Source organism: Balaenoptera acutorostrata, chromosome 13, assembly GCF_949987535.1.
Source record: "Balaenoptera acutorostrata chromosome 13, mBalAcu1.1, whole genome shotgun sequence".
NCBI classification, from domain to species: domain Eukaryota; kingdom Metazoa; phylum Chordata; class Mammalia; order Artiodactyla; family Balaenopteridae; genus Balaenoptera; species Balaenoptera acutorostrata.
The window spans coordinates 68,748,520-68,977,440 of record NC_080076.1 but is presented as its reverse complement, the minus strand read 5'-3'; the positions used below and the strand labels follow the sequence as shown (position 1 = coordinate 68,977,440).

General features: G+C 46.4%; 1 protein-coding gene across 3 annotated transcripts; it reads right to left on the bottom strand.

The window, feature by feature from the left end:
• Positions 1-20,530: 20,530 nt before the first annotated feature.
• Positions 20,531-222,811, bottom strand: SEZ6L (seizure related 6 homolog like). Of its 3 annotated transcripts, none has more exons than XM_057527399.1 (17): positions 222,520-222,811; positions 98,664-99,434; positions 97,708-97,841; positions 95,430-95,622; positions 93,286-93,471; positions 89,575-89,740; positions 85,174-85,340; positions 84,580-84,774; positions 82,662-82,800; positions 59,171-59,367; positions 52,838-53,032; positions 49,928-50,119; positions 32,878-33,072; positions 29,737-29,769; positions 27,826-27,940; positions 26,373-26,475; positions 20,531-23,873 (listed from the first exon to the last, which is right to left on the bottom strand). In XM_057527399.1, exons 1-17 carry the CDS (start codon positions 222,611-222,613, stop codon positions 23,844-23,846), a joined length of 3,105 nt encoding a protein of 1,034 aa, XP_057383382.1. In that variant the 5' UTR covers positions 222,614-222,811; the 3' UTR covers positions 20,531-23,843. The 3 variants fall into 3 exon arrangements, with proteins under 3 accessions (XP_057383382.1, XP_057383383.1, XP_057383384.1); XM_057527400.1 differs by having other exon boundaries at positions 27,826-27,937; XM_057527401.1 differs by having other exon boundaries at positions 27,826-27,934.
• Between the last annotated feature and the right edge of the window lie 6,110 nt (positions 222,812-228,921).

Here is a 228,921-nt window from a genome sequence, read left to right as displayed (position 1 = left end):
ACAAAGAGAGATGAACAATAACTGAAATGAAAAATACACTAGAAGGAATCAATAGCAGAATAAATGAGGCAGAAGAACAAATAAGTGAGCTGGAAGACAGAGTGGTGGATATCACTGTCGTGGAACAGAATAAAGAGGTGGGTTTGATAAAGGGAGAGGGCAGAGTTTAAGGAAACCTCAAGGATGGTGCAGTACCCAGAGCTAGTAACAAGGGGAGCTGTTACCCCCTTAGGCTGGAAAGGTCAGGGAGAGTGGTTACCAGAATCTAGAGATATTGTTTAGAGAGGGCTGTAGTCTTCCCATAAGGGACCCTGTCAGCCTGTGGGACCCCACATAGAGGAAGCTGGGAAGAATGACCTCACTCTCTGCCTGCCTTCTCATCTCCTGCTGGGGCTCTACCAACTGGACACCACAAGAGAGGGAGCCCATTGATGGAGACCACACCTCCCCAGGGGTAAGAACAGGGAGAAGGCCAGGGAGTGGATCTGGAGGGGCAAAAGAAAAATACCCAGTTCACCCTCCAGGACACAGGAAATGGAAATCACATCCCTATGTGGATGAGGGGCCAGACTCAGGTACAGTGTTTGCTGACAATGGCTATCACCCAACATCTCCAACTTCAGGGCAGAAAAACCTCCTGGTTTCAGGAAGCCCAGGGACCCATGCAAGGAAAAACTTCAGGATCTGCTTTTGAAGATAAGCTATTTGGATGCGGACTCAGAACTGCCAAGATGGAGCAAGAGGCACTTTCAATTGGTTGGAAGTCCCTCGAGAGATGTCCCTGATCTGCTGTTACAGGAATTTGCAACTCCTGTAAAAAGCTGCCCCGGGCATGACTCACCGAGTCGATGTCCAAACCACTGCCTCCACGGCTCTCCAACCCGTCCCCCTAGTCCCCTCCCTCTTTCTGCAGCTGCAACCTGAGAGGCAGACTTTGCTCCCTCCAGGGAGGGGCCCCCAGGACCTGGCGCCAGCTTCCTTGCCTGGCCAGCTGCCTTTGCACACTGCAGGTAGCCAGGATTTCCTGGAGTCCAGGGGAAAAGAAGCATGTTGGAAGAGTCCAGACAGCAGAAGTCTCCTTGCCGCAGGTCACATTCCCAGAGGGAGGAGGTGAGTGCCGTGGAGCCACGACTGGAAATCACCTGGTCACTGTTACGAGCTCCAGCTCAGTAAACGAACTTAGGACAGCTCCATGGAGCTAAGTCTTTTCCACATTTTTTTTTTTTTTTTGGCTGCGCGCCATGTGGCTCGTGGGATTTTAGTTCCCTGACCAGGGATTGAACCCAGGCCCTCAGCATTGGGAGTGTAGAGTCCTAACCACTGGACTGCCAGGGAATTCCCCTTTTTTGTATTTCTTCTTAACGAATTTGGTTTTCATGCATCTGGGAATTTGCAACAGCTTGAACCAGATGCTTTAGGGTTTAGTTTAGGTTTGTTTTGTTTTGTTGCAAGCTTCTTTCTTGCTGCCTTTCGGTCTGCATTTTTCCCTTGCTTCTACCTGGCTAAGGCAGAAATTTATCAGCCCTGCCAGATTCTATCTAGCTGGTCTGGCAGTGGCATGGGAGCGTGGTCAGGTCACGACGTGATTGTTATCAACTCAACCTGCTGGTTGACACATATGACCTACCTAGAATTGAAGGGCTGTATTCCAAGTTCCTCTGAGTCTTCAGCTGGCAAAGTTGTCATGATTTCCCTTAACCTAAGATGCACTGTTGAGAATTTTTTCCTTTACAAACTCACACTTCACTTGATGGAAGAAAGCAAGGAGCTTTAGACTCAGATCCAGGTTTGAATCCCACCTCCATCCATCACTGGCTGTGTGGCCTTAGACACAGGTTACCTAAGCTCACTGAGCCTCAGTTGTCCACCTGTCAAAATGGGCTTAATACCAACCTCATAGTATTGCTATAAGGATTCAATGGGATGACATGAATCCTTTATACAGTCTCGTTTAGCGGGTATCCGGTGTCCTCCTGTTCCCAGCCTCCTTATTCACACATTTTAACCCTTTTCATCCAGGCTGCTGCCCTCAGGATCTTGCTTAACCACAAGAGGAGCTGACGTGATTACACAGTTTACTGCTGTTCACAGACTTCCCTACTCCTTGGAGCTCCAGCCATCATCTAGCCCCTGCCAAGCCTTCTGCAGGTTGTGTCCTACAGAGTGTGATGTTTGGAGCACCATGTTGATTTGGGAAGATGGAAATTCAGAGCAATGGATTGGAAGTACAGTGGGTGGGGAGGGTGTGGGAGAGACTTGGGGGATCAGGAGGGGCTGTGAAGAACCACGGAACTGCTGAGAATGGCAGGAACAAAAACAAAGCAACCCTGATGAGGCTGGGCAGCAGGTGCTGCAGAGATCTTACTGGCACACAAGACGCCCTCAATATTGGTGAAGGACTGAATTTGGAGGATGAGGAAGAACTCAGGGAACGGGCAAATCAGCCAGCAGTCTCAGGGCACTTAGAAGGACTGGGTTTCTGCTCAAATGCCACTGATCAGAGAGGACCTCCTTGTCCTCTGATATACAACAGCACTTGATCCGTCGTCCACTTGAGCCACTGTCCTGCCTGCAGTGCTTATCACCATATTGCATATTTATTGTGTATTTACTGGTTTGTTGTTTGGCTACCTCACTAGGATATGAACTCCAGGAGGGCAGGGACTTGGTCTCTTTTGTTTTCTCCTGCATCTCCGGCCCCTACAGCAGAGCATGGCACACAGCAGAGACTCGGTACATATATTTGAATACGTACATGATTGAATACATGAGCGCCATTACAGGGATGGGTGGGGATGGGAGGACCGGGGAGAAAGACTTGCCATGGTTCTCAAACTTAGGATGCCTCAGGATCACCTGGGGCTGGGTTAAAACGGGGATTGTCTGGCCCCGTTCCGGACCAGCTGAATCAGACTGTTGTGGTGCAGATATTTTGAGGGCTCCACTGAGAAGCACTGGACTTGCCTTAGAGACTGCTGGATTTCCCCCAATCACTCTCCCTCCTAGAATGATCCTCCCTTCACTTATCTCAGAATCACTTTGTGATATCCAAGCACTCGACTTAATAGCTCTTCTATATATGTATGTCTTGATACATCACCTTGGTGAAGCCCACCCAGAATAACTTGATGAAAAAGAAGAGAGAACTTTCTCCAAACTGCTCCATCCCAAGATGATGCCCTTGGGCTCCCCAAACACTCCTTCCTAAGAGTTCTACTTGCTGGCACGCTATGAAAATACTCAATTTTAACCTTTAGCCGTTTACTCTTCAGTACTTCATAGCCTCTAGTCTCTTATTTCTAAATGATCTTCTGTGTTTGAATTACTCACGTTAGAGAGTACTCTCGGGGGACGGGGACTGCAGCTTTTATTTTCCATCTTTCCCTTAGTGCCGGCTGTCCGAGAGTCTGCTCTATGAATGCTCTTAACTCACTGGCCAATTAGCAGCCACAGCTGGGCACTGCATAAGCGCCTGAAACATGAAAATGATGACGAGAGCGATAACGATAACAGCTTCTTGGATATGCAGCCTCCAAGTGCCTTCCTTTCTAGAAGACCAATGACTTGGTAGAAGAGGAATTTTCCTATTGTTATGTAACTTTCACTGTTTCTTCACTACTCTTTGGCTTTCTTTCCTGCCCCAATAACATGATCTGTCCCTAAAGGAATTTATTCAGTTAGCCCCAAGAAGTATATGCCCACAGGATGAATGTTTAGGTCGACGCGGAAAGATGGGAATTTGCAGGGAGATCAAAGGGGGAGCTAATACTTTCACCTCTGCTGACTCACCTTACATTGAAGCAGAAATCGCAGGACAGATGGCTCTTGCCCTCTGAATTTGCAGAAACGTTATTTTAGTCCTGTGCCCATTGCTCATGATAAAAGCAGTGGCAAAAAAAAATGAAAGAACCACATGGCTTGCTGTCCACTGTTGCTGGTGGTGGTGGTGGGGTGTGTGTGTGTGTTGCAGCAGTTTCATCTTTTATGAAAATGCTTCTGACACTCCTTCAGCTCTGTCTCCCAACCCCAAACCAAAGACGACTCTTGTCTTTACAATTTCCATTGCTGGCCCCACTGTTCTCCCAGAGACCTTGTTTTGAATGTTAGAAGCCAACTCTGATTTCTTCCACTCCCAAGTGCTTGCTGCACCCAGTGGACTCTACCTCCACTGTCTCACCCACAAGCATCCCTCTTTCCCATTCTCTTGGCTACCACAGCAATTCCGATCCGCACCATTCCCCAGTCAGTATCCCCTCCCGCCACTCACCCCATATATCATGGACAATTGCAGCTTTCTAAAGCAACTCCCTGGTTTCAAAGGCTCCCAATTTATCTACCGAAAAGATATGCAGACTCACTGGCTTGGTTGTCAAGCCCTTGCAAGAGAGCCCCGACCTACGTGGCCAGGCTTATCCCCTCTACTCTGGCATCTAGGTATTTTCTCAGGTTGTCTCTATGTCCAGGGACGCTCTCCTTTAGTGTCATGTCTGTAGAAATCTTGTGCACTATTTTAGGCCCACCAAGTGAGCATCAATGGGCTCTTCAGTTTAGCCAATCTTCACTGAATCTCCAGACACAGTGCTAGGTGTTGCGGATTACAGAAATGAATAAAGCATGGCCCCTGCTCTCAGCGGAGTTCACAGTCTAGTAGGGGAGAGTGATGGGGGAGCATTCAATAAAGCTAATGGTTTCAATAATTCAGATTTTTGTGGAAGTAGAGAGAAGGGGTACCTGACTTTGAACTTGTTTGTGGGGCAGGGATAGTGGGAAGACAGGGAAGCAGATATGGAGGGAGTGACACGTGGGCAGTTAGGTGATGAGAGGGCAGCGCATAAGCCACCGAACGAGATGAAACAAGTGCAAGGAGGCTGTGGAGAAGCACAGCCAGATGCTCTATCACACGGGACATTTGTGAACAGGCTGTACAGAAACCCTGTGCCTCAGACCAGTTCACTAAGAGATGAAGAGAGAGGAGTTTTCTCCTGGCTCTCAATGCTCATTGGTCAAAGTTTATCCCACGGGGCACTGAGTCCCCACGTAGGCTTTTGGGAAGCTGCTGGGGATGTCAGATCCCAGGTCCTGCTACATGGAGCTTCATCCAAGTCTAGACGTGATGGGAGGATCAGAGTCTTCACGAGTTGTGTGCTCGTGGACCTGGGTACCAGAGCTGCCAGGGCTCCTACCATGGCAGGTACAACAGACGCTGTGTCTGATCCCAGCCTCACTCCAGGGGAGGCGAAGAAGCCAGCACTGGGGGGCAGTGGAGACTTCAGCTGTGGTGATGGTGGCTAGGCTTTCCACGAAGCAGAGCATCAACTGTGAGTGGTCCAATCTACCTCTTGAACTTCTCATTTATACATAGGCCTTCCCATGATATCTGGCTTCCAGACCATAATATCTGGTCTCAACTTTTTTGGAAGACAAGGTTACTATATGGAGGGTAGATTTAAAGAGGGTAGATTTAAAGAGATTTAAAGTCTGGGAGCAGAGAGATTAGCTAGGAGGCTCTTCAATTGTCTTAGTAAGAGATGATAAACATCTCAACTAGGATAGTGGTAGTGGTGATGGAGAGGAGAAAAAGAACCTGATAGATATTTGCCACTGCATTGTGGCCCCCCAATTCATATGTTAACCCCAACACGATGGTATTTGGAGATGGGGGTCTTTGGCAGGCAATTAGATTTAGATGAGGTCATGAGGGTAGGACCCGCATGATGGGATTAATGCCCTTATAAGAAGAGACAACAGAGCTGTCTCTCTTCCTCTCTCCCCCTCTCCCCCCACCCCGCCCCCCTCCTCTCTGCCATGTGAGACCAGAGCAAGAGGGTGGCTATCTGTAGGTCAGGAAGAAAACTCACACCAGAACCCGACCATGCTGGTACTCTGACCTGCGACTTCCGGGCTCCAGAACCGATAGAAAATGAATTTCTGTTGTTTAAGCCACCCCGTCTATGGTATTGGTATTCCGTAACATCTTATGGGAAATCCTAATGAACTTTCTGGCCAACCCAATACTTTGTTATGGCAGCCTGAGCTGACTAATACATGGGGGTTGAGGGAGAAGAAGGAATCAAGGTTGATTCCAAAGTTTCTACCTTGGGTAACTGGGAGGAAAGATGGCGATTCCAACATGTGAAATGGAGAAAGCAGAAGTTTCCCACTATTTGAACCATGGGAAAAACCAAGAGAACAAGGCCACCATTTTTGAATGGCCCAAACAAAATCCAAAGGCCAGAATAGGAAGATGTAGTTGACACTTTTTATATCATAAGAGAAATTTCCAAAATTCCAGTTTGTCTAATTATTTTCTGAATCTATTTTTTAAAAATTAATTGAATATCTTCTTTAGTTTAAAAGAAAATCTCATCTTCTGGTATGCCAATCTGACAAAGGTTAAAGAAAGGCATTATCTTTCGTTTCACATTACCGCCTTACAGACTGGATTTAAAAAATAGATATATAATCATCTGAGTTGCAAGGCTCGTTTTTAGCTCAGAGAGTAGGCGGTAGATTGGCATGCAAGAGGTTCATTTAGCAAGTATATTCCGAGTTATGTTGCCACACTGTCCTGTCAAGATTTAAATGCTGAGAACAGCAAACAGGCTTGCCGTCCATAACAAAGTCATGTCTCAAGTCAGGAGCCCGTGGGCCACTGAATCTGCTTCACCCAATATCTCCCTGGGACCGGTCTTTAAACGGATAAAATCGAGATAGGATGTCGGGATCCAGAAATTATGTCAAGCCATTCTTATTATCATTCATCTTCCGTTGTCTTCTTTGCCAAGTTGTGCCATTGTTTCTCTTTCAAATCAGGTCTTCGAAAAATATATTGCAGGGACAGTTTTGGACATCTTGACTTGAAATTTCCAGCAGCTCTTTCAGTAAGTGCTTTTCTGTTTCCATGGCAACCAGCAACGTTTTGAAGAGGCGGTGACAGGTTCAGCACAAACCAGCTACCATGGGGAGTGCGTGTCAGTCTGTCAGCTAAAGTCAGTGGCAAAATTACCACCTTCTGGGGCTTTCTCTGACATGGCCAACTTGACCTTCTAAAGAAAGAGAAACAGAATGATGATGACAAAGTCATTTCCGCCCCCCAGCATTCCGGGTCTGTATTCTGTTCCTCTCTCCATCACCAAGTCGTTCAGTACTCCCACTTTGAAGCCACCAGCAGAGCAGATGTGGTGACTGCTGTCTGCGAAACATGCATGATCACAGGGCTAGAGAGAGGAGACAGCTCTGGTAAGGTAGGTGACTTGCCTATTGGCTGACATTTCCTGCCTTGTGGAATTCATTCCCAAGAACCCTAATGTGTCTTGCTAGGAAATTTCAGATTGGGTTCATTGCTTTAAGAATTCACGGGTTTTATCACATCAAAAAAATAAAATACTTAGGGATAAACCTTACCAAGGAGGTGAAAGACTTATTGCTAAGAGCTATAAAACATGAATAAAGGAAACCAAAGATGATTCAAAGAAATGGAAAGATATCCCATGCTCTTGGATTGGAAGAATTAATATTGTTTAAATGGCCATACTACCCAAAGCAATCTACAGCTTTAATGCAGTACCTATCAAAATACCCATGACATTTTTCACAGAACTAGAACAAATAATCCTAAAATTTATATGGAACCATAAAAGACCCAGAATTGCCACAGCAATCCTGAGGAAAAAGAACAAAGCAGGAGGCATAACCCTCCCAGACTTCAGACAATACTACAAAGCTACAGTCATCGAAACGTGTGGTACTGGCACAAAAACAGACATATGGATCAATGGAACAGAATAGAAAGCCCAAAAATAAACTCACACACCTATGGACAATTAATCTTCGACAAGGGAGGCAAGAATATACAATGGGGAAAAGACAGTCTCTTCAGCAAATGGTGTTGAGAAAGTTGGACAGCCAATGTAAATCAATGAAATTAGAACACACCCTCTCACCATACACAAAAATAAACTCAAAATGGCTTAAAGACTTAAATATAAGACAAGACACCATAAAACTCTTAGAAGAGGACATAAGCAAAACATTCTCTGACATAAATCATACCAATGTTTTCTTAGGTCAGTCTCCTAAGGCAATAGAAATAAAAGTAAAAATAAACAAATGGGACCTAATCAAACTTATAAGCTTTTGCACAGCAAAGGAAACCATAAACAAAATGAAAAGACAACCTATGAACTGGGAGAAAATATTTGCAAATGATGTGACCAACAAGGGCTTAATTCTCAAAATATACAAACAGCTCCTACAATTCAATAACAAAAACAAACAATCCGATAGAAAAATGGGTGGAAGACGTAAATAGACGTTCCTCCAAAGAAGACCTACAGATGGCCAAAAGGCACATGAAAAGATGCTCATCACTGCTAATTATTAGAGAAATGCACATCAAAACTACAATGAGGTACCACCTCACACCAGTTAGAATGACCATCATTAAAACATCTACAAATAATAAATGCTGGAGGCGGTGTGGAGCAAAGGGAATCCTCTTACACTGTTGGTGGGAATGTAAATTGGTGCAGCCATTATAGAAAACAGTATGGAGGTTCCTCAAAAAAACTAAAAATAGAGTTGCCATATGATCCAGCAATCATATGATCCAGAAATCATATAACTCCTGGGCATATACCCAGACAAAACTATAATTCAAAAAGATACATGCACCCCAGTGTTCATAGCAGCACTATTCACAATAGCCAAGACATAGAAGCAACCTAACTGTCCATCGACAGATGAATGGATAAAGAAGATGTGGTGTATACATAGACAATGGAATACTACTCAGCCATAAGAAACAATGAAATAATACCATTTGCAGCAACATGGATGGACCTAGAGATTATCATATGAAGTGAAGTCAGAAAGAGAAAAACAAATACTATATGATATCACTTATACGTGGAATCTAAAATACGACACAAATGAACATCTACAACACAAAAACAGACTCACAGACTTGTGAGTTGCCAAAGGGGAGGGGGTTGAGGAGGGAAGGTTTGGAAATTTGGGGTTAGCAGATGCAAACTATTATATATAGGATGGATAAACAACAAGGTCCTACTGTATAGCACAGGAAACTATATTCAATACCCTGTGATAAACCATAATGGAAAATAATATATATATATATATATGTATAACTGAGTCACTTTGCTGTACAGCAGAAATTAAACACAACATTGTAAATTTTAAAAAATTCATGGTGTTTACATAGTTGCATGTAGGGGAGAAACAGGGGCATACATTTCTCACAGACCCTGAGATTCTGCTGGATTTGGGGAGACATTCCTGGTAGGTGTGTGCCCCACCTGTAAAAGTCTAATTACAGGTGGGCTAGGTATGGGGCACCGTCAGCAGGAGAGCTGGTGACCTCCCTCTCCAGCTTCCTAAGGAGCTGGGTGTGGCGCATGTTTTAAAAAAAAAAAGAAATCCTCAATGAGATTCAACAAACACCTTGCCACTCTCACAAATGCAAAAGGAGAAACTGTTATATTTATTTTGCTCTAGATTTTATCAGCCATTTGGCCACAGAAGAAAGACCTCTGTTTGCCTTGTCAGATATGCTCAACTTAGAATCTGCAGGAGATGCCACGTATCCTCAAGGCTCTTACCATTTCTCTGCACTTGTGTTCCTTGTCCTGCAGGCTTTCTCTGGAGCGCCCCAGCTATTGACACAGGTGACAGGCCAGTGTGTCAGGGAATTAACAAACTCTGAGAGCAGCCGTCATCCAACTGACGGGAGATGAGGGACAATTATCTCTGCTCTCTCGCCGCTTGGAATGGGGAGGTTAGGGTGTGTGTCTACACTGGCTCCAAGGGTTCCCAGGTGGAAGAGAATTTCTTTTTTTATAAATTTATTTATTTATTTATTTTTGGCTGTGTTGGGTCTTTGTTGCTGCGTGGCCTTCTCTAGCTGTGGCGAGGGGGGGCTACTCTTCGTTGTGGTGAGTGAGCTTCTCATTGCGGTGGCTTCTCTTGTTGCGGAGCACAGGCTCTAGGCGCGCAGGCTTCAGTAGTTGTGGCACACAGGCTCAGTAGTTGTGGCTCGTGGGCTCTAGAGCGCAGGCTCAGTAGTTGTGGCGCACGGGCTTAGTTGCTCCGTGGCATGTGGGATCTTCCTAGACCAGGGCTCGAACCGTGTCCCCTGCACTGGCAGGCGGATTCTTAACCACTGCGCCAGCAGGGAAGTCCCAAGAATTTCATTAAGCAAGTTATGCAGTTATTTACTGCACCTTTTACTGACTGCCTCTCTTCTCCTGACTCATTTCCCTACTGACCTGTGGATAGTTCCTGGGAGGACTTTTTATATATTTAATTTTATTTTCCCACCAATTTTTAAAAATGAGGTGAAATTCACATCCTAACATAAAATTAACCATTTTACAGCGAGCAATTCACTGCCATTTAGTACGTTCACAATGTTGTGCAATGCCATCTCTATCTGATTCCAAATCATTTTCAGCAGCGCAAAAGAAAACCTCACACCTATTAAGCTGTTACTCCCCCACCCCACCCCCTCCTCAGCCCCTGGCAACTACCAATCTGCATTCTGTTTCTATGTATTTACCTATTCTGGATATTTCACATAAATGAAATCGTATAATATGTGACTTTTTGAGTCTGGCTTCTTTCACTTAGCATAATACTTTCAAGGTTGATTCACGTTGTAGGATGTGTCGGTACTTCATTCCTTTTTAAGGTGAATAATATTGCATTGTATAGATGCACCAATTTTGTTTATTCATTTGTCTTTTAATAGGTATTTGGGTTGTTTCCACCTTTTAAGCTGTTGTAAATAGTGCTGCTATGAACATCCACGTACAAGAACTGGTTTGAGTCCCTGGTTTCAATTCATTTGGGCCTATATTACCTAGAAGTGCAATTGCTGCATCTTATAATTCAATGTTTAACTTTTTGAAGAACTGCCCAACTATCTCCACGGTGGTTATACTGGGGTTCAATTTCCCCACATCCTCGCCACCACTTACTATTTTCTGTTTAAAATTATGCCTATCCTAGAGGGTGTGAAATACCTCATTAAATACCTTTTCCATATGCTCGTTCTCAAACACATGGAAAAGTTTAAGAAAAGAACACAAAGCACAGAACACCTGTGTACCGTCCGCTTAGCTTCAACAATTTGGATTTGCCGGAGTAGTTCCTGGTGGTGTCATTTAACCCGTTCGTCCATCTTGTGTATTTTCTGTAAACTGGGAGTTTTGTCTAAAAGCCTGAATAGGTTCAGGTGAAACATCTCAACTTAACATTTTAAATAATAATAGCAGACAAGAGTACTAGGCGCGTAGTAGGGGCCCACTGTTCCACGCACATATTCTTACCGAATCTCAAGATGACTCTGGGTAGAGGAGCAGCAGTTGTTTCTACCTGCCCCGAATCCACAGCTGTCTCTTCTGGCCGCAACACTGATTTTCTTCTCAGAAACCACCGTTCCTCCTTTGGTCCTCCGGCTAGGAGACGCTGACCGCAATCCCTAACACCAGAGGTGCACCTCACTAAGGCGTAACAACCAGAGTTGCAGTGATTGGCCAACGAGAGGCACGTGATCCACTTGGGCCAATGAGAGCCAGCCTTTGCGCTCCCGCAGTTCATGGAATAGAAGGCTACCTCTTTTGACTGTAGGACTCACTGTAAAGAGAGTACTGCCAAGTAGTTATGAAAGGGCATCATTTGTCAGATACACCCTGATTTCAGAAATGTTCAAACGTGAAAAGGAAAAATGTCTTACATTGCTGGCCATCTTGCCCTCCCTGGAGGAGAGCCTGTCTGAAGAGTGAAGAGGTGTTTCCTGGGGAGAGTTGCTTAACTCTGCACGCATTCTTTCCTCTTTTCTAGTGGCCTAGGGACAAGCATTGGGAGGCTGCTGGCTGAAGCTCTAGATGCTCAGGAAACCGACCCGTTCTCCCCCAACACCTGCAGGAAATGCCCTCTACTCACTCATCTTTCCTGACAACCAGGTTCCTTTGGGTCCCCACATTTGCAGAGACTTCATGGATTCCATTGAGTGGGGGAGTGGGGGCTGATCAGGGGGAAGCAGCTACACAGTCCCCAGAGACGGGTCTGTGATGGACAAGACAGTCCCATGGGGACTACAGTGGTGGCCAGGGCACTGGGAGGGAGCTCCCAGAAACCACCCTCCCCCAAAGATCTCCAGGCACTGGGCTCAGAAATCGGACTGTTTGAAGGGTGACCACTTAGCTGTGTGACACTGGGCAAGTTACCCAGCCTCTCTGAGCCTCAGCTTCCTTATCTATACTGGCTTGTCATTTACAAGGTTGCTGGGAGGCTTAAATGAGAACATCTCTACAGAGCTTATCACAACGCCAGGCACATTGTGAGTGCTTACCACTTGTTAGCTGTTGCTCTGCCCAAGGTTACCCAGACCTTATGTGTCTGGCCAGCCTTGAACCCAGGGATGTCTGGCTCTCCCGGTGTGCTCTTAACACCTCCCCAGGATCCTTTCACAGCCTAGATCTCCTCCCCCTTTCCCCACTCTTGTCACTCTCTTAAACTCACAGCTAAATTGTGACAAAAGAGGGATTTGTGGCAAATGGCTCAGCAGGATTTAGAAGCAACTGCTGGGCACATCTGCTGCACACGTTGACAGACTCCAGAGAACAAAACTGTGACCACCTCAGCTCACCTCCGGAGTCTACAGTGGGGGTGGGAAGGGATGAGCCGGAGGACTGGGTGTGGGGCAACACCCATCGGGACCTCCAGGGGCCTCCCAGACCCTCCAGTTGTGTGTCTTTCAAAATCACAAAGCTTAGGAATGAGGTTTGTGTATGTGCTCTTTTTGTTGGAATCTCAAAAGTCAAAAGATATTTTTAACAGAGGTGGACACCGGAGAAATTCAGCGATGGCTGTGTAAGGCAGGTTTCCGGGCAGCCCAAGATGTGCGCAGCCTGACAATCTGGTCCCTGGGAGACGGAGCTGGTGCCGGGATGATGTGGGGACGGGGGTGGGATACAGACAGAGACCAAGAGAGAAACAGAGGGAGGAACAGAGAGATAGATACAGAGGGAAACAGAGACACACAGAAGCAGAGAGGGAGAGAGACAGAAGCAGAAACACAGAGAAAGGCAGAGAGAGAAAAAGAGACAGAAACAATCAGAAGGACAGAGAGAGGACAGAAAGAGGAAGAGAAGAGGACATTTGTTAATTTAAAGAGAAAGAGAAGAGAGAGGCAAGAAAACGGAGAGAAAGAGCGGGGGCAGGGAGAACTTGAGACGAGAAGGAGACAAAGATTAGAGGGAAAAAGGAAACAGAGGAGAGAAAGGCTGAGGGGAGCAGAGAAAGGAGGTGGGAGGGGGCGGGAGGGATCTGATTAGCCAGTGAGGACCTTTCCCCATTTCTGTCTCCTGTATTTTTCCTCCAGCAGGTGGAGTGCCAAATTAGCAATAATCTCGTGCCTGTGGAAGCCCTGAATCCCAGCCCAGTATCCAGGCTATGTTAGAGGTTTATGGATCTGGTTCTGTACTAGCTTTTTCCCCCACCAGTTTCCGCTCCAAAGTAGACCCTTCTCCTAGGCACTCAATGCTTGTTCATAGGACACAACTTTGGGAAGACCCTGGGAGATACCGACAGCCTGGAACCGGGCACATAATTTTCAAAATGCAAACATGGGGCGCCTTGTTCAAAAATTATCAAGACCTTGACAGCTGATCATTAAACCAAGCATGGGGCTCTTCCAAGGGCAGGGCACCTACTCCCCTCACTTAGATGAGAGTGAGTGGGAGAGCGAGGACCCCAGGGCCTCTGGGAATGGCAAGAGGCAATGACTCTACCTCGGGGTTCTCTGTTAACTTCATTCATTCATTCATTCAACAAATATTTAAGACTGCTAGCCTGTAGCTACAGTCTTAAATATGGCAACAAAACCCTCCATTTCTCAAGTACTTTTCTGTGCTCAGCATTTTATGTGCATTATCTCATTTCATTCTCATTAATAACTAGACAGCGTGGCTGTTATTATCACCAGTCCCATTTTACAGATGAGGAAACTGAGGCCACTGGCTTAAGTCCCAGGGCTATTAAGTGGTAGAGCCAGGGCTGTCTGCCTAGAGCCCTATTCTTTACTGTCAGGCCTGTCTGTCTGTATTCCTCTTCTGAAAGGAACAGGAGACAGAAAGTGAGGCTCAGTAGAAAGGAGCATCTGCTTCACGATTTCTGGTGAGCAGGGAAATTAGAGGGACGAAAAGGGGAGTAGACTTTAAACAGGAGGAAGTCCCTTCCACATAAATGTAGGAGTTTTCACATACTGGGGTATGGGCAGAATTGGCAGGAAGCAACAAATCATGGCCCCAAAAGCACAGCCTGCCTGTGCCCTAGGGACACGGGAATGAGCAGAGTTCAGAAATTCAGCATCTGATGTGTAGTGAAAACATCCGGTGCAAGGAATTACGGTTTTGTAAGTTTGGTTTGTTTTTCTGAAGTCGCTAACACACCGTGTCAGTTTGCCTTGCAGTGGGCACCACTTGATGGATGTGTCACGTCCTCTGGAACGGGGGTTCTTAACCTGGGGGTGGGAGTGAGCTCTGGTTCTCCTGCATCTGGATGTAGCTTTCCTGGTGGGCGCTCTCCAGAAGCAGACCCTGAGTTAAGATGCCACTAAAAGTGGTTGTTTGGGAGGTGATACCAGGAAGCACCGAAGGACAGTGGGTAAGTAACCCTCAGAAGGGAAGGAAGACCATAAAAAGTCTTATTATTGTTATTAAGTACTGGGAACTCTGGGGACAGCATAGAACATACCTCACAGTTGTTCCTCCCAAGGGAAGTAAGAGCTGGGATAGTAATCCCTCAACTCCATCCCTCATTGGCTGAGAACTGCTCCCAGGTATATCCCTCTAGCGCGTCCAGATGCCCTGTAAGCCACGTAGAGTATTTGATTCTTACCTGTGGGTCTTGACATTCGGTATATGAGTTATTCCTAAATATAGAATTGTTGGTACGCTACACAAATATTACAAATTTTCAGATGTATATAGATGCTTTGTGAATGACTGCAGGTGTGTGTTTGGGGGGAGAGGCACCTACACAAGACATATTTTCTCAATTACCCGACATACAAATAATAGTCCATTAGTAACGTACCTCTTAGTTTCAAGGAACAGAAACCCAACTCAAATTGGCTTTATCCCAAAGAGAAGTTTTGGTTCATATGATTGCAAAGGCAAGAGGAAGTGGGTCTGACTTTCAGTCCGGTTGGATCCAAGAGCCTCAGCAACGTCACCAGGAATCTCTTTTTTTCCATTTCTGGGATTTGTTTTTCTTGGTCTTTTTTTCATTTATAGCCAGGCTTGTCCCACGTGACAGCAAGATGGCTGCTGGTAGGTCCTGGCATCCCTCCAGCAGCCTGGCAACTCCCACACAAAGAGTGAGCCTGTTTCCCATTGGCCCAGATTGGGTCATGTGACCATCTCTGAGCTAATTCTGGAATCGGATTGGCCAGACTGTGGTCACGTGCTCAGAGTCAGGTGGTAGGGTGGCTCCACCCAAGCACGTGGACTGAGATCCCCTCTCTCTCGTGGTTCCTCAAAGTAAAATGGAGGAGCTGTTACTAAAAGAAGGGAGCCTAGATTTCCATTACAACCAGCGTGTGGAGTGCCCGCCATGAAAAAGGGACCTTCCTTTTGGAAAATGTTGGGATGTAGACCAAAATATACCAGCGTCTTCCTAAAGAGACATATGGTTGGTTGCCATCATTTGGGGATAAAAGTATGGTTCTTGCAACATAATTTGATGAAATCATTTTGATTATATAAACAGCTGAGAGAGTCCTCCAGTAGAAAATAGTTGAAATTCAGGAAGGAGGGACCCTGGGGGGCGGAGAACTGAGGCAGAGTGGATAAATATCCACTGTAGAGAAGAGGTCCAGGTAGAAGAGCCTCCCTGCAGGTGGGATCCCGCAGTACCGTGGGTTAGAGCCCGACTGATAAGAAAAGAGGGATTCTGGAACTGCTGGCAAAGCCTTTCAGATAAATAAGCACAATGGTTCCCTACTGATTGTCCTTGGCATTCTTTTTAGCTTTTGACACAACACATTCTGCTGCAATAAACAACCTTGTATAAAAATCCTCTCCCCGGTGCCTTGTATTTCTGTGGGATAAGTGGAATAAAGTATGATGTCGCACACCATGGGCTATAACTCAGCTTTAAAATAATAAGCTGGAGCTTTGTGCAATGACCTGGTGAGATGTCCGGGATAGATATGTCCCCTCTCTCTCTCTCTCGATAAAAAAAAGCAAGGTGCAGAATTTTTTCTTTTTTTGAGGAAAACTAAAACCTTTGTGGTTTTATGAGCAAGGGGAAAGGTGTGGAAGGACACCCATCAAACAGTGAATATTAATATTTTAAGGACGTGGGACTAGAGGGCTTGAAAAGGTGATTAGCTTGCTTACTAGTCCAGTGGGCTATTTTTATACACGTATATGTTTCACACGCAATCAAACAAAAATGTAAAGAGGAAGCCTGCCTTCTAAGAAGGTTGAAGATTGGCCTGCAGGTTGGGGGTTAGGGAAAATTGAAAAGGCATATATTGCTTTTATAGAAGAGGGAGGTAGGGTTGGTAGATAAAACGCCCAGTTAAATTTGGATTTCACATAAAGGACATATAAATTTTAGCGTAAGTGTACCCCAAACATTGCACTCTCCCACTGGCCCAGCTTGGGTCATGTGACCATCTCTGAACTAATCACGGAACCTCTGATTGGCCAGAGGGTAGTCAGGTGCCCATGGGGTCAGAACTTATACTACAGATTTACACATATTTTTCAAAATCTGGTTTTCAAATTTAACTGGATGTCCTATAGTTTTATTTTTTAAATTTGGCAACCCTGTGTGGAAAGAAGTAAACTGTCTGGGTAGGGGGTGGGGGTAGTGAGCAGGGGGCCCCAGCTCTGTAAGTGGGAGAGCACTGAAGTTTGGAGAGGGAGAGAGATTAGAACAGGAGCCCAGGAATGTGAGACTCTTGAGGACAGAATTGGGGACAGAGAATTTTAAGGAAGTTTCCTTGGGTGATGTGCCTCTTCCTCAGTTCCCTTGAGAGACCATCATCAGTAAAAATTCGATTCTTTAAGTCTTCTGTGGACTTAGAGTGGTTGAGGCCTACACTATGTGAGCCCCTGGTCCAAAGTGAGCCCGTTTTTTAACCATAACACCTTCTGCCTGGATCTATTTCATGGGCACGGAGGAAGTACCAATGATGTTCGTTTCTCTTTCTCTGTCAAGAGTCAAGGGCAGTCCACTCATCCTCCAAATTGAAAACTGTTGTATCAGAAACAATCCATTTCATCAGATGACTTTGTCCAAAGGGAATAACCCTTGTGAGGCAGTGAAGTGTGGCTGAGGCTGCCATCTGGTGGTTGAAAGGGACTCAGACGCTGGCAACCTTGGCCATACCTCGGGCTTCCCTGTTTGGTTGATATTAATTTCTCCACAAATATTTAAGAATGCCTATCTGTGCCAGGCAACCATGTTGCAAACAGTAGTATTAACAGCATTGTTTTAAAATGGGAATCTTTTAGTTGAGTGCAAATAAAAACTTATACTGGAAATGTAAGGAAATGAAAAGTAGGTCTTTAAAACTTGTAAGCCATGGAATTCATGTCGAAACTACTTTTTCTATCCTACGCCATCTTTTAGGGTAGAGGGTTAGTAAATCTTGGACAGAGTTATAACATGGAGAGAGAAAGAGTGGGGAGCAGAGGGAGGAGAAAGGAGGGAGGGAGAGAAACTTGGAATGGGAGGTTCGTGGGGGCACAAGAGCTGAAAAGTTGATAGAACTTTCCAGAAAGTGTCATTCATACCTTATCTTTGCTTTTAGATTCCACTTTGGTGAAATATTTCCTCTGTTTATACTGTTGCAGAATATACAGAACCATCACCTGTATTTATGGAGCTGGTTTCATGCATTATTATGCTTTACACTTGGGACAGGTAGGTTGATGCTGGTGCCATCAGCGGGCCGGGGTTTTCTATCCACTTAGTGTCCATTCTTAGTGGCTTGCTTTTGTCCTCACGCTGGACTCTTCCATTGCAAGATGAACACTCAAGTCCTGAAGTATCATGACTGGGTTCAGAAAGGAGAAAAGGGGGCTGGTGCTGTAGCAGCTGTGTCTGTCCCCTTTTATCAGGAAAGCAAACACTTTTTTAGGGCAACCCTCCCTTTCCACCAACACACACACACACACACACACACACGAGCCAACTTCAGCTAATGCTTGTTGACCAGAATGGGTCAGAGGATCAACCCTAACAGCAAGGGAGGCTGGGGAACTGGGTAACAGGATTGTCATAATTGAAACCAGCCATGACCCGTTGTTGGAAGACGGGTTCATGGCTGCTCTGAACAAAATTAGGGTTCCATTAGCAGAGAGAAGAGAAACAGATATTGGATATTGTCTGCCCCAACATTCCATCACTTTTAGGACAGTTAGTAACTTTTCCTTCCTCTTTTATGCAGGGATTTAGAAGCCCCATAGCGAGGAGCTTCACAGTGACATAGAAAGGCGACTCCTCCCTCTTGGGGTCCCTCACTCCAATACACTGCTAATCGTTGACAGAGTCAAGATTCAGACCCAGAGTTCCAGCTCCTCATTACTGCTGAACGCAGCCAAACACCTCCCAGGACAAAGCCAAGTGAGGCAGAGTCCCTGAGCTCAGGGCGTCCACAGGATCAGAGCCTGCTTGGGTTCTGGGCGCCCCGGGAGGGAGAAGCACTGCTCAGGCTGGCTCAGGCACTCCTACCCGGGACATCGACCAGGAGCCAGGCCTCCCGGGTCCCCTTCCCTCATGGATGAGCTATGTGGACTTGGGCAGGTGACTTAGCCTCTCTGAGCCTCATACGTCACATCTGTAAGAGGAGAATGATAATAATTTTACTCACAGGAGTAAATGAGATATTAAAGGGCATCAAATAACTAGGAAATCTAAAACTATTCTACAAGAGAAAGTGTGTTTAAAATGTAGAAAACAAAACAAAAAGAACTAGCAAGCAGTCAACGAACGCCAGCTACTATTACCATGATTATGATTATCACTAAGTTATCCTGGCAGGGATCGCTTTGGTCACTGCTTTACTGTTCTCCCTGGCCCAGGGCTGCCCATTCTGCTCCGTTTGTCTGAAGCACATTCACTAGTGCGGGTGGGTTCATGGTCTCAGGGGAAGCTCTGTCTCTCCACTCTTGTTCTAAACTTGTAGGCAGCCAGGCCTGGGAAACAGAATCTTGGTTTCCGAAAGCATCCCGGGCACCCTCTGCCTTTCCGTCTTCTTTCTTCGCCTTGTCTGTCCTTCCTCGGAATCTCCTCCGTTCCAGAGCTGATTTTGAGTGACAGGCCCATGGATGATTCAGCCCCACCCTGGTCCTGCCAGTGGCCCCGCCCCACTGGTGAAACTTCTCCCCAGGAAACCTATCAGAAGCCCCACCCCTTCATTTTATAACGGAAGATGATTGGATAGCTGCAGGGAAGGAGCACGCCCGACGTCCACCCAGGATGCTGCCCTACGTGCCTCCCACACCCCGTTCTCCATTTACTGTGAGTTGTCCCTGAGATGATAAGGCGAACTTGGAGCCCCCTTCCCCCTAATCCTTGAAAATTACCTAAATTTTGGATTGGATTCCCCACGTGGCCACCAGAGGGAGCATTAAACACAAAGTCCAGTCCTATCCCTCCCCTCCCTACATACGTGCGGCCTGCCCCCTTCGGCCTTACTGCCCCCCTCCCACCACGCAACCCCCTCTCCACCCTCCAGCCACACGGGCTGTCCCTCAAAGGGGACAAGCTCCCACTGACCTCCCTCTGCCCCGAAGCTTCCCCAAACATCCCCGTATGGCTTTACTCTCCTTTCCGTCCCAGCTTAAAATCACCTCCTTGACCGCCCACCCCTAACCACAGCCGCACCTGGCTTATCCCTGCACTTGTCATTCCTGGCTCGTATCCTTGCTTGTGGTCATCGCTCAGGATTTTTCTACTTTCTTCTGGGGACCACCTGGAGGATTGCTTTCTTTGTCAAATGGAGACAGGCCAGTGATGGTTAATTGTATGTGTCAATTTAACCGGGCTAAGGGATGACCGGATAGCTGGCCGGACATTATTTTCAGGTGTGTCTGTGAGGGTGTTTCCAAAGGGATTAGCATTTGAATTGGGAAACTGAGTAAAGATCATCACCCTCACCAAGGCAGATGGGCATCTTTCCAACCCACGGAGGGCCTGAAGAGAACAAAAGGACGGAGAATTTGCTGTCTGCTTGAACTGGATCATCTCTGCTCTCCTGTCCTCGGACACTGACGCTCCTGCTATGTCCTGCATGGTGGTATGTGATGATGGCAGTGGACGTGTCTTGTTCCAAACATTCCCCAAATGTTCCTGGAACCATTCCCGAGTTGGCAGTCCTGTCTTGGCATTCAAAGTCTCAGTAGGTGTCATCCTAGCCGAATCCCCAGAAACTGGAAACATTCCACTCAGAGCCAGCCTGGAGCGTTTGTAACAAAAACCCCATAGCTTTGACTCTTTTTCATTTCTTTTATTAGCATCAATATATACAAAGTGGAAAATGACTTCATTTCATTATTCTAGCTTAGAAAGTTTGTTTTGCATTTAATTCTATTTGGGCATAAAATGGAAATGAAAACTTCCCAGGAGAAGCCTACCTTTGGGGGTTCCGAACAACTCAATAAAACGTGACCTCAAATGACCCAGCGACCTCAAAAACATAGGAAAGTCATACCCTTTGGATTGACCAAAAGAAAGGTCATTTTTGCCCAAGGCTCACGCTCAGCCTACATCTACCTACGTATTTGCCCAGTCCCGTCCGTCTGCTTATACAACCATTTGGATCATGTAGCCACTTTGTTTCCTGCTGGGCTGTTTGGCAGTTTCCAAAGCTATCAGCCTGAGGTACTGCAGGCTCTCCAAGGAGCTGGCTTCAAAAGATCATTTTTAAAGCATGTCCGTGGAACTAAATAAGGATGGCCATCAAGTAGCAACCAGAATACTTATGTTGGCTAAATAATTCTACCCTCTACCACCAAAAAAAAGCAGAAAGATGAGTCCCAAGCTGAAGAGGGTTGAGTGTGTGCATTTTTAAAGCACAGGGTGGTAGCTGGCAGATACAGCTTATACGAATTAGCATGTAATACGCACCATCACATGCATTCTTTGAAGCTCGAAATCTCTGTAAACGTATTTCCCCGATGTTTTACAAAGAGAAGCTTGTAGGAAGGTTCAGTCTGTTCTCAAGTTTCTCAAGATTGTATCCTGTTCAAAAATATTTAATCCCAGCGGGTTTTAACATTGAGCTTATTAAAAACAGACATGACATGAGCTGAAATGAGATGCCTGGTAAATTTTTGGCACGATTATGATGATTTGTTTTACCTTTACATATTACAAAGACACATTCAGGTATTTTAAAAAGAAAAATAGACACCAACCTGTCTTTTCAATCACACTGTACATTGTCAAGCTTGCATGATCCATCTTTTGACTAAAACAAACTTTTAAAACATGGTCACAGGTGCTGTATGACTAGGACAGAACTAAGACATTGGAATCCTGGAAAAAAAAAGAAAAATCAACACCTCTCTACCCCATCCAACAGCCAATAAGAACTCCTGGGCCATGGCCTGGCCAGTTTTAGGGAACAGGGTTAGAATAGAGATTTTATATTTTGTCAGTCTTTATGAAAGGCAAATATTTAGTGTTCACGTAACCACAGTATGTTCTAAAATTAAATATCATTAATAGAGTTCTTCATTCTGGATGACCCAGGGTTAGGGTTAGAATCAGCATCAAATAGATATAAAAGCAAAGATTTGATTCTGCCTTCAAAAAAAAAGTTTGCATTATTTGCATTGCTGGTCTTTCTCCAGACATGACATTGCTCACTAATGGTCTGGAACATTTCTCCTCTGGTTCTTTCATAAAATGGGGTGGGCTTTGGGCAGCTGGAAAGCAGCCTTTTATGATCTCTTGCTGTGCCGCATGAATGCATGCTTGAAGGAACAGATGTGCAGGATTCTTTTCTGGAAGAAGGAAAATATTTGGGCCTCAGACCCCCCCAAGACTGAGCTCCACGGTCCCAGCTGGGAGGAGGGGATGTGTGTGTGTGTGTGTGTGTGTGTGTGTGCGTGTGTGCACGCACAAAGCCAACTGCTGTATTCTGTTTCAGATGCTTCCTAAGAAAGCTACCAAAACATGGACTCCCAGCCATTCTCCCAAAGGCATGGCAACCAGAAAGTTCTTGTTTGAAAACCAGCTGATTTAAAACAATTCTAGAGAGCACGGGAAGGCTCCAAAGAGGACCGCAAAAGCCACTGGGCCGGTGCGCCTCTCCGAGCCACTGGCTGACACTAGGGACATGAATTAGTCTCACATGCACTTTTCCTTCCAAGCATCCTCACCCCTTGCCTTCTCTTTGCACCTATATTTAGAAAAGAATCTTCCAGATAATCACACACTCATCAGTCCTACTGGGTTGAGGTGAAAGGACTCTGATAAAATACCAGGATGTAGGATTAATGAGATGCTAAGAGTTCCTTTCTGGCCTAAAATTCCTCCTTCTCTCCTCACTGGAGTTCAAATCGTGTGATGTGGATGCTGTCGTGGTTTTAAGCCCCCCGTGCCTGTTCCTCGGCACCTCTACGGTCAAGCATTCACGCCACCATCCAACATCCGGGCAGAGCTTCAGAGAACAGAAAAGTAGTTTCTGCTCATAGGACCCTCCCTCCCTCCAAAATACTTGATTGCAAGTGTATTCTGAAGGTGCCACCTTTTATAGTGACAGTGCACTTGAGTCTCCCCTAGTTTGAGGGCTCTGGCAGTGCAGCACCCCGGGAGGGAAACAGAGCTCACCCCTGGATTTCTCCCCTGCAACCCAAAACCTCTTAACACTATGGGCGGTGCCGCTCACGCCTGCAAAGACTACAGATCTATCATCACAGCTTGAGGGTGGCCTTGCTGAACAAGGTGATCAATTCTGGCCCTTGGAGCATAAATTACCTGCTCTTTCACCGTTGAAAGAGTGTCACGGAAAAGAACATTTTATTCTCTCGATTCCCTTAGCCAGCTTTCCCCCTCATCCACTTCTTCATTGGAACTCTCAGATCTCCCATCTTCTCTGAAAACTTTCCTTTGTCATCTGTCACCTTTATAGAAAGAAAATATTTTCTTAGTTTGCCAGCATCCAGCGAGGCCAGGGTGGTGAAAGAGAATATTTATGTAACACCTTTGCTGCCTTCCGAGGGGCCATGGGAGGGAGGGGACGGGGCAGGTTCTTTTAGAGGCTGGGGCAAATGGAAGGGAGAACACAGACTGGTTTTGGAGTAGAGCTGTTTAAGTCTCCGTGCTAAATTTCAACCCAAGTTAATCCAACAAGAAATACCCTTTCCAACCTAATCTTGGGACTTAGATTTGTACGAAAAACACCATGGGCGTGGATCCTGAAGATGCATGCAATCTGATGCAGCCGTAGCATGGCATTGCTGATAGGAGAAACAGCCTGTTGCCGTTTTTTTTTTTTTTCCCTCTTCCCTCTACTGCTGTGTTTGCTATTTTACAGGTCCTCCACCTGCCTTCAGGATTGAGGCTGTACCACTAATTTGGCTGCAGCTGCAATACATCCAACCACACCTATTTCGATTTTAAATATAATAAATACAGTGAAGAAAACAGTAAGTCTTCAGTAAAGAGTCTAAAGAAAAGACAGCCGACACTCTGGGCTTTCCATCAAATGCCACACAGTCTCTGGATGAATTTCTCGAGGAGGTTGTAGTTGAGTTTGTATCTGTAAGTTCCCTTCTCACGTGAAGCTCTCTCTAGATGGAAACTTCATACTCTCTGGTTTCCTGCGAGAGAGAGAAGCACAGATCTGTTGACCCCTTGTGTGGCAGAGTGACTCATGCATCGTTCTGGATCTTCACCCTTCCCTGTAGCCAAGATCCTGGGCATAGGACTTTGCAGTGCTCTTTACTCTGACTTTGACTTGCTTTTACCAATGGGTTATGGGAAAGTGGGCCATAAGAGGGGCTTGAAAAGTGCCTGTGTGTTTCTGCTGCTGGTGTCCTGCCCTTCTGCCTTCACCATGAGTAGAGCATGCCTTTAGCACCAGCAAGAAGATGAGAGTCATGGATAGCAGAGCTGAGTCATCAGCCAACCACAGATGTGTGAGTGAGCACTGCCAAACCAGGACTACCACCCGGCTGAAACTAGCTGAAAACACTGCCCCGTGGACTGATGAGCAAATTAACGCTTGTTACTTTGAGTGACTGAGTTTTGGGATTGTTACTCAGCATTATCACAGTGCTCGGTGACTGATACATATACGAATAAGTCTTAATAAGGTCTAGTTTCTAAAGTGCTATTTTTCATCAGCTTGACCTTCTCTGAGGATTCAGAAACAAGCTATACACAATGTAAAGTAACATATGACCTTGTCTTACCAGTGCCATATCTAAAATGACCACAACATGTAGGCAGCAACCAGTTCAATTTCTCCAATACTCATGGAGTGTGTGTAATATACTCCAGACCCCCTGGGCAGAGGAGTAGGGAGATAGAAGAAGTCATAGGCTCGGCCCCATGTCACTGTCACATGCTTTAATGGAGGTCTACAGTTCCCACTGGGTCAACACAGATAAGCAGTTCTGTCTGTGCTTCATGGTAGATGGAAGTGTGGGGAGCAGGCTCCAAGGTGGTCCTCAGGATCCCCAGCCTCCTGGTATTCACATTCCTCGTATGATCCCTTCCCCTTAACTGTATGCAGAACCTATGATTTGCTTCTAAGCAACAGAATACAGCAAAGGTGCTAGGATGTCACATCCATGTTTATATTTTGTAGGATTGTGACCTCTCTCTCTCTCTCTCTCTCTCTCTCTCGTGCTGACTCTGAAAAAGCAAGCTGCCATGTTGTGAGTTGTTCTATGGAGAGGGACACATAGAAAGGAACTGAGGTTGACAGCATGCAAGAAACTGAGCCCCTCAGTCCAACGACCTGCAAGAAACTGGATGCTATCAACAATCATGTGAGCTTGGAAGTGGATCCTTCCCCAGTCAAGCCACAGATGAGACTGCAGCCTTGACTGACACCATGATTGTAGCCTGTGAGCAGAGGACCTACATAAGCTGTGCCTGGACTCCTGACCTACGGAATCTATGGGGGTAATAAATGTGTGTCCTTTAGGCTCCTAAATTTGCAATAATATTGTTACATATCAATTGATAACCAACAGGAGGTCAGAGTAAGCAGGAGTGACGGAAGGTTAGCACGGACAAGGAACAAGTCAAGTTTATGCCCCCAATGTTGGGAGATGATTGTACATCATCACACAGTGAATTTGAAGGGTTGTGGTTTTGCAAACTCATGACCAGCCGTCTTGTTCTTCACACATGCCTCTGGGCCTTTGCATGTGCTCTCCTGTCTTCCTGGCATCTTCTTCAGCCACCTTATATGACTCAGCTTTCTCAAAGATGAGATGAGATGGCCTTCTCCCATCCCATCAAACACTCATAGCACCCTGTCCAGTTTCTTTCATGGCCCTTAAAAATTATGGTTTGTTGCAATCAAGATATTCACTGGCATATTTGATTGTTTGAGGTTCAAGGAGAGGCAAGAAAGTCTAACAGAGTTTGCATCCTGGCTGCAGGCTGTGTGTTCTGGCTGTGTGCAATCTTGACCAAATCGTCTGTCCTCTCCCTGAACCTCAATGTCCTCATCAGTCAATCAGAAATAACTAGAGAATCCATCACAAAGAGTTACAAGGATTCAAGGGGATTATGCATTTAAGGTGCCTGGCCCATAATATTACTATTACCATTACTACTACTACCACTACTACTACTACTACTACTACTATTATTATTGATATCTGTCTCCTTTGTGAGATTATAAGCTCATTAACGGAAGGACTGTGTCTATTTGGTTCAGCTGTGTCCCTAGTACCAACACAAGGCTGCTGCTCAAATGTGTGGGGATGGTGCACACTGCCATTCAATAAGGAATGTAGTTTAATAAGATGTTGGGAATGCTGCCCACTGCCACCAGGCCACCGCTGGGCTCTGACCCATCTCAGCTGTCTCTCCATGGGTCTCTGGTGCAGCCCCTCCTTTCTGTGACCATTCTGCTAAGAACAAACAGAGTTACAGGCTTGTCATCAGTTCCTAGAACGAGCTGAGTTCTCCAGCAGTTACCTCAATAGGGGTCTTGGCGGGGATGAGACAGGAGGACCACTGGCCATGCCTTTCTGCCAGCAGCATCGTGAGCAAAAGGAAATTAAACCTCCCATTTCGATGTCGATGGATTCAGAGCAAAGAGGGAGGCACCAGGGAGAGAAGAGAGACCCACTCACCCCTGTCTCATAAATGGGGTTGTCGAACTCGGTTTCCACGGTGATCTGGCTGTAGGGGTGGGAGTACATCAGGGGCAGGCGGAGGTTGGAGTAATAGCGGCATCTGGAGAAGAGACGGTGAAGGGAAGAGAAGTTACTTTTCCTGGACGAGGAGACACCTTACAGTCCCACAGGGGAACGGTGGGTGCCACTTCCTGAGCATGGGCACCTCCATGGATAACAAGGAGGATGTGTGGAGACAGCCTCCTGTAGGTGAGAATCCGAGTGGGGTGAAAGCTGAAATCATAATCGCTCTCGATTTCTAACCCAGTCAGTGATCCTTAAAGCCCCGGACCTCCCGTTACTGCAGCTTAATGTGTTTTCTCCTGTAAGATGATACAAGTCCCTCTTTAATGCAAAGAGCAAGCGCAATAATAATGAGCATTAAGCATATACTGTGTTGCCTCAGAGCAGCCTTCCCTAACCACCTATTTAGATCTGGTCTCTGTTCCCACACCCTGTCTCTTTCCTTTATTGTGTTTATTATAGTGTGTGATAATGTGTGTATTTCTCCTCTCCCCCTTCCAGACTGTGAGCTCCACAGGGACCATTTAGAGTAGGCAAATGCCTGCCTCAGGGCCTTTGCACATGCTGCTTCTCTGCCTGGAATCCTCCTCTCCCAGATATTTGCATAGTTTATTCATTGTTGCTTTCAAGCTCTTACTCAAATGTGATTTCTCACTGGGGCCTCCTCTAACCCTCCCCCACTTAAAATGCAACCCCTGCCTCACCCCAGCTCCCTTTTTCTCTCTTCTAAGTTTTCTTTTTCTCCCTGCATTTTTCACCTTCTAATGTACTACTTACTTTTATATTATACTTTACTTATTGTCTCTCTTCCCCCATCAGAACCTGTGCCCCACATGTCAACGATTTCTTTTTGTTTTGTTCACGACGATGGTCTTAGAGCCCAGAAAATGGCCTGGTACAGAGTCGGTGCTCAATGATTGTGAAATTGAACAAATTAGTGAATATGCTAGCCATAGATGAATATCTTCCTTCCTTATTAAAGGCACGTTCTATGATCCCCGACACCTGGGACAATGACATTAGACTGTCAATACATACATGTTGAATAAATGAGGGAATGAATGAGTGAATGAAGGAAAGAATGAGTCAGTGTGCCTGGCAATAGAAAATGTCTCTCTCTCCCATTAAACATTAGCTCTGTGAGGTCAGGAGAGTGTCTGTCTGATTTGTTGCTGCATGCTCAGCCCTCCTACCATGAAGGGTTGGCAGGCGCACGATCTAAATATTTCTCAGAGTTGAATTGAATCACACCATCCCTTCAATCACACAAATGCCACTGTCCCCAAGAGTGGAGACCCTGAGGCTCAGGGTCCAGTGACGAGCCCAGGCCCCCAGCACGCTGGTCGCTGAGTGGGTGAGAGCCCCACTCCCACCCGAAGCCCCATACCTGGTGATGTAAATGTAGGCTCCTCCCAGCAGTAAGGAGATGATGAGGACTGGGATGAAGATAGCCAGTGCCATGTTTCCCCCTTCCAGAGACGTCTCGGCTGCCGCTTCTGCTACTAAACGCACAAGCCAGTGAGGGCACCTGGCTCCCAGGGGAGTACCCGCCCTCCCAGCCCTGCACCCACTCCAAGGCCTAATGTCACAGAGCCAGCCACTGGAGAACCATCTCCAGAAGGGAGAAGAGGCAGAGAGTAAAGGAAATGGTGCTGGTTCTTGGCAACAGAGCCCCAGACCCATTCTTGGATGGGGTGGTCATCAGTTGAAATCTGGTTAAAATCCAATTCCAGGGAAGACTTGGAGAAAATCCCCAACGTGCTAACTGGAAAGGCAGATTTGCCTGACAGTCCATGGAGAAGACAGAGTTGTGTCTAGACTGGCAGGTCCCTCCCAGACCTGCTCAATCAGACCCTCCAGCAGAGGGCGCTGGGCAGCTGGGTCAGTGCTTGGTACCTGCACACCTCATGACACCCCAACTGCACACCCCGTGACACCCTAACAGTGAAGACACAGTTTTCACCCTCAGAGGCCACGGCTGCACACTCTCAGGCAACCCTCTCGGCCTCACCTGGGGCCTCCCGCTACCTCCCAGTGGTTAGCAGAAATCACAAGAACTATGACGATTATTGTGGAGGTGGAGGGGGGGAAGGGGGCGTCTTCCGAGCAAGGCTTGAAGGCAGACTCCACATCCCTTCTGGACACATTTTCCTCTGCCGTTCCCCACAGCCACGTCTAACAGAGCTCGGCGTTACGCAAATCTGCAATCTGTTAACCACCACTCCTTGGGTCTGAAAAATCAATCTTAATACCCATGATAAACGTGTGAGCCCAGAACATTATGATGGCATCACACCCTCTGAGCAACCCAGGCCTTTGAGATGTTCTCATGGTTCATTGGCTGGTGCAAGACAGCAAAGGAAGGACCTGAATAGAGCCTAACACCATAAATGCCCTTTTTCTTCTAGCGGAGTGACTAATACATGCTCCCCACAACCTACACATATATTTGAGCTCCGGCTCTGTCTGCTTGGATTAAAATGTCATCTGTTGCAGGAAAGAGCAACTAATGACATGTAATTTCCACTGCCCCAGATTCTGAGTGAACAATTTATTGTCAGAAAGATAAGTGGCTCCAAAAATAATTTTTAAAACTGTCCAATTGGTTACATATATATTTTTTAACAAAACAAAATATGTTATTTTTTTCCTGACACGACAGCCCAGGGAGTGGTTTTGTACCAAACTGAACGAAGGTTATACAGAATGCAGAACATTTTACGTGTGGAATGCATTGAAAAGGGAAGATAAAACAAAATCCTGGATCACTTTTAGCATCTGTTCCACACTAATAAATCTCACTTGGTAATTTCTAACAAGAACAGAAAACAAGAGGGATCCAGGGACAGCTATTTTGGGGAAGAAAAAGATGGAGGGGAAAACAGAACACAGAGCATCCCCTGGGGAAGACCTTTCCCTCCCGAAACCAGGAGCTTGCTCAGCATGAAAGGTGAGGCATCTCTGGATTTAGCTCCCCCAGATAGCATCACATGGCTGAAAAGTTTTACAAGAGGGTATGTGTTTCTCAGGCACGTGAACTCCCAGATGTTTTTACCTCGTCATCATGAACGGAATGGGCGTCAAATCTCTTTCAGGTCATAGTTAGGACTATAAGTTGCAAATTCAATGATTTTTTTTTCTTTACAATGTCATTTGTTTTGAAATTATCTTCAGCAGTGTGAAGGCAGAATTTTTTGCTTAATTTTCTGTTAAGCGCCTGGATAAGGATCTCCAAGGACCTTCCCTTGCTTTCTGCTATTAGCTTGGTTTATGGGATTTTTTTCTTCATGGGACTCACCTTCTAAAGCATGTTCAAAGCTGTCTTGATTAACTGAAAGAGAAATTGGAGCATTGGTCAATGTCAAGTGAATTCACTCTGTTTGCATGAAGCCCCCCCCCCCCAAATTAGGTGCAAAAGTCCATTCCATGCTTTGCTGTAGTGCTGTGGTTTTGTTTGTTTATTTTTTTAAATCTTAGGCTACTGGAATTAGTGGAAATGCCTGGACTCATTCCCTTCCTAAGTTCCTGAGAGAAGATGAGACAGATATGAAAGGAAAAGGACAATAATTACTGAATACTCACCATATGTCAGATACTGGGCATCAAGAGCTTTATATATATTTGCTCACTTAACACTCACAACAATCTCATTAGGTAGATACTATTCTCATCCCCATTTAACAGATGAGCAAACAGAGGTTCAGAGAAGTGAAGCGATTTCTCTGACACCACACAGCTCCTAAGTGATGGAGGCAGGATTTAAACTTGCTTGGCTTTCTTGGGCCTTTGCTCTTAACTACATAGTCCTGGTCTCTTCAGTGCTTTTGTGTCGGACCAAGGCTGATGAATGGTGAGGGGCAAGACAAAATTCCAAATCCGAAATCCTGAGCCCAGCCAGAGGTGAAACTGTTTTCCTGCTTTGAAGTATACATTTATATGAACCTTTCTAATTTCACTTTTATTCCATATTGATTTGGAATATAGGATTTTTATTCCATATTTTCATTCCTTCATTGCCATAGACTGGAACTCTCTGGAGTGGTTTATTCCCTGGATTCCCGGTACAACTTCTCTGGAAGTTCAGGATGATGGGGGCTGGTGTCTTCACGCTTTGGCATCCAAGTCATCATGATAGCTGAGCACAAAAATATACCCACAGGGACGGGGTTCAGGGATGCAAAACCCCCAGAGTGAAGGGCTTCGATGGAAAGATTGCATGATAAGGTCGTGGGAGGAGCTGGCCCCCAAAGGCCCAGCAATAGCCGTGTCCTACATAATATGGAGATTTCCTAGTTAGAGCTTTGGTCAAAGTGACTCTCTGACTTTCATCGTTATCATGTGATGATAACAAAACCAGCCGACAAAAAAGCTAACTAACTGACTGCAGACATCTCTGGAGCCAGGACATTAGGAAAATGGAAAGATTAAGGCAGATGCTTCCTACCCAAGACATGAATGGGACCTTGATTGCGTGTCTGGGAGGGCACGAGCTTCCATGAAATCTTAGAAATGGAAGGAAATGTTGAACCTCTGAGTGTGATCAGTGGGCCCCGGGGGCACGTGCCAAGAGGCAGCTTCCTGGGCCCTTTCCTGGACCTGCCAGGGCGGCGTCCTTGGGAACCCAGGGCCCCTGAGTCCCAGGGGGTGGCCTCACACTGGTGCTCTGTCATTTCTCCAACTCTAGACCACAAACGATGGACTCCACTTTTTTGGGGAAGAGGAAGTGATTTATTATTTCATTACAGGGTTGGCAGGGTAGGTCACAGGAGTGGAAATGGAGAGGAGAGAAAAGGGCAATGGTCTCCCAAGACAATGTCTTTCCTGCTAGACGGTCTGTCGTACCTGAGGGGCCAGGACTGCCTCACCTGGTGGGGTTTCAAAGGCAGGGAATTTATAATTAGCAGAAGTGGGTTCAAATCCTAGATTTGTCTTGTACCAGTTGTGTGGTTTGGGGTAAGTCATTTAACCTCTGTGAGTCTCTCTGTCCACATCTGTGAAATGGGTATGACGGCTCACCTATCTCAGAGTATGGTCATGAGGCAATTCAGGGAAAATCTTTTTTTATAGGTACAATTCACATAACATAAAATTAACCGTTTTAATTCAGTGTCCAATTCAGGGGCATTTAGTACTTTCACAATAGTGCAAGCATCACCTCTATCTAGCTCTAAAACATTTTCATCATCTCAAAAGGAGATTCAGTATCAATTAAGCAGTTACTCTTCCCTCCCCACCAGCCCCTGGGGAGCTCTAATCTGAGTTCCATCTCTATGGATTTACCTATTCTGGATATTTCATTCGAACTGAATCATACAATGTGTGACCTTTTGTGTCTGGCTTCTTTCACTGAGCATAACCTTTTCAAGGTTCATCCATGTTACAGCATTCCTGTTTACGGCTGAACAATATTCCCTTGTATGAACATGCCACATTCTGCTTATCCATTCACCAGCTGATGGACATTTGGGTTGTTTCCATCTTTTGTGAATAATGCTGCTACGATCATTTGTACAAGTGTTGGTTTGAATACCTGTTTTCAATTACTTTGTGCCTATACCCAGGAGTAGAAATTCTGGCCGGGAAAGTATTTTTAAGCCTTAATGCTGAACTTCATGAACGAGCATTTGGGGATCCGCTGAAGTTACGGGTTCCCAAGTAGAAATGTAAAACTGCATGTTTCGGTTCCCCCGGGGGAGAGAATTCAGAGTTTTCTGCCTGATTCTCAAAAGGGTATTAACACCATAAAAGGTTAAATCCACTTGCCTAAAGCGTTGAACATATTTAGGATACGATTATGAATTTCACACCTCAAAGACGCGGATAAATGGATCCAAATCTCACTAGGTATGCCCTAACTTAATTTCAACGATGAGTGGTTCACTGATTCTAAAATACACTTCCCCCGCTTTTCACCATCTCTGAGATGGGGGCTGTCTTACAATCACTGGGGTATTACAATCGCTGCCACCAGGTGGCGCTCAAGATGCCTGTGCTTGTGCAATCATCAGCCCAGGACCATCAGTACCTGGAGGATAGGTGTGAGCATCTTGGGAGAACGCCCAGAGGCGACAGGGGAACACCCATCACCCTTGGGAACCACGTGGTTGTGAGAAGGGGGTGCAGGAGGCGGGAAACGTTTCAGCCACACTGTCCAAGCAGGAGTCAAAAGCAGGCTGCCTCTCCTTTATGATAAAAACCTAAGCTCTTTTAGTAAGTAAAAACAAAAATGTTAAGCAAGGAGGAGGCACCGTGTCATAGTTTAATTGGCAGCCATGTCCTTTCTCAGCAGTGCAGAAAATAACGGTGGTGTCTTAGATTTAGTGAAACACAGTAGCCTGGCTTTTTAGAGCAAGTTTAGAATCGCTGCAAGTCAGTCTTTACATCTCTGGGTCCCTCATTCCCCGGGACTTCGGGGGTGGGGAGGTGGTGGTTTCTTTACCTTTACAGACGGGCAGGGGCCCATTCCAGTGGGATGGCTGTCCCAGGATGCATCGAATGGTCACTTCGCCCATGAGCTCGAAGCCCTCATAGCACATGAAGGTGAGGGACTCTCCTGGCAGGTAGAGTCGTTTGTACAGGATTTGGTACCCATTTTCAGGTAACCCTGGGTTGTCACATGCCAGGGACTCCTCCGCTGAAATGCAAGCCAAAAGGAGCTCTGATGAGACGATGTAAATCTTTGGGGACTCCTACTCAGAGCCTGTGTGATCTGAGGCCAGTCTCTCCAGCATCACTTCGCTGCATCCCCACCTTGCACTGAACTGTTGCCCACTCCTCAAACTCACCTTTCCCTCTCCCACCTCTGGGCATGGGTTACACATGGGCACAGTAGGATATACTAAGCTGTGGAATCTGGGTTAAAAATCTGGGTTCTGCTACTTACTAGCTGTGTGACCTCCAGCAAGGGCGACAACCTCTCTGAGCCTCAGTTTCCTCATCAGTAAAATGGCAATAATAGCAGTACTTATCTCACAGGGACTTGGAAGATTAAACAAGATAATGTGTGCAAATGCTTAGCATGACCTTGAAATGTAAGTACTCAGTAAATAATGGATGGTGGTGTCGCTAAATTATGAAATATTCCTCCTGCTTCTCACCTTATACCTCACCTGCCCACACAGCCTGGATAAGTCTTGTTTTTCAATACTCAGTCCTCATATCTCCTCCTTCAGGAAGCCTTCCCTGATGCCCCCTACCCCTAATTGAGTCACTAATCTCACTGGAGATGAGCCTGTTAAGGCATGCTGGAAGCTCAGGGCCTGGTATACAGCAGGAACACAAATGACCCTAACATATACAGCAGGAGCATCATAAATGACGCCTGCTAGCTTAAGACTTATTGGAGAGTTGAACCTGCCAGTTTGACCCATTCCAGGGCCAGTGTGTGATCAGTTCCTTTTCAGCACCTGGATGGACTGGAAAGCCAGCAAAAACTGCTGTGCACACAAGACTACACATCCTGAAACATTAAAAATTCTTACTATTAAAAAATTTAAACTGGGTAAAATCTATAGAATATAAAATTTACCATCTTAACCATTTTAAATATACAGTCCAGTAGTGTCAAATACATTCCCATTGTTGTACAATCAATCTCCAGAACTCTTCACCTTCCCAAATGGAAACTCTGTCCCCATTAAACACTAACTCCCCATCTCCCCTCCCAACCAGCCCCTGGCAGCCACCATTCTACTTTCCGTCTCTATGACTTTGACTACTCCAGGGACCACATATAAGTGGAATCATACAGTATTTGTCTTTTTGTGACTGGCTTATTACACTGAGCATAATATCCTCAAGGGTCATTCATGTTGTAGCTTGTGTCAGAATTTCCTTCCTTTTTAAGGCTGAACCATATTCCATTGTATGGCTGGACAACATTTTGTTTATTCATCCATCCATCAATGGACACTTGAATGGTTTCCCCTTTCGGCTATTGTGAATAATGCTGCTATGAACATGGGTGTGCAAATACCTCTTTGAGACCCTGCCTTCAATTCTGTGGGTAGATACCCAGAAGTAGGACTTCTGGACCGTACAGTAATCCTACATGTAACTTTCTGAGGAACCACCATCCCGTTTTCTACTGTGGCAGCACCATTTTACATTCCCACAAACAGAGAACAAGGGGTTTTCTACGCCAAATCCTAAAACATTTTGTTCCTTCTGGATCTTGCTTTGCTGTACAAAGACCCAAGTCTTTACATATCACAGCTGCACCTGCCATTCATGTTTCAGAGAAACAAGCTTCTGTCCACAGCTTCCAATACTCACTTGATTAGTGAAACTCGGAAGAGATGACATGCTGTCTCTTTTTACCTGAAGGATTCCTGTAATATCTGAGTTATTTTTACAACTTACTAGTGTAATCTTCCAGCTTGCCATCATCCTGACTCTGCAGGCCCTCGGTTTAGAACGTGGAGCAGGTGGGTCTTTTATTATTTCATACCTGGTGATTCCACTGCGCTTGGAGAAGAGGCAGGGTCTCCAGATTGGGCTATTAGGGCTTTGTCCATCTGCTTCCTGTCTCCCTCTCAAATGGTTCCTCACTTTACATTGAACTAGTCACATTTTGCTAGATGGGTTCATCTGTTTCACCCCTTTGTGCTTTGCCTATGCTGTTCCCTCTGTCTGAGATGCCCTTCCCCTTCCTATCTAAAGGAGAGTGACATAAATACACTACCATGTGTAAAATAGATAGCTAGTGGGAACCTGCTGTATAGCACAGGGAGCTCAGCTTGGTGCTCTGTGATGACTTAGAGGGGTGGGATGGGGAGGGGGGTGGGAGGGAGGTCCAAATGGGAGGGGATATGCGTATACATGTAGCTGATTCGCTTCATTGTACAGCAGAAACTGGCACAACATTGTAAAGCAATTATACTCCAATAAAAAAAAATAAAGGAGAGTGCAGTGGAAGGGCTAAGACAGCCCTTAATAATCTTCATCTGCTGGTATTAACGCTCTTTGCGGCTCTTTGTAGCAGGACCTGTGACTCACTTCCAAACAATAAAGTATCAATACAGCAAAGATGAAGGGCTGTCACTTCCGTGAGGATGTTATATAAGACTGTAGTTCTGTCTTGCTAGCAGACTCTCCACTGTCTTTGGAGTAGGAGCTCCAAAGCTTGGAAGTGGATCCTTCCCCCGATTAAGCCTTCAGATGAGACTCCAGCCCCAGGTCTCTCTTATGAGAGATCCTGAACCAAAGGACCCAGTTAAGCTGTTCCCAGACTCCAGACCCATAGAAACTGTAAGATAATAAATATGGGTTGTTTCAAGCATCTTATTTTATAAGGCAGATCTCAAGAATTCCCCCAAGGAGCCAGATCTGTCCCCAGCAGCATGAATTCCCCTGTCCTTGGAACGCTGTTCTATAACCTTCACAGACTTCCATCACAGCTTCAGAATCCTTTATGGCACTGTTTGATTCTCACCTTGCCCACTCACTCCCAGGCTGGAAACTCATCTTATGTTCATGCCAGGAATTCCAGTGCCTAGCACCTTGCCTGGATCACAGGAAGCATTCATTCATTCATTGGGTCAATGAATGTTTATTGAACACCTATTATGTGCCAACACATAAGTAGCACTGAGGACACAGAAGTGAATAAAACAGATATAACCCCTTGCCCCATGGAAATTGTGGATGGCACATAGTATAACAGAAGTCCCAACTAGACCCTATTTCTCTGTGAATTTGACCTACACATGGGCTCTACTTAGCTTGTACAAGTCAGGGTATTTCATGTAATAATCTAAATTTCTGGCTTCTTCTGAAACATTGGAAGATAAGACAATACTGGGTTCACATAACTACATGGCAATGATTGTGACCTGGAGCCCAAGCACTCAACTCACATGGCGTTGAGTAGAAGCTTTCCCCCTTAGATAAGAAATATGTTCCCCAGTTAGCCACAATCCTTACCACTCTCTATTGTTCTACACATGGTACCTGCCTGACATTTAGGAAGGCATTTTAATGTATCACCTTTCCAAGGAACAAATGAATGAATGACTATGTTTCAGTGACAGTAATCACCACTAATGAGGAATTGGGGCTTTGATCTCTTTGAATGGGTGGGTCGATAGGGACCTGGCTTAGAAGGTTCCTAAGGTTCCTAGGGTTCCAACCTCTTGAGGTTGAAAGATTTTTTTCTTTGTAATTCAATAGCAGCCTTCATCAGGGGTGAAGAACTGTTCTCTTCCCATACCTGCAATCCAGGAAGCCAGCCTGTAGAAAGGGACTTGCTGGGTCACTGGGTGGCTAGGGGTGCATCTTGCACGACAATGCAGATGCACCTTGGCAGACGCTCGTGCTTTTATTCAGAAAACATTTAGCAAGTGTTTACTGCACGCCAGACAACGCACCCAGCAGTGGGGCCAGAAGGCGAATCAGACCCCATTCCTGCCCTCCATAGACTGTGGTCTCAATGCTTTAAGGGGGCAAACAAATGTAAATGGACAATTAAACAAAAAGAGATGGCAGCTGCTGTCAGAGAGAGAAGCTCAAAAGAGTAAGGGGCACCTGGAGGAGACCCCCTAAGTCAGCGGGGGCGGGGCTGTTAGAGCAGCTGAGAGAGAGAGGCAGAGATATTGACTAGCATTCCCTTCAGTTCAGACTCCCAGACATGAGGCACCAGGTGGTTCTGCCGATGCCTGACCAAAGCTAATCCCTCCACTAAACCAACGTCATCTCTATGGTTGAAGTTCGCCCACGGGCACTTGAGAACAGCCAATGTTACTATGTCTGGGCCCCAGGTCAAACCACAATGCCTTCCTTCAATCAATCACGGGAACCCTTAAAGACAGCATTGTGTTATGCGTCCATGGAAGACACCTAGAAGGACTGGTAAGGTATCATTAACCTTGCAGAGTGTGCCTGGGGTATGAGCTGTAGGAAGAGAAAATTTTCCTTTTACATTTTATAGTCCTATATAGCATATTGATGTATCGTTTTAAAAACAGGTTGGGCACGCCTTACTTTTATAGTATACACAGGTAATAACATCATGACCCAAACCCTGCACCCATGTCCTAATGATTCCTCTGAAAGTTTGCTCTTCAACCTGGCTGGGCTCTGCAGAGCTGGGGTTGGCTTTTACTCACTGCTGTATCTTCAGCAGTCTGGCACACAGTAGGTGCCCAATAAATGTTTCTTGATAGACCTTACATCAATTCAACTGAAAGAAGATTACAGAATAGAAGTTCTTGGGCTCAAGTGCCTAATGGCCCGGGATTCAGATCCTAGTTATGCACCTGTGGGTAAGATATTTGACCTCTGTGAGCCTCAACTTCCTCATCTGTGAAATGGGATAGCTCATAGGGTTGCTATGATGATGAAATGTGCTCATGCAAGTGAGGGTGAGCAACATATAGTAGCACCCAGTAAACGCTGGTCATTTTTCTGGGTTTTACAATTTTGGTCATATTTTCATCCCAACTTTACTATTGTTTACTTAATCTTTTAAAAAATTTCTATTATTTTTCCATTTAAACAGTGCTACATAATTTAGCCTCACCCCAAATAATAACATTCTTATAATCACAGGTTTCAAATGTCAGTTTTATTTTCAAAGATTTTCTTAACATTGAAAAGTTAATCTGGGCACTGTCTAAAGCCACACGGGTATCGCCAATGGAGTATATAATACTCCTTGGGAAATGCAGACCAATGCACCACACTTTACAGTTTATGAACTTCCAGAGTCTAGAATTCACTCTTTGGGTTTAAAAAAAAAAAATTTTCAGTCCAGCAGACATTTGCTCTGTCCCTATGTTCCAGGCTTGTGCTAGGAGCTGGTAGAGAGTAGGGAACTAAAGAAGCATGGTTCCTATTTCCCCAGGACTCAGTCTAGTGGGGGAGAGGAACAGTTATCAAGTAATTGCAACCCAGTGCTTGGTAGCAGCTGTGATGGGAGAAACAGAGCAGAAACCTCACTGAGTCAGTCAGAGGTGGGAAGGTCAGGGAAGGTTTTCAGAGGAAACCTGGAAATCCAGTGCTCTACTGGGAGAGAGTGAAGACTCAGACCCCAGGTAAGTGCTGATCTGATTCCTAGGCTTCTCATCCTCCTGGGAATCCAGCTTCCCAGTAAGTGATCCTTAAGAGAAGATAAATCCTTAAGACAAAAAAAAAAAAAAAAGTGTATTACCTGCAGTGTAGCAGAGTGGCCAGCAGGTGGCAGTGGCCATGCAGAAGGATTTCCTACAAACTTTCCCTGGAATTTTCTTTCATAAATGAACAGATTAATGAGTATAATAAATATTTCTTGAGCACCTTCTATGTGCCAGGCCTTGGACATACAACAGTGAGCAAGACAGACATGGCCCCTGCCTTCATGTAACTTAATGTTCATGTATTCCACAATATTTCCTGTACCAGGCACTGTCCTGGCCCTGCAGAGATAGAAAGTGACAAAGGACAAATTCTTAGCCCTGGAGGTAAAGGAAGAGACTGACAGCAGGTCCAGGAAGATGAGGGGGAGGCGTCCTCAGCTGTTCTCACCTGGCTTCATAGTAGAATCACCCTAGGTTATTCAGTGAGTTGGCTCTGCCCCCTAAGGAATTTTAATCCGTCCCCCCAAATATTCTTACTAAAGCTCCCCAGGTGATTCTAAAGTTCAGCCAGCAAAGAAGACATACTGATGGCCAAGAGGCACATGAAAAGATGCTCCACGTCGCTAATCATTAGAGAAACGCAAATCAAAACTATAATGGGGTACCACCTGACACCGGTCAGAATGGCCATCATCAAAAAGTCTACGAATAACAAATGCTGGAGAGTGTGGAGAAAAGGGAACCCTCCTACACTGTTGGTGGGAATGTAAATTGGTGCAACCACTATGGAAAACAGTACAGAGGTTCCTTAAAAAACTAAAAATAGAGTTACCATATGATCCAGCAATCCCACTCCCTGAGCATATACCCGGAGAAAATTCTAATTCAAAAAGATACATGCAGAACCATTTACAATAGCCAAGACATGGAAGCAACCTAAATGTCCATCAACAGATGAATGGATAAACATGTGGAATACACACAGACACACACACACACACACAATGGAATATTACTCAGCCATAAAAAAGAATGAAATAATGCTATTTGCAGCAACATGGATGGACCTAGAGATGACCATACAAAGTGAAGTCAGTCAGACAGAGAAAAATACCATATGATATCACTTATATGTGGAATCTAAAAAAATGATACAAATGCACTGATTTACAAAACAGAAATAGACTCTTAAAGTCCAGCCAGAACTTTAGGGCTGAAGGGTTTAGGGCTCAGAACTGCAGCTCTGGTGTCTTGACATGGTTAAGAAATTAACAATTTAATCCATTGATTTCCAAAGTACTCAAATACCCATTCTGTACCAGATGATTTGCAAATATTATTTCTAATCCTCCCCTAAATCTTTAAAGATGGTAACAGTACTGACCAGAATAGCCAAAATTTACTGAGCGCATCCTATGAGCCAGGCACTATTTGGAGTTCTTTTATCTATAAACTCAGTTATTTATTACAACAACCCCAAGGCACAGACATTGTTATGACTCTCCCCATTTTATATCGGTGCAAATGAAGCACAGAACTGTTGGGTATCTCGCTGGGTAACCTGTCAAGCTAGTTAGTGGGAGAGATGATAAGATTCAAATCCAAGTGGTCCAAGTCCACTGTTAATCACCGCACCATACGGACATTTTACAGATGAGGAAACTGAGGCTCAGGGGAAGGTCTCTTGTGAAAGGTCCCAAAAGAAGGAAGTGGCTGAGTTATGATTTGAGTCTCTGCCTCCAAAGTCAATCCAGTTCAATTTTGACCCAACCATCAGTAAGAGTCTGAGAAGAATTCCACATGGAATTCCACCTCTGGCAGAAACCAGCTGTCTTTGAAGGCATCTGTATTTATCTTTAGCTCCCAGAAGATGGCAGGAAAGTGATGAGGGAAGTGACTTGAATTTGAAACTGGAGGCCGGGATCCGCAGTGTTACCTCGGGTGAATCAATTCATGTCTCTGAACTTCACTTTTTCCTGCCTGCTACGTATACAGACTGGACCAAGACCCCATCCTTAAGCTGAGATGTGGCTGGGCAATGACATTCCTACACTGAGGAGGTACCCGCACTTTGAGATAAGATTGTTTAAGGCAGGTTTTCTCAACTTAGATGCTGTGGACATTTTGGGCTGGGTAATTCTTTGCGGGGGGGCTGTCCTGTGCCCTGTAGGATGTTCGGCAGCATCCCTGGCCTCTGCCCACTAGATGCCAGTAGCACTCCTCTTCCCCTGTTGTGACAACCAAAGATGTCTCTAGAAATTGCCTTTGACAATTGTCCCCTGGGGAGCAGATTCACCCCTGGTGGAGAATCACTTGTCTAAGGTTTAAACAATTCTGATGGCAATCCGTGTGATTTCAACCTGTTCTCTCCCAGGAATTCAAGTGACTTGGACTGATGGTCTTATAGACGTAATCACAAACCTACCCTCATTTTTATCTTCCTCCCATTTCCCCCCTCTCTTTAAGTATAGGAAAAAATGTACATTTTTAGAGCGTATTTGTGCGAAATGCTCAAAATCAGGTTTCTTGGTTATTGCTATGAATGATTTGTAATATACTCTACAGTAGTGAAGCACTGAAACTGAGTGGTAATTAGCAACCAATGTTAACTGAGCACTTATTATATACCAGACACACTGTTATGAGCGTCTGTATTGATGGTTGGCATGATCATTCTTTCTGATGAGGACATCGACTTCAGCTGTTCAAAGTCACGCAGCTGGCAAGTGGCAGGGCTGAGATGCAAACCTGACCTGCTGGATTTGAAGTCCTGTGCACTTAACGGTTCTGCCATAATGAAGGGCCCTTCTCCTGCCCAAATTCCCTGGGCTATCGTGAATTGCTCTGAGCTATTGCTTCCTCAGAGACAGGAATTTTTAAATGAAGAAAGGCACCCAGCTAGAGCCTGGCATGAAGGCCAAGGTGAGGCCGCTGGGGATGATTCATCAATGGAAACTTTTACTATGGCCACCGTCTGGCCATGTGGGTTCTATCCAGGTCAGGAAATCTCCACATCTCGTATTTGTGGTGTTCTGGGGGCAGGGCTGTGAAGGGCCAGGGCCTCCTGGGGAATCCCTACATGCCTCTCTGGAGAGCCACCCATAAAACCCTCGCTATCTTTGTCAGAGCCTCATTACTTTTCATGCTGTGGTTTATATCTTCTGGATGGGACCCCCAGCAGCCATCTACCATGCCACCACCAAAGAAGGGAAGCTGCAACAAAGCCACGAAACTCAATAAAGACTGCATTAGTATTGCTAACAAGGACGATGACAGTAATAGTAACAAATACTGTTATTTTTTGAGCCTGCTGGGCCCAAGGGATACAACAACCAATTGGATACATTCCTAGCAAGCAAGGTATGTGTTTGAGTCTCTGAACATATAAACAGATCATTTCGATAAGCTGCAGCAAGTGCTGTGTAGCTACAGGAGCCATGGGAGTGCAGATGAGAGAAACATGACCTAGCCTAGGCAGTCAGGGAGGTCTTTCTGGAGGAGGTGATACTGCGGATCCATTGTTATTTCTTTCATAGACTTGTTTCTCCTCCCCCATCTTCAATAGACCCCAGGCTCCCTGACAGTGCAGATTGTGTCTGTTTACATATTGCTGCATTTTTGCCATATTTTCAGGACCTAACACCATTGTTCCCAAACTATACACCACGATGCCCCCCGGGTGCCACCGTGAACTCATAGGGGTGCTGTGAGATTTTTAAAAAATGTTGAGGAGACACAGTGACATCTTCCAGCCTCATGTGAACTCCTAGCTTGAGAAAGTTCATCAGATTGAGTTTTAACATCAGATTGAGTTACATTCTTTTTTTTTTTTTTGGGGGGGGGGTGCATACAGATTGCAGTTTATTTACTTTTTTAAGCATCTTTATTGGAGTATAACTGCTTCACAATGGAGCGACATTCTTTTTGATGATGCCCCATCTTTGCAAAGCTAGGTTTTCTGTGGTTGTTGTGCTAAAAAGCAAGAACTGTGACAAAATCAGTGTGGAACAGGAGATGCAGGTGGCAGAGTCCAGTCTGATGCTAAGAGTCTGAGAAGTTTGGCAGAGCCCAGCAGGCACACACACTCCCGCAGCAGTAGTTGGATTATTACTGTAATTGTAAATAAGTGTTACTTAAGAACGAAATAAAAATTTTACAATCTTTTCTCTCAATTTATGTGCATTACTTTCTCAAGCAGCTCCTAAGTTGTCAGGATATAGCTGCTTATTAAGTGGTTTGGACCTAACTGCTTAATAAATAGAATTGTTAGATATTCTGGCCTAGGAAATCTACGAAACAATCCTGACACTCCAAAGATACTGTGAGTTGAGAAAGTTTGGGAACCTCTGTCCTAGCATGCACCTGCAGATAAGAGGACTTGTTAAATGACCGAATTACATCCAACAAACCTGCATGGTAGGAAGTAGTAATCCATTTTCACAGATGGGGGCCCTAGGTCCAGAGAGGGCAAGCTACTGGTCCAAGGTCACCCAGCAGAGCTGGAGGTGGGTCTGACAGCAAATTTCAGACTCTTCCCTCTACCTACGCCTGACCTGTCTATTCTTTAAATTTTTTTTTTTTTAGGAATTCACGTTCTTTTTATTTATTTATTTATTTTTATTTATGACTGTGTTGAGTCTTCGTTTCTGTGCGAGGGCTTTCTCCAGTTGCGGCAAGTGGGGACCACTCTTCATCGCGGTGCGCAGGCCTCTCACATCGCGGCCTCTCTTGTTGCGGAGCACAGGCTCCAAACGCGCAGGCTCAGTAATTGTGGCTCACGGGCCCAGTTGCTCCGTGGCATGTGGGATCTTCCCAGACCAGGGCTCGAACCCGTGTCCCCTGCATTGGCAGGCAGATTCTCAACCACTGCGCCACCAGGGAAGCCCTGACCTGTCTATTCTTGAAGTGGCCTGGTGTAAATGGACCAGGAGTGAAAAGACATGGCTTTGAGCCCCAGCTGGACCAAACGAGGTGTTGGCAAGTGACTGTGAACAGAGGCTGCAGATGTCCAGAGCTTATAGGATTTGCTTGTTGGTGGAAAGTCTTGGTCAACAGTAGAGCCCCAGAGCTCCACCCGGCAACCAGGGCTGCAGAGTACGAGGTAGAAAGAAGACACTTTGGGGGTTAGGCAGGCTTTAGCTAGAATCCTGGGTTTTCCCCTTCCTTGCTGTGTGACCTCAGGAAAGCTGCTCACCCTCTCTGGGCCTTCTCTGCCTGCTTTTAAGTGGACACGCAAACCATTCATGCAGTTTTGTGAGGGTTAAATGTGTGAATGTTCGGGAAGGGCTGGGCACAGCCAAGGTGCTCATCAAATCAGGGCTGTTTCCTTGGTTCAGCAGAAGAAACATTTTAAAGCTGTTTTATTGGACTTCCGTGGTGGCACAGTGCTTAAGAATCCGCCTGCCAATGCAGGGGACACAGGTTCGAGCCCTGGTCCAGGAAGATCCCACATGCCGCGGAGCAACTAAGCCCGTGTGCCACAACTACTGAGCCTGCGCTCTAGAGCCCACTAGCCACAACTACTGAGACCGTGTGTCACATTTACTGAAGCCCACTTGGCTAGAGCCCATGCTCCACAAGAAGAGAAGCCACCGCAATGAGAAGCCCACGCACCGCAACGAAGAGTAGTCCCTGCTCCCCGCAACTAGAGAAAGCCCGTGTGCAGCAACGAAGACCGAACGCAGCCAAAGATAAATACATAAATAAATTTAAAAAAAATAAAGCTGTTTTATGTCCAATAACCTTGTTAAAAATACTCTCAGAACCCAGATACAACCGCCCCCTCAGTCTGGGCACCTTGTTGCTAGAATCTGACTATCCTCCTGCCTCGTGTGTCATCTCCCGTCGGCCTCACCTGCCTGGAACAATGCTGGAACCCCATGCTGGGTTCTCCTGGCATCTGGGAGGAGGATGGCGTGTCTCCTGACACCCAGCTTGACTCGTGAACTCATTAGCATGGGTGTCAGGGACACCTTCTCACCAGAGCTCTGCAGATCTTAGGGAAAGGCGGCGGCCCCAGAGGGAGCGGGGCTGCTTCTCGGAAACCCAGCAGCTGCTGCAGCCCAGAGGGTCTCTGGAGGCTGTGCCTCATTAGTGAGGTGCCTCTTCTTTCTTTTAAAAAAATATTTCCACCTTTCAGTATTTTAAAGGGGAAATGGGAGCTGTATTTGCTTCCTGGGCTGCTGTAACAAACTGCCACAAACAGGGGTCGTAGGACAACAGTCATTCCTTGTCTCATAGCTCTGGAGTCTAGAAGCCTGAAATCAAGGAGGCAGCAGGGCCCTGCTCCCTCTCAAACCTCCGGAAGAAAGATGCTTCCCTGCCTCTCCCTGGCTTCTGGTGGTCTCTGGCAATTCTTGGCATCCTTGACTTGCAGGTACAACGCTCCCATCACTGCCTCTGTCATCACGCGACGCTCTCCCTGTGTCTGTGTCTCCACGTGAGTCCAAATTTCCCTCTTCTTGTAAGGACACCAGTCACTGGATTAACGCCCACCGTAATCTGGTATGACCTCATCCTAACTTGATTATATCTGCAAAGACCCTATTTCCCCAAACCTCATCGTTACAGGTACTGGGGGTTAGGACTTCGACATTGTTTTTGGGGGGGACACAATTAAACCCCAAACAGGAACCAACCAGTCAGTGTCAGAACTTGGCCCAAAGGTGTGGGGACTGGGAAGGGATGTGGTGGTGGCTAAGGGGTGAGGACCATAGACTACAATTCCACGGGGACAGCCCTGTGTGAGTTTGCGCCCTGCCACCCATGGTGAAATGATGGCGGCGCCAGGCTGGTGGAAGGGATGCTGGCCTTGGCGATCAGAGCCCTAAACCTGAATCCTAGCTCTGCCCACAAAGAAGTTTTGTGACCTTAGTCATACCTCCTTTTGAGAATCAATTTCCTTTACATACCCACCTCCACACACGCATTTATATATGTGTGTGCACATATATACATTCACAAAAATACATATATATATAATCTAGTTAGCAATGTATTTTACACATAACTACTGTTATCTGTATTTTCCTCTGAGCTTTAGTTTCCTTAATGTATATGTGCATGTATATACACACATACTGTACACATATATACATATATGTTCACAAATACATATAACATGCTTAAGCAAAATGTCTTACACATTCGATAGATAACTATTTTTATTATCTGTAAAATGAGGGCAGCTGTATTTTATCTCAAGGTTATCCTCAATTGCATTTTATCTCCCAGATTCCCTTCAGCTCTGAAATTCTAGGACTCAGACTAAATTCTAGGACTCAGACTAAATTCTAGGACTAAGGCAGATGGGAACACAGGGTTGTGTGGTCCAAGATTCCCTGTTACTTGCGCAAACAGAATAATAAAGTCTCTCCTTTTCTGTGCAGAGCTTTTTATTGCGATGAATTCCCACTTGTCTGTATTTGCTTTTGTTGCCTGTGCCTTTGGTGTCATATCCGTGAAATCATTGCCAAGACCAATGTCAGGGAGCTTTTCCCCTATGTTTTCTTCTAGAATTTTTACAGTTTCAGGTCTTAAATTTAAGTCTTTAACCATTTTGAGTTGATTTTTGTGTATGGTGTCAGATAAGGGTCCAATTTCAAAGAAAACAATAAGTGAGAGAAATCTTCAATGTACTGAATGAGAGAACATATTTGCAAACCATGTATCTGATAAGGGGTTAATTTCCAAAATACGTAAGGAACTCCTACAACTCAATAGCCGACAAACAAATAACCCAATTAAAAAATGGGCAAAGGACTTGAATAGACATTTCTCCAAAGAAGATATACAAATGGCCAACATGTACACGAAAGATGCTCAACGTCATGGTCATCAGGGAAATGCTAATCAAAACTACAATAAGATATCACCTCACACATGGTAGGATGGCTATTATCAAAGAAACAAAAGACAGCAAGAGTTGGTGAGGGCACGAAGAAGAGGGAACCCTTGGTGGGAATGCAAAATGGTGCAGCCGCTATGGAAAACAGTGTGAAGGTTCCTCAAACAATTAAAGATAGAACAAGCATTATGATCCAGCAATCCCTCTTCTGGGTATTTACCCAAAATAACTGAAATCAGGATCTTGAAGAGATTTTAGCACTGCTGTGTTCATTGCAGCACTATTTCCACTAGCCAAGATGTGGAAACAAACATCACTGATGGATGAATGGATACAGTAAACGTGGTATATACATACAATGGAATATCATTCAGCTTTGAAAAAGAAGGAAATTCTGCCATATGTGACAACATGGATGGACCTTGAGGACATTATGCTGAGTGAAATAAGCCAGTCACAAAAGGACAAATACTGTCTGGTTCTACTTATAGGATGCATCTAAAATAGTCAAATTCAGGGACTTCCCTGGTGGTCCAGTGGGTAAGACTCCACACTCCCAATGCAGGGGCCTGGGTTCGATCCCTGGTCGGGGAACTAGATCCCACATGCATGCCGCAACTAAGAGTCTGCATGCCGCAACTAAGAGTTCGCGTGCCACAACTAAGAAGTCTGTATGCCGCAACTAAGAGCCCACATGAAACAACTAAGAGCCTGCATGCTGCAACAAAGATCCTGTGTGCCACAACTAAGATCCAGCGCAGCCTAAATAAATAAATTTTTTTTTAATGGAAATTTATTTTAAAAAATAGTCAAATTCTTACCATATGATCCAGCAATGCCACTCCTGGGCATATATCTGGGCAAAACTATAATCCAAAAAGATACATGCGCCCTTATGTTCATAGCAGCACTATTCACAACAACCAACACACGGAAACAACCTAAATGTCCATCAACAGATAAATGGATAAAGCAGATGTGGTACATATATACAATGGAATACTACTCAGCCATAAAACAGAATGAAATAATGCCATTTGGGGCATCATAGATGCAACTAGAGATTATCGTGCAAAGTGAAGTAAGTCAGAAAGAGAAAGACAAATACCATATGATATCATGTATACGTGGAATCTAAAATATGACACAAATGAACCTATCTGTGAAACAGAAACAGACTCATGGACATAGAGAACAGACTGGTGGTTGCCAAGGGGGTTGGGGAGGGATGGGGTGGGAGGCTGGGGTCAGCAGATGTAGGCTTTTATATATGGAGTGGATAAGCAGCAAGGTCCTACTGGATGGCACAGAGAACCATATTTAATAGCCTATGATAAACAGTAATGGAAAAGAGTATAAAAAAAAGACTGTATATATATGTATAACTGAATCACTTTGCTGTATAGCAGTAATTAACTCAACATTGGAAATCAACTATGCTTCAATAAAAAAATCTTTTAAAAAAAGGTCAAATTCATAGAACCAGAGAGCGAAATGGTGGCTGCCTGGGGCTGGAGGAAGGGGAAACGGGGAAATTGCTTATCAACAGGCATAAAGTTCCCATTATGCAAGGTAAGTAAGTTCTAAAGATCTGCTGTACAACACCATGCCTTTGAGTTAATGATACTCTATTATACACTTAAGGATTTGCTAAAAGGGTCCATTTCATGTTGTGTTCTTACCACACCTTCCCCCTTTTTGAGAAGAGAAAATGGGAACCCAGAAACATAATTCTTCCTCTAATAAAGGAATCAGATGTCAATTAAGGAAAATTTATGAAGTAGATGATGCGCACTTAAATTTTTCATTTATTTGGGTCTGTGCGATAAATGCTTTCGTGGGCTGAGAAAGCTGAATTTATGGACTAGCACAGGGGACCCTGGCCTTGGCTGCCTCATGGATAGAAAGAGAGGAAGGTCTCCCCAGAGTTTGAATTTGACCATGCTCTGTTCTTTATCAGAAGCAACGAACATCTCTGTTATTAATTAATTATGTGAATGTGAATTAATGCATGTGACTGCTCAGAATGGTGCCTGGCATACAATAAGTGCTCAATAAGTACAGGCATACCTTGCTTTATTGCGTGTTGCTTTACTGCGCTTCACAGATACTGTGTTTTTTTTTTTTTTTTTTACGAATTGAAGGTTTGTGGCAACCGTGCGTGGTCAGATGAGGGTTACCATTTTTTTTAAGCAATAAAGTCTTTTAAAATTAAGGTACATACATTTTTTTTTTTTTAAGACGTAATGCTATAGCACACTCAATAGATTACAGTATAGGCTAAACATAACTTTTATATGCACTGGGAAACCCAAAATTTTGCTTTATTGCAATATTTTCTTTTATTGTGGTGGTCTGGAACTGAACCCACAGTATCTCTGAGGTCTGCCTGTATCTGTTTATCCAATGGAAAAGGACAAGGATTTTCTTGCTTTCCAATTGTCTTCCAAACAGTGAATGCTTTTGTCCATCTAAATGGCAGGGCTGCTTGTTTGTGGCCAAGAAAAAACTCCACAAAGCCTGTTTTGATACTTGTGAGAAGTGACAAAACACAGCTACTTCAGGAGAGAGCCACGTCCTTAAGTTACACTCTGTTCATCACATAAGATGTAGTTTACAATTAACATAAACATACAATAAACATCTATTTTTTTGTTGTTGTTTAAAGTCTGATTCCCCAGCACTATCGAGACCTCAGTGCAGCTCTGGGAGCTTGGGCTGGCTGTGCCCTTAATGGATCTCTTCAAAACACACTCATAAAATAGCAGTGCAGCTGACATCTCTAAACCCCAGGAATTGCGTGAGGCTTTGTTCCTTCTGCAGAGCCTCACGCTTTTCTTAAGCAATGGGTCCGGTCCCTGTCAGCACATCAGAAACCTTGGGGAGCTTTTGAAACTCACGCTACACCTCAGACCAATTGCATCCGAATCTCCAGGGTGTTTTAAAACATCCTAGATGATTCCCATGCGCCATCAAGGCTGAGGCCCGCCCCCCCCCAGACCCCTGCTCTCCACCTCCTCTGCCTGGTGAGAATGTGCAGTTACTCTTCCATTCTCAGAGTGACCTTGGAAGCCTTTTTCTGAGTTTTTATGGTAGAGAAACCCCCAAAGTGTTTTTTTAACCAAACGTTTGCTTTGACGGCTCCATAGAGGAGGTCAAAGAGAGTCTAAACCACTCTATTTACTGCCCTGCGGACTGCTCAATTTTAATCGCTTAGAGTCAGGCAGGCCTGGGTTTGCCTCTGGCCTCCTTCTTAACTAACTAGCTGTGTGACCTGGGGCAATGATTTCACCTCTTTGAACCTTAGTATCCTCTTCGGAAGATGGAGACAGTACTGCCATGCTCACGAAGCTACCCAAGGAAGAAGAGAGGGAAATCTGGTAAAGGACTCAGCACAGTGCCTGATGAACTTACCGTAAGTGTTAGAGTAGCCATGCCCTCAATCCCTGTTAGCTGCTGTTGGGGGACAGTGATAACAAACGCTCCCAAGAGTGGGGACCGCCTCCTAGCAGCCCAGCCCTCCACCGGGAATAGGAAGAAGCCAACCCCCAGATGCACCCCGGAGGCTCAAGCCAATAAGGAGGACTCACACACACAGTGGGGCAGGCGAGAGGTCCAGATGGGCGTGCCAGTTTCACGGCTGTAGCAGGTCAGGAGGGAGCTCCCTTCCAGCACGAAGCCCGTGTTGCAGGTGTACTGGATGGTGGTGCCCACCAGCAGCACGGGGTCCGAAATCAAGCGGGTCGAGTGGTCTACTTCCCCGGGATCGGTGCAGTACATAACTACACGAGATGAAATCAAACCAGGCGGGTGTTAGGGCCTGATGACCACTGGTTTGCTGAGAACTACAGAATGATCTAGAACGTTTCCTCACTTAGTTCTTTCCCTGTTTGAAAGACACTGCATGCGGCTGGAGAACAGGCCAGGACAACAGAGACTTGGATTTAATTTCACTTTTAGGAATTTGCCCAAAGAAATGTTTGCATCAGGGCCCAAAGACCCATATACAAGGCTGCACGTTGCACATAATAATATTATATTTGTAATGGTTAAAAAGCAATCCTTTAACAGAAGAGGAGTTAAATATCATGCAACAACCATTCCATGAAATCCTGACCGGCCACTAATGAGAACAAAGTGCTCTTTCTCACTGCTTTCTTAACTACAGGAAAATAAGCATCCATTCCATTCATTCATTCATTCACTCATTCATTTATTTGGCCTCACCGTGTCGCTTGTGGGATCTTAGTTCCCTGACCAGGGATTGAATCCCCGGCCCAGGGCAGTGAAAGTGTGGAGTCCTAACCACCGGACTGCCAGGGAAGTCCTAAGTGTCCATTACTTTTAAGTTAAAAAGTCAATATAGATAAAAGGAAAAGAATAAACCAATTAAAAAGGAATGAAGTATGGAAAAGAGAGAAACTGAGTTTTAAATTGACAACTGTAATGTAAATTTTGCACTGTGACTCATGATACACTATTGTTAATATTTATGCAGAAAGGAAACATCTTAAGACTAAATAAAACCTATTTCTCATTGTGCTGCAAAAATAAAAATAAAAAGGAATGAAGTAGATCACGTGTGTGATATGAAAAGATATGAAAAGATGTCTATTTCTGAGTTGAAGAAAAAAGCTGTTGCAAGGCAGTTTCTAGAAATTGATGCCTATTATGGTAAAATATAGCTGCAGCTATTTCTATATGTGTATCCATATATATCTCAACATACACAATACACACACACATACATATTTACGTATGTGTGTAACAGACACATACATACATATGCAATTGGAATAAAACAGAATAAACTTTTGAGAGTGGCCTCATTGCTAGAGAGCAGATCATAAGGGATTTTTCACTTTCTACCTCATTATTTTACTACCACTTGATTACCATATTTGTTACTGGCACAATTTTAAGATATAGTTATATATTTGCATCTTTTAATGTCAAGAGTGGAGCTTAACCAATGAAAGGTGATTATAACATTCAGGGACTTCTAGGTGGGACCCCATTGTTCTAGGAGGTTCTTCTGCTCTCATTTCACTAGAAGAGAAGCACTTTGGTGGGTCTGTGTCTTGAACGCAGAGTGAGCGTGGCACCCAGCCTGGGAACATAAACATGCAGGCACACAACAAGCCCAATACACATTTATTTGCTCTACTTTGGGCCCTTTCTTGGCAAAAATTGAGGCATGGGAGGGGACCCCCCCCCCATAGAGAGCTAGTTATGTCCCCTCCAAGCCCTTAAAAATGTTTAAAAAATAATAATGATGATGTAGATTGCATTGGTGGGTTCGTGATGGATCTCTCTTAATTGCACATCTCACTGTCCATTTTTATTTTCTATCACAATCCACACACATACACACACCCCACATTCTGTTGCAGAACAAATCGATGTGTTTGTGTAGCTGGTTTTATGAATCTTTAGGAGTTCTTTCATGTTTCCCACCATTATAATTTTCCTTGATGTTGGAATGTTTATGACAGGAATTGTATGTAGTCCCCCCCATGCTTTCCTTCCCTGACAGCCTCTTTCTCTGCTGCACTTAATATTTCTTCCTGGGCAATTGGTGATTTAAGTCATGCTGAACAGATCTACCAAAGTATCACCAAGGATCCAAGGATTCCCAGGAAGAAGGTTGCAGACTAGAGCTTTATGTAGGAGGTGGGAAGCAAATGGATGAGGGGAGAGGCCAAATTTAGCTCCCCCCGCCCCCACCCCCGATACTAAGACATCAGGGTAGAAACCATTAGAGGCACTTCCTGTCACTACCCCTCTTCAAGACGCTAAACTCAGCTATCACTAGACACACTTGGCCTGCACTCAGGCGAGCAGGCAGAAGGAACCAGGAGACTGGGCTGGATGCTGTCTGGATAAAGTCAGCTACCTACCAGTGTCTACTTCAATGTAAATGCAAGAGAAAGACCACTGAAGGTTTAGAAACAAGGAGAAGTTTTCTTGTTTCTCTAGATACCTTCACTAAGGCATTGTCAGAAAATTCAAGCTACTTCTTTTAAAAAATTATCATCGATCAAACTATTTCCATTTTGGAAATGTTGAGAAAATAAAACGTGCCTTAAAAAAAAAAAAGTTGGCTACCTACCATAGGGGTTTTGAACTGGGGCTCCAAGGGTCAACTTAGATTTGTTTTGCTTGGCTGCTGCAGGTATTTTAACGACTTGAATTTGAATGATGTTTTTACACAGGCTATATATATTCCTGTTGACCGCAGTCCACACCATTCCCTAATGTCTCATACCCAGCCTGCTTTACTTATTTCCATTATCTGCCAGGCTTTTGAAACCACTTGAGTCTGAGATCCCTGCCCTTGGGCTACAAAATGACATTGGTGAACAGCACCGCTGTGCTGGTGGAGTAGAAGAGAGGTCAGATTCTACCCTGAATAGCTCCTCTGCATCCATGCAAGAAATACTCCATGGGAGGGATTGTCCATCCAATGACCTAGAGGAAAACAACAAGACTACTCTTACTTTTCTCACAAAATGGGGGATCGCTGCTCCAGCTGAGGTCCCACTGGCAGGTGAGGGTGTCGCTCCCCACGATGTCATAGCCGGGGTCACACTGGTAGGTGATTCTGGCTCCCCTCACGAGCTCCGTATGAGAAGTGGTTTTCCAACCATTCTGGATCTCGGGCAAATCTGAGCAGGAGTCGTTCCTTGACACCTCTTTAAAATAAAAACATCATCCTTAGATGGGGAGGTGGCCTTGTTGTTGGGGGTTCCTTTTATGAATGTCAGAGGGAAGAGCAAATAGAAGAAAAAGCCCCCAGAAGTAAGCAACACAACTTCTGAAATCCCTTAACCTGCAAGGACTCTTCTCTAGGGGGATTTTACAATGATTTCTTCCTATTTTGGATGTGGAACCTCCAGCCAAGCCATCAGAGGACTGCAGCCCCAGCTGATATCTTCACTATAACCTCATGACAGGCCCCAAATCAGGACCACCCAGTATTAACTCCTGAATTCCTGACTCACAGAAACTGTGAGATAGTAAACGTTTACTGCTAATTTTGGGGGGTCATCTGTTACATAGCAATAGGTTGCTACTATACTCAGCCTTGTCCTAGGAATGTCCATAAATCTATGGGTTTGATGGATTAGTCCTATACATTTTTGTAATGCAGACTAAGATAAACACATAACTATTAAGATAGAAATAATTATTGGTTGCATTCTTCAAATCCCGTTGCCTACCATCACTGAACATTAACCACACTCCAGAAGATGCTACACACAGCTTATCGTCACAGAATCTTCCTCTGGAATAATTGTTTTCCTCCTGCAAACCTTTGTTACTAAGGTAGCAATCCAAAGCTCACTATTATCACTCTCGCTTCCAAGTGCCCACTGCACAGATTTTGAGAAGAGAGCTAATTATGCCATGTAATTAATTTGCAGCTCTTATGTGCTTCTGGGGAAAGCAAAGCACCTCTACTGTCTGCAGGAAAGTCATTCTGAGAAACAAGCAATGGCTTTTCCTGGGATTTCATCATGATTTTATTTGGGGGAAGGAGATCTCCTGGGTGTCTGCAAGAGGAAGGGGAGCGGGAAATGGCTTCTAGAACTGCTTGGTGGGGAACAGGAGCCTCTATTTTTAGGCCTTTGAAAAATCAGCCAAGCCCTGGATTTGGGACACAGCTGCAAATGTTCAAACTCTGGATGAAAGAGGAGAAATGGGGGCAAATACTGGATATGTGGTCTGCCTTGTGCCAAATGCTTTGGGACTGAGAAAGGTTTGCTTGTCTGACTTTTCAAGATGAGCCGGCATGGCTACACATTTCCATGGGCCCTCCCATCTCCTCCGTAGCATTCATCACATTTGTCATTCTCAGCGGCTGCCACGATGCAGCAGAGCCTTGATTCAAACCTTGGCCCCACCGTCTACTAACTGGGTGGTTTCGGCTAAGTCACTTAACCTTCTGTTCTTCAGTTCCCAGACTCTACCCCCAGAGATTCAGGAATCTGCATGTTCACCAAACACCCTAGGCAGAGCTTCTGGAATTATCTGTTCCTCTGAACCTTTGTTAACTTTGCTTAGAATGAGAAAACTGGCCCAGGAGTCAGAGAACTTCCCTTCTAATCCTCTTTATTTTAGAAGCTGTGTGACTCCAGTCACGTCAATAAATGTCTCTGGGCCTCACTGTCCTCAATCAGAGAATGGAGACAAGAATCATGACCCTGTCTATCCCTAGAGGCAAGATGAAAACTAATTAATGTGCAGGACACGAGAATAACACTAAGACAAGTTATATGGATTCATTGATTTGTTTGACTAAGATGTTGTGAGTGCCTACTATGTGCCAGGCACCAGGAATATAGAGATCTGAAGTCATGGTTACACACTCACAGTCAAGATCAGCACCATGGTCCAACTTTTGGGCAAAAGAAATACCTAAATGTACTGAATACATACCACCACTTTCCAGTCTTATGCTCATGGCAGACATCACTAATCAACCATAGCAATCTCTTTCTTTGAATCAAGCTGAAACCTCCCAATCCTCCTCAACACAACATTCCAGGGAGCCACTGTCATTTGACTGGGTTGACCTACAATATGGAACTTATTTATTATCCTGGGATTAGAGGAATAAACATACAAGTGACCAATATCTCTTTGAAAAACACTGCTTACTTATCTCTGCTTTTTAATTCCTTTCCCTCCCATGTACTTGACCACAGACAACAGCAAAACATAAGAAGCAGTGAGAAGAATGGGTCTTTGCTTCTGTCTGTGCAAAGGAGAATTATGGGAAGTCAGAACCATGTAGGCCCAGTGTTCCTATGGAAGGTTCTGACAGCAGCCAGAGCAGAAAAGCCTCGGCCACTTTCCAGAGCTGGGGTCAGGCCTTGAGATCAGTGTAGGAGCTTCAGGATTCTCTAGATGAGGGGCTTCCCTGGTGGCGCAGTGGTTAAGAATCCACCTGCCAATGCAGGGGACACGGGTCCAGGAAGATCCCACGTGCCGCGGAGCAATTAAGCCCGTGCGCCACAGCTACTGAGCCTGTGCTCTAGAGCCCACAAGCCACAACTACTGAAGCCCGTGTGCCTAGAGCCCATGCTCCGGCACAGGAGAAGCCACCACAATAAGAAGCCCACGCACCGCAACAAAGAGTAGCCCCCACTTGCCGCAACTAGAGAAAGTCCGTACGCAGCAACGAAGACCCAACGCAGCCAAAAAAGAAAAAACGAATTCTCTAGATGACAACAGAAACCCCCAGCCCTTCCATCTGATCCCTCTACTGGATGGGAGTTGCATCTGTGTCTGGTTAAATCTAGACCCAGGGTAGCAAATACCTCTCCCATGCCCATGACAGACATCACTAATCAATCACGGCATTCTTTTCCACCGACTTCAGGCATGGCCTCCTCTGAAAACAACATGGTCTTCAACCCAGGTAGTCACGGGCAATTGACTGACATCAAAATTAAATACAGAGGCCCACTTTCCTTCTCTGTGAAATTAACCTGTGTTTCTTTAAGAGAAATAAGCAAAAAGTTGAGCTGTTCTCTCTTTTTGTGTCACCCATATTAGCCAGGCTGTGTACCCCTGGGAAGCACTCTCTGGAATTCTGTGTTCATCAGCATATGATCCTGATATTGTCCGTTAATGGGACTCTTCCATTTTCACTAACTGGCTCAAGGGCAGGGAGAGAATTCTATTCATTCCTGTATCCTGATGCCTAGGACAGGGCCTAGCATGAAAGTTTGTGAACCAAACTCTCTGGAAAATGGAGATAATGCGTTTGAAGATGAAATAAAATAATGTATGTAAGAGTGCTTGCCAACCGCAAATTGTCACACGAATCTAAGTTTCAGCTTCAATCAACAAGAGCACCTCCTCTTCAAAATATTGCCAAACTGAACAATGGCCAGGCTTTCTGGTCAACCTTGGGCAGCCTTGGATAGAGTCATATTTCTGCCATCAAGCTGAATGCAGTTTTGCAAGACTGACTCGGGCACCAGAGAAGACAAATGAGCAAAACTATGACCTCATCTTCCAGTAGGGAGGGAGGCGGGGAAGAAAGGTCTAAGGAGACAGACTGAAGCCAAGTCACCAGAAACTTTCCCTCCAAAGGCAGCTGACTCTGGAGGGCACGTTGCCTGGACAGCCTCTGCCCAGGGCATCACCCAGTAAAGAATGCATGGAAAATGGCAGCAGTAACACTCTGAAAATACCTAGCGTCGTAATCAAGGGTAAAAAGGCCCCCGAGAAACATTAAAAAAAAGATCAATACTTGTGATTGCTTCTCTGAGAGGCACCTGCAGAGCAGAGTGGGGATGGGAAGTGTCTACCAGCTGGAAATAAAAAAAAGCAAGGGACTTATTTTCATATGCATGAGGCTCCTTGAGACAGCCAATGGTCAGGGAACTAGCTTGTATTCTGGAGGCAGGAGGAGATACAAAGAGAACACTTTGTATTAGCTAGAGATGGGCAAATCTTCAAGCCAAGGGGAAGAACCAAAGACACGGAATCGTGCTCAAGCCAGGGTCTTTGGTGGTGGCAGAGAGACTTGGCAGGATCAGTTCTCCTTTTCCCTGTTCCATCTTGGAAATCAAGATGTCAACCTCTTCCCTGGGGGGTGCAAGCAAGTCCCCTAACTGCTGGCTGAATCCTGCCCATTGAAATCCTCAGGAAGCAAGCACCCACCATCTTGGATGCCAAAAGAAGTTAGGTGTTCTCTACCTCTTTGTGTCTCCCAGGTTCTCTGCTGTTGCCAAAAATACTGGGGGTAGAGAAACCCTAAGAGCTGGGAGCCAGGAAGCCTGGGTGTGAGCCCCAGGTCCGCCCCTGATGATCAAGTCCCTCATCCCTGGTGGTCCAGGGCTTCTTGTGCTGTGACGAGACAGGGCTGGACCAGACACTGTCAGTTCAAGTCCCTTCCAGGGCTGGGATCAGTGGGACTTCACAGTGTTCTGGTCCCCTGACTGCTGGCGAGGATAGCAGCTTGGACTAGGGTGGGGGACGTGGATAGATGGAGAAGAGTACTTGGATCTGAGATATACTGTGGCAGGAGAGTTGGGAGGATGGACTGGATACAGGGGAAGCAGCCTGAGAAACCAGGAGAGCTGTGGTCCTGCCTCCTGGGATGGGCAGACAGCAGGAGGCGCAGTGAGTGGTGGTGAGGGCGGGGAGGCAAAGAGATCGTTCTGTTCTGTCCATGCTAAACCTGAGCTGCCAATGAGACATGCAAGAGTGCGGTGAGCAGGGAGCTGGAGAGATCTGGAGTTCACGGGAGGGGTCAAGGCTGTAGGTACAAACTAGGGGTCAATGGAATATAGATAAGCATTGTTTAAAACCATGGGCCTGGATGACAGCACTCAGATAGAAGGCAGGACAGGGTCCAGGATGGGACCCTCCAAGGTTTAGAGCTTGAGCAGAGGAGGGGGATGGAGCCAGGAATGGATAAGGGGGAGTTTCAGGGTGGGGAGTGAGGAGGGAAGGGTGTGGGTGGATGAAATAATTAAGAAGGGGGTACTGGATGGTCACGTGTGAACTTAGTTTGAACTTTATAGCAGGATTTTTTTTAAAGATGATGGGCAGAGAAAAGGTTTGGAAGACACATTGAGCAGCAAGAAAGAATCTAAAGTACGGGAGAATAGTATGGAGGTTCCTTAAAAAACTAAAAACAGAGCTACCATATGATCCAGTAATACCACTCTTGGGCATATATCTGGAGAAAATCATAATTCAAAAAGATACGTGCACCCCAACGCCAATAGTAGCACTATTTACAATAGCCAAGATGTGGAAGCAACCTAACTGTCCATCAAGAGAGGAATGGATAAAGAAGATGTGGTACCTATATACAATGGAATATTACTCAGCCATAAAAAAGAATGAAATAATGCCATTTGCAGCAACATGGATGGACCTAGAGACTGTCATATGGAATGAAGTAAGTCAGACACAGAAAGACAAATATCACATGATGTTGCTTATATGTGGAATCTAAAAAAAGGGTACAAATGAACTTATCTACAAAACAGAAATAGAGTTACAGATGTAGAAAACAAACTTATGGTTACCGGGGGGAAGGGGGGAAGGGATAAATTGGAGATTGGTATTGACATATACACACTACTATATATAAAATTGATAACTAATAAGGACCTACTATATAGCACAGGGAATTCTACTCAGTACTCTGTAATGGCCTATATGGGAAAGGAATCTAAAAAAGAGTGGATATATGTATATGTGTAACTAATTCACTTTGCTGTACACCTGAAACTAATATAACATTGTAAATCAACTATACTCCACTAAAAATTAAAAAAAATAAAGTATGGGAGGTAGGAGAGAAAGGGCTGTCTTGGTTGGATGGGGCTGCAGGAGAAGAAGAGTCCTTAGGGGAGAGCCAAGTTTCAGTTCAGGCAAGATGGCATAGGTAATGCTTTGAGGAGTTGCAAATATGAAGAGTGTGTTGACGATATAAAGTCACAGCTGACTGCAAATGAAAAATGATGAATCTTAAAGTTATGAGACATTATCTACTAAGTCCTGATATCAACCCTGTGGAGGAGGTATCACTATTTCCATTTTACAGATGACAAAAAAGAGGCTCAGAGAGGTTAAGTGACTTGCCCAAGGTCACACAGTCATCAATGATAATACTAAGATTTGAACCCTGGTCCTTCCGACTAGAGAGACCAACCTCTTAAAAAAACGATGTATATTTACCGTGTCAATATATTAAAAAACCCATGTAGCATAACCCTCCCCAAAAGACATACCTAGAAGAAATTGTCTTAACTTGCACCTAAACCCAAGGAGAAAAAGTGACTGGCTAGGATACTTACCTATGTAGTTCATGATGAATCCCTGGCCCTTCCCAAAGATGAGCCCGGCAGGGTCCGAGTGGAACTGGATGGTTAGGTCCGGCGTGGACGAGTACAGCTTCTGGGGTCCGCTGTTTCCAAGGTACTGCCCCAAGATGTGGGGCATGACCTCATCACCGTCGTAGATGGTCAGGATGTCGCTGTTGCTTAGGTTCAGGCTTGGGGGGCAGAGAGAAGAGGAGGGGTGTTGTGAAGCCAAGTTACAGGCATTCAACAAGCCTTTGATTTCTTTTTTCAAGCAGCACTCATTTTCTTGAGATATACTATGTGTCAGATCCCAAGCTAGGAACTGGGGGTGAGGAAGGCATAGACCGAACCTGTGAACAGGATGTGCTGATCCTTCCTAAAAGCATCGCACACAGATCTGTGGATGGATTGGGCTTTTGAAGACTCATTCATGAAATGACCTTCCTGGCGTGGAGCTCACTGCAGAGTCAAGTGCTGCATTGTCTGTAGAATTGCCTTCAATATCCCCGTCATTAACAACATTTTTTCCTGGGTGAAACTAAGTGCTGGGCATTGAGCCACCTGCTGGGGGTGTGACATGGGTCTTCCATTTTTCTGTGATGCAGAGCAAGCTGACTGCTTGCTAATGATAACTTGCATTCTTATATAAGGTGAAATGATCCTTCCACTTATCGTTGGCAAATTCCTCAAAATCAACCAGCTAATCTATTACGTTTAGGGGACGGAACAGAGAACGGGATGGAGGCACCTTATTCATGAAATATGCTCCAACCTGCCATCACTATTCATAGCATCACAGGATGACACATTTTTAAAGACCCAAACACAATTGAGTACCTTGACACTAAATATTTGGACAGCGATGGACAGTTAATAATCCAGAAAGCACTTCAGTACGGCAAAGAAACCTGTGCTATGTTAGATGTGCTGGATAAAATTGATCTGTGATTGTAGGAACGCCAGACAATTCAACTTCGGCTGCATCAATCACGGACAGATATTAACTCATGCCTCTTTCCTTCCTTTCTTCTTCTCCACTTCTCTCTTTCTTCCCTTGTTCTCTTATGTCATTCTCCTTTACTTGTATCCCCTCCCTAATATTTCCAAGCACCTACTATGTGCCAGGCACCGTGCTGTGCTCAGAGGACACGAGGAGTCACAGAGCAGTGCTCTGTTTAGACGAGAAAGCCAGGGATTGTGGTAGGAGTTACAGTCAAGGTAGGTGCAGAGAAGTGTATCTAACTCAGATGGGGGGCATCAGAAAGGCCTCCCTGGAGGAGGTGATCCTCAAGAAAGAGAAGGTGACCACTAGGCAGATAAACAGGAGGTGGGGGGAGAGGGCAGTGCCTGAGGCAGAGGGAAGAAGGGAGAGGGGTCACAACTCCTGAAGGAACTTCCCTGGTGGTCAGTGTGCCCGGCTTTGGGTATAGACATGGAAGCAGGAGTCAGACCATGAAGGGTTTAGAGAGACAAGTGTAGGTCACCTGGATGTCATCTTGCTGGGGATGGGAGACAGTAAAGGATTTTAAACAGGAGCATCCTGACTGAGCAATTCACTGCCAGAGGAGAGGCGTTCCAGGAACTGATGCAGAACCACAACCCCCTCCCACACCCCCCACGCCCCCCGCTTCATCCACTGCCCAAGGGCGGTGTTTGCTGCCACTCCAGGAGCAGGGAGGAGATGTGGAAACCACCCATGTTGTTGGTGCTTCAAGTAGTAAGCACAAAGCAACAGAAACACAAGGCACACTGCTGAAGGTCTGTTTCCAGAGGGCAGGGGACATATTTTATCCACCATAATTCCTCATGTCAAGTTGTCCCAACAGGTGGCTTGGGGAGATTCTAATTGCCCCCGTAACCTCCATCAGCTTCCCCAGCACCACCCCCAAACATCCTCTCCTAACAAAAGCTGTGCGCTTGCTTTGCACACAGGGCTTCCAGACTAAGCTCCGAGACTCCGCCTACTCCCTGCCAGTTTACAACCAGGCGACAGCCTCTAAACCCCTATTACATTGACATTCTGGAGTCGCCACCCTCTCTTGCACACAGTAGGTGCTCAATAAATGCTATGCTATGAAAGAGTCTGCTGGAGACCCTATATGACAACAGAAACAGTAGGGTTGATGTCAGTTTTTGAACTACGGAAGAGCCTCTTAACTCTAAGTACCATGAAAACATCAATAGCTCATGAAGTGCTGGATTAGGCTAGTGTGAATGTGGTAGACGGCAGATATTTATTCCATAAGCCAACTTCACAGCCGATCTGCTGGTAACAGTGGGTTGCAGACAGAGCACAACTTGGCTTTATTCTATCATTCATTTCAATGATCTCAATGCAGTAGAAGCATCTTCAAGGGCACAAACAGCTTTCATCTGAAAACCCTAGCACAACTCTCTGTTCTTTCTAAAACAGGAAGGAGCAGTGCTCTGGAAAGAGCACACAGCCTTGGAAATCAGAAAGCTCTGGTTTCATTCTTGGTTTGACACTTTCATGGAGGGCATGTGTTTTCTCTGAAGTTCCTTGTCTGTGAATAGGGCTTAATATTTCCAGTCTATGTCATGGGCTTTCAGAGTGAGGTAAGGCAGGCAGAAGGTCTGGGATCAGACTCTAGGTTCACTGATAGCACCTGAGCAAGTCTGGTCAAGTCATTCGAATGTTATGTCATGTTGTAATGTTACTACGTGCATCACCACCATCATCACCACCACCACAATCATCATCACTATCACTGTCACCATCACCACCACCATCACCATCACCATCATTCTCTTTTTGGATTGCAATTTACACCAAATGACATCAGATGGCTTATGTCTGTGATTCTCAGCTAGAGGTGGTTTTGCCCCTTGGAGACAGTTGGCCATGTCTAGAGACATGGTTGTCCCAGTGGGGGCGGGGGAGGTATGCCACTGGTGAGTCCATGTCAGGGAGACTGTTAAACATCCTACAATGCACAAGATAGCCTTCCCCCACAATAAAGAATTTGGACCACAATTATCTGGTCCAAAATGTCAACAGTGCTAAGGTGGAGAAACCCTTATTTATGTGAATGCATTTTGTAAACTGTGTGCAACAAACTATTAAATGCAACTTCTCCTGTCATCCTGGAATTTCAAAGTCCCCTAAGCTAAGAATAAGCCAACAGGGACTAAGCATTCCTACCTTCTAAAGGGATAGACATGGTCGTTGTTTAAGACTGGGTTCTCGGGACTTCCCTGGTGGCTCAGTGGTTAAGAATCTGCTTGCCAATGCAGGGGACACGGGTTCGAGCCCTGGTCTGGGAAGATCCTACATGCCGCAGAGCAACTAAGCCCGTGCACCACAACTACTGAGCCTGCGCTCTAGAGCACACGTGCCACAACTACTGAAGCCCGTGCGCCTAAAGCCTGTGCTCCACAACAAGAGAAGCCACTGTAATGAGAAGTCCGTGCACCGCAAGAAGAGTAGCCCCCGCTTGCCTCAACTAGAGAAAGCCCGTGCACAGGAACGAAGATCCAATGTAGCCAAAAATAAATAAATAAATTTATAAAAAAAAAAAAAAAAGACTGGGTTCTCCAGAAGCTGAGCCTGAGCAAAGATGTGAGTGTCTCTTGGAGTCTGGCTTATCTGGGAGGCCACCCCAGGCAGCAGCGGTGGGGAAGTGACACAGAAGGAAGGGAATGAGCCAAAACATGGTGCATAGATGGGCAAGTTCCACTGTAGGCAGTGGGCTCAATCCTGCAGGAGCTGTGAGAGATGGTGCAGAACATACCTTGGGGGAGAGGGAGCTGGGGTATTTATCTTCCAGCTCCCATCCCTCATTGGCTGAAGGCTGCTACTAGGGGTACTAAATCTCCAGCACTTCTGACTTGCCCACGTGGTACCAGAGAAAGTCTTCAGGTGAAGAGGGTTGCAGTAGGAAGCCATCATGAGTACACAGTGGCAAGGGCTACAGGGCTTGGATAAGACACCAATGGCATCTGCTACCACTGTCTATGCAGCTCTTTCAATCTGAGACCTTCACCCACTTCTAGCTTAATGAAGGCAAGGAATTCATTGGGCCATCAAAGAGGCTTGCAGGAAAGGCTGCCTTAAGGGGCAGGTCACTGTGGGAGGGGAACCATAGGGAGGGGAGAAGGTGTATCACCCTCATCTGGTGAAGAGGGCTTCAAAGAAACTCTTGGTGGCTTGACAGTGACTGCATTTGATGTTCACCAAGAAAAAAGTAATGAGAAAAATCAGCCTGGAGCTGCCTGCCTACCTGGGGGCAGAGCAAAGGGAGAAAGGGGGGTGTTGGGAGTGAGCTACCTATCACTGATAAGAATGGGGATGTTTCCTAGGTCTAGATGTGAACCCTGATGAAGGCAGCCACTGTGCATCTCCTTAAAAATGGTCCCACTCTGAAAGGGCAATGGAATCCAGCAGAGGGGAAGGTCAAGTGCATCCAGGCTCTGCCCATATCAAGTATGCCCCGTAAGAGAGAGGAAAAAAAAAAAAAAATCAGCATTCTACATCTTCTATAATATAACAGCGCAGTGACATTAGACTGTCCTGTGAGAAAGCAGCAGCGCACAAGGCCCTTTCTCATTGCAGAATTCCCAGCCCGAGAAGCCCTGCTGAGGGAAGGGCGAGCTTTTGAAAATGAATAACGTTTAGAGCTGTATGATTATCAGACTGAACTACACTTCTTAGGACCAGAAGACCCATGAAAACAAAGCTTTCAGCCTGAGAAGCAAAAAAAATGGAGAAGGTATGGGAAGGGCAGTGGGAGAAAGAATAAAGTTACTCTCTCCTGTATCCTTCTGGATCCATCTTTTTGAGAGGCTGGTTCCCATGATATATACAAGTGCTGATAATTCATTTTCCCTCCTGATCCAAAGACGAGCCTGCGTTTTTGCTGGCCCATCCAGCTGTGTTTGATATACTGAGTACATCCAGGGTCCCTGCCGCTGGGCCATCCTCAGCAGCTGAGAGGAAAATGCAGAGACTTCACGGCAGAGAGACCAGCGAAAGGGCAGAGCAGGGTTTTCTGCCGAGGACGGAAGAGAGACGTCAGCCAGATACAATCTGAGGAGGCGCCAAGAAATCAGGGTGTCAGTTTTACTCCAGAACTAAGGGGAGATGGAGGGGCTCCAGCAGGCAGGTGGGTTTGATCTGACTGGAACTGGGTGTGGCAGGTCCCCCACAGGGAGACTTCCACGGGAAGACAGAGCTCCCCAAGGCCAGCCCCTGCATGTGCCAGCCCCTCTTAACTGCCAGAGGGAAAGGCTTTCCTTGGGCACAGGGTCTTGAGCTCCTGCCAGAAGACCTCAGACTCTGTGTCTCCTCCTACACCACAAGCCACCCCTTTTCCCTTGGTCTCTGCCATAGGCTTTTCTCCATCCTTCAGCTGGACTGTGGGGCAGGACCTCACGGCTTACTACCTCCATCCTTCCCTGGTCCCAATCCCTCTCCCATCAGCACTCAGGGAAATCCTTCCGAAACACAAACCTGGACCCTTCACTTGACAGTTCAATAGATGAGCAAACATGGTCTATTCATACCATGGAGTCTTACTCAGCCATGAAAAGGAATGAAGTACTGACACACGCTACGGCATGGATGAGACTTACAAAAGAGACAGTTTAAAAAAGGCTACATGTTGTGTGATTCCATTTATAAGAAATATGCAGAAGAGGTAAATCCATAGAAACACAAAGCAACTTGGTGATTGCCAAGGGCTAGGGAGACAGGTGAGGAGGATGAAGTGTGATTGCTTAACTATCTATGGGTTCGTTTTGGGGATAATGAAAATGTGGTAGTTACACAGCATTGTGAACGCACTAAATACCGCTGAATTGTATATGATAAAACAGTTCACATCATGTTATGTGAATTTCATCTCAATTAAAAAAAAAGTCACCTTACCTTAGGTAAAGTACAAGTTTTTGATCCCAGTGTCAAAGCTGTATCTATGTTTTCACCCCCTCCCCTCCTCACAGCCTCATCTCTCCAACCCAATATTCCAACCCAAAGATTTTACCCTCCAGCCAGACTGAATTACTTGTCAATCTCGCCAAAGAAGGTGGCCCTTGCCCACCTCTGGGGCTTTCGACATGCTGTTCCCTGGACCCTGTATCCTTCCTTAGCCTTCCCTCTCTAAACCTGGGTAACCCCTCCCATCTTTTACTCTCAGTCTTTCAAGATTCGCTGACGCATAGAGCTCCCCCCTCCCCACCTTGAGTCCGGACTGGAAACCCCTCTGCGCTCACCCCTCATACGGAGCTCAGCACTAGTGCCCCAATGGCCTGGCATGTCTGCAGGAGACCAGAGGCTCCCTGGGGCTGGGGAGCACGTGTGCCTGCTTACAGCTGTGTCCCCAGCTCTTGGCACAGTACTGAGTGTGTGCTGGGTGAATCAGCAGCAGCCCAGAGCGGTTGTCCGGGTCTCAGCCTCAGCTCCCACCCAAGGCGGACTGTGGCTGACCCCATCTCTGCCTGGGACCCTGACCCCAAATGGATTCTTACCTGTACCAGCCTTGGGAGCGGGACTTCTCTGGCCCTGGCTGCTTTGAGGACTTGCTCCCAGAGGTTAATTTGAAAGGCCTAAGTGATGGGAGCTGCCCCCAATGATTTCTGCCCCACCTGCCTCCTGGACCCCTGTTGCCCACAGCCTTCATTCTTCTTAGATATGCAGGTCACCAGAATCAAGCCTGATGACACGACGCCCCTACATGCCTGATAAGCCACTTCAATGTCAACCCATGACCTTGACCAGCTGGGTTCTAGTTTCCTCCCCTCCCCCACCCTGATCCTGCTCCAGGCACATCCCGAGCCCCGTCCAGTGCCTGAGCAAGCATTTGTGGGCACGCCATCCTCTGCTTCCACTTCTGAACTCCTCTTTCAACTCTTCCCCGTATCAGAGCTGTAAAAACACCGGTCCCATGGGTGTTTTGGGACAAAAGGTCTACCATAGACCTCATTTAGCTTTTGAACAACAACATTGCCTACTGAGTATTAAGCACTCAAACAACAATAACCCCGCAAGCTAAGACTTACAACCATCCCCATGTTACAGATAAGGAAACTGAGGCTCAGCCGGGAGAAGCCACCTGTCCAAGGTCACGTAGGAATCAGATTCGGGACTCAAACCAAAGTCTGCCAAGCCAAAGCCTGAGATAGGAACCACTATTTCATATGATGTCCCATGAAAGCCACATATACATGTGTCCAACAAGTGTACCCAGACAAGGACCTACTGTATAGCACAGGGAACTATACTCAATATTTTGTAATAACCTAAAAGGGAAAGGAATCTGAAAAAAAAAAATACAACTGAATCAACCTGCCGTACACCTGAAACTAATAACAACATTGTAAATCAACTATACTTCACTAAAAAAAAAAAAAGTGTGCCCAGGTTCAGTCTTATCTCAGAAAATGCAAATTTAAAATTACAAATAAAGCCTGCAGGATGAGGAAGCCCTGTTTCACTGCCACCCTGTATCCTGACATGCCTTTTGTTCTCATGACGTCATAGCTAAAGTTCATTTGAATAACGAAAATAAAAACAAAAATAAACAAATGGAACCTAATTAAACTTAAAAGCTTTTGCACAGCAAAGGAAACCAGAAACAAGACGAAAAGACAACCCTCAGAATGGGAGAAAATATTTGCAAATGAAGCAACGGAAAAAGGATTACTCTCCAAAATATACAAACAGCTCATGGAGCTCAATATCAAAAAAACAAACAACCCAATTAAAAAATGGGTGGAAGATCTAAGTAGGCATTTCACCAAAGAAGACATACAGATGGCCAAGAGGCACATGAAAAGATGCTCAACATCACTAATTATTAGAGAAATGCAAATCAAAACTACAATGAGGTATCACCTCACACCGGTCAGAATGGCCATCATCAAAAAATTCTACAAACAATAAATGCTGGAGAGGGTGTGCAGAAAAGGGAACCCTCTTGCACTGTTGGTGGGAATGTAAATTGATACAGCCACTATGGAGAACAGTATGGAGTTCCCTTAAAAAACTAAAAATGGAACTACCATATCACCCAGTAATCCCACTTCTGGGCATATACCCTGAGAAAACCATAATTCAAAAGGACACATGTACCCCACTGTTCACTGCAGCACTATTTACAATAGCCAGGACATGGAAACAACCTAAATGTCCAATGATAGATGAATGAATAAAGAAGATGTGGTACATATATACAGTGGAATATTACTCAGCCATAAAAAGGAATGAAACTGGGTCATCTGCAGAGATGTAGACGGACCTAGAGTCTGTCATACAGAGTGAAGTAAGCCAGAAAGAGAAAAACAAATACTGTATATTAACACATGTATGTGGAATCTAGAAAAATGGTACAGATGAACCTATTTGTAGGTCAGGAATAGAGACGCAGACACAGAGAACGGACATGTGGATACGGGGGGGAAGGGGAGGGTGGGACGAATTGGGAGATTAGGTTTGACATAAATACACTACCATGTGTAAAATAGATAGCTAGTGGGAACCTGCTATAGCACAGGGAGCTCAGCTCAGTGCTCCGTGATGACCTAGATGGGGGGGGGGGACATGGGGGGGGGTGGGAGGGAGGTCCAAGAGGGAGGGGATATGGGTATATATATATATAGCTGATTCGCTTCACTGTACAGCAGAAAATAACACAATATTGTAAAGCAATTTTACTCCAATAAAAATTTTTTTTTTGGTCTCCTGAACATTTTACATTTCTTGGTAACAATTTGTTTCATTTTATTGCCAATCACATAGGACAGAGAATGTGATAAAATCAGCATTAAACTGGTTGCTTAGTCTGGGTGGCTTTATTTTAGTGGAATGAGATTTCTGTTATGGTTTTGGAAATATTTTAAAAGAGTCTGGGAAGGATGCTTAAGAAACTGGTATAGCGTTTGCCTTGAGGGAGGGGGCTGGTTGCTGGGGAAGGGTGGGAAACGACTTTCATAGTAGACCCTTTTGTACCTTTGGGTTTTGAATCATGTGAATGTTTTACCTTTTCAAAAGGGATAAAAAAAGCCCGAGGGACCCTCATTATGGCTTTCACTAGGGTCTAGAGAGCCAAAGAGGTGAGGATGGAAGGCAAATTTGAATCTGACACACATTAGCAAGCATATCTTCTCTTGGCCAGCAGAAGGCAGTGTGCGCCTAAGCAAGGTATATGCTGCTATTCCTCTGCAGGGCGCCCCTGCCTTCCCATCCTTACCCCAGCCAACCAGGACCCTGGAAGCGGGGAGAAGGTGGTAGGTGAGCTGCAGTTAATATTCCACAGAAGGTGTAGAAAGAAATGATGAGCACCTTGCTTTGCTTCATTCCCCTCCCAACAAACATCTGACCCTTGCTTAGAAATCTTGCCTTTAAAAGTCTTTCCCGAGTAGTATTCATAAGACGATTGTAGGTAGACAAACAAATTTGGAAATGTCTAATGGTTATGCATTTATTTAAATGTGAATTAGAAAAATATATAAATATATGGTTTGCACATCCAACTTCTAATTTCATGGACATTATTTTGTTTACAGGAAGCCAAGAGAAGAAGGCAAGCCAATTTAAAGGGGAAAATAAAAAGCAGCTGGTAGTAGAATTGGACTGTGGAAATAGCAAAAATTAGCCCACAGAATACAGCTCAGTTTCTCAGCCTTCCAAGACTTCCATGAGCTCCACAGATGGGCCCCAGCCCACCTCTGCTGTCTCAAACATCTTTGGATACCAGATCCTTTGTAGCCCCTAGACCTGCCTTAGCCAGGCTGGTCCCCTGTATCTGGAATGCCTCTCCTCTCCTCTCCTCTCTGCTTGACATCATTTTATAGGTCCTTCTGTGCTCCTTACACCCTCCTTCATTTATGGTCATATAATAACTAGCCAAGGCTTTCATAAGGCTTCCTCAGTGCCAGGAGCTGTTCCCAGCACTTCAGATGACCATTTCACTTTATCCTTAGACGGACACTCTTAAGGACTCCTATTCTCACCTGTTTCACAGATAAGCAAACTGAGCTACCCAGAGGTAAAGAAACACACTGAAGCTCAAACAGCTGGTCATACAGGAGAGCCAGAGTCTAAACCCATGTAGTTGGAAGGCAAGACCCCAGCGGAACCACAGGACTCTACCTGCCCATGTCAGCTCCCACGTCAGGCTGCAAGCTCTCCGAAGGCACATGCCCTGTATCCCTGGAGCCCAGCAGAGCTTGGCACAGGTGAAATAAATGTCATTTACACGGATGAATTATGGTGAATTTATCTGTTTTTTCCAGGTGAGCAAACGGAGGGATTCAATGACTTTCCCAAGAAAACACCATCTTGCAATCAAGGCAGGACCTCCACGGGACAGCAGGAATTGGTGATTAAATACACCGGATTTAAATAAGGGAAAGAAGAGAAGCAGAAGCCATAAATGCAGTTGTAAGTGCAACAAAACTTTTATAAAACTTATATTTTTTCTGAAGGCCTTAAAGAAAGACCTGTTTAGAATTCCTTTGTATTCATTTTCTCATCACGTCCCCTCAGCCACATGGTGAGGTGGTCCAAGAAAATGTACTAATCCCATTTCACAGACGAGTAAACTGATGCCAGAAAGGCCCAGGTCCCAAGGCCTCTGTGCCTTCACGAAGCCACACAGCCAGCACCAGGTGCTCCTCCACACCGTGGAATTGCTGAGGGGCCCTTTGGCCCAGTGCTAATTTGGTTTCAATTTAATTTGATAAAATGGCAGGCGGGACAAGAAACCATGTCACCTCCAAGGAGCATAGAGAAAACCAATCTCTTTGGCTCCCCAAAAGGACCCATTAAAGCGTAAAAAATGAACAGTGTTCTCATTTCCTCTCTGTCCTTCCCTATGTCTTTTCCTTCCTTCCTCTCTTTCTTCTTTCCCCTCCAGATACTCCCCAAGCGCTTGTCTGTGTCGGGCTCAGACCCAGCCCTCGCCCAGTCCTGGCTGCACATAAGAATCTCTAGGGAGATTTAAAAACTCCCAGTGATGTCCAGGCTGGACCCCAGGCCAACTGGACCCTCAGCATCTCTGGGGGTGGGTCCTGTGCATCAGTGTTGCTGAAATTCCCGAGGAGGTTGTGCCCGCTGCCAGGACTGAAAGCCACTGCCCTGGAAGCTTCAATGTGGATGAGACCCCACCTCTGTTCTGACTTTCTTTCCTCCTTTTCCTCCACCTTTTCCCCCCTCCTTGACCAATTCCCCCAAAGAGAAAGAGAAGAGAGAGACCCCCTCACCAGATGTGCCTTTCCTACGGGAACACCTCACGGGCTGAGCTGCCACATCCCTGGGCTGAGCCATCTCAGAATGCGGTGGGCAAAGCTTCAGCAAGGTCAACAAGGCATTTCACACCCAGCACTGCAGACCAGGGGCAAACCCAACAACACTTTTCAGCTGCTTTGCTGCGAAAGCAGAAAGAAATCAGTCCTCAACCACCCTGGTGTTTTTGCTCCATCTTGAGAGGCAGTGCTAAGAGAATGGACTCTGGGTTCAAATTCTAAGTGTACTGGTTTCTGGCTGGGCGACCTTGAGAAAGTGACTTAACCTCTCTGATCCTCAATGTCCTCACCTGTAAAATGGGGACAATATTTTTGAAAGCTGCAAATAACATAATTAGTGCCAGGAATTCAATTAACATAGCATTGTTTGTCTTTGAAAAAACATATTTACAATGAACTATACAGCCTGCTCAGGGGAGAGAAGGTGTGGTATCAGGAGATCTCATTGAGGGCTCCTCCCCCACCCCCCCACCGCTTCTCTGCTCTGTGACTATGGACAAGTCACTTGCCCACCCCACCCCCCCACCGCTTCTCTGCTCTGTGACTATGGACAAGTCACTTGCCCAGCCTGGGCCTCAGTTTCCCCAGATGAAAATCTCAGAATCCATGAATTGTAAAAAAAAAAAAAAAAAAAAAAAATATATATATATATATATATATATATATATATATATATTAACAATGACTACAGTTCCCTTCTGCTCAGAAGGTTGGACTCCCCATGCTCCCTACCCCCTCCTTCGACAGTAGGTAAGGGATGGATTTGGGAATTCAAGGATTCAGACACAGGCTGGTGAAGCTTGGGTTTCTCAGACCCAAGGGTGGCCCTTCCCTGACTTTCCTCTGTGGCGATGCCCACATCGCTCCCTCTTTTTGGATATGAGTTTCCCCAAATTTATAAAATTAGTGGGTGGGACCAGAGGCCTTCTTCATTTTAGGACCTCTAAGTCAGGGTGAAAGAGTTGAACTTGAGAGAGTATAATTAAAGCATAATTAAATTAGAGCTTAATTAAGGGTGGACTGGAATTTATGTTTGTGTGTGTGTGTTGTGTGTGTGTGTGGTTTGTATGTGCTATGTGTGGTGTGCATGTGCACGGTGTGTGTGTGGTCTGTTCGTGGTGTGTGATATCTGTGTTGTGTGTGTTTGTGTGTGGTGTGTATGATGTAAGTGATGTGTGTGTGGTATGTGATGTGTGTGGCGTGTGTGATGTGTATGGTGTGTGTGTGTGATATGTGAGTGCACGCACACACACACACACACGTGTGCAGAGGGAGGTGGGCCCAGGACTCTGCATCACTGCAGGAAGATGTTCCAAGCTGTCACCAAGCAGGAGCTGACAGCTGCTGGATATGTGTTTCCTGTCACTCCGAATCCCCATCATGACACGTATTCTTGAAGGCATCACCTTGTACAGCCTGGTGTGGCTCGTCTGAGCTGCCAAAACACTGTTTGACAGAGCGCAGTCTCAGGGAGTGGTAGGAACTGTCCTCCAGGAAAAAAACGAACCGTGTGGAACCTCGAGGACTCACCTGAGCTCTCCCCGGAGGCAAAAGATGGGCGTGCAGGGGTTCCCCAGGCGGGGCCACACATCACAGGACCACGCTCAGGGCCTCTGCCGCCACCTGGCTGCCTGACCCCTCCCTCCACCCTCCGCCTATCGCCAGGGTGTGCTGTCTAAACCATGGGTCCGACCGTGTCACTGGCCTGCTCAGAATCTCCAGGGAGGCTGGCTGCCGTCAGGATGTGGTCCCACTACATGAGGCGGGGCTGGGAGGTGATGCAGGACGTGGGCTCAGTGTCAGACAGCCAGGTCCAAACCTGGCAGCCACTGAACCCTCCGAGCATCTGTGTCCTCAGCTATGACATGGGGAACATCATCGTGTGAACGCATCTGTTGTTTACAGAATTAAGTAAGTTGATGGAGGTGATGCACTCAGAAGAGTTTGGCACGCAGTGAGTTATTGTTATCTCCAGGCCTTGGATAACCTAACGTAACACCAGGCGCACGGTGGTGGATCCTCACTAAGCACTTGCTGGAGAGTAAGTGCTGGGGCCACTGTACGTCAGGTAGTTACCAGACAAGCAGCCGCAGCTCCCAGGATGTCGGATCTAATTGCATCCGAATGCCGTGGGCTCCTAGGGGTGCACCAGCAAAGCAGGGGCCTGGCTCGAGACAGGGGGTGGTCCCCTCCCAGAGCTGCAAACACCAAGGCTGGGAAGAGCGTGGCATGGCTGAGGAGCAGAGAATGGGCACGTGCTGGGGGAGGACCTGTCCTGGAGCTTGTGTTTCCAAGTTACCACTGACCACAACAATCCCTTGCAAATTGGGAAAGGGGAGTAATCAATCAGGTAGGGTGCCTGGAGAGTGCCTTAGGATGAAGCCTCTTCATCCCTCAGTGTCAAACCAAAACCCCATGGTCAGGGGCAACGTGTGTGTGTGTGTGTGTGTGTGTGTGTGTGTGTGTGTGTGTGTGTGTGTGTGTGTGTGTGTGTGTGTGTGTGTGTGTGTGTAGTTGTATAATGGAGTTCAGTTTGTTCACACGTCATGGAAGGAATTAATCACCCTCATCATCAGAGCTGCCAATTAAAGTATTGAGTGTGTGCACGGTATCAGGCCCTTGCCAAGAGTTCTACCTTCTCAGGAACTCTAAGAGGTGGGTACCACAGTATTATCCTCCTTTTAAAGATAGGAAACTGAAGCTCAGAGAAGTAAAGTGACTTATCCAAGGTCATACAGCCAATAAGTAGAAGAGTTAGGACCTGAACTCCAGACTTCCTACCACTGGCAAAAAAAGCCTTTTCCTCTTCCTGAAAAAAACTCAGGATTTTTCCAGAGTCCCTCCCACAAGTAGGAAGCATCAGGTAGAGAAAGAAACATTTTCTGAGCTTTCTTTATGCCAGGCACCAAGCCTTGGGTAGAAATCTTGTCTCCTTCACTTCCTAGCTGTGGGATTGTAGGTAAGTTACTTCACTTCTCTGAGCCTTGGTTTCCTCATCAGTAAAATGGGGATAATGATGGCTACCTCCTAGGGTCAGTTGTGCACAGGGATGTCATTTGGAGCTTTGGACTAGGACCAGGAGACCCGAGTTCTAACCCTTATTCCTCTTTGGCTGAGGTAGCTTGAGTGTGAAAATGATTTCAAAGCTCTGCCCCTCTGTGTCCATACCCTTTGCAGGGAGGCTTCCAAGCATGTGCCACCAAGAGGTGGAGTCTTTCTCCTCCCCTTGAATCTGGTCTGGCCCTTGCTTTGTGACTCTCCATAGGATATGGCAGATGATGCTGAGAAAATTCCTAGCCTAGGCTCACTCAAGAGGCCTTGAATGCTTCTGCTCATGGTTGTGGAATCCTGGCCAGTCGCCACAGGAAGGAGCCCGAGCTAACTGTTGGAGAATGAGAGACACGTGGAGCAGAGGTGAGCCATCCCAGGCTAGGGCTGCTTAGACTGTCTGACAGCCAGCCCACCCCAAACATGCAAGAAAGGCCAGCCACGATTCACGGAGCCACCTGCCTAACCCGCAGCTGCCCACAGACACAGGAGTGAGCCACCTCAGACCAGAATAACCACCTTGCTGGTCTGTAGACTCATGAGAAATAATACAACTGAGTTTGGGGTAGTTTGTTACACGGCCATAGCTGACTGATAGAATGGTCTTGGGACAGTCTTTTCCCATCTCTGGGTCACAGTTTCCTCATCTGCAACAGGATGGAATTTGGGCTCTATGAACTGTGCTGTTCCTTCTCAGATTCCCTAGAATGGCTCTCAGATTCCCTAGAATATTTGGCTCTTGGGAAGTCCCTTCTCCCTCCACTAATGGATTGGAAAGCTTTCATTTCTATTGTGGCCATTTCTCCCATGATTTCTGTTGGTGTCTGGATATCTGTGCTCCTGTGGGGCTGCCCTCAAGTCTTGACTCTCCCTTCTTGTCTGGCTCTTGAGCTGAGTTCTTTCCACCCAAAGCAGCTATATCCCTGTTTGATGGACGGAAGTGCCTCCGGACAGGCACTTAATTTTTAGGGCTTGGAGTTAACTTAGCACAGAACAGGCTGGCAGCAGCTGAAGAGAAATACTCCACAGCTATCAATCATATGGTTACTGGGGTTTGTTATTAGGTTCTTTTATTTCCTGGTTGGAGGACTGTGCTGGGGCCCATAAACAGGAAGATATCTGGGGCTGTGCCCCACAGTGGAGCTAAGAAAGGCAAGCTGGAGCTTGGCTGAAATTTTGTTCTTCCAGAAACATATGTAGGTGTCCAGGAAATGGGAGGAGGGCACCTCTCTGAGCCTCAATTTCTTCTGTAAGATGGGGTAAAGGATTTCTCCCTTGTGGAGCACCTCATTACCATTTATTGGGTGGTTATAACACTGGCTTTGGCCTCAGAGATCTGTGTTCAAATCCTGACTTGGCCTCTTTCTAGCTGTGTGACCTTGAGCAAGTGACTTCACCTCTCGGAGCCTGTTTTCCCATCTGTGAAATGGGGGTAATCATAATGTTATCACATAGGTTTCTTGGTGAGAGTTAAATGACTTTACACGGGGAAAGCACTTAGTGACTGGCAAACAGTAAGCGCTCAATGAATTTAGACAATGATTTTGATGCTGATGATAACTGTCATTATCATTCATGTAATAATTCCTGCCAAATGTTTAGCCGAAAATCTGGCATATAGTAGGGATGATTATTTGCCTATTTTATGCCAGAAACCTTCCTAAGAACTTTACGTGTTGTTTAATTAACATACACACTCACCATCTCTCTCTCTCTTTCATTCAACAAATATTTATTGAGCACTTACTGTATGCCAGGTCCTGGGGATAAAGTAAACAAAACATCCCATTGTGAGGCAGGGATCACCACCTTCAGTCATCTGCCTGAGGCCGCAGAGCCAGTAAGAAGTACAGTCAGGCTTTAAAGGCAACACTTTTTTGACTCTAGAACCTTCGTGTCTCTTCTGGCATGTGGCATCTTCAAGGTTGGCCCCTGGGCTTGGTTCTTGTGGCCACACTCAAGCTGTGTTTCAGGTCCTAACTCTGACTTGCTGTGTGATGCTGGGCAAGTTACCTCCCCTCTCTGGGCCTCTCCCAGCTCTTCCATTCTAGAATGTCTTCTCCAACCATTCCTTAGTTCTTTTACTCTCCTTTCTATGTTTTACACTTTGAGAGAGCAAGAATAAGAGAGAAGAGAGATTTAAGAAATCCTTAAGGATGTAAAAGATTCAGGCTCGGTTGCATTTTAGGGTAAGCAGCAGATTCCTGATGGAGCTGGGAGGTACATGGTGGATTAGGGACTAGGCATTTGGGGTGTGAAGGAGGTTTAGCCTGGGGGCTCCTGACTCACCTTATGCACCCACCCCTTCTTATCTGTAATACTGACAACACAAGGCAGAGGGTTCTAATTAATGCTGCAATTCAGGGCATCCACTGGGTGCTTATTGGTCACTATAACACTGCTTGAGTCCTTTGCTCACAAGGGCCCCTCGGGGAATGCCATTCCCCCATTACAGTTTGACCAGTGGACACTCTTCAGAATCCTGCTTGGATGTCACCCTCTGTGTGACATTTCCACAATGCGCAGAGATAAATCCAGTGCCCCATACTGCCCCCGCCCCCCACTCCTTCAGCCACAGCACTTTGCCTGCATCTCGCCAGGTTGTTTATGGCCCTACTTCCCTTCCTGACCTTTGAGTTGCTGGAGGCCTGGGAGCCTTCCTGCTTCATCACTGAGACATATAGCTGGTGCCCCCAAAGGCTGTTCAAGTCAATGAAGGTAGACGTTGCAGTGTGTGCACAAACCCTGGCTCTGTCCTTCATTAGCTGTGTGACCTGAGGAAGCCGATTCACTTTTCTGTGCTGTCATTTCCAAATCCATAAAGCGGTGATGATAACAGCTGCCTCACGAGGATTCCTGGCAATTGTAGTCTTCATTTACGAAGCGCCAACTAGGTGCCAGACCCCACGTGATGTGCTTTGCATACATTATCTCTAAATTTGGGTAATTACCCCTCTGTAATTATCTCTACTCACATTAGCGCTAATTTAGGTAATTATTATCTCTACGTAATAATGTTCATGTTCATTATTGCTCATGGGTATAAACGATGCAGCTCAGGGCCTAGAACACAGTAGGTCTTTCATAAATGATGGCTAATTAGAACTGTTATCCTAACACCCACAACACCACAGACCTGCCCAGTGGATGAGGGGGAGAAAAGTCCCCTCTCGCCTGGCACACTCTGGCTGATATCCTCATGACTCAGCAAACATTCCAGCACCTACTATGGGCCACCTATCCAGCTCGGTCAGCAGTGCAAACTCCTTCCCCTTCGCCGATGTGATGATAAATAACAACTGCAAACACTTAGGCCACGTGAGGGGCCCCGAGGACGGAATTATTTTTACTATCAAACCCAAATTGGTTTACTAAAACTGTCAGCGGAAACCGAGCAAGATAAATTAAACCCAGCAGCTCCTGGGCCTCATGCATTCTTCGCTGGTGAGACGCTGTTTTCACTCCCTCAGTGGGAGGAAGGGGGTGCCGGGTCCAGATGCCGCTCTGCCAAGCGTGAGCCAGGGTTTGCCGGGGAGCCTCGGGCTGGGACTGAAGCGTTCAGCTCCCTTCTGCAAAGGCTTAACCCTGCGAGCTCCTAAACCCCTTTCCCTGCTGCCGAGTTTGGGCAAGTCCAGACTCTCTGATGTGGCCTTCAAGGCCCTGCCTGATCCCACTGCTTCCTTGTTGATGCCACGCCTCCTGTATCTCTGAGCTCCAGACACACAGGGCTTCCTCTAGCTCCTCTCATGAGCTGGTGAAGAACAGAGACCTTGGAGGCAAGCAGAGCTGGAATCCCAGCCATGTGATCACAGTCACTGTTCTACTCTGTAAGCGTCAGTTTACTCCTCTGTAAAATGGAGATAATAGGAGGACCCACTGCATGTGCTTGTTGCGAAGGTGCCTGGGATGTGAACGCCTGGGATGCGTTAAATGCTCAGCATATATTCCATATTACAGACAAATAACAAGAGAGTCACGCTTTCCTGCTTCTGGACCTTAGCACGTGCTGTTCCTTTTGGCTGGAACACTGTTCCCTCCATCTTGGCTCATCTTCTCTCTGTCCTTTGGTCTCAGCTCAGCATAGATCAGGGTTTTTTTGCTGTAGCACTGTTGGCATTTGGGGGCCGCTAATTCTTCGGTGGGGGCAGCCCTGTGCACTGCAGGATGTTCAGCAGCATCCCTGGCCTCTCCCCACTAGAGGCCAGTAGCATCTGCCCCCTCCCAACACACACCAATTATGACAACCAGAAATGCCTCCAGACATTGCTAAGTGTCCCGGGGGTGGGGGTGGGGCAAAATCATCCCTGGTTGAGAACCACCCACTTAGAAAAGTTGCTTTCTCAGGAAAGCTTTTTCTCCACATAAAATCATCCCTGGTTGAGAACCGCCCACTTAGAAAAGCTGCTTTCTCAGGAAAGCTTTTTCTCCACGTCCTGCTACTTTATTTATTTATTTATTTGGCTGCGTTGGGTCTTCGTTGCTGCTTGCCGGCTTGTGGGGGCTACTCTTTGTTGCGGTGCACGGGCTTCTCATTGCGGTGGCTTCTCTTGTTGCAGAGCATGGGCTCTAGGCGCACGGGTTTCAGTAGTGGTGGCACGCGGGATTCAGTAGTTGTGGCGCTCTAGAGCGCAGGCTCAGTAGTTGTTGCACACAGGCTTAGTTGCTCCGTGGCATGTGGGATCTTCCCGGCCCAGGGCTCGAACCTGTGTCCCCTGCATTGGCAGGCAGATTCTTAACCACTGCACCACCAGGGAAGCCCCCTGCTAATTTAGATAAGGGTGTTGAGGGACATCTCAGAGGAGGCAATATGGGAGCAGAGACCTGCAGGAAGCTAGGGAGTGAGCTATATGGATATTCAGGGCAGAGCATTCCAGGGCGGGGTCGGGGGGTTGTGGTAGGAGACAGCCAGTGCAAAGGCCCTGAGGTATGTTTACAGAACAGCAAGGAGGCCGGTGTGGCCAAAAGGAGAGACCAAGGAGGAGAGTGGAAAAAAGTGAAGCAGGAGCCGTAACCAGGGTCAGATCACATAGGGCTTTTGTAAGAACTTCAGGTTTTACTCTGAATAGAATGAGGAGTTATTGCAGGGTTTAAGGCAGAGCATGATGTGATCACTCAGGGTGCTGGGTTAAAAACAGCCCCCAATGGGACAAAAGCAGGAGCAGGGAGACAAGTGAGGACGAGACAGCGGCAGCTTAGACCACGGTGGTGATGGCAGTGGGGGTGTCAGAGATGTTTCAACGCCAGGCAGATTTAAGTCTTGAGTAGAATCAACGGGATGTACTGAGGCCCTGGGTACAGGTGTAGGAGAAACAGAAGAATCCTGTTCACTGGGAGTGTGCTGGAGCCGGTGGCTCCCACTGGGCCATATGGGCTGACTGTTAAATGTCCAGGCATTTGGTGACCCTGTTGGCTTTGTGTTGGTTGCTTGCTATTGGTCACAGTGGGAGTATTTACACCATGGAAATTGGCAAATGTTGCAAATCAGGAAGTTGCTCCCCACCTGACTTGTCAAGAAAAGCCGTTGTGGAACCCTGACCAGTGTTCTCCTGCTCTAGAATAACTCCACATCTTTTGGGTCTGAGCAGCAGGCAGGATGGGTGACTCCTTTCTGAGATGGGAAGATGAGGCGAAATAGGTTTGGAGAAAGAGAATCAAGGGTTTAAGTTTGGGGACACGTTGTTGGAGATGCCTCTTGGACATCCAAGTAAGAGGTAAGAAGGCAGGTGGAAATAAGTTGAATATGATAGCTGCATCTTCCTTCTAGGGTAATTCTGAGGAGCAAATTAATTAATGCTTGGAAAGAACCTTGCAAACAGTGAGTACTCAATGATGAAAATGGCTTGCTTTATCACCTCCATGAGAAAGGATATAGACTTGTGGTCCCTCAAGTCTGAATCTGACCAGCAGATACTTTTTGGAGGGGAGGGGGCATTATTTTAACAAATTGAATTTATGTTAGAGAAACACAAATCAAAACTACAATGAGGGACTTCCCTGGTGGCATAGTGGTTAAGAATCCGCCTGCCAATGCAGGGGACATGGGTTCAAGCCCTGGTCGGGGAAGATCCCACATGCCGCGGAGCAACTAAGCTCGTGTGCCACAACTAGTGAGCCTGCGCTCTAGAGCCCATGAGCCACAGCTACGGAGCCCACGTGCCACAACTACTGAAGCCCGCGTGCCTAGAGCCCGTGCTCCACAGCAAGGGAAGCCACCACAACGAGAAGCCCGTGCGCGGCAACAAAGGGTAGCCCCCGCTCACCGCAACTAGAGAAAGCCCTCGCGTGGCAACAAAGACCCAATGCAGCCAAAAAAAAAAAAAAAAAAAAGAAAGAAACTAAAAAAAAAAACTACAATGAGTTACCACCTCACACCGGTCAGAATGGCCATCATTAAAAAATCTACAAATAACAAACGCTGGAGAGGGTGTGGAGAAAAGGGAACTCTCCTACACTATTGGTGGAAATGTAAATTGGTGCAGCCACTATGGAGAACAGTATGGAGGTTCCTCAAAAAAACTAAAAATAGAGTTGCCATATGATCCAGCAATCCTACTCCTGGATATCCAGGATATCCTACTCCATATACCCAGACAAAACTATAATTCGAAAAGATACATGCACCCCTATGTGCATGTATACATATGTATATATATATGTATACATACATATACATGTATATGTGTATATATATATATGTATATATAACAGAATCACTTTGCTGTATGCCAGAAACTAACATTGTAAATCAACTATACTTTAATAAAATAAATTTTTTAAAAATTTGAATTTAAATGATGTTAGGTGGGGATGTAGTTCCCACTTCACCACAGTTCCCCCAGCTCTACATTATCTCACACAGCCCCAATTCCCATTTTATGATACTTGCCTGACCCTGCAGGAGTCAGCGTTTGCATCCTCTCTGTTCAAGGCAACCCTTCCCTTTGCAGAGAAGGAGTGTGAAGCCCAGAGAGGCTGGGTGACAGGTCCAGGGTTGCTCAGGGATCACTGTCAGGGTACAGAGGAGGGAACCCAGGGGTCCTCCCTCCTAGCCAACACTCACATCTAGAGTCGCCAAGAGGATCAGAAGAAAGTGCCCCCTGCAAGGGTTCCTTTTCTGATGCTAATGCTGGTGGTGGCCTGGCTTTGGGGAAGTATTTCTGCTTAAATGCTCCAGTTTCCTGGATGGGCTGCTGCATCGTGTGCTTTGTAGTGGAAATAAAACCCCATCCCATGTTGAGATGAAGGTTAATTGAATATTTGATGCCTGGAGGGGATGAAAGCAGGGTTCCCATTTTCCTGTTTCCTCTTCCAGGCCTCTGACACCAAGGGGAGACATGGGTCAGTCTTGGTGAAGCAAAACCACCCGTAAGGGATGCATGCTGTGAGGAGAGGATGCTGAGCTGGGCAGAAGGGAGGGGACCACAGACCATGTCTTGGGGCATGGAGCTGGAGGACCTTCAGCAGAAGCCAGGATATCAGGAGTTGATTTCCTCTTCTCCTGGCTCAAGACTGAGGTGGTTTGCCCAGCAATTTCTGGTGGTGGGGTGCTCATCAACTGGGACCATAAATTTATATTTGTCATGAGGGCAGTGGGGAGCCATGGAAGGCTTCCTGGAGGAAGGAGCTTTAGAATGGGGTTTCCTAACACCAGAAAACTACTAGAGCTCATCAATGAATTCAGTAAAGTTGCAGGATATGAAATTAGTATGCAGAAATCTGTTGCATTTCTATACACTAACAACAGAATATCAGGCAGAGAAATTAAAGAAACAATCCCGTTTACCGCTGCATCAAAAAGAATAAGATACCTAGAAATCAACCTACCTAAGGAGGCAAAATATCTGTAGTCGGAAAACTATAAGCCATTGATGAAAGAAACTGAAGATGACACAAACAGATGGAAAGATATACTTGTGTTCTTGGATTGGAAGAATCAATATTGTTAAAATGACTATACTACCCAAGGCAATTACATATTCAATGCAATCCCTATCAAATTACCAATGGCATTTTTCACAGAACTGGAACAAAAAATTTTTAAATTTGTGTGGAAACACAAAAGGCCCCGAATAGCCAAAACAATCTTAAGAAAGAAGAATGGAGCTAGAGGGATCACAATTCCTGACTTCAGACTATACTGCAAAGCTATAGTAATCAAAACAGTATGGTACTGGCACAAAATCTTGCAAATAATTTCCCTCTCACCAGGCTCCTCTGCAAAGCCAAGGAGCACCCAAGTCATGCTTCTCAGACAAGTGGGTTTCTACTTCAGGCTTGAGGGGAGAGCTGACCCCCAGGCTGCATCCAGAGAGGCTCTTCCAAACTTGGCATCCCCCCCACTGTCCCAGCCACATGTCTGGGTCTGCTGGACAGCCCTTTCTTCTGCTTTTCTAGCCACCACTGTGTGTCTCTGTCCCCTTCTCCTGACTCCTGGGGAGTTAGGGAAAGTTCTGGATGGAGCATCTAATAGGTACCCCCACTGAATATTGGAAACAGCCACACAGCCAGGTAAGTCCATTCATGACAGCATTTCTTCATTCAGCAATCATTTTCTGAGCATCTACTGTGTGTCAGGCTCTGTGTTAGACCCTGAAACAGAGATAAATCAGACCAGGTCCTGACTGCAAGGACCTTCTGGTCTAGCTAAGAGAGACAGATAGGAAAATAAACTACTGTGGTACAAAGTGTACATGTTATATTTCCCTCCTCCTCCTGACCATACTAGCCATTCGGTCCTCTGAAAATGCTGTGCCTGCTCTTGCCACAGTGCCTCTGCATACTCTGTTCCTTCTTGGATGAATTCACTCCAATTCATCCTTTAGTTCTGAGCTTTGTCAGATCCTCAGGGAAGGCTTTTCTGACCTTCCTCTTTGTATCAAATCCCCGTTATAGAATCTCATGGCATCAGGCACCTTTCCTTACAGCGCTTAACAAAGCTACATCGATGCAATTCCTCACTTAGTGCCTGTTTCCTTAGGCAACTGACTTTCCTGAGGATAGGAACTCCTTCTGGGTGTGTATGATGTTGTCATTTCCTCACCAGAGGGACCCCAGTTCTTTGCACAGTCCCTGACACGCAGTAGATGCTTAATTAATATTGGTTGAAACAATAAAGCAGGAGCAATTTCTTCCCGAACTGGCTGGCCTGGGGGGTCCACCCATCATAAACACTCACAACTGGATATCTAAGAAGATCCGTTTCTCCTCCCCTACGTGGATCTTCCAGACACAATCTTCACCTTCCACGTAGGGCTCTGGCCAGTTTGGGGACAGCACCACCCCGGCCACGGCAGAGAGCTCCCCACCACACATGGCTGTAAAGACACAGACACACACACACATTATTCATAAGGAAGCAGATATGGTGTAACAGTTAAGAGTGTGGTCTATGAAGTCAGACAGTCCATACATGTGTGCGGAATGATTAAATTACGACTGGCCGCCTGCCTCCTTTAGCTGAAATTTGGCAAAGGTGGGGCAAGGACATTGTACTGTGGGTTCTGCATCCATGGATTCAACCGACAGGGGATCAGAAATATTTGAAAAAAAATTCCAGAAAGTTTCAAAAAGCAAAACTTGAATTTGCCACTCACCGGCAACTATTCACATAGCGTTAACATGGCATCTAGGACACTCCCATAGCATTTACATTGTATTTACAACTATTTACATAGTATTTACACTGTATTAGGAATTATAAGTAATCTAGAGATGATTTAAAGTATATGAGAGGGTGTGCCCTTTTATATAAGGGGCTTGAACATCCACGGATTTTGGTATTGGGGGCGCGGGGGGGGTGCCCTGGAACCTGTCCCCTGTGGATACTGAAGGATGACTGTAGTTCTTTCAGGACGAAGGACAGAGTTCAAAGTTTCAAGTGCATCCTTAATAGCCCTCCCCTTGAGCAGGGTGAATAGTGACTAGAGATGGTACATTCTAGTCAGATGGACCTGGTTCGAGCCTTGCCTCTGCCACCAAAGGCTCTGTGACAAGGCATGTAATAAGTTCCTGGAGCCTCAGATGCCTCCCTCTGTAGAGCAGGAGAAAGACCAGTGCTGACTTCACTGGGTTATTCTGAGGCTTAAGTGAGCTCATGGATGTCAAACACAGCACAGCGCCTGGCACAAGGTGAGCGTTCAGTAATTCTTAACGTTACTGTGGTGAAACGCCCTGGCTCTGAACTGGAAGCGGAGATGTGGCTGCACCTGGCGCCTGGCCCTTTAAATTTCACTCTGTGTTTACCGCTTTGGAAAATTCTCAGTGTGGCAGAGGCCAAAGCACCAATAAATTCCGCTCTGTTAAACCAGCACATTTAATACAGGGGTCAATCCCTCACCACGGCAAGGCTGTGATTTCACGCCAACCACCATCCAGGTGGCGGCTGCCAGGAGCCAGGGCTCTGTTCACTACTCCACATGCCCCACATGGGTCCAGGCTCGGGGTGGCTCAGTGGCCTTGAACATGGAGAAATAGGGGAGGGCAGGGCACTGGGAGTCCCTGTAGATGAGGATTCCACACAGCTGACATCGTCTAAAGGGGCTCAGGGCACAGGTCTCTGAGAACAGAGAGACCTGAGTTCCATTCCCACCTCTGCCAATTACCCTCAGTGTGTTCTGAAGCATGTCACGTCACAGCTTGTTTCCTCATCTGTACACGGGATCAATAATAATATGCACCTCACAGGGTTGTAGTGAGGATTAAGTCAGATAAGGCACAGAGTGCCTGCAACATAGTTTTTTGCACTCCTATTAACAACTGTTATTAACATTATCATTAATTAGACTCAGGGCTGCCATGTGCTATTGGGCGGGTTGTGCACTGCATATGTCTGCATAGCACAGGTAGGAGCTGAAATCCATGCAGCAATCTTCTCACCAAGCTGTGCATGATGGGGCCTTGTGCCTGGAGGAAGAGGCAACTTTCCAATTTTATCCATTTTGTGATTTTCTCAAGGACCAGCAGCAAACCTGACCCAAAGGAGGGTGAGCTCCAGAAAGGATTCTAATCCTAAAATCGGTATATAAGCTGGGCCTTTCATCTGAAGGGGTGGAGGGCTCTGGGGTGCCCTGGGAGGAGGGCTGTGACCCACTCACCTCTGCACAGGGGCTCCGTGTCGTTCCAGTATGGGTCCCGCACGTTGATGCACTCAATGATGGCCGGGCCCTGCTCCAGGGAGTGGCCGGGGTCGCAGGTAAACTCCACTATGGTCCCGATGTTATAGGTTGGGTCGGACGTGGTGAAGTTCCCGTTCTGAATGTAGGGCTCATAGCAGTGGCCTTTCTCAAAGGCTGGGGCCAGGACACAAAAGAGGGCAGCCACTCAAATGAGTCAGGGGTGGCTCACAGGGCTGTGTCTCAGAAGCAGGGGCCCCTCTTGCTGTTCAGGGAAGCCCCAAGGGAAACAGGTACCAGACCCCACATTCCAGTTCCCACTGACCTGCTGAGGGCCCTTAGGCCATTCACTTGGCTTCTCGGGCCTCATTATTTTCACATCTAAAATGGGAACAAGAACCTCTTCTCTCCCAACCCCGCAGAGGCGGCCTTTGGAAGTCCAAGAGTCACTCTAGCTATGGCTTCTCCCCAGTCCTTTGCAGGTCAGATTTCTACCTCCCATGACCCGGCCCCGCCATGCTTCCCCCGCTCCCGTGCTGCCACCCCAGGAGACGGGGCAGCCTCTGAGACCCTCACCCTCGAACCGGATGTTGAAGGCTGAGGCCACCCGCCCCTGGTCAGACGTGAATTCGATGCAGATGGTGTGGCCGTCACTCAGCAGGCCCTCAAAGGGGACATTCTCGGTTTGGAGGGAGTCGTAGAGAAGAGCGGACTTGTTGGTCAGCCCACTGTAGACCATCATCCTGGCAGTGGGGAAGGAGACAAGAGCCAATATGAGGTCTTCTGAGGCCGCTGATGCACAGCAGTGGGAGGTGTGTGCTGTGACCACCCACTCCGGGGCCTTAATCCCAGACTCACATCCCGATTTCACCCCATACTCGTCCAGACACTCTGCTTCATCTATTCAAATTTGTCTCCCTTTCTGTACAATGCTTGTCCCAGACTCATGGATAGATTCTGAGCTCTTAAGGAAAGTGCTGGGTATGACATAATGACCAGACGAATTAATAGATACTGATTATTATTACTAGTTGAGAAGTTGGGATGACTGGGCTAGTATCATTCCTGAAACACTGATATATATATAATCAGACAGAGTTCCAACTTTAACCTCTGAGCTGAGTGACTTTGGACAAAAACACTGCACCCCACTGAGCCTCTGTTTCATCTGTAAAATGGGTACAAGCACACCTACACCACAGTGTGGGGATTAGAGACCATGGATATAAAGTGCACAGGACAGAGCAGGTATGCAAGTCAAATGACCAAGCACTGGACCCCTACTAGACTCTGTCACTGATTTTTATCTCCTAAGACCACCGTGCCTGGAGTCAGGAGTCCCAATTTCTAGTCCCCAGTTCCCTACCCACTGAGCTTACAGAAGTCTCAACATATCTTGTGCCTCAGTATCCACAACCATGAAAAGAGGGATCACAACGTCTGTCCTACCTATCTTACAGGGGGACTGTGAGAATACAAGACAAAGTGTCCTGAAAAATGAAAGGCATCAGACAAAACGTTGGTATTCATTTTTACTGTTATTAAAACCCTTTGGGGACTTCCCTGGTGGCACAGTGGTTAAGAATCCGCCTGCCAATGCAAAGGACACAAGTTCGAGCCCTGGTCCGGGAAGATCCCACATGCCGCAAAGCAACTAAGCCCATGTGCCCCAACTATGAGCCTGCGCTCTAGAGCCCGTGAGCCACAACTACTGAGCCCGCGTGCCACACTACTGAAGCCCGTGCACCGAGGGCCCGTGCTCTGCAACAAGAGAAGCCACCACAATGAGAAGTCTGTGCACTGCAAGGAAGAGCAGAGAAAGCCCGTGCTCACCGCAACTAGAGAAAGCCTGCACGCAGCAACGAAGACCCAACACAGCCAAAAATAAATAAATAAATAAATAAATAAATTTATTAAAAAAGAAAAATACAACCTTTGGCACTTGGCTCTTTGCTAGCCTTGGTATTTTTTAAAAAGTTATGCAAAAATGGGGAAGAAACCAGTAAACAAATTGGATCACTTATTTTTCTGGAATCATAAACAGGCATTTTTAATCCTTTGAGATTTTTTTGGTTTTTTTTTTACTGTGACCCATAAAAAGGGGTGATCATATGAATTTCTAATGTCACCAAAATGCATAAATGTTAGGGTCACAGTCTGTTCATTTTGCCATGTGTCCACTGTGGCTGGGATGAGGAGGGGGCTGAGGTAGAGGCCAAGGGCCATTCCGAGAGTGGCGAGGGGCCTCTTCACAATCTTCTGATTCCTGCTGATTTTGCTGTATCTTGGGGGCCATGCCCCAGGACTCCTGTTTCAGAGAACCAATGTCTTCTGCTCTACAGCAAACTCTCAGGATCTCAAAATCTCTAGTCAATTAATCTTCCAAAAATAGCAATTTTCTACTTATGTTCTCTAGAATGTCTAAAATAGTGATAAAAATCTATACATAGTCTATGGTCAAATGGGTTTGGGAAATGCCAGGTTAAATAAAAATTAAACATTTTTTCCCTTGCAGGACTTGTCAGTGCCTTTGCCAGCTAATGTGCATTAGCACCTTCCAAGACAGAGACTGTGTACATATTGTCTCCCAAACATGTTTGACCAGAGAACCCACCTTCTGCGCTGCATACTATGGGACTGGAGTTTAGAAAGACTTCATTCTGGGGGGAAACAATCTTTAAAATCTTTCTTCATTTCTCTCCTCTACTCAAAATCCTTCCATGGCTATCTATAGCTTATAGAAGCAGCCCGGTACCCAAAGCCCTTCAGAAGATGATCCCCATTTACCTCTACATCTTTGCCCACCCCACACTCCTATTCTCCCTGCTTGGGCTACTCTACCCACTCACTGTATTTTGGGTTCCCTGATCAAATCTCTTTCCAAGGTTTAGATCAGGTCTCATTTCTTCTTTTTAAAAATTAATTAATTAATTAATTAATTAATTAATTGTCTTCATTGCTGCGTGCAGGCTTTCTCTAGTTGTGGTGAGCAGGGGCTACTCTTCGTTGTGGTGTGCGGGCTTCTCATTGTGGTGGCTTCTCTTGTTGTGGAGCACAGGCTCTAGGCATGCGGGCTTCAGTAGTTGTGGCATTCAGGCTCAGTAGCTGTGGCTCGTGGGCTCTAGAGCGCAGGCTCAGTAGTTGTGGCACACGGGCTTACTTGCTCAAGGCTCTTACCATTTCTCTGCACTTGTGTTCCTTGTCCTGCAGGCTTTCTCTGGAGCACCCCAGCTACTGGAACAGGTGACAGGCCAGTGTGTCAGGGAGTTAACAAACTCTGAGAGCAGCCATCATCCAACTGACGGGAGATGAGGGACAATTATCTCTGCTCTCTTGCCGCTAGGAATGGGGAGGTTAGGGTGTGTGTCTACACTGGCTCCCAGAGTTCCCAGGTGGAAGAGAATTTCTTTTTTTTATAAATTTATTTATTTATTTTTGGCTGCGTTGGGTCTTCGTTGCTGCGCGGGCTTTCTCTAGTTGTGACGAGCGGGGGCTACTCTTTGTTGTGGTGAGTGGGCTTCTCATTGCGGTGGCTTCTCTTGTTGCGGAGCACAGTCTCTAGGTGCGCGGCCTTCAGTAGTTGCAGCGCATGGGCTCAGCAGTTGTGGTGCACATGCTTAGTTGCTCCATGGCATGTGGGATCTTCCCAGACCAGGGCTCGAACCCGTGTCCCCTGCACTGGCAGGCGGATTCTTAGCCACCGTGCCACCAGAGAAGCCCCACACCTTGTACTTTAAAGCAGTGATTTATTGATATGGAGTTGTTCAGGATAAAGCTGGACGACTTGGAAGGAAGTAGACTCCAGAGTTGGGTAACTTATTCAGTTTTCTGGTATTTTCTCTCAGAATCCTTTCCTAGAGGTTAATGGTCTAGGTTTGAAGCTTCAAAGAAGCCAGGACACTATATAATTCTAAGATCAACATCAGACAGATTCCAGAATTCTAAGGTGCTGACATTCTGTCGGTGCCCTACCCACATCCCCTCAGCACTCATTACTCACCCATTTTCGGCTGGTTTCCAGAGTCTCTGAGAATCAGCCAGCTCAGCCAGCTCCAAGGGTGGCAGGCAGTGTTGGGGAGTCAGTGTGTCCAGGAGCACACCTCCTCCAACAGTGGATGGTGGGGGTGGATAAATACCCAGCTCCCTCACCCTCCGATAAGAATGCTCTGAGCCCTGCTCAACACGGCTTCCTGGAGGCCCCCAGTAGATACAGACCCAGTTGTCTCTGCAGTCGCCTGCTTACTAATACATACTGTATCTACTCCCTTTCCTTCTCTGCTCATTTTCCTGGTGCTTTCTAAGATCAGCTCCCAAACAAACCACTTTCTCTCACATCTTTGTCACTCTGTTTCCAAGGGAACTCAACCTAAGACAGCAAGTCTAAGCAGCTAAGACCCTAATTTTCTAGAACATTCCAGAATATTCTAGAATAAGTTCTCAGAGTTTTCAGATTCTGGATTCTGTGCATATAACTTAGCATCTACGGACATACTCTTGGTTAGATGTTGTCTTGTATCTTCTCTAGTTCCTTCTTGTACATAAGTCTGGTTTTTCCATCTCAACTGCCAGGAACCCATGTTTCCTACTTCTCTCCTGTTCTCCATGGAGCCTAATACATGATTGGGCACAGAGCAGATGCTCAGTAAACACTCCCTCCTTGTTCAATTTCAAAAAGGGATGTGCAGGAGAAGGGATGAGGCAGTTCGTGGTGGGGGAACTGGATTCCCTTCTTGCCTCTCCCCCTACCCTGCTGTGTGACTAGGGTAAGTCCCTTCCCCTCTGTATGTCCTAGTTTCCTTATGTGTAAAAGGAAGGGATCGAAGATGATGGTCTCTAATATCCTTGCCACCCTCCCCAGCTCTTCCTTTCTTGGCGTCCATGAGGCAGCGTTTTAGTCCTTTCAAGACTCCAAATCCCAAGCCACGTTCTAACACTCTGGGAAGGAATGAGGCTGGCTGGGGACCCTCAGAGTTTTACCTGTCCTTCTCGTGCAGTGACAGTCTCTCAAAGTGCAGATGCAGCTTCTGGCCCTCTGGAGCTTCAATTGTCCACATACAGACCTGGCTCCCATTGGTATTTCCAGAGTGACTTGGGGACAGGACGCGGCCGATGGTGGCGTTGTGCACAGCCCCTCCACAAGGGGCTGGGGTCAGAGAGTAGGGGTGGGTGGGCAGTGAGAGGATTGCAGAGAGAGACAGAGAGAGAGAGGAAGTGAGGGTTTCATCCTTTCCCAGTCCCCACCCCTTCATGGGAGGAAATAGGCTGGGGAAGAGAGAAACTGTGGGAAAAGTCCCATCCTCCTGAGACAGGTTCATCCTGTGTGACAGGAGGTCTAATTCCATGATTAGAACCATTGCCATGTGCGTTCCATGGTGGGGAATGAATGGCTATGGTTTAAGGATTCTTCCATGCGCTGGCTGTGCCCTGATTCCTAATTACAAAATGGCAATTAAGAAGGACATAAATAGGCAGTTCTCAAAAGAAGAAATATACTTTTATTACTTAGTAAGCACTAAAATAATACAGCCTCACTAGTAATAAAAGAAATGCAAATCTAAACTATATTCTATCTTTATCCACCTAATTGGTCAAGATAAAAAGCAGCAATAAACTGGAAAGCTATCTCCAGTGATGGGAAATGGTCACTCTCATTCAGGAGTGGTTAGAATGCAAGTTGCTATGGGCTTTCAGGAGGGCAATTTGATGAAAAATCCGGAAAATATGTTCAAACACTTTGACCTAGTAATTAAGGTTCTGGGAATTTACCTTAAGAAAAGATTTAGAGAATTTCACAAAAATGTATGAATGAGGATGTTCACTGCCAGATTGCCTCTAAGAGCAAAAAACAAGAAAGAACATGAATGTCCACTTACAGATGCTTGGTGAAATAAATGCATGCCATTCACATAGTTTTTAAGAACCATGTTCTCAAAGAACTTGAGAAAATAGGAAAATATTCACTATATTTTAAGTGGGAAAAAAGAAGCTAGAAAATGGTCGGCTATATCTATTCCAATGAGCTATATGCAAGGATCAATTGAGACCAGGAATATAAAAGTGATTTGCTACAATCTTCAACACTTTCTTGGAATTTTTTTTTTTTACCAGAGTCATATATTACTTTTATCATAAAAATTTAATAAATATTAAAAAGTGATTTGTGAACTAGGAAGAGTTACACAAATGTGGGGAGGTAGTCTTATTTTTAGGAGATATTTGGTTCTCATTAAATGTTTGCTGAATGACTGCATGACTAATAAGGACTTGCACTGATGAGAAAGGCAGATAGCTCCCTTCTCTGCTCTGGACTCTGCTGTGACCTACAGCAAAGACACTACCAAGAAGTCTTGTACAGTAGTTCTTTCAGGACCACGGACAGAGCACTGGGACACAGTCTCTCCAGCTACCTCTCCTGAATCCCCATCCTAAAGTGAAGGTTCAAATCTGGCCAGCGCCACTCATCTGCTGTGGATCTAGGACAAGCCACTGAAGCTCTCTGAACCTCTAGGTCGCTGTAAAATGTTAATAATAATTCCACCCTCTTTATGGGACTGTGGTGGTAAGTCAATGAAACACTGCATGTAGAGGGCTTGGTGCTGTCCCTGGCACAGAGTAGGTGCTCAAAATGTAGCCAGCATTACTGCCCCATAGCTCAGGAGCTGAGGAGATGGAGGACACTGTCCCTGGTGGGGGGCGCCGGCAACCTGTCCTCCCCGAGCTGCCGCTCATTTGCGGCCTCTCTGCTCCCATTCCTTGCCTTATTAAGCCGACTGATGACTGGTTTCAATTTGCCAGCGGCGGCTCCCCATCCGTCTTCCTTAGCACAAATTGAGGCTTAATTCCTCTCTGATTTCATACATAGATAAAAATTAACATCAGGGAGGCATGGAGACCAACTGCCCTATGGTTTGAATTTTTTTTCTTTGTTTAAAAAAAAAAATTCTGAGGGGCCTTGGGGGAACGATACTGCAACAATTAAATCTGAGAATTTATCATCAGCTCTCATTTGCATTTTGAATTCTACTGACTATGAATGCCTGGAGGGCAGGAGTGATGTTTTCTTATTCCCAGTATTCTCCTTGTACATGACTCATGGGCTGGCACAGACTAGGTGCTCAGTTAATGTGGGCAGCCTACACTCTCCTGGCCATGGTCAGGACTTCTGAGAATCTAATAGAGATTAGCTCTCTTGATAACTGAGGATGGTCAAGGTTATGGCCACTGGGGCAGACAGAGTGTGGTACAGAGTGCTTCTCAACCTATAATGTGCACATGAACCACAAAAGGAGCATTTTAAATGTAGATTTTGATTCGCTTGGTTTTGTATGGGGCTTGGGATTGTGTATTTCTAATAATCTCACTGGTCTGCAGATTGCACTTTGAACAGTGAAGGTGTAAGGAAAAGAGCTCAGGAGAGAAGGGCTCTGGACTCAGTTCAATTTCTATCTGGTGACTTTGAGGAAGAAACTTCACCTCCATGAGCCTCAGTTTCCTCATCTGTAAAATGGGGATAATTGTTCCCACCATGTAGGATTGCTGTGAGGATTTATCAGAGCCCTGGCATATGGACTGGGCTCAAAATACGGCAGCTGTCATATCCAAAGCACAAGTAACAAACAAAAATTACACAAATTAGACTTTGTCAAAATTAAGGACACTATCAAGAAGTGAAAAGACAACCCACAGAGTGGGAGAAAATATTTGCAAATCATATATCTGGTAAGGGTCTAGTATCCAGAATATATAAAGAACTCTTACAACTCAAGAAAAAGACAAACAACCAAATTTTTAAAATGGGCAAAGGACTTGAATAGACATTTCTCCTAGAAGATATACAAATGGCCAACAAGCATATGAAAAGATACTCAATGTCATTAGCCATTAGGAAAATGCAAATCAAAATCACAGTAAGATACCTTCACACCCACATTATTACATGGCTATAATAATAAAAAGAAGACATCGAAAATAAGTGCTGGTGAGGATGTGGAGAAATTGGTACTTTCATACATGGCTGGTGGGAAAGTAAAATGGTGCAGCCGTTGTGGAAAACAGTTTGACGGTTCCTTCAAAAGTTAAACATGATATTACCATATAACCCAGAAATTCCACTTTGGGGTATATACCCCAGAGAAATGAAAACATAAAAACTTGCATACAAACATTTATAGCAGCATTATTCCTAATACCCCCAAAGTGGAAACAATTCAAATGTCCACCAACAAATGAACAGATGAAATGTGGCCTATCCATATCATGGAATATTATTCAGTCATAAAAAGGAATGAAGTTCTGACAGACGTTACAACGTGGATGAACCTTGAAAACACTATGCTAAGTGAAAGAAGCCAGATACAAAAGATTACATATTGTACAATCCCATGTATATGAAATGTCCAGAATAGGCAACTCTATAGAGACAGAAAGCATATTGGTGGTTGCCAGGGGCTACTGGGTCCAGGGTGTCCTTTTGGGGGTGATAAAGATAGTGGTGATGGTTGCACAATATTGTGAATGTACTAAATGTCACTAATGGTCAATTTTATCATATAACAAAACTTTAAATGGCAGCAGCCATCTGTATTTGGAGGAATCTCTTCCCTAAGGTCAATCTTCATACCCTGGGGGCTGGTCTCTCCCCTCTTAAGTGGACCATCCGTGTTTGGTCTGGCTGAGGCTGGCATGTACCTGAGCAGATGGGTTCCTGGCTGCTCCAGTGGGGCTTGGAGGCATTGATGCACGTCAGCGTCTTGGCACCCTGGAGCTCGTAACCCAGGTGGCAGTGGAAGTGGGCCACCCCACCTGAGTGCAGGTCCATCACCATGACATCCCCGTAGTCGGGCCGGCGGGGAAAATTGCAGCTCAGCATGAAGGCTGGGAAGAAATGCAGGGGCAGACAGTCATCTCTCAGAGGGGGAGACAAAGAATGTGACCCACATCCCGGGAGTCAATTTTTGCTGAGGAGAAAAGATGACGTCCCTAAGGACCCTGGAGTGCTGGAGGAGGGTATTTTTGTGACTCGAGTTGATCACGTGGTGCTGAGACTGCCAGATGAGCACTTTTTTCTAGGCTCAAAGCTCCCCACCCTGCCTAATCAGAGACAGCAGGTTTGGGGTGACAAATGTGTTCCCATCTCTCCCTGGAGACAGATTGGCCTTCTCCTTGATCACAGGAGGGACAGGATCACCCAGGTAGGTTAGTCTCACCTGCACAAACAGCTTAGGTGTCTGATAAAAATGCAGGCTCTTGGACCAGAGTTAGAATAACCAGTTATTCAGGAAATGCCCAAGATATGAAAGCTTGGAAACAACTGTCCTGGGAGGTAAGGGCTTGGGCTCTGAGGGAGATGGATGTGAGTTTACATTCTCTTGCTTCATCACTCAGAAACTGTGTGACCTTGAGAAAGTGACACAGTGTCCTGAACTTCACTCTCCTCTCTGTGATAGTCCCTGTTTCACAGGTGGCGGTAAGGATTACATGTGAAATGCCAAAGAAGAGCCTCCTTAGCCCAATATGTGGTGCACAGAGCTCACTGGACGGGGTGGTAGAAGGGTGTACGTGACCACGTTGAGCTCCTTGAGTTTCATTTTCATAAAAGGGTGCTGAATCCATCCTAGCTCCACCACTAGACTATGGTCTGACCTCTGCTGTAGCCTAGGATATCTGCATTCCCAGTTCCCATGAGAAGGACTAAATTCAAGCTCATGGCTCAATGAGCTATTTTTTGCATTTTTTAATTAACAAAGACAACAGACGGTAGTCTGCATTATTGAGAAGGTGTGAGGAAACGGACACTCCTGTATACAGTCACCCATCTGTTTCAGAAACATCCAAGGGGAAATTTTTAAATGAATTGTTTTTCCAGACACTTAGTCAATGTGACGTAAATGTGGATGGCTTTCAATCTCCCAAGGTACGGCTAAGGGCTCCCCTTCCCCGTCATATACTTGGCAAGTATCCAGGGGGAGCTCCTGGTAAGGGAAGTAATCGGAGGTCTTGGGAACCGCCCAGGAGGTGGGGAAAATGGGATGACATTGAAATGAGAGAGAGAGAGACAGACACAGAGACAGAGACAGAGAGAGAGAGAAGGAAGAGAGAATGGGGGTGGGAATGAAGAGAGGGAGGGGAGGAAAGAAAGATATGAAGGAAGCAAGAAAAGAAGGAGGAGAAGAGAGGAGAAAGGTGAACAGAAAACAAAAGAGAGGAGACTGGAAACAGACAAAAAGGAAAGAAAGAAACAGTGGAGAAGAAGAAAAAAGAGAGAAGGACTCCAGTAGCAGAGGCTCTTTCCCAGAAACCCATGGACTCTCATGGGATTTGTGTGTCAGATTCAGGAGACATGAACTTGAATGGGAAAAAGCGGCTTGCTTATTCTTCATTAACCTTTTACTTAACAATGATATTTCCTTCAATCACAAATGTAGGCAACAATCTTAACATAGTCACAGAAACTGTGACTCTGTCACCAAGAGAAATCAGATATTTTCATATCAAAATGAATATCTTGACATATTTCTTATGCTCCTTTGAAATTACAGTAATTATCAGAGCCATTGGGAAATATTATTTAATGTGTTAATAAAGAAGCACATAGATTATGATATCATAGATGAAAACAATATTTTGACAACTGCTATTAAATATGAATGGCTTCCTTTTGAATTGTATATATTTTATGCTCTTAAAAACACAAATCTAAGAAGGGGTTCACAGTGTTACAGTGTTACCAAACTGCCAGAGGGGGGTCCCTGGCACAAAAAGGGTGAGAATCCTTGGCTCCAGAGGGAAAGGAAGAAAAAAGCTACATCTCAACAGCCTCAGCCTGATCTTACCCTGGTAGTGCAGCTGGAAGGTCCCAAGGCCATCGTCCTGGAAGGTCCGGAAGTAGACAGAGATGGTGTTGGTGGGGCTTCGGATCACCTGCCCCTCTACCAGGAGGGTGTGGTTGGCTAGAATGGTCAGGGAGGGGCCGTCCACCCCGCGGATGGAAAGCAGCTCCCCCTCGGACAGGTTCACACTCTTCACCTGGAGACAGGTAGGGGCAGACAGAATCTGAGTCATGTTTGAGACAGGGCATCTGTTAGCCCCCTTATCTGAGTCCCATGAAAGAGGCTTCTGGATGCTGGCAGCCGAGACAGAGTCTTCTGGAGCTGGCAGGTGGGGGCAGGGGTTTGATCAGCCTGTGCCTGAGGTCCCATCTCCAGGGAGACAGAAGTCATTTCACCAGAAGGTAAGCTCCAGGGAGGCAGGAAACTTTCCGTGCTGCTCAGGGTCCCCAGGGCCTAAAATAGTGCCTGGCCCATAGTACGTGCTCAATAGATCTTTATAGACTGACTGAATACATTCTTGCCCTTCTGCATAAACTGGTGAGGGCGTGGGGGGCCTCATCTCTAGGGCTTTCTCAGGCCCACTTTCTTATCCTCCTCAATAGTGGCTTCAATGGCAGAGCCTCCTCAAAGCTCCATGTACTTGGTTTGCCAAGTCCACTTTCCAGGCTTGGGAGAGAAAGAAGGGAGATACTTTACTCGCAGACAAGGATGCTGAACAAATGGAGCGGGGGTGGGGTGGGGACCTTAGTCAGTCCCCAGTTCCCAATATGAATATTTCTCCTTCTCTTAGTGGGGCCTGGGACCCCAGACCCTTGCCTCTTGTGTAAGCAAGGCAGGCATTACTGACAAGCCCTTCCACTTTCAGGCCATACACCTTACTCTCTTTTCTCTTTGATGAACGCCTACTCATTCGTCAAAGCCCCACTAAAATTGCCCTTCTCCGTGAAACCTTCCCTAACTGCCAAGGAGCTTGCCTGTCTCTCCACTGTGATTCTACAACATCCACTGTGAACATCTACTACAGACCACTGGGAGAAGCATCCCAATGTCTTCCATGTGTGTCTATCTCAATCACAAAATGGCAGGCTCCTTTAGGGCAGGCTCTGCATCAGCTTTACACACCACCCTGTCTCCCACTGCTGTGACTGGTCCAGAGTAGGTGCTAATGAAGGAATTCTACTGTGCCTGATAAAAAGCTCCGTACAGTATTAGACAGAGCGGGCCTATTCAAGTGGAGGAAAGTGTTCATCAAGTGCCAGAATCAGCTGGACTGCAACTTTTCTCCAGGTTAATTCCATGAACGTTTACGAAGTACCTACCATGTGCCACATGGTGTGCTAAGCTCTGGACACAAGTTCTGCCGAGAGGCTTACCTTTCATCCTCCCTGTACAATCAGAAAACCTTCCTAAAGTAAAGTCCTGCTTATGTCATACAACTGACTCTGCTTAAAATCTTCTGGTGGCTCCTTACTGCCCATGAGAAAAAAGCACACGTCCAGCCTCTAACCTCGGCCTGGAAGGGTCTGCCACCACGTGGTACTGGCCTCCATTTCTGGCTTCACTTCCACCCTTTCTTCTGTGGGACAGTGAACTGCACAGTTCACCACTTCCTGGCATGTCATCTTACTTCATATCAAAAAGTGCTTCTAAAGATGGGGAGGTCGGTTGGGGATGGCCTGGAACTAGGGTGGGGATAATTGGTAACATGCACTGAGTGCCCGCTCTCTCTCCCTTAGGCTCTGGATGAATGCTCTCTGTGCACTGTCATATTTATTCCTCCCTGAAACTCTGTAAAGTAGCAACATTTTCATCTGTTTTACTGATGGGGAAACTGAGGCTCAGAGAGCTGGAGTCCCTTACCCAAAGTCATACGGCATTAACTGGTAGAGCTGCGACTTAAAACCCAGATGTTTGAGCACTACTGTACCCTGCTTTTCCATTCTTAGTTTGCAGCCAAAAGTTTATGAATCAAATGAGCCACATGGGGCTTCCATGACTATGTGTGTGTTTGATAAGCAGGATATCAGAGGACTTTCCTTCTGGGTGTAATGATTCACAATTTATCAACACATCCCCTTCCCTCCATGTGTGCCAAGCTATTTCAGCTGTGCCCTGAGTTGGGAACTCCTATTCATCCACCAAAGCCCAGCTTAAATTGCCCCATTAGGGCAAAGCCAGAAACACACTGGTTAGGATGATAAAAACAAGCCTGACTCAGACAATCCTTCAGGGACTTCCTGCTGGAAGAGGCAGCCACTGCAGGGCGCCTTTCTGGGGTTACCTGGAGCTCCACCCCATAGCCAGTGTAGACTGTCACGTTGTACGTGCACTCCAGGAAGTTGTTGAGGGGCAGCGGTGGGTAATCACTGGAGTCGATGTACCCTTCAGGATCGGAGAAACTCACACTGCAGAGAGCTGGAGGAAAGCACTGTCATTAGGACACGGAGAACAGCTCAGATGTCATCTCTCAGATGGGCTGCGGGCTGGAACAGGGCCTCTGGGGACACCTGTGTTCTCCTGTCCCCACTCCTCCCACTGCTGTTCATTCTCCTTCAGCTCCAGAATCAACATGATAATCAAACAGCAGCATCTGACATAGAATGATAACTTACTACATGCTGCTAGGCACCTCATCGGTCTACAGGGGTGACCCCACTCATCCTCGAAGGGACTGATATTTCATTCTCATCTCAGAGATAAGTAAAGCAAAGCTCAGAGAGGGTGCGCATCTGGGCCAAGCTCACACAGCGAGCAGGAGTCAAACCTAGAGCTCATACTCTTTCCTGAGCGGCCACATTGCATTTGTCCAAAATCAGTGTATGATTGACAGCTGATGTCTCTCTTCTGTGTTTGAAGATGGAAAAAAAGACAGAAGAAAGACTGGAACACAGACGTGCATTTTATCAAGTTCATGTAACGCTAAAAGCAAAAGCACCTTGAAAGGCTAGGGCCTTCTAGGCAGACAAAAGGATTCTGTTCCAAGATGAAAGGTTTTGAATCCCGCTGTTTAGCTGTGTGGCATTGGGCAGCGTGCTCGATGTCTTACGGTCTCAGGGGTCTCATCTCTAAAACAGGGATATTAATTCTGGGCCACAGGGTCAAGCTCATAGCCAGGGCTCCATAGACGGTAACCAATGGTGGGGCGTGGACCTCCCCGGCCCCCCTCTGCCATGCCCTGCACACAGCAGGTGCCTCATCGCAGTTCTGGGAGGGCTGCAGGGGCTGGGGGCTGCACACCTGGGGCCTGCTCGGTGGTGATGACCGTGGTGGTAACGATGGTGGACGTCGTGGTCTCCTGGCTTTCCTCCGAGGCCGACCCGGTTAGCTCGTTCTCACATTTGTCCATCAGGGTCATGGGGCTGGCATCCCCTGGGGGAGCCTCGTGGGCCTCCTCAGGCACGGCGGGAGCCCCGGAGTCAGGGCTCTGGGGGAGCGTGTGGGCCACCAGCGGCTGCGAGGTGAAGGGGGCGATCTGTAGGGGCGCGGGCGTCGTGGGGACTGCACCTTCCTTCCGCTCCAGCCAGAGGGGCTCCTCCGATGACAGCGACAGTGGGTGGGTCTCCTCCCCTGCGGAGGCCACAGGGTCGTGGTCCCCAAGTGGGCGGGGCTTCTCCGTGGCAGAGGAGAGGAGACCCAGGCCCGAGGATGCTGGCTGGGACGCCGCCCTCTGCACAGCTGCTGCGGTGGTGGCCTTCGGCCTCAGCTGCTTCCTGGTCAAGTTCACCTGCTTGAGCGAAGGCGGCTTCTTCGTGGGGGGGAAGGCATGCCTGGTGCCGGGTTCCTCCGGAAGCGGAAGCAGCATGGATGCGGCCGCGGGGTCTTGAGGTGCGGAGGGGACCATCCCTTCCATCTCTGGCTTGCGAAGCTCGTCCCCTGACTGCGCTGGATTCAGAGGGGCCGTGGTCACTCTCTCTTTGGGGGTCTCTTGGCTCAGACTGCTGCTCCCCAGGGCTTCCGAGGGCAGAAAGTAAGTACCGGAAGGGCCAGCATCTCCCTCCAGTGGCGCATCTTGGAAAGAGAACGGACACCAGTTAGCTTGGGGCCGGGGGCTTTAGGTCCTCACCCGGCAGACTCTGAGGGTGGTCCTCCTAAGGTGGTACCCAAGGCTTGCGAGGATGCTGGTACAGCCCAATCAACCAATGTGGGGCTGCCTCCTTTCCTTCCTTCCTTCTTCCCTTCCTTTCTTACTTCCTTTTCCCAACCAGGGAGACTGGGGTTGACCATGGCCAGCCTGAGCTAAGCATTAGAGCTACAGAAACCAAGGGCACAAGAATTTCACAGTCCAGTTACATATGCCCTGGGAGGGGGAATAAGAAAGTAGAAATAATCATATTTGATGTGATAAACGCTTAGAAAGAGAAAAGCTTTGTGTGCTAAGAGGACAGGCCCCTAACCCAGTCTGTGGGGCAGGACCACCATGTACAGCTGGGCAGTTTGCTCACTGCACAAGGCTACCCCACTAAGAGGATGAGTGGGGCTGTAACCAACCCACAGTCTCTTCTCTAAGCTGTGTGCCCTGACTCAGGGCTATATTATCCTGGGATTGGGGGAGTTTGATTTTTTTTTTTGTTTTAACTAAATAATGTACAAGTGACCTTGTGGGAAACACACGAAGATTTGAGGATCCAGAATCACGAGGCAGGTTTAGAACAGCGGGATGTGGGAAGACCCGAGGCCTGGCTGAGGTGAGTGCAAAAGAGGAATGAAAGAGAACAGGGGACGGAGGTGGAGGGTGATTAGAGAGAGAGCTGGTGAGGCAGGGAGGTCGGGGCCAGGCTCTGGTGGGCCTTGTATGTCCTGCTGACTCCTTGTGATTTATTTTTGTCTTGAAAGGAAAACCACCTAATAATTTTAAATAAGGGCTGGCCCAGGCTACTGTTTAGCAGAATTATGCCTGAAAGCAGCTGCACCTACTTATTTGAGACCCAGTTCTGCCAACTGCAAGCTGGCAAATGGCTTCACCTCTCTGAGCCTCAGTTTCCTCAGCTGTAAAATGGGGCTATTGCCCCCTATTTCATAGGGTTTTCATCGTTCAAGAGGTTGATTATGGAAAGCATACGTACATGTACGTACATGTGGGTCCCTCACCCACAGAGTGCCCCGTATGTATCCACTGCTATATCCGTCATCGTTTTTTATACTCTTGTCATTGTAATCGTGCCCTCAGCAGGGGGCTGGAGCAGTCAGAACGTTCCCGATGATGATCTTGAGATAGAGAGGAATTACGTCCTGGGGACAAAGGACTGATAGCTGTCCTTGTCAATTTTCCGCAGAAAGACACTCACTCAGCCACAGTCTCAGGTCCCTTCAGCACTGTCATTTAAATTTATTTCCGTAGCCGTTGGAAAGGCTCTTTTACTTTCATGGAGTCGGCGGCGACAGTGGCTTAATCTATCTAGACTGCAACAGTTTGCAACTGGCATCGACAAATATTCCTGTTGTGTAACATTGATTACCAAGCCAGTGTACATTCCAGGCCGACGATGGCACTGGGGCAGAAGCAGACATCAGGGAGGAGAGGGTGTGTGGATGACCTGAGGACAGAGCCAGGTTATTCAGGCGCCAGGCAGGTTTCCTGGTCCAAGGTGGGAAGCGTTGAGGCTTTGGGGTTAGACCTGGGTTCAAATCCTGCCTTTGACAGTTACTAGCTGCGTGAACCTGGGCAAGTCCATTAAGCCTCTTTTGTGTAGCAGAGATACTCCATCTACCTCATAGGATCAGATCAGTTGTGGGCCTGCTTGAAAGCTGTGACTTTTATGCTCACAGTCACTTTTATCAAATGATTGGTATTGACCATCTTTGTAGACTGTCAAGTGAGAAGGTGATGAGACAAAAACAATCAAGGATGAGGGTTCAGGACACCTGGCTCCCAAGACCCAGCTGTGGTTTGATGCACAGAGCTTGGATGCAACCAGGGGTTGGGGGACCCGGATAGTGGTCCTGTCTTGGCCACTACTCCCCATCATTACTGGGTGGGTTTCCTCTTCTCTCTGTGTGTCAAATGGGCAGACAGACTAGATAAAATCTAAGGGTCCTTCCAGCTCTGACTGTTGATTTTTGAAACAATCAGGTAATTGGCAATTATTCTTAGAGCTTGTTGGTAATCTCGCTAAAAAGGGCCAAGTGACAACCTCAGTCCTGACACTAGCTTGTGCGTTTTGTTGGGTCCTGTGGCTACATTAGTTTCAGCCAGTCTTTCCACAGAAATGTCCCCTTGATCACAAGGGGCTGGAGGAGAGAGAGGAAGTGGAAGAGGGAGTGAGAGATAGAAATACTTGGAAAACAAGTTGTGTCAAAGGTGATAAAAGATTACAAATGACATAAAGCACATCAACGTGCCTTGGCTATAATAAGAGTGATATTTATAACATTTTATTTCTGATCACTTTATTGAGTGCTGAATATGTGCAAAGGCATGTGCTACACGCTCTGTATTCATTACCTCACTTAAATCTTTCTCACCCTTATTAATTAGAAATCATTATTCTTATTTTACGGATGGGCAAATGGAGGCTTTCGGATATTAAATAACTTTCCAAGGTCATACGACAAAGCTGGGTTTCAAACCTTGGTTTTCCTGATGGCAAAGACCACGCTGCTAGCCTTCAAGAAACACGGAGCGTTATCACCTGCAGCCTCTCCTCAGCTTGAATTGGCCTCTCCCCGCAAACCCCCCTCTCTAAACCCTTGGTCTGTTTGTGTTTCTGCTGGGTGGGCTACAGTGATTTCCAGCCCCCCAGATGGCAACCCCCAACCCCAACACGTTCCTGGTTAAAACACGAATTTTAACCAGACCGGATGGGTCTGGTCTCCTCTGCCAGACCCATCACATCTGGATCTCCTCCGAGCCCACTGAGATCCAGCACAGCCAAGAAAAGCAGAAGGAAATACAAGAAAGAGGACCCTGTAGTCAACTTCCTCCCCCCTCCCCCAATCACTGCTGCCACCTCCGGGGTCCCCAGGGAAAAACTGGTGTCAAGCTCAGCAGCTAGAAAGCATTTTAGGAAGCGGATCCACTGGACTGCGTCAGCCCTTTCTCACTGAACACCTGACTCCCAAGAAGAGTTGCAATATGCACCATGTAAATTCAGCTCCCTGCCCCCGATGCCTCTTCTTACTCTTCAGAGCTCACACACGCTGGGGTCTTGCTGGCTGGCTCCAAACGGAAGGCCATGTTCAAGACAGATGAGTATATTCTGTGATCTGCAAGGCATGCAGCCCATGAGACCCGGCCTTTGTTCTCAGCTGGGACGCTGGCCAAATGAGTGCCACGCGAAACCACATCCCAGGGGGAATTGGCCAAAATTGGATTCCATGGCCTCAGAGGTCCAGAGACTTCACTTGCTCAAACAGGCCAGCTTTTCCTGGGGCCCCAGTGACCACCGGGTTAACTTAACTCCTCTTTCCCATAGCACTTAACTTTTTCAATCATCGTAGGTAGTCACGTCTGGCTGGTTCTCCTTTTATCGTGGGTGTTCAGTGCCCCACTGGAATGCTGTCAATCAATTGATGAGTGAAAGCACTGGGTGCTGACTCTCTTGGCTGGTTGGCCCTCAGCACGGGAGAGTCAACACTCTAGGACACGGTCCCTGCATTCAAGAAGCTAGGAAGGCATAACAACAAGGTCCTACTGTATAGCACAGTGAACTATATTCAATATCCTGTGATAAACCGTAATGGAAAAGAATATGAAAAAGAATATATATAACTGAATCGCTTTGCTGTACAGCAGAAATTAACACAACATTGTAAAATCAACTATACTTCGATTAAAAAAAAAAAGAAGTTAGGAAGGCAGACGCACAGCGATAACCCAATACGGGTACCAAACCGAAGAGACAGAGCTTTAATTACATCCTTATGCTGCTTTTCTCTCTCAAGACAGAATGGAGCAACGTTGAAGGCAACTGAGCATTTGTTCTGCTACCCAAGTTGTGGGGGAAACACATCTCTCTCTCTCTTTTTTCTAACGTTGATGGGGAGATGGGAGGTTAGACGGGGAAGCATCCCACTGAAGTCGAAAAAGCACAAGTTCTGAAGCTCTGAAGCGGAAGATCTGTATCTTAAATGCCCGCAGCAAAATGGCCAGGAAGAGCCTGGATTCTAAGCAATAGCACATCACACAGGCACGAAGGGATAGAAGGAGAAGTGGAGCAAACAGAAGCCGGACGATGCTTCTGCTATAACGTTCTGTGAAAACAGCAAGACGTAAAACTCTATGGTGTGGATGCGAACGACTAGACACAACCAACTCAAACAAATCGCAATCAGAGGCTCATCTTTTGACTTGGAGGAAAGGCCCCCAAGTGTGATCCTGGTTGCCTCTGGGTGGTGGGCCTTTCAGTGATGTGTTTTCTTCCTTCTACTTTTTGACATTTTCTAAAATGTGCATAAGAAGTATTCAAAACTTTCTTAAGTGAAAAAAATTTTTATGAAAAGAGCAGGGTTTAAATGCTGCCTTGTGATGGAGAGGAGGAGGGAAAGCAGACAAATATTTGTAATCACAGAATTGCTTCATTCACTAGTCACTGAACCCCTCTGGGATGCAGTCTCCCGGTGGGGATGATGGTAACTCTTGTCTCACTGGACTCGTGAATTAGTAGTCAAAGTGACTACTTTTAGGAAGTAGGAATGGCAGGTGGATCAATGGATACTTTTCTGATAAATGGCAGTACAAAAATGTTAGTCACTGTTCTCATCAACAATATTCATATCTAATTCAGTGGTGCTTTCTTCACCTTCCACAATAAGGACTTGCTCAGCCCATGCTGGTGGGTTTCGGCCCCCACAGGGACAAAACCAAAAACGAAATGTCACCTCTTATAGATGGAAAGTGTCCCAGAGTTCCTGGTTACAAAGTGCCCAGAGGAAGGACTTGAGGTCCAGAGAGGGAAAATGGGCTGCCCAGGGTCACACAGCATGTTAGCAGCCATAACAACACAAGGCTATTCGAGGCTTGAAAAACCACATCAAAGCACATCAGACAAAACCAGAAACGAAGAATGTCAGTTCATTCCGTGCCTTCTACATCTGGGCTGGATAATTCTTTGCTGGGGGGCAAGGGGCTGTCCTGTGCACTGCAGGATGTTGGGCAGTATCCCTGGTCTCCACTCTCTAGAGGCCAGTAGCAACCTCCCCCCACCCCCTGTGTGACAATCAGAAATGACTCCAGACATTGCCAAATGTCCCTTGGGCGGGGGCGGGGGGAGCAAAAGACCCTCTAATTGATGACCATTGGTACTGCCCCCAGAACTGAACAGACTTTCCCTCCCATTCCTGGGGTTGATCTGCTTTGTGTTGCTTAAATCATTGAATTTTAGGGCGGAGAAGTTCTTCGGCTAATCCCCATTTTACAGATAAGGACACTGACATAAGTGAGGGCTGTATTTCTTTCTCCCACTCACATTTGATCATTCATTCATTCAGCGAGCACCTACTATATGCCAGACACAGGCAATAGGTGCTAGCATCCAGAGGTCCACCTTGGACAGCAAATAGCCAGAGCTGATGAATACAACCCATTCCTTTCAGCCAGAGAGGACCCAGCTCACCCAGCTCACTCAGCCCTGCGGGAACAAGGACCCTCTGGACTTTGAGAAGACTTTCTGGGGCAGAAAGGGCAGAGATGGGGGTGGGCTTCGGGTGCCGTGGGGTTTCATCTAGTGCCTCAGTCAGAGCCCTCTACCTATGCCCGGGCTAACAACACTGACATTCAGATGGTGACTGACACTCTGCAAAGTGCATTCCCAGCTGCAATCTCATTCCAACCTCCAAACAGTTCTGTGAACTTGGCATTTTGTTTTTCCCATTTTATAGATGAAAATAAAAATCAAGCCTCAGAAAGAGGAAGTGACCTGTCCAAGATCATAGAGCAAATTGGGGTAGGATTAGACACGTTCTGACCTTGTTTCCTGTGTCCTTTCCTCTTTTCCACATAACATAGTTTATCTGAAAAATGCAAGAATACCTGAAAGGTGTAAAATCAGAAGTATCAGCCCTGTACCACCCCGACCCATCCACCAGTCCTGCCTTCCAAAGGGAACCCCTGTTAATAGGATCTTGTTTAATCTCCAAATAAAATGTATTGATATAAAAATAATAAAGCATTTTCACCTTAAAAGGTGTGACAGCACATCGGAGTGTGGGGTTGAAGTCAGAATTGCTTGGGTTCCAGACTCAGCCTGCCGCTAACTGCCCACGAGACCCTGGACAGTCCCTTCCCTTCTCTGGGCCTCCCTGTTCTCATCTGTAAGGTGGGATCACACCAGCCTTCTCTCTTAGGCTTGTCAGAGAGTAAGATGAGCCCATGAGTGTCCAGCACAGCTCACAGAGCAGCTGTCAGCCCTCATAAAGCACTGTTGTCACTGTCAATCTAAATATTCACAGAGTTATGACATCGTATATACTGCTCTGGCACTTACTAAGAAGTGCGTTTTGAAATATTCCAGCCATTCAGAAAGAGTTGAAGACTAAGGCAACAATACCCATGTGTGTACACCTTTAGCTTAAGAAATAGAAGGCAAACCAGTACAGTCGATCTCTGTTTGTTCCTCCCTACCATCCTCTCCTTCTTCTTCTCCGCCTCCTGGGAGTAACTACCGTTCTGAATTTGGCCTTGAGCATTCTCATTTATTATGTGCATTATGTATATTTTACTATTATTATTATTGTGTGCATTTATTATGTGTCAATATCTCTGAACAATATATTGTGCAGCCTGTTTTAAAACTTTATATATGAATCCTCCTGCAACCTGCTCCTTCCTTTCCTTTCCTTTCATTCAACATTTTGTGAGATTCATCCATGTTGATAAGCGTAGTTTTGATCAATTCATTTTTCACTGCTGTATAGTATTCCATTACACTAGTGCCCCACCACCAGTTTTTCACTTATAATCCATCATGGCTATCTTTTTGTCAGCACATATGTGGCCACTTCATGCTTTTTTAATGGCTACATTAAAATATAAACATATACATTATTGAATCAGGCTCTTAATCGATTAATATTCAGGTTGTTATTCTCCGCCCTGTCTTCTCATATAACACTGCAATAAAGACATACCTTTCGTGAACATGTCCAGGTAATTCTTCAGGAACATGTCCCAGAAGTTGTATTGCTCAGCCAAAAGATTTACATATTTAACATTTTGATTGATGCTGAAAAAACACCTTCCAGAATAACCTAAACTTGTTTATTTACCCTGACACCTACTCTACACAAGAGTGCTGCTGCCCTCCAGCTCTGTCTATGCTTAACTTCCGGTGACTGTTAACTTGACCATCTAAGTTGGAATCCGGGGCAGTTGGATCCAGGCATAGTGGGTTTCTAGAATGCACCGCCTGCCCCAGGTGATTCCGAGGTGCTCTCTCGCTTTCTCTAGTTGTTGCTGCAGGTGTGCCCAAGGTTGGTCCTGACCTTTCACCTGCCTCACCTCACTTTTACTCCAGAGCACCCAAGAAGCCCACCCCACCGTAGCCAGACTTTATGTCACAGGTCAGGCCGGGGATCTGTGGCACATGAGGGCTAGCAAGAGAGTGTGGATGCAGTGGCTTGGTAGCAAAAGAAGTTCCATCTAAACAGCTGTAGATTTCTAGGTAGATGGGCTGCTTGGTCAGGTCCCCAAACAGAAGGACAGTTATGGTCATGACACCCAGTGGGATGGTACAAAGTGTTCGCAGTGCCAAGTATTATTTCTATTAGCAAAAATCTGGAAACAATTTACCTGCCCATCTATAGGGGGCTAGTTAAATGACTGCAGAAACACAAGATGGAATACACACAGGGCTCAAATGGATGAGATTAAGTCACTGGTGAATTACATGGTGAGTAACCCGGCAAGAATGTTCAGAATTACATCTCCCCTTTGACTCAAGTCCACTTCTGGGAATTTATCCTGCAGAGAGATGTCTGCCCACGTGCAAAATGACATACATACAAGGTTAAGCAATGCAGCACTCTATGCAGTAGCAAACGACTTGGAGACAAACGAAGTATCCATCAATAAGGTTAAATCAATTACGGAACATCCAAACAGAATGCCGTGCAGCTGCAAGAAAAGGATGGCGAAGCTATCTGTGGACCAAAGAGGAGAGATGGCCATGGTTTGCGTTAGGCTAAAACTCAAAGTGCAGAACAGTACACAGAATTCGTTGCTTTTTGTGTAGAAATGGGGAAAGAAAATAAAACTAGATATGTTGGCATTTGCTTATATGTGCATAAAGAAACTCTGAAAGGAGACACAAGAAACTAATCATGATGGTTATAGGGGAGGTGGGACACTGGAAATAGGATGGCGAGTAATGGTGGGAAGGAGAATTTTCACTACATACCATACCTTTACATCGATACATATATATGTATCTATGTGTGTGTATATGTATATATACATATATAGCTGTGTGTTTCTGTATCAATAAAATATTACCTATTCAACAACTATGTAACTAATTTAAAAATAACATAAAGAACAGCAGAGCTATGTGCCAACACAATTCAGTGTGAGGTGAAAAAAATCAAGGTAGAGTAGTGGGTATAACAGCTCTCATGGGAGTGAAAGGAATACATTTGAGCAAAGTAATGGGAATTGCCTTAGCAGAGCAGGACTGAGGCTTGCAGTGGGAGAGGGAACCACTTTTTACTGTGCATCATTTTTTAATAATTTATTTGCCATGTGTGTGCTATCTTTATAGCAATACTAATTAGTAATAGTACTTAACTCCCTGAGGTTTGCCACCCCAGTTTCAGAGGAGGGCAGAGAACAAACCCCAACCTTTCTCAGGGTTTCAGACGGCTCTCACATTTCCACAGGGGGTGGGGAAAATGTGCATCACTCCAGCAGGGAGTGGTCCACTTCTCCATCTCTCCCTCACTTCTCCTGAGAGAGGAGGGATCATCTGATTGGAGGTGTTAGGGAGGGAGGTACTTGGGATATCTGGTATCCATGGCATCCCATTTCCAGGGCAACAGCACTGGACCAAAAAGACAGCAGTGGGGCTCCCCCTCTGTCCCCCGTCTTTTCCAGACTTCTCTCCTTGGGCCTGGGTACGCTGAATCAAAGTCACTTGGGGAGGACAGAGTATAGGTGTCCATCTATGGTCTACAGCCCAGCTTCCTCAGTAATCAAGCTGGTCCCACCTGGCTCCTTGGGTCTGTTTTTCCCACTTGGTTAAAATCAGCGAAGAGGACCACTGAGGGGAGTGACGACCATCCCCACCCTCTGTGCTGACTAATTAGAGCCCAGAGACTCGGGAGGAACTTCACATGGGCCTCATTGACTTGCTTATTAATAACATTTAGGTTAAACACAAGTCACCTGAACTTCACCTAGCACTTCACGCTCTTCAAGGAAGTCTTGACTTCGCAGTTATGTCAAGGGACCCATGGTGGTCCTCTACTTTGGGCAAGACAGATGGGAATCCTCATACACAGGTAGACTGTCAGCCACTGCAGATTTCCCACCACACCTCCAAAATCGATCCCCAATCAGGATTTGTACCAGATGAATCCTTGGAAATGATCAGATCATCTGGAGTGGATGGGTAGTACTTCTAAGATGTAAATCAGGTCATAGGATCTCTTTGGTTAGAACCCATCAGTGACTGCCCATAACACTGAGAATAAGATCAAAACTCCTTTCAGTGGGCTTCAAAGCCTTTTGGGTCTAGCCTTGGACCACCCCCCCCCCTCACCCCCTGGCCAATATCATCTCTTACCATGCTTCCCCTCAAACTACAGTATGACCCCATGCACTTTTTTTCCCCTTAAAACTTCCAAATTCATTCTGTACCTCAGGGCCTTTGCACATGCTGTTCCCTCAGTCTGGAACTCTCTGATATCTTTGCTTGGCTGGCTTCCTCTGGTCATCCAGGTCTCAGCTCTCCTTCTCCAAAATTCCCTTTTTCACTTTCTGTATCATTCCTTTCAGAGTGCTTCTCACAATCTGAATTAGTCTTGGTGACTTGCTCTCATGTTCACTGTCTCCCACGAGATGGTCCACATTCATGCAATGTCACCTCTCATGCATACGTGTGTCCCAATTGTAGAATAACTGTGACATTCAGAAGCTGTCTGGGAACCACAAGACCCCCGTACACTGTTGTCCTCTGTGTTGGGTTTGGTCTTCCCTGTATCTTCTTGAAAAGCTAAGTTAATGCAGTGCTGAGTGCACAGTAAAAGTATATAAACTTTATTTATTTTACTCACTATTATATCCCCCACCAACTACCATAGTGTCTTCCATGGAGAAGAAATCGAAAAAAAATTTATTGAATTCATCAAGGAAGGAAGGCGGTAGAGAGGGAAGAGTGAGGAGGGTGGGGAGGGATGGGGAGAAAAAAGGGAAGCTGGGATAGGCAATGCATCTTTGGATTTCTTGCAAAGCTCTGCACATGCTAGACGTCCAATGCAGTGGGTGAAGAAGAGAAAGGGTGCTTTGGAACACTTAGCAAGAGCTTAGGAGATAATGAAGTTCCCTTCAAATCCAGAAATTCTAGAATTCTGAATGTGGCTGTGCCTGGGTGGTGGGGAGCAGGGTGTAGACATTACTAACGAAGGCCAAGTGCCCTGGCCTCATTGTGGTAAAAGCTACTCTGGTCCAGTTCTCAGCCTCTCATAGGTCCATTGTTCTAACTTCCTTCCTTTTCTTAATCTCTATTTTATTTATTCCCTCTCTGATCTTTATTATTTCCTTCCTTCTGCTGACTTTAGGTTTTGTTCATTCTTCTTTTTCCAGTTCTTTTAGGTGGTAGGTTAGATTGTTTCATTTGAGATTTTTCTTGTTTTTTGAGGTAGGCCTGTATCGCTATGAACTTCCCTCTAATAACTGCTTTTACCACATCCTATAGATTTTGTATGGTTGTGTTTTCATTGTCATTTGTCTCAAGGCATTTTAAAATTTCCCTTTCAATTTCCTCGTTAACCCGTTGGTTTTTTAGTAACTTCCTTCCTTTTCAACCAATTTTCTCTTCAGGACTGAAATGGACAGATTTCTATTCCATGTCCTCCCTCCACCTGGAGATGAGTTAACTGACAGGGGAATGAGTGCCAGGAAAAAGGGAGGAGGCTAGGATCATTGACTGACCATCCGTGATTCAACACCTCCATCATGGGGGCACAGGAAAGGCCCAGGACCCCCAGCAGAGGAGAGGAAGGAAAATCCCTCAATATGGGATAGGCATAACCCAGATCATCTAGCCATCCTCTCCACCAGGCTCAGACATTCATCACTCTGAAAAAAAATCATCTAAGGAGATTATTTCCGGGAGCACTGAGTAGTCGCAGACAGAGCACGGGAAACGTCCAGGGCAGGCACCAGGGTTCCATTCCACAGAGTCCAGTGGGGAGTTAGATGAGCTCAGCTTTTCATTTTTACAAGGCACCAGAGAATCTGAGGGCCGCCATGAAAGATGCAAAGAGAGCAAGTTGTACCTTAAAAAGATATTTTTAGCTATCCTATTATTCCCACAACATGGTTATGAAAACCCTGCTTCTCTTCCGGACTTTGTTTCATAATTCCAGCCCATTCTACCCACAGCAGCCAGAGGGATCTTTCTAAACCACCCCCTTCTAGTGGCTGGTAGTCTCTCCTGGATTTTCTGTCCTTCCCTTAACTCCTCACAGTACCAGAAAGATACTCCTGGATTTTCTCAACTTAACTCCTACCAAAAAGATAAGCCACAACATAAATCACACTATCATACTTGTCTGGCATCTTTCCCATTCTTCCTTACTAGAAGTAAGTTTCCCGAGGACAGCAATCACGCCTGCCCTATTCATCACTGTCACCCTAGAACTTATTCCATGACCATGAGCCTGACACATAGGAGGCCCCTCGTCAATAGCTATTTAATGAATCATGGTTATGCCTGCAGCACTGTGGAGAACAAGACTTGGGGTCTCAGATCAAGTCCACCTCTTTAAGTGAGGGATTACAGACCAGCAGGCAGTTAACACTGCTGGCTACCATAAAGGGAAATCCTTAGTCAACAAAGATGCTTTGGTCTAAGGTTTCGAGGCTGGAGAGTTGTTCTAGATGAACATACATACCTACTCATTCTAATTACAGAAGATAATCTCATCACGGTACCGAGAGCAGGAAGGCAGCCCATTCCCATCAATCACACAGTTGGCTTTAGCAGTGGGAGGGCAAATAGAAACCCACCTCGTGAATTTGTTTGTCCCTCTCTTCATTTCCCTGGCACTGCCCAATATGCCATAATCATACAGATGGAGGGGAGATTTTGGTGTGATGTACGTATCACCCCAAAGAGCACACCAACTGCACCTGTGAGCAGACACTCTGAACCCACCCCCCCGTCTGCTGCAGAAACCGTGACACCCCGACCCCCCTGAGTCCGCTGCAGAAACCCAGGGGGCTGCAGGGGGCTTGGAGCAGGTGTTAGAAGGACAAGTTTGTACAGGCAAGAAAAGACTCTTTCAGTGTTTCGGCTGCAAGAGTAATTATCCGATAATTGTCCTCTGTGAGCTGGCTTCTCCCCCACAAACGGGCCTCCTTTGTAATTCATGTTGGGTTCAGAAAGCGTTGAACGTTCTTTTATGTCCAGTTGCGTCTCATCAGAGCGACGGCTGGGCGGTGCATCCATCTTCCCCGTGAATGAGCCCAGATAGCTGTTGGCACAGGGGTGCAATCCTGCCTTTGTCTTTAACAATCTGATTAACTGTGGCTGACATCAGTGCCAACTGATTAGCATTTAAACGCTCTTCTCCCTTCCCACCTCCATCCCCCTCCCTCCAGCCCCAACTCTATTCACATCTCATGGTGCTGCGATGTGCGATTTCTTGTCGGTGGCGAGGGGGAGAGGAACACACTGTGATTTATTTGTGTACACGAAATTCAGTGAGTCATTGATAGAGGGCTGGGAGACAGACACACAAGACAGCTCCGAGAGGAAACTCATAGTGGGAAATCTGTCTAGATTCAATTACCTATATGCTCGCACAGGCAAATATAATACTTGGGAATGAATCCAGATTGTCCGTGAGTGAGTTAAAAAGACATCATGAGTAAGCTCACAATTTCCCTTCACCTGTGTTCTCAGATCTGCAGACAAGAATAAAGAATAGATCGGCATCCTGGGATGCTTCTAAGACATGCTCAGGGTGGAGAAGATCCAGGGAATCAGGAGACCCGGGTTCAGGCATTGGTTGTACCACTACTTTGCTATCTACCTTAGGCAAATTCCATCTCTCAAAGCCTCAGTTTCTTGCTCTGTGAAGTTAAGACAGTCATCTTTGCCTGGTCAACCTTAAGGAAACAAAACTGGGGCGATGTGGAGGTGCAGTAATGTATAGGATTGAGTTTCATAACTGTGAGGCTTAATTTGTTTCATTAAAGAGCTGACAGCAGGCCTCTCTTCAGACAGAATATGGACAGCAGTGGCTTTATTTGCTGGGGACAAACAAAACATTTTCATGGCTTTACCTGAGGCATTAAAATGCTTTTCCCCCCCTTTTCCTGAAACATAGCTATTGTTATCTTCATTTTAATGATGAGGAAACATGGGTAAGTGGCAAAGAGCTAGGATTTAAACTAGGGCTGTCTGGCCCTCAAACCCATACCTATATTTGTTCTGTGTCTCTCCTCCAGCCGACCCCTGACCCTGGCCTGGCTGCTTTCCAGAGAAAATGTCAAGTGCTACCTACTACCAACAAATTAGCATAGGATCTACTCCAGCTAAGAGGTCCCCAGCGATGGAGGAGGATGCTGACTGTGTCCCATGGACAGCAGAACACTGGTTGCTCTTCCTAAGGCCTGAACTGCAGAGAAAAGTGGGAGAATGGCTTCTGCAAAGGCAGAACCTAAAGAGGCACGGAAGAAGCCCCAGCATTCCCATTTCACAGGTGGGCAAACTGAGGCCTGTGCTGCAAAGGAAAAAGCTCTGGATTAGGAAGGTCAGGGTGCCTTGTTAACTCACCCTATGGCCTTCAGTAAGCCCACTCTCATCTCTGGGCCTCAATTTTATCCTCTGTTTAATGGAATCATTTCTTCAAATAAAACCTTAAGAGGAATGACAATGTATAACTGTGCAGTAAAGGATTAACTCAGCCGGTCTGGGTTGTCCATACACTGCACATTCCAAAGAAAGGTTTGGCCCTTGCCCCTGGTTCCTGGGACGTAACCTTTAAGTCCTTGGAATATCCTGCCTGATAAGAGCATCTTTGTTTATTAGCTGGGGGCATTGGGCCTCACCATGTACTCTATGCTACCAATGTGATTTATGGTGGGCGCCTTGAGGTTGGTACCAGTTTCACCGCTAGAGGGGCTGGAGACTAAGATCAGCCACATGGATGTTAGTCACACCTAAGTGATCAACTCCCAATAAAACGCCTGGATACCAAGGCTCAGGTGAACTCTGGTGGTTGATAATACTCTGGGTGTTGCACAACAGTGTTTCTGGAAGTAAGCACTGTGTGCACGACTCCACTGGTAGAGGACATCTGGGAGCTTGTGCCTGGGCTCTCTTGATCTCCACCCTCTGCGCCTCTTTCCTTTGCTGACTTTAGTCCATATCCTTTCACTGTCATTAACCAGAACTCTGGATATGATGGCTTTTCTGAGTTCCATGAGTCCTTCTAGCAAATTATTGAACCTGAGGGTTGTCTTGCGGACGACTGAACCCCCATAATCAGCCAGAAAAGGGACCTCATGGATTGAATCAGGAGTGGCGGTGGCAGTCTGAGAGCTGCCCCCTAAACTTCTTCCTTATCCCTTCGGTGACGACGGTGAGGAGATGACAGAAGCTAAGGTGGTAAGTGCCTACTACATGCCAGGTCCTTTACATCCATGCTGCTACCTGGATCATTTCACCTACTCTTCTCAACAACCTTGGGACGTAGGTAATATTATCACTGAAACCTAGCAGGACCCTGTGGGGCTCCCGGGCACGGAAGCCTTTCTGTGTCCCCTGTTTCTTGTTTGTAGGAAATGGGCTTCAGCCTCCATGACCTTCCCTGAGTTCCAAAGGGCAGGTTCAAACAGTTGCTAATCAGGGAAGGGAGGGGATGCGGAGACAAGGGAAGAGCAGTCAAGAAACAATAGTGCAGCCTTGGGGCAGGGTTCTGGTTCCACCTCAAGGGATACATATAACAATATCTTTGAGTTCTTCTGCAGAAATAAAACCCCCAACAAATGGAAGATGTTAACTACTTGAAGCATTCTTTATAACCTCAAGAACCACAGAAGCTCATCAGGAGACCACCTGAGGCCAGATTAAAGGAATATAGGCCCTGCACACACCCTGATCCTTATCAGCAACTCACCCTTGAACAATTGATATAAAACTCCACCAAATTCCCCTGGGTTGGGACACACAGTTTTGAGGGCAGGAGCCTGCTGTGTCCCCTTTTGCCTGGCAAAGCAACAAAGCTATTCTTTTCTATTTCACCCAAAACTTTGTCTCCAAGATTCAATTCGGCACCAGTGCACAGAGGCCACGTTTCGGCATCATTACCCACCCACCCCCCTTTTACGGATGAGAAAACTGAGACTCAAAGAGGTTTGGTTTACTTGCTGAAAGCAACACAACTAGTAGCTGGTGGGGTTGAGATTTGAACATAATTTGTAAAGCACTTGGAAGGATGGTCTCTCATATCCCTTCCAGATCTGATGTCTTAGAGATAGGTGATTTTAAGGGACAGTGTATCTTTTGGGGCCATGGTTGAGAATTCTGTGGCTTGGAGGAAGAAATAGTTTCTACTTATCCCCCACTTCTCCCCTGCTCTCTTTCAGGTGACTTTGTCCATGCCAGGTCCACACTTGCTACCTTCTAGGTCAATTTCAACAGGGACTTGGGCTGGGAACAGGAGAAGCCATTCTATTCTATCCTATCCTATCCTACCCATCCTGTATCATTCCATCCCCTCGCATCTTACCCATCCCATCCCTCTCATCCTCTCCCATTCCATCTCATCTCATCTCAGCCATCCCATTCCACCCCACTCCAATTCGGTCCATCCCATCCCATTCCTTCCCACCCCAACCCATCATCAGGTACTGAGCACACACTGCGTGTTGGGGGGATACAGGGATGCACAACACATCACCTCCACCCTCAGCCTCACACAGGTCAAGTTCCTCTCCAGGCAGATGAGCTCAGTGCATCCTGGGGAGTGGGTTGCCACCATCCAATGCCAAGCTCCAGGCTCCTCCATTCTCTAACTCCTGAGCCTTGATGTCTGCCTCTTGGAGTCCAGCCAGCCTCTGCCCAGAGCCTAATGAGCTCTTGCAGCCAACAAGAACAATGCTTCGGCTGTGCATGGGCCTGAGGCCGAGGCGGTGCACAGAGCCTCCCTTCACTCCCAGGCCCGCCCGCTGGGCAGGTGGTGGGCGCGGGGCTTGGGGGTAGCGCCAGAGGGGGCGGATTTGATGGTCCTCAGAGTGGCCACTGTCAGCCCCCGAGCCTGGCGGAGACTACACAGAGAGCCTCAGTGTCCTGGCGCCCACCTGGCCCCCTTCACAGGCCCTGTGCCTGCACACACTGGCGCCGGGCCATCTCCCTGGGGTGGCGGGGGGAGGATGTCTTTTATTCACTCAGCAGCCAACTCTGCCAAGGTTGGCTCAGCACATGTGGGGCTTGTGACACAGGGAAAGAGAGATGGATGCAGAGAGATGAAGGAGGAAAGATGCCAGTCTCTCCTTTTCATGAACAATAACCGCAGCTTCATTCACAGTGCCACTCCTAATTTTTACGTAATGACAGTAACGGCCGCCACTTTTGGAACCTTATGATGTGCTGTGTTTCACATGCACTGTATAATTTAATCCTTAGAACTATTCTGCAATAAGGGGGCTGTTAGTCTCCCCATTTTGCTGATGGGAAAACTGAGGTTCAGAGAGGGAAATTCACTCACCCAAGAACACGCTGGGAGAGGGTGGTAGAGCAGGGATTCATAACCAGGTCTGTTTGACCTATGAGTCCCTTAACTTCTAGCTCTCTCCCATTTCAGGTCCCGTTTAAAGCATTCTACGTACATTATCTTATTTAATTTTCACAGTAGCAATTTGTTCATTCATCCATACCCTCATACAGTCATTCAACAAACTCCCTAAGAACCCACTGGGTGCCAGGCACTGTGCTCAGAGATGTGGAAGGAGGTGTACAATATGTTGGACGCAGTCTCTCTTCTCAGAGCGGGTGGAAATGAAAGGGAGGGGAGCTACCTCCAGAGCCCCTGCTTTTCCTTTCAAGGCACCCACACCATCTGTCTGAGGCTATGGGATCAGGAGCAAAGGGTGACCTGAGGTTGGTCCCTGACCTCTGCCTGGACAGTCCGAATTTCCCACTTGGCATAAGATGCCCAGATGGAGCCTCACCAAGTGATAAGAGAATTGGGTGAGAGCTCGAGTCTCTTGTGCCCAACACTCAGAGTGAGGGTGGTCATGTAGACCATATTTTGAGTCTCTTGGTCCCAAACCTATTTTTTCATCCTTTTCATAAACTTTACTTGAAGCGTAACCTATGCATAGAAAAGTCTACTCAATGAACTTTCTCAAGCTGGACACACCTGCACAGCTAGCAACCAGATCAGGGAGCAAAACACTGCCAGTACATATGGTATCTTCTGGTCACACCCCGCTTCAAGGTAAGCCCAATTTTGCCTTCTGTTGTGGAAGATTAGTTTTGCCTATTTACGAAGTCATTGGGTAATTATGCAACATGTTCTCTTTTGTAACCAACTTCTTCCACTCATTATATTTATCCCCATCACTGCACGTAGTGGTAGTTCAATCCTTTCTTATTGCTGCATAGTATTCCATTTTGTGACTATACCATACGTTATCCATGCTACTGCCGTTGGACACATGAGTTGCTTCCAGACCTTGGCTATTATGAGCAGTACAACCATGAACATTGTATTACATGTTTTTTTTTGGTGCACATGTATACCCATTACTGCTGGGTATATTCCCAGCGGAATGCTAGTTGCACAGTATGGCATGTTCATCTTTAGCAGATACTGCCAAAGATTTAGTCCAAGTCTTTCAACTTTGATGAAAAAATTATTCAGCTGCTTTCCTATGATGCTGTAACTAGCAGACCAACAGAAACCTAATGTTGTTTATAGAAATACTACTAATAATGACTATTTTTATTGCTGTTCTGTTGTTCCTATCCTTCCAGGACTTGGGAACAAAAGCACATGCTAAGCACCAAATGAATGGTTTGGATAAAAACCTGACCCAAGAGCACATCCAAAGAGGCCAACCGGACATAACTGCAATATCAATTTCCATTTTCCAAGGGTTGGCTGGCCACGCTTCCTCCTCATTTTGGTGGTCCGGATCATTAGTGGACATTTCATTATACCCTTGAATGGGGATTGCTTCTTGCAGCTCCCTCTTTAACTAAGCATAAAATGAATCCAGGGGGCTGGGGCTTCCCTGTAATGAGGTTTCAAGACAGCTGCCCATGTAGAGGGGCAGGAAGGCAGGGGGCAGGGGTCCAGGCATGGGAGGAGCTGCAAGCATCCAGGAGACACCAGGGAGGGCTTCTCCATGAGAGCCAGCCTTAGGCAATCAGGCTTTAAGCTGGAGGCAATGCACACCCTATGTACCAACTTGACCTCCTCTTGAATGAAGAAGAGATGGAGGGGTACAAAGGTGAAACTGGGCAATTTGCAATGGTCTGAATTTAAATCTCCAAGAGGTCTTAATCCACATCTTCCCTCTTCAGGGCACCATAGACATCCACAGTTTCTATTCGGCACACTTGCCTCTTACTTTTTTTGCCACCTTGTCTTTGCTGGTGTCGTTCTTCTACAAGGAATTCTTAACTCCCTGACACAGAGAAGCTCACACACACATCACAACCATCAGCACTAACATGTGTTTCCAAAATCTCTGCCGCATCTGCTATTACAATTTAAGCCTCTTGCTTTTGCTACTACTGTGTTGTTTTCTTATAGATGGAAAGGAATCCTTATTTTTTCCTTGGAGAAATTGAGGCCAGGGAGGGAAAGTGATTTATCCAGTGTTACCCAGGAAGTAATGAAGATGACAACAATGACAATAATAACATCTCATTTATAATAATTGAACCTTTACTATGTACCAAGAACTGGGCTCAACACGCCACCATGCATTATCTTATTTAATCCTTCTGTGTCAGGTCCCGTGTTTTGTCCATTTTATAGACAAGGAAACCGAGGTTCAGAAAAATGAAATTATTATCCTGAAGCTTCTGAACACAGGCTTAGCACTGTCCATGGGTTCGTCCAACTCCAGGGCAAGTATTTTTAAGGACTTCTTGTGTTCTTGGCTCTCTGACACCTTCCCAGGGCTGTCCTTTCTGATGGCATCCTTCTCCTTCTTGGAAGGCCTCTCCCCCCTCTCTTCCATTGTGTACTAGGCTCGTAACACAGGACTGACAACTCATTGGCCACCACTGGAACGACACTGGTGGGTGAAATAATACAATACTGATCTTCCCATGGTAGACTCTATTCTTTGTAGCCGAGTGGAAGGGAGATTAATGCAGGACCCTGGCGGATAGCAAACAGCAGCTGTAAGGCAGCTTCTGTGACAAGCAGGATAACATGCTTTATTAGCCTCATGACAAGACAATGTTTTACCATAATTTTTGATCAGAGACTGGGTGATGTTAGTATCAAAATAGGTTTGGGAGGCGGTCACGCTGTATAAGTAGCAAATGAAAAATGTAGTCAGTGGCAGGGGCTGGCAGGTTGGAGACGGAGGTTAAACTCTGTTTTCCAAAGGGACACAGAAAACACAATGAATACTTAGATCTCCAAACTAGGAGGCCGGGCTTCCAATGCTGACCTTGGGACAGTGTCGGCCACACCTCCCCACACTTTTATGCCTTCATTAAAGTTCTCGATCCTCTGCAGGACAGCCCTGGGCATTGCCTTCTCTGAGACCAGTGTTTCTCCAAAGATCACTTGCACCAGAATCTCCTGGGCTGATTTTTAAAAATGCAGATTCCTAGGTTCATCTCAGACCCAGTAAATTAGAATTTTTTTTGGGGGGTGGGACCAAAAGGAGTTTGCACTTTTACCAAGTCCCCAGATGAGCCACATGCTCATTGATGTTTAAGAATCATTGCCTTTGGACATATATTCAATGGAATGTTACTCAGCCATAAAAAATAATAATGCCATTTGCAGCAACATGGATGGACCTAGAGATTGTCATACTGAATGAAGTAAATCAGACAGAGAAGGACAAATATCCTATGATATCACTTATATGTGGAATCTAAAAAACTGGTACAAATGAATTTATTTACAAAACAGAAATAGAGTTACAGATGTAGAAAACAAACTTATGGTTACCGGGGATAAGGTGGGGGGAGGGATAAATTGGGAGATTGCGATTGACAATATACACACTACTATATATAAAATAGATAATTAATAAGGACCTACAGTGTAGCACAGGGAACTCTACTCAATACTCTGCAATGGCCTACATGAGGAAAGAATCTAAAAAAGAGTGGATATATGTATATGTATGACTGATTCACTTTGCTGTACAGCAGAAACTAACACAACATTGCTAATCAACTATACTCCAATTTAAAAAAAAAAAAAGAATCATTGCCTTTGGAAATTCTGGGCATGGAGAAACTTACATCCCATAATATCCCCACAACCATGTCATCACACCAGTAAAATTGCATTTAACTGTGTTACAGTTAATCAGGTAATCTTTTTATAGCACTTTATCATGTACACTGCAAATTCACATCCATTGTCCTCTTTGGGCCTAGAACAATCTTGTGCAAAGAAATTGTCCTTCCCATTTTACAGAGGAGGAAACTGAGGCTCAGATATGTAAAGGGCTGTGCCAAAGGCCTTACTACCAGTACGCAAAGCAGCCAGCGTTGATTCCCTTACTTTCCTTCCAACACACCTTGCTCTCTGGGATTTGCCCTAGGCTGGTGCTTCTCAGCTGGGGGTGATTATGCCCCCTAGGGGACAGTTAGTAACGTCTGGAGACATTTTTGATTGTCACAACTGGGTTGGGGAGAGTCACTGGCATCTAGTGAGTAAGGGCCAGGAGTGCTGCTCACCATCCTCCAGTGCACAGGACAGCCCCCACCTCCAAGAAACATCCAGCCTAAATGTCAGTAGTGCCGATGTGGAGAACCTGGACCTACATACCGTACTTTGTGCCACCCAGATTTTATTTTAAGTTCACTGAGATGCTTCTGGAGAGTTTTGGCTCTGGATCCCTCTAGTTGCTACAGGGAGCATGGACTGTAATGAAGAAAAAGTAAATTCTGGGAGACCAGGTTAGGAAGCTTATTTAATCGTTGCATGACCTTGGCCATGCTACCCCTCCCCGCTGAGCCTCAGTTTCCACTTAGGTAGGACAGGCGTAGAGTGATTAGGCTAGATGAGACTCTTCGTATCACTTTAAACGTGTCCTGTGATCTAATTATGCCTAATTTTCTGTTAATGCTGGGTGACCTCTTTTGGAAGGCGAGACAAGATCTGAGTCTGGCTTTATGAAGGGCAAAGTTGTGCATTTTGGCCGATCCCTCTTCCCACCTCATCAGCCAGATTTGCTCCACATTAAAAAGGAACTCCCAAGGCAGAGAATGTTTTGGAAGGAAATTGGATTGGAATTTAATTGATGGCCCGGGCGATATGCCACAGCCATTACATTACCCTGAAAAGCCAGCCCATTGTTCTATACAGAAGCAACATGGCTTTGTTTGGATAATGCCATGTGTGTGAATTCAATTTCTTCCCCACTGGACCCACTGTGAGTAAAAGCCTCTCTTTGATGCCAGTAGGCCAGATGCAGGCCAGCGGCCCTGATGGCCTTCACTCACATCCTGGCTGGAAGGGTCTTGGATTCAGCAGAGCCTCCGAATCTAATTCCTGCCCCTTATGTTCTCCAGGCACCTTCCCTGCAGTCCTGGTGATCCTCTTTGATCTGACCACACCATCCCCTCCCTTAAACCCCCTCCATGGATCTCTGGCATCTGTGTCAGCCATCCCCAAATTCTGGGGGCTATAGAGAGGCGTGCCACAAACGTATGTTTGGAGATGCTTCTCCTCCTCTTGGACAATGCCCACTTCCATGGTAAAGGCTCTAGCAAATCCTGCGGCAAACAGAAAATGTGTCCAGCTTGATTTAAACCACGTTTCCCAAACCATCTGCATGTGAATCCCCCTCCCACTCTCGCCTTTATCCACATCTCACTATTTATGTCTTGTAAAAAAGGCTTCCACAGAATTCCAGGCTGGGAAATGGTAATCTATAGAGAAGTACAAAAGGCTTTTCATGGAAAGGTTCTTGGCTACCTGGCCAGCCTCATGTCCTATCCTCCAAGCACTCACCCTACGGCCGTTTCCAACTCCTTGATATTTCCCCAAACCCATGTTTTGGAAGGGCAGGCAGTAAAACACAGTGGTTACAACTAAGCCTGGAGTCAGTGAATCACTGATTCATATTTTTGACATTTCCTAGCAGTGTGAGCTGAGAGAGTTAACCTCTATGACCTCAGCCTCTTTACCTATGAAATGGGTATAAGAGCACCACCTCACAGGGTAGTTGTGAGAGTTAAATGAGCAGATGTATGTAAAAAGCTTAGAAAATAGTAGATCCTCAATAAATGTTAGCTCTTGATTTCATTACAGATGGTCCCCAACTTACAATGGTTCGACTTAAGATTTTTGTACTTTACGATGGTGTAAAAGCGATACATATTCAGTAGGAACTATACTTTGAATGTTGACTTTGGATCTTTTCCCAGGCTAGCGATACGTGGTCCAATCCTCTCTCATGATGCTGGGCAGTGGCATCAAGCCACAGCTCCCAGTCAGTCACACGATCACAAGGATAAACAACCAATACACTTACGACCACTTAGTACCCATACAGCCATCTCGTTTTCACTTTCAGTAGAGTATTCAATAACTTACGTGAAATAGTCAACAATTATAAAATAGGCTTTGTGTTAGATGAGTTTGCCCAACTCTAGGCAAATATAAGTGTTCTGAGCACATTTAAGGTAGGCAAAACTATGACGTTTGGTAGGTTGGGGTATTAAATGCATTTAAACTTATGATATTTTCAACCTACAATGGGTATATTGGGATATGACCCGAACCGAAGTCGAGAAAGATCTGTATATTGTTATAACTTCTTAACACGTTATTCCCTCTGTTGGAAATACCGTCCCACTTCTTGGCCATCTGGTAAACCTCTACTCCATCTTAAATGTCTTGGCTCTGATATCATCTCTCTGTAGAGCCCTCTTTACATCTGTTTGGAAGAGACAGGTGCTCCTTGCCCTGTTCTCCTGCATCAACTGGCCTGCCTGTTTGCCTTCCTTCCTTCCTTTATTCATTTAATTTAACTGAGTCCCTGCTCTGTGCCTGCCACTCTCTGCACTGGGGACACAGTGGAAACAGGACTGATTTGGTCTCTGACCTCCTGGAGCTGAAAGTCTAGAAGGAAAGACAGATGTGAAACAAAGAATGACACAGAAACTTAACTGCCACCAGGATGAGAGCTATGGGAACACTTACCAGGGCTCTGGTTTCTATTCTTGTTCTTGGTATGCTGCATTTTAATGATTCGTTTTCAGGCACATCTCCCCCAGCAGACAGGGAGCTACTTTAGGGAGCCTGACTGAAAGCCTGGAACATAGAAGATGCACCTGAAATGTTTACTGAGTAGGGGGAGGGTCTGGGAGCAGCCGAGGTTGGGAATGACCCTCATCCCTCTGTCCCCTTTGACCAAACATACCTGCCAGCTACTGGGACATCTACCAGTTAGAATATCATAAACCGAATCCCTTTAAGGAGGAGAAGAGAGAATGACCTGGTTTACTCTATTTGAAGAACTCAGAGTTCCCAGAGCCCTGGGTGCCTCTCAGAGCTCCATTTTTACTTCTAAAAGAAAAATAATAAACCAGGTTAGTGCTAAAGAAGATGAATAGGAACAGAAACAGGCTAACCTGCAGTCTGCCACTCTCCGAGGTGCTATCCTTGTCAGTTCCAGGGAGAGGGAGACAGAAAAGACACAATTCTTCAAATAGCTCTTCTCTTTTTTGGGGAATATGTAATCGTCTCAATTAAAACACAGACCAGAATACTTAATGGCACGGAAATTGATTTTGATGCTATTTAAATAATTTCCCACTAGAGAAAACAGGTATTACTTGGCCTAATTTGGTGGAAGCATTCATTTCCTTCCCAGCTCAGAACGTGCATGCACGAGGTTCTGCTCGCACAAAGCAGATGTGAATTCGTGTCCGGCTCAGAGGACTTTTCCAGGGAACTGGAACGGAAAGGAGCTTAAGGCTCAGGTCAACCAGAGACGTGCACAGGAGGCAAATTTAAGAAAACTTGCCCCAACTTCACCATCCTCACCTCCTCTAGTGTGTTTCCACGGGAAGGATCTTCCGGAGAGTGGGACTTGTTGTCCTGCAGCACTGCCTATGATGTCATTGACAGTAGGGGCTAAGTGGAGGAGGGGGTCAGTGATGCATGGTCCTGTATGATTCCTCCAACCCTAAAAACACATCTAGTGCAATATGAGCTCACATGTCAGTTCTTTCTAAATTGCCTTTCTTGGCAAGAGGGTACGAGGAAGGAAATGAACCTACATAAGCTGCTCACCAAACACTCTGCTAGGCACTCACAGCTCCTCTGTGCAAATTCCACGTCAGAAACTATCACTGGCAAAGGGAAACCCATGCAGAGGTAGGCAAACCACAGCCCATGAGCCAAATCTGGCTCACCATCTGTTATGGTAAATAGCTTTATTGAAACACGGCAATGTTTTCTCTTTCACATATAGTCTATGGCTGCTTTTATGCTGCTATGGCAGAGTTGAATAATTGTCTCAGAGACTAAATGGCCAGCAAAGCCTAAAATATTTACTATCTGGCTCTTTACAGGAAAAGTTTGCCAGCCTCTGGTTTGAAGTATGAATATGTGAAATTACCATTTTAGTCGTGAAAAGAAGAAAAAGGTAAAATATCGGCAATTTCATGTGGTTCAGTCTAATGCTCTGTTTTAGTGTTAAACCCCATAGGTTGCAGAGCTTGCCTCATTCATCTTCCTCATTTGTATTTGTGTAGTAAACAGAACTAAAGCTCAGAGAAGTTAAGTGACTTGCCCAAGGTCACACAGCTGGAAAGTGACAAGATTAGGACACAAACTCAGGAGCCCAACTCCAAGATAACTACCCTTCCTGCTCCCTGTGGCTCCTCCCGGGGAGCCCTGACAAAGTCTATGCTCTCTTGTCAACCTCTGTGCCCTCAAAGTCACCAAATATTAACATCCTCCCCCTCAGTGCTGTTCTAGCAAATGCAGCCTCAGAGTCTGCCAGGAATCCAGAAATGAGATGACCCTGAGTTTATTCTTTGTGTTACTAGCAGTAAACTTTGTGATGGGAATCCTTGATCTGAGAGATGGCCAAAGGTCATCTCAGCTGTCTATGTTGAAGGGTTTGGTGTTACCTCAAGAGCAATGCTGGGTTTTAAACACACGGCGTAGAGGTGACATAACTAGATTTACAAAGACCACTCTACTTTCTGGCTGGAGCTTGGAGATGGGGCAGGGGTAAAAGCAAAGAGACCAATCCAGGTGCAAGATGATGAGGTTTGGCTAGCAGTGGAGGCTGAAAGGTGAATTAAATTTAAGATAGATCTTCTTAGAGTCAAGAGGTCTTGGGATTGGACTGGATGTAGAGAGGGGAAGGATTGAAAGAGGGAAAGGTGACAAGGATGATGCCCAGGCTGGTGGATCACCAAGAAGGAAAATGCTGAGGGAGGACTAGTGCTGGGAGGGAGATCGTGTTTGTTATGTAGGTCACTGCAGAAAGCGGAAATTGTTATCTCAGTTGGCTGTTGGAAGAATACGTGAGGTAATGTTTGTGCAGAGCTGAGCATGTAGTGTTCCTTACATGCAGAGTTTAAGAAAGTGAAAGGATTTCAACGAAGGCACGGGGCAATATGGAGAGAAAGGGTCTTCTGGAATCAGAGAGACTGGTGTTCAAATCCAGAGGCTGCCACTTACTCACCAAGTGACTTCAGATAACTTTATTTCATTTATCTGAGTCTTGGTTCCTCCTCTGACAACATGGACACGTGGATGGGTAGACACTGTGCTAAGTGATTCACGTGCCTGTCTCCACTGACCCTCACACCTTCCCTGAGAGGTAGAGGCTACTACTACCAGCCTTGTGTTATAGATGAAGACCATGAGGCTCAGAGAGGAGAAGGCACCAGCCCCAGGTTCCACCACAAGCAGTGGAGCTGGACTTTGAATCCAGGCCCGAGGGCTCTACAGTGATTATGGTATGCAGGTAATAATATCCACCCCCTTGTGGTTGTGAGAATGAGATCAAGGGAAAGGCTAATGTGGTGTCTGGCCAGTATAGACCACAGGTGGCATGGAAGTGCTGAGTGGTATCAAGTCCTTCCCATAAGAGTTTAGGGGAACAAGGGGTAGGTGCCCTGGGAGGCTTCTTGGAGGAGGTGGCGTTAGACCTGAGTCAGAATCGGAGTCAATCTAGCAGGGGATGACTATGGGAAGAGGGGAAGATGCCTGTGGAAGCTCTAAAACACAAAATTAGTCATTTTGTAGGTTGAAAAGGAACCAAAGTTCTTTGTCTTCTGCTCAAACCATCCCCTCTTCTTTTTGATTGCTTTGGAATTCTAGTGACCTCAAGTTGGTCTCTCTTTAGGGATTGAGCTTTGTCATGATAAATAATTTGGGCTTCACATTCTGGGGTCTTGGCACCCCCCATCCCCCCTCAAACTCTGAATACGTTGGTCCTGTCTGTCTCCATTGGCTACCTTTCTCACTCAGATTTCAGGCTATTTGCTTAAACATCACCTCTGCAGCTTTTTAGACTAGGTCAGTCCCCATTACATGCTCCCTGAGCTCCTGTGCTTCTAATTACTTGCTCAACATCTGTCTCTCCCCTTGGAAAGAAGCCTGAGAGTGGAAACAATATTTATTTTTACAAAACTACCACTAGCAGCAGCTCTGAGTCGGGCACACACAAGAGGCTAAATAAATACTTGAATAAACAAATGAATGGATGCATTTGTATACCTCATCCTGGTTCCCTGCCACATCTGGATTAATATCTCTCCCTTCCTTCCCCCCAGGGCTTTCTACAGATTGCCATGAGATGATATGTGGTTGAGTCTCACATCTACTACAATGATCCAGAAGTCTCATATTTACCTTCTAATTTAGAAGGGTCATGGATTCCTTTTTAAAAAATGTCCATCATTCTAGCCCTGGCCACCAGATTACTATTCCTGGAATTCCTCTTTCATCCTAGTACAACCCAGCTCCCTCCCCCCTGGATATAAGAATCTAAATACTCTCCCTAGGCTTTTCAGACCCTCCAGTCCTGGACCAAACAAACCTCTGCACTATTATCTCCTTCTGACTCCTGACCACTTAGGCTCACTCTTCCCCACCCCTGGCACACTCACATGATTGAAATTCTGGGGTCCCCCTTGCTGCTGTTCCTTGATCAACCCTACCTCCTCCTCAAAGCCATCGCCAATCACCCCAGTCCAAACTGACTTCTCTGAAATACCTGTATCCATTCTGTCTGAACCATTCTTTTTTGTTGTTTTATCTGTGTCTACCCCACCACAACTATATTCTTTGAAAGAAGAGGAGGCCTTGTCTTGGCCAACTCTGTATTCTTACAGCAAGTAGTGCCGTATGCTTAGTGGGCACATGTTACTAACCTCCTGTACGTAACACCCATTCCACCTGTAGCTACTTGTTCAATGTCTGTCTTCCCCCTTAGACTGTAAATTTCACGAGGGCAGAGACCTGATTCAACTTCACACCCTTGGCTTCCTGATCCCTTGCAGAATCAACAACAAGTGTTTATTATGAGTACACCAAATATGTGCCTCACACTGATGTTTATCTTTGCACTCTATATCTTTTATTCCCTACTTAGATCCCTAAGGATGACAAATCAGCATATGGGCGGGGGGCGGGGGGAATGAGATCCCTACCCAAGTTCCCAGGGTTGGGGGAAATCATCTTGTAATTGTTCAAAGCATAATCAAACCTTCATAAAATTAAATACCTGCAATGGTTACGCATAAGCCATGGCTCAGTTTTTTTCCTTCAATAGCACAGAGATCAAAAACCTTTTTTTTTTTTTCCCCAAGAAGTTGAGAGAAACTATGAGTTCTGGGAGAGAGATGAGAGACATGATCTGTACTCTAGGACTAGAAGGTATTTTGGTACCCTGAGCACACTGATATTTCAGGACAATGGACAGCAGCTCCCGCCCCACAGGCGCCTCCTCTAAACAGTGGGCAGTTCCTATAGCAGATAGTGACTTGAAGGCGTTGTGCCCTTAAGACCTCCTACCTCTGTGTTAAGACACTTCAGGGTGTCTCTTCAAGTCCACTCTCCCCTTTACCCTCCTGACCCCTTTTCCTGCCATGCTCTCTCCTGCTGTCCCATTCTTAGAACTCAGTTTTTGCCTTTTCCCTAACAATCTGTGCTTTTGCTCTTCCTTGGTAGGCTTTGCCAGCTAAGAAGGAAAGCCAGAGAGAGCAGAGGAGTCTTACAGCTTTGATTCCCTGGGTTCCTCACCTTTACCTGAACCTCAGGTTGCCTTTGAAGGCTAAACTCTATTTTGAACCTCATTACTGTAGACATAAGAGATTTTTCCCCAACTCTCCAAGTTTGTCAAGGATAGAGGGAAATAGTAATCATTATCCTGCCTCTCCTGGTGCCAGCCAATTTCATCTTCATATTCGAACCCTAATCCTAACCCAATGCTCTTTTATTTCTCTCATTTGGGATGAAAATATAATTTCCTTCTCACTTCAGCGATTGTGGTAGTCCTAACAGAAGCCAGGATCCTGCAAGTCTTCCATTTCTGCTCCCTCCATACTCAGTCAACCACAAAGTCTTGTGATTGTTCATTCTTTCAACTTTACCACTTCCTCTACCCCCATCCGGCCATGCCCACTGGCTCAAGCTACCATCATCTTGTGCCTGGGTGATTATTATAGCCTCCTCACTGGTGGCCCTCATCCCAGTCTTTCCCTCCAAAAGATCCTCCTTTCACGGTGATTTTTCTAAAATTCAAATACAACCATAGTACTCCTCTGCCTAAAATCCTTCAGATTTTACCCTCAAAATATGGTTTGACTCTTTCGAACATTGTGTATAAGGTCCTTCAATTCCAGTCGAAGCCTGCATTTACAGCCTCAACTCCCCCTGGGTCCCTACCCCAGATCCTTTATGATTCAATTATTCAATGATACAGAATTAAATATACATTTCTAGATACATGTAGTATAAGAATAGTGGTTAGGAAGATAGGTCCAACATTCAGACTGCCTGGGCTTGGATCCAGTTCTGCAATTTGCTAGCTGTATGTCATGTCCTTGTACACGTTTCCTCATTTAAAAATAGATATAAAGCAGAAACTAACACACCACTGTAAAGCAATTATACTCCAATAAAGATGTTAAAAAAAATAGAAAAAAAAATGTAGTAGCACCTACATCAGAAGGCTGTTGTAGCATAAATGAGATAATTCACACAAAGGTCATAACACAGTACACACCTTTTTAAAAAAATATTATTATACATGCTGTGTTATGTGCCTTGGTTCATTCTGGCACTTTTGCCCTCTCTTCACCTGGTTAATTGCTAACTCCTCCTCTTGAACTCTCAATCCAGGAAGGCTTTCTGGATTCTTGGGCTGGGTTAATGACTCCCCCATCCCTATTCACTTCTCACAATGTCCTGTAACCATCTGTGCACCTGACACATGCCGTGTGAGTTAAGAGACTGCATCTTCCCTTTCTCCATCCTCAGTGCCTGGCCTACACTTGCATAGGATCTGTCAAATGAATGGACATGGAAGAATCTAACTCTTCTATGGGGCTGTGTGTAACTCAAAGGTAGAGGCTGCCGCTTCTCTCCCAGTCCCCCTCCCGCAGCTCTCCACCCAGATCTGGGCAGAGTGGATGCTCACAAAAGACTTTTTAGCTCAGCTGAATTGGAAATGACAGACTCATCCCAGGAGTCCTTGCGCGGCCATCTTGATGGAGGGAGAGGGCGGCCGGTCGGCAGGAGCACGCCGATAAAGCCGGCTAGAGTTGGTATAAGCTATTTATTCTTAAAGAACTAAAGCTAATCTTTCAGAAGCAGTCTGGTCAGATTCTCGGTTCTAATACAGATGCTATCAGGGTCCTAGATGTGATAAACTCTCCGGGGTTTCTGTAAGTCTTTGCATGCTGGCTGGAGTTGAATGCCTGTTCTCCTCCGAGTTCCAGCAACTCCCTCCAGATCAGCGAGCTGCAGACACACCTTGACTGCAGGGGAGAAACTGGATTCTCCTTGCAGGCTGGAGTCCCGGAAATGGTGGATCCTTGGCACCCCCCTGGCTCCCGCTCCCCATGGCTGCCCCTCCTCCGCCTTCAAATCTCAGCATAAACAACACCTCCTCAGAAGGGCCTTCTCCGGCCACCTTAAATGAAGAACTCTTTATAATTTTACTGATGCCCCGTTTACTGTGAGTTCCACAAGGGCGGGAATCATCTCCGTCTGGTCTTCCATTACATCCTTTGTGCCAACACAGTACTTTGCACATAGTAAATCCTCAATAAATATTCATGGAATGGATTCATAGATAGGAATTGGGAGTGCTGGGAGACCCTAGGGAATCATTTTGGTTCCCTGACTTCTTTCCTCTCCCGTAAAGGGAGAGGGTTGAATGGGATTTTGTAGGGTTCCTTTTTTTTTTTTTTTTTTTTATTATTTTATTTATTTATTTATTTTTGGCTGTGTTGGGTCTTCGTTTCTGTGCGAGGGCTTCCTCTAGTTGTGGCAAGCGGGGGCCACTCTTCATCGCGGTGCGCAGGCCTCTCATTATCGCGGCCTCTCTTGTTGCGGAGAACAGGCTCCCGACGCGCAGGCTCAGTAGTTGTGGCTCACGGGCCTAGTTGCTCCGCGGCATGTGGGATCTTCCCAGACCAGGACTCGAACCCGTGTCCCCTGCATTGGCAGGCAGATTCTCAACCACTGCGCCACCAGGGAAGCCCTGTAGGGTTCCTTTTGAGTCCACTGTCTATGAGCTTAGATGAATGAGATCAGGAAGAGAGCATCTCACACTGGACGTCTCTCTTCTAAAGCTAGAGCCTTGCTAGATGTATTCACCTAGATTGGGATTTCTCAACCTCAGCACTCTTGACATTTGGGCAGGAAAATTCCTTGTGGGGGTGGGGGTGGGGGTGGGGGCAGGGGGCTGTCCAGTGCATTACAGGACGATTAGCAAGATCCCTGGCCTCAACCCGTGAGATGCCAGCAGTAGCCCCCAAACAAGTTGTAACGACCAAAAATCTCACCAGACATTGCCATGCGTCCTTTGGGGAGCAGACTTGCTCCCCACCCCCATGGAGAACTCCTGGCGTAGACCGTGGAGGCCTGAGAACCATGCTGAGGAGTCTGGACTCTTTCCTTCCCCAGGAGCATGTTTGCCCTTGAAGGACTCTCAGCAGGTGACAAGCTGCCTCCTTGGCAGTGGACCTCAGACCTGAGCAGGTGTCAGGATTCCCTGAGAGGACCTGTTAAGAGCCCGACTACTGGGTCCCAGTCCCAGAGTTTCTGATGCAGCAGGTCTGGGGAGGGGCTGGAGATTCTGCGTTTCTAATAAGGTCCCAGGTGACGCTGCTGGTCCAGGGACCAGACTCTGAGAGCCGGTGCCCTAGGGCAGTGGTCCCCCACCCTGGCAGTACTCGAGAGCCACCTGGGGAGGTTTCACCAACGCCTATGACTCGGCCACACCCAAGCCCACCACATCAGCATCTTTAGGGTGGCACCAAGGCATATTTGTTTCTTAAAGCTCCCCGTGTTACAGACAAGCCCAAGACCTTCTGCCCTATGGCACAGAGAGAGCCGTGAGCACCTCCTCCATGTTTTCTACATTCTGTTCATTCAAAAGAAGCCTTTGGACCATGCTGGCCATGGGGAAATGCTGGAATGGAAGAAACCTGTTTTCTATTCCTGTGTTGGTCCCCTCCTCACTCAACTGGCCTCTTATCCACTTCGCTGATTCACTTGTTAGCTCATCTCCTTGTCCCCATGTGTCTTTGTTTCTTCTTTCCTGCACACGCCCCTTTCATCCCTTAGTGCCCCACTGCTTATCTGCGTCTCACCCTTCACTTAGTCTCATTCGTTTCCCTCCTGCCCACCTATTTGTTCATTCTCCTCCCCATTCTTCTCTTCGTTCCTTTATTTTCCTGTCTTGCTTCTCGAGCAGGGAGGCAGGAGCTGGATGACTAAGATGGCAGCCCTTTGCACATGGAACTCTCTCTCCTGCCCCCCTTCCCTCCCTCCTCCCCTCCTAATCCTCCTTGAGGTTTCAGAGTCATCACCCCTTCCTTAATCTCCCAGACCAGCTTGAACCCCTCTCATGTGCACTTATACCCCTACAGCTCCCACAGATGTCGTTTTACAATGATTTTTAAATTATGTGATCACTGTTTGTCACTTGATGCCACGAGGGCAGGGGCCCTGTCTATTTTTGCTCTCACTGGACTCCAGTGTCTAGCCTGGTGCCTGCCCTTGTGTTGAATGAATGCCACGAGGGTGCTTGGACACCTGTCACAGGGCAACCCCCCCTGTCTGCTTCTGGCAAGGTCCTTTGTGCCGGCAATTGGTGGACATGGAAGTGACAGCCCCAGGACTCTTTTCCCAGCAACTGTGGGCCCAGATGGATTGTGAAATTACCTAGAAAAGACAGAGACAAGGCTAATCCCCACTATCTTGGCAAAAGTTATCCTTGGTAGTCAAGAGCGATTTCTCAAGCTGGTCTCAACTGCTGTATTTCAACCCAGGATGTTGAAATGGCAAGTTGTCTGACATTTACCCATCAGGGTGATTTCAGGTTTCTCTCCAGGCCTTCCAGGCCTCCCCACGTGGGAAAGCTGTAGGGGATTAGTACAGACTTCCTAAAGCATTAACCAGACTCTTAGGAGGAGCAAAGGGCAAGTTTGTAAACGCAGATGCCTGGGTTTTAGATGGATAATGCCTTACGATGCCTCCATATCCCTAGGCCAGAGGAAAATGGGCCGTGGGAGAGAATTCTAAAGTGTTCTTCAGACCTGGTCTGCACAGCACACCCCACGCTGGCTCCTTAACCTCAGTTAACCAATGCAAGTTAACTGCAGAAACTGGAAGCTCTGACTTTCTCACTAGCAACGAGCTTGGGGGACCAGGTAGTAGAATTCTGAGGACAGGAATCAACAGATGAATGGATAAAGAAGATGTGGTATACATATACAATGGAATACTACTCAGCCATAAAAAAGAATGAAATAACGCCATTTGCAGCAAAATGGATGCAACTAGAGATTACCATACTAAGTGAAGTCAGAAAGAGAAAGACAAATACCATATGATATCACTTATAGGTGGAATCTAAAGTGTGACACAAATGAACCTATCTATGAAACAGAAACAGACTGCCAAGGGGGAGGGTGTTGGGGGGATGGAGTGAGAGGTTGGGGTTAGCGGATATAAGCTATTATATATAGAATGGATAAACAACAAGGTCCTACTGTATAGCACAGGGAACTATACTCAATATCCTATGATAAACCATAATGGAAAAGAATATAAAAATAGAATGTGTATATATATGTGTGTATAACTGAATCACTTTGCTGTTCAGCAGAAATTAACACAACATTGTAAATCAACTATACTTTGTGTGTGTGTGTGTGTGTGTGTGTGATGTTTTACTTTTGATGCTTCTGTAAGCATGCTTTTTTTTTTGCTGCGTTAGGTCTTCGTTGCCACACGTGGGTTTTCTCTAGTTGCAGAAAGCAGGGGTTACTCTTTGTCGTGGTGCACAGGCTTCTCATTGCCGTGGTTTCTCTTGTTGCGGAGCACAGGCTCTAGAGCACGCGAGCTTCAGTAGTTGTGGCACGTGGGCTCAGTAGTTGTGGCTCGCAGGCTCTAGAGCGCAGGCTCAGTAGTTGTGGCGCACGGGCTTAGTTGCTCCGCGGCATGTGGGATCTTCCCGGATGAGGGATTGAACCCGTGTCCCCTGCATTTGCAGGCGGATTCTTAACCACTGCACTACCAGGAAAGTCCTCAACTATACTTTAATTGAAAAAAAGAATTCTGAGGTCAGGAAACAGCCCTCACATTCATGCCTGGAGACACCCACCCACTGACAAAGAGCCATGTAGGATGTCCCCCTGCCTCGGCAGCTGTCCAAGGTTCTAGCTTTGCTGGGGTTGTCTTCCAGACCTTCCTCCCTATGACCCCTGACACTGACCTTCTTTCCCAAAGCCCCCCAGATGGCACAGATACTCAATTCTTCCTAACTGACTGCTAGTTGGGAGGGGAGGTCCAGGGGAAGCCACTGCCTTTGGAGTATTTACCACATGCTCAGCTCAGTACTCTGCTAGATGCTTCATCACATGTGTTGCTTTTGGGGGGACATATCTCCCTCCTTCCCTCTCTTCCTTTTCCAGTGCCAGCTTTAGCTAATAAGCATCTTCATGCATACAACTTCTGCTACCATCAAATCCGTTGCCAAGCACAAACCCAGAATGAAATTCTTTGGTCAAAGGGCATGAAGATTTTTACAGCTCTAGCTGAATGAAACTGCCACACTGCCTTCCTAAGGGGTCTTTCAAATTACAAACATCCTTGCTTACCAATGTTACAGTAACCTTGCCAGCACCCAGCCTTATTGGTTTAAACATTTTAAGCTAATTTATTCAGTGTAATGTGGTCCCTCAAGGACACTATCAGGTGCATTTACTTGACCTCTATGAAGGATGAACATCTCCCATGAGTTTTCTACTTGTGGTTCATCTTGGTGAATTATTTAATTATGCACTCTATTTGTGTTTTGTGGTCTAGATTTTTAAAAGAATAACTCTGAATAAATTATATTATAAACCTGTGTTTATCAAATCTTTTCTTTTTCATTATCACCCATCCCAGCAGGGTTTTAAGATAATTTTTTCCATGAAAATTTAATCCTGCAGCTAGACTATGTATCTCTTTATGTACTGTATATAGATCTGTGCTTTATACATACACAGGACCCCAAGAACTAATCTTTGTCCTATTGGGGTCAATATTGCCCTCATTAAGAATGTATGCAACAAACTAAATTCAACTAAATAGTTTAGTGAAGTAATAATGAACTAATGATCCCGAACTAAATAATAATTCAGCTAAAGACATTAACTAAATTCAACAAACATTTCCTGGGTGCCTATTATGTACCAGCAACAACTGAGTCACTGTGGATTCAAAAACGAAGAAAGCAAGGGTTCTAATATCTTTTCATCTGCCATTTTTAATGCAGATGAGGATGTTGAGGAAGGGCATTGTAAGTGGGAGGTAGGATGGACAGCCTGAAGAAAGGTCTGGGGACAATCAAACCAAACAAACAAACAAACAACAAACAATAATAGCAGCCATGACAATAAAGCAGGTGAGAGGTTTGTGAGCAGATGCATTTCACGCAGGAGCAGAAGCTGGACCAAGGATTACACTGGAGACATCCTCCCAGTAAAGAGGGATGCTCAGCCAGGTGGACAAAGGGGGACCCAGCAGCAGGAGGACCTGGTTCCAAGCCCAGCTTGTACCTGACATGCTGTGTGACTCTGAACCAGCCACGTCACCTTGGATTCCAACTCTGTAAAATGAGGGAGACTAATAAGACCCACCCCTCCAGGTAGGTATGAGGATTAAATGATATAATGCTCCCCAAACTCTTAGCACAGTGCCTGGCCCAGAGTTAGGGCTGGAAGACTGTTTGCTATCATTATTAATACCACTGTGTTAATTTCAAGAACACTGCAGGCTGTCAAGACACTTGGTGAGGAATGGCTCTGCCAAAAGGTTTTTCAAGGGTCTCGGTAGAGTGTGACCTTCAGGTGTGAAACCACAATAAGTACATAAATAAGTACCACATAAGTACATAAATCACTAACAAACTCAATTCCACAGTTCTTTTCTCCCTAACCCTTTCCTTTTTTCTTATTCTCTAGCCCAGTGCTTCTAAACTTCAATGTGTATACGTGAGTCACCGGGGATCAGGTTAAAATGCAGATTCTGATTCAGTAGGCCTGGGATGAGGTCCATGATTTTGCATTTCTAACTACTTCCCAGGGGATGTGCTACAGACCGCCCTTAGAGTAAGGCTGCCCCCGTGGGTTTCCATGGGGGTGGGTGATCTCAGGTCATCGCTTTACATGGGGGTGCTTCTGATGATGGGGGTGAGCTCAGGACCCTGCAAGCCTCCAGGGGGTGAAGCGGGGGAGTGGAGAGCAGACCCCAACTGTGCCAGTGCACAAGTGGTTGCATACAGACCTACCCCTTTGCTCCAACAGACAAGATCTGAACATGTGCTTGGAGACAGTGTGAGTCTCCCTGGCCCTGGGGTGAGGCTTTCCAGCTCCACACACACCACTGCGTCCCGATAATGACAGCCCCTCTGCAGGGGGCACCGACTAAGGGCACTTTTCTGTCTTACCGCGCATTTATCCTGAGATAGGCCAGCACTTGTCATATTCCCATTTTGCAGAGGAGGCAACAGGCTCAGGAAGGTGAAGCGTACGGACCCAAACTCTGTTGGAGGGGCAGAGACGGGATTTGAATGCAGAGCTGACTCCGAATGCGCTCCAACCCCCTGACCTCAAACATTCACACAGCACAATGCCTGACTCCCTCCCAGTCTTTGCAGGCCCTGGGGTAGCCTCTGGGGACGCAGTGCTGAATGAGAAATGCATGGGCGTCAGCGGGGTTCACATCCACGAGCCGGGCAGCCTTGCAGGGCAACTTCCGCCACCGGGTGGTCTGCACCAAGCTTGTGGTAGGAACCACCACGTGGGGTTCTTGGCCTCAAAACCAGATTTCCTTTCCATCAACACCCCGAAAAACAGGGTTGGCATTTCATGCACCATCAGCTGAACCTTTGGTTTTCAACTGAGAACCCCACCTTCAACCCCAAACATCCCATCTCCTTGCTACAAGCAGGAGAAAAGGTGCTTCTCCAGAGAGGGCCTGAGATGCAAGAGGCCAGAGTCAGAATCCTACGCCCAGGTCCCAGGTCAAGTGCCTGATGGCTGTGCAGCTTGGGGTGAGTTACTTTGCCTCTCTGCACCTCACTTTCTCAACTGTGAAAAAGAGATAATTATAATAATCTAAATACCAACGGTAATTCCCACTTATTAAATACTTACGTGCAAGGCACTGTGTTTCCTTAGTTAACCCGAATCGTGACTCTATGAGGTAGTAATGTCATTATTCCCATTTTACAGATTAGGAAGGTAGTGTAATGACGTTGAGCCTGAAGGGCTTTCTGGGTATTCGGTGCGACAATGTGTACAAAGTGCCTGGTGCACAGTAGGTCCCGTTGCTGGGTGGTGGTCAGGGCCTCTGTCCAGCTATTGCACTGTCACTTCGTCCATCCCCTGCAATCCTGTGGACACATAGTGTCTTCTGCGTCCAGGCTGGCAGCCTGCGACTGAGGCACAGCGGAGCTCTGGTCGTCTTGCTCAGAGCCGGGTGTCCAGGCATGATCACTGGGAGCTCTGGTCGTCTTGCTCAGAGCCGGGTGTCCAGGCATGATCACTGGGAGCTCTGGTCGTCTTGCTCAGAGCCGGGTGTCCAGGCATGATCACTGGGAGCTCTGGTCGTCTTGCTCAGAGCCGGGTGTCCAGGCATGATCACTGGGAGCTCTGGTCGTCTTGCTCAGAGCCGGGTGTCCAGGCATGATCACTGGGAGACCATGTATGTGCCCAGCATCATTCTAAGAGCTTTGCATGGATCATCTCACAGCACCCACCTAGCTACACGCAAGCTTGTATTATCTCGTCCCCATTTTATAGGAACCCAAGGCCTAGAGAGGGCGTATTCGTTTCCTGTTGCTGCCGGGACAAATTACCACCAACTGGGTGGTTTAAAATAACAGAAACTTGTTCTCTTGCAGATCTGGAGGCCAGAAGACCCAAATCAAGGTGTCTGCAGGGCCAGGCACCCTCTGAAGGCTCTACAAGAGATTCCTTCCTGGCCTCCGCCAGCTTCTGGGAGCTCCCAGTCATTCTCAGCATTCCTTGTCTGGAGGCTAGAAGTCTGCAATCAAGGTGTTTGCAGGGCCAGGAACCCTCTGAAGGCTCTAGAAGAGATTCCTTGCTTGGCTCGGCCAGCTTCTGGGAGCTCCCGGCCATCCTTGGCACTCCTTGGCTTGTAGCTGCATCGCTCCAGTCTCTGCCTCCTTCTTCCCTGAGTGTTCCTATCTCCTCTGCATCTGCACACGGCCTTCTTAGGAGGACACATGTCTTTAGGGCCCACCTTAGTGCAGTATGACCTCATCTCAACCAATTACATCTCCAAAGACCCAACTATCCAAGTCATATCCAAGTAAGGTCACGTTCTGAGATTCCAGGGCGACATGAATTTGGAGGGGGCACGATTCACCCAGGAGAGAGGGTGATGTGTCTGAGGAAGTGGCGGAGCTCAGGCTTAGACTCAGATTCTGTAAAGCCCAACTCTGTGCTTTCAGCTATTCCACTAATGACAGAGTTGGGACCTCTCCGCCCTACCGATGCCCCTCGTCTGCTTGGGTCTTGTGCGCGCCTGAGTCAAAAAGAGGTCTGGGCAAAAAGAGGAAAGCCAGGCAGTCATTTCACACCACGGGATGAGACTCTGGGCTCTTCCTACAGCTATGACAGAGCTACCTCTGCCTCTCCACTCAGACAGCAAAAAGCAACACAGTCTCGATGCTTGTAAATCCCTGCAGAGTTTGCAACGCACTCACACACGCAGCCCTGCGTGAATGGCCTCCTGACACCTGCACGTGGTTTGCACTGCCACCCCCACTTGTCTGACGGGAAAACTGAGACCCAGGTGGTACCATCAGGAGGCGCGTTGGCAAATGGGCTGCAAGTCCCAAAGTGCTGTGCTAACGAAGGCGGTTATTAACAACTAATTAAGAACAGCAACAACGACGCTAACAGTTGCTGCCCGTTACCGATGCGATTCTGTGCAATAAACATTTCCAGGCGCCGTGCTAAGCACTCAACCAATATTATCTCATTTAATTCAATTAACGACAACACCCCAGGAGAAGAGATGTCGTGAGTTAATTGACTCTGTTGTGAGGACAAGTGCTAGAAGGTCTGCAGCTCTGATGCGCTCGCATTTTAGACATATTTATTTTCTTCCTTTGGGCGTTGTTGAGTAAAAGGGAAGAGAGAAAGACTGGGGCCAGGGGAAAATAATTGGCTTTTCCACTGAGACACATATGAGAGGGTATGCTTCTACTTTCCTCTCCAGATTAATGGCTTGGAAAGCAACATGCCCCCTCCTCCTCTCCTTCCCTCTCTTTGTCCCTTCCAACCAATGTGTCACCTATGTGCCACTGGGTGAGGGTTAAGAATATAGCAGTGAACTAAACCTGGTCTGTGAATGTGCTTTTCTTCTACAGGAGGTGGAGGGCATGTCTCATAAGTGTCTGAATTCGGGATTCTCAGTCGAATTTAGCATCATCTAGTTTGGAAATGGACATACAACCCAGACCTGGCGTGGGAACTCAGGGACAGGAGATTTGGGTCAATTATTAAGACTCAGACAAATGACCATTTAAGGATTAACCTGCTTAATTACTCTCAATACCCACAAGCAATCCTGTCTTGATGTATATATGATATAGTATTTAATTTCCATGAGCTCTTTCCTATAATTATGTCTCAAAAATGGAAGATGAAAGGGTGCTGCATTGTCTGCTTTGGTATAATAATTTCACATTCTCCACTAAGTGGACTATTTATAGGACTCAAGATCTTTGCCCTTTGCAGAAGGGACCAACAGAATAGGGGTTATAATAATAGTACTAATACTAGCAGTAATACAATAATAATAGTAACAACAACAACAATAATAATCAGCCTAAGAGCTTGCAGCACATAGGAAAGTGTAACATCTCCATATGGCATAAGGACAGCGGAAAGAAGGGAAGTGACTCTCTTAAGGTCACACTCCAGGCAGTGGCCGGCCTGAGAGGAGGACCTGGTATCCCGATACCCAGGCCAGCATTCTTTAATAACGATGCCAAAGAAAGCAATAACCGCCAGCATTTGGTGCTAATTCCCCTGGGCCAGGCATTGTGTAGGGAGCTTGGCAAACAGTATTGCAAGTCATCACAAGAACCCTGAAAGGAGGCACCGTCAGCCCATTTTCCAAATGCCCTAAGCCCCCATGGGGTAGGATGTAAGCCCAGGGGCAAGGGCAGGCTTGGGAGAATCCCTGCCTGGAGGAGGGAGGAGGAAGTGGTACAGGGGCATTTCAAGGGCTGCCTGTGAGCCCGTACCCCAATTCCAGCAGAACAGCTTTGCCCGACTCTACCTCTCCTCTTCCAATCCTACCGCATTCCAGTCTATCTAAAGTCAAGCTTTCAGCTGCCAGGGATGCTGGCTTCAAGGTCCACAGGAATGATGCCTGGGGAATTGCAGAGCTACCTTAGCTACGGGCAAGCAAAAGTTGCCATGGAAACCCTTCATCCCTTCCCAGACCTGCAGCCCATTCTCCCTCCCCTGATGCTCCATCCCTCGCTTCCTTTCCACACAGGGACTGGGTTGACCAGAAAGCCCAGATAAAGGCAGGGCACAACTGCAGGCCTTCCTTTGATGCACACTTGTCTCCCGGCCTTTGGCCTCCTTCCAATCCGTCCTATACATGCTGCCCTAATGATTATCTCTTCTCCAATTCAAATCATGTCATTCCCCTGCTTAAAACCTGCCATGGAGCCCCACTGCCTGAAGAAGCAAGCACAAACTCTTTGTTCTGATATTAAAAATGCCCCCCTTCTTCATAATATAGATACACATAAGCATTAAAACCCCATCAGTCCATGGGCTCCAAGATGGACCAGGTCTCTCTTGTTCATTGTTGCTTCCCTGGTGCCTAGCACAGCTCCAGGCTCACAGCAGACACTCAGGAAGGAGAAAAAAGGAAGAGAGAGGAATGAAAAGTGAAAAATGCCTATTTCTTCTACCCGTAGTAGACCCTCTGCTTCAGTCGACCATAAGACAAATTCAAGTTCAACATCCTTCTTCAAAGTTCCTCCTCCAAGACCAGGCAGGTCTCCAGCCCAACTCTTTCTGCCAAAATCCTACTCATCCTTAGAAGGCTCAGCTCAGCCACCACCTCCTCCAGTAACACTTCCTAGATGCCCCTTTTAGAACCAATGTCTCTCTATTCTGGAAGCTCACTGGGGCGAGCTGTGTGTGTGCAAAGCACCTTTGCCTCTTCTCTGTAAGTCCTCTGAGTTTAGGCAGCCTGTATTCTTCATTTGCCTCCTGAGCACCTCGTGGTGTTAAGTTCTAGTCACTGGTGCTCAGGAAGCAAACATATTTTGGATTTATTTGCATCAAAGGCCACTGTGACTTCCCCTCATTCCAGGCCTTCTCAGCTTCCACCCACACGCCACTTGGGCGATGGGCCACTCTGCTGGTTTTTCTTCTCTGGGGGCCTCAATGGGTTAAACAGAATCACCAGACCAAGTCCTCTGATGAACTTCAGTGCTCTCTCTCCTCTTCATTTAGTTGCCCTGCTACCATCCTTGATCCCTTTGCAATCTGTTTTCCATGCGTCGGCTAGAGTGATGCTTATAAAACCTCAGCCACAACAAAGTCACTCCATGGCTCAAAACCCTGCAACGGTTTCCCTCTCGTTCTGAATAACAGCTGAAGCCGCTGGTCTCTAAGATGACAGGTTGCCCCATATGGCTGATCTTATCTGCCCCCTCACTCTCAGCTCCAGCGCCCTGGCCTCCTTGTACATCCTGAGCACAATACTGCCTCAGGGCCTTTGCACTTGCTCTTCTCTCAATCTGAATGCTGTTCCCTTAGGTATCTGCATGGCTCATGCCCTCATTCATTCACTCTCTCTGCTCAGTGTCACCTCCTCCCAGAGGCTTTCTTTGCTCATTCATCACTTGAAATCCTCTTTACCCTTCTTAATTGTCTTGAAGTAAGGTGGAATCTGCCACTCTCTGACATATTCTCTGTATGTTTGTTTACCTTCTATCTCCTCATAGTGGGTCAAATTGTCTCCACCAAAAAGATATGCTCAAGCCCTAACCCCTGGTACTCGTGAATGTGGCCTTATTTGGAAATGGGGTCTTTGAGGATGTCATCAAGTTAAGATGAGGTCATACTGGATTGGGGTAGACCCTAATTCAATAACTGGTGCCCTTACAAGATGAGAGGAATTTGGACACAGACACAGAGATGAGCATGCCATGGGATGGCAGAGAGGCAGAGATTGGAATGATGCATCTACAAGCCAGGGATGCCAAGAGTTGCTGGCGACCACCAGAAGCCTGCAGAGAGGCACAGAATAGATTTTCCCTCAGGGCCTCCAGAAGGAATCAACCTTCCCGATGCCTTGATTTCAGACATCTGGCCTCCAGACCCATGAGAAAAGACATTTCTGTTGTTGTAAGCCCCCCAGTTTGTGGTACTTTGTGACAGCAGCTCTGGGAACAGACACATTTCTTCACTAGAATATCAACTCCATGAGGACAGGACCATATGTTTGTTCCCTGCATCCCCAGCTCCTAGACCAGTGCCTGGCAAGAGTAGGTGCTCTATCTGTACTTTTTCAGATGAATGAATGAATTCCTTTGGCAAGTCTTCACTGAGAACCAAGTCCTGTGCTAAGCTCTGAAGAAGTTTCTCGTTAACCCAAGACTGAGCCCCAGCATGTTCTCCAGGGAGTGATCAACTCCAGAGTAATAGCATGATTCCTAAACCACTCTGCCAGGTTCTCAAGCACTTTCAGCCCCATCACTGCACACAGCTCTCACCAATCAGCCAACAAACTCAAGATGTATTTATCATCAATATCTCGATTTTCCAAATAAGGAAGAAAAGACTCAGAGAGGTAGAGAGATTTGCCCAAGATCACCCAGCCAAAGAGGGGCTTCAACCCAAGGCAGCCTGCCTCCTACAGAATAAGATGGACCCGGGACTTCCCTGGCGGTCCAGTGGTTAAGAATCCATGCTTCCAATGCAGGGGGCACGGGTTCGATCCCTGGTCAGGGAACTAAGATCCCGCGTGCCACGCGGTGCAGCCAAAAAAACAAAAACAGAATGAGACAGACCCAAGGCCTGGAGGGCATCGGCACAGGAAGCCTCGGGAGGCGGTGTTAGGATGTTTACTGAGTGCCTGCTCTGTGCAGTGAGCCTCTGTGCTGGGCATGGCACGTGGCCCCATGGACTGAGACAGAGGTGGGCGATGTGGCACTGTGGTCCTAGCAGCCAGTCTGGGCAGCAAGTCTGAACGCCAGCTTCAGAGAGAGCTGTGTGATTTGGGCAACTGACTCCCCCTCTCTGAGCCCTGGGGACACGAGTGAAGGCATTTACATCCCCCCGTCAACCCCCCAGAAGTCAGTTTTCCACAAGCCTCTTAGGTATGATGGTTGTCATCGATGTGTACCAATCCCGTAACACCTGATTAATCACAGCGTCTCACTTTTAATAGCCTCAAGGAAGCCAGGCTCGGACCCCGGGGCTCCCTTGTTCCTTGTGCCTGGGTACATATGACTTTTGAGCCCATGACGTTGACAGAGAGTAATGCCAGCCCGTGGCATGAGGCAAAGGGCCTCCTCTTAAAACAGGAGCCTGAAAGCCCCAAAAGCTATTTTTAAGGGAGTCTGGAAGTGTTTGTTTTTAAAATATCATGAAATGGTTATTACCAACTGTTTTTTTTTTCTTCTCCTCCCGCCTTCTTCCCAAACAGGTGCAGTAAGATTAGTGGTAATTTCAAAAGCAGGATTGCATCTGTGTCAATTTCTTGCTAATGAGCAAAACATGCCATGTAATTGCTATGTATTGAAGGAGGCAACAATACATTTTCGGCAGCTGTTTAATATGCCAGGGCTTGGTTGAGCAGATGTTCTGAGACTCGCTTTCGAAGATGGAGGAGGCAAGCCCAGAGCAAGAAGGCGATGTTTCCCTTTCTTTCTGCTCCATCCAGTACCGGGCCCCTTGGAGGGCATAAGACAAAGCCACGTGCGTGCGTGTGACACAACCTGTGCTTGATTCCCGGAAGCAGAGCTGATAGGAGCTGGAAACGGGCTGGGGCAGCACGGGAGGGGCGCAAGAGTGCCCTGGGGCACTTTGTCATCTGGGGCACCAACCTCTGGATCACAACAAGGTCTTATATTTTGACTTTTGAGCTACCAGGATGTCCCCTGCTAGCTCTGTGATCTTCAGCCTCTCTGAGTGTCAGCCTCATCAACTCTCGAATGGGGATCATAATAGCCTGACATAGCTCGTGGGGATGAAATGAATGAATAGGCGGGGATGCCCATCTCTAAAGTGCCCACGTGACTCACTCCCTCAACAGTCGGCTGCAACAGTCACCCTCCTCTGTCTGCACGTGGCAAGGGCCTTGGTGCTGGGAACTGGTGGACATGGACAGCAAATATCACGTCTTCATGGGACCTTCCCTGACCACCTCCCAGCTCCCAGTGAGGGCGAGGCTTTATCATCTGTGCTTTTCTTTCACTGATGAATTCCAAGTGCCTGAAACAGTGCCCGGCGCATAGTAAGTGCCTGATTCCTCTTGACTAAATGATGCCTCTGGAATATCTACCCTAGGGCCCATGACACAGCAGTAGCTCCGTAAATGGCAGCACATAAGTTATTATTTAAATTGCTCAGAGCAAAGTGTTACATTAAGTGTCTGCCGCCTGCCAGGCACAGGACCAGATGCTTTTACATGAATTACCTTCTCAGTCCTCCCAACAACCAAGTAAGGCAGGTACTGTTATCACCCCATTTGATGGAGCTCAGGGAAGAGAGACAACGTGCCCACATTCACACAACTGTCAAGAGGCAGGGGCTGATTCCACATCCCTCTGTCCTGAGTTCCAAGTCCCCTTTTCAGGGCCAGCCCTGTCTAACAGTTGCCCAAACAGAGAAGGCCCCTGATGAATGGGACTTCCCTTCCACCAAGGAGGAGGGGTGGGTTGTTGGAGCCTTTGCAAGGAGGAGTCAAACACGAGAGAAGGGGAGAGGGCACACGAGACACAGGGAACAGCATGAGCAAAGGCATGGGGGTCAAGCCAGATGCATTTCTCATGCGTCTACTCTGGGCTCCACCCTGGGGAAGGTACAGTGAGGGCTACCCAAGGAGACCCACCCCTGCCAGGGGGAGAAACGGCACCCGAGAGACACCAGTGAATGATAAGGAAGGAACAAAATAAATCCCATGAGTCAATGATATTTGCAGCTCAAGAAGCCCCAGCCCCTGGCTGGTGGAGAGCAGCCGCCCTCCCTGAGTTAAGCTGAGGCTGAGCTGCAGGTGGGGGCCCGAGGGGGTGCTGTCGGAGGTTGGAGAGGGAAGAGGATGACACTGAAATGAATGGCTTCCTGCTTGGGTCTGCAGGCAGCAGCCCAAGGTCAAGCTGGCAGGTTTCAGGTGCATTTCTCCAATGTGGAAAGTGACACCAGAGAATGTTTTATGACCTCAGTGGCTCAGGCATCAGAACACCACGGTGGTTTCATGTTGATAAGGCACCCAAGTGGGATAGATTGCCCCTTGGGTCTGAGGAAGAGGCAGCGCATGGAACTGGAAGGATCTGGAGGCTGGGGGCTGGTCTCGTCTTGAATTCATCCCTCTAGTGGATGCAAAGTCACAGAACTTGGGCTCCGGAGTCCTGGGGGCTTGGGTTCAAGTCCTGGGGGCTTGGGTTCACAAGCCTCTGTTTCCTCCTCTACAAAGTGAGGGTTAGCACGGCCCCTCCTCATGGACTGGATGGACAAAATGATGCTTTGTGAACATTAAAGAAATAGGTGGGGCTTCCCTGGTGGCGCAGTGGTTGAGAATCTGCCTGTCAACGCAGGGGACACGGGTTCGAGCCCTGGTCTGGGAAGATCCCACATGCCGCGGAGCAACTAGGCCCATGAGCCACAATTACTGAGCCTGCGCATCTGGAGCCTGTGCTCCGCAACAAGAGAGGCCACGATAGTGAGAGGCCCGCGCACCGCGATGAAGAGTGGCCCCCACTTGCCGCAACTGGAGAAAGCCCTCGCACAGAAACGAAGACCCAACACAGCCATAAATAAATAAATAAAATTAAAAAAAAAAAAAAGAAAGAAATAGGGGGCAGATGCCTGCCTGACGGTGCTCAGAAAGGCTTTGAATGAACGTGTCAATCAATGTGCAAGACACTATGGTGTGTGCTGGGGACAGGGTGCTAAAGCCACTGCCAAGGGCTCACCCCACCCCACCCCCAAGCTGGGTGCATACTTTCTGTAGTTCCTACTCAGCAGTTAAAACGATGTGTTCTAAAAACAAGAACAGAATGACGTGCTCTAGCTATTTTGAGAGGCAGGCTGACCTAGTGGTTTGGGGTCAGATGGGGCTGGTTTGACTCGTGATTCCTTCCCAGCTGCCTGGGCCTCCATTGAGCCACGCACCCCCCTCGGAGCTCCAGGCTTACCATCTGCACACCGAGGGTGAAAACAGGATCTATCTCACGGACCTATTGTGAGAATAAATGAAGTAACGTCCGCGGAGCCTGGCTTACTGTCAGCACCCGATCAACGGCCACTAGTTTTGCTCTGATCGTTGTCGCCGTCGTTGTTGCGTGCACTTTCTCGATCTCGCTTCTTACGCAGCTGCCTCCCGGGGAAGCAGGGCCTGAGTTTTACTCCCCTCTACCATCTGCAAGTCATCAGAACCGTGCCCGCCTCTTCGTAAGGTGCCAAGTTTCGAAGTAAACGAAGGAGTGATTGAATGAAAGCCATCTTGTCGTGAGACCATCTTTATCAACACAATTCCCCGACTTCTCCATTCTTCCAGATGGAACTCGTATTTTTAGCTCTTATGCTTGCGTCTGTGTTTCCTCTCTTGGGTGCTCTGCCCAGTGGAAACTCACAGTAGGTGCTTATGAAATACCAGCCTACACGCCTGGGCTTTACCTTGGGCTACATTGTGTCAAGGATATAACCTTGACATCAACAGCACAGGGCCCTGAGCCACACCTAAGCCACCTTAGTTAGCCCTCCTGCCCCTTTGACTGATGCCTGCCCCTTAATTAATAACGGGGACATAGTTTGCTCAAGCCCCCACCTCTGTCCATCTACCTACCGTCCTGGGTTATCGGGAAGACCCCACAGCCCTTGAACCTCCCCCCAAGACCGTGGGCCGAACAGCTCCCCCATCAAGAATAATCCCAGGCTGCCGGCCCGATGGTGGAAAATGAATATTCTGGCCGCTTTTCAGTTTCCAGATTGACTGGGGACAAACAGGAACTCGGCCCCCTCAACCAATCATCCAATGCAGTCAGCTGTAACTAGGTATACACTTAAACAAGCAGTGTGTGAAATAGCACACCCTCATTCTGCTGATTAAAAAAAAAAATCTCAAATCCTTATTCCCCGCAGTCATGGGCTTGGCTTGGAGGCTGGGGAGCGGGTGGGATGGGTTAGGGGAGAGATGGGACCACCTTAATAGCCACAAACATTTCAACATTAATGGCCCCCTCACCCCACTGTATACTATGAAATGTGTTTTGTCTTCCACACTGCTTTGGTGAAGCAATAAATCATTCAGTTCCCTGGTTTTATTAATCAAATAATAAGAGTAACACTTAAATAGTGTTTGCTTTGTGCCAAGCACTTTACATGTATTAACTCATTTCATCCTCCCAGCAACCCTACAAGGTAGGTACTATTATCATGATACCCATTTTACAGATGAGGAAACTGAAGCACAGAGAGAGAAAATAACCTGCCTGGGTTCACCCAGCTGGTAAGTGGTTCTGGCTCCCTCCCTGATGTCTTTGGACATCTTCATGCAAACATGTACTGGGCGTCTCCTATTTGTGAGGTGTTGCACCAGAATCTGAGGACAAGGGATCCAAGGCCTGGTCCCTGTCCCCTTGGGGATGCTGTGGGGAAAGCAGACTTGTAAACGAAGACAGGAAGCCACAGGTGACATGAAGAGTACTATCTCAGAGGCAAGTCAGTGCTGAGAGCCTTCACAATTCCATTAGATCCCCGTGACAACCCTATGAGGTAGAAACATGATTATCCTTGTTTGACATGTGGGGAAATGGAGGCCCAGAGAGCTGCGTTCATGCTTCAGGGAAGTGGCTGAGCTGGGATTTGAAGCCAGGTCTGTGTAACTCAAGATCCACTCCCTAGAGGGTCCCCGGGACACTGGTCTAGAAGGTCAGTAGAAGCTTCTGGGAGGCAGGATGGTGAGCTGAGAACTGGATGAGGCAGATGATGAAGGGGAAGCAGGGAAGGATCTCCAGCAGAATCTGGACGTGAGAGAGGCTAGTGTGTATGGGGGGCTGGCGTGTAGGAGGGTGTGTTTATGAGGGGGGCTGGTGTGTGTGGGGATCCGGTGTGTATGGGCTTCTGTGCGGCAGAGAAGAGAGCACTTGATCTTAGCCAAAAGGCCAAGAAGCGATGAGAAGAGAGCAGAGTGAGGCTGGAAGGGACATGGTGGCAGTGAGGTCCTAGCGGCTGGCAGTGCCCATGCCAAGCTGAGCCTCAGAGGTCAAAGTTAGGGTGTCATCCTGCAGACAGTATTGATGAATTTTAAACTCAAATAACCTGATCTTTGAGCTAGCAGATTCAGCCTTAGTTTTGCTAAGTATAGAATCCCCAGCAGGGTTTTCAAAAACCTTACCCTTTTTCTCATACCCTCCTCCATCACTTTTTTCAAAGACCATTAGGATCTGGGGACCCCAGACCGGGAACTGGCGGTTTAGTTGATACCTTTTTGAGGGGCCCTTTTGAAATGTCACAACTGGAATTAATCAAGTCCACAAGCTGAGAAGGTTTGACACCCCCCGTCCTAATCCCATTCCTAATATTTAATGTTTCCCTTCCCAGGCAGATCAACCAAATATATAAATAAATGGTTTTTTTTAAAAAGTCATCTGTAATTATTAGAGAAATGCAAATCCAAACTACAATGAGGTACCACCTCACACGGGTCAGAATGGCCATCATTAAAAAGTCTACAAATAACAAATGCTGGAGGAGGTGTGGAGAAAAGGGAACCCTCCCACACTGCTGGTGGGAATGTAAGTTGGTGCAGCCACTATAGAGAACAGTGTGGAGGTTCCTCAGAAAACTAAAAATAGAATTACCATATGATCCAGCAATCCCACTCCTGGGCATACACCCAGACAAAACTATAATTCAAAAAGATAAATGCACCCCTGTGTTCAGAGCAGCACTATTCACAATAGCAAAACATGGAAACAACCTAACTGTCCATCGACAGAAGAATGAATAAAGAAGATGTGATACATATATACAAGGGAATAGTTCTCAGCCATAAAAAAGAACAAAATAATGCCATTTGCAGCAACATGGACTCAACTAGAGATTATCATAGTAAATGAAGTAAGTCAGAAAGAAAGACAGGGACTTCCCTGGTGGCACAGTCGTTAAGAATCTGCCTGCCAATGCAGGGGACACAGGTTCAAGCCCTGGTCTGGGAAGATCCCACATGCCAGGGAGCAACTAGGCCCGTGTGCCACAACTACTGAGCCTGCGCTCTAGAGCCCTTGAGCCACGACGACTGAGTCCACGCGCCGAGAGCCCGTGCTCCACAACAAGAGACGCCACTGCAATGAGAACCCCGTGCACCGCAACGAAGAGCAGCCCCTGCTCACTGCAACTAGAGAAAGCCCGCGTGCAGCAAAGAAGACCCAACGCAGCCAAAAGTAAAATAAACTAAAAAAAAAAAAATACCATATGCTATCACCTATATGTGGAATCTAAGACAGGGCACAAATGAACCTATATACAAAACAGAAACAGAGGGGCGGAGTCAAGATGGCGTACTAGGAGGACACGGAATTCGCGTCTCCTCACAACTGGGGCACCTACCAGACACCGGCTGGGGACCACTGACACCTAAGGGGACGGGAGGAACTCCCAGTGACCGGGTAGGACATGGGGTGTGGGGGTAGTGAAGGGGGGGGAGTGAAGGGGGAGGAGAAGGGGAGACGGGACGGGACTGGCGCCCCTGAGGGGTGGCTGGGGGAGGGAAGGAGTTCCTACACCCAGTGGTACCCACCCACAGTTAGGGGTCCAGTGGCAGCAGGGGAGACCCTGGGGGAGGGGCGCAAAGGAACGGAAGGGAACGGGGCCAGTGCTCTCCCTGTCTGCTTAAGCACCGGGGACCTGTTGGGCTCCTAGGCCTAATCCTCTGCCCTCAGAGCCTCCGTCCTGCCGTGCAGAGCCCAAGTCCCGCCCCTACAGCCCCACCCAGGGCCCCACCTCTACACTCGGAGACCCCCTCCAACCCCTGGGCCTAAACACCACCCACACGCCCTCACTCAGGGCCTACCTCCAAACTCCGGAACTCCACACTCCGGATGCCCTCCTTTCCACGTGCTGCCTCTCCCCTTCTGCGCAGGTCCTAAGCAGAGGCCCCGCCCATGCTTGAACGTTGCCCCGCCTAGGCCCCGCCCCGTGCTCAAACGTCACCCCCAACCTGCCTAGGTCCCACCCCACCCTAAACCCCGCCCCTGTCTAAGTTCTACCCTCCCCCTGCCTAAACTCCACCCCCAAAGCCAAGGCTTTTGTTTTCTTTTCTTTTTTCCTCTTTTTAAAAAATTTGTTTTGAATTTTATTTTATTTATTTTTTTATACAGCAGGTTCCTATTATCCATTTTATACATATTAGTGTATATATGTCAATCCCAATCTCCCAATTCACTCCACCCACCCCACCCACCAATTAAGATGGACTTAATTGATATTTATAGGACATTCCATCCCAAAACAACAGAATACGCTTTCTTCTCACGTGCTCATGGAACATTCTCCAGGATAGATCATATCTTGGGTCACAAATCAAGCCATGGTAAATTTAAGAAAACTGAAATTGTATCAAGTATCTTTTCCAACCACAACGCTATGAGACTAGATATCAATTACAGGAAAAAAAATGTAAAAAATACAAACATATGGAGGCTAAACAATACGCTACTAAATAACCAAGTGATCACTGAAGAAATCAAAGAGGAAATCAAAAAATACCTAGAAACAAATGACAATGAAAACATGAAGACACAAAACCTATGGGATGCAGCAAAAGCAATTCTAAGAGGGAAGTTTATAGCAATACAATCCTACCTCAAGAAACAAGAAAAATCTCAAATAAACAACCTAACCTTACACCTAAAGCAATTAGAGAAAAGAACAACAAAACACCAAAGTGGGACTTCCCTGGTGGCACAGTGGTTAAGAATCCGCCTGCCAATGCAGGGGATACGGGTTCCATCCCTGGTCCTGGGAGATCCCACATGCCGTGGAGCAACTAAGCCTGCGTGCCACAACTACTAAGCCTGTGCTCTAGAGCCCGCGAGCCACAACTACTGAGCCCACATGCCACAACTACTGAAGCCTGAGTGCCTAGAGCCCATGCTCCTCAACAAGAGAAGCCAACACAATGAGAAGCCCGTGCACCACAATGAAGTGTAGCCCCTGCTCGCCGCACTAGAGAAAGTCTGCATGCAGCAATGAAGACCCAATGCAGCCAAAAATAAAATTAATTAATTAATTAATTTTAAAAAACCAAAGTTAGCAGAAGGAAAGAAATCATAAAGATCAGATCAGAAATAAATGAAAAAGAAATGAAGGAAACAATAGCAAAGATCAATTAAACTAAAAGCTCGTCCTTTGAGAAGATAAACAAAATTGATAAACCATTAGCCAGACTCATCAAGAAAAAAAGGGAGAAGACTCAAATCAACAGAATTAGAAATGAAAAAGCAGAAGTAACAACCGACACTGCAGAAATACAAAGGATCATGAGAGATTACTACAAGCAACTATATGCCAATAAAATGGACAACCTGGAAGAAATGGACAAATTCTTAGAAATGCACAACCTTCCGAGACTGAACCAGGAAGAAATAGAAAATATAAACAGACCAATCATAAGCACTGAAATTGAAACTGTGATTAAAAATCTTCCAACAAACAAAAGCTCAGGACCAGATGGCTTCATAGGCAAATTCTATCAAACATTTGGAGAAGAGCTAACACCTATCCTTCTCAAACTCTTCCAAAATATAGCAGAGGGAGCAACACTCCCAAACTCATTCTACAAGGCCACCATCACCCTGATACCAAAACCAGACAAAGATGTCACAAAAAAAGAAAACTACAGGCCAATATCACTGATCAACATAGATGCAAAAATCCTCAACAAAATACTAGCACACAGAATCCAGCAGCACATTAAAAGGATCATACACCATGATGAAGTGGGGTTTATCCCAGGAACGCAAGGATTCTTCAATATATGCAAATCAACCAATGTGATACACCACATTAACAATCTGAAGGATAAAAGCAATATGATAATCTCAATAGATGCAGAAAAAGCTTTTGACAAAATTCAACACCCATTTATGATAAAGACTCTCCAGAAAGTAGGCATAGAGGGAACCTACCTCAACATAATAAAGGAGACCCCCTCCAACCCCACAATATGACAAACCCACAGCCAACATCGTTCTCAATGGTGAAAAACTGAAACCATTTCCTCTAAGATCAGGAAGAAGACAAGGTTGCCCACTCTCACCACTATTATTCAACACAGTTTTGGAAGTTTTAGCCACAGCAATCAGAGACGAAAAATAAATAAAAGGAATCGAAATCAGAAAAGAAGAAGTAAAACTGTCACTGTTTGCAGATGACATGATACTATACATAGAGAATCCTAAAGATGCTACCAGAAAACTACTAGAGCTAATCAGTGAATATGGTAGAGTAGCAGGATACAAAATTAATGCACAGAAATCTCTTGCATTCCTATACACTAATGATGAAAAATCTGAAAGAGAAATTAAGGAAACACTCCCATTTACCATTGCAACAAAAAGAATAAAATACCTAGGAATAAACCTACCTAAGAGTACAAAGACCTGTATGCAGAAAACTATAAGACACTGATGAAAGAAATTAAAGATGATACAAACAGATGGAGAGATATACTATGTTCTTGGATTGGAAGAATCAACATTGTGAAAATGACTCTACTACCCAAAGCAATCTACAGATTCAATGCAATCCCTATCAAACTACCAATGGCATTTTTCACAGAACTAGAACAAAAAATTTCACAATTTGTATGGAAACACAAAAGACCCCGAATAGCCAAAACAATCTTGAGAAAGAAAAACGGAGCTGGAGGAATGAGGCTCCTGGACTTCAGACTATACTACAAAGCTACAGTAATCAAGACAGTATGGTACTGGCACAAAAACAGAAATATAGATCAATGGAACAGGATAGAAAGCCCAGAGATAAACCCACGCACCTATGGTCACCTTATCTTTGATAAAGGAGGCAAGAATATACAATGGAGAAAAGACAGCATCTTCAATAAGTGGTGCTGGGAAAACTGGACAGCTACATGTAAAAGAATGAAATTAGAACACTCCCTAACACAGTACACAAAAATAAACTCAAAATGGATTAAAGACCTAAATGTAAGGTCAGACACTATAAAACTCTTAGAGGAAAACATAGGCAGAACACTCTATGACATAAATCACAGCAGGGTCCTTTTTGACCCACCTCCTAGAGAAATGGAAATAAAAACAAAAATAAACAAATGGGACCTAATGAAACTTAAAAGTTTTTGCACAGCAAAAGAAACCATAAACAAGACAAAAGCTAACCCTCAGAATGGGAGAAAATATTTGCAAATGAAGCAACTGACAAATTAATCTGCAAAATATACAAGCAGCTCATGCAGCTCAATATCAAAAAAAAAACAAACAACCCAATCCAAAAATGGGCAGAAGACCTAAATAGACATTTCTCCAAAGAAGATATACAGATTGCCAACAAACACGTGAAAGGATGCTCAACATCACTAATCATTAGAGCAATGCAAATCAAAACTACAATGAGGTATCACCTCACACCTGTCAGAATGGCCATCATCAAAAAATCTACAAACAATAAATGCTGGAGAGGGTGTGGAGAAAAGGGAACCCTCTTGCACTGTTGGTGGGAATGTAAACTGATACAGCCACTATGGAGAACAGTATGGAGGTTCCTTAAAAAACTAAAAATAGAACTACCATATGACCCAGCAATCCAACTACTGGGCATATACCCTGATAAAACCATAATTCAAAAAGAGTCATGTACCACAATGTTCATTGTAGCACTATTTACAATAGCCAGGACATGGAAGCAACCTAAATGTCCATCATCGGATGAATGGATAAAGAAGATGTGGCACATATATACAATGGAATATTACTCAGCCATAAAAAGAAACGAAATTGAGTTATTTGTAGTGAGGTGGATGGACCTAGAGTCTGTCATACAGAGTGAAGTAAGTCAGAAAGAGAAAAACAAATACTGTATGCTAACACATACATATGGAATCTAAAAAAAAAAAAAAAAAAAAAGGTTCTCATGAACCTAGGGGCAGGACAGGAATAAAGACACAGACAACGTAGAGAATGGACTTGAGGACTTGGGGAGGGGGAAGGGTAAGCTGGGACGAAGTGAGAGAGTAGCATTGACATATATACACTACCAAATGTAAAATAGATAGCTAGTGGGAAGCAGCTGCATGGCACAGGGAGATGAGCTTGGTGCTTTGCAACCACCTAGAGGGGTGGGATAGGGAGAGTGGGAGGGAGATGCAAGAGGGAGGGGATATGGGGACATACGTATGCATATAGCTGATTCACTTTGTTATACAGCAGAAACTAACACAACACTGTAAAGCAATTATACTCCAATAAAGATGTTAAAAAAAAAAAAAACCAGAAACAGACTCACAGACATAGAGAACAGACTTGTGGTTGCCAAGGGGCAGGGGGGTGGGGGAGGGATGGATTGGGAGTTTGGGATAGTAGATCCAAACTGTTATGTATAGGATGGATAAACAACAAGGTCCTACTGTATGGCACAGGGAACTATATTAAATATCCTGTGATAAACCATAATGGAAAAGAATATGAAAAAAAAGAATGTCTCTGTGTATATAATTGAGTCACTCTGCTGTACAAAGCATTGTAAATCAACTATACTTCAAAAAAAAAAAAAAAAGGTCGTCTCTTTTGGAGAGCTGCTAGAAACGCCGGGGCCACACTGGGCAGATCATACATCATTCAGGCATGAGGAAGTTTCAGTAACACCAAAGTTCTCAAGCAATTAGAGGGTCGGCCTCTCTGTTCAGCTCCGGAGACCTAAGGGGCTGGCAGCTGTGACTCTCCGGAGATGAGCCTCGTACCATATCCCAGTCTGTCTTCAAACTCCAAACGCAATCAGGGGCTGGATGACAGGTCTAAAGGCAGAGGTAGCTTAAAACTTTTCCCTATGTCAACCCGGAGGGACTGTCATAACTCAGAAACTGCTGGACCGGAAGGTGGCCTTGCAGAAGGTGGCGAGGATGACATGGAGACAGAGCCATTGAGAGGTGGGGGGAGACCCAAACGTCTCCTCTGCGAAGGGAACCTGGAAGGCAGGGCAGACCTATGCCCCATGTATGCAGAATTGCTGTACTCCCCCGAAAGGGCCAGGTTTCCCCATCCTCAAGGGCTTTGCTTAACCCATGTTCTTGGTTTAGAATGCCTTCTCTCCCTTTCACCTGGCTAATTTCTATTTATCTTTTAAATTCAGTACAGGTGTCATCTCTTCCAGGGAGCCTTCCTTGAATACACCCCCCTATGCTCCCATAGCCTCTGTGCTCCCCCATCATAGCTATTGGTTTCTATCTCTTCCTCTCTGGCCTGACAACTCCCCGAGGACAGTGGCCTTGGCTGTATCTTACACGTTCTTGTGTTCCTAATGCCTACCGTGGTAAGTATTCAGTAAATGTCTGTTGAATGCATGAATGAAAAATTAAATGAATGAATGACTACATGGAGTTTCCATGACAGTGATTCTCCAAGTGTGTTTGCCTCCAGGGGACATTTGGCAATGTCTGGAGACTTTTTTTTTTGTCTGTCATGACTGTGGGGAGGAGGGGGAGAGGGACCAGGGATGCTATTAAATATCTTACAATGTACAGGACATGCCCCCAGCCCCCTTCTTGCCCCATATAAAGAATTATCCAATCCAAAATGCCAATAGCTCTGAGGTTGAGAAATTCTGCTGTGTGTCAGATCCTGCATCCACTGCTGTAGGAAATGGGAATGAAAGCAAAAGCACAATCCCTGCCCCTAGTAAGTTTATAGTCTGGCAAAGCACATAAGAGCAACATCTGAGCAACCACTAGAAAAAAGAATAGGACAGAAACATTTATTGAACACCCCCTAGCATCAGGCACTGTGGGTAGCTCTACCCTGTCAAACTCCTACTTATCCTTCAAAATCCAGCTTAAATATCACCACCTCCAGGTAGCCTTCCCTGACGTCCCAACCCAGGCTCAGTCTGCCCCTTCTCTCTGCTACTGCAGTTTCCATTGTACCATCCTGTAATTATTTGTATACATGACTGTCTCCCCTCCAGCCTGAGGACAGGGTCTGTGTCCTAATTGCCTTTATTTTTCTGGTTCCTGGAGAATAACGAGTGGTTTACTAAATGTTTGGGGAAATGAATATCAGAAACAGAATTATTGCAGCCTTCAAGCCAACAGTGGGGTTTCCCTGCCTTCTGGAACCTGGGAGAGGCCTGTGTAAGGACCACCACCGCTGAGATGCCCAAGGGTACAGGTGAGATCCACCCCCAGTCATGACTGGTCACGGAAGAGGAAGGCTGTTCTGGGCTGTCACTACTTTGTCATTGACTTGGCTGCCAAGCCAGAGACCAAGACGTTCTCCCAATGAGCCCGTCAACTAACAAACTATAAATTAAAAAGGAGAAAAAAAAAAGGTCTTCTAATTCCGACCTACTCTATTTTTCACTCGCAGCTGCTTGGGAGGGAATGCACTGTGAATTTCAGATGGAACATTTCTTTGGCTGAAGCTCCCCTCTCTCTGCCTGCCCCATCATTTCCCTCCTCCAGGGTCCAGCCTGGTGGGAGCCCAGGGAGCATGGGCTTTGGGGTTTGAATTCTGGCTCTGCCACTTCTTAACCATGTCTCTCTGCACCTTCCTTTACTCACCTATAGAATCCTAATATCTTAGCAGTTCCGGGAAGCACTGAGGCCTTTGGGGTGAAAGGTTCTCCATTGCCCTCCACGCCAGCATCTCCCAAGTAGCCACAGAGGATCTGAAACCACCTACAGGATGCTTTTAGCTCAAAAGGGAGGCAGGACTTCTGATCCCTGGAAAGGAGCCTCCCCATCCTAGCTCCCAATCCCCAATCCTTCTCCCTCAATATTCCCTTCCAACCTTTAGAGAATATTAACACTCTGATCTGTCTAAGATAAAGGGCTCTCAAACATCACTGAGCCATGCAACTCCCCCACTGTACACACGAGGAAACTGAGGCTCAGAGAGGGGAAGAGAGCTTAGCTGGGCCACACAAAGAGGGGTGAGAGGTGCTGGGCCCCTGGGCCTCACTCGGTATGCTTCATTTTCCCTTTCATAGTTATAACAATGGCATATAACATTTGTTAAGTGCTTGCTAATGTGCCAGGCACTGAATTATCTTAACACCTTGTGAGGAAAAAAATACCCGTAAAAGGGAAAATGGATAAACTGAACCTCATTAAAATTAAGAACTTCTGCTCTCTGATAGACACCATTAAGAAAATGAAGACAAGCCACAGATGGGCAGAAACTATCTGCATATCTCATATCTGATAAAGAATTATAACCAGAATATAAAAATGATTCTCAAAACTCAATAGTAATAAAATAAGTAATCCCCCAAAGGGGGCAAAATATTTGAACAGGCACTGTGGCACCCCAAAGATACATGGATGGCAAATAAACTCATGAAATGATGCTCAACACATTAGTCATTAGGGAAATGCAAATTAAAATCAGAATGGACACCCTGACACACCTACCAGAATGGCTAAAAATAAAGACAGATAGTAGCAAGTGTTGACAAGGAAAAGAAGCACCTGGAACTCTCACATGTATGTGGTGGGATATAAAATGGTACCACTTTAGAAAACAGAAAGTTTTTTAAAAAGATAAATGTATACCTACCACGTGATTAAGAAATTCTACTCTTAGGTGTTTATCTAAGAAAAATGAAAACCTATGTCCATATAAAGACCTATACACTTGTCCACAGCAGCTCTATTCATAATAGCCCCAAACTAGAAATGACCCAACTATCCATCCACGCGTGAATGGATAAACAAACTGTGGGTCATTCGTATGATGGCATGCTGCCTGGCAAGAAAAAGGGATGATCTCTTGATACCCACAAAAACATGGATGAATCTCAAAAAACACAATACCCAGTGAAAGAAGACAGATTAAAAAAATCAGAGTACATATTACATGATTCCATCTATAGAAAACTCTAGAAAATGCAAACTAATATATAGTGACAGTGGCAACCTGGAGAAGATGAGGGGAAGGATGAGAGGGAGGAATTTTTTACAAAAGGGCATGAAAACTTTTTAGGGGGATCGATGTGCTCATTATCTTGATTGTGGGGATGGTTTTATGGGTGTATGTGTATCTTGAAACTTATCAAATTATACATTTTAAACATGTGCAGTTTATTGAATGCCAGTTATACTTCAATAAATCTAGCAAAAAAAAGAAACCTATGAGGAGTAAAGCAATGGTGTTTTACTCCTATTTTATAGTATAAACTGAGGCTCAGAGAGGTTAGGCCACTTGCACAGGATCACCCAGCTAGTAAGTGGTGGAGCTGGGACTCAAAGCCAGGATGTGGTGACTAAGAAGTCCCACTTCTCGATCGCCAGGCCAGTCTGCCCTCAGCTCCCAGTGGGTCATGTTATCTGTCATATCGTTCATAACGTGAGAGACAGAGAAATAGTGAGAACAAGAGAGGGAGAAACACACACACACACACACAGACACACACACACACACACACACACACACACACACACAGAGCGAGAGCGAGAGCGAGAGCGAGAGCGAGAGCGAGAGAGAGAGAGAGAGAGAGAGAGAGAGAGAACGCGTATGTCTTTTGGAATTCCTTCCTCCCATCCCTCTCCACCCCACCAGCTTCCCCAGGCTATCATGGATCTGCTTTCTGTTACTATGCATTAGTTTGCATTTTCTACCGTTTTATATAAATGGAATCATGTAGTGTGTAGTCTATTTTTTTTGCTCTGGCTTCTTTCACTCAGTATAATGGTTTTTGAGACTCATCCACATTGTTGACAGAGGTGGGGGGAGGGAGGGAGGGAGGGAGGAAGGGACAGGGAGAGACAGAGAGAGACACCTGAGGAGAACAGGGGAGTCGGTTTCCCTAAACTCACCACTCTCCCCACAACCGCTCCTGACCCTATATAACACTGTACAGGGCACCCACCCATCCCACACTGTCCCTCCTGCCTGAGGTGCCACCACCCCTCTCCTGGCTGATTAGTAACTGGGGGCTGTGCTCCCCAGAGTCTGGACTGACCAGCATCGAAGCCCGTCCCCCCGAGCTTCTTCCCAGGGCGCCTAGCGTACTGGGGTGCCCCCTGGATGACTGGGCTCCCTTCGGGTCCTGCCTCCTTTCTTTCCACCTCCCCTCCCCCTCTAGCCAGCCTGTCTTCACTTGGTGCCTCCCAGGCTGGGGAGGCTTCCCTGCTCCTGGGTCCTGACACCCAGGCTTCCCAAGGTGGTCGGAGGGGGGTCCTTAAAATGTCAAATGGTGGCCCCGTGCCCCCCTCATGGCCTCTGGTTGCACGGAGAATAAGATCAAACTCCTTCACTGGCCTCAGAGCCCCATGTGGATGGCTCCTCCCAGCTTCCCAGCCCTGCCTCCTGCATTCCTATCCTCATTCCCGAGCCTGGTCCTCCCTCCTGGAACCCTCTTCTCCCAGATCCCTGTGCAGCCGGCTGCCCCTCATTGCCCAGGTCTCAGCTCAAAGAGCACCTTCTAAGAGGGGCTCCAGACCACCTTTGTTAGATATCACACATACATGCCCCCAACGCTCATGATTACAACCCACTTGCTTTGTAGTGATCACAATCTGAAATCACCCCGCTTATTTGTGGGTTTACTCGTTTGTCATCTGCATCCTGTGTTTAGATCAGAGACTTGTATGTACTAAGCACTCAGGAAATACAGGTGCAATGAGGAAGGGGTGTCTGATCTGGCACATTCACCCCAAGCTTGGAGAAAAGCTGTGTGACACTGGTCCAAGTACTTAACTTCTCTGAGCCTCAGGTTGCTCATCTATAAAATGGGCATAATAAACTTCCCTTCCCCATGGTGTTGGAAGGCATGGGGCCAAGCACAAGGAGTGCTATTCATACATGATAGCCCCCTTTATTAGCAGTATTATTTCTTCTTTGGTTGTGAGGGGTTGGTAGATGGACTTGGGAAGTTACTACAGGACACTCTGAGCCCCCAATCCCAGACAAGCATCCACCTTCCATCTGCAAGGATGTTCTGGGGAGAATCGCTCCACACGACAGGTTGAGGCAGCTCCCAGAAGAGGCTGCATCTGAAGAGAGTGAGCGAGACGGCCCTGATGAAGAGACCCCGTGAGAGACAAGGGGAGATTTCAGACAATCTCTAATTTGTATTCTCCACTCGACGCAAAAGGACACTGCATCTCTAAAAAGGGAACAATCAGAGATTAGGGAAGATTGCTCTGAGAGAAAACCTTGTTTAAATCACTGAACAAAAATGGTCTGTGGGTTTGGAATGGAAAATTTGTGTTTCTGGTCCCATCTTAGATTAACCCGTGGCAGAGCGCCACTGAGTCCACGAGGGGGTGCGTGGGTGAGGACAGAGTCTAATGGCTGATATTAGACACCGTTTCTAAAACCCCTGTGCTGAGAACGAAACTGCTGTATCCCTCTGAAGCGCCAGACCACTACCTGACGTGGTAATCCCCATTTTACAGATGGGGAGACTAAGGCTTACAGGGATGCAGTAGCTTGGGCAAGGTGATACATGCAGGGCAGAGCAGGCTGAGATGTGAACTCATGTCTCTCTCTTTCCAGAGTCTGAGCTCCTGGCATATGCACAGATGTATGTATGTATGTATGTATGTATGTATGTATGTATGTGTGTGTGTGTGTGTGTGACTTAATGACTTTTAGGGCAGGAGGGATCTCAGAGGTCAGCTCATAGGGCCACTTCCTTTCATAGATGGGGAAACTGAGGCTTGACTGAGGGAAGGAATTTTCCTGGGAACTTGCCCAACTGATGCTAGAAGGATTTCAGGAATTCTGATTGAACGCGTGCCTACTACTAGGTGCCAGGCACCTTGCTAAGGCTTCCCACTGATCTCCTCACCCACGCCATGAGGAGGAAGGCACCATGAGCCCATTTGACAGCTGAGGAAACTGAGGTTCAGAGAGGCTAAGTCATTGCTCAAGGTGGCGGAGTAAGGAGGTGGCAGAGCTGGGATTCAACCCCAGGTCTCTCCGAGTGCTTCGTGGAGTGCTGTCTGGGGACCTTCTGGCAGGCAGCCCTCCTCCCCATACATGTGTCCCCCAGGGCACAGGACACCAAGCTGGCTCCCAGGGTCTTCCATCTCCCCCACATCTGCTCAGGTGAGGGCTAAGGGCCAAAGCTGGGCTTGGAATTGACCTTGACCGGTGGCCACTTGCTTAGCCACAGGGGCTGGAGCTTCTGCCCCATGACAGCAGGGGAGCCCAGAATGGTTTCTGTCTCCACCAAGATGCAGAGTGAGATGGGAGGCGGGGTGGGTGATGGATGACCTGCTCTGGAGCCATTAGCTTTGAGGCAACACTGAGGGGTGAAGAGAACCAATTTGGGCAACGAATCTACCTCTAGGTAGGGCCATTCTTCAGTGGAGTAGGAACTGCACCCATCGTGCAAACTCACGCTGACAATGACTGTTGGTCAGACAGAGGGGTCCCTTAGAACAGAAAACCCTGCAGAGCTTTCCCAGCACACTGGGGATAGAACTAACTCCTGTGGAATCTAAAAAAAAAAAAAATGACACAAATGAACTTATTTACAAAACAGAAATAGACCCACAGACATAGAAAACAAACTTATGGTTACCAAAGGGGAAAGGGATAAATTAGGAGTTTGGGATTAACATATACATACTCCGATATATAAAATAGATAATCAACGAGGACCCACTGTATAGCACAGGGAACTATACTCAATATTTTGTAATAACCTATAAGGAAAAGAATCTGAAAAATAATATGTATATGTATAAACTGAATCACTTTGCTGTACACCTGAAACTAACACAACATTGTAAATCAGCTATACTCCAATCAATCAATAATAACTCCTAGCTTGGCCTGGGGGTGACTGGTCCCCCCAGGTTCCTCGAACACCCCAAACTTGTCCCTTCCTTAAGACCTTTGTTTTCACGGCTCCCTTCCCTAGAATATCTTCCCCAGTTCTTTCCGGGGCTCCCTCCCTCTCTTTACTCAGGCCTCTGCTTTAATGTCTCTCTGGAGCCTCTCCTGGCCTCTCTGGTCACTGGTCACTCTGATCAGTTTCCATTTCACTTTTACTGAAGGATTTTCTTCAAAGTCCTCATTCCAGTTGCATTTTCTATTCCTCTAGCTGTATGTTTCATGTTTCTTATCTGACTTATTCCATTAGAATAGAAGGGCCACAAAGACCAATACCTTGCCCATCTTTCTCACCCCTGTCATCCCAGCACTCAGCCCCAGGCCTGGCACAGAGTTGGTGTTCGATAAATATCTGTTGAATGAATGCATGACCTGCCCAAGCTCCCACAGCACATGAGAGATGGTATAATCAGGGCCAGCTGCATGGGGGAGAAACCCTTTTCTGTCTTTTCTACCTTTATGATCAAGGAACAACCCTCAAGTCGTTACCTTCCTCCTCACTCAGTTTCCCCAGTCGCAAGCAGGGGCTTGGTGACACTATTCTCATGGGCCACCAGCTCTGATTCTGGAATCGTTGAAATGGCAGGTTCTTGCCTTAGTCATCCTTGGCACTGTAGCCTGTGGGCTGAAGTGGAGGACTGCCTGATCTGGGGATGCCAATGCCAGGGCCACAGCTCAGCCTGGCTCCTACGTGGGCACACATCTTCATGGCAGCCGAGGGCTTTGTACATGGCTTGTCAGGGGCTGCGCCTGGCAGCTTATGGCCAAAAGCGATACTGTGTGCATTAAGAACAAGTCCAGGGCTTCCCTGGTGGTGCAGCGGTTAAGAATCCGCCTGCCAATGCAGGGGATATGGGTTCGAGCCCTGGTCCAGGAAGATCCCACATGCCACAGAGCAACTAAGTCCGTGCGCCACAACGACTGAGCCTGCGCTCTAGAGCCCGCGAGCCACAACTACTGAGCCCACGTGCCACAACTACTGAAGCCCGCGTGCCTAGAGCCCGTGCTCCGCAACAAGAGAAGCCACCGCAATGAGAAGCCCGCGCACCGCAATGAAGAGTAGCCCCCGCTTGCCGCAACTAGAGAAAGCCCGCGTGTAGCAACGAAGGCCCAATGCAGCCAAAAATAAATAAATTTATATAAAAAAAAAAAAGAACAAGTCCAGGGCAGAGAAGGAGGGCTTAATTTAGTGAGGTTTGTTTGGGCTTTTGTCATCTTCTGGAGCATCTGCAGGCCTGACTTGCCTAGCCTGGCAGAGCAGGGGGCATTGATAACCACCTGCACCTGGCTTTGTACAGCCCCAGCCAGGTGGCGATGAAAAGGCTTCTTACGTTCTCTGTCCTGGCAGCACATTTGAATCACCTGCAGAACCTTGCCATCCCTCATTCCCCATCGCCAGAGAGTCTGTCTCAACTGATCTGGGGTGGGACCCAGACCTTAATGTTTTGTAAGAGCTCCCCAGGTGATGCTGAGGTGTAGCTGCAGTTTAGGACCACTGGTTACCTACACTGAGGCAGCTGAGTCAGGTTCACCTGGAGGATGCTTGTTAAATCACAGATTGCTGTGCATCACCCCAGACCTGCTCAATCAAAATCTCTGTGGGCAGCGGGTGGGGTCCAAGAGTCTACATCTTCTAATAAGCAGGGGGATGGTTATGCACATTCATTATTTTGATTGCTTTTTTAAAAGTTTTATTGTGGTGTAACCAACATACAATAAACTACATATTTAAAGAGTACAGTTTGATATGTTTTGATACACCTACATCTGTGAAACCATCACTGCAGTCAAGATAGTGGACCTATACATTTTCCCCCGAGGTTTCTGCGTATGCACCTTAAACTTTGAACTTTACTGGCTCAGAAGAAAAACTCAAGCAGGCGAGCACAGTAATTAAGAGGGCAGAGTTTGGCTTCTGAGAGAGTTGGGTTCCTGTTCTGGTGCTGCCATGTACCAGCTGTGGGACTCCAGGGCACTTGCCTCCCCTCTCTGAGGCTCAATTTCTTCATTGTGATGGTCCCCCATTCACAATGTTATTGGGAGCATTGAAGGAGATGTTTGGAGAGCACCTTGCTGAAAGCCCCCAATCAGCACCGCCATTAATATTAGACCCACCATCACCTCCACTCTCATGGCGGGCTGAGAGGAGGGGGCAGAACTGGGAAGGAGAGAGATACTTGGGAAGGGTGAGGGGTGCAAACGGCTGAGTGGTCTTGTCTTCTCCACTGGGTGCCCAGGGCCCGGTACCATGCTGGCGCGTACTTGGCTTTCAATAAAAATGGGTGAAGTGACAAATGGCATGCTGCCCAGCATTTACGGGACATTGGGGTGGGGGTGGGGTGTTGTAAAGCCTTATCTTTCCTCCCTGACTCCACCCACACCTTCATTCACCTTCTCTCCTGACTACATTCCCCATCTCTGGTTTGGGTCACAAGCCTGCAAGCCTGGCCCTCCATCTTCCCAGACTCTTATTTTTTTGGGAACATCGTTACTTCCTCGGGAACACCTACTTCTATTTTCTAGCTCATTCGTTTCTCTTCAGAAGAGTTCATTTGTTTGTGCTTTTGCTCATTTAGTCCATTGTTCGGGCAGGCAAGAATCTGCATGTAATCATGTCCGCACCTCTGCAGGAGCGTGCCTGTGTTATCCTAGCGCTTGGCCCCACGGTGGGAGCACCAATAAAGCTTGTTAACCAAGTGAGCAGAGAGGAGGCCGGCTCCCTGCCCCCGTGCTGTACCCAGGAACAGCTTTACCAATGCATCTGATTCTTCCCTGTTCTCCGCTCCCAATAAGTCTGGGGTCTCTGCCCCTCCCCTGGTCATTGGCACTTCAACTTCACCGCATGTTCGTTTGAATCTTTTCTCACCAGCCGAGCTGTCAAATCCTGGAGGGCAGAAGCCACCCTGCAGACCTTGGCCCCTGAGTGCCTATCACAGAGTCTTGTATAGAGTCAGCACTCAGAGTGGCAGGTGGAGGTGACAGAGGCAATCACTCATAATCATAATACCATCAGCTCCCATCTATTGAGCTTCTGGTACTTTCTACACATCACCTCATTAGACCTGCAGATGAGGATGATGTTATTTCCCTGGTTTTCCACTTGAGGAAACTGGGGCTCAGAGAGGTTAAGTGGCCACACAGCCATCAACAGTGGAGCAGAAATCAGAGCCTGGATCTACTGGACTCCAAGGATAGTGCTCTCTCCATCCACTCATTCAGTGTACATTGCTGAGTGTATGTGCCAGGCTCCATGCTAGGGATGTGTGCAGAGCAAAAATATTCACAGTTCATGTTTTTATGGAGCTTGTATCAGTTAGAATCTTATGGAATAAGGTGCAAGTCCTATGGCATTAACTCAGCTACTGCTCGTCGCACGAAGCCACAGCCCATGGCAATAAGAGGTCAGTGGTAAGTGGACCAGGGCTGATCCAGCCACCCAACAGTGGCAGCAAGAAACCCCAGCTCCTTCTTTCTGCTCTCCAATCTTTGTGTGACTCCACTCTTCATGGCTGAAAGATGACTGCTGCAGCAGTCTTCACTGGGTTTGTACTCTAGCCAGGGACAACAGGAAGAGACAAAAGGGCAAAGGGCATCCAAGTTGAATCTGTCCTCTTTGGAGAATCTTTTCTGGAAGTCTCAACAGCACCTCCTGCTTGCATCTCTTGGCCAGACAGTGTCACATGGCCATTCCTACCTGCAAGGAATTCTGGGAATTCAACCACAGCAGAGAACAGCTAGAGAGGACAGGAGTGGGCTCGGTGTTGGGTAAATCTGTCGATAGTTTCAGCCACAGAGTTCAGGCTGATTTTAACGGAATAATCACAGAAAAAAATGATGGTGCAATTACTAGCTGAGATAAGGGCTCTGAAGGAATGAAATATGATGCTGAGTATATTTAAGTTTCTGATTTCAAAGGCAAAGGGCACACAGTTGCTTTGCAGAATTGATGCTTGAGCTGGAATTTGAAGGATGACTGGGTGAACTTGGTGAAGGTAGGAGGGAAGTATGTTCCAGGCTGACGGAACAGCTTTTGCAGCGGTGAGAGGTGGGCAGGGACCCAGACCCTACTGGGAACAGTAGATTATATTCATAATTTTAGTCTTTATTCTGAAAGCAATGGGGAGCCACAGAAGGGTTTTAAAACAGGCAGGTGGCGTTGGCAGATCTGTGTTTTGCAAAGATGGCTGTGGCAGCAGTGTGGAGAATGGATTGAAAGTTGGAAACCAGAAGACCAGCAAGGGGACTGTTGCCATTGGCCGTGTGAGAGCTGATGGTGGCTACAACTCAGATGATGGCAGCAGGGATGGAGAAAAAGTGAGCAGCTTGGAGAAATATTTAGGAGGCAAAAAGGACAGGATTTGGAAATGGATTGGATAAGGGGAATGAGGGAGAGCGAGGAGTAATAGATGACTTCCAAGTTTTTGTCTCGCTCAAGCGCCCATATGGCAGCACCATTCACTAAGCCAGCAAATACTATAGAGAGGGGACCAGGTCTGTGGCATGCAGGGGCGTGGGGGGGAACAGTGGCTTGAGGAGTGTGAGCCGAGTGAAGGGTTGGTACCGTGTTAGAATTAGAAGCCATCCTTTCTCTGCAAATCCTTCACCTTTCAGGCAGCCACACTTAGCCCCGTTTGTTCCTAAATGCAGCTGCTTCAGGGTTCTTGTTGAGTCCCATTTCCTTACTTTCTGTCCAGATTGCAAATTGCCACTTGGGATGGCAACAATTTTCCTCAAGTGCATCCCTAATCCCTCTTTCTCCTGATGCATTACCCCAACATGGCTAAAAGCATCACCTTGTTGGTTCTCTTCCTTCCTGGAGTCACTTAATAGTTTAGCCATGGATGCTGGACCAGGGTCACTGTCTATTTCTCCTTTTATATGTTCAGCTTGTCCTTGAAAAGACCCCTCACCCTCCTTCTCAAAATCAGCCAGCCCTGGAGTCTAATGGCTTCTGACAGGCTGAGTGATCCCACTGTTCGAAACCAGTAATGTAGGAGCACGCACTGGCTTGGCAGTGGTTGTGATTCTTATTGTTATGTGGATGGCATCGATTAGGGGAAGCAAGCCAATCTCTCTGACTGAGTCAGCTTCCTGACCACTGACAGGCTCATCCTGTGCTTGGCGTGACAAGCTGTCTATCCCACAAAGTTCCTGCTAGCCATGCAAAGTTCCTGCTAATCAGAAAACTGAAATTGCTTGAGTCTGGGATAAATTAGAGCATCCTCTGATGCCCTGAATTGTAGGACGGCTGGGACAAATCTTTTCAAGCAGCTTTAGAGTCATTCCACCACAAACTCTTCAAAGCATTGATTTGTCCCCTTTGTTTAGAGTAGTGTATTTGTTTTAGTAAGTTCTTTTCAGATCCCAAAGTAAAACGTGTTCATTATAGAACTTTTGTAGTAATAGCTAATGGCATATCTAAAACAGATTTCTTTTTTAAAAAAAATAATTTATTTATTTATTTATTTATTTTTTGGCTCCGTTGGGTCTTTGTTGCTGAGAGCAGGCTTTCTCTAGTTGTGGTGAGCAGGGGCTACTCTATGGTGCGGTGCGCGGGCTTCTCATTGTGGTGGCTTCTCTTGCAGAGCATGGGCTCTAGGTGCACAGGCTTCAGTAGTTGTGGCACGTGGGCTTAATAGTTGTGGTGCACGGGCTTAGTTACTCCGCAGCATGTGGGATCTTCCCGGACCAGGGCTCGAACCCATGTCCCCTGCATTGGCAGGTGGATTCTTAACCACTGTGCCACCAGGGAAGTCCCCTAAAACAGATTTCTTAGAGCCTAGCTGATTTGCAGATGACTGCAGACCCACCTGAGCTGGGGGCGGGGGTGGGGGTGGGGTGGGATGATTTGTTATGCAGCATTATCAAGGCAATAGCTGACTGATACAGGTATTGACATCCATCTAGCTGCTTAATCCCTAATCCAGGGGAGGCAAACATACCTTGCATCTGTGTGCTTTCTCCATCACCACTTCACCACCTTAATCCTATGTCAAACATCTTTAAACTCTTATCCAGATGATAGTAATAACTTCCTACTTCTCCCACTTCACCCTTTTTCAGTCTATTCTCCAGCCAGTGGCCAAAGTGAGTTTTAAACAATCATATTAAATCACCCCCTGCTCTAAACCCAACAGAGACTTCCCATTGCACTTAGAAAAAAATTCAATCTCTTTGCCATGGCTTTGAAGGCACGAGGTGATCTGTCCCTGCCTGCCTCTCCGATACCTCCTGTTTCTCTTTCTCTGTCACTACCCCTGGTTACAGAGCGCAGAGATGGGCCAGGGCCTGCCATCCTGACTCCCAGGCCGGTTCTCCCTCTGCTCCACAGAGTAACTGCTCATCGGGGTAGCAAGTGTCCTCAGACCTCCCTAACTCCTCCTTGGTTGCAGAATTGCCAATTTAGAAACATCCAAGACAGTGAGGATAAGTCGACTTCTTCCTCATTTCCCTCCCACCTCAGTTTCTGCCTCCAAAAGCTCTCTCACGATTTACAACCTCCTTAGATTAATTGTCAGCAGCAGCCAGCGTTGTTAGGGATTTTCCAACTGGACTCAGGATGGTGCATTAAGTCAGCTTTTTTTTCTCTTTTTCCTTGAGACGTTTTACTCAATGATGATAACCCCACTGGGTTTGCCACTGATCCCTCAGTGCTTAATAACAAGGCCACTTTAATAGTAATTAATTCTGATACTGAATATATTTTCATTAAAAGCAGAAATGACAGGTCAGATTTAATGAGCTATGAATTATCAGACCCAGACAGTACCAGCTTTGCTTTACAAATGCCGACTATGCCCCAGACTCTCAATTTCCCACCTTTTCCCTATCCTGGGGACTTAATTATAGCAACAATGAGGACAACGATAATAATTATTACTGTCAACATTTATTATTTTCCATGTACCAAACACTATACTAAGCACTCTACCTGCATTATCTGAATTAAAACTCACAATAATCTTTTCATGTGGATTCTATTATTATCCCCAGAGAAATGAAGGGATTTTCCCAAGGTCACATAGCTAAGAATCATCAGGGCCAGGATTCAAACTCGGGTTGAGCATAAAATCTGCATTCTCCATCCCTAAGCAACACTTCCTCCCACTGAAGGAGAGGCCGAGGAGCAGATATTCTGTGTCATAAATCATGCTTGAAATTCAACTTGAGAAACTCAAGTTACTCTACAATGTAATTACAAATAGATTGTGTTTGATACAAAGGAATTACTGTGGCTAATGTTGCAACATCTCACTTTGTGAGAATTTCATCTATAAGGCAAGAGACAGTACTTGAAGTATCATTACCTTTGGATTTAGACAGACCTGGGTTTGACATCTAACTTCTTAGCAGTTGCATGATCTCTGCCAGGAGACTTCATTCACATGTAACCTATTTTCTCTCTTTTTTCACACACCTCATCTCACACCACCCTAACAGACTCATTTTGTGGACAGAAGATTAAACATCCAAGGGAAGAGTTGAAAGCCTATCACGTCTGGGGTGAGCCACCAGGACCAGAGGTTATACTGCCTCCTCATGGTAGAGACAACCACAAACGACATCACAACCAAAGGAAGAGCTTCACATCTTACAGATCAGGGTTTCTCAGCCTTGGCACTACTGACATTTTGGACCGGCAGTTCTTGGATTGGGAGACAATCCTAGGCACCATAGGAAGTTTAGCAGCATCCCTGGCCTCTACCCACTAGATGCCAGTGGTCGCTGCCCAGTTGTGACAACCAAAAATGTCTCTAGACATTGCTGCATGTTTCCTGGGGGGCAAAGTTGCCCCCAGCTGAGAACCACTGCTACGAATAAAATTATAATGGCAACAACATGTCATGGGCCAGTGTTATTAGGGATTCCTACTGGGTTTCAGTATGTAGTATATTCTGTTCCCATGAATGAAAAAATATTTTTTTTCCTATTAAGCCATTTTACGATCATTTTCACCACATGTATGATGAGAGGGCTCCCCTCAATTTCCCCTGTAATATTGGAATTGTTCTTATACACCAGCAGGTTTTGTTTCTCAGCAAATATGATGGTTTCTCTCTCCAGTTCACAGCTTCCTTCTCTAGAATGACAGGCATAATACCTAGCCCTAAGGACTGCTGGAAGGTCCTATGTCAAGTGCCTGGTATACAGTAAAGGTTCAATAAATGCTAATTTCCTTCTTCACCTTGAGCCAGCAAGGACTCCTTCCAGAGGAAGAGGTAAGTGGTGCAACGGAGGAAAGCTAGCAGGGCAGTGAAACTGGAGCCCTTGGTCTGTGTCCTGGCCCTGTCACAGTCCTGCTGTGTGACCTTGCATAGGTCGCTTACACTCTCTGGGCCTCACTTTCCCCAATCTGTAAAGTGAAGAAGTTAGACTAGAAACTCTCAAAGGCTCCCAAGCTCTGAACTGTAGGTTTCTACAAAGCTGTGCATGGCAGTAGTTCCCTAAGTAAGCATGCACTAGAATCACCTAAGCAACTGATTAAAATGCAGGTTCTCAGGCCCTGAGCTTAAGTGTTTCTGATTTAGGGAGTTCTGATGGAAGGGGTTCTGGGCCCACGCTCTGGGAAATCCTATCATCACCTACTGATAACCCAAGAGCATCAGAGGCTCCACAAGCTTGCTGAGAACATGCACTGATTTTTCACTCTTTTCTGCAATACAGTCATTTCTGAAAAGTTTGCCTGGATAAAATTCTTGGCAAATCAAATCTCACCTAACATAGATCTTTAGAAATGAAACTTCCTGGAGTTGGGTCCAAGCAGACATCAACCAATAAGCATTGTGGATTCTTAACCCTATGCTCGGGAGGTGGGTGGGTGGGTGGGGGTGTGTGTGTGTGTGTGTGTGTGTGTGTGTGTGTGTGTGTGTGTGTGTGTGTGTGTGTGTGTGTGTGTGTGTGTGTGTGTGTGTGTGTGTGTGTGTGTGTGTGTGTGTGTGTGTGTGTGTGTGTGTGTGTGTGTGTCCTGGGGAGGAGAGATGGTAGTTGTCTTTTATTTATTTATTTTTATTTCGCGGTGCGCGGGCCTCTCACTAACGCGGCCTCTCCTGTTGCAGAGCACAGGCTCCAGACACGCAGGCTCAGTAGTTGTGGCTCATGGGCCCAGTTGCTCCGCGGCATGTGGGATACTCCCAGACCAGGGCTCGAACCCGTGTCCCCTGCATTGGCAGGCAGACTCTCAACCACTGCGCCACCAGGGAAGCCCCGGTAGTTGTCTTTTAAAACCTCACAATGTTGTTGCGTTGAAGAGATGTTCACAGATCACAACAATAATACTGGTGGTCACTAACCTGAGCGAGGGCTCGCTATGCCCTGAATCTCTCAGGAAGCTCGCTGCACACTTTCTCATGGGCAGTCTTCCTGACACCTCTACGGGGCAGTGACAGTGTCTCTATTGCACGTACAGGACAGCACAGGCTTCAGGAGTTGGAATAACTTTCTGTCATTTTGTTAGGAAGTGGCAGAGCCAGAATTCCTCCTACAGCCCCATGATTAACCACTGCCCAATGCTAACAAGCACTAAGGCTGGTTTCAATCAGGGCAAGTGACACTGGGTAACCAAGATGCTCACTGGCAGTTAGACAATGGGAACACACCATGTTAGAAAAAAGACCAGTCTCTGTGGGCTGGACCAGACAGCAGAGGGAAGATTTAATAGGGCTTTGAAGGCCGTGGGGAGAATCAGATGGGCAAGGGCAGGGGGTCAGCTGTGGGAGTGACAGAAGGAATTTGAGTTGCATTTCATTATTTGTTCAACATTCATGGACTCTTCCAAAGGAAGCTCACCTATTCCTCCCTCTCTCCATTCCTACTCCTTTCATTTTCCCCTTCTTTTTCTTTTTTAAAAAATATTTATTTTATTTATTTATTTGGCTGCGCCAGGTCTTAGTTGTGGCACGCAGGATCTTTTAGCTGCAGCATGTGGGATCTAGTTCCCGGACCAGGGGTCAAACCCGGGCCCCATGCACTGGGAGTGTGGAGTCTTAACCGCTGGACCACCAGGGAAGTCCCTCCCTTCTTTTCTTTCCTCTCTTCCTGCTATCATCCAGCCAGCCAGGTAGCCTCCCTTCCTTCCATCCATGGATCTATCTATCTATCCATCTACCTATCTATCCATCTACCTATCTATCCATCCATCCATCCATCCACCCACCCACGTTTCCTTCCATCCATCTATCCTTCCACCTGTCTATAATCCATCCATCTATCCATTCATGCTGCCTCCCTTTCTTCCTTCCATCCATTTATCTATTCATCCACCTATCCATCCACCCTCTACCCATCCATCCATCCATCCATCCATCCTCTATCCATCCATCCATGTATCCACCCATCCATCCATCCTGCCTTCCTTCTATCTATCCATCCATCCAGTCATCAATCCATCAGTCTAATATTTATTGTGTGATATAAGCCAGAAATTCCTCTTCCCTCTTTTTTCCTTCTTCCCTTCCCTCTCTTCCTTTCTTCCTCCTTCATCCCTTCTTCTACTTCAACATGTATTCCCTGAGCATTTACTGGGTGCCAGACTTCATGCTAAGCCCTGGGGATACAATGGTCCCTGCCCTGGAAGACCTCACAATCTGATGGGGGAGAGAGAGGCAGGAGACTGTGGGACTACATGGCAATTCCCATCACAGATTCTGCACACGCTACATAGGGTGACATCCCAGGGATGAATTTCAGGTTGAGGAAGAGGCCTGCACAGCGTCTGTCCCGTGATCTCACCTGGCAATAAGATCTGATTCCCCCCAAGACAGCTGGTAGAGTGGAAAGAGCTGGGAGGACACACCCTAATGCTGCGGGGTGCTCCTGAGCCTCAGTGTCCTCATCTGTACAGTGGAGACGCAACAGCTGCTCTGTCTGCCTCAAAGAGATGTGGAGGGGATTGAAGAGGACAGGGTCAGTGAAGGTTCGTTATTATTACTCTCTGACTTAAGATTCTACGCAAATGTCAGCTCCACTGGTGGCGGTTTGCCAGCCTTGTTCAGCACTGCAGCCCTAGTACCTAGAACAGTGCGTGGTACGTAGCAGGTGCTCAGTAAATATTTGTTGAATGGACAAATGAGTGTACGATGACTTCCATCTAGCAGATATGGCGTCTGTGGCCAGAGAGATGGAGCCACGTGCCCACAGTCCCACAGCAAGTAGGTGGTGGACCCAGCGTTCTCACTAGAGCCATTAGACGCCAGCAGTCATGCGTTTTCCACTTGCTGTGAGGCTTAATTCTCTCTTAAAACTCACTGGTATCACTCGCCCAGCCTCCTCGTCACCTACCTGGTGCCCTGGTGGACGGACATTGTTCTCATTAATGTCATTGCTGTCACTGGGCACTGCATGTCCCTCTTCATTGCCAAGGACAAATCTGCCCTGTTCCCACAGCCAGAAGCTTTAATGAGTACCCCTTGGGCTTCTGCTTCATGCTTTTTATTGGTTTTTCTCATGGCATGAGATTAAGAAAAAATGCTTTTAGAAAGTGGCGGATTTCCCGGCTTACGTAGGCTCCCTGGGCTCAGAAGACAGATTCACAAGAGAAAGGTTGTTGACGTCAGAGACGAGAGTTCATATGGAAAACAAAGCAGCAAGTCATTTGCTCAATGACAAGTTCTAATTGCTTAATTCTTTCAAATTGGCCATATATAGAACAGATTCTGTAAAAAAGGCACACAGGACTCTATCTTGTTTATGTTTCCACTGTGATGCTATTCACATCCTACCTGCTTTCCTACTGACGTTTGCCAGGAGTGAGGAAAACTTGCATTTTTTTCCCCCAACATCTTCTATGAAGAGAAACTGGAAACATTCACAAGATTTGCTTCACTTAAACATTAAAATCACCCTGTGAACCTAAGTGTCCATTGACAGATGAATGGATAAAGAAGATGTGGCACATATATACAATGGAATATTACTCAGCCATAAAAAGAAATGAAATTGAGTTATTTGTAGTGAGGTGGATGGACCTAGAGTCTGTCATACGGAGTGAAGTAAGTCAGAAAGAGAAAAACAAATACTGTATGCTAACAAATATATATGGAATCTAAAAAAAAAAAAAAATGGTTCTGATGAACCTAGGGGCAGGACAGGAATAAACACGCAGATGTAGAGAATGGACTTGGGGACATGGGGAGGGGGAAGGGTAAGCTGGGACGAAGTGGCAGAGTAGCATTGACATATATACACTACCAAATGTAAAATAGATAGCTAGTGGGAAGCAGCTGCATCGCACAGGGAGATCAGCTCCGTGCTTTGTGACCACCTAGAGGGGTGAGATAGGGAGGGTGGGAGGCAGACGCAAGAGGGAGGGGATATGGGGATATATGTATATGTATAGCTGATTCACTCTGTTATAAAGCAGAAACTAACCCACCATTGTAAAGCAATTATACTCCAATAAAGATGTTTAAAAAAATGGTCAAAATGGCAACTTTTATGTTATATTTTATCAGAATTTAAAAAATAAATTTAAAAAGAAAAAAAAAGAGTATAAACAAAACAAAACAAAACAAAAAAATCCACCCTGAGAGAAAGGTGATGGGATCCCTACTCTGTTAGCTTAGAAAAGTCATGTGCTTGTTGGTGCCAGAACCAGGACTTGAATCCAGGACTTTCCAATATTACAGCATGCTGCCTCCACCAAGACATGTGAGAATTCTGGCTGTGGCCAGGGAATCATCTTTGGCAAAGAAACAGAACAAAGCCCACTGCTCTTCGCGTGGCCTGGATACTTACTTCACCTCTTTGAGCCTCGGTTGCTGCATCTGTGAAATGGGGATATTACTAGTACTTCAGAGGGCTTTGGTTGGAATTGAAAAGGGACAATGAAATGGTATTTATAAAGCACTTAGCACTGCCTGAAACATACATGCCCTCAACAAAGGGGAGACCTCAAGTTTCCTCTCCTACTGGATGGTTATTTGCACACCTGCATCTGTTTCCCTACTCAACTGCGTGTTCATAAAAGGCAGGGAGCATGTCTAACTTACCTCTGTGCCCCATCATCCAGGAGGCTGACTGAGCTCCAGGAACTGTTTGTAGAAGGAGCAGTGAAATGAACGCCTGTGTTCATTTCTTGTCAGCACCTGCCTCAGAATGCCTCCCGCGTTCGGGGTTCAATTCACCTCTTATGAGAAAAAGCCAGGCTCCTGGCCTTCTATCGCAACAGGTGGCAAAGGGATTTTAGAAGCTGTTCTATGGCAAGTCTAAGTGGAAATCCCTCGGGGAGGAGATTTCCCATAGAAGCACGTTTGCCAGGCCCACTTAGAGCCCCAGGAGCCCATCTCGGACCAGCCCTTGGAGGCTTGTCATCTGTTTTACAGATTAAGAGAGTGAGGGCCAGAAAGGGGAAAGGACAGGCTCATGGCCACACAGATAGGAATTGGTTGGGTGGGAACTTAACTAATTACACAATTAAATAATCCCATCATTAATGTGGAATCACAAAAGGATGGATACCCCAGAGGAAGAGAGAGAGCTCTCTGTGGAAGTGACAGGCTGAGATCTGAAGGAGACGTTAACGAGGCCAAAAGGCAGGGAGGAGCATATGAAGGGAATGTTTAGGAAGAGAGAACAGCAGGTGCAAAGGCCCTGCAGTGGGAGGAGCCAGCGTGGTCAAAGCAAACAGAGTGAAGGGAGGATGTTAGCAATGCAGCTGGAGACAGAAACAGGGGTTGGATCATGCATGTTTTGAAGTCCCGAGGAGGAGTTTGGGTTTGGTTTCAAGGAGGGTTGTGAGCAGGAGGCTGACACGACCAGGTTGGGGTTTAAAATATCCCTGTGGTGCTTGGGGGAGGGGAAGACGGGGAGTTTTTGAGTCCCAGCCCTGCTGACTAGTGGTGTGACCCTGGGTGACTGCAGGTCATCACACCGGTTCTCGAGGTTGTTGAGTAGAGTAAATGAGATAGTTAATTAACGAGTTACTATAGTCATCACTAGTCAAAAGAGCTAAGAGTCAGGAGTCCTGGGTTCAAATCCTGATTCTGCTCATGTACCCCTCTGGGCAGGCAGAAGAGCCCATTGATTAAGGGCTCTGGCTTTGACACCAGAAACCTGGGGTCCAGGCCAAACCCTGCCACTGACCTCCTAGTTGCATGGCCTTCAGCAAGTGACCTTTCCTCTCCAAGCCTCAGTTTTCCCTTTGCAAACTGGGGACAATAATGGGAACCACTTCATGGGGTGGTTGTATGAATTTAATGAAAATTAGTAGCTTAATGTCTGGTAAGTTATGGCCACTATTATTATTATTATTATTGTGGTCAAGTTCTATTTGCATTAAGGGCAATGCCTCTACCTCCTAGATCATTTTTTAGAACAATAAATGCAACATCCAGCACCTTGGGGATGGGTCAGCTGTACCCTCAGGTGTTGACTGATTTCTTGCGAAAAATTCTAAGACAAGGGAAAGACTGATGTAGCCAAAAGAACTGGATTCCTTTCCCAGCCCCTCCACCAATTGATCGTGTGGCCTTGGCAAGGCCCCAGCTCTCCCTGGTTCTCTGTTTCTTCCTCTCTGGGCATTGCTCCCAAAAGGAACTGTCCCTTTAACTAGCTGGCTGATCGGAATGCTCTATGTTGGGGGCAGGGAGAGAGGAGGATGGGAATCACTCAAATCCAATTTCCGTGGCTTCACCAAGTGCTCCTGTCACTTGATAAGCAGAAGCTGGGACCTCAGCTTTGCTGGTGGCAGAGAGAAGTCGGGATGGTTTAGCACCTTGCAAAGCTCACTCATGGTATCTGGCTCTGCAGATAAGGCCCAGCTAATCAGACAAGTTGCCCTCCATCTCTCCTCAGATCCTTGCTCACCGCCAGCAGCCGAATGGCTCTTCTTTCTAGAGGTGAACATATTTGAAATGATCCCTGACAAGGCACTGGAAATGAAAACTTGATCCTAAGCCCAATACAGGCTGCAGGGGCCTAAACTTCAGGCTGTGAAATGAAGGCCTAAGGAACTCCTTTTATCCATTCACTTACTTCTTTATGGGGTTTCTCCCTACCTCTCACAGCTTTGCTCTCCAATTCCCTTTTGGATGGAATCTCTCCTTCTCTTCCTTTCTCTTATCTCTTCCTGTGTCTCCATGAGGGGCCAATTTTCTTTTGAGAACAAGAGGAATTGCCTTTGCCATGTTGGTTCGCCAATCCAAGATGGCAGGAGTAGTCCATCAAGAAAGTAGTCCATCAAGAAAGGTCTCCAGGCAAAGGAAAAGAAAATCAGGGCCTTACCTGGATATGCAAAACTGTATCTAAGGCCAAAATTGAACCATACAATGATCTCATTTAACATTCTAATTTTTTAAATTAAAAAAAAATTACAGGGCTTCCCTGGTGGCGCAGTGGTTGAGAATCTGCCTGCTAATGCAGGGGACACGGGTTCGAGCCCTGGTCTGGGAAGATCCCACGTGCCGCGGAGCAACTGGGCCCGTGAGCCACAACTACTGAGCCTGCGCGTCTGGAGCCTGTGCTCCGCAACAAGAGAGGCCACGATAGTGAGAGGCCCGCGCACCGCGATGAAGAGTGTCCCCCACTCGCCGCAACTAGAGAAAGCCCTCACACAGAAACGAAGACCCAACACAGCCAAAAATAAATAAATAAAAATAAATTAAAAGTTAATATTAAAAAAAAATTACAACAGGTATTTACATATGTATAATTCAGTTCTAACCAAATACCACCCATGTAAAAATTGGTAGAAGTTCGGTTCTCAGAAATGTTTCTCTTGAACCATTTTGCTCTCCTTCTTTGAAGAAACCATTTCTTTAGTTCAATAAACACATACTGAGGCCTGCCTAATTTATACCTAGTCATTCACTTTCAGCACTTATATGCCAAGCACTCTAAATGTGTCATCTCAGTTATCACCCATGCAACCCCATGAAGTAGGTGTTACTGTATTTCACCGATTCTCAGGTCCACACTGATTGACAATTTAACATCTCTGAGATGAGACACATCTCTGAAATCTGGACACACAGTATGTCTTTGTCCCATTGGCTGCATTTTTAAATTCCTTAGTGACCCATAAAATATTAGGTATCTTATAATCAATGCCATCTTAGAGTTGATGAAATATTTTACAGTGGAGGAAACTGAGGTTCAGACAGTGAAGCCACAGAGCCAGCATGTGACAGAGCCAGGATTCAAGCTCACATTCTCTTCCTGCACAGCCCCAGGCCCTCAGTCACCCCAACTCTGTGTCCATCCCTGGGGCCCTGAGGTCAACAGATCCTGCCTAAATTGTTAGAGCTAGTCCTGTCTGGATGGTTAGATTTGTGGAAATCTAGCAAAATAACCTTGTAGGTGACCTACTTTAAACCATTCCTCTTCCAAATGACCGGCCAAAGGGCTCGCAGCAAAATATTGAGAGAAAAGTGGGACCAAGATCCAGACACATGACCTCCAGGCATATGATTTTGTTCATCAATGTCAAGAGTTCAATTTCCAACCGGCCCCTGTCTGTCCCCCAAACCACGATTCTATGTTCTACTTTTATCTCTCCTTTCTCTCTAAGTGTAAGCTGCCCACTCTTCTTTCCCTCCCTTCCAAATCTGAGCCAACTGGCTCCAAATTCCTTTTGTTGAGGTTTGTTAAAAACAAGGTGTTACTGTCTGTTCACACCTTTCCTCTGGGCAAGCTGCTTCCTCCCTGAAATTCCCTCTGAGCTCCAGCCGGCTAATTCTCATATGTCATCCTCCAAATGATATTCCTGCTTTGCATAGTTCCAGGTTTTAGCTCCCTCTTCTTTTTCATCACAGAATGTATAACCTTGAATCCTGGGTCCTGCAGCATATCTGGGCAAACGGGTCTCGATGTGAATAGCTAAGAATAGCTAACATTTATTGCCTCTTTCCGTGTGCCAGGGCCTGTCCTAAGTACTTCACGTACATCAGCACATTTCATCCTCAGAATGGCTCTGTGCGGCAGGCTCTATCACTGTTTCCATTTTTCAGATGGCCTCAGAGAGGTGAAGCGACCTGCCCAAGGACACACAGCTAGGTTTCAAATAAAGTTTACTCCAAAGCCTCTTTCTTAACCACCAGACTTTACAACTTCCCCCTCCTTCAATGCTTTAGGAGGTCACTGACCCCCAAAAGTCATCCATTTCTCTTGTAGTTTCTTCTTTGGTCCTCACAATATTGCTGTGGGTACAACTGAATTCCAAGCAAAGTGTGGGCAGAAAATGGCATCGTGTAGCCCCTGCATTGCCTCTGGGCCTTGCACAACATTGGACATGTCACATGGGCCCAATCCATGCTATTGCCTGATTTTTCAATTCCCCCCTAATTTAGGAACTTTGACTGAGTCCAGCTGTGTGCTGGGTCCTAGGGAGAGAAAGGAAAGTTGAAGCTCTGCTCTCACGGAAGAAAACAAAGAAAAAGTAAACAGGAGTTCTTAACCTGGGCTGCAGGGATAGGCTTTGGGGGGATGTGGTCTGTGAACCAACTAAATTATACGCCCAGTGGTGTGGGGTGTGTGCATCTTGGGGTGATGGTGTGCATCTTGGGGTGATGGTGTGCATCCCTTTCAGTTGGTTATGATCCTCTAAACAGATACAAATCACATGTGTTATGACAGTTCCCATGAAGTTCAAGATAAAGTGGAATGCGTCATTGTTTCCACCCTGCAGATGGGAAAGCTGATGCCCAGCAGGGTAAAGAGACATGTCCAGGGCCATCCAGCCTGTGCCTATAGCCAGGAACTGAATCCATTTCCTTGCTTCCTCATATTAGGTTTCTGCTGTTCTCTTTTGGAATTGCAATCAGCCAGAGATAAGTGAAAGACAATTTCCCCATGATGAAACAGCTATTTTGCTTTAAAAACAAACTGGGGGTCAAGGAGAGGGTTATGTGGACAAATTAAGCCTCATCACAGTCACATAATCATTGCAAGTAATTCTGACCACTGGTGGGAGGGGCTTAAGGCCCCTCAGCCCACCCCCACTCTGGGATTTAGGACCCAGCCCTCCTGGGTGCTCAGATGACTGATACTGCATTGGGCTTTGGTTCTGGCAACAGGGTTTCTGCCTCTGTCCCAGGCTCAGCCCATGCCTTATCAATTCTGCTTAGTCTTGCCAATCCCTGTCTCAAGGACCAGAGTGCTGAACCCAAGGCTGGGGTCCAGCTTCCTGCTCTAATCTCACCCGGATACTTGGCCACCATCTGCAATCTTCCTCTCCAGGCATTGTATTTTGCCTTTCCTCTCATCTCCAGCTGCACCCCACCTGCCACCTCTCTCTCCAGGCGGACCATCTGCTTCAAAGCCCCCTATCTTCTCGGGCTGTGCCTGGTTATGTCCCATTCTGAGCCTGTTTCCTCACTTCTAAAAGCAGTGGCTGGAGACTTCCCTGGTGGTGCAGTGGTTGGGAATCCGCCTGCCAAAGCAGGGGACACGGGTTCGAGCCCTGGTCCGGGAAGATCCCACATGCCGCGGAGCAACTAAGCCGGTGCGCCACAACTACTGAGTGTGAGCTCTAGAGCCCACGAGCCAGAACTACTGAGTCCGTGTGACACAACTACTGAAGCCCGTGCACCTAGAGCCCGTGCTCCGTGACAAGAGAAGCCACCGCAGTGAGAAGCCCGCGCACCGCAACGAAGAGTAGCCCCCGCTCGCCGCAACTAGAGAAAGCCTGCGCCCAGCAACAAAAAGCCAATGCAGCCAAAAAATAATAAAGAAAGAAATTTTTTTTAAAAATTAAAAATATTTATTTTTTTATTAAAAAAAAAAAAGCGGTGGCTGGAGCAATGGTTTTTCCAACTGTTTTTAACTATAGAATCCACTGTTTCAGTGAGAACATATCATGAATTGTAGCATAGAAAGATGATAAAAACGGGATTTTCTGGCTGACTCCACGGGGCTATGAAACCTTTAAATTTTTCTTAGGATAAAGCCCAGGGCCCATACCATGATCTGAAAAGCCCTGCATGGCCTGAAACCTTCCCATTTCCCTGTTTTATCTCAGTCACTGACCTGCTTCTAATTCCTTACACGACTCAGGTTCCCTCCACCCCAAGCTCTTGAATCCGCCATCCTCTTTCTCTGAAGCACTCCCTACCTGCTCCCCTTCACCTCATTAGTTTCCATTTGTCCTTTGGATTTTATCACTTAACCAGGAAGCCACCAAGCCCAGGCTGGATTCTCTGACATACGAATGCATGGCCCCAGTGCCCTTCCCCTCTCTTTTAGGTCTGACTTTCTGAGGGTATGGATTCTGTCTACTTTTGCTCACCATTGTCTACCCGTCACAAAATAGCTTTGATGAATATTTTATGAATGCCTGAATGTGATGGGAAGCTCAGAAGCCCCCTGGGCTGACCCTTGACTTCTCCAATTTCCACTGGATCCTGATGGAAAAACCCCTGGACTGAATCACTTGTATCTTTTGAGCCTAAAGCTTTCGAGAACTTTGGTTGCAGTTCTAGTGCATATACAATGAAATAGCAGGATGGGCAGGTAGGCAGAGTGGGTCTTCCTTCCTTTAGACTTTATCTTCTGGGCCCAGCCCAGGATCTAGGGCAGGAGGGGGGTTGGGCTACATTCTTGTCCATGGCCTTGTTTCCGATGACAGTGCTCTTCAGTGAAATGGCAAAGACTTTGGCCAACACCACTAACAGCCCAATCTCATTCCAACCGACTCCATCAACTAAATGCCTTGGCAGGACTGAAAGTTGACTGTAGCAAAACCTCTTGAATGAAAAAATAAAAAATCTTGAACTAGTCTTTCCTTTCATGGGGTGGAAATTTCCATTACAACAGTACAGATCCAGTTAGCTTCTGTGGTTCTCTTCTCCAAGAAATGGAGAAACCCGGGCAAATCTATGGGGGAGACCAGAGCTTGGGGGATAACGAAGCTTAGGGGCAGGTTCATAAGGTCAGATGCCTATGACAACTGAGAGAAAATGCATATGAGTGAAGTGGACAGTATGGCATATCAGGGAAAAACCCAAATTAAGCGGCATGCTCGCCTATTCATAGTACCGGAATGTGGGTCCTGGGTTGTGAACTCTTCTGATTTTTCTAGGGATGCCTGAACTTGGGATTTTTCATGCAAACGTCTTCCATGTTAAATGCTGGAATAATTCATTGAAAATGTAAAATATTTCCTGGCCAAAGCTAAAAATGCGTGTGGGTTAGTTTTGGCTTGTAGACTCTCTCTTCTGGTTAGAAGCTTGGAAAAACGTCCAACTTCCTTTGCCTCCCCAGGAGTCCTTTGAATTGGAATCAGAAAACCACGGTGAGAAAGGGGATGGGAAAAGAGGAAATGTGGGTGAGGGTGCTGGGCTTGTGTATGAGTGTATGGACACCCACTCTCCCAGGCAAGACACAAAAGAAACTGCCTCCAGGGAAGCTGACTAGACCATCACGGTGTGTCACTGACATCTTACATTAAATTATCACCACTCGAGGGCCTTCCGCTGTTGTTGTTTGTGTTCCAAAATGTCCCAATGAAATCTAAAAGGAGTGCTATGTTCTCTTAAAGGGAAAAAACCTAACGTTCTGTCCTTGATCAGAACCCACTCAGGAAAACGAGTGCTCTGAATGGGAGCCCTCCCTCCTCCTCTCTGGGGGAGAGAAGGAAACAGGGAGAATTGACTAAGGCTTTTGATTAGTTCAGGAAAAGTTTTTTTGTTTGTTTTTTTCTTTTATTATTGCTTTGTCTTTCCTCCAACAGAAATTGACCTGATAGATCTCAGGGGAGAACAAATGGAAATATGTGGTATGTGCATTGGGGCAGAGGGTGGGGGAAGGGTAATGGTTTATATTTACTGAGAGGCTTTGCAGGTGGTGGGACTGTGTTATGCTCCCACCTTGGTTCACAAATGAATGATATTCTTTGCTAAATAGGTGTGTGGTATCTGCAGCTTCACAGGATGTATTTTTCCACTGACTGACCTCCTTCCCTCCTTCCCTCCCTCCTTCTTTCCTTTCCTTCCCTTCCCTTTCCTTCCCCTTCCTCTTTGTCCATCCACTCCTTTATTCAGTAAACATTTACTGAGCATTCTCTCCCTCTCTGGCACTGTGCTGGGCAGAATGGATAAGATACACCTAATTCAATCACATCAGCTGCATCGTTAAGTGACATGAATCCATCTACATGAACTCAGATAAAGAAAGAAAGTTAAGGGCTTCCCTGGTGGCGCAGTGGTTAAGAATCTGCCTGCCAATGCAGGGGACACGGGTTTGAGCCCTGGTCTGGGAAGATCCCACATGCCGTGGAGCAACTAAGCCCATGCGCCACAACTACTGAGCCTGCGCTCTAGAGCCCACGAGCCACTACTACTGAGCCAACGCACCACAACTACTGAAGCCCGTGTGCCTAGAGCCTATGCTCTGCAGCAAGAGAAGCCACCGCAATGAGCAGCCTGCACACCACAATCAAGAGTAGCCCCCGCTTACTGCAACTAGAGAAAGCCCATGCGCAGCAACGAAGACCCATTGCAGCCAAAAAATAAATAATTAATTAAAACAACAATTATTTTTTTAAAAAAAGAAAGAAAGTTAAATAATTTGGGCAACTTGGCTTAACGTTCTACAAGATGACTACTGACTAAGCAACAGGTCATGAATATCTGCCACTCTCTTAGTCTCCATCCTCTTGCGCGTCTCAAAGTGTGAGCATCTTGCAAAAAGGGAGTGATTTTAGATCGCAGTGTTAGAAAAGTGTGGTGGAGGATTCTGGGTTTTCACTAAAACTCATTTCCTGTTCCTCCTGGGCATAAAGCTAGACTCCACATCCCAGCCTCCCTCACGGTTAGGTACTGACTGAGTCCTGCCTGTGGTTGCATCACTTCCAGACCCAACGCATTAAAAGCCCCTGTGTCATCCTCCATGTTACTCACTTCTCTTCCAGATGGATGCTGAGGACCCATCAAGGAACTCAGGACCCAAGGTTCTTGGTAGAGCCCCAAGAGAGAAGGAACTTACATGCCTGAATGTGCATGAGGAAGGTTACTTGTTGACTTGGAATGTCTTCAATAGACATTTTATAAGCAAGATAAACTTTTGGGCTTCCCTGGTGGCGCAGTGGTTGAGAATCTGCCTGCTAATGCAGGGGACACGGGTTCGAGCCCTGGTCTGGGAAGATCCCACATGCCACGGAGCAGCTGGGCCCGTGAGCCACAATTGCTGAGCCTGCGCGTCTGGAGCCTGTGCCCCGCGACGGGAGGGGCCGCGATAGAGAAAGGCCCGCGCTCCGCGATGAAGAGCGGTCCCCGCACCGCGATGAAGAGTGGCCCCCACTTGCCGCAACTGGAGAAAGCCCTCGCACGAACCGAAGACCCAATACAGCCAAAAATAGATAAATAAATAAATAAATAAATAAATAAATAAATAAATAAATAAAGAAAGAAAGAAAAAAAAAATCCTTTAAGATAAACTTTTAAGGCTCTAAGTACACAATTTTGGGGTTTGTTATAGCATCTTGCATTACTTACCCTAACTAGTATATCAGCTCTTTCACCAAACGAAGAACTGATCATCTGTGGCAAAACTGGATTAAAATCCAGCCATGTTGGACAGATAGGGAGGAGGTGTGTGGTTCTCCAGTGTAGCTCCATGCTATGTAATTTTTTTTAACCTTATGAGCCGACCTTAGAGCCTCAACCATGGATATAAGGTGTGACTTCTCTATATGGAGCATCACCTGGGATAGTTCATAGACAAGGCAATTCAAAGTGAGGCAATGATTTGGTCAACTGAAGAAGTAAACACCTCAACTCCCATCTTCCCAACACGCATGACTCATAACAATTTCAGTTACCTGGGCCATTTCTGCACAAGCAGATGTTTACCTAGCCTTCATTGACAAAGTGATTATAGCAAAGAATGCCCAGGCATTCTTTCAGAAATCCACTCAGTCCTGTCCCAGGGTCAGGCTGGAACTCAATTCACCCCAATTTCCAGCCCATGTGGTTTTATTACTCATCTTTAAATAGAGATAAGAATACCAATTTCAAAGATTGTGGGTTAAACACACACACACACACACACACACACACACACACACACGCTACTGTGGCTCATACACGGTACCCTTCTTTAAGTCAGATCCCAAGAATGATCCTTCAAAGATCGAAGACTAGAAAACTTTAAAAACTGTAATAATATGGTAATGATGATGGATAACTGACCCTCCCTCAGATAACAGCTATAAACTCCAGAGCCAGTGGAAGGCAAACAAAAATACACAGACTTGTAAGAGAGTCAAAACTTGAAAGAAGTAAAATAAACAAGGGTTCAATTGTTTGTTTTTGTGGCTTTTATCTTCAGAGCAGGCTGAAGTCAGTGCTAGTTGAGAAAGCCAAAACTCCAAAAAAAACTTATAGTCTAAGGAGGAACACAGGAAGGAAAAACAAAGAGAAAAAAACCAAACAAATAAAGCTACTAAAACAGAAGATTCAAATTCACCCACATCAACACATACCTTAAATGTTAACATGATGATAGGTGCCATTTACTGTGGACCTACTACGTGCCGGGTGACTTATCTGCATTATTTAATCTGATCCTAGTAACAATTTTGTGAGAGAAATAGTCAATTTCATGGTGATGAAGGAATCAAGGGTCAGGGAGATTAAATGTCTTGCCTAAAGTGTGATGTTAATAGAACCAAGATGTTAGGTCTGACTGCAAAGCTTATGATAGTTCTATAGCATTCTGCCTCTAGGGTGGTTATCAGTACTGTGGTGTCAGAGCAAGAAAAACTGAGTGCTGCATTGCCTCTTCCTTCCTATTACCTCATGACAATTACAGTGGGTATAAGTGACTTGAAAAAACAACAGGAAAAGAGCAGCATACGAGAAAATACCTGTCCCAACATCTGCCTTTAGTGAGTGACCTCATATGCCAACCCCTCGCAGAGCTAATATTAAAGTTTTTGCTTTAAACAAAATTTTAGATGCATTAAGAAGGAAATAAGAGTTGTCACGGTTCAAAAAACACTGGATTCATTCCATAGATACCTATTAGGAATAAATTGTCCCTGGAGTTTTCAAAATAAATTATTGTGGCTTCATCAGGCATAGGAGATTAGCTCTAAATCCAATGCTTCAGTGCCATTTTCAATTTTCTGTTCACAAAGAGATGGCTCAGTTTCTCTGGGTTCTTCTACCTTTCTCTGATAGTTTAGCTTAAAACAAGTTTCTCTAGGTTATGTGACAGCACCTCAAATGGGTACTGCTTCCTATTTCCTAGAATATTCCGACTATCCTCATTTACTATAAAGACCATACAATATGGATGCTGGACCATCTCGCTGTCTTGACACAGACAGCGTTCAGCCTGTTCTCTCTGGGTTTTTGAGTTTTTGCATGTTACTGGGGGCTGCTTAGTGCTAGCCAGATGGCTGTAGTTTTGAATCTTGACTCTCCATCTTATTAGCTGTGTAACCTTGGCCAAGTAATTTTACCTTTCTGGGTTTTTGTTTTCTCATTTTCAAAGCGCAGACAATAATAACAGTACCGACTGCACAGGACTTTTGGAAGCTTAGGCGAGATAATGTATGTAAAAGACATAAAGTGGCTGGCATATAGGACACACTTCATTAAAAGTTTAAAACAACTGTATGCTATGCAGAACGGTTGTGCCATAGGTAGAGGAAAGAGCTACCAGCTCTGTCCTGGGGTAGGAATTGAGAGAAAAGGAGACGGTTCTGTGAATTTTCTCAGGGGAGGGACAACTTGGGTTGAGTTCTAAAGGGTGAATGGTAGTTTTCTAAGTGGGTTGAGTTCTAAAGGGTGAATGGTAGTTTTCTAAGTGGGTTGAGTGGAGAGATTATTCCACAGAGTAGTAACAACATTTTCAAAGGCTTATGTGGTAGAACATTGTCTGGAATGATGGGAAGAAAACTGGAAACTTATGTTATGATGAAGCTGTGAGGGGGCCTATTTGTGCAGCGAAGGATTTGAGCACTCATTCTACAGGAGAGGCTGCCAAGATGCCGAAGGCCGAGAGTGCCACGTCGTAGGCTCTCTGGGGGAAATCACTCCAGCGAGAGGGTGGAGGATGCATTCCAGAGGCCTAACGAGGAGGCCTGAAGAAGCTTGAAAGGTCTGGCATGACGGTTCCCAAGAGCGAGGATGGTGACCTGAACAGGGTAGTGGCCGTGGAGGGTGAAGAAGAAAGGATGGACTTTCAAATCACTCCAGAGACGACTAACTAGCTGCTGAAAAATACTTAAACAGAAAGAAGGCTTGATTCATTCTCTTGAAGAGGAAGAGATTCTGCTAAATTGATTTCTGAAAGGACTCTCAGGAGAATTAAAATTAATTCAAGAAGAAAGCAATTTGGTTCGAGCCATGGTTCTTAAACGTCAATGTGATTGGTTTGGAGGAGTTGTTAAAATACAAATTCCAGGTCCCCTCCCTCAAAGATTCTGGTGCAGGAAGGCTACGATGGGAAACCATTGACCACATTTTTAGTAGGTGCCCCAGGTGAATCTGAGGGAGGGGACCCAGACCTCCCACTCTGAGAAAAACGGGTTTCGGGAAAGAAGAGTGACAGTCAGGGTGCAGTTAGAAAGCCATGCAAGACTAAACTGAAGCAAGGGCTTTGTGGGTTAAGCAATCAGGGAACAATTCAGGAAGAAAGTCACTTGTGAGTTGACTATTAAAGGGGGAGAGGAGGAGTGGGGAACACATTCAGGTGAGGAATTTACCAGCAACGAGAAGACCATCCTGGCAGATGTTAACTCATTGAAGATAACCTTGAAGGGCAAAAAGAAACCAGACTTGAAAGAAGCTTGAATGCTAGGTAAGCAGTGGTGGTAGCTGGCAGGAGGTGCCAACGACAGCCATATATTCTTGAACAAGGAGAGGCAGTGAAATCCACCAAATAAATGGAGTTCCACCTCTCTTCAGATCTGACACTGAGTTAGCTCTGCCAATTATATCGATGGAAAGGAATAATGAGGAGGCAAACAAAGGCAAGAGGGAGTCAGGTCTGGTGGTTCAGAGATCTCTTGGTTACATGATACGAGTCTGTTCGCTTGGAAGCTCACGAGTCACGCTGGTTTAAAGTGGGACCTTTCATCAGAGAGAGACAGACAGAGAGAGCTGGGCAGGGGCAGGACACAGAACCACAGCATGGATTTCTGTGAGGCTTCTTAAGAAAGCTATTAGAAGGTCCAGAAAATGGATCCAGAGGGTAAGATCCTGGAACTACAGCCCATCAGAGCATCTCTGCTTCAGTCTCCGGCAAACTTGATGAGCTCCAACCTGCCTAGAGCCTTCTCATATACTGTTCCCTCTGGCAGAACACTCTCCCACCCTCCACCTAGTAAACTGCTTCACATCCTTCCACTCTCAGTACAAAGATACTTCCTCAAGGAAGCCTTTCCGAACTCCCAGACTGGATTAGATGCCCGTTTTAGATGCCCTCCAAGCAATAAACCCAGGTGGTTAAGAACATAGGCTCTGGAGTCAAACTGCCTAGATTTAGGTTATGCCACTTAGCTGCTGTGTGACCTTGGGAAAATGCCTTAACCTCTCAGAGCCTCAGTTTCCTCATCTATACAATGGGGATGATATTAATAGCATATGCTTCATAAGTTAATGTGATTATTAATTGAGTTAGTGCATGTAAAGTGCTTAGAACACTTGACTAGCACATAGCAAATGCTATACTGGTGACACAGCTATGTTAGACCCCTCTGGACTACTTTTTCCCCAAGCATTGTGTTCTTGTCACAGTGGTAGTAATCATTATGTGTGTGAGCAACTGTGTCATGGCTGACTCCCCACGTAGATTAAAGACCCCAAGAGGGACCATGTCTGCATTGTGTCCTGCTGTGATTCCAATTCCTGCACATACTAGATACTAAAAAATATGTATTGGATGAGTGTATCTAACCAAATCTTCATGCTGCAGATGAGAAAGCAATGAGATATAGGGATGGAAAGTACTTTCCCAAGGCCACAGAGGGAGTGGGTACTAGGGATTGCAGAGTGGGTTCTAGAATTAAAGTGCCTTAAAATTTAGAACCTTTGGGGAGGCATTTTGGAAATTTTTAAATTCTCCACTCAAATCCTGGCAGTAAAACCCTTCTTGCCTCATAATCACAATGCCCTCCTTGCCAAATATCAGAAAGAGAAGTTGAAACATCATTTTATGCTCTCCCTCTCTCCACTTCTGTTCCCCCTCAGCTCCTGGGATCTACATCATGCAGATAGCCCAGTCTGGCCCTCACCTGGAGGCCGGGCAGGCAGGATGCCGTGATGGTTCAGGTCTTTAGTGAAACATACTTGGCTTCCAATCCTGGCTAGCCGTGGGACCCTGGTCAAGTCCTCACACCTCTTTGGACCTCTGTTTCCACATCATAGCATGGAGGTGATAAAGTGTCCATATCCTAGAGTTGTTGACAAGTTGAGATGATAAAATGCTGCTTGGTATGCAGTATGTGGTTAGTAAGTGTTCCTGTGGTTATTACATCCTTATTTTACACAGGGAAACTAATCCCAGGGAAGGAAGGGTTGTGACAAAGGACAGAAATGAGTGATTTGATGCATCCATTCAAGAGGCTTGTCCCAACCCTTCTATTGCCTACTGCTTGTCAAAGACATGAACAAGATACAGCCCTGACCTCGAGGGGCTCAGAGACTAGTGGGAGAAACAGAGACATAAGCTAATAGTCACAACATGCATCACGGCTGCTATCAAGAAGGGAGATATCTGGGACTAAGGGAGCATAAAGGTCTCACCTAAGTGAATCTGGAGGGTTCCAGGGAAGGTTTCACAGAGATGTAAGGACAGGCCACCCAGGTGAAGGTGAGAGATGGGAAAGGGCATTCCAGGCAAAGGTGTATGGCATGGAGATGAGAGAAAGCAAGTTGAGTGTTAGCTTGATTTATTCCTCAACAAATGTCTGTGGGACATACTTCTGTACCCACAATGTTCTAGGTCCTAGAAAGATGATCTAGACACTGACACCTTGACTATTCATAAATCAGTCACAAGGGCAGAGGCTCTGAGTTGCAGGCACAGATTTACGGCCAAGCTGCTTCTTGCCAGGGCAACTCTAGGAATTGCTCCACTAGGGGGAGCTGCAGTCAAAATCTGTCCTTAGCTGTTTGACTAGAAAAACAAAAGTAGTATATAAAGAAACCTAAAAATTAAAATTTAAATCTAAAAATTAAATAGTGTTGTATAAGTATTACAATTAAGGAAAATTACTACAGCTCCGTGTTAATTTTTAAATTATTTCTATTAAACATTAGTTCATGATGATTAATGATTCCTTGCATGCAAACTCGATAATATAGTAAGCAGAGAATATTCTAAATCACCCAGGGACTGATGGTTCTTCCAAAGGTCCCCTCTATTTCTGTGTGATTGTGACTGAAGAACAGATCTGCCCTTCCAACCATATCATCATTAAACTCTCCCTCTCCTCTGCCACTAACCTCCTCAGAAAAAAGTAAGACATCAAATTGATGAATTGTTTACTGGGAGAAGAATATCAGAGTTAACCCCTGTTACCTCCCTGTCCCTCTAGCTCAGGATTCTGTGTCTGACAATGGCCTCAAGGGAGCATTCTGGGGAGGAGATGGGCGGCCTTCTCATCCATCAATCTCAAAGGTTAGGAACATTCCTGAGACAGCCCACGCCTCCTTCAGTGTCTATTAGAGAACATGCCAGCGCGAATTTACGGAAACCCATGAGGACCTTTGTGCCTGCTCAGCTGTACCCTACTGTGGCTAGGGAGGCTGGGGGAAGGACCTTTCCATTTGCTTACTGGGATCATCGAGCAATAGATCCTGCTTTTACGTGAATCAGAAATTTAACCATTTGTTTAAAGGGATCCATGGGGATACAAACACAGGTATGAGGGAAGACAGAAAATGGACCCCTCAGGTGTGGAGACAAAGGAACCCTCCTACACTGTTGGTGGGCATGTAAATTGGTGCAGCCACTATGGAAAACAGTATGGAGGTTTCTTAGAAAACTAAAAATCATATCACATATGGTAGCTATCATATATGGTAGTTGTATGATCCTGTAATCCCACTCCTGGGCGTATATCTGGAGAAAAGCAAAATTCAAAATGAAACATGCACCCCAGTGTTCACAGCAGCACTATTTACAATAGCCAGGACACAGAAGCAACTTATATGTCCATCGACAGATGAATGGGTAAAGAAAATGTGGTACCTATATACAATGGAATATTAGCCATAAAAAAGAGTGAAATAATGCCATCTGCAGCAACATGGATAGACCCAGGGATTGTCATACTGAGTGAAGTAAGCTACACAGAGAATGACAAATATATGATATTGCTTATATGTGGAACCATACTGCCTTCCTCACCTCCTTCGATCCCTTCTCAAATAGAAGAATACCGCAGTGCTCCTGACACAGTGAGATCCTGGCCAAGGAAGGTAACGCTGGGGAGGCAGTGGCCAGTGGGGACTCCACAAGCCCTGACCACTGACCTGTGATGGGACCAGAGAAAGAGGGAAGACCCCTCCCTCCCCCATTAGCCTGTGAGTCCCATGAAGGCAGAGGCTGTATGTCCAGCATCAACGACCAAGCCTGGCAAAGAGCTCAAAAATTATTGAAAGGATGGATCCCATGCACATAAACTCACACACATATACATGCATAGACATACACACATACACATGTAAACATATATGCAAACAAACACATATACATCCAAAGTTCTAATATTAGAGAAAGAAAAGGAGTTAAAAGAAAATATATATGTTAGGAGGAGAAGGGAGAAGGAAGGAGAGGGATTCAGGAAGTCTTGGGAACCAGCTACATTTCCATCTCACCCCACCACTTCCTATCAATGTGATCTTGGCTAAGGAACTTAACCACTGGGTCTTAGTTCCTCATCCATGAAACGGAAATAACAATAACAGTACCAAGTTCAGAGGATTGTCGTGAAATTTCAAGGAATCCATCTAGATGAGGTGCTTGGCCCAGGACCGAGCTCATGATAAGCACAGATTAAAAGTGATAACATACAAGTGTCAGGCTCACAGGTCTGAGGGCGGTGTCCTGTAGCTGCCAGCTCCCCTTCCTTACCTTCACGTGTTTAGTTAAGTCTAAAGACCCAGGTGGGCTGAAGCTACACAACTTCCATTCTTGCCATGCTGTAGGAGGACTCTACCCAATGGCTGAGTACAAATTAGCAGAAGAGGATTCACCAAACTGCTAAAAAGCCGCACTGACAGTTTGAAATTAATCCTTGCCTCGGGCCCTGGATGTACCACTCTTCGCTTAAGTTTTGCCGCATAAATATGTTTTGGAAATATTCAGAGGTAATGGGACTGCACATAAGAGAATCAATTAAATTAACCTTTCCCCAAAAGCATCAGGTAGACGGATCAAACCAAGGTAATTAAAGAGATTGCTTTTGCCTCTCTTTTAAGTTATCATTTTGTACAAAGTAGCTCCCGATGTCATCACACTGCGGGTTTCCTCTCGGATGAATAGACACAAATTAAATCAGTTCCCAGACATCCCCGCCCTCCCAGGCTGTCTATTCTGGAGAGAGCAGGTTTGAGATTAGCCCAGAGGGTGAACACTAGCGGGATGTTGGTAGCTACCACGGCCCCTACTCAGCATCAGGCCCCGAGCAACTTGAGACCTGGGTGTGGTTCTCCATCTACATTTTTTTTTTTTAATCACAGGCTCTAACACAGTGATTGGTACAAAAGGTTGGTCGGAGATTGGCAATGGGTTGGTTTTCTCCATCGCTAATTTCCAAGTGCTTTGGGCCAGTGGTTTCCCTTCTCTGGGAATCCGTTTTCTCATTTCCCAGTGGTCAGACAACTCTGATTTTAAGGACCTGTCCAGAGCTGATAATCTCTAACTTTTCCTCAATAGTCTAGACTTGCTATGAAATTTCCAGTGACTCTCTGATCACTCCAGTGTCTTTCCAGGTTCTTGAGCATAACTCCCCTAGGACTAGGGAAGCTGAAACTCGTTTCCCCCAGTAGATTTTTCCTCCTTCTTAATTATAAAATCTCCACATTTTAGCTGGAGACACGGCCATCTAGGATATATTGAATACTACAATTCTCAGCCTCACTTGCAGCTGGGCATGGCCATGGGGCTATGTTCTGGCCAATGGGAAGTGATAGGTATGACTCCCACTGAAAGCCCTCAGAAAGAAGTGTCCACCACTCCCTATTTTTACCGCTTCCCATTGGCTGGAAGGTGGTATAAGGACAGGCGCTGGAACAGCTGTCTTTGAAGATGTGAAGGAAGGTCCAAGTTGAGGATGCCAGAGCATCCTCTGAGTTGGAAGGAGCCTGGGGTCCCTGGAGATTCCAGATCTGTCTTGTTATCTCTGGACCATCCACATTGATAGAGAAACAGAGTACTGTCTTAATTAAGCCACAAGTATATTTTGATCTCTCTGACATAGCAGTTGACCCAATATTATTAATAACTTATACAGCCTGCAGAGGTGAGTCTTGCTTTACCCAATAATAAGATTCTGGAAATGTGTGAGTAAATGGAATTATTGTGCCTTCAATCACATTTTCAATGTGCCCAGAGAAGCAGTATGTTGGGGTAGTTAAGAGTAGGATTTGGGAGTGAGAATTAAAGTTCAGCTCTATTGCTATCTGTGTGGGCTTGGGCAAGTTACTTAGCATCTCTATACCTCCATATTCTTCATTTACAAAGTGGAGGTGTTTGTATTCATCTCACAAAATTCTTGTGAAGATTAACTGAGACCTGAATGCAAAGTCCTTAGCGTGGTACCCAGCACTGTAGTAAAGCACTCCATAAATTTTCCATGGAATTATCTGGGAAGTGAAAAAACAAATGTCCCAGAAACCACCAGCACAGATTCTGGCTCCACTGGTCTCAAGTGGGGTCTTGGTATCTATGCATTTTAAAGCTTTCCAAGGGAATTCTCTGGTGGTCCAGTGGTTGGAACTCTGCGTTCCACTGCGGGGGAGAGGGGGGACATGGGGGGGGGCGGGTAGTGCATGGGTTGATCCCTGGTCAGGGAACTAGGATCCCGCAAGTCGCGTGGCACGGCCAAAAAAATAAAGTAAAATAAAACTTTCCCAGTTCCTTGAGTAGTTGAGAACCACTGAATTAAAGGAATCTAGGGGGAGAGCTTTCTATAAATCAATTCCTGATTTGCCTATCATGCTAATACAGCCACACCTTTAGGATGAGTTGTCCTTACCTTGCAATCCCTTTCTGTTTCTCTTTTGTTTCTTCCCCCATCACCTCTGTATACATGCGCGTTCCTGCTATCACCGTTCACAGCATGAGCTTCCAGAGGAACCCCTGAGTCTAAGTTACAGTCTCAGCCTGATTCCAGTGATAACTAATATCTACGTACTGGGTTGGCCAAAAAGTTCATCCGGGTTTTTTTCCCCGTAACATCTTATGGCTTAGTTTTAAGGGCTTTCTGGAGCACTTTCATATATATCATCCCACTAGACGTTGGCCACACCCCTGCAAAGCACTTAAGACTGGTTTTACCATCATCATCACCTCCATTTTACAGGTGAGAAAACTGAGGCTCAGAGTGGTTCAATAATTTCCCCAATGGGAGCCCAGATTTGAACTAAGTTTGGTCTGATTTCAAAGCCTGTGATTCACTCCTGAACCCTTCTGCTTCTCTAATACTGCATTGTGATTATTGAAATGAGTCATTTCTTCATTTATTCAATACACGATTGTAGTCTCAAAGACCAAAGAGATGGATAATTCCATGAGCTAATGAAACCCTGGGTAGACCAGTAGCTTCTCCCTATTTGCCCAAATCCAGCTGTGAGTTTGGTGAAAGCTTCGGGGGAAATCTGAAGTCACCAAAGCCCTCTGGAGTATCCACAGAGGGAGGCTGGACCATGCCAGAATTCCCCAGGAATTCCATGAGAGGAAAGAAGATTGCCCTTTTACCCCTCTCTCCAAATCTATCCCTTATCAGATGAAGGCATTCTCTTTGGTCAGAGGAGCTTGAAAGCCATTGCAAGGCCACTCTCCTGTCTAACTTGCCCAAGCCAACTGCAGATCAAAAACATTACGGTGAAAAGCCCCTGTCATCTAGAAAGCCTGCGTTCCATTTGCCAAAAAAAAAAAAAAGTTTCTCTTACACATTATATAACTCCAGGGAGGCAGTTGCTTAGCAACTGAGCCAAGTTGGCTGGGCTAGGAGGAGTTATTAACTCTTCCTGCAGTCAACTGACATTGTTGAGTCTTCCTGGAAGGCCACCAGCCACCCTATTTTCCATAACAGAAAGCTCATGACCCCTCCTGGCTCTCTTTTCACCAGAATTGCATAGGTGACAGTGTGCAGCTTATCTAGTAAGACCAGCCTCAGGCTTTCCCCAGCCCATGGAGAGAATCTATTGAGAATCCATTTGGTCATTTTAGCTACGTGAAATTGAACACCTGGCAAGCAACAGAAGTTAAATGCACATTGCCCCATCAGCGTATACACTTACATTTTTAACAGGAATTCACAGAGCACCTACTGTGTGCCAGACCCAGTGCTAGGTACCGGGGATCGGCAGTAAACAAGATCATCAAATGCCCCACCCCGATGAACCTACATTCTAGTTGGGGAGAGAGATGGTACCTATGGAAAGAAAGAAATAAACAAGCTACTTCTGTTTCTCGTAAGTGCTTTGAAGGAAATAAAATAAGGGAACGTAATAGAAAGAGCCTAGTGTACATGTAGGAGGAGGTGTATCTATATCTACAGCTATCTGTACGCACCCACCTAAATTTATCCATCTATAAGATGTGTCCACATTCTGGACACACCGGGTTGCTGCTGATAGGTATCTTCCATTCAGTGTCAGCGTTACAAGAGCTCTAGAGCTGCTCTTGTTCAATCTCAGAAATCTTTCCTATCCCTGTAAACGGAATCATCCGATCCAGCCAGTCACTCAAGCAGTAACCTGGGGGACACTTTGATTCTGTTTTCTCCCCTTTTCCCACATTTATCCAACAAATCTATTGACTTTGATTTCAAAACAGGGGGCTTCCCTGGTGGCGCGGTGGTTAAGAATCCGCCTGCCAATGCAGGGGACACGGGATCGATCCCTGGTCCGGGAAGATCCCACATGCCATGGAGCAACTAAGCCCATGCGCCACAACTACTGAGCCTGCGCTCTAGAGCCCATGAGCCACAACTACTGAAGCCCACGCACCTACAGCCTGTGCCCCGCAACAAGAGAAGCCACCGCAATGAGAAGCCCGTGCACCGCAACGAAGAGTAGCCCGCACTCGTTGCAACCAGAGAAAGCCGGCGCGCAGCAACAAAGACCCAACGCAGCCAAAAAATAAATTAAAAAAAAAAAAATAAATAAATTTCAAAAAAATAATAAAAATTAAAAAAATTAAAACAGACCTTGGACCTGCCACTTCTCTCCATCTCTGCAGCTTCCACGCAGGTGCAAGCTGCCACTCTGCCCCTCTGATGACTCCACAGCTTCCCTACCGGCCTCCCCTTACAGTCCCTTCTCCACCCAGCAGCCAAAGGGAGCCTTCAGAAAGGGAACTCAGACCCCATCACTCACTCCTCTGCTTAACACCTTTCAGAGGCTTGCGTCCCACTGTTCTTAGATCGCCTCCAAACCCTTACTGCAAGGCCCTGTGCGTCCCAGAGCCTGGCTGCTTCTCTTGACCCGTTTCTGACCATGCCTGCCCTCATTTACCAGCCACAGCGGCCTTGGTTCTGAATCAAACAGGACAAGCTCATTCGTTCCTCAGGGCTTTTGCACATGCTGTTTCCTTTGCTCTGGGCCTGACAGACCCCTACTTATCTATCAGATCTTAGTTTAAAGGTTGCCTCCTCAGGGAGGCCCTCCCTGACCACCTGATTCCCCCATGCCAGCACCCAGCTTGATGCCTCTATAGCACTTTTATTCCTATTTGTAATTGTGTTGTAAGCAGCTTTTGGCAGGAAAGAGCTCTCTACTGGGAGGCCCCTTTTGTCTTGTCACTAACCTTAAACCAGGCACCCCCATGCTCTACTCATCTCTGGCCCTGGCACACCTTTCAAATCTTTTGGCCACACGATACCTTGCCTAATCTGTTGGCTCTTTCCGTAGATCAAAGAACTAAAAATGAAGAATAAGTAATTCACAGATGACCAGATCTGTTCCCTCACTTCCCCTTGGGGAATCTCGCGAACAAACTGTGAACAAGAGAGCATCTAAAGAAGAATCACAAGAGGGACTTCCCTGGTGGCACAGTGGTTAAGAATCCACCTGCCAATACAGGGGACACGGGTTCAAGCCCTGGTCCGGGAAGATCCCACATGCTGCAGAGCAACTAAGCCTGTGCGCCACAACTACTGAGCCTGCGCTCTAGAGCCCGTGTGCCACAACTACTGAAGCCCGTGCACCTAGAGCCCATGCTCCGCAACAAGAGAAGCCGCTGCAATGAGAAGCCCGTGCACTGCAAAGAAGAGTAGCCCCCACTCGCTGCAACTAGAGAAAGCCCTCACGCAGCAACGAAAACCCAATGCAGCCAAAATAAATAAATAAATATATTAAAAAAAAAAAAAAGAATCACAAGAAGTCGACAAGCCTGCACACAGTGGGGGACGGCGATGACTCTGATCCCCTATCTGAATGATTAACTTAGACTATGTCCTTTTTTCTCTTTAAAAACTTTCATGCCTGAGCATAATCTTTGGAACAGGTTTGTGGGGGACACTGAGTCCACCATCTCCCCAAATTGCCGGCATTCTGATTAAAAGGAACTTTCCTTTCTACCAACATCTGTCTCTCTCTCTCGAGTACTGATTTTTGAGCGGCGAGCAGCTGGACCCGATTCGGTAACAGTGTGTGTGTGTATAAATATATATACTTGACTTGCTTGTTGTTTTTCTCCTTTTATAGACTGAGCTTCATGAGGGCGGAGACCACATCTATTTGGTTCCAACAATGTCACCAGCATCTGTCCTGGAGCATGGCATATATAGACAGTACTTAGATATTTCTATTTTCTTTTTTTTTTAATTTTATTTATTTATTTTTGGCTGTGTTGGGTCTTCGTTTCTGTGCGAGGGCTTTCTCTAGTTGCGGCGAGCAGGGGCCACTCTTCATCGCAGTGCGCAGGCCTCTCACTATCGCGGCCTCTCTTGTTGCGGAGCACAGGCTCCAGACGCGCAGGCTCAGTAGTTGTGGCTCACGGGCCTAGTTGCTCCGCGGCATGTGGGATCTTCCCAGACCTGGGCTTGAACCCATGTCCCCTGCATTGGCAGGCAGATTCTCAACCACTGTGCCACCAGGGAAGCCCGATATTTCTATTTTCTAAATGAATGAACATAACATAATAAAATAGCTAGAATTTGCTGAGTGCTTACAACTTCCCAAGCACAATGCCAAGCACTTAACATTGAATCTCATTTCATCTTCAATGATAACCCAATGAGATGGGTGTTACTATCCCCATTTTAGAGATGAGTAAACTGAGGTTCAGAGAGAAGAGCTGATAAGACCAAGGTCACACAGCCAGGCAGTCAGTGGCTAGGCTGAAATTAGAACTAAGCTTACTCTGACTCCCAAAGCTGGACTTTTCAATCACTATAGAATTCCTAATACCTTGAGGAGTTTTATGACGCTTTTTTCACCCTTCCCTACTTTACTGTATGAGGAATATTTCACCCATAGGCAGCAGGCCTATCAAAGGTAGCTTGAGAGTCTGAGATGGCATTTCAGGTTAGCTCAGTCTGGCCAGTCTTGTAAAGTCAGGCAAAGTCCAGTAATCTGAACAACCAGAGCACAGCAGACAAAGGGTGAACGAAAATAACTTCCCTCACGGAGTCATTCCCGATTGTGCGTGGGAGGCTTTGCAGGACATTTGAGACGCCCTACAGCACGGAGCATCTCCCTATTGCTTTATGCCCAGCACAAACCTTGATGAAAAAGAATATGTCGGTGGAAGTAGCTGGCTCTAAACAGTTCTGCAGGCGGAGGGAACTTGGTTTGGATTAAAATAAGATAATGCAAACAGCTCTTTTTTTGGATATTCTGAGCCCTCAGTCAAGATCCTTACATGGATTTGTATCCACCCAAAGTCCTTTCAGGTGGGAACTCTTCCTATCCCCATTTTACAGGTGAGAAGATGGAGAGAGACAGGGGTCTGCTCCAAGTTGCACAGCCTGTAAGTGGTGGATCTGGTGTTCCAACTGAGGTAGGTAAAGATCCAGAATTCTCTTTCCTATACCATCAGGAATACCCCCTTCCCATAAGCCCCCAACCCTTTTCTAAAGACCTATTGCATTGCCCAATGGTAGATTCATATGCAGATTCCTAAATACCATGAAATGGCCAAGATGAAGCAGGTACTGTGGATCACAGACAATTGATGTGCAGTCCAAGCCTGTCAACCATTGAGTGTAAGGTAAGGCTCTCTGAATTCAGGGGTGGGGATAGACAGTCACATACACATTTAATCCACATCTCCTTTGCTTCAAGATGCACTAGTTATCACAAAGATCTAGTTATATCAAAGATAATCATCTTTGACAATACCACTGTCTTCTAAAGGTCAACAGAATGAGCTAGCCTGTATAAAAGCACCCTACCCTCAAAAATGCCTTGCTTTTCCCATCTGTGAAATAGGAATTTCAGGAGTAGGGTCTAGTTGCATCTAAGATTGCTTTTAGTCCCAAAGTTCTCACCTCCAACCTTTGAGTTTGCTCTTCTCTGAGTCTGGCAATGCCCTTCTCTCTCCTATCACTGCTAAGTTTTACTCATCCTCCGGGACTCAGCTCAGGGCTCGCCTCCTCTGGGAAGCCTGCCTGCCTTAAAACCCTAGTCTGGGTCATGTGCAGCCCTGGAGCTCTGGGGCTTATTTCTATCCTGGGACACATCGCTATTTGTCACAATTGTCTGCTTATACATCCAACCTCCCCATCAGCCTCTGAGACTGTTGAGGGCAAGGATTCTGCCCTAGACAACTTCTTTCCTTCAACAGCCAGCACGGTTCCTGACACTCAAGAAACACCCAGCACGGGTGCACTGTATACACAGCCCCATGATCTCCAGTACGGTTATTATTCCTGGGAGAATTTGACCCAAACAGCCACAGGGAATTGAGCAAAATGAATGCCATGGCAAGTCTAATGCCATGGTGGGGTGGGAATGGGATAACCAATTTTCTCTACACATCTCCTCAATGTTCAAAAATGTCAAATGAAGAAAAAAACCAAACTGTAAAAATAGTACCTTTTTTGTTCATGCATTTCCCACTATTTTAGGACAATGTAAAACAACAGGATTGAAGAAAAACATCAAGCCAGGGTGAGCTCTTGGCCTTGACACAAACTCACTTTGTGACCTTGCATAAGTTATCTTCCCTCTCTGTCCTACATGCTTCATCTTTAAGTAAGGGAGATGGACCAGGGTATTCACCAAGTGCTCCAATTCATATATATTCCTCAGGAATCGAGCCATGTTTTTCTCACATGGATTTTCTGGTGACAAATTAAGGGGGTTTTTTTCCCCCTGGGGAATTCTCTCATTTTTCCGTGTTCAAAGACACACAAACTGCTCACAATCCCCTGCTGTTGTAAGAGCAATTTGCCTTCATTATACTAAAGCTTTCAGCATTTCTTGAAACCACTTTTTATATGGAAAAAAACTGTTCCTGATGTGATCACAGGAGATAAATCTGCTATTTCACATTTCAAACAGTAATCAAAATGCTCCCTACTAGAGCAGGTACTCATTACAATTTATGGCGAGGGCTGAAAACTGCTTCTATCGTCCTCTTTCACCTGTCCAGAATTATTATTTCTATTTAGGACAGGAATGCCTAAAGGGGTGGAGGGTGAACGTGAAGAAATCTCTTTGGTGTGATGTTTATGCTTCATTTTGTGTTTCTTTCACGAATCACATTATCTTGGGTTGACCAGATAGCTCATTTGTATGACCTCACCTTCCTTTCATTCAACTAGGAACCAAAAATTATAGGAGGGATAATAGAGGACTTGGGAAATGGGCCTATTTTACCCATTAAGGCCTGAGGCCTACAAGCTTTTTAAGAGCCCATGAAAACATCTGGGAGCTAAAAACAATATATTGGCTCCAAAATAATAAAACTGCACAAGCAAAATTAATAAAGGCTCAACTTAAACAGCTCCATAACCATACCATTATGTCAATCTTAGTATTTTTTAAATTTAGTGTTCACAAAGTTTCACTATATTTGAAAAGAGCTGATGGGTTAAAGTCTCATTTCATAAGAAATGTATGTGTGATGATTTTTTCAAGAAATTACAGATAAACATAAATTGAAAGAGTTACCGTGGTAACAAAATAATTCCAAAAGTATAACTTTAATATTTCCTTTAAAATGTTATAATAAAAATGCATTTAAGGGCTTCCCTGGCAGCGCAGTGGTTAAGAATCCACCTGCCAATTCAGGGACACAGGTTCGAGCCCTGGTCAGGGAAGATCCCACATGCCACAGAGCAACTAAGCCCGTGCGCCACAGCTGCTGAGCCTGCGCTCTAGAGCCCGTGAGCCACAACTGCTGAGCCCGTGTGCCACGGCTGCTGAAGCCCACGTGCCTAGAGCCCGTGCTCCGCAATGAGTCCACTACAGTGAGAGGCCCATGCACCGCAACGAGGAGTGGCCCCCACTCGCCGCAGCTAGAGAGGGCCCATGCGCAGCAATGAAGACCCAACGCAGCCAAAAATAAATAAATTAATTAATTAATTAAAATAAATAATAAAAAATGCATTTAATTTGTATGATGCGATGTGAGTTTGGGGCTCCAAAATAAGACTTCTTAGGGCAAACCAAGGTCTTAAAATGGCCTTCCATAGGATAAGCTGATGAATGGACAAGTTGATAGATGAAAAGACAAATGAATGGATGCATGGATGGAAAGACAGATGAATGGATGGATTCATCAACAGGTGAATGGAAGAAAAGATGGTTGGATGAATGGACAGCTGTATATAAGGACAGATGAACAGATAGGTGGATAGATGGACAGATAAATCGATGGATTGATGAATGGGTGGACAAGGATGGATGGATGGATGGATGGACGGGTGGATGGTTGGTAGGACAGGTGGATGGACGGACAGATGGATGGATGAAGTTACTTGCCCAATATCTCTCAGTGAGTTAGTGAATGTGCCCTGATTCCTCACTTTCAAGCTGTTATTAAAGCCACTTAAATTTAGTCACAGTTCCTCAAGCACAAGGACTGGAAGGGTCCTGAGAGATCACCTAGTACAACCTGCTCATTCTACAGATGAAAAAACTGAGGGTCAGAGAAAGGAAGAGACTCAGCTGACGGCACATTTCCTTTATTCTAATCAAGCAGGAGGCTGTTATTTAAATGTTTGCCTCTTGGAGAGACCTGGCACATGCCTATTTCTCAGGCACCCTACATATTTATAGGATAGTGTTTCACAACTGATGGCAACTTGCTGCTAAACTGACAGGTCTCTGTCTTGCCAAGCCCCACAATCCTTCCTGCACACTTTCCCTGCTGTCTCCTGAAAAAGGCAGAATGGTGAATGGCAGTGTTGTGTCTGGGTCCAAACTACTTTGTAGATAGACTCTGCTCAGGAGAAACACATCTGCTTAATTCATGCTCATGCCATCTTATTTTTAGCACATACTCTGTCTCTTCCTGAGTCCTTCAGGTATCAGTTGAAACATGGTAGGAAAAAAAAGAAGCTCTTGGTCTCCTAACATACTGGACTTGTCTGTGACTTTTCTCTTGGTGATAGCATTTTGATTTTCCTTTGGGAGGCCTCCATTCCTCCCTCTTAATCCATGTGTTGGGGTAGCTCAGGCCTGGCCAATCAGGTCCTATATCACTCCAGCTCCAGTGATTGGTTCAAAGGTGAGCACATAAACCAAGCCTGACTATATGGTATACACATATATTAGCCTACTTAATCCTCTCTACCACCCTGTGAAATAGGTACTCTTATAAATCTCTTTTAAAGATGAGGAAACTGAGGCATGGAGACATTCAATAACTTGCCTGAGATTGTAGAGCTGCTAAGTGTCAGAGATGCAACTTGAACCCAGGTGGCCTGATTTCAAGACAGCATGCCTAATCTTGCAACATCCTGCCTTTAATATTTGCTGTATACTCTGTCTTCCGAAAATACCAGTTGATGGGTTTTATCATAGATGCTGAAAAAAATATATGTTTGCTCCCATTAAGTGCTTAGTTTATAACTTCAAAGTGACTTAATCCTGGGTGAATTGGACTGAATGACCTCAAGTAATTTCATACATATGACAACTCACTTTTCTGGAACTTTACTTCCTGGTAGCCTCAGCTAAGTGGAAGCTGCTAAGAACTAAGAACGAGTGAAAAATGAAAGCTTACAGTAAAAAGCGTTGCAAAGGGTGGGCACTAAAGCTGGCGGAAGTTATCCATAGAAGAATCCCTCACTCTGATTTTGCACACGATTTTTACATGAATGTCATCTATCTTCTCAGCTTAAAGTAATTTAGAAAATGGCAATCTGGGAGGCACTCAGTGTAGCACTGTGGAGTCACTGACTCATGAGTTAGACTGATCTAGAAGCAAATCCCAGCCATGAAACTGACAGGTAAAGGAGTTTGCCTCTCTGAACCTCAGTTTCCTCATGTCAAATGATGGCAATAATAGTCAATAATAGTATCTACCACACACCATTGCTACAAGAAGGAAATTAAATGGTTGGTATAAAGTGCCCAGCATATAGTAGGTCACTGATAAATTATATCCATTATCATTGGCCAATGGTAAGTTTTTCATCCCTTCTCAGGCTCAGTTTCCTCATATATAAACTATGGATTATAACAGGAGTCCTCCTGGGGTATTTCTCAAGGTTGCTGGACAGAGTAGTAAGATAACAGAAATAAAAATGCCTTTTAAGTGGCCAAATGCTGCTTAAGTGTAAGGTACAGTTATTACTTCTAGAGCAGTAGGAATTATACTATTGTTAATACTTGGTACAATTAATCATCATTATGACTACTGCTATTATTATTGCTGCTGCTACTATAAAAAAATATAATATTAGTCCTTAGGTTCCTGCAATATTTCACGATAACCTCCTGGATTAAGAGTGACCACACTTGAAATGAACACCCAGAATTGTGGCCTCTATTGAACCTGAACCAATAGCACCTCCTTTGTACCTGAAATGAATTTAACAAGGGTCCCTTGGCATGAGGAGATACAGACATAAACTGAGTATAGAGAGGTGAGCACCTAGTATAGCAGTTCCCAAGCACATGGTAATTGCACAATAAATTCTATATCATGAATGAGTACGAGAGGTAGATTAAAGATGGTGGCCAAGAGTCTGCCATCAAGAATGAGGTTTGTTTCCCCTCCCCTTGAACCTGAGCTGGCCTTGTGACTTGTTTTGACCAACAGAAAGCAATGTGCAACTTCTAAAGCCAGCCCTTGCAAGATCTTTAGCTTTTGCCTTTGCTCTTGGAACACTCCTGCTTAGAATCCAGCTGCCATGCTGGGAGAAGCCCAAGCCACATGGAGAGGCCACGTGAGGGAAAAACTAAGGTGCTCTGGTGATAAGAAGCTCAAGTTGCCCAACATATAGATGAGCCCCTTAGACCTTCCAGACCAGTCAAGCTGCCTGATGACCATGGCTCTGTCCAACAGTACATGGACCAGAAGAATCTCCAAGCTGAGCCCTGTTAAACCACTGAATCATTTGAGATAATAGATGGTTGCTACTTTCAGCCACTAAGATTGGGGGGTGGTTTGTTATGCAGCAATAGCTAACTGAAACAAAGTGAGTGTCAGTGCTCCAGTGAGATGTTCCTAACCCAGTTTCAAGGGGTGGGGATGGCTCCCCAGAAGAGACAGCATGTGGAAGTCATACAGGATTTATGGGTGAATGCAGGCACGAAAGGGCCCCGGCTCTCACACGAGTCAACCCTCTTCTCTACATGACGCTTTTGAGTCCAAGGCGGATAAGTGACAAGAACCAGGATTTTAAAATCTTTTCTCACCTGAATAATTGTTTCTCCTCTTTAGGGATCAGCCCCAGTCCCCTGGCTTTAAATCAAAATGACAGAGCCTCCTAATTTGTTCAGGTGCTCGCGCATTTATAAAAATGTCTTTTGCTGGAAAAGCCCTGGTATGTCTAAATTCTGCCCCAAGCACATTTTTATAGTTAAGCTATATTACGTCATTTAATTTACCCTGCAATGTCAGGCCTCCATGAAACCGAGAGCCAGTGATAATACATATAAGATCTTTTTTGGACAGTCTGATCAGGGACTGGGAGGAGGGGAGGGGGGGCATTTAATCATCATTTGTCCAAATTTATATTCTTTTCCTCTGCTCTCTGCTGCTTTTTCTGTGTTCTAGCCACTGCAGGGAGTACAAAGAAAGCCTTTCAAAGCACCTGACCAGGTTTGAGGAGGCAAGTGTGTGGATTGGTTGGAGGTTTGAAACACTGCTGAAGGGTCAAGGGCTGGGAACCCGTGGACTTTTGAGCAGACTCAGAGCATCAGCCTCGCTTCCATTGTGCTTGGAGAGATTGTGCCAGGAGGGGTGGGCTGGGCTGAATGGAATTCAGATGGTTCCAGACCTTACGTGAGAGGCAGGGAACAGGTGGGCCTGTCTCGTGGTGGGGGCGTGAGGGGGTGGGATAAATTCCTTCAAGTCCTACCTGCAAGGGCTTCCTAAATAACCCTCCTCCACTTCATCAACAGCTTTCCAAACCAGATCAGGCCACTCTCCGGCTCACAATGGCTTCTAAGCACAAGAGAACAAACTCCCAGTGCCTCCCGGCAGCCCTCCCTGCCCTACGGGATCTGGCTCCACCACCTCTTAATGTCATCATGCCCGCTTTCTTCTCAGTTCTCAACACTCTGACCACAACGGCTTTCCGTTAGTTCTCCAAATGCCCCAAACTCTGGCAACTTACCCTGGCCAAGGCCAGAGCTGGATCCTGGCTGCTAACACACCCCTGGCTCAGCCTGGCCCCTGCAAGAGCAAAAGTGGGGGAGAGGGCTGATGGCAGGGATAATTCAAGTCAGGGAGGCGGGCCCTGTGCACGGCAAACCTGGGCCGGTGCACAGGAGGCTGGGTGTGATCGATCCCATGCTTCACGGGGCACATTTATTTGGCTCATTAAGGGAATTAACTAGATTTCCAGGAAGAGAAGAGCTGGGAGACCAGGACTGCCCCTGGGGAGGGAACACAGAGTAGACTCCCACCGCACCCATATACCACAGAGAGGCAGCGGATTCTTTTAAAGTCCCTCAGACTCAAATAGAAATCCCAGCTCTGGGTCTTTCTAGAGCTGTGCGACCTTGAGCAAATCCCTGACCCTCTCCAAGCCCCAGTGGTGACTGCGGTCAAATGGGCATAATAGTCTCTAACCCGCTGGACCATGATGGGGGCTTAAATGGGAGTAAAGGGAGTAGCATGTGTCTGGCATATAAATGGTAAGCATAATTATCATGAACAAAGGAATCATAAAAGGTCATGGTTTAGGGGTCAAATAATCCAGGCACACTTTATCGATGCATCAGAAATCTCCAGGTACAGTGGGTGGAGCTTCCGAGGCAGTAGGCAGAGGTGTAGCCCAAGTATTCGTGTCTTTAAAGTCTCCCCAAGGGATTTTAACTCCCTCTTAAGTCCACTTTGAAAACTACTGATTCAGCCCAGGCCGCTAAATTTAAGATGGAGAAACTGAGGCCCAGAGAGGGACAGCGATGGGCCCAAGGTCACACAGCACATCTCCACACACACACACAGCTCCAGAATGCAGATGCCTGACCCCTGGTTGGGTGGTCTTTCTGCTAGTCCATGCCAAGGAGTTAGGTTAAACCAAGGTGCCTGGCTCTGGCTAAGCCCCCGTGGGTAGTGTGAGGGCTGCCCTCACATACTCAGCTCATGCTCTGCAGAGGTTATAACTACTCTCAGGGTCCCCAGCTCTCTTTTTAACCTCTTCATGTACACAGCGCCCCGGGAGAATATCTGAAGTTCTTTGGAAACTCTTTATCTTGTTTATTATCACACACTGACAAGCTGAACCCTTTCTCTCCTGTTGCAGGGCTGGGCCATCACTTTTACCCCATTATGCAAATAACGAGTGATGGCTGCGGGGGATGCAGCCCACCCAGCACATGGATGGATATTTGATGGATATTTGATGGATCAATGAATGAATGAATGAATGTGCTGAATCAGTGAATAAATGAAAAATCACTGAGAGTAAGTTCTTTGAGGGCTGGCACTGGTTTTTGTTCCAGGGCCTGGAGCAGAGCCTACACAGTAGACACTCATTAAATATTTGCTGTTTGTGGTGGAATCAGTGAATTTCCAGCACCCTCCTGGGAAAGACAGATGCCTAAATAAAAACTGAGACTAGTACAGGCTTATTACTACAGCAGGGGTGCCAGCCTGGGGCCTTGGGGCCAGCACAGGGAGAGGGAGGGGGAGGGGACGCATTGGGGAAAGGACTCCAGAAGTGGGCACACGGTATCGGAGACTGGGGAGGGAACCAGCGAAGACAGCCTGACTTGGGTTAATTCTGGGCCTTGTTCCAGTCACAGAAAAGAGGCCCAAGAAATAGAAAAGCAAGTTACGAACCAATATGGAGAGCATGGTACCAGGTTGTAAGAATTCAAAGTGTGTATGCTGGGACTTTCCTGGCGGTCCAGTGGTCCAGTGGTTAAGACTCGCGGGTTCGATCCCTGATCAGGGAGCTGAGATCCCGCATGCTGCGTGGCGCTGCCAAAAAAAAAAAAAAAAAAGAGTGTATATGCCCAAATTGAGGGTCATTCTACAAAACAATGGGCCAGTCCTCTTCCAAAATGTCAATGTCAGAAAAAGCGAAGCCAAGAAACCATTCCTCATCTGAAAAATAGGACTCACTTTCTTTTTTTTATAAATTTATTTATTTTATTTATTTGTTTTTGGCTGCGTTGGGTCTTTGTTGCTGTGCGCGGGCTTTCTCTAGTTGCGGCGAGCGGGGGCTACTCTTTGTTGAGGTGCGCAGGCTTCTCACTGAGGTGTCTCCTCTTGTTGTGGAGCACGGGCTCTAGGAGCACGGGCTTCAGTAGTTGTGGCACACGGGCTCAGTAGTTGTGGTTCGCGGGCTCTAGAGCACAGACTCAGTAGTTGTGGCGCACGGGCTTAATTGCTCCACGGCATGTGGGATCTTCCCGGACCAGGGCTCAAACCTGTGCCCACTGCATTGGCAGGCGGATTCTTAACCACTGTGCCACCAGGGAAGCCCAGGACTCAGTTTCAATATCACTAGCCTCTCAAAGTTGTTTGTGACCATCTAATACAATAAAGGGGTACCCTTTGCCACATGCACACAAGTAAATGACTATTTTTATTACTACTTAGAATAAAACTACTCCAGGACCTGAAAGAGGTAATTTGTTTGTGGCCAAACCTCATTAACTGATTGTCCAAGTTTATGCTTTATGGACATAGTGGGTACATAATTTACGTATATACACACACTCAGGTACATCTATATAATTCTCTGCAATTCAGGGTGTATTTTCCCACATGCCTAATAGAATGCAGCACCAACATAGTTGCCATAAGTGAAATCAGTGACATTGCTCTCAGCAGGCCCTGATGGAGCTCTCTTGTCTGTGTCTATGAAGTCCAGAATGGTTCTTGAAGGTTTTCTTCAAGTGGCACACTTATGTGGCCCATGAAAGAGCATCTACTAATTTTTTTTTTTTCTTCTAGAAATGAGGGTGGGTGAGACCAAGCCAGTTTGCTTTGTGTAGATATTAGCCAGGACCGCAGGCAGTGCTCTGGGAATTGGCGGTTCCCAGCCCTGATCCCTTGGAGAGAGCTGCCCGCTTGCCTGGAAATCATGAGGGCAACACGAGAGAGGATAGAGGAGAGAAGAAAAAACTTGCATTTTTGACTCATACTTGAGTTTGAAGAATGATTAGCTGTTGGGACTTCCCTGGTGGCGCAGTGGTTAAGAATCCGCCTGCCAATGCAGGGGACACGGGCTCGAGCCCTGGTCCGGGAACATCCCACATGCCGCAGAGCAACTAAGCCTGTGCGCCACAACTACTGAGCCTGTGCTCCAGAGCCCGCGAGCCATAACTCCGGAAGCCCGGGCGCCTAGAGCCCGTGCTCTGCAGCAAGAGAAAGCCCGCACACAACAACAAAGACCCAACGCAGCCAAAAATAAATAATAAAATAAATTAATTCAAAACAAAACAAAAGAGAATGGTTAGCTGTTAAGTTCTTTCAGGACAAGGATATGTTTTATTCATCTATCTCTAGCCCGTGCCAAGTACCTGATACAGAGTAGAAGGTCTTGAAGGATGAGAAAGTGGTCTTGAATGAACGAATCAATGAATCCTAATCCACCACCATTTAGCCATCTGAGCCTCAGTCAGCTTCCTAATCTATAACTAAATGGCTGTTAACAGTCACCTTTGAAGTTCTGCTAATAATTAAGCAAAATCCTACAAATGAAGCCATAGCAGGGATTCTAGGGCATTACAGGAGCTTGTTTCCTTCTCAGCCTTTCCAGAGGCCTACTTTCTTTGGAAACAGGGCAGGGGCATAGTGGAGAGACAAACAGATAAGACCCAGACTTTGCCCTCTGGAAGCCCCCCGACGGCAAGGGTCCTCACAGAGGACCCGGCCACACCCAAGTTGTTCCTTGTCTGGGCTTTTGTGGCTGATGTGAGATGAAACTTGCTCATAAAAAACTGGCCAGGGAGTGATGGCTTCACCCACCCAGATTCCTGCATTCTGCTTAGAACCTCAATTTTATTAAATAAGATAATAAAATACCTTAAATCGGGAAGCATAGTTTAGATTTGGGTGCTGTAAAGTCAATACACCTCTGTGAATTCCCACAGACTGTTTTACCTGTGGGGTTCATGCAATTGTGAATTCTGTCCCCACTGGTAAGGTAATTTATACACCAAGTCCCTCTTCCTCTATCGAGACTCTTGGGAAAGGTCATTCATTCATTTATTCATAGCTGTATCTATATCGAGTACCTAATTTGTGTCAGGCACCGTGCTAGCTCTTGATGAACAATTCTTTCTTTATTTCAAATAGATGAAAAAGGTACAGTTATTTTCCCTGCCCATGCTTTTTCCACAAGGCACAAACAACCTGCCAAGGTTATGCAGCTAGTAAGTGATGAAGCTGGGTTTCAGACTCCGGTCTCTGTGCCCCTGAACTCTGAGCTCTCGGCCACTGCCCTACACCCAATGAGCACCTGCTGACTGCACGACGTGTCATGCTCTGAGCCAGATGTTGGTGACACAGGCTTGAGGAGTTCTTAGTCTGGGAAGAAGACAAGCATGCCTTAGCAGGCATGCTGATATTAAGCATTTCCTGAGCACTAATTAAGAATGATTAGGTGTAGGGACAGGGAGGAAAGTGGGTGTGTAAACTGGGAGACCCTTGTGGTGATAGACCTGTTCCATATCTTGATTGTATCAATGTCAATATCTTGCTGTGAGATACTGTACTACAGTTTTGACAAATGTCATCTTTGGGATCACTGGGTAAGGGATGCATGGGCTCTCTTTGTATTATTTCTTCTAAGTGCTTGTGAATCCACAATTATCTTAAAATTAAAAGTTTAATTTAAAAAAGAAAAAAAAAAAAAAAAGAATGATTACACTTCAGCAGTCATTCAACCAACCACTGTACATTTATTGAGCTTCTGTTTTCTGGAGATGGACTGTTGAGAGGTGGGGACTGAGAAAGAAATGTGATCTATTCCCTGCCTTGGAGGACCTCATTGTCCTGAAGGGGAGAAAGGCTTTCCAATGCTTGCATCTGTGGGGAAGTGATTAATGATAATGATAATCCATTGATCGTGCATCCCATAACCAGACACCTGCTATGTCCTAGCACAAGTCTAGGTCCTGAACTCGAAATCACTCCACGTGGGTACACACTGATAATGCATCCTTCTGACTTTTCTGTGACATCAACGGTAGGTCTAGATACATGTTTAATTAATGAGGAGGGTGATGATGATATATGTTACATTATATATGTTCCTATGCTTATTGAGCTCCTACTATGGGTACCAACCACTGTTCTACAAGTTTTATAGGATTAACTCATGGCTCCTCACTACAAGCCTATGATATGGGTCCATCTGTCATGCTCACTTCACAGCTGAGGAAACTGAGACCTAGAGAGGTTAAATAACTTGCCTAAACTTACACAACTGAATTAACAAGAGAGGTCTGAGGCTTCCTTTAAAAACAACCACAAGAAAATGTTGTTTCTAATGCCAATGCAAGTAACAGTATGCAAATTAGCCCCAGCACATCATTTTTTATTTATGCCATAAATTAGGCAAATTTCCCTTCCAAAGCCCTGGAAAATGAGGCCTGATTCTACATATTTTGCATTCATTTCCAAGGTGGTAGGCCCCCAGTTAGCTTTACAACTCAATAAACCTGCTCTAAAGAGGGGCACAGAGGTGCAGGCCTGATCAGCAGGCTTTAGGGAATGAGAAGTGGGAGAAGCACTGGCCCTCTCCCTGTGCAAATCGCTTTATAGTTTAGTGGTGCCCTTCCACATTCAGGGCTGCCACGTACAGTTGCATAGGTTGTGCACTGCTTAACTTCAGGGGAGCCTTTCACATACACTACAGTATGAATAGCGCCTCCTGCAGTTGTGCAGGGAAGTGACCATACGCATTGCATTCTCACAAGCTACCCTGTGGAGGGAGGCTGAGGAAGTATTCTTTCTCGTTTTGCAAATGGAAACCAGGGAGCTGGGCTGATGAGAGGACTTCCTCCAGCATCACACAGCACATAAATGGCGGAGCTGGGATCCACATTCAGGCCTGTCTCAGTCCTAACCCAGGGCTGAGTTCACCATTCTCAGAAAGTTCACTCTGAGTACGTTCTTTTAAACACCTCCTCCCCATTTCCATAATGTTAAAGCTTTGGAGAAATCACAACCTTATATAATAGCCGTGTTACTAAAACCACCCATAGAACAACATGTTTGAAAAAGCACATCCTGTTTTCCCACTGGCCTCCATCATTGCTTCTAAAGACATTGTTGTCATTCCGGAAGAACCTTTCACAAGGATGGGGAGGGCTCCTGGGACCCTATCTTGAAGTTTCTCTTCACTTTCTACCCTAGCTTGATTTTCAGAGATGATGGATCACCTTGAAATGCCTAAATACATCAGTTTAACAGGACCCCTCTCATCAACTTCCGCCCTAAATTGTTTTTTCCTAAGTTTACCCAAATGATGTAAAGATTGTATATTTCCTACATATGCTTTTTCCTATGCCCCCCAAATTTGAGCCATTCATGGCCAAAGAATGCCTTTCTTTCTCTCCTTTCTCTCTTTCTCTCTTTCTCTCTTCCTTCCTTTCTCCCTCCCTTCCTCCTTTCCTTCCTTCCCTCCTCTCACTCATCCACTCAACAAAACGGCTGAGCATAGAGAGATAATAAGAGTCAACCCAATCAACAGACACTTACAACACATTGTGATTCTTTCCAGCTCCCTCAGATGTGTTGATCAGTGAGGCCACAGCTTGATGAATATGGATGTACTGGAAAATGAGTTCCAGGGCCACATCCTCGCAGTTAGAAGGGTTGAGGAAGCAACTATCGAGGGCAGCGGAGCAAGTGTGTGAAATGTCATTAGCGGTGATTACTCAACCCAAAGTATAGACCTGAACGGCCCCATGTCATGCCCCATGCATGCTTATCACCCCAGCCGCACATGATTGGATCAAACACAAAGAGCCAACCTTCCGCCTGAGCAGGACAAGCCATATTCCTCTTAGGAACCTGAACCAGGAAACATGAAGAGGCTGAGTGTTAGGAGGTCTGTCTGGACTGCCATGGTCTAGAGCAGTACCATCCAGTAGAGCTTTCTGTCAAGATGGAAACCTTCTTTCTCCATGCTGTCCAATATGGCAGCCGCTGGCCACACAGGGCTACTGAGTACTTGAAATGTGGCTAGTGGGACTGAGGCACTCAAATTCTAATTTGATTTAATGAATTCAAATCTAAAATTAAATAGCCACATGTGACTAGTGCTTTCCACAGAAGGCGGCACACCTACAGAGTTTGAGCTGGAAGAAGGGTGGGTATGAGCCGCTGTACCCTCCCACCTTGCCCTCACCTCCAGCCCCTGGATCATCCCTGGTGTCCTCTCTGCCCAAAGCTGGCCCTGACCACATCATCTATGCCTCCTGCAACCCCCCCGCCACGGCTCTCTACACCCCACGCCCCTCGCTGGGTTTCTCAATCAGCCACTCTCTACAACCCATGGTGAGAGCACGGAAGCCCAGGAGGGGCACCCGCCCTGGGACCTGCACCTCTCTGAGCTTCCCTGGCTTATTCTTGCGTGCTTGACTCGAGCCATCTGCTCGGATGGCACCACTGTGAAGCCACGATGGCCCGCGTGTCAGTGGAGGTGATGAGGGAGACGCACAGTGAGTGAGCAGGAGGGGGCACAGGCAGTGGAGAGGGAGTCAGAGGCAACAGATGCACAGCGAGAAGCAGATGCCGTGAAAAGAGAAATGCAGAGAGGAGCCAGGCCCTGGAACAGCCTTGGTCCAATATCTGAGGTATCCTTTGAGCAAGCCTTCTTATTCTCGAGCTATCCTGAGCAAGTCTTTGCTCTGTACAGCTCAAAGAAATCGTGGTTCCTCCCTTGGGAGCCAGCACGGATTTGGGAATTTGAGAATCAGCTCAGAGCGACAACAGCTGCAGCAACAAATCATCACCATCATCTCAGAGAGAAGTGACTTGTCTAAGATCACACAGGCTGGAATGGATATCTCTGATTCTAGAGTCTGTGCTCTTTAATACACTACACTGCCTTGCCCAGTGGGGCTCTTGATCTTGGGTCAATGTTTCGTTTCAGCATCCTGAACTCACTGATTTATGAGCTAAGCTTTGGCACGTGCCTACCCCCAAGCTGGGAATGGGTGAGACCAGACAAGGAAACTGTCACCCAATGGATCAAACCCACCCTTCTTCCTTCTACGACTTGTCCCAAGCTCCAGACCCCATATATTAGACTGTATCCACCCACCTTGCCCTCACCTCCAGCCCCTGGATCATCCTTGGTGTCCTACTTGCCCAAAGCTGGCCCTGACCACATCATCTATGCCTCCTGTGACCCCTCCCTGGCTCTCTATACCCCACACCCCACGCTGGGTTTCTCAATCAGCCACTCTCTACAACCCATGGTGAGGGCAAGGAAGCCCAGGAGGGGCACCCGCCCTGGGACCTGCACCTCTCTGAGCCTCCTTGGCTTACTCTTGCGTGCTTGACTCGAGCCATCTGCTCGGATGGCACCATTCCCAGGTGCAAGCTGGTCCACTGATGCCTCGAAGATTCAGGTGCCAAGTCAGCAGAGGAGGGAGCTAGAGCTTGATTTCAGCTTCTGCTGAAGCTCCTTTTATGCAGCCACTCCGCCGTGGCCACGTAATGTAAATATCCAATGTGGGTAAGGGATGCCACTGGTTTAATGGGGACAGATGCCCTTAAGGCTTTCATTGCCACGTCTCCTTGGGTCTCAGAACATACGCTTGAGGACAGCTGGGATACTATGGCTCTTAAAGAGGGGGAGTCACTTTAGAGTGGGAGCGAGAAGACACAGTCAGAGGTTCCAGTCCTGGCTCTGCCACTCACTTGCAGTGGGATTTTGAGTAAGTCAGTCCCTTCTCATCTTTGGGTCTCTTTCCTCAATAAAATGAAAATATCAGGGGGAGGGTTGAGGCAGGTGGGGAGCCTGAAGAACTGCTATGAACTGATGAATATTACAGACCCCAGGAAGGGTAGCTTGTTTATTTTTTTTGCAGAGCATCTCTATACCAAGCCCTCCTCCATCCCATGATCCCTGGGAAGTGGGCAGAGAATAGACCATTACCCCCAAATGAGGCCCAGTGCTGGCTCAGAGTGACAAAGCAGCTTGTCTAAGGTCACACATCTAATGAAAAGCAACAGAGTTACACTCAGGTTGTTCTGACTCTAGAGCCTGGGTTTTCATTCACTTTGCTATTCTTTCCCAGTTTTCAGCTGGGCATTTGTTGTCTTTGCAGCTGCCAGGGAGCCAAGAGAAAGCAGAGTCTACAACAACCAGTGTGGTATCCAGAAAGTTCCTAATATTAAATGAGCTAAGCCACAGGGTAAATAATTGCAACCAATATTCCCCTTGGAAAGAAAGATGCCCTCAGCAAGCACTCAGTGAATGGTCCATCTTGTGGCCATGTGTCTGCACAAAGGTGGGTTTTTTCTCTTTACAAAATTTCTCTCCTCCCTCATCTTCTAATTTTCCTTTCTTCTTTTCCTATTTGTAGAATTCTTCAGTGAGTTCACATCTATTATCTCATTGATTTTCCTCATGGCAATCCTATGAGGTAGGACACTATTATTAGTCTCATTTTTCAGATGAGGAACCAAGGCTCATACCCGCTGCCTAAGACCACACAGATGTAGGAGGAGTCGGGAATGAAACTCCGATCTCAGGACTCTACCACCTCACCGCTAAGATTAAGATGAAAGGTCATTTAACAGAGTAAATGCACTTACACTGGGTTAGATACAGGCTAAGAGAGCTATGGATGCGTATGATTCAGCTGAGGTGTTTGGAAAGTTCATTGTCTAGTGGGAGGGAGGCATGTAAACGGGTAACTCATCAGTGCGTGAGTTACGCATAATAGGGGAATAGAACGCGTTGAGCGGGGAGACAGAAGATCATTCATAACTGGTGTAAGGAGGAGAGAGGCAAGGGAAGGTCTTATAGAAAAAGACAATTAGGGACTAGGTTTTGAAGGATGAATAGAAGTTCACCAGGTGAACAATACTAGCAATAATGGCAACTTTTTATTGAGTGCTTGCTATGGGCTACACATACCTACATACATTCTTGACAGTCTTTCAAGGGAGACACGACCCTCGCATTTTATATATCAGGCCAGAATAGGTACAGAACGCTAAAGCAAATAGCTCAAAATCATGATGCTAAATCAGCTATCTGGGAATTTAATCTGGTCCTCTCTGAACTCCTTCAACCTCCTAGGATGACAGTCCAGGATGAAGGAACAGCATGAGTAAGACAAGAGAGATGCTTCACCCAGAGCCATCAGGGTGGGTGTGAACTCTTTCTCCTCTTTGTGATCTGCTGTGAGATACCTGGCATCTGCCACTGGGTGAGACAACATCTCCCCTCCTGGAGGCCAGTCAAACCGCCTTGATTTCTGGATTTGCATCAGCTCTTCATTTAGCCATTGCTATGTGATACCTATATGCTCATACTCTAGCATCTAGAACAAACCTGGGCTTTGGAGTCAACCAGTCTTGGGTTTGAATCCTGACTCCATCATTGCTTGCCCATGACACCTTAAGCAACTCCGTCCTTCATTGCCATGACACCTGTGTGTTTCTAAGACTCAGCTTCCTCATCAGTAACATGTAGTTAGTGACATCATCTGATAGGGTTGGGTGAGGATCAGATGAGTGAATACAGAGTAAGCACATGGACGGTCCTGAGGCACAGAGTAGCCCACGCTCAATGGCAAAGAGCATGTTATAGTTTGTAATTCTCTCATAACAAGCCCAGGAAGAAACACATGGGGGGTGTTTGGGGTCTTCAGCTTTCTGTGCCAGCACCCACCTCCCTGAAGCTTGAACTCCTGGCATGCATAAAGCATCCTGACTCCTGTGTCTCATCCCAGCCCTGTGAGGACAGCTTTGTGTATGGGGTAGTGGTTACTGTGATCCATTTTACAGATGGCAAAATTGAGGCTCGTGGCTAGGAGATGGTTGAGCTTAGGTCCTGAACTCAGGGGCTTACAGAAACCAAGCTACACTGTGAGTTCTCCATGAATGGTTGAGTGGCCTGGGAACATGAGAAATTACAAACAGCCACAGCTTCAAAACCAACCAATGAACCAGCTGTATCTCCCACCTTCTTTCATGAAGTCTCCTTTCCCTGCCTGGGAAGAATAACCCCTATGCCTTTTTTTTTTTTTTTTTTTGAGAGCTATTAAGAGCTCTCAGGAAAATCCTAGTTGATTTTGGTTTCTGTCCTGTCAGTCTTTGGAGTTGGGTGAGCTGGGGTTTGGACCCACCCCGCCTAGCTGCACACTAACGGTGAAAGCATGCTTTGTACACATTTCATTTGGAAACACAGCAGGACCCAGCTTGGAAGGCGCTATGCCCAGCAGTCAAGCTCACAAACGAAGCAGCTAGGCTACCTGGATTCAAATCCTACCTCTGCAACCTCCTGGCTAACAACTGTGAGCTTTCTGAACAGATAACAGCCCCTCTAAGCCATGGTTTCCTCATCCACACAATGGAGAGAAATGGTGGAGATTAAAATAACCCATGTAAGGGCTGAATATATATCAAGTACTCGTTAGATATAATTATTATGAATTAATTGCCTACACTTTAATTGTAGCCTACTTCACTTTACGACTCACTTCAATTTGACCAGTTTCACTTGAGTGCTTACAAAGTGCCAGGAACTGTGTAGGCACAGGAGACACATCCAACACACACTTGACAAGTATTTATTGCCCCCCCCCCACCTAGGGGTCTGCAGAATCTGCACATGAGCTTGGAGAACGCTGCAAGTAAGAGGCAGTAGTGGGGCATGGTTCTAAAGGATTCTGGCTCAGGCCTGGGTTTGATGCCAGACTGAAACCACTTCTTGGCTTTGTGACTTTCAACGCATTGCTTAACCTCTCTGTGCCTCGATTTCCCCGACCATAAAATTAGGAAAATAACAGCATCTACCTCATGGGGCTGTTGTGAGGATGCTCTGACCAAATCTATATAAACCACTCATCACGAGGCTTGGAATGAAATCAACACTCAATAAATGCTGTTTTCATCACTGACACAGTCCCAGCCACGGTCTAGTAAATTACGTCACATGGGTCCACTGACCTCAGCCCAGTGCATCACCCTTTTACCCTCCCCTGAAAGCAGCCCTGCTCTCTTCCCACGCCCCACCCTCCACCACCACCAAAGGGTTTCAGAGGAACTACAGTAACCAGAGGATTATACAAATATGCAAATCCTGTAAAGCAGTGTTTACCCAGGGCTGTGCACTGCTGTCTATACTCAGCATCTGGGCTTGGCTGTCTTCGGAGAGGATTCCATCGGTGTCATCACAACCTCTAGTGGATAACAGTGAACACCGCGGCTCACAGGCCTTTGTTCCAGCTCTCACCTCCTCAGCGGCCCATGCAATCCAGGGGAATGCCAAAAGGGTGAGCAGGTCCCAGGATCCTTCTATCCTTCTCACGTGTGTGCGTGCGTGACTGCCTCCTTTCCCTGCCCACTCGCTCCTGTTTCCCCAATTCCACAGGTGTATGATGTGTTCCTAAAGTAAAGCCTTCTTCAGGATCATCACTGCCCCAACGAAGAAATCTCCCGTGGTTGCTGGTACCTGTCACATCCCTTTAGGGCCAGCTCAGATGCTATCAACTCAGGGAAGCCTTCACTGACTACCTCTGGCCAGAATTAAACACACCCACCTGTGAGATCCCTGCACTCTGATTAAAATCACCCCCTCCCAACACGTATCCCATGGTGTGGACACTGGTGATTTACCTGCAGGTCTTTCTTGCTAGGCTGCCATTACCGGGATAAGGACCTCATCATATTATTCTGTGTCTCCAGCACCCAATACAGGGCCCGCTGCATGCATAGGAAGTGTTTAGTAAATGTTAAATGAATGAATGGATAACTGTTTTTTTCAGAAATCTCTCTTCTTAGGTCTTCTTTCCAACCACTATCCTGCTATCCTATATCTCTGGTACAATGAACTCTGCTTTCTGGTGGTAATATTGAGGTTCAAAGAGATAGAGTATGAGAGTTTGAAAAGAAAGGGAGTCTGCACCAGGTCACAAAAATTTCTCACCTGGGCTACTCGTTACCCTACCTCCAACCCTTCTACTTGGGCCTAAATTATCCAGATATTTATTCCAACATTTCCAACACCAACTTCAAGGATCTGCTTTCCAGGTGCCTACTGGGAGGGGCAATTTGCTCTTTGGAAAGTAGGGAAGAAAAGGGAGAAAACATTACTTGAGCATCTATTACATGCCAGGTGCTTTACAGGTATAAGTGTTATGTAATCACTGCAACCATCCTTCCAGGCTGGGACCAATAATCCCCACCCCACCTCCATCCCCATGCCACAGGTAGTGAAATGGTGGCCCAGAGAAGATCGACCTGACAAAGGTCACACATTCATAAACAATGCAGCTCGGCCTGACCCAGGTCGCTCCGATTCCAAAACCACATACTTCTTTTCTGGAACCCTATAAATCTAATCCCAGTGGCCAGCTGAGTCAAACTCCTCAGAACAGCCTTGCCATGGCCTCTTTGGTGTTTTGCAATTTGGCTCCATGAAGGAAACCACAAACTGGTATTAAAGAAAAGGGCAGTTGGACTCTGTATTCTAATGATGCCTTCCTTGGAGCATCCCCCCTCCCTCTTTTCACCTTTCCTTCCTCTTTTTCACTGCATATATCAAGCACCATCAAGTAATTTTTCTCTTAGAAACAGAGCTCCATTCCACTGACCTTTGGCATTGCACACACCTGGTGGTTCCAAAGGTCAGAATTCACCTCTTCTGCCCTCAATCACCAACCGTAGCTTTGAGCGCCCCTAGTGGAGGTCTGTGCCAATGGCATGTTGCAGAATGTGGACCAAATGTGAGGACCAGTAAATTGAGCCCTTTTGAATCGCTTTTTGAATAGCAGGAATGAACTTGTGAGCAAAACTAGAAAACAAACCGTTCTGATCAGGAAACATCCTTTTGCCTGGGAAGAGGAAGGAAAGGAATATAACATTATTTTCCTGATGTCCAGCTGAGACATGTGAACGCAAGAATCCCTCAGGCTTTGATAAGGTGGCCCAAGCAAGGGCAGCTAAAACTCCACAGACCCAAAAAAAAAAAAAAAAAATGCCGATCCACCATGAAAATAGTCTTTAAGTGAATCTAACAACAGTGTACATTAGAGACTGGAGGAAGCCGCAAATTTGAGTCTTATTAAGCAATATTGAATTTACTTTATTAATTCAAGGAAAAAGAAAAGAAATTACACTCAGGCTCTGCAGTCTTAGCACACAGTTACAGCTATACCCCATGCGCATATCTTAGACAATAAGAAGCCTCTTCAAAAACAAGTTATACTTTATACTTATTCATGCCTTACAGCAAAATGGCCCAGAGAATCACGTGACCTACATAAGCATTTAGCAACAAGTCTCTTTCAAGTACTGTATTTACAAATCTCCTCACTGCACCACAAACAGAAGGACCGGCTTCCAACACGGAATGAGACGAATGGGTCTCCATCTGACATTAGTGGAAGTTGGGCTCCACGTTAAAAACAGAATATAGGGGCTTCCCTGGTGGTGCAGTGGTTGAGAATCTGCCTGCTAATGCAGGGGACACGGGTTCGAGCCCTGGTCTGGGAAGATCCCACATGCCGCGGAGCAACTGGGCCCGTGAGCCACAACTGCTGAGCCTGCGCGTCTGGAGCCTGTGCTCCGCAACAAGAGAGGCCGCGATAGTGAGAGGCCCGCGCACCGCGATGAAGAGTGGCCCCCACTTGCCGCAACTATAGAAAGCCCTAGCACAGAAACGAAGACCCAACATAGCAATCAATCAATCAATCAATCAATCAATAAATCTTAAAAAAAAAAAAAAAACAGAATATACTGTGGAAGGTCAATTGTTTCCAAATGCTCATAGGCTACCCTTACTCCCTCCTTATGACTCACAGTCTTGGAGTCAGAACCACACCGTTATTAATGAACCTTCTGAAGTAGTACACCGGTTGACTTTAATTTGGCAATGACCTGAAGTTAATTAAAAATATATGCTGGCTAGCTACAGAGCCGAGCAGTTGGAAAAAATAATGTAAAATGTCTTAAAAATTAACACACACACACACATTTTGTGTTTGAAGCCAGGGGAGGAAGCAGGATATGAAATCCTTGTCTTGGATGACAATTCAATATGTGCCATTAAGACATTTTCCCTGGAGGGTGGTATATTGGAGAGTGCTGTCCTCAGAGGTAGAATCACTTTAGAAAAGCCAGCAAGCCACTGGGTAGCTTTCAGATTCAAAAGGGGAGTGAGGGAGGGAGATCTGGACTCTGTTCAAGGCCACCAAGCCATTGTTGGAAAAGACAGCTAATTAAGAAAGGGCATGCTGTGGTGGAAACGATTTATTTAAACCGATTCTCTTCTCCCATCTTTACCAGAGAAATTGTCCAGACCTGGTGTAAATTGTGAATATTACTGCCTCATAAAAGGGGGGTTCTTTAACGATATGCTTTGTTAAACAAAAGGTGATGAATTATTTCCTTTGCTCTGTACTCTGGGCTCCACATTTAAAGAGAAAGGGGTGGGGGATAAAATGCCTGATTTATGCTGAGGAGGGCACTCCAGGCCGTGGGGAAGAGTTGAAGAGAAGGAGACCCAGGGCCAGTGCCCGCGAGCGGAGAGCTGTCCGCGTTCTTCGGTGCTGAAAGCAGGTGCGCGCGCCAGGGGTCCAGAATTCCCCAGGGAGAAGGGACACAGCCTGTCCCCTAGCTCGGGGTCAAGACGGTCCAAGCCAAACACGGGGCCCCAGATGGACAGAGTGTGCGCCCTCCGGATTGTCTTCAGCCTGGGGAGACCCTGCACTGCCTGCTTTTTCCCACGTGAGGGGCGAGTTACTGGGAACAGGAGTTGGACCTTTCAAAAGGCGAGGTCTACGAACGCTTCCCACCACTCTTGCGTCTCTTTAGTGGCCTGATCAAACCCTCGAAGCTCTCGGGGTTAGTTTTGGATGAGTTCGGCGCCATACTCCCCTTTCCATCTCAAAGCCCCACCCACCTAACCACCCGCCACAATTTTCCCTGGGGTACCTCAGCGGGGTGGAGGAGAGGGTGCGGCTCCAGGTCTGGGAAGAAGGACCCCCCCCCCCGCCTTCTTCCCAACCGGCTAGCACGTGCTGGGTGAAACTAGCAACCCGCCGCGCCGCCCCCAATTCAGAGTAGTGTTAAGAGACACCGGGCTGTTGAAGGGAGAAAAAAGGGGGGAGTCCGCTCAGGTTCCCGCCTGTGACCTAAGATCTCCTCTCCCTCCCCCGCTAAGTTCTGAGAACCCGGAGCACCCTCCACCGGCCTCCAGGCGAAAGCCACACCCCAGTTCGGCTTCCAGACACTTGGATGGGATCGGTCCAGGGACCCGGTCCCTCGGGGCAGCCTGAACCAAAAGGAAGCAAGGGGTCCTAGCGTGGGAGGACGCGGCACTGCGACGGCCCCCAGACGCACTGTTCGCGTCTAGTCCTCACTGGCACGGCGGGTCAGCTGCCCCCGCTTCTCGTCCTCTCCCCGAAAGGGAGAGAATTACCTGGCACCCGGCCCCGGGTGCGGCTGCAGAGAGCTCCGGGAATCTGGGGTCTGGAGGCGACCCCGCTCCAAGGAGATTCTCTGGGGCTGCACAGGGGAGTCAGCCGCACAGCCGGGAAGGCAGAAAGGGAGCCCGCGGCCGAGGCAGGAAAGCGCCCGAGTCCTTCAGACACATCCCCGCCTCCACACTCCCAGCAGCCCGGGCCAAGGGGACGCGGTTCCTAGTCCCAAATTTGGGCAGCCGCCCCCGCTCCACATCCCGGCAGACGTGGAGCGAGTCGTCTGGGTCGGCTAGGACCCCCAGCCGCCCCGCACTCGCGGCAACTTTGCCCCTTCCCCCGCCCCGCCCCTCTGGGCGCTTACCTTCTGCCCGAGCGGCCGCGGGGCTTCCCAGGAGCAGAGCGAGGAGCAGCGCGATCCCGCCGAGTCCCGCGGCGGGCGGCCGGGCCGCGGGCATCTTGGCTGCGGGGGGCGCGGAGCCGCGGGCTGCGCGGCGGGCGGACGGCGCGGGAGCCGGGAAAGGAGAGAGGCAGCGAGCGAGGAAGGGAAGGCGGGAGCCGGGGAGGGGGCCGCGGGCCGGGGGCAGCCGCCGGAGCCCCCCGGGCGGACGCGCGTTCAGCCCCGCGAACGCTCTGGCCGAGCTGCGCCGGGCGCGGGCGGGCGAGTGAGGAGGAGCCGGCGAGCGAACGAGCGAGGCGCGAGCGGGAGGAGGGAGGGGACTGGGGCCGAGTCGGTGCCGAGCCAGCGCGGGGAGGAAGGGAGGGGGCGGGCGGGCAGCGAGCGCGAGGGGCCGGCCGCGCCCGGGGTGCCAGCCTCCTCCTCTGGTCGCTGGCCCGTCGGCCCTGCAAAGTTTAACGCTGATTCCCCTAGCGTCCTGTGGGCCGAGCGTTTCCTCTTGGCGGATGCTCACGGCAGCCCTGCGCCGGCGAGGCGAGGCTGGAGAGCGTCCGGACCATTTTCCGGACGGTCAGATGGAGGCCTCAAAACCGAGCGCAGCCCTCAGCCTGTGCGCAGCCTAGAGCTTTCCATTGCTCAGCCTTTCGGATAGATCCCAATTTCAGCTCTCTCGGCCCCAGCCAGCCTCTTCCCTGACAGCCCTCCGCATTTACTGAGTCCCCATAACCTAGAAAGTCTCAAACTCTGTGGATCTGATGAGAGCTGTCAATCTCCCTAGAAGGATACAAATGGCCACAAAATTGTGCATCCAATACCCGGGGGCTTTGTACACCCCTGAAGCCCAATCTGAAAATTTATCCATGTTCTGATCTGAGCACCGTTTCTCACATTCCCATTGTTAACGGGGCACCAGAGCTCGCCAAGGCTTCCTCTCAGCTCAGTCCCTTAGCCCTGCTGTACTCCCTTCCCCCATCTGAGCTGGAGTTCAAGGCCTACTCTCTTGCTTTGCTCTTGCCGAGCCCTGATTCTCAGCAGCTTGTCTTTTCTCCACAAATAGAGGTGATGGGGGGGAGACAGGCAGATGCTTGGGGACAGGCAGTGGCTGGATGGGGGACAAGCTTGCGCCCACTCCTGAAGACTCACTGTGTGGTCTACTTTTGCAGGCCCAGCCAGCTTCCCAGGCCTCTCACCCCAATTTAGAAAGCCCTCCTTCTCCCTCCCCCCACTCCACCTTGCCACACTATCCCCACGTTGCAGCCTGAGCAGGCAGAGGAGCAGATGGAGAGAAGGTTGCAGGCAGCAGCGGGGAGGAATATGTCTTTAGCAGAGTGGAGGAGCTGGGAGTCCCTATAAAGAATGGGTGGGGGAGTTGCATACTGGGTGGAGGAGGACAGGAGGGGAGAGGGAGCACTTTGGTCCAGGTTTCCGAAAGACCCTCCACACCCAAAGCTTCCCCAGTCACTCATGCATTCAGTGTTCTTTTACAGGGTCCTCACTACAGGCCCAGATCTGCATCAGGTTCTGGGGGGTAGAGAGCCCCCAGTAAAACCCAATCAGTGGCTGCAAGAAGTTTCCATTCCTGGCAGTAAAGCCAATCGGTTTTGATAAAGAGGGAGGCTGAGGCACACGGTGCCCAAGAGCTGATTTCTCCTTTGGGGAAGACGAAGCATCCCCGTTGCTTTGCTGGATTGGGTGAGGGGCTCTGTAAGGTGTGGCCTTGCCTGTCTTGCTCATCACCATCCACTCAGTACTGACACAGGGCTAGCATCCAGCAGGCTCACAATAATACTTGTTGAATGGAAACATAAACCAGCAAGAAAGACGGAGGAAAAGGAAAGGGGAGAAAGCAAGGGAGAGGAAAACAAAGATAGGCCAGCTCCACACCTGGAAGCAAGGAAACTAATGTTTATAAGCATCTACTGTTTGCCAGGTGCTATAATGATATAATTTCACAATGATCCTGCCAGTGAGGTGTGATTGTCTCCATCTGACAGGTGAGTACCTGAGCCCTAGAGAGCGGCACAACCCAGCTTAGGTCACTTGGCCAGGATTCAATGCCAGGTCTGAGTCCAGAGTCAGAACCCACTGCATCTCAATACGCTGTTTCCCAGGTATTTGATGGCTACCTCTATGCTATGATTCCATGGATGTTCCCTGGTGCTTCAACACCTCCTTGTTACCAGGAGACCACAGTGAATAAAAGTCTACCATCAGAGACACTCCTTTTGGTAAAGTCATGGGGCCTCTAGAAGATCAGTTGCTTGCATACAGGTGTCTTATGTGGCAGAAGTGACATTGCAAACCCTTAACTCATTGAACACATGGGCAGGGATTTATTCATTCCATTTGCCAGCTGAAACAAGGCACAAAGTCTTGAGAGAATGGGACATAGACCCAGTAATCTGAAATTGGATGCTGGGAATATAAGGGGATTCTCTAAGAGCAATATCGACATATTTTTTTTCCCAAGAAGAAATACCATGATAGGGATAGAATTCTGCAAAGAACCAGAGCAGCTTGCAGATGAAAATCTTCCCCTAGCACAATTTCAAAACCCATATCACAGATGAGGAAACTGAGGTTCAGGAAGGCAAAGTGACCCCCTCAATATCATGTACTTGGTCTACCTTTTGTCCAGGCTTATGCTCTATTACCATAGGGCACTTCTGGCCTCGATTCTGGCGTCAGGGTGGACTTCCTGCTACCCACTGCTGCCTAGGGAGAGAATCCGAGATTCTCTGCAGAGATGATGACGTGTGCTCACAACTCTACTTTATATGTTGCTACTTGATAAATCAGCTCTTATGCAGCTAATATTGGTCCAGTGGAGACAAAGAGTTAGATTCTAGCCTCACCTCTTCCTGCTGGGTAAGAAGGGCAAGTTATTTAACCTCTCTGAGCCTTATATTCCTCTTCTGAGGAGTAGGGATAAAAATAACACTTACCGGGCTTCTCTGGTGGCGCAGTGGTTGAGAATCCACCTGCCAATGCAGGGGACACGGGTTCGAGCCCTGGTCTGGGAAGATCCCACATGCCACGGAGCGACTAGGCCCGTGAGCCACAATTGCTGAGCCTGCACGTCTGGAGCCTGTGCTCCACAACAAGAGAGGCTGCGATAGTGAGAGGCCCGCGCACCGTGATGAAGAGTGGCCCCCACTTGCCGCAACTAGAGAAAGCCCTCACACAGAAACGAAGACCCAACACAGCCATAAATAAATAAATAAATAAATAAATAATTAAAAAAAAAGTCAAGGTGCCTGAAATCAGATTTGTCCTATTTCCGCCTTAGTCTGTGTAGACCTGCCTTTAAAAAATAATAATAATAATAACACTTACCATGTGGGGTGATTGACACAAGTGGATAATATCACTGTGACATAAGGAGATACAATAGCATCTATTTTATAAGGTTACAGAGAGCATCCCGTGAACCAATAAACTATAGCATTTAGCCCAGTGCAAACCATAAGGAAAACACTCAATTTCATTCTCAAATGTTTGGTGTTGTGAGCCAGAGAGTACTGGGATAGGAGTCCTGAGTTCCGATCTCTTTTCTGCTGATATGCTGTGTGATCTTAGGTGAGTCGCCAGCTTCTCTGGGACTCTGTTTCCTTATCCACCCATCCACCTATCTGTCCATCCATCCATCCATCCATCCACCCACTCACCCACTCACCCACCCACTCATCCATCTATCTATTCCATCTATCTGCAAATATTGTTTGAGCACCTACTATTTATTGAGTGACTACTAGGTGCCAAACTCTATGCAAGGTGCTGTGGATACAGCAGACTCCATCTCTTGCTCTCTAGAGCTGATAGTCTAGTGAAGTCTGGTAACCTGAGTGCCCAAATCCTTTTCAAGATTAATGTTCTATGCCAGGGGAAGCAGAGTGGTTAAAAGTGGGCTTTGAAACCTGACAGAACTGAATTTGAATTATTTCTCTCCTACTCACAGCTGTGTGACCTTTAACAACTGTCTTAACCTCTCTGAAGCTGCTTCAATGAATGGTTGTCATTTAAGAGTAAATGAGACAGGGCTTCCCTGGCGGCGCAGTGGTTAAGAAACCACCTGCCAATGCAGGGGACACAGGTTCGAGCCCTGCTCCGGGAAGATCCCACATGCCGCGGAGCAACTAAGCCCATGCACCACAACTACTGAGCCTGCGCTCTAGAGCCTGTGAGCCACAACTACTGAGCCCACGTGCCACAACTACTGAAGCACACGTGCCTGGAGCCCGTGCTCCACAACAAGAGAAGCCCTACAACGAGAAGCCCACGCACTGCGACGAAGAGTAGCCCCTGCTCACCGCAACTAGAGAAAGCCTGCATGCAACAACGAAGACCCAATGCAGCCAAAAATAAATAAATAAAATAAATAAATTTATTTTTAAAAAAAAGATTAAATGAGACAATCATTATAACGCACTTAGGATAATGCATGTAGCATGTAGTAAACTCTCCATTCATCTGTCCACCCATCCATCCATCTATCCATCCATCTATCCATCCTTTCAACAAATATTTTTTGAGCAGCTTCTATGTGCCAGATACCGTTTTCGGCACTGGGGATACACAAATGAATAAAACAAAGTCCCTGCTCTCTGGAGCTTACCTTGTCAGGTGAGGGATAGACAGTAAAACCTTAATAAGAATTTCAGAAAGCTCTATGAGGAAGATAAAACAGGATGAGCTGAGAGTAAACGAGGCACATTCCTTTTGAGTGATCAGGGATGGCCTCCCAGGCTAGGAGACATTTAAGCAGAGGAGTGAATGGTGCAAAAAAGGTAACCAGGTGAAGATCTGGGGAAGATGTTCTAAGTAGAGGACACAGCAAGTGCAAGGCTCTGAGATTGAAAAAGCGCTGTTGCGATAAATGCTAGCCATTGTCGTCATATTTCTCTGATGCCATTTTTCTGTCTACGCGGATCGTAATTAACCAGGGGCTTGACTTTGAGTGTGCCAGGTAGTCTATACTCAGTAATTACTCTCCCCATCAACATACAATATAGGAAGTGTCAAGTTTTATTCACAGTCCTGCCCCGCCCAAACCCAGCATCAATTTCTCCCCCTAGGAATGTCTGGTATTGGAAAAGTCTTTATCACTGGGGGAAAAAAAAAAAGAGAAAAAATCTTTTGTCTTGGAGTAAAAATGGAATATAAAGGAGACATATTGAAAGAGAGGGAGCTAGTAAAAAGAAAAAAAAAACAAACCTCGGCAAGAGTAAAGTCCAGGAGACAAATCCACCCTGGGTCTGTGAAGAGCAGGCAAAGCATCGAACCAGCATCTTCTCTTCATGTGTTTTCAACCCGGTCTTCGTAAGCTGAGCCTGTGCAGCCCCCAGGCAGGAAGCCCGTGGCTATCACATCGCTCTGGTCAGATGCTAACAAGGGAATGATCAACTGTGACACAGCTGCCCCCATCCAGTGCATCTACATTACCTGGAAAGAAGCAATTATGCCTATTTGATTTTCCTGAAAATGCTGGATCTGTCTCTATCACCTGTCCTGGCTCTTGAGAAATGCCCATTGCACAGCAGAGATTTGCCTTTATTTCCAAACTGAAAGTTTACAGAATACAAAGTGAGCCTGCAAGATGGATTTGCATTCTCCAGAGGCCTGTCTGGCCAGACAAGAAGGAAAACCAGGACACTGTTAGAAACAGGAAGGAGGCTGAAGGAGAGGGACAAACATATAGGATCTGATGGGACCGCCACAGTCAAGTTCCTGAAAACCCAGCCGGGAGATTTTCCTGGGTTTAGGTTTTTGAGTCTCAAAGGTGAGAAAAAAAAAAAAAAATCAATAAAAGGTACTGTGTATATTTATATACTCTGCTGGCACTATCAACGGTGACACACACATTTTTCAGACCATGAAGAACAGCCTATATCTGCATAGAAGTACACACCTGTGGGCTATTCTAAGACTTTCATATTTGGTGACCCTATGAGCACCTGAGTCCTTTGGAATCAGCAGGTTTACCTGGAGTCAGACATGTCTGAGTTTGAGGGAGTCAGAACTCCCTCCTATATGTGTCACCTCTGAACTTCAGTTTCCTTGTCTATACGCAGCAAGGGATATTAGTAAGTACTTCCGGGGCTTTTGTCATAGTAAGAGACAGGATGCATGTTCAGTGCTGAACCAAGTACCCACGCTGTAGTAGGTGCTCAGTAAGAGGGAGGAATTATCATGTATTATACAGATTGTAAGTGAAAAGACACGGCCCAAAGGCCATAAAAAGCTCTTCTCTAACAGGATTTATTAAGTGTATTTCTGTATGCCTAGAACCAGAGGAAAGTCCAGCTGGGGTTAAGGGTATAGAATCAGTAAAACACCCAAGCCCATCAGGGACTTAGCCAGTCTAACTCA

Coding starts and splice junctions, on each gene's coding strand:
- SEZ6L (XM_057527399.1), bottom strand. CDS start 222,613: ATGCCCGCGGCCCGGCCGCCCGCCGCGGGACTCGGCGGGATCGCGCTG. Junction 85,341..89,574: donor TCACTGCACGAGAAGGACAG/GTAAAACTCTGA, acceptor CCCCACTGCCAG/GATGATGGTCTACAGTGGGC. Junction 27,941..29,736: donor CTTTGAACATGCTTTAGAAG/GTGAGTCCCATG, acceptor TTGTGCGTTTAG/TAGCAGAAGCGGCAGCCGAG.